Source organism: Taurulus bubalis (assembly GCF_910589615.1).
Source record: "Taurulus bubalis genome assembly, chromosome: 11".
Taxonomy (NCBI): Eukaryota; Metazoa; Chordata; class Actinopteri; order Perciformes; family Cottidae; genus Taurulus; species Taurulus bubalis.
Window position 1 is genome coordinate 26,722,127 of NC_136599.1, and position 272,006 is coordinate 26,994,132.

Sequence of the window (272,006 nt, forward strand, 5' to 3'; positions counted from 1 at the left end):
TTTGTCTAAGAAGTAATTGGAAGTTGATCTGATTGACCGACTAAGAGAAGCAAGCCAAAGTATAGAAATATTTACTTCATGTTGCCATTAGGTGGCGCTATGACTCAAATTAAAAATTAGACTTCACATGTCTTCAGGCCTGGAGGCTGATCAAACATGTGAAACCTGGAAAGGATCTTATCATGTGGAGTCGAGTTACATCGGTTTATTCGGTCATGGCGAAGGATCGAACTTCTGCGATGGACCGACGCTACGCCGTTCAACGGATCCTTACAATCTTCAAGGTGATGCATTACCAATGTCTTAAGTCTCTTCCGACGTATTTTGAGAGGGATCTGAATAATCTGTGAGGAGCACGGTGTACAAGTAGAAAACATATAACTTCCTGTTGCCTCTAGGTGGCACTATTACTAGGATGAAAATTGATCATATGGATGTCTTCAGGGTCAAGAGGTCATGACATCTGAGAAATCTGGAGCAGGTTACATTATGTACGACCGAGTTAAAGCAACTTCCATTTTCATGGAAAATGGTGTCTCTTTGCCGCTGCTCTGCGCTCACATAGTTCGATATTTTGAAAATCCTTTGATAACTTTTCCCTGCAAAGGTCTCAACATCATATTGCCCGAATGTGAAATCAATCGTGTCTAATCTGTAGGAGGAGTTCGTTAGAATACAACGCCTGAAAACAAGGAAAAGGCCAAAATTGAGCGGTTCACTGCAGCGCCCTCTAGTGTTTGAATATTCTGAAACAATTTGGGTACGTTAAGGGACACGATGTTGACATATGCTACAAAGTTTGTGAAGATAGGCCAAGTAATTAGGAAGTTATGTGTATTGACATATTGAGCCACGCCCCTAAGAGGTTAATTGGTTAATAACTTCTGAACGCAATGAGATATCAACAAAGTGGGAGATATCATTTGATCACATTGAGCCAATGATGATCCACAGAAAATTTCGTAAGAAACGGACCCAGCGTTTAGGAGGAATGGGCAAAAATGTGTTTTTTACAAAATTCAAAATGGCGGAAAATCTAATTAGGCGCATTTTAATTTCACGGATGAGTTTTTGGGAGAGCAGTCCCACCCGGACATGTGTGTAAAATTTCAAGTCAATCGGCCATAGTTGGCAAAAAGCTTAGCCTTTCTGCCTAAAGGGGGCGCTATAGAGACATTTTCTCAGACTTTTGGTCGACACCCAAATTATATTAAAATTTTCGCCGAGTCTGATGGGTGTGCAAAGTTTGAAGAATGTAGGTTTATCCCAAGCACCTCTTTTCCCTGCGCATAGGTCGGGAATAATAATACTTAGCATTTCAATAGGTCCTCGATCTGACTACGTCAGTACTCGGGCCCTAAATATAAGATAAAGCAGCCATGTTTAGAATTGTCTTTGTTTATAGCATGTTTTGATGGGCTTTATATCCAGAAGAAAGTGTTACAGACTCAACTCAGGCTCCGTAATCAAAGTAAATGTAAAGTGCTTCTCTCTTGTTCTGTTAGAAGGAGAAACACATTCCCTCATGTGTTTTTCTTCAGATGACATTAATTACATGATAAATAATGTTTTAAAAAGAAACAAGTTCAATATTTGCAATGCTGGCACCATCTATATTGTGGTTTTTCAGGATAAAGCAACAACCAAACTTCCTTTCATTGTGGTTTTGATTCTGTGTCTTATCGGTTGAGTTCTTAACTGGATTCAGTTCCAGTCATGTTCTGAGACTCAACATTAGTTTTCATGTAAATTCTTCTAGGTTATCAATGCCATAGAGCAGGACTACAGGTTGCCGCCCCCTATGGATTGTCCTAGTGCACTGCATCAGCTGATGCTAGATTGCTGGCAGAAAGACCGCAACAACCGACCCAAATTCAGCCAGATCGTCAGCACCCTGGACAAGATGATCCGCAACCCCAACAGCCTCAAGGCCACGACACCACTGTCATCAAGGTATGAAAAAGAGAAGACATCCATCTCTTCACATTGTGGATGGCTGCCACCCCTCACAAGTCAACTTTCTCACAGGTTGCTGTCTTCTTCTTTTGTCTTCTTCCACCAGTGTTCACTTACCTCTGCTTGATCGCACTGCTCCAGACTTCTCCTCTTTCAGCACAGTGGATGAGTGGCTGGACGCCATCAAGATGGGCCAGTACAAGGAGAACTTTACCAACGAGGGATTCGCCAGCTTTGATGTGGTGTCTCAAATGACCATGGAGTATGTTAGATACTTTTAATATAGACAGATCACACTTAGACAGATATCAGAATCTGAATCTGAATCAGAAACCGTTTATTTGCCAGGAATGTTTACACAAACGAGGAATTTTTCTAGGCGGAATGTGCATACATTAGACATGAGACGTTAGACGACACAAACAACAATCAACAATCAACGACAACAACAGTGCAATGATACTAAATTAAGTATAAGATAAAGTGCTCAGGCAAACAGATAACGTTAATGTAAGTGTATGTTAAAGTGACATGTGTTTAAGTTAAAGTGTATGTTAAAGTGACATGTGTGTTTAAGTTAAAGTGTATGTTAAGTGCATTGGGTGTTTAAATACGAAGTGTGCAGGGGTGTGACCGGTAAGAAGAAATAAAAGAAAGAAAAAATTGTCCTGGGGTGACAGTCGGTCAGTGGGGGACCTAGGCTCTGTTCATGAGCCCGACTGCCGATGGGAAAAAACTGTGGCGTGAGGTTGAGGTCCGTCAGGACCTCAACCTCATGCCAGAGGGGAGGCACTCAAACAGTTTGTGTCCAGGGTGAGAGGGGTCAGCTTCAATCTTCCTTCAGAGTCCTGCAAGTGAACAAGACCTGGAGGGATGGCAGATTGCAGCCAATCACTCTCTCAGCAGAGCGGATGATGCGCTGCAGCCTGGCCTTGTCCTTGGCAGTGGCTGTAGCGTACCAGACACTGATGGAGGAGCAGGGGATGACTCAATGATGGCAGTGTAGAATTGCACCATCATTTTCTTTGGCAGGTTGAATTTCTTCAGCTGCCTCAGGAAGAACATCCTCTGCTGGGCCTTCTTAGTGATGGAGCTGATGTTATGCTCCCACTTGAGGTCCTGGGTTAGGATGGAGCCCAGGAAACGGTAGGACTCCACAGTGTCGATGGCGGAGTCACACAGGGTGAGAGGGGAGTCACACAGGGTCCACAACCATCTCCACTGTCTTCAGAGCGTTGAGCTCCAGGTTGTTTTGGCTACACCAGGTCACCAGGTGGTCAGTCTCCCACCTGTAGGCGGACTCGTCCCCACCAGAGATGAGTCCAATGAGGGTGGTGTCATCCGCTGATGGTCCAAGAGCCTGAGACGTGTTTCCCCAGTTTCACGTGCTGCTTCCTGTCAGTCTGTTTTTTAAACAGCCTGTTGACATCCCTCTCCAGAATAGTGAAGGTCGTCACTGGGGATGGGAGTGGTAAGGTGGCGTGAGCCCCCGATGGGCTTGGGGAAGGGGGGATGATGGTCTGTGGCTGGCTGATGGGCCTGTGGGGGATTGTGTTACGACTGCTCCATAGTGTTATCGAAGCGACAGTAGAACTCGTTCAACTCGTCTGCTAGACGGAGGTCGTTCATGGCGTGGGGGGTTTTCGGCTTGTAGTTGGTGATCTGTCTGAGCCCTCTCCAGACAGAAGCAGAGTCACTTGCTGATAGCTGTTGTTGCAGTTTCTCAGAGTACAGTCGTTTAGCATCTCTCACCGCCTTGCTAAACCTGTATTTTGACTCTGTGTACAAGTCCTTGTCCCCACTCCTGAATGCCTGGTTCTTTTGCAGTCTTAGCTTCCTGAGTTCCACTGTGAACCAGGGTTTGTCGTTGTTATAACTCACCCTGGAGCTGGTTGGAACACAGCTGCCCTCACAGAAGCTGATGTATGAAGTTAAAGCCTCTGTGAACTCATCCAGACTGTTAGTAGCAGTCCTGAAGACATCCCAGTCTGTACAGTCCAAGCACGCCCAAAGATCCTCTAGAACCCCACTGGTCCACTTCTTGAATTTCCTCACCACAGGTTTGCAGAGCTTTAGTTTCTGCCTGTATAAGGGAATCAGGTGAACCATGGCGTGGTCAGAGTTTCCCAGAGCAGCACAAGGAACGGTGTGATAAGCCCCACTGATTGTGGTGTAGCAGTGGTCCAGAATGCTCTTCTCTCTAGTAGGGCATTTAATTAACTGTCTGTATTTAGGGGGTTCATGGCTGAGATTACCTTTGTTAAAGTCCCCAAGGACAATAACTAAAGAGTCCGGGTAGGTCCGCTCCACACACTGTATCTGCTCGGCGAGTGTCCGCTGTGCCTCCTGCACGTTGGCCATGTAAACACCGACCAGGATGAATGAGGCGAACTCACGTGGAGAGTAGAAGGGTTTGCAGTGGATGATGAAGGATTCCAGGTCTGCTGTATAATCACTGTTACGTCGTTACACCAGCCGTTGTTGGAGTAGAAGCAGATTCCTCCACCCTTCGTTTTGCCGGAACGCAGAGTCCGGTATCGATCCACTGAGCCAGGTCTCCCTGAAGCACAAAACGGAAGAAGTAGAAAAGTCTCTGTCTCTCCCAACGAGGAGCTGAGGTTCGTCCAGTGCACACAGTGCACAATGAGCGGATGTTGGAGAGAAATATTCCCGGCAGCGCTGTACAAGATCCCCGTTTACGGAGACGCTCGAGCGCGCCGGCACATTTCCCTCTCCTGCGGCGTTTCACTGCGTGAGCCAAGGTGAGCACACCTTTCACAAGAATGTCCAGTAGTTCCACAGAAGTTAAAAAAGTTGGAAATAAGTCAGCTGGAGTTGTTCCCCTGATGTTCATGAGCTCATCTCTGGTGAAAGAGCTCCAGGAATCGCAGCAGAAAGCAGCATTTAACACAAAAACAAGAAACAATGAGCACCAACACACCGAGGCAGCCATCTGCGGTGCCATCCTGGATCACGATGAAGATGGAGCCGCAGATGGTGATGATACTCAACATTGTTAGTTAAACGTGATGTTAATCTCATGGCCATAATTCATGCTGTTCGTAGATTTGGCAAAGGCGTTTTCATGTTCCATTTAGTGTATCATCTCTTTTTCTTGAAAAAGGCAAAACCACCTCATTTGTTTGCGGAAATGTCAGCCGATACTTTTCAAAAAATATCTGAAGAATGCTTTACTTGCTTATCGTTGATCAATTCCAATTACACAGCAACTTAAAGTCAAAACATAGCATTCAATAATCTTCCAAAAAGCTCCCAGGTGACTCACTGCAGCTTTGTAGCTAACATCATATTAAAAAACAAACATTTAGACTGGAATCTCATCCTCCAGAAAACAGGAAGCTGTGAAGGTCTTGAAGTGTCGTGTGGTATACTGAGGTGGAACTGACAAAAGATTTCTCTTCAGGGACATCATCAGAGTGGGAGTGATGTTGGCCGGCCACCAGAAGAAGATCCTCAACAGCATCCAGTCCATGAGGGCCCAGATGAACCAGATCACTTCAGTGGAGGTGTGACCTCGCAGACTAGGATCACACATACTTTGTTTACAGGAGGAAACCCAGCAGCCACCAGCCACCAACCCTGCAAACCCTCTGGAAGGCTCTGCCCCCCTCCAAACTCTCTCCAGAAGGTTCTATCAGTCTGCAGCACCTGCAGATGTTTGGTAGTTTCCTTGTAGCTGCCGTATTTTCAGGAAAAAGTCACGCTCGGGACTTGGTGTTGACCATAAATGCAACCATCTTCAAACAGCTCCGTCCATGTCCATTTGATGGGAGACCTTGTTTTCGGATTTATTCTATTCAATGATAACACACTATACTTGGCTCCAACATTTAGTGAGAAATCAGTTTCCAAAACTGGCCAGGCACTTTAAATTTTTTTGTGATGTTGGTCCTCCATATTTTGACTGAGAGGCCACATGGCACAGTGCTGGGACCCTGGTGGTTTTAGTTACCTATTTAAACTTCTAATCAGCAACATGTTCTACTCTTAATGGTAGGAAGTTTTAGAGCAATATACATTAAAAGGGATCTGAATTATGCAACTCCTTCAGCATGAATCAGTTTGATTTCAACTAAAGATTCAAATAAATGCTAACGCGGGAAACACTTCAAATTATACACGCAATCAGTTAATGTGTCTGATGTGAAACATACAAGGCAGTGCCATGCATTAGGAAGAATAAGTGTCTTTTAGTCTCTTGTTTGGCTGCACTGTAACACAGCGGCAGTAACAGCTCGCTCTTTGGGACCACCTGACTGTGTGTTTGTGGTTAATAGAAGCTAACGATCTTTACTCTACTGGTAAAGCACAGTGCCCGGTTTCTATTTGGTTGGTCCAACTGCAGTTTGACCCTATTAACATTACAGTACAGTTACCCCGACGGTAGTTGTGTTGGGTTTTGCTCAATGTGTTTGTTGGCTCCCAGACTGGAATGAAGTGAAGATATTTTGCCCTTTAAAAGGGCTCTTTAAAAGGTCACCATATGTCGTGTCTGTGCTGTCAGAAGCTGCAGATTCACTGAACATCTGAGACAAAGGAAAGAACCACGTATCTGTCAATCCAGAGACTTCCTTTGTGGCCTCCTTAATGAACCCCTTAAGCTGGTCATCTGAAAATGCCATATAATGACATGGCTACTGATATTTTAAACAAATATTCTTACCAAGAAAATACCATATTTAACCTTGACATACACTTCAGCCACCTGATATGCAAATGTGGATGGTCTGTCCTTCACTGTGGTTTCACTGTGAAGCGTTAGAGTTATTCAAAGTCTGGGTCAGGAAACAATACATTGCAATCTAAGTCTTCTCAGTGCTGCACGTGTGTTTTGGAGGTAAAGGAACGAGGCTTTGTCTTTTACGGGCAGTTATCTTACATATCTATATATCAATATACTTTACTTTAATTTGACATAGACCCCTACAAAAAGCTAAACAGTGTCTAGTTACCACTCAGCCACTAATGTGCAATCTTTGTTTGAGTGTTTTCAGTTGTGCTGTTTTAGCACATAACACAGGTTGAACAGGCATGTATTGCACTCACTTGAGATAAAATGGTTCTCACCTAAAGCCCATGTGTCTGATACTGTGTGTTCGTTAACTGAAGGATGCATTTGATTCATTCCACTCCACGACCAAACATAGCCTTTACCACTTAGCCAAACCTCTGTGTGCCCCTTCTTACCTGGGACTACCACAACAACATACAACATCTCGTTCTAGGGATGCATTGTTGGTTAAAGAGATTACAAACTCAGCATCTTCTAATTGCTAGAAAACGATCTCTTCTTTTTGGTAAAATTAGAGATTTAAGTGTTTTTGTGTGTGTATTTTATGCCTAAATTGGAAGGCCAACAGCATTTGTCAGTAGCTTCCAAAACCATGTCATGACTGTTAGAATCCACGTGGCTGTTGTCCCCTATGGTTCAGGTTTGATGGGGTTCGGGCAGCCAAAGCTGTTCAGTTATGGTTTGTGGCACAAGAGTGTAACAGTGCTTCTGCCTTTGCTTGTGACAGACATCATGATTAACTGGCCTTTAGAGGCTGTATTATGGACAGTGTTTCTCCTCTCAGGTTTTCTGTAGGACATGCAGGTCCTGTACTCCATATTGACAACATGAAATACCTGATGATCTGCCATGTGCATATTCCCTTCCTGGTTCAAAATGAACCAGCTGAGTGACAATAATTTATACTTCACACGACAGAAAGATTATCCTCCCCTCAGGTCATGTGATGTTTGAGTGATTCTTCTCTTGGTATCAAGATATGTTAAACCTCTTCCTTCTATTGTACCAGCACAGAGCACAGGCTTGCCCACTCACTGTTTAAGTACCGAGTCCATTCTAACCTGGAACCCATTGAACCTGGTCTGGTTTGTAATTGGTCAGATTGTCCTCTATTCATTAAGGGACAACACTCCTGATTTTGTGATAAAACCCCCAAATCCGTCTGATTTCCTCCCAGCTGACAGTTCTGATCTGCCCGCTGAATCACAATTTGTGAGGTAAAACCAAACTCTCACTTACAATGTGCAGTGCCAGCTGGAATTTGTATTATTGTTTATTTAATGTGTTTATCACACTTTCACCAAGCTGGATGAGCAACTGGCAAAGCGGGAACCACAGGCCTAAAGGCTGTGGTGGGTTAATCCGACCTCATCCTCTCACACACACGTATGATATGCTGGAGTTTGGAGAAATGCACTGTACTGGCTTGTGCAATATTCAGCGGTACATGTTTTTGTTTGAACATATTCCCGTTGTTTAGTGGACTGTACAAGACTATCTCATCTCACAGTTACATGTTTAGCACACAGTGGGTGTGCTCTGTGTCACACTTCCTGGACTCAAACAACTTGTTTGGTTCATTTTTTATGAAAAAAAGTGCTTCCACATCTTTTCACATCCTCCCTTTACTTTTGATATTAAATAAATATTGTTGCGTCAGGTTTTTCAATACTGGTTTACATTACTTTGCCATATTATGTGTGGCATTACTGTAACATATGCATGTCTGCACATCTCAAAGGTTTCAGCTGATCCGGTTCAAACTGGCACGTTTTTTGTAAAATCCACTTCTCTTCTGCTTAGACCAGGATGGTAATATTTGTGCTCTTCCATCGAAATAAGTGAGACAGAAGAAACACCCTTCACCCCAAACCATCTCTTATTGTGTAAGAGTATTTGAAGAATGAGTGCATGTGGTCTGTATGTCAGCCTGGATGAATGTCTGCTATCAACATGTCCTCAATTGGATGCACTAATGTCACAAATCTGTTTTCCAAAATGACATTTATTTTGAAAGAATCAAGAAAGCAAAGTGAATACTTGTTGTTGTATGTGGGATATATTGCAAGTGTCACATTTTCACACAAAACAACTGGATATTTCAGTGAAGAGCTAGCAACTGAAATAGCTACTAGCTATGTAGCAGTGAGAGACAATACTGCATTCACTCATTCCCTCCACTTGATATTATTTCTATCTGTTTGTTTTTTGTATTATTAAATGACTAATTAATTAAATGATGTTAAATGAAGTTTCAATCTAGCCACAGATGCACTCTATAAGAGAATATAAACAACCTCACTTGAATAGGACCTCTTTATGTACAGTTCAAAGAACCACTCTGTGTGTGTGTGTGTGTGTGTGTGTGTGTGTGTGTGTGTGTGTGTGTGTGTGTGTGTGTGTGTGTGTGTGTGTGTGTGTGTGTGTGTGTGTGCGCGCGTGCATGCGTGTGTACGTGCATGCGTTGCCCAGTACTCCCATAGAGCTGAAATGGTTCTGTTTCTGTTCTGGACGAAGGCTTCACTTTTATTTCTAGACAAGTTGGACGAGTTCACATTCTACACTCTCTGACTCCAAAGGAATTATGGAAAATTTGCTTTCTCTGTGGGAGTGAGATGTTCAGATGAATATCAATCTTATGTCTGTGTATTACATACCTGGAGTCAGAACACAGTTAGCCTAGCTTAGCATAAAGACTGGAGGCACTTATTAAAACGTCATATCTGATTTGTTTACCCAAACAGAAAAGGATGAGGTAGTGAGGAACAGTTGCACAACGTAGAAATGATTCATTAGCACATAGTTTGTGTTTGTGTCTCTGACACTGTGGTACAACATAGAGACCAACCGATGAGCTAGCTTACCACATACACATCAGTGTTGCCGCTACGTCGGCCAGCCGATAAGTAACAAGAAATTGCAGGCATGTCAAAATGTAGAGATTTAATTTTGACCGTACAGAGTCACTGAGTCCTGCTGGTTTTCATCTCACCGTCTGAATGGAAGGGAACCAACTATGGTAGAAAAATAAGACATTTCATTCATTTGAAGCGTAGTGTCAAAACGTCAACAACATTCCAAACTGAATGCAAATTGTTTTACAGTCTGAAGTCTCAGAATCCAATATTTCAGCTCTGTGGAGTACCTGTTCTTTTTTCACTGCACAATTGTCCTTTTTCCCTGACCCGAGTGGCCCGGACAACATTTGACTCTGTGTACACAGGAGCTCTAAATGTATTTCCTGGACCCTTTTTGGTCCAAAGCACATGACCCAGGGGTCAATGTTAGATTCCAAAGGGGTCACCCACAGCCAAACACGCCTCTCTTCTCAGCCCTTACCACTGTGATCTCACATGGACTTTTGTTTTTATATGTTATGCTTTTTCTGTATAAATGTATATTTGATGGTATACCTGTGAATGATGTATCAGTTTAAATTATTTGTAATACTGTTATTGGTTTATTTTGTAGAAAACAAGAAAATTAAAAGTAAAGAAAGAAAAGAAAACACAACAAACTGATTTTTGTAGCAACTGTCTTAAATAAATAAAAATACAAATCAATGGTGACATGCAGTGTACGTCACATTTCATTCTTTGACATGAACTGACTTCTGACTGAGTGAGTTCTGCTTGGATTATGAGCAGATTGTGATTAGACAGATGCTGCAAAGATATACCATCACTGATCAGACAAGATGCCATATTCCGTTCTGCACTAGAGTTTCTTTACGCAGTGCAATTCAAAAACATCTGGAGATAAAATGTCACTGATTTCCAATAAACACTGAACACCCAAAGGCATGCAGTCAGGTAAAGGTGTTCTTCACACTGTGATGCAAGCTCTGGACAGAAGAGGGAAGTAGAGAATCACTGCCAAAGACAATATGCATGACTCATTTTATATACTCACATATTTGCTGTTTTATCAGCTATGTTATTCGTCCTGTAACAACTTTTGTGAATCCCATGTTGTAATGTATTGCTGCTCAGACACATGCACACTACTGCACACATGATACAGTAATAGAGATGTTTGCATGCCTGTTTATCTGGATTATTAGCAGCCTAATCACAGCAGCTATTCTTCATATTCACTGTGACAAAATACACAACTCGCACTTACATAATGACAATGTGGATATGATATACAACAAAGATAACATAACGTAAGAAAAAATACTGTCCTGTCATGAATTACAGAGACAAGGTTCTCTTTTCTGAATATGCTTTTTCCTAATATTTAAAAACTAGACTGTCTTTATGAGTATCTGTCAAAGGAATGAATTCCATTCATATATTACTGAATACCAGTGGCGAGTCGTGGGTTTTCTACTTGGGCTTCAGTGCCGTCTGAGTCATAGTCTCACAGCTGTTTAACAACTGGGAGAAACAGAGGAAGACAATCCAATGAGAAAATAAGATGATAGGGAGAAATTATTATAATACATTATATTTGTGAAAAACAATTAAATTATGAAATAGCTATAACTTTAAAAAAATAAATAAATATATATATATATTTCAATTATAAAATAGCTATAACTTTGTGATTCTGTTTAGGCCAGCAGAGAAGGCTTACAGGCCCTGACGGCCCACCACTGCTGAATGCATGTTATTACAAATGTTTTAAGACCACTAGTCTACTAAAGTAGTTCCATGTTATATGGACTGACTCCACAGCTGAGACCCAAGAGACGGCTCTGTTTGTTCTGTTGGTCATTTCTTACCCACAGTGATCAAAATCACTAGTTTTACTGGATGTGATGTCAACCTTGAGACCAGAAAGGATTTTCCTACCTTGTGACATCTTGGGACTTCCTATCCTGATTGATGTCGAGATAAAGGATCGGTAAAATAAGGAGTTTTTGCTGGACTACCTGGATTACTTGTCATACAGAAGGAAACAGCTGAACCCTTTTTTTACATAATTTTGAAACGAGCTGATGGATTTCCATCCTTGATGGACATAAAAAAAAAGTAGACTGATAAGGGTCTAATGCAGTTCAGCAGGTGACTGGTGTGGAACATCTCCTCCTCAGAGGGACACGGCCCAGTGTCGTGAGGCAGTTCTGATGACCCACAGGGCTCTCAAGGGCGACTGTGGTTTAGTGGAGCAGGGTCGTCCTTCAGTCAGAGGACCGGCGGTTCGATCCCCGGCTCCGCTAGTCCATGTCGATGTGTCCTTGGGCAAGACACTTAACCCTAAAATTGCTCCAGTAGCTGTTCCTACGGTGTGTGAATGTCAGTTAGTCCCACACTCCCATCAGTGTGTGAATGTGTGAATGTTAGTTACTCCTGACAGGCAGGGGAACCTTTGCTCCTCCCATCAGTGTGTGAATGTCATGACGGGCTCTGTTCCTTACCACTGCTCTTAAAGACATGACCGCTCACTCAGCCTGCCTGTCTTAGTTCTGCATTTTGCATCTAAACTATGTTTCTGCATATCTTATCGTCTCTTCACATGATCAAATAGAGACTTCATCAACTTACATATTAGACAGCAATCAACAATGCAGATCTGTATATGACAAAATGTCAAACGACCTGATACAGATAAGTCATTTAAAAGTCTCCTTTTGGCCTCCACCAACTCCCAAGAGACACATGTCTCTTTGCATCTGTCTCCTGTTGGTGCAGAAAACTGTAAACAGCTGCTGGTGGACTGAACCAGAGACTAACTGAGCCTTTACTCTCAGTCTAAGACTGTTGGGGTGTGTTTGTTAGGTGACCCACTGGCTCATGTCAGCACCAATGGTCTGCTGCTGTGTTGATGCTCTGCTCTGGAACACAAAGAAAACGTCATGTTGCATTAATCTGAGTGAATTAGCAGGACTACAAGGTCAGCGGGAATTAAATCTTTTCTTTCTTTGGTAACATTGTTGTGATTGAAACTTGCCCATAAACCGAGTGAGCGGGTACTGTAGCCTTAAATAGTAATTTTAGGGTGGTTGATGATGATGAAATCAGGTGATATTCATCAGGCTTTTATAATCCTTTAATAAACCCACAGTGGGAAAATTATTCTCTGCATTTTAGCCATCCTTAGTACTTCAGGAGCAGTGTGCTGCTGTGAAGCTCTGGGCTTCAGTGTCTTGCTCAAGGACACTTCAACATGAAACTATGGAGACCAGGGATGAACCGCTACCTTGTGGTTTCAGGACGACCACTCTCCATGAGCTACATGAGAACTTTACATAGCACAAAAGTACAAAGTACGCAGACATAACACATTGTTACGCCGTTAACAGGTCACTGCTGACTGTGTAGAAGCATATATCACAGAAAACAGAAGACTACGACAATGTGGTTGCATGATGTTTTATGACTTGGCTGAACAAAATGAGAGAGTTCATCTCACACCTTGAAGAGGTTGTTCCAATGGGAGAGTGGTATGCCAGCTGCCCATCTTAATATGGATGACAGAAGATAACAGGGTCCATGTCTCCATCTTCCTGGAAGAAAGAGTATGGTATCTCTTCACGACCTCCAGCAGGACATTGAGCTAGATGGCCGACCTTTGAGGTGTTTGTATGGACGACAGCAAAGAGCAGCTGGCCAGCAGTAGGAGCCAGAAGAGAAAGAATCTGGGTGCCTGTGCTGCTGACCTCTGAAAAATATTTTCACCATTTTACACAACACCAAAATGCCAACACAGCCCAGTGGTGCTCCTGTGGGCTTGCATGAGCCAGACTGCTAAGTGATATATTGTCACTGACTTGGTCTGACCTACTTTTCCTACATGGTAGAGATCACAGCAGGAGTACCAAGTGCATTTATTTCTGTTGTCATCTTTTTCTCAAAACAGACACTGTCTCTGATTTAGTAAGACTCAAGGGATATTTATGTAATATTAATTTCTTTGCAGTCCTGACGTCTTGTTTTATGCTAATTGGCTGAACGACACAAGTTTACATGATGTTTCAAGTTTATTTCCACAAAATGTGTGGCAGAAACGTATCATGTGGAAAATGATGATATTCCCTCGTAGTGATTGTAGTTTATCTATGTATACAACTCTGTACAATCATTTGATTGATCCCACATTCTGGAGTTATGCTTTTCAGTTTAGTGTGAATTACCAGTGGAGAGTAAAGGGATTAAGAGTATACAGATTATACTAATTTTATATGTATATATATATATATATATATATATATATATATATATATATATATATATGTATATATATATGTATATATATATATATATATATATATATACATATATATGTATATATATATATATACATACATATATATACATATATATGTATATGTATATATATATATATATATATATATATATATGTTTTTTTTGTTTTTTTATTACTATAAAAAATGTTTTCCCCAAAATTCAGAAGCATCAATCAGATATATTTCACCCAAAAGTCATCTTTCCTCCTGCTAGGAAAAGAGAATCATGAACATGATTAAAACAAATATAGTAGATAAAGCAAAAATAAAATGAAAACTAAAGTAAAATAGGGTTTGATAGGTTGTGGGATTGTGATGAGCATATAATAATAACATGCAAAACAGAGCTGATTAAACATTCAGCCTCATCACTGCCTTCAGGTTCAATGTAACTGAGCAGAAATGGCACACTTCATGAAGGTGATATTTCAGCTGTTGATGATCAGCATGCAAGAAGCTGCGAAGCGACGCCTTCCAAAGTGACATTTCCACGCTATGTCTGCAAATTCTGCTCCTGGCAGATGTTTTGGACCCGTTGTCATGGTGACAGGACCTCTTCTCCATCCCCATCCAGCGAGTGAAGCCAAGGCGAGAAAAAGAAGAAGAAAAAAGGAGACTGTGAAGGAGGAGGCAGGGAGGAAGAGGGGAAACAGCGGTGATACCAGAAGACTGCGTCACATGTGAGTCACGGATGGGGATGGGATCCTCATCCTCATTGGGGCCTGGCTGTGTGAAGGAGCCGACAGGGTCTCAGTCAGGGTCTCAGTCAGGGAAGACTCTCCCTGTGGTTCTGCTCCACTGATCTGACTGATGACAGCGGCAGCTGCTTTACCTCAGTGGCTGACTAATGAGGCATGAGGGCTGTTCCTGCCAGTCCTCACAGACACAAACATGTCCCGTGGCTTACCCCACTAACCCCGCCCCCTCGTTTCTGGTTTGTTAGTCTCTATTTACCTCAGTGTTAATCCCCCCCCCCTCCCTCCCTCCCTGCTCTCTTGCACACTCTCTCTTTTGCTCCTCCCCTCTCTTCCCTCAAAGCCAGCAGGCTGCTATTTGATCCAGGCTGCTGGTTACATGATCTCCTGGAATACAACGCTGCCTCGCTACTCCATGGCTTTTTCGGCTTGTTCTGGCTTTGCAGGGCAGAGAGCAGGGAAGGATGCCAGCGCCACGCTGAACACCATCAATATCGCCTGGCCTTTCCTTCCCCTTCCCCTCCCCTGTGATCTGAACCCGTCTCTCCGTCCGTGTCCCTGACCTCTCTTCTCACCCCCTCGCCCCCCATCTCCCATTTAATGCTGCCGCCCCTCGACAATGATACCATGCATTAACTGGCTGCAGCCTTTCCTTGCCTTGCTCTCCTCAACCTTGCTTACGCGAGGCCATATCTGCCCATCCAGCTGTTTGTGTCCGGACCACCACACTGTGGACTGCACCAGCCAAGGTCTAACCAGAGTCCCAGACTCCATCCCTCTGGGTGTTCGCCGTCTCCTGCTCTCCAACAACTGGATTCCCTGGATTCCCTCCGACTTCTTGGTCCTCTACAGCGATCTGGTTTACCTAGACCTGAGGAATAATACCCTCTCTCAGTTGGAGCAAGAGACCCTGAGCTCCTCTTCTAGATTGGTCTTCTTGGACCTGGGGAGCAACAACCTGACAGAAATCTCCTCTGGAACATTTCGGGAGTCAAGGAGTCTGATAAAACTGCGGCTGGGTAACAACCCCTTCCTAAACATGGTAGGCAGGGATGCTTTCACAGGGTTGACGTCTTTGAGGGAGCTGGGGCTGGAGAGGAATGGGCTCACGGCGCTGGACGTCTCAGTCCTTGAATCCCTGCCCTCTCTCCAGATGCTGCGTCTGGAGGGCAACCCTTGGCTCTGCAACTGCCACTTTGCCAAACTGTTTGTGTGGCTGACAGAGAACCGCCACAAGCTCCCACAGGGTAAGACATACGCTCCTTACAGCAGAGACTCCGTCTGTGTACCATGCCAGAACAGAGGAAATCCAATCACTTCCCTCCATTTACTCATAATATGTGATCGATCCGTAGCAATGCCACACGCATTTGATGATTACAATTCATGGATTACCAACAAATATATTTATCAAGTACAAAACTCTGAAAACATAAAGAGCCAGAGCTATGGACAGATACATGTAGTTTATCTTCAGGTAACTCAATGACTTCCTCATGTTCATCACAGGTACACTGATTTCTCTTCTGTCTTGTGTTGGGAACAATATTGCTGATGTTCTCTGCAGGTCGTACACCACAGTTAACTCACGTTGTATTATCAAACCAAAATCATAAACTGCAGAAACACATGTAACTCTCCAGATACTAACACACAAGGAAACTAAACCATAGATTTACTCCGTTAAACATCTGAGGTGTCACTTCTTCAATAAATAAAGAAGAAGATTTTTTTCTATGTATTTACTGCATCCCCTTGGGTTTTTAATTTTTTTCCCCACTTTCATTTGTTATTTTCTTGACCCACTTTTACAACTTCCAACTGTATAGCACAGCCTTCATCAGCAGTTGGAATTAAATGGCATTTGTCAGGATATTTTGGTGATGTTGTAGCTGGTATGACAGACACCATACTAGTATATTCCTCTCTGTGGAAGACTGACTTTAAATATGTGCAGTCTTTGGCTATAGCATATCTATGAAATAATCTCTTACATGCTTAGAAATGATGACAAATGGATCATACAGTAATGTAAATACAGCTGCAGATATACAGCACATTATGTAATGTCATGTAATGGTCCATTCTACATCAACCAGTGTTTTGGGTTCCAGCTTCTCATTCATTATCATAACTCTTTCAGCAATGCGCAGCACTCATCTGAAGCCCTGCTGCAGCCAGAGTTGAATCACAAACCTTTGTAGGCAAAACAAGCTAGCAAGCATGTCAGCTGTATCAACTGAAGCAAAGGTGCTAACTAATTGAACATTATTCAAACGTTTACAATAAGTTAGAAAGGCCGAACCATTATGTCATCCAACCTGCATGTGCTACTATGTGACAACATAACAGAGAGCAGCTTATTCACAATAGATTTGAAGATTTCAGATTTCATTTAAAATGATCCTGAACGTAACATGTTATTCGTTATAGGGAGCTTTGAAAGATAGACTGGTACTTTATTCTCAGTCATGGAAAAAAAGAGAATCAATCACATGATAGTAGGTGACCATATACTGCATGGGGGAGATCCTTAATCTTTCTGTAGACTAACGTTGACCTTTTTCCAATAGATGTTGGAACCCAAACTTTTGGTTTCTGGTCATTTATTGTAGAACAATACGGCATATTTTATATTTTTGTTCTGCAAATCCACTCTGAAATCTGCAAAGTAACGTCTAACTGCAGCTGGTAAATACGTGTAGTGGAATAAATACTACGAGATTAGCTTGAAATGATCATAGAGTGTATGTATGTAGTAGCATACAATATAGTACCTGAACATTGTACACTGCAATACAAATGCAGGGCTCTCAAGCGTCCGAAGGGGGAGAGAGAGAGAGAGAGAGAGAGAGAGAGAGAGAGAGAGATGTCACTCTTACCTGTCTTAAAAACTTGAGAGCCCTGCAAACGTTCAGTAAAATGTCTTATTACTTTGATAAGACTTACGTATACATACAGTGCAATGAGGTCTGTTTATAGTAGTCAACAATACGATTGATTTCGGCATCAAAGTTCAATCCCGATGCCGGGACACTGACCCGTCATGCAAAGTGTGACAGTGTAAATGGCGCAGCTTGCTGGTTTTTAACTGGACCGTGGTGGTTCTGGAGTTTAGAAAGAGTTACAAGGCAACTTCCATTCTGTTCACACAATGCCACTGTTTGTATCGCTCAGGTCAACGGGGAACAAGCAACACCTTTACTCAGCACCACAGCTGATGCTGTGACACCACACACCCAGGTCTAGACACACACACACACACACGCACACGCACACACACACACTGTTGAGAATAAATGGCTTCTGGAATTGAGCGAATAAACATGTTTTGCTTTTTTAGAGTACGTTGCCCTGCAGTCACTTTGTTTCTGTGGTCCTGGCTACATTCATAAGGTGTTGTGTTTGTGTGTCTGCACCTGTGTGTGTTTGTATACATATGTGTCTAGCTATATGTGCCTGTCTTTTTCAATTTTGTGTGCCTGCGTGTGAATACGTCTATGTGCACACCCATCATTGTTCATGTACTCCTCTGTGTGTGTTTGTATCTGTGTGCCATATACTGTGTGTACACTTATTCCCATTCCATTAAACAACTCTGTCTGCCTGTGTGAACCTACATGTGTTGGCGGACGTGCTTTTTGGGCTCGTATGTTTTCTCTTGTCTGTACTCACGTGGTGTCATGTGAATAAACCTACATGTGTTCTTGTTGTTCCTTTATCAATATCCATGTTGATGAGTGTATTCAGTGGTTCATGTGCTCATGATGTCTGCGTGTTTATGTCTTTGATCTTTTTGATCTTTTTTATATTGACATTGATGTGTCCCTGTGTGTGTGTGTGTGTGTGTGTGTGTGTGTGTGTGTGTGTGTGTGTGTGTGTGTGTGTGTGTGTGTGTGTGTGTCTGTGTGTCCCTGTGTGTGTGTGTGTGTGTGTGTGTGTGTGTGTGTGTGTGTGTGTGTGTGTGTGTGTGTGTCTGTCTGTCTGTCTGTCTGTCTGTCTGTCTGTGTGTGCATAGACTCTGGCTGCCTGTTGTAGTGCCACGTGACTGGAATATCACCAAGTGATGAGGTTACTGAGTCCCTTTTCATGTGGAAAACCCCTTCTGGTCTTACAGTGACTCACACACACACACGCGCACGCACGCACACACACACGCACACACACACACATATGAACACTTGACATTGATGTCTAGAGACTCCTGGGTGCAGAAATGCCACAGACAAATCAGAATGAGATGGAAGTGCAGTGGAAAGAATATATTTTAATTGCAGTGCATTGCTACCAAAATGAGAAGCCATCTTCATTAAAAATGTCTGGCAGAGACAAAAAGGAATACACAAAAGAGTCAGTTTCTGTATTTGACATTTAGCTTTTGGGTCAAAAAACCTTTGAAATAATAATATTAATACCTCCTGTGGTTTCTGCTATTCAGATACATATTGGTGCGTTACAGCTCAGCATGAAGTCCACACAGGTAGCTTCCATATATGCTGCAGGCTACGCCAACCGTTACACGCACCGTCTCAACAAATGGAACTATGCTTCAGGACAGCAGCAGCTACGGAGATAACACCATGTCTCTGGTTCACCAAGTGGCCTTCGGGGCCCTAACAGCACGAGGATTACCATGCTTATCAGCTGGTTTGTGCTAACTTAATCTCTATTTGTAGTCCAAGTAGTATCGACCAATGACCTTTCTGTGGTTGAATGCAGGTAGAAAGCAAAAGAGGCAGAACCCATTGACTGAAATGAAATCTGGTAACCCAGCGGCTATTGTCTGACGATGATTTTTATTGGTTTTAAAATTATCTTGTTAACTGGCTACTTGTGAAACATTCATACACAGGGGTCTGAGATGAAATATCCCATCACACAGACTGACAAGCAGACAATGTGTGCACTAGAAAGGTAAACTGGAAGCACAGTATGTATGTACTACATTCTCCATCCTCATTGCACACACTGTTTTGGACTTTTGCATGTTGTGTGGGGCTTATGCGTATGCATAACCCCGATGATGACGCGCTGCAGCTGTCAGAGTAAGGCTTTACTGTTATTTTGACAATACCCGTGTTAACTTTAGGAATCTGTCATTTGAATATAGTGTGTGTGTGTGTGTGTGTGTGTGTGTGTGTGTGTGTGTGTGTGTGTGTGTGTGTGTTTGTTACACAACTGTATGGGTGAAGAGCAAATACAGCTTAAGCAACATTGTATAAGATGTTTTCCCTGTTTGGCTCAAATGTAAAAGCAGATCTAAAAAAAAATATAGATATATATACTATATACGCCATGAAGACTTTGATTATTCAATGGATCAGGTGAAAGACATGTCACTAGGTACTCTTGACATGCCATGTAATAGCATGCAGCCATATCATGTACAGTCACACAGAGGCAGAATATCACAGTGAGTCTGATTTTGCAAACTGAAACAGACTTATTTGGGTTCTGAGTCGACTAAACCTTAAGTTTCTAACAATGCATTTGAACACTGGAAATAAACTATATTATAGGAAGCAGTGTTTCAGAGCATCAGAGCATATCCAGGTCAAATCTTTGGTTGGTTGCACCTTTGCAATGATTGGGGAGATGACTACTGTTGAAGCACTTACACTGATCTCGTTACTCCATTGTGTGAAAAAGGGAAATCATGATTCTGTTTTCATGCAAAAAACTTAACTCAACTTTTAAAACAAAGCAATACAACCTCATCTAACAACTTCTTGTGCAAGTGAACATTTCTGATATATGACTTTGTAGCAAGAGCTGCACAGTTCTTTATTTTACCTCAACATTATCACACTGGAGGAGGGTCGAACCGTGGGTGTTGTAGTTATGTGATATGAGCTTTAACCATTCTGCCCTCCTCTTGTTCTGTTGCTGTATTCAGTCCTAACGGACACATTTACCTTTGTAAGCAGGAAGTGCAGTGCTTGGGCTCCTGTCAGCTGGTTAATTGTTGATATCTCTCTTCCCAGGTATGGAGGGGATAGAGTGCTCCCTGCCCCTGGATGGGCGCCGTGTTCCCCTAAGTTTACTCTCTGAAGATAGTTTTCGGGAGTGCCGTGGTTCCCTCACTCTCACTGACTACCTCATCGTCATCTTCTCCGGAATCTCCGTCTCAGTGGCGGCCATCATGGCCAGCTTCTTCCTCGCTTCCACAGTCTACTGCTTCCAGCGCCTCAGCAAAGGCAGCAAAGGAGACGAGGAAGAGGGCAACGACTGATGGGGGAAGGGAAAGAGGGAATAAAGTTATCAAACACACATGTTTCATACTAAACTCTTGCTCAGAACTCGGCAAAACATGAGCACAAGAGAGAGAGTGGTTAAGCGGTAGAGTAAGGCGTTATTAAGCTCTACCTTCTCAAAACCAAGATCACATTTGAGCTATCATGAGAATCAGGGACTGGTTTGGAAAACAGATAGACTTGAATCTCTGTGAGCAGGTTTGCAGTCACAGAATGTAGCAATTTCTACTTCGGCCTGGCGTACTGACTGTAGGGACACTATACCGTGCAATGAGAAGAGTAGTTCTACAGAAGTCACATCATTCTTTAAGTGTGTATGCAGACTTCATCATTGAGACTGAGATAAGTAAGTGTTTTCCAAATGGAGGTGAAGGGACAAACGTCACTGCACACTGCAAGGGAAACACAAGTTGTGTCTCCAATTGATACAATGTGGTAGCATTAAGGAAAGGTCTCCCACTGGGAGCGCCCATTCCTTTACTGTTGGTCGTCACAGGTCTGAACAATATATAAACTGTGATTCATGGCAGGATCAGATTACAGGTAGTTTTGGTCTTTTGAGATGGTCATTGTGTCAGATGAGACAGTTTGATGATCACAGTTTCATACATTCCTGCCGTGACATGGCCGACATGTTGGATCCTGACATTCCAGACAAGAGTACCAGAACCCACAGCTTCATTTAAATCTTCTCCATCTTTGCTCCAAGGGGCCAACATCACAAAACACATTATAGAAGTTGTCAAATTAGGCAAAAGAAGACAAACAAACTTGCATTGGTTACTTTGATTGTCAACCACTACAACACATTACACAAGATAAATTAATTAGTCAAAGCTGTGCTTGGAAAGTAATTGCAAAAACTATTTACAGCAACTGTAGAAACATCTTGACTTCCGCAAGTTCGCAGAGGTTCAGAATTTCCGAGACCTCTACTGAGAGGGAGTAAGTGCCTTGCCCAACAGCATCTTGGTTGTTGAATTAGAAAATGTTCTTTCCGAGGTATTTACAACACTTCCTTATTGTACATATTTTTGTTTGTATTCCCATACTGGGATAAAAGCTTAATTTTGCTCCTCAAGATATACTCCAAAATGATCCTGGTAAATTTGCACAATTGCAGTTTACTGTATCTTATGCAAATGTGCAATTTGTGAGCATTTTACATTTGGTTTTCACAAGTAACTGAAACACTTACATTTGCTTGATCAACAGGTACCTGTTGGATGTTGCTGAGATCTGTTCTTCAAATATAAATTGACTAATTTAGACTAACACATTGATATCAGGCTAAAATCATCCAGCTAATTAGATTCTTTGAAATCAGTTTGAGGATTGAGTTGTTAGTCTTCATAGATCTTGCCGTGCGCTCTTATTGTGAACTAATTATATGGCTTTGACTGTGGACGGATCAGACCTGCTTTGCAGAAGGTAAAACGAGTAGAGGGTTGAAACCATGCATTCATATGATTGTCTGAGTGCTGATTATGTGATTGAGGTGTGCTTTGAACTATCCCAGCATGCATTGGGGCAATAGATTCATTCATAAGTCCCGTTGTATGTGTCCCTGCATTGCAGTAATCGAGCCTGCTAGTGATGAAAGCATAAATATGTGTCTTATTATCTGACTGGCAGAGAAACATTTGCACTTTAACAATATTTATTAAGTGGTAAACAGCAGTTTTAGTGAGATTACTGATGTGAGATTAAACATTCAAATCAGGGTCTGGAAGAACAAAGTGAGGGAGAAATGCCGGTCAGCAGGGAGTGATTTACAATCGCTATCACTTCATTTCTTGTCTTGAAATAGTGGTGTGGACAGGGTCAACGGAGCAGGGGTCTGGAGAGCCCTCTGAAATGCTCAAACATTTCCGCTGGATGAATATCTGGAATATCTCAGAGATGTTGGTGAGCAGAGTCAACGTTGAAGCGATGCGCTGATTCTGACCAGCAGTGGTTTTCACATTGCCATACTATACAGTTATTGAGAAGGTGAGCACCCTTTCTATCACAGCTCTGGAGAACTTTGACAGACCAAATTTCCTAAGATTTCTAATACTTTGGTTTTCTTCTGGATGGTAGTAGAGATATCCTCCCATGTAAGGCAGGAGGAGATTGTGACCCACTCTCTCTCTCCCACCTGGTTACTGATGACCAGCGGCACTAGCCCACGGGAATCCGACTCAAGTTCTTTAGTTTGGTTGATTTTTGCTTACAGATAGTTATTGCTGCACTAGTCAGTCAGCCAGAAAGGAGACGTTGTTGGCGTACACTGTCATCATTACAGGAAGTAATTGCCCAAAGAGCTGTATCATCAGCAAACTTATTCAATTGTGTGGGAAATGCAATTGCTGGTATATGAACAGTGCTTATGGTTAAAGAGTTTGAAAATCTATTGTTGATTTTGACGACCTTTCTTTAACCAGTAAGAAGTCCAAGACCCAGAGACATAGAGACTGGTGGAAGCAGCTGAAACAGCTTTTCGTCGCCTTGTAGGGATGATTGTATTCACATCTGATGAAGCTTACTAATAATACTTACCATTTCATTGTTTGTTAAAAGTAAAATAAATATTAACTCAAGTTTAATCGACTATCAATTGAACATGCATTAATGATGGTGATTATAAAGTGTAACCAGTACAAGTCCCTTGAAATTGTTGTCATATACATTGGGGACAGAGGATGTCGGATGTGTACAGATTGTAAAGCCCTCTGAAGCAAATTTGGAATTTGTGATTTTGGGCTCTACAAAATAAATTGAATTGAATTCAAAATGTAAAAACATGAAATTGACATCCCTGTTATGGCTTTGCTTCCCGTGAAATGTGAAATGTTGTGCGCAACATGCAGGTCACTAGATACTGTAGATTCACTTGGAGACACAGATTCATAATATTGTAGCTGCTATATGTAAAGGAATGCCAAATAGAAATGGCATAACATACATTGGTTGTAGCAAAGGTGCCACCACGCGACCAAAAGCTGAAGCCAGAAGTGCCTTAACATGAAAAACAGCTTCAAATGTTGGCTTCAAATATCTCCAAGGCTTGAATTTGAATTCCCATCCACATTAATCTTTGAATAAAAGTTAGTCCATGTCTGTCATTAAGGACATTGAGATCATTTCCTCTCATGGGTTTCTTGATAGAGATTTGATTAAAAAAAAGGTTGCAGGGTCATCAAAAAGTTATGGGTTTATCGCACATAGACACCATTTCCCTATTTTTCCACTGTGTATCTTTATGCCAAGGGTGATATTCCATATTGTTTCAAATATGATGAGCTTGTTTATGTAACCTTTTAGCAGTAGATGGACACATCTCTATAGATGTTGTCTTCTTAAATTTGAATGTCTCAATCTGATGACAAGGAACATTCATAGATTATCTGTATCGATCATCGGTTTTCCTCACATTTCCCCTCAGAATATGCCTGATGAAGACATTACATGGGACTCTCGATACTAATTGGTCAGTTCATTCTCAAGGCCAGTTTGCTCTCGCAGTAATTCAGCCCTGTGTTTCACTTTGGAATGGGAATCCCCTTCTCATAAGCTAAATCTTTCTCATTGCTGACTTCAATTGTCTTGAAGAATATGGCACCATGGACCTCAACAAAAGAGCAGTAATTACAAACTGTATGTATCGGTGCTGGTCTATTTTGGGGGTTTTGAGTGGTCGGCATTAGAGGCTCCATCAGCCATACTCCCAGTGTTAGAGTGCAGTTACTTGGGTGCCAACTAGATTTGTAATCTCCAATTTGAAAGGGCTTTATGTGTTCTGATTATTGCGGATGAACAAGGATTATCAGGACTTTTCAGTGTGTGAAGCAAAGGTGTGATAACTGAAAAGAGACAATAAAGATATTTAGCTTTGAAATGCGAATGCTGTTAGTCCATTTTGTTCTTTCTGATCAAACTGCATGAGCATTTGTTAACCTGCTTGAGCCTCTTTTAGTAGAACACAGAGTTCCTGCAAACACACACACGTTCTTTACCTCGTCCAACAAGAGTTACATGACATCAGGTCACTCCGCCAGGATCTTCCTACAGCACTGATATTGACAACCTTTGGAAGATATGTGCAAGATATGTGCAGGGTCTGCTGCTTCCCATGGCATGTTTTAGAAAAGAAGAAAAGAAAGAAAGAAGAAATGAAAGCACCTTGACCTGCCTTGGGGTTGAAACGTCTACCAACGTGAGGACACGGTGTCTTCCAGTCTTCCTGGCCTCTGCTCTCACAGTTTTCTCGGTTATTATCAGTCTGAATCCAGCAGCGGGCCTTGACCTACTTACCAATGGGGCAGCTGCAGCCTGCGGCTCTGCCCGTCCCACTACAGGTATGAGCCAGCCTGAGCGTAACACATGTGTATAGTGGGAGAGAGGGGGGAGCATCTCCAAGACCACAGCTTCTTACCAGCTGCCAGGTTGTGGAAGTAGTCATGACTTTAAAAGAATAGGGACATTTTCCTTTTTGCTTAAAGAAGGGTACTTTTTCTCTTTTTTGTCATGTGTGAGGTTTATGGGGAAAAAAACATTGTTACATAGTATTTCTTGTACAGAATGTTGTCATAAAGTATATTATCCGTAATAAAGTCCATTATATTTATCAGTAAAAAGAAAAGCCTTTTGGTATCCCGAGGAGCATACAGTACATATTGGATCACGTTCTAGATTTTATTCATTCCCTGCCCGATAATATTTCATTTCTATATTTTCCAACTCGACCACAGGCACTGAGTGAGAACACAAGTCTATATTTTGCACATGAGACTTAGAGGAATCATCAAACGTAGGGCGATGTGAGCTCTGTGTAGAATCGTGAGTTTGAAATGTTTTTTTTAACATATCATACTCATTTCCAGGTTCACACTTGTATTTTGGGTTTCTACTAGAACATGTTTACATGCTTTAATGTTCTAAAACTCTTTTCCCATACTGTCTGTGAATATATCTGTATTCACCTGCACCCGTTTTCACTCATTTTAACGGAAGAACTGTGTTGCTAGGCAACAGCTCGGGTCCATGTTTACTTGCTTCAGCTGATGTCACACATACACTGCAACTAGAAATATAATGAGACCAGCTGTATGTTTAAAACTGTTAAATGGTCTTTCTATTGTATAGATGTGACACTTTTGGGATACACCGCACTGGGATACAGAATGAGGTGCAGTGGCTCAGAGTGGGTTACCCGGTTTCTCCTGTCCAACGCTGTGTTGTATATTAATGTATGTGATGATAAAAATAAAGCTTCTACTTTTAGTTTTACTTTAGGCTTTGCCGCTTCGACAATGTTTTTACAGTTGGAACAAAGGTTTAGCCCCCTCTGAAAACAAATCATGAACAGTTTACAACTGATATGGAGCATTTAGAGGACGTCAGTCTACATGCTAGAGACACACAAAGCCTCATGGAGGATGGATGTATATGTTTGGATCTAATTTAGTTTTTCATGCTACCTACTGTCTGATTTGTTTGTCATTGTTTACTAAGTTTCTCTCCCACTAGTGTAGGTCCCGGGACAGAGGATGTCGTATGTGTACAGATCGTAAAGCCCTCAGAGGCAAATTTGTAATTTTAGGCTATACAAAATAAACTGAATTGAATTGAATTGAATTATGTTATTGTCAGTTGTTGCTCAACAAGCCAACTAGGATTGCAGCCTCATATTTTTCATTTACATGATTTTGTCCATGTCATATTTCACAATCCTACAGGACATTTCCTGAACACTTCCATGCTCCACGAGTGTCACTGAGTTTGATTAACTTGGTGTGTCAAACACTTGCCACTGCTTTGTACATGACACTCAGTTATTCTTCTCTTTTCCCCTTGTGACATTTAGATGGAGGCAGCATTGCTGTCGCCATTATGGAAACCATACATATCCTTAGCAATACATACAATACTTGTTGAGATATCTAAATCTGGACCGACTGGTGATACCATCCCTAAATTCATACCAGGATTTTTTTTATCATAGTTGCTGTGATATTCATGTGGCTATATTATGAACCATTTCTATATAAGCCTACAGGAGGAAACACTTTGCTGAAGTGTTTCCTCCTGTAAGCTTGTATAGGAATGGTTCATAATATCGAATGAAAGTTACCAGAATCCTTTCAGGTGCTGGTGTGTAGACGATGTGGCGACTCATCCAGATGTCTGATAGTGGATCTGTGAGGTGGAACAGATGGCCCTGCAACACTGTGGGCCGCCTCTGGATTATGTTGGGAAGTGACATCTAGTCAGGATGCCTCCTGGACGCCTCCCATTAGAGGTTTTCCAGGCACGCCCAACTGGTAGGAGACCCCGGGGAAGACCGAGGACACGCTGGAGGGATTATATCTCCCGGCTGGCCTTGGAACGCCTCGGGGTCCCCCAGAATGAGCTGGAAAGTGTTGCGGGTGAGAGGGAAGCCTGGGTCGGCCTGCTGAACCTGCTGCCACCCGACCCCAGATAAGCGGCTGATAATGGATAATAATAATAATAATGGTGACATAAGAGCCAACCAATGGCCTGGCCGGGGGTTTACTTGTGCCTGTGGTAGTGAAGTGAAGGATTCACATCTGCCAGGACTACTGATGGGGCTTTTATTATGCTCTTTCTTGCAACATGTCATGGGCAAGGGCAATATTGGATATGTTTAAACAGCAAGAAATATCAGAAAAGGGTCAGAGAGTTAAGGTGAAATATTTCCCTGATAGATATCATTATGAAACTTCCCCAATTAATTACTTATGTTAAGGCAATTCACTTGTTTGTATCTATTTTTATGAACATGTTTGTTTGAATAAGCAAATGAAGCATACTGTTTTCGAATAAAAATAATTAAATTAACTTGAATTGAATTGAATATGAGAAAATGTGAATACATTTACAGAATATATATCTGAACAATGGATAAAGTTGTTGACATATTAGAGTTAACGGTTTTTACAGAGGGCCTGTGGGATAACTCTTAGTATCACTCCATAAATCAGAAAATCCAGTCAAGTGCCATAAAAAAAAAATCGCCATGTTTTTAGGGAGAACATGTTGTATAAATCCAGCTGTGAATTATCACCATGATTACTTAAATTAAGATAATGTAGTGTGCAGGTGTTACCTTTTTCTTTATGATGCTATTCTGATAGCAGCTATATGTGATATGTGCTAATAATTGATCTTATAATTGGTCTTCAGACAAAGTAGTCAAATAAACACCTGAATGTGTATGTTGGATGTTTTCTGTCCACTAGTCTGAAAGAAGATCTGTTATGGAAGCAAAATAGCCCAAATCTCAAAATTGGCCAGCGCAGAACAATGTGTTGCTTTGAGTGCCTCAAAGGACACGATTACCAAAGTGAGTCTGAAGAAGTCTGTTCAAGTTGACACAGTTTAGCAGTGAAGGATCCCTCACTTCTAACAGCTCTCTTCATATGAACAATGTCACTTATAAGTTCCCATCCAGTACAAACCACGTTATACATGACGGCTTCCACATCTGGCACTGAAGCGAAAGAAGAGCACGACCTGGCCCAGTGAGGTGTGGTGTTGAATCCTCACCATAGAGTGCACTATGTCACATGCATATTTCATACAATACATGTTTCTTGTTTTAAGACATTGGTTTTGTGTAATAACAGGATTGTTCCATGATATAAAAAAGTTATTTTAAGAAGACTTGTGGCTGGAGAGATTACACGGCGTGGTCTGAATGGATTAGTCTTGTCGCTGCATTTAGCAGATCTGGGCCAGAAATTACACATGCAGCTTCAAAAACATTGTTTCATCTGAAACAGCAGTTTGCATTGTGGTGATGGAAGTCTGGCAGCAGTCAGTACACTGAGGTGCTGTCACACTGGAGAGCTATCAGATAACATGTGTTTTCTCTGGAATCTATGAAGATTCCATTGAGAGCGGTTATTGTGTTGGCAAAAATGACAGAAATCCTACAATTCTTAATAATAATTACTGTTCACTGCATGTTGCCACACTACATCTTTAATACCACAAAGCAATGCATCAGCGACCAATGTCTGAAAAGCCCTGATTGTGGATGAGAAGTTTGTTTTTTCACGTAATCTTGTTTGTCTGATTGAGCACTTTTTCTTGTTTCTTCATTTAATCAGGTAAAAGTATTTTAAAAACATGTAACAATAGGTACAAACAACATAAACACTAAGACAACTGTCACACACTCCGAGAGACTTGCCTGATGAATTTATTCTCTCAAATGCCGTCCTCCCGCCGCTACTGTGTGACACGTCGGAGGCAGCAGCTCTGATATCTCACACAGCGCCACCTCAAGCTCCACCCGGACTAGACTGGACCCGTGTTTCTTCAGGGGAAAGAAAGTCCATCATATTAACAGTACTGTGATGATACCAACCTGGACAGCGAGGAACCTGACTGTGACCCTGGATGATGAACGGTCAGATTATTTGTCAGATTGCTTGGGATGCACGGCCACTTTAAGACCTATCCTGGTGCACAAGGAGTTGCCCCTGTGAGAACAAACTAGAAACCTGGGCATGGCATTAGTCTACTTTACTTCATTCTCACTTTCATGTTGAAAGACCTCATGTAATGTGAGTAAATTACTGGAATGAACGCATGCAGAGCTCAGCTGTAGCTCAGTAGAGAAAGTTATTCAACTTCACTTAGTATTTACATTTGTCAGCTAACTTTCTTTATTCACAAATGAATCTTAGCAGGCCATTCTTTCTGTTTAGTTCAAACTCAAACTCTTCAAACCCCTGAACCGTTGGACTTCTCGTGTTGCATTTGTGTTCTGTTTCGTCTTGAAGACTTTTGCAGAACTCACAAGAGATGCATGCAAAGATCTTGAGACTTCTTTGAGTCTTAGAGTCGCTACAGCAAACATTTCCTTGGGATCTTAATTCTAGGTCAAACTAACCAGCTGCTAGCTCAACAAGACAGAAAAAAAGTGTCCCAACGTGTCAAACTATTACATGAAATCACATAATTAGGAAAAATGTAATACAGTTTGTTCAAATAATGCTTTTCTATAGTTTGACTGTTTCCCCACAAGTACACCCATAATGTGAGTTTTCTTTGGGGGTGATGGAAGTGATTTCTTTAAAGTCTGTCAAGTATTGCATAAATTGGTATGCTGAAGCTTTGGCATCGTGAGACCACATTTTAATTTGTTTTTAACTTGTATATCCACAGGATTCAGATCTGAAGATTTATATTATACCTTTGACAGCCAGCAAATGTCCAAATGTCCTGCACCCTGATCAGTGTTGGGGTAGTTACTCAGAAAAAGTAACTAGTTACACGTTACAAGTTACTTCTGAAAATTGTAACGAGATTACTTTACTAGTTACTGCACTTGAAAAGTAACTTCACTACTAGTTACTTTACTTTCCATTTTTTTAAGCAAATGTCCAAATTAACTGCAAAGATACATGGACAAACATCATGGTACTTTCATCACTTTATTTTCAATTTTCAATAATAATGTATTATTATTAATTAATATAATTTCCAATAATAATAATCGCGTGAGTCACACGACACTTCCTGCATGAACAATCTACCATAAACGTTGGGTTACGAGCCGCTACTACCTTCGGTCAGAGTCCCCGTTAGCTCCCCGCTGTAGCCGGCTGGGGCTCCTGCTAGCGCTCCGTCGCTTCCCCGCTAACTTCCGATAGCTCTTTGTTAACTTCCGCTAGCTCCCCGAAAACCACCGAAGGTAGCGGGACCAGGCTCGACACCCGACTTGGGCAGAGGCGTCGCGGGCAGTAGCAGCAGCAGCGCTAGCTAGCAGCTTGTTGCTATTGTTCATGCAGGAAGTGTCGTGTGACTCGCGCGCCACTAAAAGAGAACTTTTTAGACTGGTAAAAATGTCTTGGGTAAAGCAGGAAAGCGTGTTACTGAGGTCTAGTAAAGTAGTGTAGTTACCAATATTTTGAGTGTAATGCGTTACTTTACTTCGTTACCTATAATAGTAATATCGTTACTGTAATCCGTTACTTTGTAACTCGTTACCCCCAACACTGACCCTGATCCATCCAGCATGGTATCACTGCAAGGTAGGGGCGTCTGGGTGAAGGCCAACGCTAGCTATTTGCCTTTTATTTGGTCTTGATTAAATGTTATTTTAAAAGTGGATTGTTTTTGCTTTGCCTTGGTTTAAGATGCTCAGAATGACATTTTGTTAAAATATAAATGAGAATCATGTGAACAAATTATTCTTTGTTGTGCTCACTTAATTTATCTAAGGTAATTAGTGTCCTTAATGCTACTGAGTAAACTATTCAATAAATTCAGACTAACTTGTTTTGTTTTACTTAAGTTGCTAACACTCAGAAAGAACAATGTATTTCACTTGCCAATTTTAAGTTGGAATAATGTAGAATAATGTAGGTCAACGTAACAAGTAGATATAAAGTAAACATAACTTGATACGTTATATTTACTTATTTTTCAAAGCTTTTTTTTATATGATCAACTGGGTCTAAGATCTAATGTTGACTCATAGATTGGATGGCATGCAAAACAAAGGAATGTGCAAACTTATCTCTGTTTTAATCGTGTATATTATAGTTATTGTTTACTTGGCTGTACCACAAATTGGTTATTTGGAAACAATAAAGTTTTCTACATCGAAGTCTTTTTTTTGTGTTATTTAGTTTTTACAACAAAGTTGAGAAAAACTTTTAAATGAGGCCCACGTGGAGACCTCTGGTACGGAGATAGATCACAACCCCTCTGAGTCTGCTTCACTCAACATCACACAGAGCATGTCCAGGGGAGGTTGCACCTCAAAGTCTGCATCTTCTGCTTACTGGATGCAATCTTCTGGATTTCCTTCATGCACAAATTGTCTGACAAGCTAAATGAACATTTATCTTTCAAATCATGGCACTGCATTGAATACAGTTCAGATTGTTTGTGGCATTCTTTGGCGCTTATGACGGAAGAGAGACCGTCAAATGTGGAAAGAAAGAAGGACTAATTCTGTAACGCAGAGTCGTTACAGGTTCTCATCTCTATGAGCCCTGAGATAAACAGTGAGCAGTTCCCTCCACGTTCTCCCTGTGGCAGCGTAGGATCCCTCCACGTTCTCCCCATGGCAGCGTGGGTTCCCCCCACGTTCTCCCCCTGGCAGCGTGGGTTCCACATTCTCAGCTCGGATCGGCTCCACCCTGAATAGGATGAGCGTTTAGATCATGGAATGAGTTGTTGAACCTGCTAGGAACCTTCCAGTCATGAGGAAGACAGGTGTCCAGACATACTCATGTACCTTATTATTTAATAAAACCTTGTCCTGAGGTCATATTGATAATCACCCCAATTGTAATGAAGTAGAGGCAATAGATAGGCCATCTAAAATATATATATATATATATATATATATATATATATATATATATATATATATATATATATTATTTGATTAAGTAGCTATTGTGTACTTACATGCCGCTCTTCTACTATTTTGAGTTGTTTTTTTTTACATTTGACACCTCCGGTCTCAATCCAATCACACTGGAGGGCAGATCCTGTGAGCTGCTGAATTCTCGTTCAGCGTCTCAGCGCAACAGCGCCCCCCTGTGGGGGACCCACCAACACGCTGCCTACCTCGATGTGGTGTTTGCGGTATCAGCCCTTTTTCTCTTGTGTGGATGTGGACCAAATTTAGATAATACAGATAACTAATGTTACATACGTCAGGGATTTATGCTCACCACTACCAGCTAAACGAAACATTGTTTTAACTGTCGGATCAGTATTTCAAAAATACTACGCAAACCTACTACTTTTATCTGAGCATTACATTGCAATGTTTTCATCTGGCTCAGTTAGCTATTCATACCAGAACCAGATAATACAGCCTTTGGTAAAACGTTAAGCATGCGGTTCAAATTCGCAGTTGAATACAACAAGTTTCACTTTTCCCGGTTTACTATGAACGCCGCATGAGAAGAACGGTTTGTTTTCGTCACATGACAGGAAGTATGTGTCGGACGTTCAGCGCTATTAGGAAGTGTGTCTATTTACAATGCAGCGACACACAACTCTGAAGTCTCGAATTACAACAAGTACCCATTAGCTCCTGGATTATTACGCGTGTTTTCAATGAAAACGCACGAGGCTAGTTTCGTCCTTGAGTCCTTTTTGCCACCAGCTGTCTCTTTTTGGTTGTGAGTGACGTTACTCAACCTTCGCGAGCTAGTTTTAGCCAAGTGGCTAGCTCAGGAGGATCACAACCTTGCCCTGTCCGTCACCACAACAGCGCTGCGTGTTGTGTTGAGTGCTATTGGTGACAGCTTTTCAATATCTGTTGTCATTTTCTACGTTAGTGAATGTCGGAGCACTGCTTGGTAGTCCCCGGGGTGCAGCCCATGTAACTAACGCGAGCTGTCCCTATAAAGTCCTGTCCTGAGTGGGTTGACGGGACATGACCGCCTACTGACGGTGTGCTAGGCTGGCATGGACTCATGGAGAGCTAATCTACAACTGTCGTCTCAGACGGTGAGTGAGCAACACGGCTGTTTGTGTGTTGATGCTAACTTCAGTGACTGTCACTCTGCCAGGTGGGATAAGAGAGGGCGGTCACAGGTAAGCCTGCGACTCCTTTAGGTCTTTCTCTCACTCACTGTAAGCTGTCATTGATAAGAGGAAAGCTTCCGTTTGGTGCCTGCCACTAAATTGTTGCTAGCTAAATTATAAAAGCACTATATCTCTACAGATGAATAAAACATGTCCCGCGTTTGTCAGACATTGCACCCCGTGAGGGCTTCAACCCAGACGGTCGTCAGCATCCCCCCCCACACCTTGGAGTAGCTGTCACCAGCCCTGCGCCTCCAGGATGTTGGAGGGCCTTGTTGCCTGGGTGCTGAACACATATCTGGGAAGATATGTCAGCAACCTGAACACAGATCAGCTCTCCATCGCCCTGCTGAAAGGTAATCATACGCACATCCATCTATCTGGTCACTGGTTTAACAATGAACATTTTCCTTCTTCCTCCTCTGTATGAACATCTGTTTGCATATACTCAACACTTTGGCTGAGTAATCCATTAAAGTGAAAAGGATTTCTGCTGAACTGTATTATTTCATCCACCCATTTTCAATCGACAAAGGAAGCCTAAATAACACAAGCACTTCACAGTACAGTTCAACAGCACCCTCCAAAATGATCAAACAACAGCAACCTAATATACTGGCCACTAAGTGTATGTTATTGCAGAAACTGTTTTCAAACATTAAAAACCAGTGGAGTGATCCTTTATGTTGGAACAATCATTCACTCACTGTTGCAACAAATTGTAATGGGTTTCATTGAAATGATCAACACCTGTTGGGGAAAGTGAGTCAGTCTGAACTTGTCTGTTTCCTGTCGTTCCTCAGGTGCAGTGGAGCTGGAGAACCTCCCTCTGAGGAAAGATGCCCTCCGAGAGTTTGACCTGCCGTTTGAAGTTAAAGCAGGTGAGACACTGATGACCTCACAAAGTTTAAACGCCACTAACAAAAACGATAACCAAAGTGGGGACTTCTCTCCAAGACAAAGGCAGCACATTTACTGTACGATAAAGAAAACCTCTTTTTAGTTTTCCTCTTTTGACTAGTATGTGAAATGTCTCAAAGAGCCTGTCAGTAAGTTCTGTCTGTCGTAACAAACTGAATCAGGATTTTCCTGTCCGGTGAAGTGTGCTCTACAGTAAAGCCGAAGGAGCAGCATTCTTCATCATGCATGCCTGCTCTCACCGCTCATATGAAATGAGTCTGAGTATCCTCCAGCATAGATCTGTAACATTTGCAGATCCTTATGTTGTAACTCTTGATGTAACGGATAATATTTGCATCTGGACTCCTCCAGTCTTTGGTGTTTAGATGGCCGCTGTGTTTCTGAGAGCACGCTGTTGAATGTCAATACAACACTTCCAGCACACAGTTAGGAGAGATGATCCCAAACACCATCTTATCTGGATCAGAAAGACTTGATTTGCATCTGGTTTCATCAGGAATGGCCCACAGACTGTTTCCTGTAGTGTGATCTATGCGTCTCATTGTCTCTTTCCAGGCTTCATTGGAAAGATTACTCTCCAGATCCCTTTCTACCGGCCTCACAGTGACCCGTGGGTCATCTCCATGTCCCAGCTCAACCTGATCATCGGCCCTGCCCAGCAGCAGGAATATGACGGAGAGAAGGAGAGAGAAGAGGAGAGGGAGCGCAAGACACGCCTCCTTAAGGCTCTCGAAGACAAATTCAAAGTAGGTGGATGAACACTGGATCATGAACTGTGCTTTTGTTTGTCCCACTAATGGTAAGAATTAGTCATCCGTCCATCATACAAGTGTTCTGCTCTCTATGAGCATTACAGCCTCAGAGTGACACTAGAGTAGCTACACACTTCTTGTGCTGCAAGTCACTTCACACCAACACAATGTAAGTTCCTGAACTATTATTTCTGGTGATCTCACGAAGATGTTTAAATGTGAGACAAAGATAGCATTGCTATTAGATTGTTCTGGTCGCAGCAGAAACGGTTTACATGTCGGAATCGTCATTAAAAAAAAAAATCAATAATGGAATCCAATTCTGCAGCTTGGCCTTCTTGTTCTGTGTTCATTGTCTCCTTAACGTATTATTGTGTCTAACTTCGATTCTACTTTTGTCTTTGTACTGTGTGTATATGTGTCTGTGTGTATAATGTATGTATATATGTATATGACTGTGTGTTGGTCTCCTCCAGAGTGAGTGTGAACAGAGGGGGGAGTCTTACTGGTACTCTGCCACGGCCTCAGTGGTCACTAGGATTGTGGAGAACATTGAGGTAAGCCATCCAGCATTACAAGAGCTGGGACAGTTGTATCCGTTAGAGCTGTGAATCTTCACTAGGCTCAGGACTCTTAACCCGTATCGCTTGCTCAGGTCTCTATATTACTGCACATGGCTACATTTTCATCAATTAATTGAAGAAACCTGATTAAGTTCTGTCACTGCATCGATGTAGAATCGCTCATGTCCGCATCGCGATGCTTCTTAGAATGGAGACATTTCCAAGCCTGTCCTAAAACAACAGTCAGGTGCCTATATGGACATTGAAACAGGACTTGCTGTAATTCTTCTTCCTGTTCATGCTGGCCAATAAAATATCTCCTCCAAAAGGGATCTCAATGTAAGTAATGGGGAACAACATATGAGACTTCAGCAGTCTGAGTCAGTCTAACCAAGTATCTACACTATCTTCCAAAATGTGCACTAAAAAGGCTTTAACTTGGGAAGACATCCACTTTCATTCAGAGGAGGAATCAAGGCCTGATCTTTTAATGGCCAGTATGAACACGAGGAACGGTTCCAGCAAGTAAACCCTGAGTCAGTTTTTACAGCACCCATATGAAAACTAACTGTTTATAGGATACAAAAGAACTAAACACAACATAGACAAGATGTAACCCATACAAACTGCAGAATACCTGCATAAGTAAATGTCTTCCAAATAATAATTTGGTAGTTGTTATTGTTACAGACTGAACTTTTATTTTCTCATGCTTATGTGCAGCTGAAGATCCAAGATGTGCATCTTAGATTTGAAGATGACGTCTCCAACCCAGAGAAACCCTTTTCCTTTGGGGTTTGCATCAACAACGTTTCTGCTCAGAACCCTTCCAAAGAGACGGTAAGGGTTCATTCAAAGCGACTTAAACTCACACCTCCTTTTTTATGTGTTTTTTCTTTTTGTGGCTAAGAGGACTTATACTTTAAGTGATGTTCATGATACAGATGCTACAGTAGTCCAAAAACAACCCCAAAGAGCTTTTTTTTTAAATGTAATACATGCAGTAGGCCAGTAATACATTACATTCACCGTAGAAGTGTTTCTTGTAGTAATAACTTAGTATCTTATATTTATGATAAAGGTGCTCTGGCTCATATTGGCTTGATTACTAAAAAGTTTGTTTGGTGCTCTCTATAAAAGTCAACCAAATGACAATTTTTCTACGATCAGTTGTCAGTGGAATACATTGCATATGCTGCCTGCCAAATAATAAGCAGTTGATACGATCTCTTTGAATCCCTTAATATAAAATGTTGCCAGAATAGTTGGATGAACTAGAAACGTCGACATTACCAGTAGTAAAATGTGTTACTGAGGTGTCATTTCTGTATTTGCAGCTATTGCTTCATAGACACAGGTCACTGGTTACCATGGTGATTCAACTGACAAACTGTCAGTTTGCTCCGTGTGTGTGTGTGTGTCACTGGTTGTCATGGTAGTGTGTGTGTCACTGGTTGCCCAGGTGCTGTCTTGGACAGCACCTGGGTGAGGGCAGACTGGATAATTGGAAAAGTTCGAAGCAAACCTGCATCATCTAAATCAGGGGTGCCCACACTTTTTTGGCTCACAAGCTACTTTTAAAATGACCAAGTCAAAAAGATCTACCTACATTAATAATGCTTATATCTATATAAAGCATTATTAATGTATAAATATACAGAGTATACTTTATATTTACAATATTGGCATACCTTGCATAACTGCATGAACCATTATGACACAATACAATTTTGTACATTTTTGGTCATTACATTTTGCTCTGATGACTTCACTGCATGGAACCAGCAGGGTTGCATAGTCCGGACAGTAGCTGCTGGTAGTCAGCGTCAGGCAGACCAAAGGGTCATCAGTCATGGTGGAACGGTGTTTGGACTTAATCTTTTTCATGTGGGAAAAGGCTGACTCTAGGGCTGCAACTAACGATTATTTTCATAAACGACTAATCTATCGACTATTTTTTCGATTAATCGACTAATCTAATGACTATTTCCCATAGCAAATTAAGAATAGTAACTCAAAATGTTGGAATTTGAACTTCAAATGTATTTGAGTAACAAGATCTGAACATCAGAACATCATCATAACAAATAAATTAAATAGTAATACAAATTAAAGTGCAAATATGCTTTAAAAGTAAAGAAAAAGTACAAATAAAGCTTTAAAGGTAACTCAACATAGCAATCAAGCCTCTGAAAGTGCAAAATAACTAAAGAATAACTTGGCTGCAAGTGCCATTCAAAGTCCAAAAGTTTAAAAAAAATTGTCCATCCTACCCGATGATTAAAGCGCAAGGCTTTACAAGTAAATCAAAATGACTCATTACAGTCCCACGTCTTGCTGCTCCCTCCTTCAGGGGAACACACAATTGACACACGTTTTAAATTGTAATTCAGAAACGTGAGCATATTGACATGCTCTTAGTTGGTTGTATTCTGCATGTTTAACAACATGGAGAAACTCCTGTATCTCCGGACAGAGCTCTACAAGCCGTCTCACATCAGTGTGCAGCAGGAGGTCAGAGTGGCTGCAGTCCTTCTCCAGATGCGCACAGAACATCCGTCTTTGAAGAGCTCTCGCTCGATTAGACGATCTTTGTTGCCACATCCGTGATCTCTTTCATGTTTAGCGTTGTAGCGCATAATGCTTGTTGGTGTATTATGCAGTGGTAATTAAGGAAGTCGGGGAAAACATCTCCCTGTACTTGGCAATACATCCATTCAAGCGGCCAACCATTGCGGGCGCAGCGTCCGTAGTGATTGACATTAATTTGCACACTGGGAGCTGGGTTTTGTCGCTAAAGTTTTTTTAATTTTTTTCAATTATTATTATTTTTTAATGGCATGCGATCTACCCGCACTACCTCCGCGATCGACTGGTAGATCGCGATCGACGTATTGGGCACCCCTGATCTAAATAATCCAAGAGATGAATTACAATCCAAGAAAGGAGAGAGAAGTTGAAATAACGGTAGTATGAGTAGAAGTAGTATTCGACCCGTACTTGTATGGCGCTTTTCTAGTGTTCCGATCACTCAAAGTGCTTTAAGATTACATGACGTCATTCACCCATTCAAACACTAATGATAGGAGCTACCATGAAGGTGCCACATCAGATTATCAACCATTCATACACCGTAAGCGCAGCTACGGGAGCAATTTAGGGTTAAGTGTCTTGCTCAAGGGCACATCGGCATGGGCTAGCGGAGCCGGGGATTGAACCGGCGATCCTCTGATTGAAGGACGACCCTGCACAACACTGAGCCACAGTCGCCCCTAGTAGTAGTCATACTAATAGCTGTAGTAGTAAGTAGTAATAGGAGTAGCAGTAGTAGTGGTAGTTGTAGTAGCAGTAGCGGTAGTTGTAGCAGTAGTCGTGGTAGTTGTAGGAGTAGTAGTAATAGTCTAAATATTAGCAGCAGTAGTCAAAGTATTACACACTGAATAAATAATGCTACACAATAAGCAGGCTTCAAATAAAGCCTGTGGTAAGTGATCGTGTCGGTCGATACTGCTCCCAGGGATTGGCCCAAAACGTCCTGATCATCGGAGCACCCTTCCCTTTATTTATGAGAGCCATATGTTGTAAGTATCGTTATGTCGTGGGTGGTTCAGGACTACCACAGGTCTGTATTTGAGGTTAACAGAGATTTTATTTTGATTTGAAGGTCCAGAAGCTCCTCCGACAAAAGCAGCTGGAGATTGAAGACTTCAGCGTCTACTGGGATACTCAATGTGAAATTCTGGGAAAGCTGCCCGCAAATCAGATCCAGGTCAGAGACTCGATGGACTTCAACAATTCGGCTCCCTGGAGAGTATTAGATCGTACTAACGCACACCGCACGGCACACAGCATTAATAGGGATTTGTTGTACTTGGGGTTAGAAGTGACTTCCAGGTGTATTTACATATACCGTCATACCAGTACATCGCCGTAACAACTGTTGTTGCTCTTCAGCAGCCAGCAAAATATATTGTTCACCGCGGTCGGAGCAACTTACGTGTCATGGTTATAACTTTAGTCATGGTTATAACTTTACAATTAATAACCCACAACTAACACTCGTTAACAGGGTAAAACACCAGTTAATGTGGTAAAACACCACTGTTGTGTCACAAACTATTTGTAACACTAATAACTAACATTTATAAAATTACACCGACAAACTGCATGCTGGGTACAGCTCGCCCACTATCACAACAAGAAGACCGTTCCGGTCTGTCTGTTTTTTTTCACCTACATTCCCCTGGGTCCTAAATCCTTTCAAGTTTAGCTTCCTTACACCTTCTATGTACCAGCATACAAACAGCTGCTCACCACTCGCTGGCCAGTTGCGAGCGAGTTGGCTAGCGAGCGGTGAACAACAAGCGGAATGAATGTGTTTACTCAAAAAAAAATACCGTGAAAACCAGAATCTTACAAAATACCGTGATATGAATTTTTGGCCATACCGCCCAGCCGACAAGAAAGTGCTGATGGTTTTGTCACTGCACAGGATGCGATGACCCAGTGCATGCAGAGCCGGGAGCATCAGTACATCTTTGAACCAGTGTGTGCCTCCGTGCTGCTCAGGAGAAACACCTCCAAGGAGCCTCTGAGGTCCCGACACACCCCTCGGATCGAAGGCCAAGTTCAGCTGGAGCCCATGTCCTTACGCCTGACACAGGTATGTAGGAACGCCTGATGCCCTGAGCTGTCATATGGAAGCTGAATCCACAGGTTATACCACTGAGTGTTATAAGACACCAGCCTGAAATTCCTAGAGGAGACCAATGATCGTTTTACTTTTTCAGATTTTTCATCTTCAAACATAAACCTATGTAAATAGAAACAGTTGAAATAATAAACAATTCACATTTTATTACTAAAAACCATTTACCTGTAGGCCCCTGCTGTGACTTGCCGTTTTCCAAAGTCAGCGAAGCACCTTATTAATGAGTTTCTCTTTATTATTTAGTCAAGTTGTATTCATTCCCAGATGCACTAGTGTTTTTAATCTTTATTCACATGCAGGTCTAAAACAAAACGACTAAAAGTATTCACTGACTATTAAACACACAATTTTGATTATTGAATTACTTCTTTTGGAAGGGTTATTGTATAATCAGCTATTAGATATTAGATCAGATATTAGAGGTAGAGGGAATATTTAAAGATTTCTGAAAGAACCTACATCTATGTTATAATATTCAATGGAAGAATATATTCAGATTTTCTTTTTATTTACAGCGCCGAGGTTACAGATGAAAGAATATGGCTAAAGTCACAAGCCATCAGAATACATGTGCTACACATGAACTTAATATAATACACACATGTAATTATAGTCAGATCTATCGTGCTCTAGATGAAGCAGTGATATTATAAATCTGTTCATTCACACAGTCAGCGATTTATTGCCCGCTGTTTTTGTTTATGTGTCATTTTAAACTGTGTTGCTTTTAGTCTGAATTATGGCTTTAACTTCTTCATACTTATGGAATATTAATTTACGCTCAATGTACCGAGCTTTGATTGGTCAGTAGGCGGAGCTTTTATACGAGTCGCAGGTCATGTGTTCAGCATAAGTAACCATGGTGATCTACCCCAGTAACAAGGCATCTTGACTGAAAGGGGGGCGGGAGGGACTACTGGACAAAAAGTGTGATTCAGCTTTTGTTTGTTTGTTAGTGGAGATTGATATCTGCAGTCTACTGAGCATGCTGACAGAGCAGTGACTGAGGGATGTTTGTTCTCTCGTAGGTCCAATACCAGCAGATCATGGCGTTCCTTAAAGAGGTGGACCGTCGGGAGAGAGAGATGGTTTACCGGAAGTGGAGACCAAAAGTGCCGATTTCTGGGAGGTAAGTTCACGCTTATTTAGTGGGAAAAGTCATTTGATCCTTGAATCAGATCTGAGTCTGTAATACATTGTTTTTCCTTGCAGCTGCCGGAAGTGGTGGATTTTTGCCATCCAGGCCAACCTGAGTGAGATCAGGGAGCAGCGGCGGCGAGGCAGCTGGGGCTTTGCCCTGCAGCGGGCACGAGATGCCCAGACCTACACCAGCCTCTACTTCAGAAGGCTCAAAGTAGTCCCACTGAGTCCGCAGGAAGAGGTACTACACTGTAATGATCTATCAACAAACATTTAAGGAAATATATTGCTCATATCTTTAAACACAACCCAAATATGAGTCTGAGCAACAAAAACTACCAAATGTTTTTGGTTATTGTCCCTCGCATTCCCTTTATTTTACTTACACAACTCAGGAAAACGCTCAGATTTAACAATGTCACAGATCTAAAGAGGATGTACACAAAGCTTTTCGGGAGTTGTACAGTTCAATTAAGCAATAATTATATTTTGTAACCCTAATTGGGTCTATCCATTGTTTAATTTTAAACAATGGATAGACCCAATTAGGGTTACAAAATTCCAGGAATATTACAAATTCACATGGGAATTAACAGGAATAAAATGGAAAGAAATAAAAGGTGCGCAGGCAAATATACCAGCATGTATCTAGCAGATTGTGAACTGTATGCTAACTTAGGGTTTATAGTGGAAAATGTATTTATCAAAGAAATGTTTTACTAGCATGCTACATCAAGCTACATCCCACATGGTCACAGCTAGCAAAACCTAGATGTGTTAAGAAATTATAAACTGTTTACTTTACTTTAGGCTACCACCTGCTGGTTCACTGACATCATAAAACACATCAAATATATTCACTCTAGTAATATATAAACTCACCTGACAGCAGTAGGGTGGCTGCACAGAATGCACTGTGCATGCAGAGGGTTGATTCCTATACACATATGCCCCCTTGTTACATTTTTTGGTGTCTTACTACTGACTGTTAATGTGGGGTGAATAGCATGTAATCAGTCAACACTTCAGCACATAGCTCCACAGCGCTTCTGGTGGCCAAGTCCTCTCACAACCCTGTGTACTCACATCTGACTCAAACACATTTGCACATCAAAAACAGACACTAAGAAGCTTTCTAGAGCTGAAAGGATCTGTTTATTGATGCAGTTCTTGATCAACAGTAAAAAAATAAAATGCAACTAGCAAATGTCTACTTTCTAGGCTCACAAATGTGAATATGTGGTCATCTATGACAGTAAATACTATCTTTGAGTTATGGACTGTTGGTCTGACAAAACCAGTTACTTGAAGAACTCACTTTGGCCTGTGAGAAATGTTTCACTTTTTTCAGTAATGTAAAATAGACCAGATGATTAATTATTGAAATGATTCAATGATTGATAGAATCAGCGGATTCAGCAGGAATGAAAATAGTAATTAGTTTCTGCCCTAAGTGGCAGGTTATACGAGAAAAGAAGCATTTTTTACGACCAGGTCAGAAGTAAAAAATGTTTCTAGTTGTTCTGAACGGCCCACACTAGAAGGTGGCGTGGACAACAAGCCGTGGAAGTGGGTAGATTCAGGGATAACGGAAACAGTGAGACATTCTTAGTTGTGTCAGAAAGTTAAAACCCGGGCTCCTTTCTCACATCTACACAGCTTACCAATCACAGAGATGATGTACTTTCACACAAATTGTATTGCACTGATGCCTGAGCTTGTCTTCATCACCTAGAGTGAGCTGGAGCGAGTGGAAGAGGAGCAAACGTTAGAGGAGCTGCAGTGTCTCAGAGAAGTTGTCCATGACTGGTTTCGAAAGCAGGAAGAGATGGCAGAGGTGAGCTGAGATGATTCATGCACAAGTTGTTCAGTTGTGTATAAAATACAATTTCCAACATTTCCAGTGACCTTCACTGAGCTTTCTGAGCTTTCAGCTGATGACACAAAGTTGACCGCCACAATCATCCATCAAACATTCACTGATCCTCTGAAGGCGTCTTAGTTATAGTTTCAGCCTGTGTTCTTCCTGTGCCTATTTTCCAGAACGTGCGAGAGCCCAGCAGTGACCCCCAGCCCTGTTTACCCACCACATCCATCCCCAAGAGTGGCAGCTCAGGAATGATCCAGTACCTGCAGTCTTGGTTCCCAGGCTGGGGGGGCTGGTATGGAGACTCCCAGTACCCAGACAGGCCTGAAGAGCTCCTGCCAAGCCCATCCTCCTGGGACATTTTAGGTGAGAAGCTCACGCCTGTCTGTGGCCAGAGAAGGGCTTTTTTATATTTCATTTTATTTGCGTTATATATTCAGTTCCATCATATAATTGGTGGAAGTCTTGACTCTGGTGTTCTGTAGTGTTGGTTGAAATCATATTCTGTGCCTTCTGGCTGCTGACCCTGATGACATCATGCTTCTCCAGCAGAGACAGAAGACCTGTTTGACCCGTTGGAGGACTCTCACACTCTGAACACGTTCACCAGGCGAGATCACCTGTTTGCCCGCCTGGAGTTCTTACTGGAGAAGGGTGGAGTCACGCTCTCCCACCAGGACAGGAGGGGGGGCGTGCTGCACGAGAGCGGGGTCATCCAGCTGGAGTTCTCAGGTACACAGATGCAGTGTTTTCTGAGAGCAATGCTCCCATGACAGTTCCAGTCACACCTGGAAGCTGCCCAGCACAATTATTATCTGATCACTGAGCAGATTTAAGGGCTTCCCCGTTTTTCACTTCCCACAACCAGGTTTAGGAACCGTTCGGCCACCACCGCCCCATTAGTTAGGGATGGGTGAACTGTATGAAATGTTGCTGTAAAGTAAATGTATATAACCATATGGATTAACATAGTGATATAATAAAACATTTTCATTTCATATTTTACAAATCAAGGATCTTTATACAAAATTATGCCTAAATCCAATTCCATGTTCCCATCCTGCTTATTGAATCGCTCACAACCATGGGACATCTGTTGGTGACTGGTTACATTACATTACATATGGTTGATGGTGATTACGATGGTTGATGATCATCTTACTATACATGTCATCATACTTGTCAAGCTTAATTCTCAATGCTCTATTTTGATAATTGATTGGTTGACATTTTCCTTGATAAAAGATCATTCTCAGGTTTAAGCTGCTTTATATCATATTTATCTGAATATCTTCCTGGTTTGGACTGTTAATCGCACATCTTGGACCCTTGATGGGCACTTAAACCTTTTTTTTTTTTTAAAGTGTATTGAGAGCAAAACATGACTCAAATCATTGTGAAGAGAATGAACAGATGAATTGATTAATCGTTAGTTACAATACAAGAGATTCTACAGGTAAAAAATGAAGGGCTAGAAGTATGTGATTTTTAAAACTCCTTGACTACTGGTCGAGACTCATGATTACTTTACTGCTCTGGATGCGTAGTCAACTGAGTTAAAGGTGTTTTTGTCCCATAGACTCTGAGCATGTGCACTGCAGCCTCTCATTGACTGTGACCTTGCCTCTACAGGTGTGAAGGTGATTTTGGAGTCCCTCCCTCGCTCCGAGTCCTCCCTGCTGTCTGTCAAGCTGGGTGGTTTGTTCCTGAGAGACTTGACTACTCAGGGCACCATCTTCCCCGTCCTGGTGTCTCCCAAAACGGTAAGCAGAGATGGACCGGGCTGGGCAGAGAGCTCAGAATGTAGAGAAAAGTTTAAAAAACTCAGTAGAAAAAAAGACAAATATCATGGTCTTTCTGTGTGTTGTATCATGCTTCTCGTATTTTCTACATCTGTCACTTGATGTAGGACAAAGTTGTTGTTGCTATGAACCAGCCATCTGGACAGTCCAGCAGTTCCTCTGGTAAGATTTCTCTGTAGCTTTTTTGTGATATGTAGCAAGCTTTTCCTTTTTAGAGTCGAGAGTTTTTCAACCCTTGGCAGGTCCTTAAACACTGTCTGTAGATGCATGACATCATGTCCAGAGTCTTTCTTTCTGCTTCTATCTGTTGGAAATGAATAGTTGAAGGCTTAAAACTTCATGACTTTGCTTCTGAAGGTGAATTCCACAGCTTGCCCGACTTTTCTTCTGAAAGCATTGGCTGGGAAGTTTAAGGCTGGACTCAACGGGGGGCAGAAAGATACAAGCTCTTAAGGAGATAGGCCTAAATAAAGCACTATGATATAATCATGTTAATTAGGTTCGAACCTGCCAATTTTTTCTCAATTAAACCGTAGTAGACACTGCAATACTTGAAACTTGTGGCATTGTGGAAGATGAGATTCCTTGCTGTATAGTTTGTATAAGTTTAGAGCTTGCTCTGCTATTATTCTGTCTTGCTCTGTGTGCAATGACATAAAAAAATAGCTGACATGTGTTTTAATTTGGAGACTTGAAATCATCAACGCGTAGGGCAGTCCTCATCAGTATTTTCAGTCCATCCAAAATGTTTAGTCTATATCCAGCCTCCAGGGGCACGTGCAGGGCTTTCCAACATCTCTTACAGTATGATGTGGTGGCAGTGTGAGCATTAACGCACCATACTCCCCCCAGCTTTCATTGAATAGATACCAGTTTGTTTTGTTTTTGTGTTGTCAGGATGCAATGCAGAGTGCTCACCATCACCAGTGTTTGAGATGATTTATGAGCGTAACCCTGTAAGGTGTAAGTTTGAGAGGAGACTGGAAGTGAACACTAGTCCATTGAACATCATCTACAACCCACAAGCAATCAAGAAAGTGACTGAGTTCTTCTATAAAGGAAGAGTTCATACCTCAGGTAAGCACTGAAACGCACTGCCCCTTTTTGGAGTGCACACATTTTGTATTGTAAATACAAAATACATAGAACTGTACTGAGTAATCAATCTACAGACGTATACTCTAACTGTTTCCTATACAGATGTAATTGTTTTGTCTTTTTCTCTCTTTATTCCAATCTACATCACAGCTTTTTTTTAAAGTAAAATACAAAACTGATTTCAAGAACAAAGCAAATTCAAACAATAAGGAAAAAAGTAGGAATTTAAAATGTCCCACTAAATTCTGATTATTAAAAAAAACATTTCTGTGTGAACCCTGATAAGAGAAGTATAGCAATTCATAAAATCTTTCACCATAACTTCAAAGAAACAACATTACTCACCCGCATTCTGAGTTAATTCAAACCAAGTAATACTAGTTTAATTTGTAATTTACTTCTGATACATTTGAATACCAGCAGATTTATGATATTATTTTATGATTATGATAATTCTTTGACCATCAGGTTTTGGATATCAGTCAGAGTTGGAGCTGAGAGTGGCCGAGGCTGCCAGGAGGCAGTACAATAAGCTGAAGATGCAGACCAAGGCAGAGATCCGACAAACCATTGATCAGCTTCTCGTGGGAGAGTTTATCGTAAGAGTGATATGCTGGATGTAACATGAAATAATTGGCAGTTGAATCTTTTCTAAATGCCACTGATGTGTTTGCTTTGTAGGAAAACAGTAAGCGCTGGACCATGAGGTTGGACATCTGCGCGCCCCAGGTGATTTTCCCTGATGACTTCCAGTCAGAGGATCCAATGCTAGTTGTGGTTGATTTAGGCAGGATTCTTCTCACAAACTCTCAAGGTAAAACAGGCAACCATTTTATCAAATCAAAAATAAAAAGTATGGACTCAAATATCTTCATTTGTTTGCTTATAGAGGTTTCTAACTCCTACATGTTGTTATTCCTTGTCTTTGAAGATGACACTAAGGCCAGCTCAAAGGCTACTCAACCTGAGAGGGAAGACATGAGTGATGATGAGTACCAGACACCCCTTGCCACCCCGCCAGAGTCTCCCTCACCTGAACTAGATGTGCCTTTCAAAGAACAGCTCAAAAGCCCTGACCTTTCCAGCCTCAGATCCCCTGAAAGTACACAGGCCTACAGCAGAAAGCTTTATGAAAAATACACATTGTCCTTTAAGGATCTCCAGATAATGGTTGGTCGCTGTAAGGACAACTGGAAACATCTTCAAGAGAGTGAGGTTGGGCCTACTCACGTGGTAGAGAAGTTCAATGTGCTGCTGGAACTTGAGCAGAGACTTCGCTACACATCAGACCCCCAGCTCCCTGGGGCTGTGCTGTCAGGAACTCTACCAGACCTCAAGGTCCATATCAACCTTGAAAAGATGACCGCCCTCAGGAGTTGTCTGGCTAGGCTAAGCAGTCCATCTATGAGTGAAGGGGACAAAAGCCAAGAGAGAAGCCCACTTATAAGGTCACCCGACCCCCTTACCCTCCGTCATGATAAGATCTTTCAGAGGGAGGACAGCTCCTGGAAGCTTCACGGTTCAGCCAAGAACCTGACCCAGAGCGTGATGACTTTAGAGCAGCACACACGGGAAGTCCTGGTGGAATCCCGTCTACTATTAGCTGAATTCAACATTAACTACATGCAGCTTGGTGTAGAAAGCGACGGGCGCTACATATCTGTTCTCAAGGTATTTGGCACAAATGCTCATTTTGTCAAGCGCCCTTATGATGCTGAAGTCTCTCTGACTGTCCATGGTCTTATGCTGGTGGACACCTTACAGACCTACGGCTCAGACTTTGATCTCCTTGTGGCTTCTCATAAGAATCTCAGTTTTGACATACCCACGGGCAGCCTCCAAGAGAGCCAGCCTTCGTCCCCTGTGTCGTCTGATGGCAGGTCCCCTGAGCATCAGGGCCATCATACGGAGTCGTCCTCTGGTATGCCCATGGATCGAATCTCCCCCTTCAGTTCTTTTCTCAAAGACCAGGAGGCCCTCATTAAGCTTGAATACCAGTTTGTGAGCTCAGACTGCCCCTCCATGAACCTGGATAGCTCCCTTCAGGTGACAAGCATGCAGGTCAATAACTTGGACATTATTCTCAACCCTGAAACCATGGTAGAGCTGCTCAAATTCCTCCAGAAGTCTTTTCCCAAAGAAGAAAGCTCTTGGACATCGTCAGTGCAACAACACACAACACAGCCTTGCAGTGAGGAAGAGGATGGGACATATCAGGCCACCTATGACCAGAACAAAGAGCTGACCGTGGAGATCCACCGTCTTAACCTGCTACTCCTTCGGACAGTGTCCACTGGCACAGTCCTGGGTGCTGAGAAGAAAGGGTTGAAGATTGCTACTGCCTGCATCACTGCCACCAAGGTCAATGTGTCCATGGGCAGTCGGTTGGACATCAATGGTTCACTCGGGTCCATGCAGTTGGTGGACCTGACCCAGGAAGGAGGCAGAAGCCAGTTTGTGGTCAGCATTGGTAGTGCGGACAGTCCCTCAACTCTCGGCGGAATAACATTTCTTGCTGACACAGGAGGTTCTTCCTCAGAAGCTTTAGATTTTCGCCTTATGGAGAAATCCCAGGGGGAATGTTCCTTGCAACTTCAAATGGCCTCGTTGCACTATAACCACTCAGCCAAGTTTCTGAAGGAGCTGAGTCTGTCTGCCAATGAGGTAGAAGACAATTTCCGCTCCATGCTGAAAAATGCTGCCACCAAAGTGTCAACAGTTCTAGCCACCAAGACGGCAGAGTACAGCGGTATGGTTTCGCTCTTTGAGACTCCCTCACGGAGAACTCGAACCCAGAGTCAGAGCTGGCCTTATACATTTGAGGAGGAGGAGGATCTTCCCAGGGAAGAACCTGAATCCGCCTTGGACACATTCTTGGTGAAGCTGACCCTTAATATCAGCATTGAATCACCAGTTGTTTCCATTCCACGTAAACCTGGACACCCTGAGCTCTTGGTTGGTCACCTGGGAAGCATAACAATCCAGAATTTTGTGACTGGGCAAGACTCTGAAGGAGAGAGGTTGCAGGTGTTGGTGAGGGATATTCGACTGTATTCAGTCAACATGAGTCATTTGGTCTTGAAGAGGGCACTCAGAGGGGATAAGGCTGGCGGCATGTCACCATCCCTCAATGGAAGCATCAATCAGGAGGAACCACAGTTCACACGTCATGACTTCTTTGAATCACTTAGCCGTGGAAAAGGTGAGAATGTTGCAAATGTGTTCTCATGTGCTTGGTAATGCAAATAATGCAAAGGTTTGATATGTAATGTTTATATGCAGCTTGTGATGCATGCTCACGTAATCCATTTTCTTCATCAGCTTTCCATATATTGAAAGACACCACTATACAGTTCACCCTGGAGAAAGTTCCCGTTGATGAAGACACCCAGTTCTCCTTCCTCACCGCAGAGGAGCCCTGCAAGAGCACAGGGTTACTAAGAATTGAGGGCAAATTTGTCAACCCTGTTCAGGTATATACCATATCAATACTGTAAACTCTCAAATATAAACAGCTACTCAAACAATATACAAGTCTCAAATACTCGCAGTATTTAGATAGTTTCCAGCTTGAACTAAGAAACGCCAGTTCCAAATATGGGAATTGGCTTTATTACAATGGGTTTTCGGTAAATGGCTTTTACAGCACTTATTCCATCAGTACAAGAGTCATGTCATACTCTCACCACCACTCTGCTGCTCTCTTACTCCTTTTAACAAATATACTGTTCTTAAATACTCATTAATTCCAATTTACTTCTTTCCATTATTGTTAAACTACAAGTGTTATTGCAAATTTATGTTAACAAAGGCCTCCAGGAAAGGTATGTATGTATGCATTTATTTTAACTTTGCACTGAATGAAAAAAGCAGCAAGTAGAACAACTGGAATTATTTAGAAAGTGATTGTTTTCACTCTTAGTAAAAAGAGAAATTCAGAGCAACACCATGTGAGTATAACATGACTTCTGCTGAGGAATAATGCCATGGACATGAACATTGTCCTGAATCAATCAAGACCACGCATGAGCAGGGAGTGTGGCGCTTATATCAACAATTAAATCAAGCGGCTTCTTCCTGAAATAAGCTGGAATAACGACACGCCTCTAATTTAAGCCTGTTTTAGACAAAGGCCTGGTTCCTCTGTAGTTGATATCGTTAAAGACCACAGACAATATGAGAAGATTTAAAGTACAGTATAGTAGATTATATTGCATTAGATGTAGCAGCCATCTTCACAGGAGCAGAATCTTTGTTTAAAGTGTTGAAAGGACCTGCACATCCATGGTAAACTATCACTGGTGGTAATAATAATTGTTTTGGCTCATTAGACCACATGTCATCAACTCTTATTAGTGCAGCACACATCACACCTTTATTACTATTAGTGCATGGAGTTTGGTGACCATCCAGTATAGCTCCACCGCCACGTCTAGTTGAACAGAGGTCTACTCAACTAGAATATGTGAAAACATCTGTTAAATTACGTTTTTAATGTGGAGTTTCTGACTGGGGTTATTAATTGTGTCAATATTTGATGCTCTGGTTCTAGGTGTTCCTGTGCAAGCCTGTGTATGAACAAGTCCTCCAGACCTTGGACAATTTGTCCCTGATTGAGGAGCAACGTGTCACACCCAGCCAACCGCCCACACCCCCTCCACCAACTCCTTCTTCCACCAGACCGCACCGTTTTCCTGACCCTCAGGGAGGCCTATTTGCAAGGGACCCTCCCTATCTCAACTTTTCCCACTCGTCGCTCTCCTCCCCTTTGCCTCTACAGTCTCACCAACCTTCTCTGCACACCTCATTCACCCAGCTAAAAGTCACCTTACACGTGGCAGAACTGCAAGTCCAGCTCAGTGCAGACCTGTCTCAGGGCTCCCAGGGCTTGGTCAGCCTGCGTTTCCAAGATCTGGAGGGGGACTTTACCAAAGACCACCCTCATCTACTGGCAGTCCAGCTGGCTCTGCGCTCGCTGCTAATGGAGGACCTTCTGGAACCGAACCCTGAGTCAAAGTACAAACATTTAATGGTGTCTCGCGGAGCACCCAAGCCCTCCACCTTCAGTCCAAAGGAGTACCTTTCCCAAAGCTGTCCATCAGCTTCCAATGCCCTGTTCCCAGACATGCCCCGCTCCCTGCCTGCTCACATGGAGGAGGCCCAGAATGTCTTCCAGCTCTACCAGAGGCATCCCAGCACCCCTTCAGCTAGCAGTCGCAAATCCAAGAGGGAACCGGAGTGTCCCAGTACTCCACCTCCCTCTCCTACCTACCACACACCGTCCCCTCAGCCACCCCCAGACTTTGATGACTCCTTAGTTCATATCAATGTGCTGCTGGTGGACCAGAACCACCCTGAGTTTAAAACACGCTATGGCAGAGTGGGCCGAAGCGTGGACGTGGACTTTAACTGCCTGGACGTTTTGATCACACTGCAGACCTGGGTGGTTATCCTAGACTTCTTTGGTATTGGCTCCACGGCCAATAATCATGCAGTGAAGGTGCCCCCTATGTCCCCTCCAACTGAGCCCGGACATCCTCTGTACGAGCCAGACCTCAGTGAAGAGGAGACCACAGATGGCGTCAACACCAAAGTGGACCTAAAGGTAGGTCACTAGACCGAAATGGCGTGTCTGTGCAAAAGATGCTAAAATGCTAAGCCCTGCACTCGCTGAACCACCAGCGCATAATAATGATTGTATGCAATTTTAGCAGTGGTGCTCATAATTCTGCAGCGGCATGAAACACTGTTACATTTTGTTCAGACATGTATATTCAGAGGATGATAGCTACTGACTTTGGTGATCCACTGATCCAGCAACACAGCAGGTTATGAGTGAAATATCTCAAAACCGTAAGATAGATTTGCTAAGTTCTTTTTCTATAGACAGCTAAAGTACAAAAATATAACTATACATGTATATTATTTTAGTTTCATTGTTTTTTACTCTAACTTACTCAATGCAAGGATAGGATTTAGAAATGTGTCTGCTTTTCACCATTGAAAATCAATGTTTCACCATTGATAGAGGTATGAGATAGTTATTGTACATTACATTCATTTAGCTGACGCTTTTATCCGAAGCGACTTACAATAAGTGCATTCAACCATGAGAACAACAAGAATCCAGAAAGTACAATTTCTTCAACAAAGTTAAACTATAAAGTGTTATCAGTAAGAGTAATAATAAGTGTTACTAAAGTGACACTACGACAGTGCTACCTTTCTTATTCAAGGTGTAATCGGAAAAGATGTGTTTTTAGTTCACGGTGGAAGATGTAGAGACTTCCTGCTGTCCTGATGTCAATGAGGAGCTCATTGCACCATTGAGGAGCCAGGACAGCAAACGTTGAGTGTTTAGCTCGCAGTGACGGCGCTACAAGCTATATGACTGTAGTGGCTTTATTTCACAGAGATATTTTCTATAATGACAGATTATTGGATGGTAATACAACATCCAGTGTGGTGATTACTAACTCATTCCTCTGGAAATGTTTCATTCTTATTTCTGGTCTCTGTTTTTCTTGGTGTGGCTTCAAATGTCAGCTCTGCTGTGAATGTTTAATTTAACCTTTCCATGTTTTAATTTGTAGGTCCATTCTTTGTCTCTTGTACTAAACAAGAAACTCAACGAGCTTGCCAGAGCTAGTGTGTCCAAATTATCTGCTCATCTGGAAATGTTGGGTGCGTATGGACAAAGTAAAATGTACTTTGCTTCGATAATAATCAGCCCTTCACACAACATCATTGCCTTCTATGTACATTGGTTTACTTGTGAACATAATTAGATGTTTAATATTACTAAATTATGTCTTGTGATTATAGATGGCGACCTGGCTTTACAAGGCAGTTTAGGAAGTTTGTCCCTGAGTGACCTTACACCTCATGGTGATCTCTACAGAGAGCGCTTCACCACACGAGGAGGGGAGGCGCTTATTTTCAACATCCATAAGTATGTATCACAAAACAGACTTATTCTGCATGCTCCTGAAGAATCTGTCTTTCTTTGACTCACCTTTTGTTTCCTTGTCCCTTCAGGTACGGCCAGCCTGATCCTTACCTGGAGCGGGAATGTGACATCAAGGTGTCTCTGCAGATGGCCTCGGTGCAGTACGTCCACACGCAGCGCTTCCAGGCCGAGGTGGTGGCCTTTATTCAACATTTCACCCAGCTACAGGATGTCTTGGGCAGGCAGAGGGCTGCAATGGAGGGCCAGGCTGTGAGTGATTCAGTCTGCACCAAGATCATTTGATAGTGCTTGATTCAGATAGCAAGCATACAGGTCCAACATACACTACCCTTGCCGTTTTTAGGAGGCTTGATTGTGTCCAGACGTCTGTTTGAAAGCTCATTTCATGCGTTTAGCTTGTAGAAAGTCCTCTTTACTAATAGATGGCATGCTGTTTAATAGAATGGAGAACAAAACACTGTACAATGTTTCAACTAGACCAGGGGTCGGCAACCATTCCTATCCAAAGAGCCATTTTGCCCTTTTTTCCACAAAAAAAAATGTGTCTGGAGCCGAAAAAGCTATTTGATATCACAGCTTCTGAAGTTTTATATATAGTTATGATATATATACAAAAAACTATAGTTTGTTGTATTTATGAAATTATAGAATAAGAGTAAAGACATTTTTTGACATTGTATTGCTATTTTACCTGTTTATAACTATCAAACTCTTATGAAGGGGAGACAAAAAATAGTCATCTATGCAAACCTTGAATACTGTCTATATATGTGGCTCATGTGGTAGAGTGTTTGCCCAAGGTAGCAGGTTCGATCCCTGTCTTCGTGTGAGTTTTACATTTTAAACGCATATCTTTTGCTACGTGAGCTCCGCAACACGGAGGAGGAGGATCCGTCTTTACTAGCGGACGCCTCAGTGTCTCATGAGCTGCCACAGAACCAGCAGCAGGAGTTGAGTTTGGAGACTTGATCAGCTTCCTGAAAGTATATTGACTTTGCTCAGTTTGCTGCAGCAGTTGAGGAATCGCTCTTCTGCAGCTTGACACCTTTCAGCAGATGCTTGTTCTGGAAGAGTCTTTCAACATTACATTTTTAGTTTTTTGCTAATTTCTCGCCACATATCAAGCAGACAGGTCAGCAGCATCGTTGGCAGTGAAAGCAAATAAACACGTCCACGCAGAATTAAACGCTCCACTTTCATCCGTGACTTTTCTTTTTTATTTATTTATCCGTTGATAATTTAGCGAGGGCGGGGCTCTGAATCACAAGTAGCCACCTGCAGGAAAGAGGCTTGACAGCGATGTGACAGGATGGGAACCACATTTTAGTTAAAGAAATATTTAAACATTTATTTTGATTTTTAGTGACCCAATATTACCTAAAACTCCAAGATAAGAGGAATTCCCTTTGAAAGTTTTTCCACTGGGCAAAAAAAATAAAAAGAATAAAATAGGGAGCCAACAGACGGGCTAAAGAGCCGCGGGTTGCCGACCCCTGAACTAGACTGACAATCTAAAGGCAGAAAGAGACAAAGATCCTCTCAGCAACAGTTGAATAAGAAGAGAAGAAATCTGCAGTCATTGAACAACTAACCCTTGAACAAGCTTTAATATTGATAGAAATAGAAGGTTATTGTAGGGTTAGCACTATTGGAATATCAGTTTAAACCTCTTCAGTCTAGCTGCTGAGTAGACTACAAAGAGACTAACTCAATATTTGAGCCCAGTTGCACCTTTGTGGCTCAGTAATGGTCACTGATGCTTTTCTGGACTGGAAAACAGATTCAACGTCCAAGTTCAACAGTACTTTCTTTGGCTGAGTTTTAAATAGTCATTATTGAAGGAACGATAAAGAACATCAGTAGAACAGCTTATTCAAAATGTTGTAATGGTTGTGCGTATTATCCAGTAATATTTTTCCGCCGCTTTCTGCTTAATTTTCTCCTCCTCCCCCCACTAACTTGTCTTTTCTCTGCCTCCTCTCTCTTGTCCCTTTCCTCTGTCCTCTCTGTCTTCTGTCTCTCTCTGCAGGTGCGTGATCATCCTCAGCGGGCTTCCAGGGTTCTGCTGGATATTGAGGCCGGCGCCCCGGTCATTCTCATCCCAGAGAGCTCGTGCTCACCAAGGGTCATTGTGGCCAACCTCGGTCAGCTGAGGGTGCAAAACTGCTTCCTGCTAGCTGGGGCTCACGGGACTTTTTCCCTCCGAGACAAGGTAGAGAAACTCACCATGGCACATGCCTTTTTCCCTTCTCTGGTGAGTCCCGCTGCCCGTTCATCCATCATACAGTGTGCCCTGGCTGTGCTTTCTCTCCCTCTCCCTTTGTCTAATTTCACTGTATTCATTCATGCATTGAATGCTGTGACCCAACTTTAATACTCAGGATTACCTCACGCCCCTGGGCTTTTGATACTGCCAACATACTGGGCTTCCTGAAGACCAATAGAAACCTTGCACAGAGGATTTCTTATCATCTTGTTATTAATTCGAAGTCACTGAGCTTAGTATGTGAATCTGATCTCAAATGCTTAATGAATACAGCATTACCTGATGGTTTACTGTGGTATGCTTCAATAACTAAACCTTGTCAACAACTTTAATTGTCTTTAGTTTTGTGTAACCACTCACATGTTTTTAAAGAAACATTAATGGTTTTATGCTTGTTGGCTATCTTACCGAGCATCAGATGAGAAGAAGGTTCAGGGCCCTTTTATTCAAACCTGCTTGATCTAATCCAGACACTGTTGAAGGATTGATTTGTTAATCTTGGATGACAGTATCTTGAGTAGCAATATACTTTTACATTGAAACAAAGGAAACCTGAGCTCATCAAATACCGTCACTCCGTCACAGCCCTCTGCATCTTGACGGAGAGACCCTGTAGCGTCTGTGTGATACAAAGCAGCGGTATTTAATGACCAGTGGTTGTTACATTGCTTGTTCTTACAACTTCGGAAAAGTAAAACATTTGCATTTTCATAAATTCATGATTTTCTATGGAGAAAGAGGAGATGTGTATTTATTTTGTTAGGCGTTTGCCCTTTTCTGTGGAGAAACCATATCAAATGACCAGAGAAGTTAGATATGTCTGATAGCATATCTGATTTGTGGACCAATTGGTTCTGTTTTCATTACATTTTCTTATTGTATTGCTATTTTATACTACTACTGCATAAGACCTGTCAGACTTAACTTGTTCTTTTCCAAAATCATGATCATGTCAAAATGTTTCTCATGATGCTCATAAAGGGAAAAGGATTTAATGTATAGAGAGTTCAAGTTGAAGTCCTGGTCATGACCCAGCTGTGACTACGTGAGTCTGGGTTTAAGCCTAGACCACGTCCACATGTTAAGCCACCTTTTGAAGAACGCTTGTCAACAGTCACATGAAGTCACTCCGTCAGGTGTGAAGAACATTTGTTTAAGAGATAAGTGCTTTTGGGAGGAGACCACTAGATACATGTTGTTTTGGTCTTTCATCAGCATCTTAATTTTGTTTTTTTTAAGAATTTTGTTCTGCATGCAAATTCATACAAGGATCCATCCCATTACAAGGTACAACAGCATGCGTTTGCTTTGGCGTGAAGAAGGGTTGTCACAATATAACTTACTTTACTTTGATATTTCTATCCCAAGTTTTACAGTACCAGAAACTATCCCGATAATACACTACGGACAGCTGACCGATGACATGTTTTAGAGATGTGAGAGCATTTGGTTTGTGTTTGACAGCCATAGTGCTCCTTTATTTCAGACCGTCTGCTGATTTGGTGCTACATTGCTTTAGTTGTAAATAGTGTCCAGCCTGAGGCCTGTACTACGAAGCAGGCTTTTGGGTTATCGAGGTAACTTCAGGGTGACTCTGGGTTTTCGGTTCCATGGTGATAGATCACCATGGTTACTTACGCTGAACACATAACCTGCTCCACAGTAGTAAAAGCTCCGCCTACTGACCAGTCCAGCTTGGTGGGATCATGGTTGTTAGGGTTTGTTAAGTCAGATAATCTAAAGATACCCTGGCTATGTAGAACACACTCCGTGAAACGGGCCTCTTGCTTGCAGTTTGCAGTTTGCAGTTTGCGGTTGGTTATGGGATGGACTGAGCTTTCTGCAGCGTGTGTTGCATGTATTGTTTAGGAATACACCAACTTTACCTTTTGATGTGTTTGTGTTGTATGACTTTTGAGGTTTTATTTAAATTTCTCAATATGTTCAATCAACATCATATACACTTCCCGCACCAACACAACAAAGACCCACAATCCTACCAACAAAGCAAAGCAAGACAGTAAAGGTAAAACGTAAGACGACACGCATGTCCTCCACATATCAACCTCAGTGTCTCTGTCTTAAGTCGTGTACTATGTATACTGATCAGAGAAGTTGGTGTATTTTATTGTACAATTTGATCCTAGAAGTCAGTGTTTTGGGATCTTTACGTTGTTGTCATTGAGAATGTCCCAGTGTTTGACCCACTGGATCAAAATGCAAACAAATAGGTCAAATAATTCCCTTGTACAAAGGTGGACTTCCTATTGAAGTTACAGTACAAACTGTGAAAAAGACCAACCCACTGCTGTGTTGAACTGTTGGTTCTGCCTCAGGAGATAATGACCCGATGTCACTGAGAATTCAGTAAGCTATCACCTTTAGCAAACTGTAGTACATTGACAGACACACGTGTTCTCTTAACTTCATCTTACATACATTGGCACAATGCCCTAGCCCTCCCATCAGTTGTAGCACTGAGTTCAACTGTTTAGAAGTTGAAAATGCTTTGATGTGAAGAGAGATTGGTAACGTCTTTCCATTAGTGAAACAACGCAGAGAAACCCAATCATTAGTATTTATTAAAATCATGGAAAGTTTGTGCATTTTGTGTTCTTTTGCCCCTTTCAAAAAGTAATCATTTGCTTTTGTGAGGAGGTAATGTTCATATTGCTAACTGGACTTAATGTGCAAGTGTATGTTTCTGCCCTTTCCTTTGTCTTGAAAAAGGAGCGTGTCCAGAAAGCAGCAGAGAGGAGAAGTGAGCAGGAGAAGCCTAGGACCCCCCCCTCCAACTCCTCTTCCTCCACAGGGTTTACCCTCGGCAGGCCGCAGGTCCCCGACGCATGGAGTGCCACTGAGGGTGAACCTCACAGCTTAGGTTAGCATGGCTGCATAGTTTGAAGAACTGCCATACAGTTTAACTACTCCTGAGAAAGTCTTAACATGTGGTGCGTTGTTCCCATCAGAAGAGCATGTGTGCCTGCTGGACTGCATTGCTCTGGATCTGCAGGAGATGGATATCTTTGCTGCAGAGCGTCTGCCCTTTCAGCCCAGGGACAGCGGTGGGAAACCTCCCGAGTCCTCAGACCTCATCTTTCCTTCGTACTCTGTCCGCCGCACCGGAGACAACCTGCTGAAAGACTGCTGCCGTCTCAAACTTAAAGTGGAACGCAACCTGGACAAGTAGGCCCTGCTTTTTGTTTTGTCGGTGGCAAAAGTTATGGCCTTTTTACAATAGATTATGTTGACGGCTGTGGCTCTGCACATGGCTTTTTTATTCCTATGCGACAGCGGTTGCCGGAGGCATTGTGTTTTGGGTTGTCGGCCCATCTGTGCTCAAAGTCAAGGTCACTATGACTTATCGTTTGTTCCATTATCGTGAGCGTGACATCTCAGGACCTCAAGGTTGAACTGATTCGATGTTGGTGGTAAAAGTTCACTGTGATCTCACAACACACATAGTTGGCCATACCTCAAGAAATCAAATGCAGAGGTTTCTTTAACTCAAAGTTCTGTATTCATATTCTTCTTAACAAAAGGTAAACTTATCTCATTAGTCATTAAACAAAACAAACAAGTCCTTCAGGTTTTTCTCCTGGTTCATTGTCTTTAACGTGACATATGAACTCCCTTTCTTCTCATGCGCTCCTGTCCTTTGTTCACCAGCTCTCTCGGGGTCATCAGCCTCATCCCTTTCAGCTGGGCAGCAGCCTTGGCCCGGCTGCACTGCTGACTGGGAATTGTAGTTTATTCCCCAGATGCCATGATGGATTGTAGTCCCTGCTGCAACCACTGGGAGGGGATGTACCTCCCATTGATGACACTACCTCTTATGACATCACAATATATATATAGTTTATACACCTGCACAGTCAGCTGGTGGCCCGTGAGCCAAAGCCAGCCCTCCAATAACAACAGTACATCCATCCAACCATGAAGCAGGTCACTTTCTGTCCTGTGTGGATAACCAATCATACAAGCATGTAATAGCCTCTGTAACTTTTTATATTTACTAAAGATGACCAGTCGTCTGATACAAACCTAAAACGAATGTTTTTATAAATCAATTAATCAATCAAATATTCTTGAATGTGGAGATGATACACTTATACACTCTAAACCTTCAACATTTGAATTGGCACCTAACCAAAACACAGTGGTTGTTTCAGAAGAAGAACTTGACACTGCATGTCAAATTAGTATTCAAACCTGCTATCTCCCCCTATCGATCACCTCCCACCATACAAAACATAAGAATATGTCTCTGGTGTGACTGTCCAACATTCTGCTGCTTGGCTCAGAGCTTTAGTACATCAGTGCTTCTTGTTTATGAAGAACGGGGATAGCCGATGGAGAGCAGTTGTTCACAAGACTGGGCCTGCTTCACTTTGAAACATAGCCTTTTTCTCTGTAAGAAATCAGTAGGTATGAATGTGTTAGTGTATGTGTGGTGGCCTGTTCCTTGTTCTTGTCCTATTCTGTTCCACGTTACTGGACTCCGTTTCTTGACTCGCACGTTAAAAGGGTCAAATAATAACTATATCACCATACACATAATCCAAACTCAGGCTTGTGTTCACGATTGTGTTCAGGGAGCTGAGCCATGCGGTACCTGACATGTCCATTCACGGAAGCCTTTCGTCAGTTCACTGCTCTCTGGACCTGGAGCACTACCAGCTGATCAGAGGGCTGCTGGAGAACAACCTGGGAGAGCCTGTTGAAGATTTCCTGAGACCCTACAACCTACAGGACCCCAGCACCTATGTGAGAGACCAACCATCGGGACAGTTTACTGCAGACATCCACATCTTTGTAGCAACACTGATGTCCCTTCTCTGTGTCTTTTAATAATTGTTTGGTCAATTGTATGTCATTTTTCCAAGTCGTCCCCTATATGTCCTGGTTGATGGACTGATGTTTTGTCTCTGCTCAGACGGTGTTAGGTGGAGATGTCTACACCAGCTTGTCATTCCTAGTAGACATGATGGATGTCAGTCTGGAGCTCTTGGACAGCCCCACTCCAACAGAACAAAGGCGCTCATTAGCAAGGTGGGCCTTCGCTATCTTCTTCCATAACACAGGGTTGTTAGATATTTGTATTAATAGTTTACACAGACAGACAGTAGAGCTATGATGTTGGATGTATATACAGATCCCACTCTTCTGATTGAATAGTAAAGTAAAACATTCAGATTTCATGCATATAGCAGTGTGTTCTTTATACTTTGTTTAAAAAAAAATGATAATAATAATTGCAACGTTTTGCCTTCAATATATTGAATTGTAACCCCTTATGACAGTCATCATATTGCCAGATTCTTGCCAATACATAACCGGGGATCAAACCGCCAAACTTATGGTGGAGGACAACCCGCTCTATCCAGTAATCCACAGCCACCCTGAAGAATAACTTAACACTGGTTCACTGCCCTTCTTCCAGACAATGTTTTTGAAGTGTGTTTTAAATGATAGTCTGTGGACAGATCTTAAAGCTCCGGGCACAAAAGCCATTAACCATATGTACTGTGGACCAGTGGCGGGCCGTGGATTTTCTACTTGCGCATTCAGTCAGAGTCAGCTGTTCAACAGCTGGATGCAGCGCAGCGCCAGCAGAGAAGGCTGAGCAGGCCCTGACGGCCCGCCACTGCTGTTACTCGTGTGTTCGGAAGGAAGAGAAGATGCCTGTGATGGGTTGTTCCTCATCACATGGCATGCAGTGTATGGAGCACAACGAGAAACAAGACGGCACGTTTATTTAACAATGCCAACAAGCATTACATGTGCACCCAAAGCCATAGCTGGAACAGTAAAAATGTGTAGCAAAAAAAAAAATTCACACTCATTTGAAAAATCTCACCTGACGCTAAATTCTGCAAAATTCCAACATAAGCACTTACATGTATTATTATATACACTTCCTGCACCAACACAACAAAGACCCACAATCCTAACAACAAAGCAAAGCAAGACAATACAAGTAAAATGTAAGACAACACACATGTTGTAAACTTTTACACATTATATGATTGAGTTTGAGTAGATTGAGATTGAGTTATTGCGATATTTAACAAAGTTATGGCATATTTTCATGAGCATTCTTTAAAGGGCCACAGATTGCAATGCTGTGTTGTGTCAGACTTGAGAGTTGTAAATTTCACCTTTTACCTCCAATGAAGAATTAAAAAAGTTACCATTTTGATATTATGTTTGTATTTCTCCTGCAAAGGTTTGACTTCATGAAATCCAAGATTCTCTTTGAGAGTTTGTCCAATGGATCCAAGTCCATCAACTTGGTGTCTCACTCCCTGCTGGCGTACGACACTCGGCGCACCAAGCCGAATACGAGCACCGGTAGAGCCGATGGGGCCAGGCACAATGTCTTTGACTGCATCCTCCAGCCTTCCAAAACAGGCACCAACCGGGCGTCACTGCAGCTGGAGCTGCATTATAGGTACAGTGGGGGATTTGTCAAGCTAATGAAACATAAATTGGAATTGAGATTTAAGTAGTGTTGGATAGGAAAGACTTGGTCACATATGTTGGGTTCCACCTTCTGACAGATCCACACGTGACTCCTCCTGCTTCACGGTGGTCCTCAACAACCTAAGAGTCTTCCTCATCTTCGACTGGATTCAGCTGGTGCGAGACTTCCTGCGGGTGCCCGTGGAGAAGGCGTCCGGTGTTGCGGAGCCTTGTCAGCGCTGGCCCAGCAACACCAGCACCGACTCGGGCGCCGCCGCCACCGGCACCATTGGGGCCGTCATGCCAAAGACAGTCAAGAGCGGTGTGGTCACCAAGAGGTCCACGGTGCAGGTCACCCAGGACCGCTGCCTGGAGGTCAAGATCAACGTCACAGGTCAGAGAAAAATGATGAAGATGAGAGTATACCCTGAACCTCTGTGATTGATTCTAAATACTATAAATAAGGTACTCACACGGCCGTGAATGGTGACCAATTGGAGCAGACTGGGCGTTTTTGGGAGGAGGGCTTAAAGACAGAGGATGAATATATTCCCCCAGATATATTTACAGATATAGTATGGAAAAAATAAAGTGTTATTGGAATGTTAAAGCATGCAAACATGTTCTAGTACAAACTAGTGATGTGTCCTTTCGTGTCGAGGCTTCGATGCGCGTGTCGAGTAATCCAGGTAGATTTTGGTGAAGCGCGTATCGAGGCTTGTGTCGATGACGTATGTGGTGACGTTCGAAGCCTCGCGAGCCGGTCGTACCACGTGACTGATTCAGAAAATGGTTCGTGGGTTTGCCGTGCGATTTGAAATATAAGGGGCAGCGAAACTTAATGGATTTCCCCCTTCCTCTCTGTACCCAGCTTCATCTGTATCTGTGAAAGGGTATTTTATAAAGCAGGCGAAATAGTCTCAAAAAGCCCAGCACTGTGGAAAAGTTCTTATTTTTATTTAAAAAAATATTGGACACATCAACATGGACTAACGGAGCCGAGGCTCGAAACACCGATCCTCTGACTGAAAGTCGGATATTGTAGCCACTGACCCACAGTCACATCACAACCCTCTCCCAATTTGTTTCGAGTTTTGATTTTGACCCCGCCATTATATCATAAAGATAGACACAATATTAATAAGTTAATAATTGATGTATTGGCGTCACAAACATAATTTATTCGATTTAAAGCTTCACACACCAAAGCCATGTTGTCGTTATGATCACTGCCTGTTTTACATGTATTGTCCACTTGGTGGCGCAGTAGAGCAGATGAAGCCCCATGAAGCTTCGGCACATGAGCGAACCAATTGGATGGAAAGCGTCAATGCTTCAGGAAGCTTCATCTCGCCATCACTAGTACAAACCCCAAATACAAGTATGAACCTGAAAATGAGCTTGATTGGTCACCTTTAAGTCAGCAAGCACACTTACATTTTGATAATTAGTTTTGTCACATAATTGTGTGTGCCGTGTTTTTCATTTTAAGCGCATTATTAAATATGAAAATGTCATTGAGCTGTACCTTGACAAAATACAATCTCTCCCTCCTGGATTTGTAACGTATACGGGACTGGCCCAGAATAGGTTGTTGTTGTTCTTCTTTTCATCGTATTATTAGTATTATTATTATTATTATTATTATTATTATTATTATTATTATTATTATTCTATGAGCTCCTGGTCTGTGTGTATCTGCAGGCACAGAGTTTGTGGTTGTGGAGGACTCGTCTTGTCTGGATACCAACGCCATCATTCTAAAAGGCACCACTGTCCTCACCTACAAACCCCGTCTGCTAGACAGACCCTTCTCTGGCAGCCTCGCAGGAATAGAGGTGACCTCACCCACTGTCATAGCACCATGTCTTGGTCATTCCCATTGTCATCTAGTTTTACCACTGCTGCCATCCTTTTAATCAAAGAATCACAATCTTAAAGAGTATACTTTGTTAAACAGATGGTAAACGCACTGAAATACTGCTGCTGCTGTAATTGTTGTACTATGTTGCTTTTACTTACACTGGCAAATATTCAAATTTCTACCCAAGGAACTGCTACTAATTGTGTTGCTATTGCAAATATTCTCTCTCTCTCTCTCTCTCTATCTATCTATCTATCTATCTATCTATCTATCTATCTATCTATCTATCTATCTATCTATCTATCTATCTATCTATCTATCTATATATATATATATATATATATATATATATATCTCTCTCTCTCTATAGATAGATAGATAGATAGATAGATAGATAGATAGATATAGAGAGAGAGAGAATACAATACAATACAATATACTATACTATGTTTATTGTCCGCTCAGGTGTTCTCGTGTCGGCTGGGCAGTGAGCAGGAGACCGCACTGTCCATCATCGACCCAGTCAATATTCAGGTGGAGCTGTGTGGGAGCCCCACATACCAAAGTAGCTCCGGTCTACTGGACGCCTTCAATGTTGAGGACATCCCACCGCTACTGGAGGTACGGAATTAACCCTCAACTAAAAGGGTAGCTTCAATATTCAACCTGGACCCTGTTTTCCCATGTTTTTGTGTCTTAAGTGAATAACAGGGCCAACAACTTTTAAAATTGGTTCAGTATTGAGGGCGAACGCTGCAAACAACAGCCTGTAATGTAATCGGTCCTCACTGTCAATGTACACTGACGGGCTCAGATTGTTTCTATAGGTTTCCGACAATATTAGGGAAACGAGCCTATTCTACTTCTTCACCTTTCACTTTCTGGTTGTTATTGTGTCTAACCAAGACACAGAAAAGTCTCACTCTGAAATCCCACGAGATGGTTCGACCCAGTGAGCAAAATATTGGGGATCTCGGGGTCTGAGACCACTTTGATTAATACTTTCGACCTGCTGAAAGCCTCAACAGCTGGAGTCTCTGAAACCTTTAAATATTGTATTAGTCTCTTGCAATTGTGACTAAAATGTCTTTAAAAATGCCCAGCAGTTTGTCACTAGTGTATTTTGCACACCAGTTAGATCTCACCACGCTGTTGATATCATCTCAATATTTAGCCATGACACTGAAAATACAGAGAGAACACTAAGCTACACTTTCTGTACTCCAACACAACAAACACTGACAACATCAGCACTCCTCTCTCCAACTTTCACTTACGTCTCAACCGTCTGGCATCAAGTTGCCTCTCACAAGACTTTCCCATAAGCAAAACTTGGTTAGACACCAGAACAAACACAGTGAAATATAATTAATATATATAAGATCTGTAGGGTCCTTTCTATAATATTGTCAGACACAAGAACAAACACAGTGAAATATAAAAAGATCTGTAGTGTCCTTTCTATAATATTGTCAGACACTTCTAATAACATTTTGAGCCGGACAGTGTTAAAGCCAAGCACCTTTCGTGAACATAAACCAATGATGAGGAGTTGCCCGATATGATAACATCCTCCTTTAACACTGGAGCAACTTTAAAACAAAACATGAGCCACTTAGAGACAAACATATGGAAAACTAGGGTTGAAAAAATACAGAAGTTACCCAAACACACTTAACACTGTTGCCTCACACCTCACGGAGTGAGACTTCAGCCCTTGAGAGGATGAGCCGGTACAGCTAACAGATGGGTGGAACATGTAAGCTAGTGGAGTCATTGTAGAAACAAAACAATATAATAACACATCCACCATGTTGAATCTATTATTATCGTCAAATGTTTGACAATTTTGGTTTGCCAAATGTTCAAAGTGTTCCGTGTGGCCCAACATTCTGCCTTATGAAGACTCCTCACTGATGCTTTGACTCAAGTAGGGTCAAAGGTCTTGCTGAGACAGCCGAGCCAATGGAGTCATTTTCTCCCAGAAGACATTATACAACTGTTTTCACAGGACGACTGACTCACCGTTAGTAGTGAAGGGACTTGGACATGTAGACCGGGTGGATTGCCTCTTTTTAATTGTGCATGTGATTCTCTGGCAGATTCAGTTTCCTACTCTGGACATCCGTCTGTCCTACAACGACATCCAGCTCTTCTTGGCCATCGCTAAGTCCATCCCTACCTCCAGCTCTGCTCTGCCCTCTGGCTGTGATACCAGCACTGCACCCAGCACTGAGCCCGCTTCAGTCAAAGACGGCTTCAGGCAGAAGACTGAGGCCCTCATCGGTATGTGAAGACCAGTGATTCAGTTATTGTTGTTTACAAATATATATATATATATATATATATATATATATATATATAAAATTAAGAATGACAGTGAATTTAAATGCTTTTTCAAAAACTGTTCAAAAACATTTGTCTCAATTATCCTCAGTGGCCAAACTACATCATTATTTTGTTGTCGGGATACATCTTGAAATGGTTATCATTCATACAATTTTGCTAAAAAGGTTTAGTTACAGTGATGGCATACTGTTATTCCACTACTTATCGCTGTCCTCAGAAAAGCTATTGATGAATGTTTGTCTCCGCAGAGGGCCAGTTGAGCCGTTTACAAGATCTCGGCTTCAGGAAAGAGGACTGCAAAAGGGCCCTGATCCACTGTAAAGGTGAGTGAGACCTTTAACACTGTTCCCCACTTGTTGTAGTATTGTCACCGTTATTTAATGAAAGGCCATATAAAGACAGACAATGCGCCCCCCAGGCCAGCTGGACCAGGCTGCCACGTGGCTGCTGGAGAACGCTGAGAATATGGCGGGCCATGCCAGATCCAGGACTGAATCCGGCACCAGCAGCCACTCAGCTCCTCTGTCAGGGGTGGAGGTGAAGGCTGAGAGTGTGTGCATCTGTTTCATCGACGACTGTCTGGACTGTGACATACCACTGGCTGAGCTCACCTTCTCCAGTAAGTCTCATGTACATAAGATACAGCTGCACCATCAAACGTATGATGAGGACTGGAGAATTATCTTTCTTAAAATGATTACCTGTATTATTATGATGATAATATCTGGCCCCAGTGTTTGGTGCTTAACAAACATTGCTTCCACAGTGTAATTAGGAGTCATTCTTCTGGATTTATTTCAACTGTGAGAGATTCAGACAGGAAATGTGGGGAGAGAGAAATAAAAGAGGAGCAGTGTAGGGAAACATTAAACAACACGTTTAATGTTTCCCTACACTGCCACTCCTCGGTAAACAGCACATGACAGCCCGCCTGACGTTTGCCAAAAGGCCCCTGAAGGATTCTCAGACCATGAGAAACAAAATTCTCTGGTCTGATGAAAGAAAGATTGAACTCTTTGGCCTGAATGCCAAGGGTCATGTCTGGATGAAACCAGGCACTGCTCATCACCTGGCCAATACCATCCCTACAGTGAAGCATGGTGGTGGCAGCATCCTGCTGTGGGGATGTTTTTCAGCGGGAGGAACTGGGAGACTAGTCAGGATCGAGGGAAAGATGAATGCAGCAATGTACAGAGACAACCTCGATGAAAACCTGCTCCAGAGCGCTATGGACCTCAGACTGGGGCGACGGTTCATCTTCCAACAGGACAACGACCTGAAGCACACAGCCAAGACAACAAAGGAGTGTCTTTGGGAAACTCTGTGAATGTCCTTCATGGCCCAGCCAGAGCCCTGACTTGAACCCGATTGAATATCTCTGGAGAGATATGAAAATGGCTGTGCACCGACGCTCCCCATCCAACCTAATGGAAGTTGAGAGGTTCTGCTAAGAATAATGGGAGAAACTGCCCAGAAATAGGTTTGCCAAGCTTGTAGCTTCACACTCAAGAAGACTTGAGGCTGTAATTGCTATTGAAGCAAAGGCTGTGAATACTTATGTACATGTTATATTTTCGTTCTTTATTTTTAATAGATTTGCAAAAATGTCCCCAAAACTTTTTTCACTTTGTCATTATGGGGTGTTGTGTGTAGAATGTTGAGGAACAAAATGAATTTAATCCATTTTGGAATAAGGCTGTAACATTACAAAAAATGGCGTAAAAGTGAAGCGCTGTGAATACTTTCCAGATACACTGTATATAAATGTTTATTCTTTTAATCAAACTATTGTCTCATTCATTTGTGTCATTTAAGGTGTCCTGTATGCTTTGGATTTCTCATTGTTAGTTTAAATACTACATTTACTTTTTTTTTTTTTTTCATGTATACACCGAGATTTCACAAAATGTTTGGTCATAGAAGTTTAAAGTCATGGAAATCGATTGGTCAAAATGTGTATGAACCCTGTGCTACATTTAGGATAGTTTCCCCTCTTTACCTGGATGTCAGACAGACCTTTCTGACAGGTAACCATTATCTATGCTCTCTTCAAAGCCAAATGATTTAGTAGATAAATAACTGCACATACAGGAAGTTGAGGATGACCAGCATGTATCTGTTTGTTATTGCAGGGCTGTATGTGCTGCAGCGCATTGGTTCCACTCAGGAAGGAAAAGCCAGCTTTACTCTGTCAGGAGACCACTACAACAGAGAGCTGTCAGGTATGATTTACTGGTTTACTGGTGGCATCAGAGAATTCATTTAATGTTTCAATGATGTATATGGTTTGTTCAGAGACTTCAAAAGAGTGTCCATCTCATAGTTTTGACATTCAATTTAAGTTTAAATGGCTCCGTGCTAAAACAAGAGGGATAAAACCAATTATTAGAATTCTGACATAAAGCTTTTCCACAGCAAAGTGCAGAACAAGTGAGATTTATCAACATCTTGATTTGACCAATAAGCAAACTCCAGTGGTTCAACAGAAATGAGAATGTTTTCATCAATTAGTGTGTGTGTGTGTGTGTGTGTGTGTGTGTGTGTGTGTGTGTGTGTGTGTGTGTGTGTGTGTGTGTGTGTGTGTGTGTGTGTGTGTGTGTGTGTGTGTGTGTGTGTGTGTGTGTGTGTTGCAGGCTGGGAGCCCTTCATTGAGCCCTGGCCCTGCTCTCTGGCCTGGCAGCAGCAGGCTGCCGGCCGTCTCCATCCTCCACGTTTCAAGATGGGGATCCGAGCCAAGCAGAGACTGGACGTCAACATCACGTCTGTCCTGCTGGGTGAGTAAAGCCTGGAGCACGCTCCTCCGGACATTCTCTACACGTCCACACAGCTGTCTGAACAGCACCCTGTCCCATCATTCAGTACCACTTATCTGGTCCTTCCAGAACAATACAACACCACCAAGAGCGCCTGGATAGCTGACTACTGTAAGGAGGCGGAGCACACGCCCCAGTCTTCACCCCCCCTGCCCTGGATGGGTTCCTCAGTCGACCCACCCAGCTTCACTCAAAGTGAGTTCCAGCAACACACAGAACCACAAAGAAATCACTGGCTAGTGAGGAATTTGTTCATAGAAATACTTAAAATATCTTTTAAATTGATTTAAGGGATGGTGTTAATCTTTATTTTTGTGCTAGCAGATTTCATCTTTATTTTTGTCTTTGTCGTTGAAAATGCTAGTACTAGGGCAGGGGTCAGCAACCTTTCGTATCCAAAGAGCCATTTTGACCTTTTTCCACAAAAAAAAAAATTGTCTGGAGCCGCAAAAATTATTTGATATCACAGCTTCTGAAGTTTTATATATAGTCATATTATATATACAAAAAACTATAGTTTGTTCTATTTATGAAATTACAGAACAAGAATAAAGACATTTTTTTTACATTGTATTGCTATTTTACCTGTTTCTAACTATCAAACAAAAAATAGTCATGGCTACATTTAGGTCAATTAAAAACACAACTATGCAGACCTTCAGGTCTATCTATAGTTGTGGCTCATGTGGTAGAGTGTTTGCCCTGTAACGACAAGGTAGCAGGTTCGATACCTGTCCTCTTCAGTGAGTTTTACATTTTAAACACATATCTTTTGCTACGTTTACACTGAGCGTCCTCCTCACTAGAGCACCGCAAACGGAGGATGGATCCGTTTTTACGCCTCACTGTCTCATGAGCTGCAGCAGTAGTGGAGTTTGGAGACGTGATCCACTTCCTGAAAGTATATCTACTTTACTCAGTTTGCTGCAGCAGTTGAGGAATCGCTCTTCTGCACTCATCTGTGCGCGAGGCAGGGCTCTGACTCACGAGTAGCAGCTGCAGGGGCGGAGGCTTGACAGCCACGTGACGCACATTTAAGTGAAAGAAATATTTAAACTTTTTTTTTTTTTTTAGTTACACTATCACCTAAAACTCCAAGATAAAGGACTTCCCTTTGAACGTTTTTCCAAAAAAGCCTCAGGGAGCCGCAACAGACGGGCTAAAGAGCCGCATGCGGCTCCGGAGCCGTAGGTTGCCGACCCCTGTATTAGGGGATTTGTTGATATTAAGAAAATCATAGAATCACACCAGATAACCTTAACGTGTCTGGTTGGAAGGACTTTGGTGGGTTACTTAAGTTGTAAGTGTTGTGTGAGAAACTTGGTTGATGGGTTGCTCTTTTCTGAGCAGTCATTGGCAGAAGAGTTTTCACTGCTTTGTTCCAGCCTTTTAAAATGTTTTTTTTAATTTCATATGAAAGTGCTGATGACATAAATAGCATCAACCAATCAAATGAAGCACATAACCTGTTATTCATCAGCCAAGTTCTTCTGATTCCTCAGTTGAACAGGAACCAAATAGGTGTGATATGCTGGTTGCTATGCTGAACACATGGAAACAGAAGGGGAGCATGGATTGCACTATTCATGAACATATTGAAGTGCTGATTGCCAACACAGAGTACATGATGATGAGGACGATGAACCTCTAACCCCCCTGTGTGTTCCCTCTGCATGTGTCTTTGTGTAGTAACTCTCTCTCTCTGCTGTCAGGTGCTCCTCTTGCTCACCTTAGAACTAGGAGCACAGCCACCTTGACCTGCCTCGAGCAGCAGATTCACTCCAGAGGTACAGTTCAGAGTTTAGTCTCCCAAACAGTCTCCCAAACAGTCTCACTCAGCAGCACATTCAGCATCAAAGCTTTCAATCAGTCATCATCAATTGCTCCACATGGACATCTGGCAGTGGTGTTAGGTAATATGGATCAATCCATACAGAGTGTAAAGCCTCAAATATTTTTCTGCCAGAAAATCGTTTTAAAATGATGGGGTGGCTTAGGAGGTAAGACGAGCCATGGACCACAACACTTTCCAGTTTGAGTCCAACCCACTTTTGTTTCATGTTGTTCTCTTTCTTCCTTGTTCCTGGTTCATTGTTGCTATCTATAGTTTTAAAATGACTATCATTAAATCTGTTCAGTCCCTGAGAGAATTAGAAGTTACCAAGGTATAAATAAAAACAGAAGGCCGGAATATTAGGTGGCTCCTGGTAATATGCTGGTGCCAAAACCATAAAACTCTGTGTATCATTGTTCATTCAAGGTTGGGTTCACTCAGTGTTGGGTTCACTCAGTGTTGGGTTCATTCAGTGTTGGGTTCATTCAGTGTTGGGTTCATTCAGTGTTGGGTTCATTTAATGTTTGGTTGATTTAATGTTGGGTTAATTTAATGTTGGGTTCATTTAGTGTTGGGTTCATTCAGTATTGGATTCATTTAATGTTGGGTTCATTCAGTATTGGGTTAATTCAGTGTTGGGTTCATGCAGTGTTGGGTTCATTTAGTGTTGGGTTCATTCAGTGTTGGGTTCATTCAGTGTTGGATTCATTTAATGTTGGGTTCATTTAATGTTGGGTTCATTTAATGTGGGGTTCATTTAATGTTGGGTTCATTCAGTGTTGGTTCATTCAGTGTTGGGTTCATGCAGTGTTGGGTTCATTCAGTGTTGGGTTCATTCAGTGTTGGGTTCATTTAATGTGGGGTTCATTCAGTGTTGGGTTCATTCAGTGTTGGGTTCATTTAATGTTGGGTTCATTTAGTGTTGGGTTCATTTAATGTTGGGTTCATTTAGTGTTGGGTTTATTCAATGTTGGGTTCATTCAGTGTTGGGTTCATTTAATGTTGGGTTCATTTAGTGTTGGGTTCATTCAATGTTGGGTTCATTTAATGTTGGGTTCATTTAATGTTGGGTTCATTTAGTGTTGGGTTCATTTAATGTTGGTTTCATTTAATGTTGGGTTCATTTAGTGTTGGTTTCATTTAATGTTGGGTTCATTTAGTGTTGGTTTCATTCAGTGTTGGTTTCATTCAGTGTTGGTTTCATTCAGTGTTGGGTTCATTTAATGTTGGGTTCATTTAGTGTTGGGTTCATTCAGTATTGGATTCATTTAATGTTGGGTTCATTCAGTATTGGGTTAATTCAGTGTTGGGTTCATGCAGTGTTGGGTTCATTCAGTGTTGGGTTCATTTAGTGTTGGGTTCATTTAATGTTGGGTTCATTTAGTGTTGGGTTCATTCAGTGTTGGGTTCATGCAGTGTTGGGTTCATTTAATAGTGGGTTCATTCAGTGTTGGGTTCATTTAATGGTGGGTTCATTCAGTGTTGGGTTCATTTAATGGTGGGTTCATTCAGTGTTGGGTTTATTTAATGTTGGGTTCATTTAATGGTTCATGTAAGGTTGGGTTCAATCAGTAACAATACAAATCATATCTAAACTATATTCCTCACTGATCACTTGTGACTCAGTAGTTACCTTTATCAATGATAGACTTAATAGTCAAGTAGCTAAAGCACATTTCTCTCCCCAAGGTTTTGTGAAGTTGGACCATAGTGTTGCATTAGTTGTAGTTTATTCCAACTCTACAGTTATAAAGTGGAGAGCCGGCTACAGCAGGCCTACCTCTCATAGTTGAGAAGATGCTGCTGTAAAGGTTCTAGAGAATCAGTTACATCTGCTTCACAACTGGCTGACTGTATAGTCAGTGGCGTGGTGATGACTACAGTCTGGATAGGTTTATATACGTAGCTCATAGCCTGTCTTGTTTTCCTCCTATTCCAGACAATGTTTCTCTCTATTTTGTGTTTTGCCTGAACAGCATGCATGACATGTTTGTCATTTGCTTGGCACTGCATGGTGTGTGTGTGTGTGTGTGTGTGTGTGTGTGTGTGTGTGTGTGTGTGTGTGTGTGTGTGTGTGTGTGTGTGTGTGTGTGTGTGTGTGTGTGTGTGTGAGAGAGAGAGAGAGATGCTGTATACGGCAGCATTGTGTACAGTTTACTGTTGGTGACCTTGAGGAACATCATCTGTGATCTACAAATTGCCATTGCCCTCTAAATCCTCTATTAAAGGGGTACTCCAGTGATCTCTATGAAGTTGAGGGCACATTTAAGAAGTAATCGCCCCCAGTATGGGAAAGGAACACCCTTAGTTCATGAAGAAAGCTTTGGGTTCGGTTTGCTGTTTGTGATCTCCTACCCGAGTCTCAGGGCCTCTAGAGCCATAGAGAATACGATACAGCTGTTTTCACAGGTTGACTAGTTGTCTTGGTCACTTCTAAGTTGACCTTCTCTTGTAAAATTATTGGAGTTCCCCTTTAAAGAAAAGAATTCCAAGGCACCTGTGCCCTCTCTGCTTTTTAGGTCTCACAACCCAAGAAGAAAGCAAGCGCATGACCATACACTACTAAAGTTAATAATAATAATAATAATAATAATAATAATAATAATAAAGACCAAGCGTACTCGTCTTCTCCCTAATTCAGCTTTCATTTGTGCTTCTAGCCGATGTCAAGCTGTCCAAGAGGAGGCAGCCATTTGTGCCATACGCTCTGCGCAACCACACAGGATGCACCATGTGGTTTGCCACTCTGACTACAACCCCCACAAGGTAGGTGCAGCCGTGGGTGGATTACGAAGCAATGTACATGCATGCAAAAGGCCCCACCACCTCTCCTACATAGCAGCAAGACACACAGATGTCATAGTTATTAAGTCTATTTTTTGGTTGTTTTGTGTCTCCTCCTAGTCATTTCATGGTCACTCGTTGTAATTGTATTGTAGTATTCTTTTGTCTGTGGTTGTTTTGCCCCTTTTTGTAGTAATTTTTGCATTTTGTGTCTCTTTGAGGTTGTTTTACCCCTTTTCCTAATCGTGAGTCTATTAGTGTCTCTGCAGTCTTTTTGTGTTGTTTTGAGATTGTCACGATAATTATAGGAAAATACAGTGGCTTGCAAAAGTATTCATACCCCTTGAACGTTTCCACATTTTGTCACATTCCACGCCACAAACATAAATATATTTTATTGGAATTTGATGTGAAAGACCAACACAAAGTGTCACACAATTGTGAAGTACAAAGAAAATTATACATGTTTTTAAATTTTTTTCACAAATAAAAAACTGAAAAGTGCAGTGTGCAAAATGATTCAGCCCCCCTGAGTTAATACTTTGTGGAACCGCCTTTTGCTGCAATTACAGCTGCAAGTCTTTTGGGGTATGTCTCTACCAGCTTTGCACATCTAGAGACTGAGATTTTTGCCCATTCTTCTTTGCAAAACAGCTCAAGGTCAGTCAGATTAGATGGAGAGCGCTTGTGAACGGCGGTTTTCAGATCTTGCCACAGATTCTCGATGGGATTTAGGTCTGGACTTTAACTGGGCCATTCTAACACATGAATATGTTTTGTTTTAAACCATTCCATTGTAGCCCTGGCTTTATGTTTAGGGTCGTTGTCCTGCTGGAAGGTGAACCTCCGCCCCAGTCTCAAGTCTTTTGCAGACTCCAACAGGTTTTCTTCCAAGATTGCCCTGTGTTTGGCTCCATCCATCGTCCCATCAACTCTGACCAACTTCCCTGTCCCTGCTGAAGAGAAGCAGACCCCAGAGCATCATGCTACCACCACCATGTTTGACAGTGGGGATGGTGTGTTCAGGGTGATGTGCAGTGTTAGGTTTCCGCCACACATAACGTTTTGCATTTAGGCCAAAAAGTTCAATTTTGGTCTCATCTGACCAGAGCACCTTCTTCCACATGTTTGCTGTGTCCCCCACATGGTTTCTGGCAAACTGCAAACGGGACTTCTTATGGTTTTCTTTTGACAATGGCTTTCTTCCTGTCACTCTTCCATAAAGGCCAGATTTGTGGAGTGCACGCCCAATAGTTGTCCTGTGGACAGATTCCCCCACCTGAGCTGTGGATCTCTGTAGTTGGTCCAGAGTCACCATGGGCCTCTTGGCTGCATCTCTTGTCAGTGCTCTCCTTGCCCGGCAACTTCTGAAGGCAATTGGTTGCACTCAGAGAAAAGGGGGCTGAATAATTTTGCACACTGCACTTTTCAGTTTTTTATTTGTGAAAATGTTTTAAAATCATGTATAATTTTCTTTGTACTTCACAATTGTGTGACACTTTGTGTTGGTCTTTCACATAAAATTCCAATCAAATATATTTATGTTTGTGGCGTGGAATGTGACAAAATGTGGAAACGCTCAAGGGTATGAATACTTTTGCAAGCCACTGTATTTTCCTATAATTATCGTGACAATCTCAAAACAACACAAAAAGACTGCAGAGGCGCCGAGTTGCGTAGAGACCATGAGCGGTATTGCAGACAGATAGAGATTTCAATTGTGTTGGGGGGTGGTGATCCTAGGGAATACACCTTTTTTTATTCAACGTTCATGTTTTTGTTGTCAAAAAATTACATTTTTTAAAAGTTGTATTATAAATGCATGCATGTCTGCTTATGACAAGGTAAATACAGTTAAATTACCCCCAAATTTCCAGTTTATTCCCGTTAATTCCCGTGGAAAGTTTCCAACTTTGAATATTCCCCGAATTTTGCAACCCTAGTGACGACACCACTCATTCTCACTCTATTTGTAGAGCATTTGCTACGATGATACTGGAGGACAAAGTGTATGTAAACAATGTCATGCTGATATTATTAACACCGTCAGTTCTCCTTATGGCAAAGCTCTGACAATATTTAGTTTTTATTTCTGGTATGAAGATGTGTAGAATAAGTGATATTACTGTGTAACTTCAGAGTGAGAGGCTTCACAGCACACACTTTCAACTTGAGGAGAAACTCACCTCAAATAAATGTCTCCACATGTTCCCCACAGGGTGGCGCTGTCTCACAGCAGTAGTGCAGACTCCATCTCAGACGTCCATGGTCAAGGGACTGATGACACTCACAATGTCAGCCAGTGGAGGGAGGTGCTGCCTGGAGAGGAGATTCCTTTTGAGTTTGAAGCCCGCGAGAAACTCCGCCACCGGTACAGATCTGAGTCACATTCACAGCGCCTGTGGATTGTGTTTAATGAATATGAACATGTTTATGAAACTGTTGTTTTGTTTGGCCATCGTTCTTACTGGTTTGATTACATTTAACTCCACAGTAATTGTGGTGAAACTGGAATGCCGTTATGAATAGATTAGTCTCATTAGTCTCTTACTTCTCTGTGTTTCTTCTTCTCGGTTCTACTTTAAAATGTTCTACATCAGCTTGATTGCAGGGATTTGTTATCACTAAAATTATCAGTAAAATTAACCCCAGGGTATTAATAATATACACAAATGTATGTTCCTGTGAAGCTGACATTGGTTACTGCAGTGTTTTTCAACCTTTTTTGAGCCGCGGCACATTTTCTACAATAAGAAAATCCAGCGGCACACCAACAACCAAAGAAGTTACAAAATGTCCCATTGTAGCTTAATACAGCACATATGGTAGGTAATTATTACGCTACCTACTGGCATGGAAGAGTATTTAATTACTAGGCCAGCCACTATATCGCAGGCTCAGATGCTCAACAATGGCAAATTATTTGCGGCAACTATATAATATTGTTTTGGCCCGATTAAGTGAAATTGGACATTTTCCCACGGCACACCTGACGATCTCTCACGGCACACTGGTTGAACATCACTGTGTTACTGTATATATTTGTGTTGATGTTCGAGTGATGACTGATGAACTGCACATAGGCATAAGAAGGCCAAACAACCTCTGCAGCAATCTGGGTTCCATCTTCTTGGCTGGAGTTTATCATTATACATGAACACCAGTGACGTGGTCCTCAGCAAATGTTCACTGCACTGTGCTTTGGCTTGTAAACGCAGTCTAGTGTAATGAGTGAGTGACAGTGAATTGTGCATTCAGTAGATGATGAATATTTATCACTGCTCCTCTGCAGACACACTCATGAGCTGAAACTGCACCAGCTGCTGGTGCGGGTGTGTGGATGGGAGCAAGTCAAGCCGGTGTCTGTGGACAAAGTGGGCGTTTTCTTCCGTTACGCAGCTCCGGACAGAAACAATTCGTCCAATACTGTGAGCACGAGTCCAAAAGTCCAAATCAACATTCCTGTTCATAATGTTTCTGATGAATTGGCCCAGATTTGATGTGAACTTTTGTTTTTCTCCTACTTTTCCACAGGTTGGCAGTCCTATTAGCAGAACCAACATCATCCACCCGCATGTTTATGTGAGTTTCTAAATGAGTGAGCAGTCTGAGTAAGCATAGGCTGCATCAGTAGCAGCTGTAACACTCATTATACACCAGGAAACAACTTAGCAAAAATAAAGAACATGAAAGTATGAAGATCTTTCAAGGTTCAAATAATGTTTTGCGTGAACTAATAAAGGCCCGGTATAGTACATTGAGTGGAGATGGAATTACCTGTATTATACAAGTTTAGCATAAACTTAGCACACAATGTACATTTACACAGCACTAATTCAGCACAACAGTCATGAGTCAACCATCATCTCCCGTTGCTTCTCCAGTTGTTTTTTTCAACGTGATTAAGTTGTTGTCATTGAAACTTAACATCTCCTGCAGATGTTTAAAATGATATACCAGAAAAGAGATGGATTTAGGGCTGCATCTGAGGAGCATTTTCATTACGTTAAATATGGAGATTATATTTTTTTGTGGTAAGTAGCTGAAGCTAGGGAATGTTTTTGGCTTGAAGAATTACTTAAATGTTGGATTCAAATATTTTTTTTCTAGAGATCTACTAATCAATTAGGTGCCCAATTATTTCAGCTCTAAAAAAGATTAGGCCCTTTAAGCCGCTGTGAGGTATTTATGATTACACATCTGTGCTTTCCTTGGTAGCAGCTTGATTTAAAAAATCTTGACATAGTTGTAGAGGAGAGAGACAGCAGAGTGGTGAGTATGACATGACTCTGATGTACTGAGTTAATGCACATACTGAAAGTATCAAGACTTCAGGTGAACATTCAGATTGACAGCAACATCCAAACAGGAGCCGATTTTATCGGGATGGGACGATGTAGGATTGTATCACAAATTGCAGTTAAAAGAATCGCTGACAATAAATTAATTGAGATTCATTTCTATGATCGCAAATGTCGTACAAAAATATAGAGACTGATTTTTAAAACACAAGAGTTATCATGTGAGAAAGAACAGATTAGCAATTTCTTTAGATATTTATTCATCCGTTATTTGTGCAGGTGAACTTTAGGATTTCTGATTATCTTATTTAAGATTGTTTCATTGTTTATCAGTAAGATTAAATGTGTCCTAACTGTAATGAAATAAAAACAGCAAATGTAGTTAAAGGTAAAGTGATTCCAGTATGTTTTACTGCCATTTTAAGAGTTTTAATCATATTTTGATCATTATTGAGATTATATTGTGAAGCACAATTGTTTTGGCCAGGATGATCATGGCATGACATTTTTTTATCGTCCCTTGGACCCCTCAGTTCTCGGCCCTGCCTCCAGTCAGAGTGGTCTTCTCCATCACGATGGAGGGCAGTGCCAGGAAGGTCATCACTGTTCGCTCTGCCCTCATGGTGAAGAACCGGCTGGATGTTCCTATGGAGGTCAGACTGGACAGCCCCTCTGCTCCTGACAGTAAGACTGCTCCCTTTTAGGTCCATTGATTAAGCAGCAATACGTATTCAAAAGTACATGTAGAGACAGTTTGTTTTATTTGTATTATCTTATTTCTTGTCGTCTCATTCTAATGAAGAGGACTGTGTCTCTGTGTTGACAGAACCAGTGGTGTTGCCTCCGATCCTTCCCGGCCAGGCCTTGGCGGTCCCACTCCACCTGACATCCTGGAGGCTGCAGGCTCGGCCCAAAGGCCTGGGCTTGTTCTTCTGTAAGGTTCCCATCCACTGGACCAGCGTGGAGCGGCCCGGAGACATCAGCAGCAGCAAAAGGGAGTGTCAGTCAGCAGACTTTGACGACAGCCTCAAGCGCAACTTCAGGTAAATACAAGTCATCCGGACGTTTAGTTCTCGGTTCTTCCTCATATCTGGGACCTTATCGCTCTGTCTCTCGCAGGTTCTGTGTGGTCATCAAAAAGGAGAACTACCCGGATCAGCAGCCTGCCAAGACGGTTTCTGGCAGCACCAAGCAGATCTATCGACAGCCAGGCCACACCATCTACCTGCTGCCCACCATGGTGCTGGCCAACCTGCTGCCCTGTGACCTCAACTACTACATCAAAGGAACGTCCATCAAAGGGGCCCTGAAGCCGGGAAAAGAGGCCGTGCTTCACGCTGCCGACACCTCGCAGAACATGGAGCTAGGTCAGGGCTTGCCCAGAGTCTTTCACTAGCAGGGGTTTCCACATTTTCCCTGTTCTCACTGCTCGTGTTCATGGTGTATGTCCTCCAGGAGTCCTGCTGGAGAGCTTCCCTGTGTGCAAAGAGCTGCTGATTCCACCTGGCACTCAGAACTATGTGGTACGCATGAGGCTGTATGACACCAACAAACATCTGCTCTGCCTCACCATCCGCATCGTCCTGCGAGCACAGGGGGCCCTGAAGATCCTGATTTCTGCCCCCTACTGGCTGATAAACAAGACTGGTAAAGTTGTTGTTATAAACTTCAGTTGTACATTTTACAGAAAAGAAGTCTTTGTTTTAGGAACTTTATCATTCCATAAAGCCACCTTTCTCCCGCAGGTCTGCCATTAATCTTCCGTCAGGACAATGGCAAAGCTGATGCTGCAGGCCAGTTTGAGGAGCACGAGTTGGCCCGAAGCCTCAGTCCGATACTATTCTGCTACACTGACAAGGAGCAGCCTGCTATGTAAGTGTATCAGAGACCAGACCACTCTGTTCCTTGATGTCTACAATGTCTTGGCTAGTGAGCAATGTTCTAGACAACAGACGTCCTTCTGGTGTTTTTATTGTAAATGATGCACACACACACACACACCGATGGCGTGCCTGTGGTTTAGTGTCTGTCACGTTGACATGTGCACAGGATATAATCCCCAACCAGCCACTCTACTTCTGTCCTTACATTCCATCTTTCCCTGTCTGTCTTGATCCCAGGTGTACCATGCGGATCGGGAAAGGGATCCACCCAGACGGAGTTCCAGGCTGGTGCCAGGGCTTCTCCCTGGACGGAGGGAGTGGAGTCAGGGCAGTGAAGGTTATCCAGCACGGGAACAGGCCTGGCCTCATATACAACATAGGCAAGTTGGTACAAATGGAAAGCACTAACCAAACTAGTGTGATTGAATGATAATCCGATACCCAGGATGGGCCCTGACCCTGATCTTTGTATGCATTGTGTCTCATTTTGCAAAGGCATATAAGACGAGGTAATCTATTACAATGTATTCATAGCCTTTCATCAGGACTCCAGTTGTATATTCTCCCTTCTCTGGATGCTTTGAATGTAAGGTCTGGTTCATCACTGCAGCTTCTCTTTTACCATTATGGATCATGTTTTTTGCACTAAATCTACATTAACAATGTGGCACCTAGATGATCTTCTGGCATAAAGCAGCACTCCCTCTCTGTCATATTGCACCAGCTTTTTCTGGCATGTGGATGCATGTAGCAAAGATAGCTTGATATTTCTTCTCCAACAAAATGTTGCAACTGTAACATTAGCAATAAAATGTCTGTCAGGCATTGGCTGATCCCTGTCTGATCAACACAGGCATCAGCGTGCGGAAAGGAAAAGGACGCTACAGGGACACTCACATCGTGACCTTTGCCCCACGCTACCTGCTGGACAACCGCTCTACACACAAACTGGCCTTCGCTCAGAGAGAGTTTGCAAGAGGAAAGGTGAGAACTGAGAGCAGCATCCCCGGTTCAGATTGGGTCAAAGACCTTTGTTTCATACCTCCGAAACTGTCCCTGTCGCTGAGGGGAATAAAATATTCCTGGTTACACTCCAGTTTCCTTATATGTTGGTGTTGAAACGTATGATGGCTCTGTTTAGTCAGTAAGTGATAAATGCAACATAGCAGAACGTCGTTAGTCATTAGTGAGTATTTGTTGTAGGGTACGGCCAACCCTGAGGGGTACATCTCCACCTTGCCGGGCTCCAGCGTCGTCTTCCACTGGCCCCGCAACGACTACGACCAGCTGCTGTGTGTGCGCCTCATGGGCACCCCCAACTGCACCTGGTCTGGAGGCTTTGAGGTCAACAAGCCCAAGTCCTTTCACGTCAACATGAGGTGAGCTACATATATACATACACTCTCGAGCACCATCGTTTCATTTCAGTAGCTTTACTATGGTCGTAATGAAGTAAGGTTTTTACTCATTGTATTATGACGTCATGGTGTTGAAAATGGAGGTTGAAGTGTAACGCTCATTTCCCCATTTCAAAGCTTGACCTTCCTAACATGTCAATCTGGATCATACGTAGTTAACCTGGCCACAGGCCACTCTTCATTGTCTGCTAAGATTATTGTGATTATTATTTACTGTGTAATATTTGATCTTGGCCTAGATGTTGTGTTGCTGACACAAAACTGGCCGTTTTTTTCTCCATGCTGTACCCAAAACAAATTCCACCTTTTTAGATCACAATTAGGTCACATTTTCACTGAAGCAAAAGGAAGTATTTGACAGCTTTTAAGTGGATCTTGATTTGAACAGGGACACACTGGGGAACTGTTTCTTTCTGCGGACAGAGATCACCCTGAAGGGAGCCACCTACCAGATCTCCTTCTCTGACGCCGACCAGCTGCCTGCACCCTTCCGCATCGACAACCTCTCTGAGGTGAGCCACAACAGCATGAGCTGGGACTACCCTCTCCATGAAAGAATAGGCATAACCTCAAAGACATTCATTATGCTGTACACACCAAAAGTAGTTAAGAGTTGTGAAGAATGATAAACCGATCTCAAGAGATAACTTACTGAATACAGTGAATAGATTCCTTTGTTTGAATCCCTTCAGGTGCCCATCCAGTTCTGGCATCATGGTGTGGCTGACATCAGGCTGCAAACGGAGGTGAAGGCAGGCTCAGTGCTGGACTACGCCTGTGACGAGCCCACACTGCCCCCCTACCTCACGCTGACTGTGAAGGGAGCCGGATCCTCAGAGGTCACGTCTGACATGAACTTCTTCAGAGAATACAACAAACTCTACTACGAGAACTTCATCTACATCGCAGCCACACACACCTTCTCTCCGTATGGACCAACAACATGACTAATGCATAATGTGAGGTAGTCATCACTTTCTATACAACAGTGAAAGCAGCATCTTTTTCTTGATGCAGGAATGTTGAGAAGAGACCTGTTGGGAAGAAGCATCTGGTGAGTCGTGCTGAACTGGTTCTGGATGTGGACACCAAGACTCAACGGGTCATTCTGAAGAAGAAGGTACAGTTGTTTGGTTTAAATGACCCAGTGATGAAAAAAGAATGGACTTTATCCTGTAAGTTTAGAGAGGAAGAGCGAACACTGAGTTAATCTATTGTCAGTTGAGTTAAAAGAATAATCATCATTTTGATAATTGAGGAAGTCAAGCACGTGCCATGTGAGCATGTAATGTATCTCAGCGGTCCTCAACGTTTTTTGCGCCACGGACCGGTTTCATGTCAGACAATATTTTCACGGACCAGCCTTCACGGTGTGGGCGATAAATATGACGTAATACATCGCTACGACCGGCATAAAGACAATAATAAAGTGCTTAAAAATACACCTCACCATTACGCCAAATTAGTGGGAGCCTGAGCCTGTTTCTCTGCAAGGAGCCGGGTCGGAGTGACGGGAGACAGCCGGCGTGTGTTCTTTATATCCGGTCTACTCTGTAACTTAGATATTTATGTCCAGTCTACTCTGTGAAGCGGGGTTTAAGTTACAAAGACAGAATGTTGGAAATGGAGGCAGGGTTTGCCTTGATTTTAGACTAGAACACCGGCAGAGTTGAAACAGACTTTTAAGTTCTGTTTTTGGGGTAACGTATCACGTGACCTCTTGACATGTGCTTTCCATAGCCTCTTGACATGTGTCAAGAGGCTCAGATGCACAGACGGATGTATCCGGTCAATTTTCAAAATAAAACAACTTTACTTTTCTTTTCTTTTTTTCATTCATTCTTTCTGTGCGGTACCAAGGGACCCACGAACCAGATGGTTGGGGACCGCTGATGTACCTCCTCTGCTTTATATGAACTCCTTAGGCTCAGGAAAATGATCAGCAATTTTACCACAATCGTCTGACATTTTATAGACTCAAAGACTAACTGATTATCAAAAGAAATTCCTATGACACCATTGTGAAAATATTCATCCATTGATGGAAAAAGCATTGAGACAAAGACCATCAATAGGTGTACTGTGAGTTAACTTGTCCTCTGATCATTGTGCAGGAGCCGGGGAAGCGCTCCCAGCTGTGGAGGATGACGGGGACTGGCATGCTGTGTCATGAAGGCTCGTCTCCACCGCAGAGCAAGCCGGCACAGCCACGCCCACTGGACTCCTCCCTGGTCCTGGATATTGCAGGGCTAGCAGCTGTCAGTGACAACAGGTTGGTACTGTGTGCAGCTCTAGTGAGTCTATAAGCTCAACACAGACATGCTTCTCTCAGGACTAGTTTATAGTCAGTTGTGGACATCTATCATGGACAATTTGAATTTGAGAGGTGTCTCTGTCTCTCCCAGTTTTGAGCCGTTGATGCTGAGGAGGCCGGACTCCCGCCGCAGCACCACCCAGACGTGGCATTTCAGCTCAGGCATGCTGACCTGTGGCCTGCCCCGGCTGGTAGTGCAGGTGAGTGTGCACCAAGCTACTGTATGATGACAGGATCTCCTCTCCTCTTTGCACTGCTGTGGACTTTAGAGTCCTGAGTGTTGGAGCTGTTGACACTCACATACTGTATGTTCTTCAGTTTTGTTTCATTATGTATGACATGTACTCTTCAGGTGAAGGGCGGGGCGGCAGGCCTGTATGATGGAGCAGAGGTGGTCCTGGGACCAGACTCTGGGCTGGAGGAGCCCGGCCCCGAGCAGCAGTTCATCAATCAGAAGATGAGACCTGGTTCTGGCGTGCTGTCGGTCCAGGTGCTGCCAGATGGACCCACGCGTGTCCTGCAGGTGAAAACACAAGCCAGTGAAACGCTCATTGACTGGATTAATACTCTTTCAACAGTCATAGCATTGATACTGTGCAGCAGGTGCAGGCACGTGCACAGACATCTTTGGGGGCAGGTGCTCAAACCAAAAAAAGGGGCACCCATCGCCAAAATTATTTATGAAATAAAAAATTATAATAATAAATAAATAAATAGAAAACAGAGTAGGATATTTTTTTATATATGTATTTGTGTTAACAAACTAACTAAACTTATCAAATTGAATAAATAAATGAAACACAGGCAAAAACAGACAAGGCCATATTGTATAACCAAATGCAATCAAAAAATATTCTAACTTAAAACTTATCAAAACTCTGGATAAATTAAAGCAGGGATTGTCAAACTCATTTTCACCCCGGGCCACATCAGCATCATGGTCGCCCTCAAAGGGCCGGTTTGTATCCCTGTCCCGGGGCCTCATATCAGATCAGGACAAACTCCCCAAATAAAGATAGTAAAAACCCTTTCACAGGGAAAAAAGGAAGAAACCTTCAAGAGAGCAACAGAGGAGGATCCCTCTCCCCGGATGGACAGAAGCAATAGATGTCATGTGTACAGAATGAACAACGTAACGGAGTTACAGCACATTACATCAATATGACAGGAATTGATTAAAGGGCACGCTGCTGCATTAAAAATTCTCTTCAAAATAAAAGCACAGGGTTTGTTTTTTTTGCCCATGCAAAGGCCCGTGAAAGACTGAAAACGGCTCAGAGAGCTTAAACATGACAAACGTCAGTAAACAGCTGGACAATGCTTTGAAATCACGGATTTCAGGATTTTTATTTTTTTTTTTTTGGAAACGTCAGACCAGTTGCGGCGTAATGTTTTCAGTGGCGCTAATGTTGTGGTTAATTTATCACCAAACACCGTCGGGGGATTGCACAAACACATCATTACCTGTTTGTCTGATGCTGCGGGTCAGAAGAAGTAGTCAGATATCAAAACACATTTGGGGGGAAATGATGAAAGAGAGTCATTTGTATTCTTAAATACTGATGAAGGAAGAAAAAGATTGGGCAGAAGGGGCACTTTCCTCATCCAGGGCAAAAGGGCAGGTGCTTGAGCACCACTAAGGGTCTAAACCTTCCCCTTTTTTTCCCTGTGAAAGGGTTTTTACTATCTTTTTGGGGGAGTTTTTCCTCATCCGATGTGAGGTCCCGGGACAGGGATGTCATGTGTACAGATTGTAAAACCCTCCGAGGCAAACTTGTATTTGTGATGTTGGGCTATACAAAATAAACTGAATTGAATTGAATATCTGTGCACGTGCCTGAGCAGGTGTATTGTTTTGGTGAATCAATGAGAGTTAGTTGAATTTGACCAAAATCTATTATAACCTGACGTCTTTAGAGTCAAAGGAAAGTTGCAGGTACATGTGCTGTAACAGAAAATATAAAAAGCAGCTAAAGGTGACTAATCACACGTGAAAGAGAAGATCCACACTGCTCTACGGTGTCCCATGTTTGGACCTTTATATCCCTGTGATGAAACCAGGGGTTTTAAAACTCAGTTTCTGAACCAGGATTCAAAGATGGTTATGTCCAAAATGTTCTTCACGATATAGAACATGTCGTATGAAAAAAAAATAATGTTTTTTTTAAACTCTTGTGTGAATTAAATACTTGACAAGTAAATAAGTATTTTTCTCACTTAATTCAAACTTGAAAAAAATAATCTGATTTTTTGAGTAATGTGAGTTTGTATGTGCTTGTTATTATCAATTGAGCTGAAATGATTGTGAATCACAATATCTCGATATGATTTCATCATGATATACCATTGAAAAATGACAAATTATCAGATAGAATTATGGCTCAGTCCTTGTTTAAGTACATAAGCAACATGGAAGAAGATGAACATTCATAAGAGCTGAAGGCAACACCACCAACACAAAATAACACTTGTCGTTACAAGTCTCAGTTACTTAACAACTTTAGTTTAGTAAAATACAATGTAATGAACTGACTGAAATTACTTGTTTGATGATTTGTGGTTTTGAATATTTCAGTAAATATTGTGATGATCAGCACCAAGTATTATAGTAGAACTACTGCAGATTTGTCCATATTGCTTCCACATACTTCAATATATTACAAAGTTTGAATGCATTTTCTATCTTTAGTATTTCTCTGCTTGTGTACACAACATCTGATGCTATCTACTGTTAATTACGGTGATGGTGAACCATACAGACGTGTGTTTGTTTGTAGATCAGTGACTTCAACCAGAGGAGAATGATCCGGAGCTCTTCCTCCACGGAACAGGAAAGGGGCAAAGAGGATGTAAAGAAGAAAGAGCCTGAGCAGGAGCTGGAGGTACCAGGAAGCACAATAACTTGTCATTGACATTCATGTCTGGCAAATCACATGACAGATTCATTCAGGATATTTTCAATCACTTCTGTTGGACAATACTCCTGTACCTCGTGCCAGGTGCTGAAGCAGTGCCACAGTGATCTTCACCGGGTCCTCTGACGTCTGCTCGGTCTTCATTCACAGGTGTTGGTGAACCTGGAGGAGGGGGTGGGTGTGTCTCTGGTCAACAAGGTTCCTGAGGAGCTTGTGTTCACTACGCTGTCTGGTATAGATGTCCACTTCACCCGCACTGCTGTCAACGAGGTGCTAGAGCTCAGCATTCAGAATATCCAGGTGAGCGCTCCACAGTAATATTTTCATTCAAAAGTAGTTTTGAATGATCCACTGTGCTGTTATGATCCAGAAGCCTCCTGTGAATTTATTTTAATCCCCACTTATTTACATGACCTATCCCTCATGGAATTATTCAAACACAACGAAACCAAACATTCCCGCATCTAACAGCACAAAACGTAAATATCAACCAACAAAAACATAAACCTCCCACACTCTCGGAAAAACAACAAATATACAAACACAGACACAATACACAGATCCAAACAAGATAACATCTATATGAGTGACAAACTCTGTATATTTGATCCAGTTCACAAATCAATAGTCTGCAATCCATAAACAACTGTGATTATATAATTTGTTAGTTTTCTCCTCCTATCCACTACTCAGAAATGCAAAACACATGATCAAAAAGGTATTTATTCAAAGCTCCATTCTCAATGGCTATCGCATATAAGCCAGGAGCAGAACCTTCTTTACACAATAACTATTCCAGTGTTTTAGTGGAGAGTGTTGTGTGAATACTTGGTCCTTCATGTTCTGGTCATCAGGTGGACAACCAGCTGCTGGGTACCACCCAGCCTGTGGTGCTGTGTGTGACTCCCAGCTCCAGTGACAGCGGCGTCAGCGACAACGGCCCGGCCCTGCAGGTCAACTCGGTCAAGGTTCCCAGCAGCCTCATGCTCACTGATCTCTTCAAGGTGAGCGTCACACGCTGAATCACACACATTACTTTTGTTTTCAGATCAGCACCAGATAATTCCTGTTTTCTTGAAGCTAAACTGTTCTAGTTAGCCAGAGACTGTGAGGTACTGAAATCAACCGACTCATGATGTAACCGTGACGTGTTCACAGCACCTCATGGTGACGGCCCGGCGGTTCACTGTCATCATCGAGGAGAAACTGCTGCTCAAGCTGCTCAGCTTCTTTGGCTACGGACAGACAGAAGCTGGTGGGTCATCACTTGAACGTCATTGTTAACATGTTTGTGATGCTGTGAGTAAGAAGGTAGTTGTCACTCAAATATATATCTAACTGTAATGAATGCAGAGCTGGAGAAGTTGGATGAAAACATTTATGAGAGGCACAACGAGAACGCAGGACCTCCCAAACGGTACTACTTTGAGAACCTGAAGATCAGCCTTCCTCAGGTCAAACTGAGTGTCTTCACCTCTCACAAGCTGCCTCCTGATCTCAAGGTAACCAAACATGACCCAGCATCTGCCTTTGTGCTGCCCCGCTTCATTTGCTGAAAAATACGTATTGTACATAAGAACAACGTTATTACAGACATAGATTTTAAATGTGAAAGGAATTTACAATAATAGAACATTAAAACTTGGGCTGACATGTTGCAAATGCATAGCATCACTTAACCTGTTGGATTAGATTTGTGAAAAAGTAATTTGAGACCTTTTCCACATAATATTCAACTGTGACCATTTGAAGGCTCTAGCAATGTGCATGGGGAATGTTTTGATACATTTTAAGGGATTCTTATAAGAATCAAGCTCTGGTAAAAATAGATTGTAGTTGTCATTTCTGTGCATATATGCACACAGAAAGTCATAGCTTCCTGTTACCACATGATGTCCCTCTGTTACTTCCTGTTACCACATGATGTCCCTCTGTTACTTCCTGTTACCACATGATATCCCTCTGTTACTTCCTGTTACCACACAATAGTGATGTGTCCTTTCGTGTCGAGGCTTCGATGCGCGTGTCGAGTAATCAGGTAGATTTTGGTGAAGCGCGTATCGAGGCTTGTGTCGATGACGTACGTGGTGACGTTCGAAGCCTCGCGAGCCGGCCGTACCACGTGACTGATTCAGAAAATGGTTCGTGGGTTTGCCGTGCGATTTGAAATATAAGGGGCAGCGAAACCCAATGGATTTCCCCCTTCCTCTCTTTCCCCAGCTTCATGTGTGCCTGTGAAAGGGTATTTTATAAAGCAGGCAAAATAGTCTCAAAAAGCCCAGCACTGTGGAAAAGTTCTTATTTTTACTTAAAAAATTGGACACATCAACATGGACTAGCGGAGCTGAGGCTCGAAACACCGATGCTCTGACTGAAAGTTGGATATTCTAACCACTGACCCACAGTCACATCACAACCCTCTCCCAATTTGTTTCGAGTTTTGATTTTTGACCCCGCCATTATATCATAAAGTTAATAATTGATGTATTGGCGTCACAAACATAATTTATTCAATTTAAAGCTTCACACACCAAAGCCATGGTGTCGTTATGATCACTCTGCCTGTTTTACATGTAGTGTCCACTTGGTGGCGCAGTAGAGCAAATGAAGCTCCATGAAGCTTCGGCCCATGAGCGAACCAATTGGATGGAAAGCTTTAATGCTTCAGGAAGCTTCATCTCGCCATCACTACCACACAATGTCCCTCTGTTACTTCCTGTTACCACATGATGTCCCTCTGTTACTTCCTGTTACCACATGATGTTACTTCCTGTTACCACATGATGTCCCTCTGTTACTTCCTGTGAGCACATGATGTCCCTCTGTTACTTCCTGTGATCACATGATGTTACTTCCTTTTACCACATGAGGTCACTCTGTTTCCCTGTGATGCCAAATGTTCTCTATTTCATCATATTGTCACACATAATTGATGATTTCTACAATCAAGGAAAAAAAGCTGCCCTGCCTTCCAATGTTTTCTCATGTGGATGTTTGCTTGTCACTGTAGGCCCTGAAAGGCACCTTGGGCTTTCCTCTGGTTCGCTTTGAGGATGCGGTCATCAACATGTACCCGTTCACCAGAGTGCACCCCTACGAGACCCAGGAGATCATCATCAATGACATCCTCAAGCACTTCAGAGAGGTAAGAGAGTTTGGAAGTGCTGCTGTGAATTTATTTGCCTCCGTCTTGTCTGAAAAGTTCTGTACATTATCAGAGATTCTCAATACACAAAGCATATTCACCGCAGCTGTTTAGTCATTCCAAAGTCATTCCAAATATGTTTTCCAGTGTTGTAGCATTTGTGACTTTGTTGGTCAGACGTTTCAGCAAAGTCTTGTTTTTCTGAGTTAGTCGTGATAAGTTGTCAAGATATTGTTGTTTATAGAAAGCCCTTTGAGGCTGCCCGGGGAGCAGGGGGTTGGGCGTCTTGCTCAGGGACACTTCGACATGTGAGCTATGGGGGGACTGGGGATCGAAACCGGGTACCTTGCGGTTTCGGGACAACCACTCATCCCCCTGAGCTACAGTCGCCCCCAAATATATAGTGCTTTTTTGATGAAGCTCTGGGAGATATAATCCCTCCAGCGTGGCCTTGGTCTTCCCCGGGGTCTCCTACCAGTTGGACGTGAGGAAAACCTCTAATGGGAGGCGTCCAGGAGGCATCCTGACTAGTTGCTGAACCACCTCAGCTGACTCCTTTCGACACGAAGGAGCAGCGACTCAACTCCAAGTTCCCTCCTGATATCCGAGCTCCTTACTCAATCTCTAAGGCTGATCCCCACAGAGGAAACTCATCTCCTTACTCTATCTCTAAGACTGATCCCTACAGAGGAAACTCATCTCCTTACTCTATCTCTAAGGCTGATCCCTACAGAGGAAACTCATCTCCTTACTCTATCTCTAAGACTGATCCCTACAGAGGAAACTCATCTCCTTACTCTATCTCTAAGGCTGATCCCTAGAGAGGAAACTCATCTCCTTACTCTATCTCTAAGGCTGAGCCCGGCCACCCTACGGAGGAAACTCATTTCAGCCGCTTGTATCCGAGACCTCGTTCTTTGGGTCACGACCCAGAGTTCGTGACCGTAGGTGAGGGTCGTAACGTAGACGACCAGTAAACTGAGAGCTTCACCAAGACGGTCCAGTGCAGCAGTCCAGTTTTACTGCTGTAAAATGTACTCAAAAAAACTGTTGCTCCTTTTTTTTCTCTATTAGCTTGAGTACATTCTAGATTTATGTGATCATATTTTATACTCTTCATGCGATCGTCTGGGTCTGTGTCTATGTAGAGGTCCACATGTACACATTCTTCCTTCCACATGCTCACTTATTTTTCCCACTCGTATGTAATGAACCCGTCTGACCCACAATGAGTCTGAAGTTTGTTCATGAGAAAATCATTATCAGAGATCTGTTCTTGCTGCAATGTTTTGTAGCTGATAAGACACAAATATAGTGTACATCTAATCACAGGCTCATGTGGGAATAGATGGAATGATGGGTGCATATTATTATAATAATAATACTTTAATTTTATATAGCACTTTTCTAAGTACTCAAAGACACTTTACATAGGGCAGAGACAAACGGAACAAAACAAAAAATAGAAAGACAAAGGAGCAAACCAAACAGAACATAATAATACTATTAAAAGTCTACATACCTTTCATTGTACTTCAGCAACCTTTCAGCCTATAAGCTGCTACATGGACCGAGTGGCTCCTGTCAGGTCATGACTGTGCAGTGTTTCCTGTCTGTAGGAGCTGATCAGCCAGGCAGCTCAGATCCTGGGCTCGGTGGACTTCCTGGGGAACCCCATGGGCCTCGTCAACGACGTCACTGAGGGCATGTCTGAGCTCATCAAGTACGGCAATGTGGGTGGTCTCATACGCAATGTGACCCACGGTGTGTCCAACTCTGCTGCCAAGGTACACCTCTGATAGCTGAGTAGGGATGACTCTCTTTTCTATGTGGCTACGGTTGTACTCTTCTGTCAGGGTTCTTACGGTCATGGAAAACCTGGAAAAGTCATGGAATTTTAAAATGGTTATTTCCAGGCCTGGAAAAGGTTTCGGAAAAGTCATGAAAATGTATTATATTCATGTGTTCATGACGTTCATTTACGCTGAGTTTGAAATAATTAATATGCTTTTAAAAGAAAGACTCAAAATATAAGCAGGCATACATACAAGCATCTATAAAAATGTTTATTATTTTAATCAAACTATTGTCTCTCATTCATGTGTGTGATTTAAGGTTTACTGTATGCTTTGTATTCTCATTGTTAGTTTAAATACTACATTTTCTCACTTTTTCATGTTTACACCCAGACTTCACAAAATGTTTGGTCATGGAAATTTGGTTTAAAGTCATGGAAAAGTCATGGAAATGCATTGGTCAAAATGTGTATGAACCCTGTTCTGTATTTTTTCTGTATTTATTGTGCTATATATTTGACAACATTCTTTTGTTTTTACACAGATGCATCACAAATGTTTTTATTTGAATGTATTACTTGGCTACTGCGTTGTTGTATTATATTGTACACATATACACATGAGCATATACCTACAAAGAAGTGTAGGTTAGACTTGTAAGAGTGGAAGAAGCCGAGGAGTGTGAACACCTTCCCGTTCTGTGTGTGTCAGTTTGCAGGGACTTTATCCGACGGGCTGGGGAAGACCATGGACAACCGGCACCAGAGTGAGCGAGAGTACATCCGATACCACGGAGCCACCAGCGGAGAGCACCTGGTAGCAGGGATCCACGGCCTGGCTCATGGTACAGCCGGCTCTATTCATCCCTTACAGTACAGCCAGTGGGCCAAAGGAACGCTAAACTTAACTTAGGACCCCGAACACCTAAAAACAAAAAGTTTCAAAACGCTGACTGACTAAATATTTGTTCAGCACACAATATATTTACATATTGAAAAGTGAGGAGCAGCACGCAGAAAGAAGGCTCCTAGGATGAAACGCTTGCCACCAAAAAGAGAATATAGTCAAGTTTATGAGATGCATATGGACATGGCGAGGAGAAACAACAGGTTTTACAGCCATGAGCAGTTCAGTATCCCTAGCAGGAAACCTCCCTGTTCGCTGATGGTGCAGAAACGGTTGTTGGGGTCTAGTGATCTGCTCAGTCAGGTGAGCTCCCTTTGTTGTTGAGTGCTTATGACTGAACATGCTGTGCAAACATTGGTCAGGTGTGTGATCAATGTTTTGGTGATCAGTGGAACTGAGTTCAGTGTGTGAAACTGAACTGAAAGCATGTTGTTGCGGTTGTTGTACTTGAGAATAAGATGTAAGGTGACAGAGTCTCTCTTCTTGACCTCCAGTAGCTGATGGATACAACTCACTCATTAGATCCTGTGTTGACACAAGATAAGACACGAGTGGAAGTCTGATCTAAATAGAGTTTATGACTTAAGAACAGATTCAATCGTTTTTGTCAGAACAATCTTTTTAAGTTTTCAAACTTTAAAAAAAAAAAGATCTGTGATACAGGTGGAGAAAAAAACAGTCTTACCAGATTAAAAAATAAAGTTTTGGCAGGATGATTTACTGGCAAGTTTATCTTTTCCCACAACAAACCTCCCATACCTTAAACCTCAACTGGAAGAAAACTCAATGTTTGTAGTCCTATTAAGAACATAGAGTAATGGTGACAACTACAACAACAACACCTAAAAACATTATCCTGACAATAGAGATTTCACCAGGCAAAACTTCCGGATGGAAACAAGTTCTTGGCCTATAGATTAGGTGATCAAGTGAAACTGGATCACCAGAATATAGTTTCTTCTCACTTCCTCTCAGGGCTCCATAGCTGTGGTTTATATCTAGTACCTTGTTATAATTTCATGGCAAACAGCAGGAAGTTCAAACATGCTAACAGAACATGTGTAAGGGCACTTCTGTGCCTTTAACCTGGATGTCTGGGCTCAGTGGTGAGCAGGGCCGTCCTCCAATCAGAGGATCAGCGGTTCGATCCCCGGCTCCGTCCATATTTCCTTGGGCAAGACACTTAACCCCAAATTGCTCCTGTAGCTGTGTCTAAGGTGTATGAATGTGTGTATGCATGTTAGTTAGTCCTGATGGGCAGGTGGGCCCTTACTCCTCCCATCAGTGTGAAAGCAGTGTGAAAGAGCTTTGAGTGGTCGGAAGACTAGAAAAGATCTGTACAGTCCATGTACCATGTAGGTCCATGTCTGTTGACCATAGATAAATAAATGAGTTCACGGCCTCGGACCGGCACATCCCTGATTGTTTCATTAGATCTGTCCATTGGTTGTATGACCCAATAATTCATGGGAAAAGGTTTATTGAGCCTTCTACAATGTACAATATGAAATCAACAGTGTTATTGAACAGATAACCAACTATACAGTGTGTTGAGGCAGACCAGTCATGTTTGAAATCAGTCCAAAGATGCCTTAGTTGTTCCAGGCTGAGCCCCTCAGTGATGATGTCCTTCCCCAGGTATCATCGGTGGCATGACGAGCATCATCACGTCCACAGTGGAGGGCGTGAAGACGGAGGGCGGAGTCAGCGGCTTCTTCTCGGGCCTGGGCAAAGGTCTGGTCGGCACCGTGACCAAACCGGTGGCTGGAGCTCTGGACTTTGCCTCGGAGACTGCACAGACGGTTCGGGACATGGCTAGTCTCAGTAACCACAGGTGGGCTGAGTCTATCACCTGCATTATGTCACTTCACCTTCTGTATTCTACGGAGTCTAAGCGGTTTTCAGGTCTCTACGGAGCAAACCTTGAGAGATGAATTTGTAATAACGTATAATGAAGCCTGAATGTTAAGCTGTCTGTTCAAAAGTAAAATAATGACTGTATTTTCTTTGCCTAAAAATACATAAAACTGTGATTGGTGAAGTGTGTGTTGTTGCTGTGTTGCAGGCTCAGTGTGCAGCGGGTCAGGAAGCCTCGCTGCTGTAAGGGACCTCAGGGTCTGTTGCCTCGACACTCGGCCACACAGGCTGATGGTCAGGAGCAGCTCTTCCGCCTCACTGACAACATCCACTCTGAGTTGTGAGTGTCCCTCTCCTCTACCATCGTACACACTGAGTGTCTAATACTCCGATTACCTTCAGTTCCATCAGACTGACTTCTCCATCTCCCTCCAGCTTCATCGCCGTGGAGCCCATCGACAGCTACTGCGTCCTCATCTCCTCCAAAGTGGTCTACTTCCTGAGGCCGGGGGACTACGTGGACCGCGAGGCCATCTTCCTAGAGGTCAAGTACGACGACCTCTACCACTGTCTGGTCTCTAAGGATCATGGGAAGGTATATGTGCAGCTCACCAAGAAGGCTGAGAGCACCAGCAGTGGCGTGGCCATGCCTGGCCCCTCCCACCAGAAACCCATGGTGAGACCCTTCTCTGACGAGTCCTTTATAGCTGGATAGTACGAGTGATCGAGGTTTACCCAAATCACACACGCACCTCACACGTATTTGGACGTGTGACAACATTTCTAAAATTTTGCCTTTTTACACGACCGATGGATTTTAAATGACGCAGTCAATATGTGGTTGAAGTGTAGACTTTCAGCTTTAATTCAATGGATATAACAAAACTATCGCCTTAACAGTTTAGGAATTACAACCTTTTTACACAGTCCCCCACATTATCAGAGGCTCAGAAGTAATTAGACAATTGTCTAACAAATGGTTTGATGGCCCGCTGTGGCCTGTTCCCTCGTTACTTCATGACAAATTAAGCAGATGAAAAGGTCTGGAGATGATTCAACATGTTGAATCTGCATCTGGTAGCTGGTCCAGAGAACTCTCAGCATGAGGACCAAGGAGCTGCCAATGCAAGTGAAGGAGGCATTCAAAGGCAGTTAAACCAGGCAGATAGCAGACTGGTAGCTTCCTAAAAATAAGGAATGTGCTGGCAAACTCACCAATGCCAGGTAATCACCAGCCAATCACTGACTGCAAAGAGCTTTCCCTCAAGTATTAAACATGATCATTATATTCAGTATTATGTTAGTTTGGTTCTGAGAATGTGGGGGACTGTGTAAAAATGACTGTAATTCATAAACAGTTAATGTGATAGTCTTGTTCTATCCATTGAATTCAAACTGAAAGTCTACACTTCAACCACATATTGACTGCGTCATTTAAAATATATTGCAGTCGTGTAAATAGGCCAAATTAAAAAAATTGTGTCACCGTCCAAATGCTTCTGGACCTGACTGTATCAACAAAGAAAATGAGAATCCTGTTTGCTTCCATCACTAATGTTCTGTGATTATTCTAAATTGTTTGACCAGTAGAGTCGTAGATGGCAGCAGCACTCAATCAGAAAATCATTATACCAATGAAGAAGAAGAGGGGGCAACAAAATGCCGTAGTTAATAGCGCCAGTCGAACCTCAAATGATGAAGAACAGTGGAGTTATAAATATGATAAATATGTGTGTGTTTCATGTATTATTGTGAGGAAGGTTTATCTCCAGCAGCAAAGCTTCATGTTCACCTTCATTTATCCGTAATACGTTTCCTTTCCACCATTTGCTTTTATAAATACACCAACTTTTCTATTTCAGCAGAGCGTAAAAAATACTTTCTGATTTTTTTTATTTTTATTTTGTAATGTTTTTTAATGTTTTTTATGTTTCCACCCAAGATTGTTATTATTGTTTGTGCATACAAACAGTTGAACACAACTACTGTTGCTCTGTATAATCCACACAACACACTGTTGCTTTGGTAGGAAGGTCATTCTACTTCATGTGGCCAGACAGACCTGAGTCACATGACCTCCTCTCCCACATGGAGACGTGGAAGAGGACAGAAAGTCAAAGCTCAGCCACATCATTCACACAGAGGGATGAATGTGAAAGACGTAAATGATGACTTGTGGCGTTTGCAGCTGTACACATCGTTTTAGGCAAACCTGCAGAAACAAACCGTCGTAATCACTGTGTACCTCTCCACAGGTCCATGTGAAGAGTGAGAACCTCGCCATCAAAATCTCTCAAGAAATCAACTATGCTAAGAGTCTGTACTACGAGCAGCAGCTCATGCTGCCTGCCACAGAGAACGAAGACTGTCTGCTGCTCGAGTCCTGATCACGTGACCTTTCTGAAGGACCTTCTCTTAAATCCTGAGGAGGCGGCGACTTTTATTGATTTTTGTAGGCCTCCGAGTTTTAAAGTGTTTGGCAAGCTGCAGTAAAGGGAATAGTCAGACCCCTGTGCACTTGGTTTAGTCACATGACCGGATGTTTGGCAAAGCACATACATGCACAGGACATAAAACCACATGCAAGGCAGTGTTCGCGTGACTGTTTATTTAGAAAACACTGTTCCTCTGTCTTTATACGAGCGCTGAAGACATCCCCCAGGTGTTCTATGTGTTTGTGAATAGACAGAAATGTAAATAGAGCTACATACCAATACTATCGACCAGTGTACATACTGTATTAATTATGAAGTATGAAGAATAACAACAAAAGCTGATAATGTTAAATGTAACAAACTGCCTTTGCAACTCTATTTTGTGTATGAGAGACTATTAGTTGAGTGAATTGCACTGACACGGGGATGGAGGGGCATGCAGCGTCCCGGACTCACACACACTGAAGCCTTTTCCAGTCACACACCTCCAGGTCTGACGTGTCTCCACTTTTATTTGACAACCCTTTTTTTAATGAGCCGCTTCTTTCTATCCAGAGTTCTCCTCTAATTGACAGTGTGCACTTCCTTTTAACTTGTCTTTGGGTTTGATTTAGTGTCAGAGGAGATGTTCTTGAGTTGAGTGTTAGAGAGGTGGAGTGGAGGCCAGTCAGAGAGGTAGTGGACTGTGGTGGATATGTGATCCTGTAAAACTACGTTCATGTGGACACTGCTTCAAATAAAGCATCACACTGCAGCACTCTCTGGGTGGGACCTGTTATTGCCACACGGTACCCCATCATTGCATACACAAACCTGTCATGATGATGGCAATATGATAAATCAAATTCAAAGTTCAAAATCACCAGAGATGGTGCATCCAAAATGCATCTACAAAACCGTTCCTGCAGAGTACATTCTCTGACACTAAGTTTGGTGTCTTCATTAATTTTCCAACAATAATTTAGCTGTCGAGCTGCAGTCCCTCCCCATCACGGGGCTGGTTGGGCCCAGAGGTCGTCACGTCTGCATACAGACGGGAGGTTGCATTGATCAACTTTGACACCACTTGATATAGGTTTGTGTTTTCAGCTTTATTCCAGAGGATATATTATATTACAATCTGTTTCACGTAGTTTTGTGGAAACGTGATGTAGAAGCATACATCAATGTTTGTGTCTACATCACCTGCACTTCATGTGGAAAAAAACAAAAACGGTTGTATGTTTCTGGTAATTCAATTCATTTTGTATCGCTCAAAATCACAGATGATCCTCAGAGGGCTTTACAATCTGTACACATATAACATCCTCTGTCCCGGGGCCTCACATCGGATCAGGGAAAACTTTAAAGGGGAGAAAAAAGGGAAGACACCTTTGGGAGAGCAACAGAGGAGGATCCTTCTATCAGGATGGACAGAAGCAATAGATGTCATGTGACCAGAATGAACAACGTAACAGTTACAACACATTCTAACTTTTTTTTCTTTCACACCAAATGCAAATGCATGAAAAACCATTTCGCAATGTTTTTTTGTCCTATTATATATACAAAAAACTATAGTTTGTTCTATTTATGAAAATATAGAACAAGAATAAAGTTTTTTTTTTTTTACATTGTATTGCTATTTTACCTGTTTATAACTATCAAACAAAAAATAGTCATGTGTCGGCTACATTAAGGTTAATTAATAACACAACTATACAGACCGTCAGTACTATTTATATTTGCGACTCATGTGGTAGAGTGTTTGCCCTGTAACGGCAAGGTAGCAGGTTCGATACCTGTCCTCTTCAGTGAGTTTTACATTTTAAACACATATCTTTTGCTACGTTTACACTGAGCGTCCTCCTCACTAGAGCACCGCAAACGGAGGACGGATCCGTTTTTACTAACGGACGCCTCACTGTCTCATGAGCTGACACAGAACCAGCAGCAGTAGTGGAGTTTGGAGACGTGATCCACTTCCTGAAAGTAGATCTACTTTACTCAGTTTGCTGCAGCAGTTGAGGAATCGCTCTTCTGCACTCATCTGCGCGCGAGGGCGGGGCTCTGAGTCACGAGTAGCAGCTGCAGGGGCGGAGGCTTGACAGCCACGTGACGCACATTTTAGTGAAAGAAATATTTAAACATTTATTTTTATTTTCAGTGACACAATATCACCTAAAACTCCAAGATAAGAGCACTTCCCTTTAAAAGTTTTTCCACTGGGCAAACCCCTGGTATAGGTCAATACAAATGTAATCTGTGCTGGTTATCGGTACTTGAAACCTTTGACGGTAGAAGATAGGAGATTGGGAGCATTATGATTGCCTCTCAACAGCTCTCAACATGGCAAATGCCAGCCTCTGACTCACAGCTAAAGAAGTGAAACAACGCAACAGAGAAAGAGCTAACCATTTGAACCTGGGGGACCCGGAGGCTGGGCGCTCCGCTTTTGCAGCAACGCGCCCCACCACCGAGGCTCATGGGAAGTTATATCAGCACTAAGAGCTGTGAGAGTGGCTGTTGGTATTGGCATCATTTCAAGGGTTCTTTGTCATTTCATAAACGACACCCAGCCCAGAGGTGTGTGGCGGTGTCTGTATCTTCAGAGAACCGGCCCTCTTCCTGGATGTTCTTTTTGCTGTGTGCGCGCGGGATGTTTCATGCCTTATAGCCCTCACACAGCTATGCAAATGCACCAAAAAAAGGAGCAAACACAGCAACCAACGGCAAGCTAGATACAGTCATTTGGAAGCAAATGTTCTACGAAGGAGCTTTTAATCATTTGCATCCATCATTTAAACAAGGAAACAGTGTCATCAGCACAAAGCCCTTTACAGTCATGGAGTAACAGAGAGGGAGGCAGAGATCCTGCTTCATGATGCGTAGACATTATGCACCCTGAACAAAAATGAATGAAATCAACTGATACAGAAGCATTTCCATAAATAACCGTATTTGATGTGGTCTTCAGAGACTCTGGAAGGGCAGCAAACACAAGACACAAACAAACCTTCCCAGTCACTCTGGAGCTGCAGGTGAGCAGCTGTGTTGCAAAAGGGAATACAAGTTATAATGTTCCAAATGTGTTGGTTTCTTAGAAATCAAACAACCTTAAAGCTCCTTTACCAGATCCCACAGAATAACGGCGCTGACCAATTTGATGGGTCTGTTTCTGGTCTGTGCAGCCTTTCACTGTGATGGTCACAGGGTTTTGATCACTTTTTAGTGGCTCTGTCTGCCCTCTGCGTATTCATTATAATATGATATGTTTGTCTGCATGAGGTGACATTGATGATTGGCCAGCCTCTAGCCTATCAGGATCTCCAGTGCTATTATTCCCTGGGATCTGTTACAGGTGACATCACACACACGACATCCAACTTTTCCCTGAGTATGATGTAGTAAGGGGCAAGTTCAAAACCAATCCCCCTCTAGGGGCGGGGGGAACTGAGCGATGGTTATAAAACTGTAAATCATAGCTTGTTTTAGGAAAAAAAAACTGCTGTATTTGTATATGTATTGAACACCATAACCATATATGGTTTGGTACATCAGAAACAGATGTGCGCAAATGTGCCCCAATGCAAATTTTGGAGATCTCGCCTGAATTGTCTTTGTACTCTCATATTAAGCTATGATTTGGGTAAGAGAATGTTTACATATTGTGTTATGATTTGGGTTAGAGAATGTTCGCATATTGTGCTATGATTTGGGTTAGAGAATGTTCACATATTGAGCTTTGATTTGGGTTAGAGAATGTTCACATATTGAGCTATGATTTCGGTTAGAGAATGTTCACATATTGAGCTATGATTTGGGTTAGAGTTGGACCTTACAGCTGCATCATTTCAAAGAAATAATCATCCTGAAAGTGATTTTTTTTATAGGCGGACCTGAAACCTTTTAATTTTTGCTGTGTGTCATCTTCATTTACTCTTAACCAATAACACATAGACTGATATTTACACATCTTAACAAAATGTCATATGTGTACCTTTTATTATAACACTAACATTATTAAAATAGCCCTAGTGGTTGTAGAGATACACCCTTTTTAGTTTGGGTATGACATTTTCGAGCAGAGGCTTAAAAATAGGTTGGTTTTCAAAGGGTTAAAAACTCATAAACTGCCAGAGCAGAGTAACCCATCATGTGAAGGCCTGCTGAACAGCCTCTGGGCCGTTGCTCTGTGGCTCCTGCTGGTTCAGTATCTGTCTTCTGTCCCGGAGTTGAATCCTGCTGCATCTTTAATGTTCAGCGCTAATGGAACAGCTGGGTGGGGGTTCAGCGCCTGCGGGGTCCTTAGAGCCAGGGCCTCAGGTAGATGTGGGTGGTGGTGTGTGGAGCAGCAGCAGAGCCTCGGGTCACGTCAGCTCGCAGGTGAAGCTCAGCAGCAGCAACATGGAGGTTAACGTGAGGGAGCACCAACTGGCCGCTGCATCGATGGCTGCACACAGAGACAGCATGCATTACAGAGCACTGCTAGATTCTACAACAAAACACTGTGACATGTTGACTGTTACAACTTCACCGAACAACTTCCTACTAAAGGAGAGGTCTGTATATGTAGAATTACTGTAACAACACATTTCATGTTCAGACCCAAACAAACAGTGACTATCTTTTAACAAGTAGTGTGTATCAGAGCCGGATATATTCTCTTCCTCTGTGCCGTAGAGCTCCATCGTTATCCACAAACTATTCAACCACATCAGTGAGCCACACCATCACACCGGCTGACATGTTCCTGCATCACCGGGACGCTTTCTGTACCGGTCTGTTTTCAGAAAAGAGTGTGGTCTGGGTTTAGAGAGTGTGGTCTGGGTGTAAAGAGTGTGGTCTGGGTTTAGAGAGTGTGGTCTGGGTTTAGAGAGTGTGGTCTGGGTTTAGAGAGTGTGGTCTGGGTGAGTGTGGTCTGGGTTTAGAGAGTGTGGTCTGGGTTTAGAGAGTGTGGTCTGGGTGTAAAGAGTGTGATCTGGGTTTAGAGAGTGTGGTCTGGGTTTAGAGAGTGTGGTCTGGGTTTAGAGAGTGTGGTCTGGGTGTAAAGAGTGTGATCTGGGTTTAGAGAGTGTTTCTGCTATGTAGTCAAGAGGCAATATTTACTTTTAGTTTCACGCGGGATGCAAACACCAGTCTGCTGTGTACGACCTTGTCTTTTCATGAACCACCCCTTTTGCTCTCTTCACTACTTCACCTGACTTCCTGCTTTCTCCCGCCATACCTACGGCTACATAGAGCGTAGTGTAGCTTAGGGCCACTGACCAAGCTGTCATAGGTGATGACTTCCGAGTGAGAATGGAGTACAAGGTCCTGGTATCTCCATCGACACTGAACTGGAAGAACAACATCAACGCTGTCTACAAGAAGGGGAGAAGTCAACTCTTTTCTTGATGCAACTTTGGTCCTTCAATGTAGGCCGGCTCCATCATGGGCTGCAGACAGGTGGAGGAGAGGAGGACACTGAATAAATGAATATCCATATTGTAACCGGACATATAACCGGACCACCCTCTCCACCACCTACTGCAGGACCGAGGAGCACTTTCTCCAACAGAGTCATCTAGCTCAAGGACAGATACAGGAGAGCATCATATATATAATCATACAGGAGATGATTCCTGCCCACTGCAATAAGACCAGGATGCCTCCACAGTCAATGCCGGAAGTGATTATGACCTACCAATCAAATGTTCTCTTCCTTTCTTCAGTCTTGGGTTATCTGTAAAAACAGCAAATGAAATAACATTTAGTGGGAGCTCACTGACAAAATGCTTAACTATTAGAACGAGTCCCCTCACATGACTCACCAAACACGATGAGGCGGGTGTGGGTGTCTGTGGTGCCCAGAGGATTCTGGGCCGTGCAGCGGAACATGGAGCCATTGAGTTCTGCAGGAACCCTCTCCAGGACCAGCTCCCTCCCGTCATGCTCCTCTCTGCCGTCCAGCAGACGGCCACCCACCTTGGTCCAGGTGTATATGGGCTCAGGGAAGACCTCGCTCTGTGGGAACACACACACACACACACACACACACACACACACACACACACACACACACACACACACACACACACACACACACACACACAGAGAGATAGGTGTGTCAGGAGAGAGCTGCAGGGTCTCCATGTTCTAAACATGTACAACAACCATCGACCACAAACTCCACGTAGCTCCTCTTATCCTGAAGGTGTGAGATTCAACCCAATAAAAACAATAATTAAGGGTTGCAGTTGGTGTCTTTTTCTGAACAGAGTGTATGCAAACACCAACAAAGAAATATATGTTTCCGTGCAGATTCTGATGATAGCAGCCTGTAACACAAAGAGTGAGGGATGAAGTCCCTCATCGGATCCGTTGCTCTTTCAAAGTGAAGAGGAGCGACAGTGTTTCTGCTGTTTATACCTCAACTGAGGATTGAAGCAGGCATATTTTAGACATGCCTTCATTTCTAATTCACTCTGTTTGATAAGTGGAATTATATATTTTTGATCTCCTGTCATCTCCTGTCACTCTGTCCCTCCTCTCCTCTCCACACTGTGCAGCCTCTCCCTACAGAGACCGTCCACTTCCATTGTTCCCTTGTCAGGACATTGCCACACATACACCCACAGGGACTGAAATAGTACAATGACACTTAAAATGAGTAATCCAAAGCAACAAAGTTTTAAAAATCATGGTTATTATTGTTGAATTTGTTTGAGTTTATTCCATAACGGCAGCCTTACATTTCTTCGAGGTGACCGCACGCCCAGCCATTATTGTACTTTCTTATTTGTCAAAATAGTGAAATGAATGTTATTATTAAGTGTTTGTTTACCTCGTTAGCAGAGAGGAGATGGGGATCAAACATGGATGGAAGAGGACAGAGGAGAGAGGACAGAGGAGACAAGAAGAAGGGAGTGGAGGAAAAGTGTTGTTCATAGTGTGTTTGTTGTGTGTTTGAGGTACACATTTTGATTATTTGTTGCAGCCTGTGGCTCCAGTAGCAATGTTGTTTAATATTGTGAGTCTGATGCCTGACGAAGGTCCTCGACTAAAACCCATTGTTTGGAAATGAAATTGTTTTTATTCGGTGTGGCGATGCCAGCAAGCACTGCATGTTCTCCTGCGGGCTTAATAATCATAAGAATAATCATAGTCCCACTAAACTTTGGAGAGTATCTCCTCCCGCGCCGTTGCCAGCACATGCGTCAAAATACATAAAAATGTGCGGCTTGCATCAGGAATCGTGTGGAATTACTTCTCTAAGAGATTTAACGGTCCGTTTTCCTGAAAAACGGCGAGAAAAGATTCCCATTCACTTGAATGGGGTTTTGCTGTCAATAGTGACTCGCCATAATTTATGGTAGAGAAATGATTTAAATTTAAAACGTTACCAAAAGTCTGGAGTTTATTTGCCCAATTGGGCATTTTTTGATAGCTAGCACAGTTTTCATGTAATTATTGTTCAAGTTTAGGAAAGTTTTGGGAACATTTCAGAGTTTACAATGGGTGTGTATGGCGCAGGTATGCGGAGACGCTTCAGGATCTTGTGGAAAAAAAATGTGTCTTTTGCCATTTACTCCACAGTATTCACTCTTTGGGCATAATTTATACATATAAACGTAGGAAATCTTGTCTTTTGTCGTAAACTTGGGTCGATTTGAATCCACAGATTCAAACATTTGTTTAACTCCGACTGATTGTGAGAGGAAGTCCACCTCCCTCCTCCATTACTCCCCATGTTAAATATGAGCACAATTTTCTCTCATGACGCAAACGGGGGCACTTTATAAACTGAAGTTACGCTCTCATTTCTAAATGCTTACAAATATTTAAGTAGACGGAAACGTTCACAGAAGTCTTGTGCTTTGTGTGATTCTGTTATTTTCACGATGGGATCCACGGTTGTCTGTCAAATACAATAGTTTGAACGGGTGTTTTCATTAAATCCACAGTCCAGTCTCCCTTTGTGACACAGGTGCTTCAAGTTAGCTCATCAGGACAGTCACCACGACAACCGGTGACACGCACACACACACACGTACACAGGCAGGAGGAGCAAAGACAAAATGGCTGACTGTGTGTCTATGTGCGCGCGCGCACACACACACACACACACACACACATACAAATACACACATACACACTGACACGCACACACAAAGACACACAAGCACACACACACGCACAGACACACACACATACACAAGCACACACAAACAGACACACACACACATACAGAGACACACACAGACAGACACACACACGCATGCACACACACACACACACACACACACACACACACACACACACGCACGCACACACAAACAGAAACACACACACGCACATACAGGCAGGAGGAGCTCCAGTTGTCTGCCCCTTCACCCTGTTGCCCCAATCACCATGGTAACCTGTGACCTGTGTCTATGAAGCAATAGCTGCTCTCAAGTCCATCACAAATACAGAAATGAGACCTCAATTACCCCAATAACGCATCTTACTACTGGTAATGTCTTACGACAGTAGTCGCCACACCATTGAGATTTCATAGTTGCTCAACAATAGAGCAGAAGATGGGGGTTCGATTCCCGGCTCTGCTAGTCCATGTCCATGTGTCCTTGGGCGAGACACTTAACCCCAAATTACTCCCGCAGTTGTTCCATCAGTGTATGAATGTTAGTTAGTCCTGATGGTCAGGTGGTACCTTCATGGTAGCTCCTCCATCAGTGTATGAATGTTAGTTAGTCCTGATGGTCAGGTGGTACCTTCATGGTAGCTCCTCCATCAGTGTATGAATGTTAGTTAGTCCTGATGGACAGGTGGTACCTTCATGGTAGCTCCTCCCATCAGTGAATGAAAGGGTGAATGATGTCATGTAGTGTTAAAGAGCTTTGATGGGTCAGAAGACTAATAAAGTACATTTAACATTTACACAATTTGACATTTGTAAAAGTATTTTCATTGACGAGAGAAAACTGATCAAATAAGAACATACTTCACTAAAAGATACACTTTCCAATAAAATGTGATTCTTAACGTTTGGAAAGATATGACTGATTCTCTCAGGCGGGTGCTTTCAGAGTCTTGGGCCCTGGAAGCAAAGCCTCCGTCATGTGGCCCTCTGGCCCCTGCCTCAGGCTCTGCTCCACTGGCAGTGAACAAGAGAGCTTATCATCACCAGGATTTGGATTGAAGGAATACTTTCGGATATTGGAAACATGTGACTATTACAGAGGGAAGTCATTTGCATTTAAATGTGTTGTGGAATACCATCATTATCATAACAATGTTAATCCATCTAAAGTGTCCTTGGCAAATTCCCTGCTGCTGCTCCACGTACTTTCTTCAGAAGGCAAAAATAACAAGTCTATTTACATTCTGTGCAGTGTATTAAACATCACATCTGCTAAACATTGAGTGTGAAATTACGTGGTTTGATTTATTGTAAGGTCGCAATACAGATCAATCCAGTAATTGAGCATGTCTGCTTGTTTAGTACATTTAAATGTCACTGCAGTCACAAATGTTATTATAATGCCCAATATAAAAACCCACCATTTCAGAGTTTCCATGAAACTGCCAGGATGGAGAGTTTGACCATTGTCCTGCTTTCAGAAGCTTACCTGTACCACATGACAAAAGATGTAACTCAAGTCTCTCAAGTTGGTTTTCAAAATAGACCGAAAGGAACTGAAACCAATTGTTGCCGGAAGGAAGAAATTCAATTCAAAAACTTGTGGTACACTTTGAAAAGTGCTCAAAATGTGCCTTTTCTATTCGGTTCTCTCTGTTTCGTGCCCCCACCCTGTGGTGATAACCTATGACCTCCACAGATCGGTCCTTGTTCAAAGAGCCACTGTGTTGGAACTCACTGCAGAAGGTCCCAGCTGGAAGCCCTGGACAGTGATCCGCACCGTGTCTCCCACCTTGGCCTTACTGGGGCTCATGGACAGCTTGGGTCCTCTGGGAGCAGCTGATGAAGAAGTAAAACAGCACGTTGGACTTATGTCTGAATAATATGAAACATAACACATGAAATAGTATGTGACCTACATGTGGCTCCCAACATTTCAAGGATGTGCCCACCCACTCAGAGAGCAAGTACACCTCTGTTAACATAACTGTGGTACCAACCAGCTGAAGTGAAGCAATGCAGACGGCGCTGGAGGCTCAGCGTGACCCACTTACTGCTCATTGTTCCCACTTATATTTGAATTAATAGATTCAGTGCCCTTGTTAATTCTCCCTCGCCCGGAATTTGTCCTCCAAAAAATGTGGTTGTGTTGATGTTTGAATCTCCACGGCTCTTTTTATACATCTCATTAGGTCTCTAATAACTGCACATGAACTGTCAAGACTCCCTTATTGTTACTGAAGCAGGTGATCTGACCATACGCCTCTTTCCACCACTGCTCCAATCACAAGAACTCATTCCTAACTGCTTTTCTAAAAGTTGAATCTTATATTTTGCGTGAGTGAATCCAAAGTCCTACAAGAGTGTAAAGTGCACCAACAGGATGTTATCAAGCTTGTGGGTTTACTATCCCAGCAGTGGGTGCACGAGGGATTGTACAGCTACAGCAAGGCATGATGGGAAAATGTCAGTCCCCACCACTGCGTTACAGTAAGCTACACTTTGTCGCCGTGCTTGAGTGAGTTTTCAATACTGTTTCAGGTCGTAATGTTTCCATCCCAACCGCTGGCTCTCATCTTGGTGATGTATTAAGTAGAAGGTGAGCTTTGTGTCAATGTGGGCTCAGAGTCTAACTATTCCATGGAAGCATGTGTCTGTTCATTTTCCCTCAGCACTACCAGGAGAGTGTTTGCATTACAACCTGACCTGGTTAGCTCAGCCCGTGTGAGTGGGTGGTGACTCACCCAGTGTGACCTCGGCCTGCATGGGCATGGACAGAGCCGGGTGGTTGACCTCACAGCTGAACAGGGCCTCGTTGTCCAGCTGGGGGTTGAGGCTCCAGGTCAGCATGGCTCTCACCTCAACGGTGCCATCACCTGCTGCCTGCTGCCGGTGCTGGAAGTAGTAGAGCGGATCGCTGCTCTGGACCCAGCGAGGAAACTCCCGGCTCAGCACCGTCTCGGGGATCACCTCGCTGGTGGTCTCAGGGTCCGACTCTGACCCTGGCTCTGGGTCCTTTTCGGGGCCATCTTGACCCAGCCGAGCCAGCTTCCCCTCTCGTTCCAGATGGGTCAGGGACTTCTGGAGTTTGGTGTCATCAAGGTCTCGACTGGTGAGGGCCCGGGGGTTCCAGTGCCCCACTTGGCTCCCGGCCCAGTTCTTTTCCAGATCTGGGCCCTTGCTTTGGTCTTCCTCTGCGGAGGCAGTTGGTACCACATCAATAAGCTCACCATCCCGCTTGAAGTACACCTAGGCCGGGACAAAGACAGGTGAGCCAACAGAAAAACAGAACCTCCATTTGGATGTTTGCTGTGTCTCAGTTACATACGGGGCAAGACAAGTCAAAGGCTTTGTCACAAAGAGTCACACATATATAGTGAAGGAGATGCTGAGAAGGTGGTGTTCAACAGGAACGTGTGGTTGTGAAGTGCAGGCAACTGTGTACTTAAGGGAAGAGTGGAACTGGAGTGTCCCTGTTCCTCCTAATAAATCATTTATCCTCTCAGTAAACACTCCAGACGAGTTATGATCCCAGCTGTCGTCATTTCAGATCACAAAGCCGACAAGGAGATTGTGGAGTGTGTGTGTGTGTGTGTGTGTGTGTGTGTGTGTGTGTGTGTGTGTGTGTGTGTGTCACAGTGAAACACTGTCTGTGGTTACATCACATAACTCACCTGATGCAAAAACCAGGACATTATCCCTCACTAGGTTCCCACCAGCCATGTATGTAATGACATATTTCATTATACTAAAAACTGCTTAACATTTTTATTACATTATATGATTATTATGATATAACGTATTGTGCCATTTTCATTACATTATCTGTTTTACACATCGTCTAGCCCATAAATGTAATGAGGTCATTTAAAGCAAATGATCAGTGACCAGACAGAAATATAAATAATCCACATTTCTACAGCATTCTACAACACATCGCTGTATTTGTAGATGCATGTGTGTCCGGGCAGCTTACTGTCAGATGCTGCTGTGTCATGTGATGTGACCAGAGAGATTGGTGCTGCCCATCATCATTAAACCACACCTACAATAACCCAAAGATGGGCAGCGGTGACCTTGGCCGAAGTTGGAGAGATGTTAAACATGCGGTTCAGTAGATAAAGATAGAAGATGAATTGAAGTGGTGTTCTATGGATTAGGATTGCATGCGGCATCTCTTCATCGCACTGATATGTTTCTCGCAATCCGGACATGAGAAATCACTCTTCACTGGACTTTTATTTGATCACATATCTAATTCCCTTCCACCAATCCACAATACATTTTCCTAAGAGGTCACAGAGAGGACAGACCAGCGCTTTGCTGTGGCATTAAGCAGAGCTATTGTTTGTTTTGTTTTTTTGTGTGTGAGCACTAAACTTTTTAAATCCACTGGTGCTCCCAAGCTTTTCTTCCTAACACACAAAGTATGATTATGGAGTCCTTCAAGAGGCATGAAGAGTCAAAAGGCTGCGTCTCACCATGGGAGCTGGCTTTGCTCCTGTAACGATGCAAACCAGAGTGAAGTTCTGGGCCTCGTAGCGGCTGAAGGGAGCCGGGCTGTTGGCTGCCACCACAGAGATGGACTTGGGAGGTACTGCAGAGGAAATACAAAGCACTCAAACATACAAGTGCTTTCCATCCATTAAAATACCCCTAAAATATAAAAGTACGGTATTTATTAAATAATAAAAACAATGTGACGAGTCACTTTGCTGATGATGATATCTATAACATATCAAATTAATTAAATTACATGGACCTCAGCCTCATGATAAGTACAGAGCCAAAGAGCCACTGTGACGATAAGCCTGCAGGAAGTCTCTGTCCAAGATACCACGTGTTCATTACTGAGCGTTAGGGTTGGACGCAATGTTTTTAGCGGTCGTCCACTACTCTGTTCCTCACTGACAAATCTACCTATTACTATTGGATTGCTGTGAAGACAAACATACAATACATACCTATGACAGTGAGGGTGATGCTGCCAGAGGCTAGAATCACTTTGTCTGTGGAGCTCCTGTCATATATCCCCACATGGCACTCATACAGGCCATCATCCTCCATCTGGACCTCGGGAACCCTTTACAAAGATTACACACAAAGATCACCTCTCATGTTTGAGGTCTTGGGTTCTTGAGATTAGAGATTGTGAAAAAACCTCACTGTGTTTGCTCTAATCTCACCTACCCCGTCAAAAGACAGCATGCTACAGGCGGGAATGTTCCCCAAAACGTGTCTGTCTTTCAAAGGATTTGTCTCACCGCACAGTAGACTGGTAGACCAGGTCCTCTCGTCTGCGGTTGTCCTCCATGTTGGAGTAGCTGGTGTTATACATGGCATCATAGGTGAAAATCTTCTGCTTGGCACTGCCTCCTTCAATCACCTGAAGGCCAAAGGTTAATTAGCATCATTGAGTTTGAATACAGTAGCTGTGACCATGTGGACTTCAATTACATCTTATAGAAGTTGGCACTTCAAATCTTTTCAATTGCCAATTGGACCTTCATGTAAGTACATTGGTCAATGTCAGAACTTGGTGAAAACTAAGTCAACCAAGTACATGTCCTCAAATAAATTGCTTTGTGTTGGCACATTAGACACTCTTCGGCTCTAATATTGCCTTAGATTTAAGAAATAATAGTGTATCACTTAGCTAAGAGTAATAATTTAAACACTCATATTCAAAATGGTAGATTAAAAAAAAATAGTCATCCCTGACCTTTCAAAGGGCCATCCCCATATTGGGGCCCCGGGGACTATGAAGCCCCTCACGCTCACAATGGATTATTTGAATAAAATGTTATTTATTTTTAATATATGAGATATTTTGACGTAATTCTGGTTTGGCAGTGGAACAATGTTGTGTTATATTTGAGATCCTGCACTCTACAGGAGGGGAGGAGTTAACATAAGAATGTCTAATATTAAATCAAGAGCATTGATTAGTCATTTGTCATTTGTCATACAGTGTCATTGTTTGCCCGTTAGCATTCTGACATTAGCAATTGTTTAAAGCATTGCTGTGCCTCAGGACATGCTCATAGGCAACCGGGTCTGATAAGTGAAGTCTATGCTTCATGTCTTAAACCTTCTCTCTCGTGTCCACTAGGGGGCGACTCCTCTGGTTGTATAGAAGTCTATGCTTCATGTGTTAGAGCTGAATTCCCTCTGCTGACCACCAGGGGGCGACTACTCTGGTTGTATAGAAGTATATGCTTCATGTGTTAAAGCTGAATTCTCTCTCCTGACCACCAGGGGGTGACTCCTCTGGTGGTATAGAAGTCTATGCTTCATGTGTTAAAGCTGCATTCTCTCTCCTGACCACCAGGGAACGACTCCTCTGGTTGTATAGAAGTATATGCTTCATGTGTTGAAGCTGCATTCTCTACACTGACCACCAGGGGGTAACTCCTCTGGTTGTATAGAAGTATATGCTTCATGTGTTAAAGCTGCATTCTCTACACTGACCACCAGGGGGTGACTCCTCTGGTTGTATAGAAGTCTATACAAATGACTCTACTTCTCTTGATGTATTCCCTCAGTAAACATTGTAAACATGAGTTTATGTCTCAATCTCTAGTTTCAAGTCTTCTTCAATACAGCATGATGTTCATTTAGTAAATTATGGTCATTTAGAGTCAAACAGACCATAAAGCAGTGTGTGCTTTAGGGCGGGGCTACAAAGTGAGTGACAGGTCTGGGAGCTGTCTGTGTTTTTGTCTTAAAACTTAAACTCTTTCCCTGTGTGTTTTCAGCTATTGAAAGTTAATTGTAACATTTTGGTCATCTAATAATGTTCAGCTGTACTTGGATCTACCACGTGTGTCACTTATGGTTGCAAAAAAACAAGATGGCTTTCATGCCGAATTCAGGGCTTCAAAACAGCAGTCCACAAACCAATGGGGGACTTCACGGTAACTATAAACACTTCTGCTATAGTAATAAACAAGGCTGCTAGCCAGACTTTGGTACTAACCAGTGGCGGGCCGTCAGGACCTGCTAAGCCTTCTCTACTGGCCTAAACAGAATCATAAAGTTATAGCTATTTTATCATTTCATTAACAGCATCCTGTCATGCGCGTATTTATGTATACGATATCAGACAGCAGGCCTAGGTATAAAATGGACGGCCCGCCACTGGTACCAACAAACACCAACAAGTCATTCTCAGTCACATAATTCCCAAATCTAACACAAGAACATCGTTCTTGACGAAACAGGGATACGGCAAAACCTGATCTGAATGTATGATGCTACACTTTATTTTCTAACTGACACATTGAGGGATGAAGAAGGAGAGTTTCATCAAGAGAGAAGCTGTTATTGCATTAAGTTCACCTGTGTGCTCACCCGAAACCACACAATCTCTCGGAGGTTGCCGTCTGTTTGGAAGTTGCACTTAAGTGCGACTGTGTCTCCAATGACAACAGGAGGAAGAGGCTCAATGGAAACGGTTAAATAGCCTGCAAAAAAGAGAACATGACATGTTTAAATGACATTATATTCCCCTGTAGGGCTCCTTACAAAGAGGTCTGCAATGACTGTAGCAACTACAGCCATTCATTCTGAGAGGCCTGGATCTCAGCCTTGACTGAGATATAGCTGATAGAGACTTGGACAAAGATTTGGAATTTGACGGATTGGTGTGCCCATTCAGCCTCTGTGTTAATGGCTCTTGGCATACATGTGTCATTGTCAGAGAGAAGTTCTGCTGATCTTGAACTGCTTTCAGTTTCATTACGTCCTCAGTACTCGTCTCGGGTGTCCAAGTCTTCTTGAAGCTATATTGTGAAGAAACATGGCGTCATGTTTCTTCAAGTCACGCTTGAGAAAATGAAATCAAATGTTAAATCAGGGCAAAAAAAAGGAATTATAAGAAAAAAATTGAGACACATCTCAGGACGAACAATCTATGTCAGTCTGCCTGAAACAGCATGACAACTATTGTTGGGATCAAGGAAGTAAGAAGGAGGGACATAGAGCTTAACCACAAATCAGACCAGCAGCCGGCTCGGATGATAATGAGTTTTATGTGAGATTTAATGCACAGGATTTCAGTGATAAACACTCTGAGCTCAGAAATAGTCTCTTGTGGACTCTTTTAATCTGCCCTTGATGAGCGTAGTGTGATCACGTGTTTGCAAGGTTGTAGACCCATGAAATCCCAGGCTCAGATTATATAGGTAGTCATCTGCTTATAGTATGTGCAGAGCAACTAGGTCCCATTTTTAATCATATCTTCCAACTGGCACTTACTCAGCAGATGGTTCCATCTCAATGTGGTGCCCGTTGCCAAGGGCAATCAACCCAAAGCTGACATCAGGTCATTTTGCATTAACCTCCTTTGTTATGAATATGTGTGTTAAACAAGTCAAAGGAGAGCCCTTAGCTAAAACTAAGTGTCTTCTGGACCTTTTTCAATCTGCTTATAGGGCCAAGGAGTGTACAGGACGCTTCCACCTTGCTTCACCTCGTGTATAAACACCTGTGCCAGGGGTGTCAAACATACGTGTGTTTATGTGAACTGCTGTGTGTTACTATGCTGTATGTTTTATATTTTGCTATGTGCTATGTGTTTACTGCCTAGCTTGTGCCAGCAGTGACCTGGAGTCAGCATGTGTCAGAACAATATGTACAACACTTGGTCGAACAACGCTCATATAGTTCTGGTTATGAGAACCCCGGGTTACATGTTGGTAAATTGGGAAAAATGCTACCTTACACCTGCTTAACATCAACGACTGTTGCATTGGAATATGCAGGTGTTCATATTATTGTGACCTCCCTCTGATATTGGAGGGATACATTTATGTACTATGTTTCTAATGTTGTTCATCAAACCTTAAAATATAAATAAGTAGCATCTCAGAAAACTCAAACAGCAATCGTAAAAATGACTGTAGTGCGTTATGCAGGTACTTGTTCCTCCAGGAAAACGAGGAGCTGAACTACCGTGACTTGTAGGACATCGTCATGCTGAATATGTAACACAGAGACACACCTCCAAGCACACCGCACATTTAACTGTGGAAAGAGAGCAAGGTCAGAAGCAAAGAGAAATGTAGAAACTGTAAAAAAAAATGTCAGAGAGCTGCATATGAGGTGGAGGAGTCCAGAGGAGGTGACACTGGAAGCTTCAATGAAGAGCTGCAACACGATATATATATACAGAATATGCAGGATTGTTTCTGATAGTTTAAATTAAGAGGACTGTTACAACATTAAAGCTACTTTAGAGGGGAAAAAGGGAAAACTGGATGTTACAGTTTAACCTACAAACAGATCATTATTCACTGTTATCAAGTATCTGTGTTTGTACTGATGACTTCCATCAAACACACAAAGTGTTTATTGAGTAGCAGCAGCAGTATTCAACACAGACCTCTCCTTGAAGTGCTTCACATTTCTCTCCTGACACCTGAATATTTTAACGCTTGGATTAAGTTTAGTATGCATGTTCATCTGCTGTTGTATTTCTTCATGACACTCTGGCTCTTGTGTGAGAGCTCAGCATCAGTTGGTGCTGTCAAGCAGCAAAGTGTTAATCATCCCATCCATTAAGGCCAACTGACCCAAGGGAGTGACCCTGACCTCTGTCGTCTCATAAACGCTCAGACAGCTCGCCTCACTGCTGGAGACTGTAATCCCAGCAGCAGCACAGTGTTCACACAGTTACACGTGCTGTGCTGGGACCAGTGGGATTACATGGGTTAATACAAGATGAACTATGCCACTCCTTACAAAAAAGCACATGCAGAACAACATTTCACAAATGAAAATGTATATTATACAATATATATCTCCTATATACACAACGAGATTTCATAACATAGAAACATGTCACATGTTACATCACACATGATGAATTCACAGAGAGGCACATGTTTTTTGTTGCACGTTTAAAAATGTGAAATGCAAAACCTCATATATGAAAACATGAATTTTACATTTACATGTATGACATTTACAAATAGACATTTTATAGACCCTTTTACAGTTGGCGTCATCAAAGATATGCGTGCACAAGTCGAGTAGTTTTTACACATGACAAACTGTTACCAGCATCAAAATGTCGGATGTTCGGTTTTCATAACAACATAATTGTCCGAATCCATATTCCAGTAGCTGGCTGTCAGAATAACTACTGTTTCAGAACAACAGGTGTTTCAGTTTGAATCGTGACCGTGTTAACTGGTGACTTTCAGCCGAAAGCGTCCGTGGTTACTTGAAGTAACTTATGTAACGTTAGCTAATAAACACAGATGAGTCAGCATGTAAAACTGATTTCAGGCTTTAATGAGGACACCTAAATGTTCTGTTGGTGGTTTCAACAGCTGCTGTCACTACGAGCAACCAAGATGCATTGGGATGAGGGTCACCAGTTAACAAGCTCACTGGTTAAACCAACACACCAGCAGCGTCTTTGGCTGCCAGCTCTTATACTGGTGACGAACACTGGACTGATCCAACATGCCATCATCGTTTGGTCTCAATATGAGTCGGGCATGGTGTTCCACGTTCTGTATGACCACAGATCATGTTCTGTATGACCACAGATCACGTTCTGTATGACCATAGATCACGTTCTGTAATGACCACAGATCACGTTCTGTAATGACCACAGATCACATTCTGTATGACCACAGATCACGTTCTGTAATGACCACAGATCACTTTCTGTACGTGACCACAGATCACGTTCTGTACACGACCACAGATCACGTTCTGTAATGACCACAGATCACTTTCTGTACGTGACCACAGATCAGGTTCTGTATGACCACAGATCACCTTCTTTGACGAGAAAATACGATAGTGTGTGTGTGTGTGTGTGTGTGTGTGTGTGTGTGTGTGTGTGTGTGTGTGTGTGTGTGTGTGTATGGACTAGGACCAATACCAAAGGCACCTTGCAGCTGCTCTGGTGGCCTCATCACACTCAGCCTCACCTCCACCACACTGGCCTTTGCTGCATGACGTCAGTGGCCTACAGATTATTTTTCCCATGTTTTTCCTCTTAATCCTCCCTCCAGCTTTTCATCATGAGAGCCAGACATTTGCCGAGCTCTGGTCTTTCCACACATGCACACACACACACACACACACACACACACACACACACACACACACACACACACACACACACACACACACACGCACACACACACGCACACACGCACGCACACACACGCACACACACGCACACACACACAATGTGGCACAGAGATTAACACATATTAGAATAACACTGAAATGATACCAAAAAGTGATTCATAATGTCTTCTGTAAAAAACAGAATGCAATCATTGAACTGAGGGAAAGCATATTTTGGAATGAGATTAATGTTATTAAAATGAGATGTTGGGGAGTGATATCACTGTCCCTCTCAGTTTAGGTTTGGCTGTGGACCGCAGCTGCTCTTGCCCTGATTTAATGTGACAAACATGGAAAGGACAATTCAACAGCTTGGCCTTTAAAGTGGGCTGTGAACTGTGAAGTGTTTGATATTCCATGCCTGTTGTGGTTTTGTGAGAGGAGATAAAGCAGCAAAGAGCCTCCGTTCTGCTTATTTCTGCCCTGCTGTCAGATGAAAGACTCCAACACATCAGCAGCAAGTCTAAAGACTACAAAAGATGATGCATTAGGAACGGTGGACACCAGGCAAAACAAAAGCAGCTTTGAGTGGGAAATACAAGGTTCACCTCATGTTAATACCCGTCTTTGATCACAGAGCTGCCTTCTATATTCAGGGCAGCTGACTAACAAGCTGCCAATCCTCAGGACACAATGTTCACCTGAAAGAGAACTGGCATTTCAAACTCCTTTCATCTTCTGAACATCAGGAATTCTTTTCCTGAGTAAAAGACTCAACATTCTGCCACCCGCCCTAAACGTAGTGGCTAAGATCAATATCATATCTATGTGTTAAGCACAGAGCTGGACACGGTTAGCTTAGCATAAAGAGTGGATAAGGCATCTTCATGCTCGCTCTAACTACTTTTTTTGGGATGCAATGACAGTCAGTGAAAAATAAAGTTAAATGATTAATGATTAAAAGCATTATTTCTTCCCTCTGCAAAAATGTGCAACAAAGCTTTATGTGTGTGTTTGCGCCGTGATATTATTATCTAAATATGTTTTGTAGGTCAGACCTTACGACATGGCAGATAGTGGTTGCTATCATGGGACATGAGCCATTCTTTCGGAATTGGCCCCAAAGAGTCTCCAGCCCATAGTGGCCCTGTGAAGCTGCAGCAATGCTTCAGCGTCAGCTTTGTGGTGCTTTGAGAAAAATTATTCAGCTTCATTCAAACAATTCTTCCTGAGGGGAAGATTCACCCAATTGTTGTTGACCTCATGGCGGCGCCAGAGAACAGGTCAGGTGATCGCTTCATGGCGTCCTTCCATTGGTTGACTGGACCAAAGTGGTCAACCCATCAACCAAAAGAAACTGCACTAGTGTGGCTAAAAACTAAAGTTTCTTAGAAAGATGTGTTGTGACAATTGTGTTGAGGAATCACAGTTTATATATCGCTGAGCGGCGCTTCAGGACGCTGCACTATTACGGCACCATTTCATTAAAAAGGTCCAGCACATAATTGTTGCTTCTAAATGTTTGTTTGTGAACTGATTTCACAGCTCAGGAACTAAACACTTTCATTCAGCATGAGTATGTTAATAGGTCGTGCAATTATAATTTAGAGTCGTTATGTATTTAAAAGGATGGGGAAATGAAACAAGTGACAACAGCATCGATATATTTAATCAACGGACTACAGTTTTTAGCTTTAACATTTTTTTATTATCAGTATTTTATTATGATTATTATGTTTTTTTTTGTTTTGTTTTTACTATCTTTCTTCCTCAAAACGGTCCCTGTTCAGTGTGTCAGTGCTCCATATACTGTCAGTGAACGGCTCCATTGCTGTGGGAAGAGACCTTTATTCATAATCCAAAATTTACACAGAGACTCCCAAGATCATAGACAGAAAATAGTGAATTCTGCTTTGGGATTAAAACCCACGAGCAGTTTGCTATAAAGCATTTAATCATTTCAAAGTACAGATTATACCTTTCTGCAATATGGGTCAGACAATGGGCTTTTCATCCCAGAGGGAACAACCTCTAAACAGCATTAGGTAACTTAGATGACATCTCTCCTGCTCGGGGGTCACCAGGCTGCATTAACCTTTGAACTCCCTTTGACACAACATCCCTTCTTCTGTTTTATTTGTACTCATCATCGCTACTCAACAGGAGGTGGACTGGACTGGTGGAGTTATTTAATTATGAACAAAAGCAATATTATTGTATGTTCACATACTACACATTACTGCACATTACCTCCAGGCAGCCACTGTTTGCATTTATTTCATCATGGCTCGGATGCTGTTTCTGGTTATACAGCAGGTGAGCGGGACATGAACTTTGTCCTGCTGTGAGTCAGTTGACACCCTGCCTGCCTCGTGGCATCAAGATGCATTACAGTGCTATCAGTGGACGTACATCGTGATCTGCAAAATCATCCAATACGGACACATCTCTAAGGACTGTGCATTGTGAATATTACTTTTTAACTTCAAGTTCCCGTTCAGTGTATAGTGCACACAGCAGAATACAACGCTGTATTATCTGCCCGGTCAGTTTATGGCAATGTGATACAACTAGGGTTGGGTACCGAGAACCGGTTCCAACACGTCCGGTACCTACCGGACCGAAAAGCAACGCAGATTTCGGTGCTTTCTTCCGGTGCCTGAGCCGATTTAAATACTTTTTTTTTACACTATTCTGTAAAGTTGCTCGGTATATAGATACTAAAAAGGTAGCGCGGTACCGGTACGTTAAAAACGATAAGATTTTGATGTATCGATACTATTAAAATAGCGCGGATCAGAGCGCACTCCTCCACTCTCTGTTGTCCGCCTGCATGCAGAACGGGGCTCGAGGGGGCGGGGCTTCCAGCGCTCACACAACACTCACAGCGCGCGCACACAGAGATCGCTGCAGACACGAGCACGAGCTTTTGAACGTCCGTCCTCGGCTTGCTGGAACAAATCTCTCAAGTTGATATTAATGATGACGTGTAGTCCAGTAAAGCAGCAGTTTGTAGAATCCGACAGTGTCTGAGTTCTGTTGCACACGGTCCCCATCAGGCCACCTGATGCTTGGGACTGTTCTTTTTTTAAATATATATTGTTTATAGTTTGAAGTTAAAAGGTTTGAAGCTGTAGTTTGAAGACACGTGTGTTGCGTGTGTTTATTTATTTATTTATATGTAAAGTATACTTTAAACAGTTAATATATTGTTCAATTTAAAGAAAAGGAATTTCCTTGGCAATAAAAAAGTATTGGTTCAAGCACCGTTTAGCACCGGTATTGTTTTAAAAGTATCGGTTTAGCACCGGTATCGGAAAAAACCCAAACGATACTCATCCCTAGATACAACACAGCTTTAGTTCAGAATGAGAGCACACAGTCAAATTATGAATGGCAGAATCCACTTGATTGTAGTATTCCTACACATACAATGAATTTGATGTGTTTTTGTTGTTAAGATATTGATTGTGTTGGGGCCTGGAGGAGTGGGCCCCTGAGGTGTGGGCCCTGTACCGTGGGTCTCAGCGTGCAGCTGCTCTTACCACCTCACACTTGTTATTTGTAGAAATAAAGTTTGAATGCTTCATTCTCACACTCTTTACGTAGGAAAGCACATTGCTAGCGCCAGACAAGCAACCTGGTTTGGCTCCTTTTCTGTAACCAGGGAAACATTGATGGTGGAGTGAGAAAGCTAGCTAGTCCATAGGGGACGGGCGGCTAGTTGGTTTGCTTGCTAATTCCGCCGCGCGACCCTGGATACAGAATCTGGGCTGGAGGAAGTGCCGGTCCAACGGGCGCTTGATGACGTCGTAGGCTGACGACTCAGGTGATGACAAACTGTCTGCTGATGAATACCATTAGATATGCTTGAAAGACCCCCCCGCCCAAAAAAAAAGCTAGGAAGTGGACCTTGGTTTAGGATTTACATTTTTTTCTTTTTAATTACTTTATACTACTTTTTTTCCAAAAGTAGATGATTTTCTCAATAAATTGCAAAAACACTGCTATGACACACACACACACACACACACACACACACACACACACACACACACACACACGCACACACAGACTTCCAGGATTACGTAACCTAACCCTTATCATTACCATTCAACCTTAAACCTTAAACCAAGTCTTCAGGATGTACATTTTGTCCCCTTTTTGTCCCTAAAAAGGAAGGCGAGACCCAAAAATGTAAATGTATAATTATATATACACATATATATATATATGTATATAAATATGTGTGTCCTCATAAGGCAAAACACAGACACATGCCATTCCATTGTTGAAATCCATTATAAGTAACAAGTTGCTCTTGGTTAATGTCATTGATCATCATCACACCATAATCCTTCCAGCTTTGACATAAACCACAAATGAACGCATGAGAAACCACATTTTAGCTCATCAAGATATTTCTGTATAGACTCCTTACGTTCCTTAAAACATGAGGAAAACATCTTCCGACACTTGAACCTGTTTTTCCGATAGAAATCTACTTGTTTGAAGGCTGTCTGATAAAAATGGATTTTTTAAATTAGGCTGAAATATTCTTTGTGCACTGACAGTCAGGTTTTAAATAAAATAAAATAATTCTTACATGACAATCATCATGAGGTCAATATCATCGATATCAAACAGACGAAGAATCATAAAAACAAGCGTACCGTTTAACGTACATACACACACACACACACACACACACACACACACACACACACACACACACACACACACACACACACGTTGTGACATTGTTCCATGAAGCTTTCAGCCTTTAAAGGCTCAGCTCCTCTAAACTTTGTTCTGCCCTGCTCATCACCTCAGCCAAACCCAGCGCATCAACTCACCTGCAGCCAGCCAGAGAGAGTGAGCCGAGAGGAGGAGGCAGCAGAGAAAGAGAGGACCAGCCATCCTGCTGCTGCTCTCAAACCAGGACCTCCATCTGTGATCAGAGCGGAGCCATGTCTCATCTCCCATCCTCACACTGAGGCTCGCTCTGCGCCGGCTTATAGGCAGCCGATTACAGCGTGCGCTCTCTCTCTCTCTCTGTCTTTCTCTCTCTCTCTCTATCTTTCTCTCTCTCTCTCTGTCTTTCTTTCTCTCTCTCTATCTCTCTCTCTATCTCTCTCTGTCTTTCTCTCTCTCTCTCTCTCTGTCTTTCTCAATCTCTCTATCTCTCTCTCTCTGTCTTTCTCTATCTCTCTCTCTATCTCTCTGTCTCTGTCTTTCTCTATCTCTCTATCTCTCTCTCTCTCTCTATCTCTCTCTCCCTGTCTTTCTCTCTCTCTCCCTCTCTCTCTCCCCTCTCTCTCTCTCTCTGACAATACTTGTATCTCCTCCTCTCTTTACATGCTTCTTTTTGTGTTCCACGTTATTTGTTTCTTTTTTAAGTTTGTTTGTTATGTGTGTTTGTTTGTGTGTGTGTGTCTTTATGTGTGTGTGTGTGTGTATGTGTGTACGTGTGTGTGTGTATGTGTGTGTGTGCGTGTGTGCGTTTTAACTAAAAGCTTTTAAGAAAAAGCTTTTACAGTTTTTCTCAATTGCTAAAACACTAAAACCCATTGGCTGAACAAAGTTCTCAGTTGCCTGAACTCATTTAAATAATTGTGCAGTCTGTTGTCAATACCTTCAACTATTTCACATGATGGTAAAACACAATTTGCAGATCTCACTTAGACTTTTCAGCAAAACTCTGAACACATTCTGCCCTCTAATGCACATGTCATCCATACTGGTAAACACAAGTGGCAACAATCAAATACAAATAGAGAACACATTTCATTGATTAAACACAATCACTCAAAATCAATTTCACTTGTATCAAATGATGTGACACAACCAATATAAGCCAGTTTAGAGAGCAAACAGGTTGAAGGTGGGAAGGAGAAAGTCTGAGAATGGATAGAAGAAACAATGTGAGAGGACGAGTGCGTATGCGAGGTGGGCGACGAGGAGGAGGAAGAGGAGGAGGAGGAGGAGGAGGAGGAGGGCAAGAAAGAGGAAGAGGAGGACGAATAGGAACATTGATGACATGTTGACTCCTTAGATTTTTGTCCCTTTTACTGTAGTATTGTATAGTCGGCCTACAGTGCATTGTAGGCTGTATAATGTACAATAAACACATTGTATGGCCTTGAACATGGTGCGTTCTATTTGTTACAGTACTGACTGCTCAATAGATGTTGACTGGTTGCAGGTTCATATCAACAAAGAACAAGAATGACAGTATCACAGAGACAAAGGACACGTTGGTGAGATGCAGGTACAGTACTGTAAACATAGGGGTACAAGGAGGAGGAGGAACAAAAGAAATTGCAAAGAGCAAAGCACAGTAGTGATTTCTGATGAATTTTGAGCGACTGTGATAGAACATGTTTTCGTTCATATGAAATTTGTTTTGAGATTAAAAATCTACTTCTCCCTGAGAACCATATGTTTTGAACAATGTGTGTTCTATTTATTGGTGTATTGTTTACTGACTGCTTGATAGTGTATATTATTTTGATTACTTTTTTTATGATTTGAGAGCAGTGTTTGATTTTGAGCACAGGTTTGTTTTGTGGGATTTCAGCCTAATTTCAGCCTAATTTAAAAAATCCAACAGGTTTGTTTTGAGGTGAAAGTTTCATTTTGCAAGAGGATTCAGAGGTTTTGTAAATAGGGCTTGAAGATGAGGTTTTGTGTTTACAGTTTTGAGAAAATGGGTGACCGTTTCAAGAAATGTGTCTTAGCAATCGAGAAAAACTGTAAATAAAGTCCAAAAGGGAGAAGCATGAATGTGCTCTGATAGTTCCAGGTAATGTTCCCTTCATTCATACAAATATGTTCTTATTGATCTTATGGAAAGTTAGAGACTCTCCAGTTGATATTCCACCACGTTAACCAGCTACATCCTGGAGCACAGGCCTCATCCTCACCATGAGGAATGGGTCAAACATTTAAACATTGAACCTAACCCAGGGGTCGGCAACCTGCGGCTCTTTAGCCCATCTGTTGCGGCTCCCTGAGGCTTTGACAAAAAAAAAAAAAGAAAGACAACTTTTTTTTTTTTTTTTTTGCTCAGTGGAAAAACTTTTAAAGGGAAGTCCTCTTATCTTGGAGTTTTAGGTGACATTGTGTCACTGAAAATAAAAATAAATGTTTAAATATTTCTTTCACTAAAATGTGCGTCACGTGGCTGTCAAGCCTCCGCCCCTGCAGCTGCTACTCGTGACTCAGAGCCCCGCCCTCGCGCGCAGATGAGTGCAGAAGAGCGATTCCTCAACTGCTGCAGCAAACTGAGTAAAGTAGATATACTTTCAGGAAGTGGATCACGTCTCCAAACTCCACTACTGCTGCTGGTTCTGTGTCAGCTCATGAGACAGTGAGGCGTAAAAACGGATCCGTCCTCCGTTTGCGGTGCTCTAGTGAGGAGGACGCTCAGTGTAAACGTAGCAAAAGATATGTGTTTAAAATGTAAAACTCACTGAAGAGGACAGGTATCAAACCTGCTACCTTGCCGTTACAGGGCAAACACTCTACCACGTGAGCCACACATAAAAATAGTACTGAAGGTCTGTATAGTTGTGTTTTTAATTATCCTTAATGTAGCCGACATATGACTTTTTTGTTTGATAGTTATAAACAGGTAAAATAACAATACAATGTAAAAAAAAATCTTTATTCTTGTTCTATATTCTCATAAATACAAGAAACTATAGTTTTTTGTATATATAATATGACTATATATAAAACTTCAGAAGTTGTGATATCAAATATTTTTTGCGGCTCCAGACAAATTTTTTTTGGTGGAAAAAGGTCAAAATGGCTCTTTGGATACGAAAGGTTGCTGACCCCTGGGTTAGGTCCTAACCAAATGGTTGTGTTGCCTAAACCTAACTTCCTATGAAAATCAAAGTATGGAATGTAACAAGTGTATATTGACACGCCGTCCGACTGAAGTAGTTCTTCACAGCAGACAGACGTTCATCCTCAAGTTGCATTTCACAAATACAAAACAATGACGTATCAGTAAGAAATGCCACTTGGTTGAGTTTATTTGAAAGTGTCCACTTGTCATACATAATGAAAAGAAAATGGAATACCACATTCAAAACTCAGATCATTCGACCGACCTAAGCACTGATCTAAGACCTGTTGTCTTACTCGTCAGTTCTGACTTCTGAAGAACTAGAGGTCATCAACGTGCTGAAGATGATGATGATGATGATGATGATGATGATGATGCTGTTGCTGTGTGAGCACTGAGACCCGTTGGCACACACACAAAGGTGAAAGGTGAAGTGTGTGGCGATTGCTGCCTGAGGAATGCATTGAAAGAAAAAGGTGGCGCACAGCAAACTGTAACACTAGTCAGTGAACATATGGTCCCTATCTACAGTGTTAAAGTTAATATGTTACACTAGGATAAAAATATAACATCTCTAATTAAGTTTCTCGTCATTAATGTTAAACCTATTTGATACTAAGTGTTGATTAAGAAATTACTCAACATGCATTGTTGATTTTTACCTGCCATTGTTAACAAATATTTATTCTTGTATTAACTCCCTATTAGTGTAATTTTTATCCAACACTTACTTATTTTCAATTGACTCTTTTTTTTTTTAACTCTCCAACAGAATAACTTTGAAGTGTTTGTCATTTTCTCCCTTTAACACTTCCAGCTAACACTTTAAACAATGTACGGGGAGAAAAACAACAAACACCATTATATCCCTGTTTTAATAGCAATTTATTCCCTCGCCAATGCCGTATGCCCACAGACCAGCTCCCTTCCTCCCCATATTATTATTAGCTTTATTTTCATTGGTTGCTGTATTACATTTCACCCAGATACAACAGATACGTTTTTCTGATTGGCTATTCGTGTAGCCCATTTCGGGGGCGACGTGCTTGATTCCTCCATGGTGAGGCCAGCGCGACCAGGTCATGTTTGTGCGCTGCGGCACATTAAATAGCCTAGAGGTTTTTTTCAGCGTGAGAAATACGATGTGTGGCGGGAGGGCGTGACTTAAGACCGAAATGCGTGACAGTCACGCTCAATGCGTGACACTTGAGAGCCCTGAGTCTTGTAGCAGTGAACAGTACATCAACACTGGGGATATTTTACTCTTGCCGTTGTTGTAATAACTCTGAAATAGTCAATGTACTTTGACACTGTATATTTTACACTAAAAAGTTGAACTGATCATTTTTACCAACACTGGCCGATAGATTGGTAGGACACGTCTTAACGTCGTTGTAATAACTTTGAAAGAGTCCATATACTTTGAATTTACTTTGCAGATTTGGTCAAAGGGGGTTTGATTTAAAGAAGCTACAGTAACATAAAAATACAAAATAATGTATTTACTCTGGGGACCAGTTAGAGCAGTGATTTTCAACCACTGTGCCGTGAGAGATTACCAGGTGTGACGTGAGAAAATGTCCAATTTCACTTAATTGGTCCCAAAAAATATTATTTAGTTGCCGCAAATAATTTTCCATTATTGAGCGTCTGAGCTGTAATATAGTGGCTGGCAGAGTAATTTCCTATAGAACAGGTCTGCACCTTCTTCTGCTATTAAACAAACTAAACGGCCGTATGTTATTGATCGTATCTACAAGACAGCATGTCATTTCTCTCTCTACATGGTCGCGTTACAACTCTTCTCTGCTTGGTGTCGCGCACAATGGAGGTTCGTATGTCGTGTGCTTTTCACAATGGGATTTGCTGCTTTAAGCTATCACTTTTAAAGCCTAACAGTTCAGGTCAAGACAAGCAGCCTGGAGCTCCATAAATGACGTTTCTGACTTCACATATCGAGAGGCTCTGGAAAAATTCCTCCAAAAGCCCTAAAAACACACTGCAGTGACAAAGCCTGCTCACTTTGTGGTCGTCATTCAAATAAATGAACACCATGTTTCCTTTAAGTCCGTATGTATTAAACTGGGGCGGTATTTATTATTACAGGTGTGGCGCAAGAGGAAATGCTTATTTTAAATGTTCACTGTCCGCCGTTAATAGGTCACGCTTGCGCATGCGCGACTCACCGATTGAGCATGAAATGAGAGCCGTATGATCAAATCTACAACCTCGTTTTAAAAAGATGTGTAGAGGAAAGCAGCTCACTGCAGCCACTTATACTGATACAACGTGATGCTCACACATCTGCACTCATTCTGTTTTGTTTTGCCAATAAATAGCTTAACGTTTTCCACAAAAAGCTATTTAGTAGTAACTAAATATTAGTTATTTTTTGCACGGATATAACTTTATTTTCATTTTTCTAAAAAAGTGATAACACTTTTTTTTTGTTTTTGTCTGATGGAGCGATCTGGTTTACTTGAAACACTGAATACTCTTCCATGCCAGTAGGTAGCGCAATAATGACCTACCATATGCTGTTTTATGTTACAATGTGACATTTTGTAACTTTCTGGGTTGTTGGTGTGCCGGGGGATTTTTTATTGTAGAAAATGTTCCGCGGCTCAAAAAAGGTTGAAAAACACTGAGTTAGAGTATCTGACCCATGAGCTCCTCAGAAAGGAGACTGTATTGTGCCTATTTACTCGGTACTCAAGGTTGCATCCATTAGGATGCAACCCGACAACTTTAATAATACTTCTTCTCACACGTATATCACAACAATCATATATCAGTGCGCCATCACCTGGCCATAGCCGGCCACTACAGAGACCTGGATTCAGCAGAGCAAACTGTTCTGCAACGAGAGAGCAACAACTGGAGGATAAGGGGAAAAGGAGACAGCTGTCTGGTTAGAGAAGCCTGGAGGAGTTGTTGGTGAGTAAAGAGAAGCAAACGAGGAGTGACTAGAAAACATTCTGGTCACATGACATCTATTACGTCTGTCCATCCGGGGAGAGTTGCTCTCCTGAAGGCTTCTTCCTGTTTTCCTGTGAAAGTGTTTTTTCTGATCCGATCTGAGGTCCTGGGACAGGGATATCATATGTGTACTGATTGTAAAGCCCTCGGAGGATAATCAGCAATTTGTGATTTTGGGCTATACAAAATAATATGAATTGAATTGAAAAACAAAAGACTGAGATGAAGTCTCATGCTCAAAGGCTGTCAGAGGACTAGGAAGAGAAACATAATGACAAAGACTGTTGACTATGTTATGTATACATGCCATTGTATAGGAATAGTTGTGCTACAGTCAGCACTGTATGCTCAATATTCCTGGACAGCTAGACTGCTGGAGACAGCCGTTCCGTTGTGCTTGGTCCGTAGAGGATGAAATGAGTAACTCAGTGGTCGCTTGTGCTAGATCTCTCAAACGTTCATACCCAGTACTCATATTAGTCTACAGATAAACCACACATGGATGTCTACTCCACAATCACATTATGGGAGTTAATGTCAAATGCATGGTTGAGTGTAACACTAGCTGGAGATGGATGTAACAACAAGAGATGCATAAACAAAGATCCACATTATCCAATTTGTGCAAAGCTTTATTAAAAAGAGAGTTTTGAATGAAGTGAAAAGATGTTCCTGAATGTGCATGTGTCACAGGCCTCAGGGTTTAATCACTGCCGTGGCAGATGCAGATGGCTGCCCCTGGGCTGCAGGATTAATGAACTAATAACTCATGTTACCTCATGCAGCCATTAGATAGCTAACTGTCCACCCTGAAGGTTTCTTCCTTGTTTCCCCCTGAAAGGTTTTTATCTGTCCAATGTGAGGTCCTGGGACAGAGATGTCGTATGTATACAGATTGTAAAGCCCTCCGGGGCAAATAATCACATTCATTTGTGATTTGGGGCTATACAAAATACACTGAATTGAAATAACATGTGGGTTTTAGGTTAGCATTAATGTAAAGCATCAAATTAAACGATACTGATACTTGAATACTGACACTTTAGGTTACGTAAGTCAACCTAAACACACACACACAAACACACACACAAGGAATGTGATGCAAACACTGCTCTTGATACAGTCCACACACAGACATTCTCCTGGAAGCTCAAAAAAGAAAGGTATGTGTACAATATTGATGACACCGCAGCTCTTTTTCTGATTGGTCAAACTGACGGTTACACTCTGCCAGTGTAACAACTCTCCCCATCTCCCCTGCTCCTCCTGGTCTGAGCTGTTCCTGACATATCTGCTGTCTCCCCTCAAGGCGACAGAGATGGAGCACAGCTGCTGTGTTCACTCATGTTGTCCTGGAGTGAAATCATCCACTTGAATTTGCACAGTAGCGTCTTAGCATCTTCGTAGTTCATGCAGCAGAACAACTCAACACTTTCAGACCTGTTAGTCTTAGTTAATGCTAAATAAAAAACACGTTGAAATCAAATGTTCGTGAAAAATAAGTACAATTTTGAGAACTCAAATGAATGGTGAATGTTTACATAGTTGATTTTTTAACAAATTGAGAGGTTTAAAGAGAACAAGCATTGACATATACTTTATAATAGTTGGAAATAACAACATAAACAGGGACGTTTATCAAAAGTAGCTGATCAGAATTTGTGTAGCAAAATAGCATGCAAATGAAATTTTGGAATATGATCAGATGACCTGGAAAGAGAGCAGGGATGTAATGCAGGAAACAACAAGCTCTTTAGTTAAATAATATGAATAAATAAAACAAAGACTCCTCTGTCATTGTGCACCATATTTAATATCTGCACATTTTAAAATATGCAATGTTCATAATGTGAGCTGCAAAACAACACATTCTGTCACCAGTAGATGTTATTAATTAATATATTTTATATTTATGTGCCAGTGTAACACACACACACAAAATATTTGACTTATAATAATTTGATAAAGACTCATATATGGTATAGAAAGAAGTCATCATTTCAGAAGTCATGCATTTAAAAAAAAAATGTAATAATGTATTTCTTTCTTTTAGTAAGAAAAAAAGATATATCTTTATTTTGACCTGGAAATAGTCCTGAAATGGTTTTCCTAATATGGATCCACAGCAGCTGTGGTGAGAACATTAATCTGCATCAGAAAAGGCCTTTCAAACGTCACTGGAAGTAGCATTATATATAAATATTACAACAAAAGTAAGCACATGATTATGAAAAGAAAGTCTTTAAATTAAGCACATTAATCTGCACATCAATACTGTTATGATATATTTCAATGAATTGGTCCTATAAACAAATAGGTTCCAGTACACATTTGTACACTATTGTTTTGCTGTAAACATCAAAATGTTTGTTAATTGTACCAAAAGTGCTGATTTTCATAGTGGTCCCCATGTCGGTGCTTCAGTCAGTTGGTGTTCAGGTTTAAAGAGCAAGAGTGGAGCAGGATGTTGAATGAACTGTCAGAATACATTCCATCCTACCAGTAACTACACATGATGCAATTCACAAGACAGTTTGTACTTCACAGGAAGCAAAAGACTCAGGGACAGAATTACTCAGAACATGGTGCAGCCCACGTTTGCTGTTAAATGCTAAGCCTAGCTTAGCATCAAGACTGGAAGCAGGGAGAAACAGCGAGCCTGGCATGAACTGATGACACCGTTCAACATTTAAGCATGGTGTATGTCATTTGTTTAATCTGTACACTAACTGAAATGTATAAACATTACTTTGTGGTTGCACTTCTCTGTGCAGTGTCTCCTTTAGTTATAGTGCAGGGTTTGGTCTCTGTACAGACAAGATGGCTATGGAAACCTCTGGAAGACTTCAGGTAACTGAAACAGTCGGAGGTTAGAGCGTCTTTAGCTTCTGTACCGTGACGTCATGGAGGTGTACGCACAGAGTTTTAAATCACATCCTATGCATTTGATTGGAACACTAAAAAGTGGGCGGGCTTAGAGTTTAGAGGACTGTTTCTCCACACACGGCTCATTCACCTGTTGTTACATCAGGAGGAGGACGAGTCATTGCCAATTTTCCTCCGGCTCGGTTTCACTGCAGAGATCCAAACATGCAGATGAGCGTCCTCCCTCTATGCCGCTCCCGGCTCATATCATCTGCATGTACCGCTAGTTGTAAATCGGCAACGTTTCTCTTGAATGAATCAGACCACACCCACATTGTTGGAGAGAGAGCAAGCTCAAATTGCGGCACCGGCATCTTGTACAGGCACTTCCTGTGGCACCGCTCAGTTGCCACAGTGCTTGAGGCACATGCCGCGGTGCCGGAGGGAGGTGCCGCGGTGCCAAAGGGAGATGCCTTAGAGGCAGCATTTCCGGTGACACGTCTCATGTGTCGCGAGCTGCCACTACTTTAGAGGCAGCATTTCCGGTGACACGTCTCATGTGTCGCGAGCTGCCACTACTTTAGAGGCAGCATTTCCGGTGGTACGTCTCATGTGACGCGAGCTGCCACTACTTTAGAGACAGCATTTCCGATGGCACGTCTCAGGTGGCGGGGCACTTACGAGTTGCCCCTCGTGTGCCACTAGTTTTTGAGGCATCTGCCTGTGTTAGAGAGAGCGGTGCCGCAACTTGCTTAAGGTCCTGGAAGGTATATATTATCAGAGCTACCAACTCTCACGGTTTCGCCGTGTGACACACGCTTTTGCATGTTTTCACACGCACTCACGCCACACAACCAATTTCTCACGGCAAAAAAAAATTCTGATTTTGGACCGAGGAGCGTTCCTTCCAGCGCGCGTTCCTTCCAGCACGAGTTCGTTCCAGACGCGCGTTTGTTCCAGGCGCGTGTTAGTTCCAGACGTGTTCCAGGCGCATCATTAAGTGCTCTTAAGAATACAAGTATTAACAATATAGGTTACGTTTCAGTTAAGAATTAGTTGAATACCATTGTAATCAAATTGTCAATCAACCTACCTTGGTCAAATCTTAAACACAGGTCTATTAATTGGGCTATATTGTGGTACATAGACAGTCATTGAGGCACAACAATAATTTGCTTGCTAGAATGTTTAGCTCAAGTCTAGAAGGCCGCTGTGGCAGGTATTCGTGGCCACAGCTGTCATCGCTGCAGAATAGATTCAGAAGATGTTTTGGCAACTGCCTGCCACTATTTGTGGCTTCTGGTGAGATGCACAGTTTAAGGATGTCAGTCGTTTTGCATTCATTTGCAAGGTTCTTTATCATTATTTTTAACAAGGTATCCAATACACGTACATTGTACATTGTCCCTCTTGAACAAATAAAAAGAAAATAAATACAGTTTGTAACAAAGGGAAAATTAAGAGCACAGAACAGCCCTTTCCCTCCCTGACAGAGAAAAGAGGGTGGCGCCAAAGAGGCAATCTAGGAATGGTCAAATATAATTTGACCATTTATATTTAAGACTGGGTGGAGACTGGGCGCCCAACGCCTACCTTTACCGGTTTGAAGGGAAACCTATGCTACAGAAGATATACCCATCAATGTTCAACGACAAATCTGGTCATTTAAATATTGATTATGTAAATAGTGTTTGTCATAAAACGTAGCTCATGGACATATCATATAATTCAAGCTCTCACTTTCATAGACTGTATCAGATGATTCATATAGGCGATGTTATATTATGTACGGGCAATTTCTTTCACCAGGGCAACACAAGGTTGTGATTCCATCCACACCTACTGTCCGCTGTACTGTTGAGAGTGTTGGAGGGAGACACTGAGCCCCATTAGAAGCCCATTGGTAGTAATGCTTAAGAAGATTAAAAAGCAAGGCCAATTAAAAAAATAACTTAATAATATCAAAGAAATATTTACTGTTGTTACAGTAAATATATTAAAAAAAAAGTTGGTGTAAACAAATGTCATTATCTCTACATACAGTCATAAAAGACAATGACAAATAAGCATATTCAAATGTGGAACATAAACTAATAATGTTTGATTTCATATAATTTAGTGCAGTGCACATATCATTAATATTACTACTACTACTAATTATAATTAGTTCTGTTATAGTAGGATATTATGGATTGTATTAATTATAATAATAAAAACAAGCTTGAAAGTCTTTGTCTGTTGAGTTTAAACCAATCAATAAAAACCTACCTAAAACATTTATTTCTTCTGATCCAGAGAGATTAAATTAAAAAGCGAGATTACATTAATAAATGCATTATTTAAAGACCGATAAAGACTTTGTACATAACTTGTGAATGCATACCTGGCTTATTTCTCAATTACAGCACAGTCAATTATTTTTTTTGGTCTGATTTAGTAAGGAGTTAAAAAAAAATGAATGGCTTGATTAAAATTGACAAAAGAATATCAATTATTATGAAGGCTGTATGACATTATTCACATTACAATACTTAAGTCTAGCCAAAAACTTAATAGTCCTACATAATAAATATTATATTTGGTTGGAGAAATATGAATGATGAGTTAAATTAGACAAAGAGGCAGATATTTGATTCAATAGATATTCAATAGCCAGAATACCAATCTTTAATTTATTTAACCAATATCAAAACAGAAAATAAATGAACGGCTATGCTAACGAATTACATTGCACAGTGGATTTATAAATTCAAAAAAAAAAAACATTTTAAAAGAGAAACATACCTGCATGTGTTTACTCCTGACAAAAGCGCTCACACAAAGGTAAACTCCCTCTTGTGGCCAAATGGGTCAATAACAATCATCTTCAATATGTGCAGAAATACTGGGTTCAGAAGGAAACCTTGCAAATGAATGCAAAAACCACATGATGGAAATGCTACTTCTAGGGAGTACAACATTGACTACTGACATCCTTAAACTATGCATCTGAGCATCTCACCAGATGCCACAAATAGTTGTTTTTCTTTGTATTTGATTATTGTTTATTCAAGTGTAAAAATATTGTACATGGTTGTGGCAAGCTGCCACAAAAACTAGTGGCACCTAATGCCTGGTGCCACAGGAAGTGCCTATACGAGGTGCCGGTGCCACGATTAAGTTGTGGCAATGCCCAAAGTTGTGGCAGCTTGCCACAAAAACTAGTGGCACCTCTAGTTGCCACTAGTTGTTGTGGCAGCTTGCCACAAAAACTAGTGGCATGTCTAATTGCCACTAGTTGTTGTGGCAGCTTGCTACAAAAACTAGTGGCACCTCTAATTGCCACTAGTTGTTGTGGCAAGCTGCCAAGTTTTTGTGGCAGCTTGCCACAAAAACTAGTGGCAACTAGAGGTGCCACAGGAAGTGCCTATACGAGGTGCCGGTGCCACGATTTGAGCTTGCTCCTACTGCATTGTTGTTGAAATGAAAACAACGTTTTTTTCACACTGATATCCAAACACACATCTCTTCCCTCCATATTGCTCTGTTAGCTGATGCGATTCAAACCGCCTGTTTGAAAAAGCCATGGCATGGTTCTGATGTGAAGCAGCAATGAAAGTGTTGACTCAGTTTGATGTTGTGATGTCCACGTCTGGACCAAGAGCTGGAGAACGCTGCTCTCCTTAATGTTCCCGTCTCTGGAGGGAGCTGCTTCACTAGTGACGTTAGCTTTAATGTTAGCTTGCTAACATGGGCTTACGGTGTTCACCTGTCACAGCCAAACCACTGACATTAGGCATCCCAGTGTCAGGACAGTCAGGTGACATGCTCGCTTGTCATTGGCTGAGAGTCAGAGGGAGCTGCCACACCAGCAGTGTGTTGTCAGTGGCGGCTGAGCAGGGCCCCGGTGAGGACATCTGTCCTATCCTGCGGTGTCCTCTGCCCCCGGAGAAGACGGCGGTCGAGGTGAATTTGTTGCGCCTGACCTCCCCCTCCTTCCCCCACTCCACCGGCCGGCCTCTCACCCACACATCAGGGTCCTCGCTCACTTCATAGATGGAGCCGTCCTCCGGGCTGTGCACCAGGGAGTCTGGGGCCAGCCTGTGGCTCCCCTGTTCGGGTTGGACCGACAGCAGCTTCCCAGGCAGCTGGCAGGTGGAGTGGAGGCGATACTGCAACAAGAGACGCTTGGGCTTCTCCTCCCTTGGTGGAGGAGCTTCTGAGTCCTGCTCCAACCTCTGACCCTTTTCATCTCCTACCCCATTACCTTTACCTCCCTCTGCTTCTCTGTTGGCAGCCTCCTCGCTGCCGTTGAGGATGGAGTCCCGTCTGAGCAGGTTGGAGGCCAGGGTGCTGGAGGTGGACACCAGGAGGTCCACCGGACCGCAGTGGGCATTCAGAGACGTCATCCCCTTACCTGAGGGTAGGACAGTTCTAAATGAATCCACGGTGTCTCACATGGCAATGACAGGAAGTAAATGATGACAAGATGAATATCAGGGTTATGTTAACATTTACCATCAGCCCGACAACCAGCAATTGCTGATATATTCAAGCAGGTGTGTGTGTGTGTGTGTGTGTGTGTGTGTGTGTGTGTGTGCTGTCGACATTTAGTCACGTGAGTTGTTGGTGACGTGAATCATTCAAGTTAACCTCTTAACGTTCTGCTGTCGCGCGGGCGCACATTTCAACTATACACTGTACATTCCGTTGTACACTGTACATCTATTTATAATTCGGTACGAGTGCCATATGTTTCTGGAAACCTACGATTCTTGTGTTTCCGTTTCAAGATCAGACCACCACAGCAGCTACAATCAATACTTTTGTCAGACAACAACAAACAAGCGATTTGAAAATCAAGGCAACTCACCGATGACGCCTCATATTGATCCATAAATCCATAATATTCCAACAAAAACGGCGTTGTTACGTCGTAAAGGTCCAATAAAAATAAATCCCATAAAAGATTTAGTCCAAAACACGTGATTACATCCATAAATATTCACCAACTGGCATTGCATCACTCCATTGCAGCTGAAAGTTATGACCGAAAGTAGTGTTGTTTTCAGCAGAAAGTTATGTTTGCATGGGAGCACAGCTACAAACTTGGTATCAAAATGTCCGCCGAAATCTAACGGTTCCAATGAGACCCCACTTGAACCAATAGGAGCTTCATGTCCTGACTGACAAGCTACATTATCCAACCAGAAGCTACGTTGAAGTTTAGGCTCAGCCTCTATTTTCTTACGTGGCTCACGTCTGTTTCGTCGTACAGGTCAGATGACAGGCGTTTCGGACAGCCAATGAAATTGCCTAAACAAAGATAGGCGGGAAGAGGGGGGGCAAATAATCCCAACAGCCTTCAATTTGATGAGAAGAGACAGCTGCTGTAGAGCTTCAGTCTGAAGTGTAAATTAGCAAAAAAATGCATTTATACTTCATTTTCTCTGTGTCAGTAATACTGGTAGTATATATGAATAGTACATATATAAGTTTGCAAGACTATAAGCCTTTTTAATAGGTATATAGTATATATATCAGGAATATTTTCAGTCTCAAAATGAAAAAACGCCTAGACATTTCATTAGAAAAACATGTGTAAAATATTAATTTTCTGTGATATTGTTATCAACTTTTTACTTAGACTAGAAAAGGCTTCAGGCTATGGTCCCATTGTGTTTTCCAGTCCATAAGTCACATTTATAGTCATCTACAGGCATCTATTTACAAAGAAATGTTCAGACGGAAATAAAAACCTTATACTTTAGTGTGTTCAAACTCATATAACTCGTGTGTCAGCAGCACAATAAGTGTCAGCAGCACTTAAAGTGATTCTGACTATTGAGGGAAAAAAGCTTCAGATTGTTACCTTTCAAAAGAGACCAAGACCATGCATTTACTCCAAATAGTTCAAGTACAGCTTGCAATTTATTTTGGGTATACCTGGATAGGCGTTTTTCGTCAAATTTTACAGGAATGTTAAGAGGTTAAGCCAAGTTTAGTCAAGTTAACGTCAACCAGGTTTTTTTTCCATAACCAAAGTGGTTTTGTTGCTTAAATCTAACTTCCTGTGAAGACCGAAGTTTATTTTGAAAACACACTGTTCCTAAAACGAGCGGAAGAAATACAGGTCTAGAAGTGGCGCTGGTGGGTAGTGGTGTAACAAACTGTTGTCGATCCGTGGCATGCAGGTTCATTACACAGTAACCATCACAGTGTGACATAAAGTTTGACTGAACAACATTCAGTAAAATATGCGATCAGAATGAATGCTTCCTGTTCGCCGCCCCTGATAATGTTACTCTGTGAACAAGACATGTGTGGTTCCATTATCATGCTTTCAGGCATTATTCAGTGAAATATTATCATTGGTCAAATGTAAATGAAGACATTACCATGATGTGTTCAAATGTAATCTTGTAAAATGTAGTTAAAGTGAGAAACTTGAATAAATCCCTTTGTTTGTGAACTGTTTTCCCTGGCTGCTGTTACAGTTTTAGTCAGCACATATGGTGGGGTCATGCCTTCATGCTGCAGAGATGCATGTGCACATGAGCTCCAAACACAGAGAACATGCTGCCATCAGCAGAGCCCTGCACTCAGCACAGACCTGTGATCTTGGGGATGCCCTCCAGTGTGGGCACAGGGAAGGTGAGGATGATACCGTGGCTGGTGCCCACCCACAGCAGGCCCTGGCAGAGCAGCAGGCTGGAGACATACACCTGACCTGGTGTGCAAAGAGACATCCAACCTTTAGCATGACCACCATTACTGCTGCCACAACAGGAATTCAGTCCATATTCACAGCGGTCTTTTAATCTCCTTAGTGATTTATAAGTGGGAGATAACGACATCTGCTGGGGGGCAAAGTAACAACACATGACTAACTATTGAAATCAATACAAAGCATCTAAAATCAGAACCCTTCTCATTCACGAACTGAACTAACCTTTGTAGCCAAAAATGTATACATTTTGGCTACTGGTGACATCACTAAGGGCTCTGCTGCTGCGCTGCAGTCAGCAAATAGCACTTCATTAGCTTTATTAGCTTGAGGTTTTCTAACTAATACAGCTGCGATCTGAGCACGGCACTATACTCTGCATGTCCATCGGGTCTTGCCTGGTGCCAGGTGGGCGGTGCGCGTGGAGATGTTGACTTCCTGTAGGTGTTCCAGGGTCTCGGCGTGGAAGAGGTGAATGGAGGAGCCCTGGGTGAAGGCCATCCACACGCCCCCGCCTGAACCAATCATGTGGCTGACGCTGCAGCCGGCATCAGAATGGGCTGTGAAGCTCTACAGCACAGAAATAAGGAGAAATCACTTTTGTTTGTGTTTGCTATTATCCATAAAAGCGTAAAGTTAGAACCTCTCTCACTTACTACATACATGTTGGTCCTCAGTCCCATCGCTAAGGACAGTAGTTACTAGGGAAGCACGGGACCAATGTAAAAAGGATGGAGATTTAAGAGTAGACTGAAGACTTTCCCCTTTGATAAGCTTAAGGCTGGCTCAGGTTTATAGTTAGGGCTGGTTCAGGTTTATAGTTAGGGCTGGTTCAGGTTTATAGTTAGGGCTGGTTCAGGTTTATAGTTAGGGCTGGCTCAGGTCTGCACCCAATGTCTGGCCCATGTAATTGAAATACAAGAACCTCATTTCTGTCGTTTCCCTTTTGGATGCCTGCTTACAATCTGACACCTGGTTGCTCATATGAGAGGTTGATACCCAGAAACGTCCCAAACAAAGTTAAATAAGAACATCCATGCAGAGGGCAGGGTCTCTGTAGATACTGACACCACCACACACTTCTCCTGGGTCAGAAGAGTTGATGGAGAGGATTATTTCTGTAACAGTCTATACATTGTTTTTTTTATGAAAATCCTACTCATTGTGCCTTTAAGCTAAATCCTTTTTCAGCTGCTGTGAAAAATGAGGACAGCAGTGCTGCGCTGTAAGCCAGCAGAGATAATTTTCTGGAACATGGTGTTGTATGTTATTTGATTACTTACCAACATCATTCAGTTTACACCATCTGGAGTGGTATGTAAGGCAATCACAGGGCGCATAACTTATTTTAGCCCAGGACCCACATGCAGGTTACTCATTTAAACATCCTAAAAAACAACAACAACTACTCCAACCCTTTTGGTCTCCCATATTTGATACAACTGTCCATCTGTTGCTGATACCTGTGTGTGGAGGCTGGATCCTTGGATGACAGTGACTCGGTTGGCACAGCTGGCCCATGCAGCATCTTCAAGTGTCAGCAGACTGCAGACCGGCTCAGAGCCCACAGAAACCAGCTGGCACGAGTCCACGTCCCACAGTCTCTCTGAGGGCAAGAATGGTTCATGGTTTAACACCAACTGTAATACTGTAAATGGGGACCAGTCTCTTCCCTCTGAAATCCAAACCAGCATGACGCCAGTGATTGAAGCGTTCTTCAGTGACAACTCACCGCCAGCCCTTCTGTGGTAAACAGCCACTTTGCCATTGGCCAGTCCAGCGAAGAGGAAAGGCAGCGAGTGCTTGAGGCAGAGGATAGGACAGCTGTCGGGGTTCACCAATGTGGACAGGCAATGAACAGCTGTGTCCACGCTGCTGTACACGTCGATGCTGGGAAGACAAGGAGACACAACACACTACATTGAAGTCAAATACCACGCATCAAATGAAAGAGACGTTAACAGGAAAAGGTCAAGACCTGAGACTATGCGATGGATGTCAACCTCATCAAGTACAGCGCTGGAGTCAGGACATGTTCGCTTAGCTTAGCATAAAGACTGGAAGCATGGGGAAACAGCTGGCCTGGCTCTGTCCAACGTTCAACAAGTTGAACCAACAGGTTTTAAGTTCACTAAAGATCATGTTGCATTGATCCAGTTGACTCACTGGACATAGGTTTGTGTCTACAGACTGATGCTCTGGTGGAGATGACTGACCTGCCGTCCTGCAGGCCAACACAGATGATGTTTCCTATCTTAGCTGCAGACTGGGCTGTCTCAGCCTCCCTCCCCTCTGTGCTGGGACAAGGCTCCTTCACATACTCCAGACAGAGGACCGGGGCCCTGAGCGGGACGGTCTTGACCAGACGAGGAGCGGCTCGGTTCAGTGAGAAGATCTCCACTTGGCCGTGGTTGAAGCCGCTTCCTCCACCTGCAACCTGAGCTCCATCAGAGACAAAAAGCTTATTTCAGTCAATAAATGAAAATAAGATATACACAGAAACAAATACAGCTCAAGAATACATTTAACATCATGAATAAATGTGATGACAATTCCTTAAAAAAGAAGAAGATACAAGCCTGATAATGTGTACTTTGGAATCCAAGATGAGTACAACTGACTGATATAATATATGAGCAAATACTGGCCATGGGTAAGAAGGAAGATAAGGATGGCATGTTGTTATGAGAATACATTTGAGAATACATTTTGAAGTTACTCAAAGTGGCAGGAATATATATGTGTATACCCACTTAATTGATGAATATTGATGCCACTGTAAAGATTGCTCTGTTTTATGAACGGTTGGACAGAAGTCTCCTTCGTTTGCTTATTCAAATTACAGTTTAAATATAAACCATGCCTTGTATTATACCTAAAATGCAATATTTGGTCATTGTTAACACAAAATGGAGAAAACTAGCGAGCTGTACTAAACTGATGATCATTCAAAACCATTGCTGCAAACATTATGGAAAAGGTGAGACTGTTTACTGCCTTAAAAATGATTCAGCTGTACAGCAACCTTAACAACAGATCTGGAATCAGCTGTTGTCTGGTCCCTCAGTGAGGCCGCAGAGCAAATGCAGTTCAGCATTACTCCACATGGAGAGTTGTACATATGCGCTGTAGAATAGTAGTTTATGGACATAATGTGCAGCAGTATCTGCTCCTCAAAGGGGGACACCCTCAGGCCCACTCCCATCGTACTCACCCAGAGGTAACCCTGTGGTAGAGACGTACTGGCAATGCAGAAACCCAGCAGGCTGGACTGAGCCGGACTGTGAAGAGCTGCCTCCAGCTGCACAGACCAACAGAGAGAGGCACACTTCATTTACGACAAGACTCCTGGACTCCCACATGTACAGAAAGAGTCGTTAAATATGCCCCGACACCAGATGGAAACCTTTTACATTAACATATTTACATAAAATTCATAGTTATTCATGAGTTATTAACAACATGTATTTATTCAATTATTTCATCATCTATGTCGCGCTGTAAACACTGTGCACGAGCACAAGGATGACCTCCTGAAGTGTTTCCAGACCATCAGAGACTCTGAGACATTTGCTCCCCCAGCTGTCAAAAAGGCTTTGTGAGGATGCTTGAAGACGAGACTTTCTGTTTTGTTCTGGCATTGTTCCACAAGATCATGCCAAATATGGACATGCTATTCAACCAGCTGCAGAAGAGGAACATTGACCCTGTCTTCATTAAAGGACTTGTCCAGAGGTTCACAGACAGCATTAAAAAACAAAAACAAAAAAATCAGGTAAATAACTAGATTTACGACTAGCTGATAAATAAAGTAAGTAACTCAATATGTGTTCGATATGTGCTCAATATGTGGCGGTCCGTCAGGGCCTGCTAAGACTTCTCTGCTGGCTTAAACAGAATCACAAAGTTTAAATTTAAAAGAAAATCTTTTATAATTTTCTTTTTTTTAACAATTAAAAGTTATAGCTATTTTATAATTTAATTGTTTTTCACAAATACACTACATGTATTATAATTATTTTTCCCATTGCACAGCTCCTGTGTTCCTCTGTTGCTCTGCCTGCTGCCTTCAGCCTGCTGTGTGGCGCATCTTCTCATCCAATCACATTTCACCTCTGTTTCTCTATGCAATTGAGAGCTGGTTAAACTATATGGAGAGGCCTGCTAGCATATGAAATGAGTGTTTGGCCACAGGGCCCGCATGACCATTAACGTGCGCAAGGAACTCCTTGGGACCGCCAAAAACTCATCAACACCACGAATGTATATGGCGCCGCTGACTCCGACTGAAGGCGCCCGCCACTGGTTCCAAAGTTAGAAACTGTTTGGCAGTCAATTTTGTCATGTTTTTTGCCTGCTGTAAGCAAAACGTATTTGGTTTCCTGTTTTGAGATGTAGTGCTTTTATTTTGAAGGCGGAAAAACTGAGTTAAAACAGAAGTCATAGTGCGCGGTTTAATAGCTAAAATTTACGGTTTTAACGATCAATTTTAATGGAAAAAGAAGCGGTATCATCACTCCCCCGAAGAGGCACAAGTTCTTATGTTGGTTTTTGTAATGAATAAAAGACATTTGAAAATCATCAGCCAAAGTGCAGGACGATCTGTCGGAGGGGTACGCTACACGTTTGTTGTTAGAAAGAGGAGTTGCTCACGTCCAACAGTCTGTGAAAGCCTAAATGGGCCTAGTCATCAAAGTGAATGATTATGTTAGAAAACATCACAATGATATTTGTTTAAATATTTAAAAAAGGAAAAAGATCAGATTTCTATAAAAATGCAGGTAAACACAATTTGTAATAACATGCTTATTCATGTGTCCACCAAGTAAATTTCTAGAAGAGGCCTAGTTGTTTTTGAAGATGGCAAGTTGGCAACGTAAACCTTATTTTTTGGACCAGACACTCCATTTCCTCTGTGTGAGGACAGTGGATCTGACCAGCAGCAGCAGCCCAGAAAGCAGAGGATGCTGGGACCAGGAGAACAGAGACTGGCTACAGAGGGAAGCTGTGATGTAGTTGTCAATATAAATACTTTATACTTATATATATATATATATATATATATATATATATATATATATATATATAGTGTATTTTTTGTATATAGTGTATAGTATTTTCTTTTAATTATAATATGATATTATATATATTTTCTTTATTATAATATGATGTTTGTATTTCATTTTAATATATTCATGATATTTATATTGTATATTTATGATGATATTGTATGTTATTTATATATCATATTATACTGAATATTATGATATATATACCCAAAATAAATCCACCAGGCGCCACTGATCAAGACATCAGCCACAGCATCACACAGCCACAGCCAAAACACAGACAATGGTGAGCCAGAAAAAAAGGAAAAACATTTTGGAAGAGGATTTTCAAGATTTGTGACGGTCTCAATTTCATCATCTTCTAATGCCTTCTCACAGCTTGTTTTCCTAAAATGCATTTATATGTTGGAATGCTCCTCTGTGTGATGTAAACAGCAACAACCAGAATATATGGCTGCTCGTTAGTGAGCTGGAAACACAACAATCTGTTTTATACATGTACTATATTATATATGTAGAATATTAATATCAATACCGAGCAGCAGCTCTCACCTTCAGGGAGTGTGTTTTGGAGGAGAAGACAGGAAGCTGGCAGGTTAACAGAGGCCAACTAGATGGAGCTCTGGTCTTCATGTCTTCTTCAGCACATTCCCACCCAGGAGTGTTTTCCTGTCCTACACACAAACACACACACACACACACACACACACACACACACACACACACACACACACACACACACACACACACACACACACACACACACACACACACACACACACACCTAATAACTGTACTATTGGTAGTAGGTGTTGTGATAATATAAGCATGGCTGTTACAGGACATCGATCACTGAGATTCAGATAGTGATACTATTGTTATCTGAAATTCATTTTTGAGCATAGCATGAACACATATTAGGCTCACTTGGATATGGTTAGGACATATCACTTTGGACACAGCATATATAGAGCAGACTACTTTAGCTGTGCTGTATACATAAGGTTACAGCAACAGCAACAACCAAACCTGAGCAACAGCAACTGTTTTCCTATTTCACCTACAAAGTCGGCTCAGTCTACTAGTTGGAAAGCTGCCTACATGCTATCAATAAAGTTGAGGACCAATATGCACAGAGAAAGAACATAAATAAGTTTTCAAACTGAAAGGGAAAAAAAATAAACCTTTTACACCACACAATTACACACACGAAGCTCAACACAAACCAGACGATTCATTTTGAATTGCATGCAAGTGGATCAACTTCAGTGTCAATTTAGGTACAACAACATCTGGCCCCTCGCATGTGTGATATAGGTGAGATAGTTTTAGCGTCCTGCAGCCTCAGCGCTAAGTCAGCAGCTTTTCACAATGCTACCAGCAGCAACGAGCTATGAAAAATACATGTTGCTGCCTGCTGAAGAGCGACAGCTGTTGGTACCATGTACTGGACTCAATAAACGTCTAAAAATAAAAAATAAAAAAAACTGTTGTTACGGCTTCATGACGGTATATGAAATCTTTATATATAAAGATTACTATCAAAGGCTGAGTAAAGATTACTATCAAAGACTGAGTAAATGTTATGTCTCAGGAAGTCATTTTCAAGTAAAATTCACTTTACCATTTTGGATGAAAAACATAAACTTAACTTAAAAATTGTCTGAGTAAAAATTACTTAGAATTTCTGTGTGGAAATTCTTACCGAGCTTTTTTTTAAGTAAATGGCACTCGAAATAGTTTTCAGTGTATTCTTAGCAATGTTTTTCCCGTCAACATTCAGTGTATGTTTCTCAGGGGCTGTTATGTTGAAACCACCCACCTACAGCTTGAAGCCTCCTGATGTTCTGCTCCCTGGAGTTTAATGTACTCCCCTTAAGTATGCAGGAAAGATAGTTTTCTTGACTTTAGACATGGATGGCTAAGCAGTGGCTGGATACATTTTTTTAAATCACCAACTAACTTTATCTCCCTTGATTCTTTTGTCAATTTGAACTGTGACAAAAGCCTTTACCAATCTATGACAAAGAGGACCGTGGGAACATAGGGCTGACCATGTATCCATCTTTTCATCTCAATCTTATTAAGAAAGAGAAGTAGCTTGTTTTATAAAATGTAAAATAATTGTTTTAATATTTTACATCATCTACTCCTAATTCATCTTTACTGGGCTGTGTGGAAACAGCACCACAATATTCTGGTGTACTGCCATCATTCAATTGAGCATAACTGATATGCAATTAAACAAACATCTAAACCTCACAGACTAAACCATAACTCTAAACCAAACATTTCATGAGATAAAATACCGACAATGTTATTTACCGCAGATGACCTTAAATTGATGATGCCATTGGTTCCTTCCAATCCTAATCTAAACCATGCTGACTCCACGTAGCCCAGCAGGAGCAGCAGTTTTAACCTACTATGGTATTTTTCAGGCTGATGAGTGTAGACAGTGTTAAGTGTAGACATGGTCAATGCTGCATTCCTGTCAATACACACCACGTCTGAGCTCAGAGCTCCAAGATGGCTCCTGAGGTCATGCCATCACACTCACACTCACACTCACACACACACACACACACACACACACACACACACACACACACACCTGAACTCACTGTGAGCTATCTTGGCAAGGTGAAGCCGGTTCACCCAGGAGATCTTACTGAGGGGGCTGGGCGTGTTGAAGACAACAATGATGCTCACTGGACGACCAGACCTGGGGACAAAACGTGTTGTGCACATGAAAGCACATCAATGTGCAAAATACTTTGCAATCCAAGTTACCACACCTGTCGCTGAACCCAACTACAGATGGAGCTCCCTGTCCCAGATCAACCTCCTGACTCACTTGTCAGGTTTGCCTGATATGGACAGACGCAGGCGACACTTGTTGGCATTCTGGATCTCCTCCACCTTCAGACGGATGAGCCTCTGCAGAGCCAGACACCAGTCCTGAGACACTGTGGTGTTTAGATTCTGGGAAAGGAAGGATGGACCAGTTAGATTGTCTTCTACTTCATTAACTTCCTCTGAGAAAGATGCAGTAAGAAATCAGCTTATAGATTCTACTTTCATACAACGTGCGGACCATCTGTTATGACACAGTTGTACTCGAGACCTGGAAACATCACTATAATTAACATATTATGTATTTTTATATATGTCTTGATACATGCATTTCATTTATATATCACTAAGCTTAAGCTATAAATAAGTCACAGCAGGAAGAAAAGAGAGAATTGACATATGTATTATTAAATATAAGTCTGAAGAAAACCAATGTGTTTTAAGATGAGCACTGATTAGTTGAGAGCAATACGCGTTGGTACCTGGTAGGTTCCATGGAGGGTGCCCACCAGCAGAGAGACCTCCTGCACCACAGCCAGGTCATGCTGCAGCTCCTCCAGGTCCTGGTACAGTCTGGGAGGACCCATGAACACTTTACCTGAAACACAGGTTAACATTCAGCCTCACGCCTGAACACTGACACACCACTGAGCTATGTAATAAAAAGGGGTTTGATTTGGCTACAATATTACATTTTTCAGGCCTTAAGAGACTAACAGAAAGAAATAACCCTGCACTCTGTTATTCACTTGTGCTCACTTTATCAATGCAATATCAATATTTTAGTCTGTAGACATCCATCCGATAAGATTATCTGTCAACTGCCACTAAAGGTGGAAGTGGGCGCCTAATGAGGTGAGCTGGACACATCAGTAAATCCCACAGGAAAACGTGTTGTTTATATTTTGTGATTTTATTTCAAAGATGCCCGTTAACGATTAACCTTTTAATATGCAAATGTTGTAATGTATCAATTTATGAATTATATTACAGTTAAACCCTGTTTAAGTCAATAAATAAGTCATCTAATTCAGTCACAAAAAAATACATAAAACTGCTGATTGAATGCGCAGGTAGAAAATCCAGGGCCCGCCACTGGTATATATACATACACATATACATAGAAGAGGATATAGATATATATATATATATATATATATATATATATATATATATATATATACATACATACATACACGATCTGCATCTAGGTCAGTGTGAGTGGTGGGTGTGGAGCTGTGGTTGTACCGATGCTGCTGGAGGTGGAGCTGTGGCGTCTAGCGGTGATGACACTGTCCCTTCTCTGCTGACTGTCCTGTCCCACCTCCACCACCTGAGTCTGCAGCAGGGGGGCACACCACTTCACTGTGTACTTCGGGCCAACAGGAACCAGGCTGCTGATGTCAGGGGGACCCCTGGTGGACAAACATGTTCTAAACGTTTACTGCGTGGCAGCTATTCTGTGCAGGAGCTCTCTCATCCGTCCAAATTCCAGCATCCCGTCTCCTCTGACCCCCACCACCCATGACACCACCTGGGTTTTGTTCAGCGTCAACAGACCTGAAACCTGGGAACTCCTTGAGAACAGACTTTCTCGTCGAGAAACTCTTCTTACGCTTCAGCATGAAGACTGGTTGCTAAGTGCTCCAAAAACAGGAACTTCTCATTCCTACATTCATGTCTGAATTACCACAGAAATAAACATGTCAATAATGAACTGTATGAGAGATTCCAGGAGAGACAGTGGAGCTACAGCAGCAGGGTCTGCAGTAGGAGATACTTACTTCAGGTTAACATTGGCACAGATCAGGGTGTCGTTGAGGAGGAACACTTTTCGCTCCTTGGACTTGAGAACTTGACCTTTATCACCATAAACAATTTCAGTGAGGAGTTCACACTGAATCAGCTGCCGCTGCTCCGAGTTCAGCAGCTGGAAGCACAAAGCAGGTCACTGAACAAGTGGATCCTCACCTACACTCTGACCATCAGTCAGTATATGAACCAGTAAATGATCTTCCCTTGCGCCTGCTTGGAATGAAAGTTGAATGGCAGTGCTTCGTGATCTTCAAAATGACATCTTTGTGATAACATCAAGAATAAGGCTGGTGGATGAATGCAGCCGTCTGGACCAACGGATCAGTCTGGATGTTTAAAGCTTTTTGTGGCTTTGGGTCCACTACCAGGTATCTCACTGATTACCAGACACATCAATATGGAATTCAGTTTGGATATTGATGGTCCCCAGAGGCTGATTATTGAGGAGCTTACTTCCTCTGGCACCGTTACATAGACAAAATAAATTAACTGAACACAAGACACATTTCAATTTAAAGGGATAGTTTATGTTTTGTTGTTTGAGGTACTTCAATAATCAGTGCATTACCTACAGTAGACCTACAGCACACTCCTCGTGAGGACAGAGAAGCAAAGCAATGCACTGCTGTGGACGCTAACATATTCTAGAAATGTACACTACATTAGAATGTTTTCACCGAGTTCTGTCTTACCTTCATAATACTTCACAGTAGTACATTACTTTACTCCTCTTTGGAGCTAAATCCAGGTCATATGTTTTGTTTATTTGAAAAAAAGATTTGAACCTGAAAAATAATATATTTTTTCAGTTTTCAGTAACAGATTTTATATTTTCAACTTCCACTCTTTAATTTTACAGCTTCAAATCTCTTTTTTTCGGATTCAAATCCTCTGCTCCATACTCCTCTGCTGATTCTCCTTCTGTTTCTCTGAACTAGTAATACACTAGGTGCATGGTGCTCACCTTGCTGAGGTTGCGGTCCCCCACACTGTGTGCCAACTGCTGGATCTCAGCCTCCTGGTCAGCCAGGCGCTTCTGTTCGTTGAGCTTCTCTGCCAGAGTCTCCAGCTCAGTGAGAGCCAGCTGCAGGGGCAGCCGGTCATTGTGGGTCTTCGGAGTGTTCTTCAACATGTCCTGATACAGAAAATAACAACAACAACGACAACGCAACACTGTGATAACCAGGAGTGGAGGGTCAGGTCATGTCACGTCAAGAGAAACAAATGACCTTAAGTAAAGAACATGTCATATAATTATCGTAAGAATATTATTAAATGGTACTTGCATTTCTATTTCCTAGTCTTCTGACCACTCAAAGCTCTTTAACACTACATGTCATTATTCACCCATTCACAACCATTCATGGGAGGAGCTACCATGCAAAGTGCCACCTGCCAATCACGACAATGAACCATGTACACACCGCAGGAACAGCTTACGGGAGCAACTTGGGGTTAAGGGTCTTGTGTAAGGATCGAACCGCCTTCAACCGATCCTCTAAGTGAAGGACGACCCAGCTCTACCACTGAGCCACAGTCACACAGTGTAGCCAATTCAACGTCTCACCTTAAACCAGCAATGTGTATCAATATCTAATATATCAACATTCTGATCCTCTTAACCTTTTTTACCCCAGAAATTTAATGGTGAAAATTGCAAATGGTTTGCATTCAACCAAATACTGAATATCTCCTAAACCCCAAGGTCTATTTAAATAATTAAAAAAGCAATAATATACAGAAACCCTTGTGAACATAGTTAATAATTCATATGTTAGTGGTATATTAGTTTATGATAGTACACAGAAAAGGGAAAAAATAAATTCTCAAAAGAAAGAAAACTCCAAGTTGTTTTTTCTTATCGTAACTATATTAATGAACGCTGAATTTTGTATATATATATATATATATATATATATATATATATAACATAGCTCTATATGTTAGGAGTATATGTGCGAAGTTTGGCTTTAATTGAGTGACTCGTCCAATCAATCAACTCAAGCCAATCTACTCTAGCCATGTGCTGCAGGGAGAGAGAAAGCTATAGAGTTCAAGATAGGCCAGATGAATCATATTTCAGCCATAAGCAAGTCCATTTTCATTTCTTTTGCTGGACATAAATGGCAATGTTGTGCGTGTCTTGGCGAAGGTTTCTCAGCGGCCTGGCGTTATTGGTGGATGCAGTAGCTCTAAGGATTCCACAACTGTATGGTAATCAAGTGTAGCTATCGATATGAAAAGTCATATTTTCAAAAGAAATCAGGGGTGCTATCCCAAGTCACTCTCGAGTCCCTTCGAGACATACTTATGGTTTATGCTAATACTAATAATGGAATAGTGTCATAAACGTACTTATATTGACTTGTAAGGCCAGGATGTGCCGTTCTTCTTGCTGTACACACCAGAGGCCCTGTTTGGACTGGTAGAGCCTGGGAGATCGATGAAGAAGTTCGACGAAAGGCCGAGCCCCCCTCTTTATAAGTAGGGATTGGATCTAATCTGATGAACATATCTTGATCTTCCAAACGCGTGTGTATCAAATACTCCAATAATGTCTCATTTGTTTCACTCTGTAACGTTTAAGGACGGCAGGATAAGAGCATAATCATGCTTCTATTCGTTTTGTGATAGCAGGTGTTGAGGGGGATTTCTTTTGACGTTTTTCCATTCACCCACAATGCACTGCTGCAGACGCACTGCATTTCACTTCCTCCAACAGAGTTTCAGTAAAAATCCAGGCCTGGAAATGAAACCAAACAGTCCACTTGACTGAACACCACATGCTGCCCCTTTCTGAGAGATTTACTACTCCTGTTTGACAAAGCTGACAACCAGGGATCCAGCTCACAACGGATTAGTTTCAACTGAATTACAAGGACCTGTACAATGTGGAAATACAGTCATCAAAATGGGTTAAAACTGTGGGTATACAAGATTTATCTTTTATGCATAAAGGAATGATTATCAGCTGATGTGTGAACAGCGTGAACAGTGTGTGAACGGTGTGGACAGTGTGAGATCGCTGTGAGATCGCTGTGAACAGAGTGGACAGTGTGAGGTCAATGTGAACAGTGTGAGGTCGGTGTGAACAGTGTGAGGTCGGTGTGAACAGTGTGAGATCAATGTGAACGGTGTTTGTGTCCGTCACTCACCTGCAGCAGCAGAATGAACTGAGGAAAGCGTTGGATCGGTTTGACCATCAGGCCATACAGAGTGATCCGGTCTGGACTGGAGGTCTGCTTCTTCTGTCACATGGAGATCACATTGTGTATCAGTGTTCTCTGCATCAATAATGTTACATTCAAATAGGAACCATGGAGAGCGTTACAAAACAAGGGTCGCATATAATTAAATCTAACACGGATGTGTACTCCTTTCATGGGATATGTTTTGTAGAACTTTCTCAGATTTTCATTTAGTGCCTGACGAAAACATACCGCTCAGAACAGACTGAATGTTCGGCCTGTGGTGTTGAACCGCTCATACAAACTACTGCACACTGTGCTTCCTTGCGTTCTGTGCAATAGCTTCCAATGTTAGAGATAATCCAGCTATCAATGTGTAAGAAAGTGTGGAAACTATCAATATCCAAACTTCATTGAAGTAGTTGCGTAACAGTTTTTTATTTATTGTGCAGGCGGTTCCTGTGTTGTTTGCTCTTTTATTGCCTTGGTGTTGAGCTTTCATACTGATGTAGAAACTGATCCCAAAAATAGAAACACCCAGCACAAAGTCATCAGGTTTAAACCTTCAGACTACATTTCTTAAAGGTATCAAGTTCAATGTGTGTGGCTGGTGTAGTCTAAATAGAAGCTGAATGAAATGGATGTGTTCCAAACCTCCACAAACCCGTCCAGCGCAGAGCAGACAGGGTTCGACTCAATAACTCAACTATGGTTTCAAACACAAAGAGTGAGCACCTTCAGAAAGTCCAGGAAAGCAGGTTTAGACATGCAGGCCTTCTTGATCAGTGTCATGGCATTGGTGAAGTTGTTGATGTAGTCACTGTACACCTCCAGCACCATGGACTTAGAAAACTGTGGAGGACAGAGCGTGACTCAGGACTCGGGACCACAACCAGGTTCACGGCCACCAGTGACACAGTCATACATAAACTTACCTCACCATCAATACAATATGGCTCCTTGTGTGCGTTTTAAAAACCTGTTTATTCAGGCTCTGCATATTAAAAGGGCACCAAACATGAAGATGAGTTCTCTCATGGTTACAACCACTCAGCCTGTCTAAACAGCTTTATCATAATGTCTCTAGTTTCAGTGGAGGAGTTTTGTTTACTCTGAGAAAATAACCCTGTTATCATCGTGCTGACGGCTCAGAGACAACACCTTTATGAGAGAGAGCCTGTGTTACTAACAGGGGACGTGGAGACTGATAGGCTGCTGGTAACAGAGGCAAGGAAAGGATGAAGGAATCAGTGAAGTAAAGATGTGACTAACCGAGGCGACGAACAGGTCTCCGATCGTCTCGCTGTAATCCCACTCGGCCACGCGGGATGCCAAGGCGATCTGGAACATTGAGTGGCACTGATGGATCTCCTGCAGACGGTAAAAGATGCAACGCACCTTCTTGGGGTTTAGGATACAGTTCTGCGGCTCCAGCAAAGGCTTCTGGTACTCCTGACAGAAAAAAGAAGAGTCAGCTTGGCCAGCTGTAGATCTGTGGTGGTTTCTTTCAGCTTCCATGAGGATCACACCGCTTACACAGCATTTTATTTTCTGTCTGGTGTTTTTTGCAGCAGGGTTATTCAGTTAACTGCATCCTGGAGATCATAGTGGAATCCTTTCCTGAAAGATTAATACTGACTTAAATTGGCACGTCAGGATTTTTAAGTAAAAGATTATTATTACCATAAATCATAAAGTGTAAAGCCACAGCACAGCTCCGTCACCACTGATGCTCTGGTTATGATCTTCTCAACTGAACAGTGAACACGGATCATAAATATGTTCCACTCTCTCCCATAGAAACAAAGAGACTCCCTTTTACCTGAGGCGGGCCGAGACTCACCTGGAGGATCCTCTTGAGAGAGTCCAGGTAGCTGCTCTCACTCTGCACGATGGAGCTGAGGATGAGACGTCTGACCACCTGAAGGGGGCAGTGAGCAACGGAAACATTCACATCAAAGTCAAAGTCAAAGTCAGTTTTATTGTCAATTTTGTGCAATGTGCAAACATGCAGAAGATCGAAAGTATGTTTCTCTTCTGTCCAACATATAGAGAATTGTGCAATAGTAATAATAATAAAGTGCAAAAACTGTTTAAAAGTAAAAAAAAAAACATAACATATAGACAACATAAATTAGGAACTATTAAGACTATGACATATAGACAACATAAATTAGGAACTATTAAGACTATGAAGGACTAAACTATACATAAATGACTAACTCCTTAGCAGCATTCAGACATGTGAGTCTAAAAGAGGACGGAGTTAGACTATGAAAGACTGTAACTATAATTAAATTACATTAAATGACTGTAGTTCTTAGCAGCATCCAGACATGTGAGTCTAAAGAAGAGGACAATAAGGCCCTATCGATGTGCAATAAAAGGTTATCCCAATATACCGCATTGTATTGATCAAATAAAAGCTGATAGTAAACAATTGCTGTGGTCAGCACAAACAAGGCCACTAATAAAGGCCTGGTTCAAAAACAACCACATAGGATTACCTGTACTGTAATGGCAAAATGTATTCAGCATGATGCATATCTCTTAAGCACCAATTGTCCTACTCAGCACTCTGCTGCTCTCTTTTCAACATTAATGTAACTCTTTTTATTCACTAAATGATTCCAGTGGCGTTGACTGTTTATATTAATGTTAAGATATAACCTACGATGTTTCACGATGAATTAATTTGCCATCTGCAGGAAGTGTTGAGTTCCACTTATAGGCAGCTCAAAGGGATAGTCCATCCACAAAATGATTATTTGTAGATGTATTACTCAGCCAGCGTCACCTTGAACTGCTGAAGGAATCTTTGTTTCTCTCGGGCCTCCACGTTGAACGAAGAATCAAAAAACGTCTTGATGAATTTGAGTGAATGGGGCCGCGTTTGACAACAACAGAACTAAACTATATGTCACACAACTCGTACGGTATAATCCAAGTCTCATTTATCCAGTTTATGGATGCATCCAGATGCTCATCACTTCACAAACATCTTACTATTGGCTGTTGTTAAACACAGTCACCATTTAATCATCAAGGCCTTTCTGCTGTTTCCTACTGTTTTTATTCTCCATTCACAGTGAAGGCCTCTAAACTATGTTTCCTCAAGAATTCAATAGGTCATTCATTCAGGATCAGTTGAGGTAAAGAAGTGAGAGTGGTTAAAGAAGACACATGTTACAGACACTGAGGTTAATCAGTATTGCCTAAAAGCTGAATGCTGCTTTCTAAATAAGATGAAGAAGAACTAAAGCTGGCCTCTTTAGTGTGCCTCCTCACCTGCTGACTGCTGAGCCCCTCTGGCATGGGGCCCAGTTGAGGTGGAGGGTGCTTCAGCTCACACACAGACACATCCAGGTAACCTGCATCATCCCTTCCCTCACCTGCAAAATCAAACACAAGCCCTTTAGGAATCTGTTCTGGTAGCTTTGTGACACATTAAGAATTGATACATTTTGTATGAATTACAGTACTGAAGAGATTAGGTTAACTAAAGTTTCTGGACCTGAGGAATCTTTTCTCTGCAGGAATGACACTTTGCGAATCATGGCTAACTTTGTCTTTTCTAAACCGCCCCTGGTACCACTCCTCGCTGCTTTCATCAACTGCTGCACCTGGAAAACACATCACACTTGGATAACCAAGGTTTTGCAGATTATCAAATCTGCTACAAACATGTAACAAATGCAATTTGTCCCAAAATCTTGTTTGACTCATCAGCCCTCATTTGCATCACATCAGTTGATTAATTCCAGGCTCTACAGCAGAACAAGTCCTTCCTCCTTCAAAGACTCAGATTTGTCCATGAAAAGAGGAGGACGATGGAGAGAACGCCGTCTCAGTCAGACTCCTACCTTAGTGTCGCAGCTCTGTCTGATGTGGGCGGCATGAGGCGGAGCGAGCCGCACCGCCAGCTCCCTCCTGGTGACAGCACAGCGCTCCTTCAGCCTCAGCACATCTGCAGGCAGCTGGGGGTCCAACGCCAGACAGCGGAGCAGAAACACAGTGTTCAAGGTCAACACACGGCTGCATCCCATACTGAGGCCAGGGCCCTATTCCTCGTACCTGACTTACTGAGTTTTCAGGATAAGGTGATGTAGGTCAGGCTTTTCGGTTCCTCAAAGCAAGTTTAGAAAAATCACTATAGCAACACATCCAAAAATTTGAACCTGCTCCCGAGCAGGCTTACTGAAATTTACTGGATAAGCTGGCCACTCCCACCGGACAAAAAAGGCAGCTCCCTTCCTCATTGATGAAGGAGCGATATTAGTTATATTAGTTTTATAGTGAGAAAATTCCTCCAGATCACCAAAATCCATTCTCACATCATCATGACTTCCTGTACGTGTGCTATTGATTCTGCCGACAAGGAATCATTTACGAGACCTCCTCGAGTCGTACATTAAACACCACAGGCGCAGCAGAGTATCACTCGTCTCACAGACTGTATGCAGACTGGATCACAGTGTCTCACAGACTTCATCACAGCCGTGAGCTTTTTTGTGAGTGGTACATGTTTGTACAGTGTCTGCGATGCAGAGAACATCGGGAAAGCCGCTGTATGGCATGCTGTTTGTATCGTTTATTTAGTGCTCAAGAAACTTATGGATGTGTTAAAGCACTCATAATTATATGACAGTGTTATTAGTACACCATACATATCATTATTGTAGAACATGATTAAGGTACTGATCCGCCCATACACATATTCAAACTCCTAGTTCTATGGTAATCTACACATACATGTATACACACATAGTACATGATACATACGCGCATACAGTAATTATATCCTCACAAGTATATATTAATTTGTATACTACGGCCAGCAGGCACATTTAAATGAATATAATCTGATTGATTCGGGTGATGAGGCACTTAAAATTAGCTGATACATTTTCCCAACACATGCGCATTTAACTTGATATATTTGCGATACTTATGTGACTCTAGCCCGACCAGCGGAGGCGGCGTTATGCTGCATTTACAAACAGGAAGTGTTGGGAATATTCGCTACGCTTTGGATGTGAACGCACCATTAGACTTTGCCATGATTAACTTAAATTCATCATATGTAGTCATGATCATCTCCTGCTCCTCCACGGAGAAAAGAGACGCGTTTGAAAATCATCAAATCTGTTTTCGACTCCTCCCCCTTTTGAAGAGGAACGGGCACGCGCATTTATCCAGATGACTGACGTCTGGTTAGAATGAACGAGACTGTTTGAGGGAGGGTCAACCTTTGAAGAACCGGGAAAGCCTGATGTCAATCATCTCGCTAATTTAAGATGGATAATAGGACATTTGATCGACTTTGTTGAACCACGTACGAGGAATAGGGCCCAGGAGTCCTTCCAGTTATATGGAATATTGAAAATACTTGTATTGTCTAAACGGGAGCCTGGTTTACATGCACCTACTTGCAGATGGTATTTATACAGCGCAGGCTGATGACCAGACTGATTGAGACGATGTGCATTTATGTCCAATGCTGTCTAGAATTACCCGCACATGTGAACGTTGCCTAGTTTCAACGTTTAAAATTATATTTTAATGAAATGAAAAGTGAACAAGATATAAAATCTGCACATCTTGTATGTGGGTGAGTTTTGATGACTTCATCTGTACTCAAAGAGTCATGTGAATCAATACCCAGCTCTAGTTTCCTACTTCAAGCCTGAAGAAAAGACACGTACCTCATATATCAGTGAATCTCTTCTATTCACACAAATGATTTGTCCTTCCAAACTCCAGCTGATCAACTCCTTATTAACTTCATAAGATCTCCACACTGAACACTAACTCGTGTTACACTCTGTCTTCTCCAAAACACTTACACATGAGCTGAGTGGGAAAGTCCACTGCAAGGTAACACATGGTGGCAGAAGCAGAACACAGAAGTGCTGACTGAGCGAAGCACTGCCAGACATAATTCATTTCCTCTTTCCATCAAACCAGGTTTCATTATAACAGTCTATATGCAACTATATGTGCAGTCATTATAACGGAGCCGGGGCTATTCAGCAGCCAGGGGGACATTTTAAGATCCATACCCACCGAGTGAGGGGTTGCTTTGTCACCACATTCAGATCTTTTAAAGTTCAACAGTGTAAATGTTAAAACAAAGCTCCACTGGACATCCAGCTGGAAACCTCACCTTAAAGCTGCATTAACGAATATTCTAGTATCAACACTGGGAGAATGACTATGAAAGAAGTAGTTACAGAGACTGATCACCAACTCTGCACTTCCTGTCTGTCACACGTTCCACACATCTGGATTGTTTTCATCCCACCTGCCTGTTTACTAACTCTCCTATCATTTCAGACCCTCCCACAGCATCAGCTTTCATTCTCCTCACCTGGTCCTCCAGCCCATCTCACCTGCAGCACATCCCATCAGTGCCTCACTACTTAAGCCCTCCACTTGCACTCGTTCCCTGCCAGATTGTCTTGTGTGTCACTGCCGAGCACTCCTCTTGATTACTATTCAAATCAGCCAGTTCTCCACTACGGGTTCTCTGCCTGCTCCTTTTGGATGGTTAGCCTTCTGACTGATCTCCTGGTTCTTACCCTGCCTAGAAACCATTACACTCTGTTTGGACATCTTGTGGTTCATTGTTTTGATTTGGAGCAGAGCACTTTCACTGTTTCCAGACACAGCTAGCGACTAGCTGGTGAACACAGGGAACATTCAGCAGATAAAGAGACGGATGTTTCCTCAGTAGTTGGTGGAGACAAAGCCTAGTGTGGGACGGTGTTCATCGGTACTGATCCTCCCCCCTCACGATTCGGCACGTATGCGAAACTTAGATTAATTAACTATCACAGAGTGAAATAATGTTTTACTGACCCTTTATCCCCCAGTAATTCAGTAATATTCAGTAATATATATAACCAAGTAAAAGGATAACATTGAGAATTGTTGATGGTTAACTGACTTCAGAGCAGTTGAAATGATTTTGGGGATGGTGGCAAAAAAAAGTCTGGAGGCTTGTGGACCAGCTGCTATAATCAAAGAACAACATGGATCACAATGATCGGTAATTAGAATTGACGGCAAAAAAATGTGATATGGGGATCTCAAAATATATTTGATCACTTTTTTTTTCTTTTGTGCCGATTCAAATCAGGATCCGATCCGTGACTCTGATCCGTGATATGAACCGATTCATGATCCGTTGCAACACTACCAAAGACTGTAGCTGCTAGGTGTGTCAATAAGCAACTGTTCGCTAACCATAGCATGTGAACATAACAAGGTACATTATTTTCACTATCATACCCTGTTTGGCTAATAATGACCTCAAAAAACATGTGCTTGAGTTAGTATGTATTTCCCCCTTGTTCTTTATCTGTAAAGCACTTTGCAAACCTGTGACGAAAAATATGTTATATATTTATCACATATTAAGCCACGTTGGTGCAGTAATCTGAGTGTTCACATCTCATGAGTTACCTTGCTGCTGCGGGCTGGAGGAACCGTCTCGCTGTCAGACAGCTCATCGTAACTCTCAAACTCACTGGAGCTCCAGCTGTTGGAGCCCCACTGATCAGGTCTCTGGATGTCCTCGTAGATGTCATCAACATCTATACAGATAAGGCAACAGAACACACCATGTGCAGTTTCATATAATAGAGATGATCATCTCAAAGCAATATTAGGCAAAAATTGGTTTTATTGCAGCTTAGTTTTGCTGAAATACTGCTTGTGTTTTCAGACCATGTACTGTACATAGTTTGCTAAATGATTAAATGGGAATTTTGACATGTGGAAAAACTTACAGAGACAGGGATGACACTGTCAATGTTGCAATCTTTCATTCATAACATTGGCAGTGATAAACACTAGCTTATGTCAGGACAGTATAAACTGCATTAGTTGGCTCAGCTAGCTTCTTCGTATAGCTCACTTCTCCCAGGAGATGGTTTCTATTCACACTTATCTCTCGTTTATTTGCTCCAATGTGTTTTTGAGACTGTGTGGCATGTCTTAATAGTAGTTTATAGTTGTTTAGGGTAACTTTGTAACATCTGTCCAGGGACCACAGGTAACAATAGACTCTTGGCTAACTCTGGTGCCACTCTAGTGATGTTTTATTATTGTGCACGGTCCCACCAAATAAAGCAAGAAATATAAAACAACAGGCAATCAGGGCAAGAGTGGGAATGAAAGAAGTGCAAGTTCAGAGTAACATCAAAATGATTTAGAATCTGTGATTTTAAAGGAAAAGGTTGCATAATGTTGCCTAATTCAGAGAGTTAATACAGCAGCACATGTAAAGTAAAGTCACTCTCCCTCTGTGTTCTTATCAGAGCTTCTATGTGCTTTGTTTATGGCTGTAGCTCATGGGGATGAGTGGTCGTCCTGTAGCCACAAGGTAGTTGGTTTGATCCCCGGTCTCCCCATGAGTTTGCATGTCGAAGTGTCCTTGAGCAAGACACTGAACCCCTAGTTGCTTCCCGGGCGCTTTTCAGCAGCCCACTGCTCCTAAATTGCTATGGATGGGTTAAATGCAGAGACCAAGTGTCATGTATGTATGTAAAAAGTATGTAATATGACCAAAATAAAGTTTCTTCTTCTAGCTGGCCGGCCGTGCATGCTTTTGGTGCACGAGAGCCTCCGGTGTGCTCCACCCGTTAGCTCACGGCTGCCGCTCTGCACCCACCCTCTGTTTCCCCCTCAGGTTACCACCGTCAGCACTGTGACCATTGTTTGCCTTGTTAGTGCTGGTAGCACTGTTTGCTGCTAGCCACCAGCTCCCATGTTGAGAGCTGAGTGGAGGCAGCAGTTCTAAATTCCATATAGAGAACCTTTAACCTCTATTGTTCCAGGCAGCCTGTATAAAAGGTGTAGTCCACAGTGTAGAATACTGCGTGGTGGTGTCAGAGTTCACCATGTTCACTGCTGTGTGGACTTCTATGATGTGAAAACTCACCTTCCACTGGGTGCTGAAGGCTCTCAGCAGGCACGTCGTCATAGATGACGTCTGGGTCTCTGACCACACGGTCTGAACTGCAGATCTCTGGACTCTGGTTGGCAGGTCCGTCTACCTCAGCTGTGTGATGTTCATTCTGTTGGCTGCCTGAAGAGGACACCCTGGTCTCGGCCATGTCCTGCTGTGAGTTGCACCCGTTTATTGCACTGCCGGACTTGTCCTGACCGCCTTCTGCCATTATAGATGGATTTTCTACAGAACAATGAAACCACTGGTTCAAGTACCACGCCGTCAAAGGAACATTACACACACACACACTTTACATTTACATGTTCTTCAATTCTGTCTAAAACATGCAGTGTGTATTTAGGATTCAGTTGCCATTGATTATCATTAGTTGGAATGCTTCAACAATGAAGCATTCCAACTAATGATAGTCAATCACAAACCCAGACACACACTAGGGCTGGGTGGTATGGCCAATAATTCATATAACGGTATTTTGTAAGATTCTGGCAGTATCACGGTATTTGTTTACCGAGTAACGCTAGACAGCGGTGCTGTCAGCGAGCCGTCACTACAGCAGGGAGCAACATTTATTTTTCACAGCTTAATGTTAAAAGCGCAGTGGAGGTACATGTCTAAGCACTGGTATGACAGTGTGTGACAAATATACTGCACAGCCCTAATACACACAAAGACAGACACACATGTACAAAAACACAAAAAACACACTGTAAAACCTGATGAGTAAAGTCAACTCAAATAGTTTAAATCCTTTTGGTGGGAAAAAAATGCTTAAATGGAGTACTCCTAACTCAAGTATTTATTGTTAGGTATACTTAAGTAAATAAATAGTACTAACTCCATTCTTTGTATTGAACTTAAAACATATTAATTATTTAAACTTATTTGTAATGTTTGTATGAACTCCTAAGCAATGAATTTATTTGAACCAATATGATTTTCTGACCAGAACATTACACATAGGGCGGTGCAGTAAACCGGTTCGATTTGAAACCGTTTTTTTCCAGCAATTTTCAATAATATATTCAGTTTTTTTCAGCTATTTTCAGCTATTTTTTCAAATATTTTAGCTTTAAGCTTCAGCTTTTAGCATTCCAACGCAATTTCTAGTTGATTTCAATAGTAGGAGTAAATACAGTAAACAGGCACATGCTCTATACCAGTACAGTAAATGGACTGCACTTGTATAGATCTTGTTTAGTCTTCCAACCACTCCAAACACTTTAACACTGCATGTCAACGTTCACCCATTCACACAATTTGGGTGTCACATGGACTAGTGGAGCAAACCACCGATCTTCTGGTTGAAGGACGACCTGCTCGACCACTGAGCCACAGTCGCCCCAACAAGTATGGAAATTAAATCTGATTATTTTTAGATTAAAATAACTGAGGCCATATGTTTGGGAGTGTCCCAATCCAAGTTCATCTATGCTCGTCTTTAACGGAGCACCCAACTGACTCACACGAGGCATGATCATGATTTATGATTTCTATAAAGTCTTGGAATACTTCTCTGATAAAAGCTTCACTGCCTTCCAAGATTACTAATTGGACGACACAGGAAGCCTCTGAAGAACAGGTTTCTTACATGCAGGACTGTGGCCTGTAGAGACTGGCATAATACAATTAACAACAACTTGCTGCACAACCACACACTCACTACCTCAATACCCCACCACTCAGATGCTAGAAAGAATGGTCTGTGTTTGTGGGTGAACACACACGTACACAGTACTCATACAGGACGGGGGGAGCTAGTCCTAATGGGCTCTATATTCCAACTCAACAGGGAATCCATTTACATGTATTAAATGAAAAGATGGAACCTCACAGAAACACAGCCTCGTACCTTTGCTACAAGCTAGCTACCAGAGCTAACATACAGGCAGGGTGTGTACCTTTGTGTAGTCGCACTGTGAGCTCTGAGACCACACTGAGCCACTCCTTGGTTCGAAGTGATGTCTGTGCTGTCCGGATGCAATCAAACACAAAAACATCCTCACTTGGGTGAGCATAAGGACACAGACCAGCTGTCTCAGTATCTGATGAGACCAGGACCTCATCAGATACTGAGGTTCCTCTTATTTCTTACCTTCATGAATACTGCTCGCTTTCCAGAAGCTCTCTAACTCTCCAGACACTCCCAGATCAGAGGAGGTGGAACGCCTGCAACAAGCATTTCAATCTGAAGGTCATAGCAGGTCAAAGAACGTTTCCTAAGCATCACATGACATACTTCATCAGTCCACCAGGGGGTTTCTCTCACATTTTGGGGATGAACTGTACTCCAGAACCTCTAAATAGATAAAAGCCTGGTTGCCAAATAAAGCTCTAACTGAACATGTGACTCGATAATAGGTGGTAATACATGAGATCTGTTGAGACCCGGTCTGCATTCGTTGCTGAAGATCATGTCATGTGGTTTTAAAGCTCTGGAATAAAGATAGGACCTTAACAACCTTTTTTTCAGTTTTTTTTTTTCCAAGGTTCCAGAATGAACTGTAATGCTCAACTGTACGTTTAATAGAGACAACAGTCTAATGGAAACATATAAACAGTGGAATCAGTCACAGACCCGCAACACGACATCTATGGCAGTAAATAGCTAATTGTGTCCGATCACATGACAAGAAAGATTGAGGGGAGGTGAAGTTTTCTTAGAATTCTAAATTAGATAATGTGTTTATTGCATTCTAGTTTTTTCCCACTGGAGTTGAACTGGTTTGTCGTTTTAGAGGCAAACCTGACAGGTATCAGATCTATGTGGTCAGACTGCATCATATCCATTATATCAGAATGTTGACTCACTTCATATGATTTTTTGCCCAGTGAGCTTGCAAAATTGGGCAACATTTAAAAAGGACTTAATTGGTCAGGTTATTTTTATTTTTTTTCCTAAATTCGATTTACGATACATCGGATATGAAATTCTACATAAATGTTCAAAATGTGTTTTTCTTTGCATGGCCCTAGATATTACAAACAACACTGATTAAAAAATTGGACTACAAAGATTATTGGTTTGCTTAAATATTTTATTGTTGTCAGTTAAATGTGTTCTTTCGCAAAATTAGATTATAATTAGAGGCTCTAATTATTGTGTTATTATTGTGATATTATTCAATCATAACTTACCCTTCTGGTGACTCCCTGATCTCCATAGCTGGCAAAAAAAGAAAATGACAATGTCATCTACAAACATAAAACCCTTATTTCAATACACCCTGACCTATTGTGTTGCTATGCTCACCTGAGCAGTGCTGCTGGTGCAGTGAGGGGTTGTGGCCCTTCTGCCCAGGACTGCTTGTTCCATGCATGCCCGGTCCTGCTGTCTCCTGGGCTGGGTTGGTCTTGGCATAAAGGTTCCACCCACTCTTCATCTCTGGAGGTCCCATGTCATCCATGTCATCGAACTCAAACTCCTCCCCCTGCTCCTCATCATCCGCATCTTCCTCTATGCGTGACGCTCCATTAGATATAGACACTGAGGAAAGAAGCAGGTGATTTAGTACTAACTAGCACCCGGTTTCACTGGAGATGAGCACAGATGTTCACCAAGAAAACATGTCATTCAGATTTGGATTTTGTCCAGAAGTAAATCCAAGACTTCATTGCTGTAAGAATAAAGTGCTAGGTAGAAATTAACAAAATGTGTCCACTGTCAGTTTTTAGAGCCTGGTTCCACACCTGAGTATCTACATGACTAATTTGTTCTGATTTAAATAGGCCTGACAGCTGTTTGGCCTAATTAGTAGGCGGGACTATGAATTTAGATATCATCTTCTTAAATACTGTAGCTACCTTGCAACATCTATAAAAAATGGCCACAATAAAAGTGACAACAATGAATAAGATCAACACAGCTGTGTTACCAGTGTTTGTAAGCGGTTTCTGAAGTTTTAAAATCAATATATTTCTTTGATTGTCTTGTCAATTCATGAACTGCTCCTGCAGCCTACACCTTTGGTTTACACTTAATGGACCATCAGTGAGTCATCCAGCAGCCTCCCTGCCCCCTCTGAGTAGATCTGCTTATGAAACTGAGACGACGCAAACCAGTCAAACTAATGGACAGCTTCAGGACGGATAGAGTGGGAGAAAAGGGAGGGGGCAAGACAAAAAGATTATTGAATATAGAATAGCGGCATAAACATGGAGGACTGTAATATTTCACTTAGTGTTAACATCCTGACTTTAATGAAGAGCTGAATCAAGCTAATACACAATAAAGTCATATGAGATTATGTCAGACAGTGTTTTTTATGAACCTAAGAGTCAATTAGATGAAATGGAAACTCAGCAATTGACTAAAAGAAGCAACACTACAGTTTTAAATACTCTGACAAGTAAAAGTCCTACATTCAAAATCTTACTATAGTAAAAGTATTTAAGTATTAGCATATACAAATATAGCTAAAGTACCAAAAGTATATATATATATGAAACAAACAAACATGGACAGATTTCGCCCTGGGACTTTGGTCCTTCACCTAACACTTGGAATACTGAGTGATGTTGAAAGACAACATTTTGAGAAGCATGCTTATTTGCTCTTTTTGCAAGAGTGAGATGAGCATATCCATATCAATCTCATGTCTGTGCATTAAATATGGAGCAAGTTAAATACAGAGCTGGAGTCAGGATGCGGTTAGCCTAGCATTTAAAGTGTCAAAAATGTAGTTATTCATTATGGAGAATGGCCCATTTAAGAATAATAGTGTATATATTAAATTATAATAATTGATGCATTTATGTGTTCATAACCTTAATGTTGCAGCTGGAAAAGGTGGAGCTCATTTGAACTACTTTATATACATAGTAATTATGAGATAGATATATATATATATATATATATATATATATATATATATATATATATATATATATATATATATATATATATATATATATATATATATATATATATATATATATATATATATATACACACACACACACACATACATACATACATACATACATACATACATACATATATATATATATATATATATATATATATATATATATATATATATATATATATATATATATATCACTTTAAATTATACATAATACTTAATTAGGTGATTTATATTATGTTTTAGATCTAAATCTGCAAAATAGCCTAACTAGTAACTAATATTGTCAAATATATGTAGTGAAGTGGACTAGATGAAGTTACATGAAAGGGAAATACTCTACTACTAGTAAAGAAGGCTACAAGTACAGTTCTTGAGTAAATGCATTTAGTTACTGTTGAAAAATGTTGAAAATGAATTACAAGAATTACACAACATGATAGACACATTGCATATCCTAGACTGCTCAACGAACGAGCAAAGAGTTACCTCTTGAATACATTAATCACACAATCACAGAAGCTCTCATGACGTCTTGGCCTTATCCCCCCTTGACGTCTTTAGATTGGCTTGCATCGGCATGGTCATATGATACCAAGGAACCTTATGATCCCAAAACACAGACATGTAGGCATCCCCAGTCTCATGACTATCAGAAGGTTACTTGAAAAGCATATGTATGTTTTAACAGGAAAGTAGGTCAAATGAGAAGCCACAAGCCTTTACACAGTTTATGATTAATAAACAGTGCAGGAACTGCTGACCCAGACTGGGGACATCGTCGGGCGGTGGAAAGAGCACTTTGAGGAACTCCTAAACCCGGCCAACATGTCCCCTGGAGAGGGAGCAGCGCCTGAAGACTTTGGGGTGGTTGCACCCATATCCCTGGCAGAGGTCACTAAGGTAGTCAAAAAGCTCCTTGGTGGCAACGCGCCTGGGGTGGATGAGATCCGCCCTGAGATGCTGAAAGCGCTGGACATTGTTGGGCTGTCTTGGTTGACACGCCTTTTCAGTGTCGCATGGAGGTCGGGAACAGTGCCCATGGACTGGCAGCCCGGGGTGGTGGTTCCCATCTTCAAGAAGGGGGACCGGAGAGTGTGCTGAACTATCAGGGCATCACAGTGCTCAGCCTCCCGGGAAAAGCTTATGCCAGGGTGCTGGAAAGGAGGCTCCGACCGCTTGTCGAACCTCAGATTGAACAGTGGACCAGCTCTTTACCCTCGCAAGACAACTGGAGGGGTCCTGGGAGTTTGCCCAACCAGTCTACATGTGCTTTGTAGACCTGGAGAAGGCTGGGTTTTTTGTGGGGGGTGCTGCGGGAGTATGGGGTGCCGGACCCGTTGGCACGGGCCATCCGGTCTCTGTACGCCTGCAGAAAGAGCTGTGTTCGTATCCTCGGTAGTAAGTCAGACACGCTCCCGGTGGGTGTTGGCCTCCACCAGGGCTGCCCTTTAACACTGGTCCTGTTCGTGACTTTCACGGACAGGATATCTAGGCGCAGCCAGGGGGCGGAGAGGATCCGGTTCGGGAGTCTCGGGATCGCCTCTCTGCTGTTCGCGGGTGATATGGTCCCGTTTGCCTCCTCGGACCGTGACCTCCAGCATTCACTGGGGCGTTTTGCAGCCGAGTGTGAAGCGGCGGGGATGAGAGTCAGCACCTCCAAATCTGAGGCCATGGTGCTCTGCCGGAAACCGGTGGATTGCTCCCTCCAGGTGGGGACAAACTGCCTACCCCAAGCGAAGGAGTTCAAGTATCTCGGCGTCTTGTTCACGAGTGAGGGTAAGATGGAGCGGGAGATCAACAGGCGGATCGGTGCGGCTGCAGCTGTAAAACAGGCGCTGTACCGGTCCGTCTTGGTGAAGAGGAGCTGAGCCGGAAGGCAAAGCTCTCCATTTACTGGTCGGTCTACGTTCCAACCCTCACCTATGGTCACGAACTCTGGGTCGTGACCGAAAGAACGAGGTCTCGGATACAAGCGGCCGAAATGAGCTTCCTCCGTACGGTGGCCGGGCTCAGCCTTAGGGATAGGGTAAGGAGCTCGGACATCAGTCGAGCCGCTGGAGTCGAGCCGCTGCTCCTTCGTGTCGAAAGGAGCCAGCTGAGGTGGTTCGGGCAGGACTAAAATGTCTGGAGTTAAATGTTTGTTTTTCTCCCATTTTCCTCTTTGTTGGACAGACAAGAAGCGGAGAGAAAGAGGGAAGTATTACATGCAGCATAGGGTCCCAGGCTGGACTTGAACTGCCAACATTATAGTTATGTGGCATAAAAACATTAACTTTTTCAACAATTGTTGACATTTTTTTCATTTTATAGCTTTTGTATGTTAGCCAGATAAGGTCATCAATCTTGTTTAAATAAAACGTGAATTGCCTTTATACTGTGCCATCTATTTCCAATTAGCCTGCAGAGCAGTAAACTGCCTAAGCAGGTGTTAGCACGCCATCCCACTGACTTCACTGTGCCTTTGTAGTCATCTCAGTAACTCTGGGTTCAGTATGTCGAACAGATTGTGGAGCAGCAGCATGGTAAACAGAGGATTAGTGGCTGATATGCCGTTAGTGCTGGAGAGATTACGCTCTGAACATATGCCGTTTAAGCACTTAACCTTCTACGGTCATTCCTCATTTGCTTACACACCCAAGCAACAACAACGCTGAGTTACCAGCTGGACATTGCGGGCAACTCCCTCAGGGCTCCAGACCCCCAGGAGCCTTCAATTCAATTCATTTCAGTTTATTGTATATAGCCCAACATCACAAATACAAGTTTGCCTCAGAGAGCTTCACAATCTGTACACATGACATCCCTGTCCCGGGACCTCACATCGGATCAGGAAAAACTCCCCCAATAACTCCCTTCAACAGCGCCCACTCACCGTGTGGCATTAGTTTGTGGTAATTTTGTAGATTTTTTTCACCTTTCTCTTAAATACAGGTTGCCCCAAACATGTATGACAAGATTGTATTATAAGAAGCTGGACAGACATGGACACCATGGTGCTGGAGTGAAACAAATCGTGTTCACAATTTATGGCCGTTTTAATTCAAAATACTATGTATTTCCATAAAGCCATGTCACAAATAACATGAATCTCCCCAAAACATTGAAATAAAGTAATAAACACAATGAATATTGGTCAATATGCATATGACTGAAGAGCTCCATGTTATACAGACAGATACATGGTACATTGAAGGGCCCACAGGCCTCTATGAGTTGTCCACAGATCTAACAGCTGAACACAAAGATAACTTGTTGGTGTGATGCTTCATTACAGCCACCAGGGGGACTGAAATATTTTAGCAAGAGCAGATTTGTGTCAGTGTGACTGTAAATGTCAAGTTTGGCTGCTTAGTTTCCCCATTACGAGCCAGTGCTAAGTGTTCGGAGTTTAGGTGCATGAAGAAGCTCTGATTTCTAGTTTCCAGTGATACAAAGCCGGTTATTGGAGACTGATGGGAAAAGTAGACCGAATCTTTTGAAAACAACTCACTCTTATATTTTAGAAGGTTAAGTTTGTATGAATGTATTGTTAAAATACTTTGTAATAAGTTTGGACATACAGATGTACAGATTCTGGCTGCAGCACACAACTTGTGAAAGATGCTGTGCGCATTTACACCCAAGGAACAGCTGCCTAACTTCACTAAGTGTTGCAGAAGCTAAACTTTAGTTGTGTTTCCTTCGTTAAGTTAACTACAGTTAGTTGTGTTGCCTGAATGTCCTATTATATTTGCTGCAGTGACAATACTGTATGCTTGGAAACGTTTTTCTCGAATGTCTTTAGAGCCGATGACAAAAAACAAACACCTTTTGACCTTGTAAAAACAGCAGGGAATGATGAGTCAGGCATTGCCTGCGGGCGATTCCCTGAGCCTGGCTGCACGGGTGGAGTTGAGACCTGATATTTTGGTCAAAATATGTTTCCCTTGTTGCAGGATGTCATGGCAAATGATGTGCCATTGTAAAACAGTGCTGCTCCTCTGATGATGGCATTAGTTATCTCTGCTTTGACATCTTCTGAGAAATCATAAAGACTTCCTGTTACGAATTGTGGCCGAGGACAGGGGCATATTAACCAGGCAGGAAGACTCTAAAGACACTATAGAGTTGCATTCTGGGAAATGTAGGATCGAGGATTTTTTCAACTTGACCCATACTAAAGTTATATTAAAAGTCAACATATTCCCCCAATATGAAAATAGCTGGAGTAGTCCCTTAATTTGCAAAAACATCTGGAAATATATGTTCACCTGCACCTGATGTGTGAATGCAATGTTATACTACGGAAGTGATGTCTAATGGACTGACCATCAGTGCATTAGACATCAGTTCACACGCCATGCCAATTGTCTTTTCACTTGATGAAAAGACAAAAATGTCAAGTTTTGTCTTTTTTTTTACATACTTTTGGGGGAATCATTATGTTTTTGATGGGAGTAGAGGAGCTGGCTGTGACTGTTGCCTGGCTTAATGGCAGACCTACCATTAATGAATCAATCAAACAAATCAAAATAAAATTCTGTAATGAATGTTACAGAGGCTAAATATTAAACTTTACTGTAACGTACTGAAGCTGTCAGGAGGAATTCAAACACATACATCTGAATGATTAATATGATGGCTGACTCACCCAAGGAATGGCAGAGATGTAGATGTGGAGAGGTCATTCTCAAAGGTCACATCAGCTCCTGTGAACACACAAATCACCTCATTGAAGACAGATGACGGACAGCTGTCACTTATCAAAGCTGTTTAGGTCTAGGTTAGACACGACTGTAACTGATTAAACATAAAGTCACAAATGCAATCAAACCCGTTTTCACAGATTTCAGTTCTCACCACTGCTGTTGAGACCTGCGCTGCAATTAGAACTGGAGAAGCTAAATAAGCAGCCCATAACCAAAGTGGCAACCCATGTCTATAATGACCCACCTACCCCCTTCACTCGTGGTACCTTGAGTCCCAATAGCCAGAAAAGAAGTCCCAAGAGGTCACTTGTGCCCTCTGTTGTGGCCCTCCTAAACACAACTATTCCACCGGAAGAAGTATCATATCATGCAGAATTATTCCAAATGGATTTTGAAAAGTAACATTCAAAACATACATTTCAATGACTGTTGCTGTCGTTGACTGTTGCTGTCGTTGATTTTTGCTGTCGTTGATTGTTGTTTGTCTCGTCTAATGTATGAACCTTCCGCCTAACTAAATTCCTCGTTTGTGCAAACATTCCTGGCAATAAACGGTTTCTGATTCTGATTCTGATAACCATGCACACCTGAATAAACACAGAGAAATGTGAAATAGATAGTAATAATATGATAGAACACAAATAATTGGATGGACCGAAGAATTTTCTAACTTTGTAAAAGTTAGTTTACTCTCACAAGTGTATCGTGGCACACAGGTAACTAGATCACCTGAGACCATCTGAGGATGGGATCACACCCGCCAAGTAGGGCCAGAAGCTCTGACCACACCCATCTTTAAACCTTCCCTTTGATCTCAACTACACACCTTCAAGTTTGGTGGTTGCATCTTGTACGGCTGTGACAGCATCACATGAACAGAATCCAGCAGACAGACACATAGCACCGCCCGCTCACGCTCTCCTGAGGCGGTCCCTGCTGTAGACGGAGTCTCCAGGACCACATGTTGCATGATGAGTCCCACACACCCTCACAAGGTGAAAACATTACCCGCCACAGCTGGTAATGACGGGCAGAGGTTTGGGGAAACCTGTGTTCTAGTTGTTTTCCTGCATTCTGCCCGAGGCAATATGAGCATGTTACATTCCTTCACAGCAAATCCAGACGTGTCCTTCCCCACACGGTTACTCAACGAGATGGCAAGCCACTTAAACATGGGACCATAGCTTTTCATAATTCTCAAAACTAGGTAATTGGACATAAAAGGACATTCTATTCAGACATAAAAATGTGTCTTAAATAAGTCCAGTGCCTGTTCTTACCACCACAACATGAACAGTGACCTTTTCCTACTAGAAGTGGTGTTATTTATTAGCATCACATAAAAGACCCAGGGAAGAACAAGCTCTTGTTGAAAGATAGATGAATAAGTCAGCAGGCTGTATGGAAAATACCCTCAATAGTAAATAAGAGGCCGTGGGCCTGGCAGCTGAATGGACAATAGCAGAGAGAGGGCGCTCTGCTGTCAGTGTGAGACAGCCTCTGATTGTCCAGACTAAGTGATCCACTGACTCCCACTTTAGGTTAAAGCCCAACGGCAAACAGAAACGCATGGCAGCACGTTCTGACACAATACTTCACTGAATGAAGACTTTTGGCCCCATTAGGATTATAGACAGCTAACACAATATCCTGTATGTATGCCACAGTGCTCCACCACCTCCCAGAGAGCTGCTGCCTGGATTGTCATGATAATATATAGCCATGTTCCCAGAGGATCAATACTCCTGGCTGTGGTTATCCTCTGACTTCTCCTGTAGAGTGTACACTTTTGATTAGACCAATACTTTGATTTATGACCAAATAAAACATATGACGTTCCCATCAGCTCAAGCTGTCCTCTGTGTTTAATGCTAATTAGCTAATGCTAGCATAGCAACACGCTTGCTGGTGACCATAGTCAACATGGTGGCTGTTACACATCAGCATGCTGCCAGTGTCCCTGTGAGCATGTGAGCGTGAGGTGTGTAGAGGCTGTGCATCTCAGAAGGCCACATTCCTCTGGTCGGTCTTCAGCACAAGACACGACTGAGAAACTCACATCTGAGTAACTGAGAATATATATATATATATATATATATATATATATATATATATATATATATATATATATATATATATATATATATATATATACACATACATACATACATACATACATACATACATACACACACACACACTGAGAAACTATAAACTGAGAAACCACATCAATGCTCACTGATACTCGTGTTGCGGGACCCCTGGATTTTCCACTATTTTGGCCACCTCCTGACCTTTGAACTAATATATCATATATCTATCTCATAATCTCATAGACAGATAACATGAGACTGTGAAACAAGATATTAAAAACTAACTAGAAAATTTCACAAGAAATTTTGAAAGTGTGGCTACTACTGCCGTAAGACGTCGCAATATGTATACATTACCGGTAGTGAGATGTGTTATTGAGGTAACACATCTCTCAATAACACAATAACCTCAATAACCTCTGCCACCTTCAGAATTATCAGATCAAATGACTTTCTTTGAGAGGGTGAAAAACGTAGTTTTTTACACAATGAAAAAAAAAATCCTTAACCGAAAGCCAAATAAAAAAGAGCCAATCAGACTTCTTCTATGGGAGGAGCCTAATCGGATTCGTTGTGTTGTCCATTTTTCCCCAGCAACAACAGACTCATTGGGTGAAAGGTCGATCCAAGTTGTATCTCCTCACTCACCAACTTTCTGGGGTCAAAAAACGTGCGCGCACACACACGCGGGCGCACATAGACACACACAGTCAATCGTTTTGTGATAATTCTGTGTGTGTGTGTGTGTCTAAGTCTAATGTATGATATATAAGAATGTGTGTGAAACGTTTTTTGTAGAGTTTAAAATAGAGTGTCTTGGATGTCAGCTGACCAACGTCAGTTGGCTCCTCCTGCGTTTGTATCACCGGTTGTCGTGGTGACAGCCCTGATTGGCTAACTTAAAACAGGTGTGACACTGTCACAGAGCAGGAGACTGAACTGTGGATTTAATGAGAAAACAACCTTTCAAACTATTGTATTTGACAGACAACCGTGAATCCCATCACGAAAATAATGACATCATGAGAAGCACAAGACTTCTGAGAACGTTTCCGTCTACTTAAATATTTGTAAGGATTTATAAATGAGAGCGTAAATTCAGTTTGTAAAGTGCTCACGTTTCCGTCATGAGAGAAAATTGTGGTCCGATTTAACATGGAGGTTAATGGAGCAGTTGGCCGGTCTTCATGTCGCTTTCAGGCTTGCTGACAAAACAGTATACATTTGTTGGATTCCACGACGCATGTGTACCACCGGCACAATATTTCCAACGTTTTCATATATAAATTATGCCTCAAAAGTCAATATTGTGGAGTGAATGGCAAAATACAAATACAAAAAGGTTGTTTAGGACACAGCTCTGTAGTGGATTTCTATGTTCCTGAACTTGAATAAAAGCCAAGGGGATTGAATAAGTTCAAGGATTTAGAGATTAGTTTATATTTAACATTAATTAGAATAGGAGGAGGGGAGAGGAGCTCTTTGCAGGGGTCTGGGTGAAAGTCTCTGTGGGTGCAGCTCATTTGCATAAGGCGGGAAAACCGTGGGTGTGGCTCATGAGCGTCTGACAGAGGACGTTATTAATGGTCTAAAATGTCTATTTGTGTGCCTTATTGGTAATATTAGGATGTTTAAACCGTGTCTATGAGTCTTAAGCTTGTTTAAGTGTTTAATAAGAGGAAGCATATGGAAGAAAAGAAGTTAAGAGGCGTTTATTTGTGTCTTGAGACCGGTGTAAGTGTAGGTAATGAAGATGGGCCATTATTCGAGGTAGGGCGCAGAATTGAGTAGGGAGGTGTGGTTACTCCAAGAAATAATACTATTGTATTTGACAGACAACCATGAATCCCATCCAATCACGAAAATAATGAAATCATGAGAAGCACAAACAGTCAAGTGTCAGCTGACCAACTGACAGTTCCTCCTGCGCGTGTGTGCGTGTGTGTCACCGTTGCCATGGTGTTCACTGAGAGAGAGACAGGAGAGTTGATTTAATGAAAAAACTAACTTTCAAACTAGTGTATTTGACAGACAACCATGGATCCCATCACGAAAATAATGACATCATGAGAAGCACAAGACTTCTGAGAACGTTTCCGTCTACTTAAATATTTGTAAGGATTTATAAATGAGGGCGTAAATTCAGTTTGTAAAGTGCTCACGTTTCCGTCATGAGAGAAAATTGTGGTCCGATTTAACATGGAGGTTAATGGAGCAGTTGGCCGGTCTTCATGTCGCTTTCAGGCTTGCTGACAAAACAGTATACATTTGTTGGATTCCACGACGCATGTGTACCACCGGCACAATATTTCCAACGTTTTCATATATAAATTATGCCTCAAAAGTCAATATTGTGGAGTGAATGGCAAAATACAAATACAAAAAGGTTGTTTAGGACACAGCTCCTCGTGCTCTAGCGATGACATCACAGCTCTAACCTTCCCCACACACACCCATTGTAAACTCTGAAATGGTTCCCACATTTTCCTAAACTTGAACAATAATTACATGAAAACTGTGCTAGCTATCAGAGAGAGAGAGAGAGAGAGAGAGAGAGAGAGAGCGAGAGAGAGAGAGAGAGAGAGAAATCAGATTAACTAATATCATGTCAGCCACGGAAAGGGGGGGGCCAGACAGAGTTAGACAGACAGGGGGCGGTATATAGATCGAATGGCGGGAAAAAAATAGCACTCAAACACTCATGCGAAAAGCCCATTGGGAGGGGCAGAAGAGGGAGAAGACCTTGAAACAATCATGTCAGCCATCAATTAACCAGAGCTGCTCAATGTAAAAAAGTACAACTTTGCCTCTCTCCTACCCAAGACTTCAGTTGGTTTGTTTAAATAAAATGAAATGAATAACCATGTTTAAATCCATGAGTCAGTCACAACAGATATGAATAAAAGCAATGAAATCATGAGAAGCACAAACAGTCAGGATGTCAGCTGACCAACTGACAGTTTCTCCTGCGCGTGTGTGCGTGTGTGTCACCGTTGCCATGGTGTTCACTGAGAGAGAGACAGGATAGTTGATTTAATGAAAAAACTAACTTTCAAACTATTGTATTTGACAGACAACCATGGATCCCATCACGAAAATAATGACATCATGAGAAGCACAAGACTTCTGAGAACGTTTTCGTCTACTTAAATATTTGTAAGGATTTATAAATGAGGGCGTAAATTCAGTTTGTAAAGTGCTCACGTTTCCGTCATGAGAGAAAATTGTGGTCCGATTTAACATGGAGGTTAATGGAGCAGTTGGCCGGACTTCATGTCGCTTTCAGGCTTGCTGACAAAACAGTATACATTTGTTGGATTCCACGACGCATGTGTACCACCGGCACAATATTTCCAACGTTTTCATATATAAATTATGCCTCAAAAGTCAATATTGTGGAGTGAATGGCAAAATACAAATACAAAAAGGTTGTTTAGGACACAGCTCCTCGTGCTCTAGCGATGACATCACAGCTCTAACCTTCCCCACACACACCCATTGTAAACTCTGAAATGGTTCCCACATTTTCCTAAACTTGAACAATAATTACATGAAAACTGTGCTAGCTATCAAAAAATGCCCAATTGGGCAAATAAACTCCAGACTTTTGTCAACGTTTTAAACTTTAAATCATTTCTCTACGATACTTTATGGCGAGTCACTGTGGGCACAAAGATGTATGTTTTTTTGCTCTCTTCAGTCCGAAACCCCAGTCAAGTCAATGGGACAATTTCTCGCCGTTTTTCGCACTTTTCGGGAAAATGGCTGGTCGAATCTCTTAGAAAAGTCATAGCTCACGATTCCCGATCGGGCCGCACGTTTTGATGTATTTTTTATGCATGTGCGGGCAACGCTGTGGGAGAAGATACGGTCCAAAGTTTGGCGGAATAAGAAGAATAATAATAAGTAATAATAATAAGCCCGAGCAATAATATGAAGTGCGCTTTGCTATAGGGGTCTATGACCCCTCTAGCTGAAGCCACACTTAATAAATAATGAAATAGTTTGAATGTGTATGTATTGACCTCATGGCCTTTTCTTTTGCTCCAAACTAAGGACACAATAAGTAGCAACCCTACTGTAATCCACTCACACATACACACATATATATATATATATATATATATATATATATATATATATATATATATATATATATATATATATATATATATATATATATATACTGTGGAATGTAATAACCATTGCAGCCTGTTCCTCGCAGAGTTTACAGGTTGTGATGGAGAACAGGTATGAGATATTGTGAGACGACAGTCATTAAGATGCTCTCAGTTGACCTGTAGTCGCCATGCCTGACTGACAGGACAGGAACCCTCAGCTGCTGACACAGTGACCTTTGCCCTACAGGTCTTCCTGGAGCAGGACTAGCTGATGTCTGCTGTGGACACATTATATGGAGAAGACACACCTCGACATAAACCTGCAGGTCACGTGCATTCACCAACCTGGAGAGCTCATATTGGTCTGTCCTGCTGCTGTCACTCATGTTTAGACCAGTTAGTCATGCATTTCTATCTCATTGTGGGCGGATTCGTTCATTATAGTTCTATGTTGTCGCCTCCATCATATAGTCTAATGTGGAATCTTTTTTGACAGTAATACTTAAGTATAGCTTACGGTCAACTGTTTGTTGTTGTTGTTGTTGTTGTTGTTGTTGTTGTTGTTGTCAACTGTGAACAAGCAAACCCTTGAGCCGTGTAGAGAAGCAGCCCTCACGGGGTCCTGCCTGGGGCTTCCTGACGGGTAATCCCCGTGTTCACTGGGCCACTCACCTGCCGTCTGGAGGGCATCACCAGTGTCAATGTGCACATAGAATCATAGAATGAATCCAAGCAGCGTCATCACGCGGGGTCGCTGCCCATACACCTCAGTGGCTCACCTCAGGTCCCGCACTGCTGCTTCAGGAACATGGCTCTGGTTAAACACAGGCTTCCCCAAGAAACTCTTCTTTCTTTCCGGGGTTTTCCTGTTGCGTTTCCCCCTCTCCTCCTCTCTCCTCCTCTCTCCTCCTCCTCTTCCTCTCTCGCTCCCGCTCTCCCGCTGCAGACGGAGCGCGAGCTTCACTTCCAACTCAAGAATAGCCGGGTGTACTTTGGGGCGGAGATTCATCTGAGAGCCCCGCCCCCTCTCCGTGATAGCCCCGCCTCCTCTCCGTGAGAGCCCCGCCCCCTCACTGTGAGAGGCTCAGAGCACCGTCATTTCATATTCAAATAAATGTAGGTGTTTTAATAAATATATATATATATATATATATATATATATATATATATATATATATATATATATACATATATATATTATATATATATTATTTATATATAATATATATTATATAATATATATTATATATTATTATACTTATGTTATATATTACAATATTATACAGAACGGAGAAAAACAAGTGAAGTACTAAGTGTTTCTGTAGATATTACACAAACAGAAGCAGTCTGTCTTTGGTTTGTTTTGTAGCCATCAGACAAACCAACAAGACAAGTTTAGGTTACATTTTATTTTAAATTAATTCAACCATGGCCAGTTGGATGTATGTCTATCTTTTGACAGTTCATAATGAAAAAAAGTCCCAATAAGTAGATGCATTCCTTTTAGATTAGGCTACAGGCCTACTTTTTCAATAGCTACATCAAGTTTTGGACTAGGAGATGGAAGCAGGGTTTCTTCACTACATAAGAATGAACGCCAGATGGCGACGTCGGGTCCTTTTCTATTCTGTGGTCCAAAAGATGCCAGTTGTAGGAGTAGTATTTTATTTGTGTAATATGCATTTCAAGCACGAGGTGGTGATTTGGTCCAGGCCAAGGCCCATTTAGTTACCAGTAATCACGGGTGGGCCTGATTTGAGAGACAGGAAAACTGTTTTTGACAATTCGGACAATATTGTGTGGCAATATCTGTATTTGTAGCTATCAATTTTATGATCAAAGTTATTGGAAGTGACTGGCACTGACTAAACACCAGTGGCAGAATAAACGCCATCTCATAAGCACATGTCAAAACAATCAAGCTCCATCAGCAGCCAGCAGCGGCTAATATGGGAAATGGACTGTACGTGTGTTTCTCTTTTCTAGTCTCCTGACCTCTCAAAGCTCTTTAACACTACATGTCATCATTCACCCATTCATACACTGATGGAGGAGCTACCATGAAGGTACCACCTGTCCATCAGGACTAACTAACATTCACACACTGATGGGAGGAGCTACCATGAAGGTACCACCTGTCCATCAGGACTAACTAACATTCACACACTGATGGAGGAGCTACCATGAAGGTACCACCTGTCCATCAGGACCAACTAACATTCACACACTGATGGAGGAGCTACCATGAAGGTACCACCAACAAACATTCACACACTATAGGCACAGCTACAGGAGATATGTTTCTTGCCCAAGGACACATCGATAAGGAGATAAGGAGCAGAGCCGGGGAATCGAGCCGGCGATCCCCTGATTGAAGGACGACCCTACTCACCACTGACCCACAGTCGCCCCATTAGGACCTATAGTCACTACAGCGGTGATATAGTGTTACTCCATTACGAGTTCTGGATTCAAAACATTAGTGTTTATATGTAATAAACACATGTCAGTTGACCATGTGAGAGGGGATGCTGGTCATGATGAACCTACAGAGAATTGTTACTCGACACTGGTTTTAAAATCATTAATCAGGACATTTATTCTTTGCAAAAAAGGAGCACAGTCAGAAATATGTGTTACTTTACTAATTGCACATCTGTTCTCCGAACAAGTGGAGAGTTTCCTCTTAAATACATAAAACATACAATCACAGAAGCTCTCATGACGTCTTGCACTTATCGTGAACCTTCCTCCCGTCATCCCATGTGTTTTAAGCCATCAGAACAACAATGATGTGTTTTGTCTTCAGTCCGGAACATACAGATAAAGCAGATCGCTTCACTCCCAAACAGAACTTGCTTTGTAAGGGAAAGTTCACACTAGAGTCATAATTAGGGTAAAGTTCACTCATACATCACAGGCCATAAAACATCATATATTAAGAGGAAATCTGTTTTTCTCCATCATTGATAATATGATGTTAAGAGAAACTAAAAGCGAAGAGACAGTGACGTAGAGTTAATTTAAGAAACATTTAAAAAAAAAATTCTGTTATCCAGGAGACGCTCAGTTACAATATAGCTTCCTGCCACTAGGTGGCGGTAATGCGTCAGTCAGTTGTTTAACCAGCTCTTATAAGCAGAAGAAGACAGAGCTAGCCTGTAGCAAAAGTTGTGAGAAGTATTTAAAACGGGAAAAAATGAAGACCAAAGTGGTGCCGAACCCCCCAAAAGTCTAACTGTTTGCCCAAGTATAATCCTGACTTCACTAAGTAGGTAGAGCGGTAGAGCCAGAGTCCAGTGTGTGGAGTGTGGGCTAACGCTAGCTGATGCTATCTACGCTAGCTAACGCAGCACAGAAGCCTTCAAAGCTTCATCTAGAGACAAAACATCCAACGCTTGAGGGAAAGAGAAAGCAAACTGGGCTCCAGATGTGCTTTGAAAGCCAGCTGTCACAGATATAAAGAGCAACTTCTGGTTCTGCTAACATGAAGACTGCTGAAGCATATAATTCACAGATTATAAGGCAATATTTTCAAGTCATATTAATACTCTCATTCCTCGAGACACGAGCCGAGGAGGTGGAGTAGCTGCCATCTTTGACTCGAGCCTATTCATAAATCCTAAACCTAAATTAAACTATAACTAATTTGAAAGCCTTGTTCTTAGTCTTCAACATCCAACCTGGAAAATAATAGAGCCGATTCTATTTGTTATAATGTACCGGGCGGCGGGCACCAAACTGGGTTTAAAATAATCTGTAAAATCTCTTGTGTTGGTCCAGTCCAGGTTTATTAAGTCTAAATATGGTGGTTTTAAATCCAAGCCTGTTCCTATGTGGTCTAGATCTTCTTATTTTTAAAGCAGTGAAATCACCTTTTTTTCTGTTTTTGAATGAATCAAAGATTTCACACATACAGGTTTTAAACAGAGTTAAGAGTCTCTGTGTTAATCCAGACCAGGTTTATTAAATTTCCATATTGAGGTTTCTGATCCTGACGTGTGTGTGTGTGTGTGTGTGTGTGTGTGTGTGTGTGTGTGTGTGTGTGTGTGTGTGTGTGTGTGTGTGTGTGTGTGTGTGTGTGTGTGTGAGAGAGAGAGAGAGTGAACGTTTTGGTGTGTGTCAATTTTCTTGAAAATTAGACATTTGTAAATTCCGTGCTCACGCTTTGTTTTTCTCTCATGCCTCCACAATGAACGGAGAATGAAAAGTCAGAGAAATGTGTTGATGGATTGAAGTAAATGAACAAACTAAAGGTAACACTCGGTGGGTCACTGATACACAAAGGGTATTTTTGTGGGTGAAGAATTCCTTTAAACTAAAACATATTCATTTGAATAAATATTGGCTTTGTGGGCACTAAATAATGAAAAGAGAGGCACAATTTGACCAAAGCGAACAACCTGAACCTCAGTGCACGTTAATTCATCAGAAGAGAAGGCACACATGTGAACACGAGGTTGTGTTTATTAAATAAACTTGATCTCGTCGCACAATGCTATGTTTTCCTGCGGCGATTCGTGCTGTCGTACGCGTTCAAATCTTGGCTTTGGGATTCTGGGTGGAGTACAGATGCTGCTGCAGAAAAGCTAAGATCTGATTCCAGGAGTCTTCCTGAGCGTCTGAATGGGGTTTGGTTTGTCCTCCCCAAAGCAAGATCACTGAAACACACAAGGGCGTTATTTAATGATGTTTTAAATGGCAGAATAAAGTACATCAAGGTCTACTTTTATATTTTGCACATATATACAATTTCATAGCTAAACTATAGTACATACAAAACATCTCAAGTAGAATATATATACATATATATAAATATATATGTATATATATGTATGTATGTATATATATATGTATATATATGTATATATATATGTATGTATATATATATATGTATATATATATACAAAACATTAATGTGTGCACACATTAATGGGCATAAAGCCACTGCCTGTTTGTTGCTGCAAACTGTTGACTAACTGTTCATCTGGAGATACATGACGTACTGTTGACATACCTACTAGGACTGGTGTGCTAACTGATAGGAAACCAGCAGTGTGACCATAGCGGTGTTGAAGCACAAACTCAAAAATGTATAAATGAGTAAGCAGATAGGTAAGTGTTATAAATTAGATGGGTTTCAAAATGTTAGAAAAGCTAAGTTTCTGCACAGAGAATAAAGATCTTAAAGACAAGTTCTGTTACACGGGATTCTTTACTTCAAAGACGCATCAGAAGCGGGTGAAGGATTTTTCTCCCACATTCCTGTTGGTCAAGAGGACCCACAACACATGCAGAATGGAATTTAACCCAGTACTGTTCCCACTGATTGGCTGCAACGTCTTCAAAGAGTTGGCAGCATTCACAAATCAAAATGCAAACTATGACAATTATTTTCTTATTAAAATGGTCCTTTGTTCCACTACAGTAGGCATGCTGTAAAATAATAAAAAAAAATACGACTACATTTTAACTGTAAGATGTTTTTTAACCTTAAAATCATTTCATCAGCTGATGGATCTTTACACCAGAGACCGTCTTCACATCATCACTTGCCTTTTCATACAATTTTCTTCTATGTTTCGTAATTTAATCTCAATTATTTGTATTGCTTGATTTCATTACATTTTTTGTTTAATGATTAATTTTTATTAAATTAAATTTGTATTCAATTTCTTAGTAGTTTTTTTAAGTAGTTTATTTATTTCACCTCTGCAGCATTTTGACTGTACTTTTCTTGTCTTCTGACCACTGAAAGCTCTTTAACACTACATGTCATCATTCAATTCAATTCAATTCAGTTTAGTTTATATAGCCCAACATCACAAATACAAGTTTGCCTCGGAGGGCTTTACAATCTGTACACATGACATCCCTGTCCCGGGACCTCACATCGGATCAGGAAAAACTCCCCCATTCACACACTGATGGAGGAGCTACCATGAAGGCACCACCTGTCCATCAGGACTATCTAACATTCATATACTGATGGAGGAGCTACCATGAAGGTACCACCTGACCATCAGGACTAACTAACATTCATACACTGATGGAGGAGCTACCATGAAGGTACCACCTGTCCATCATGACTAACGTGCATACCCAATCGTAGAGCATTTTTAGGTTAAGTAGCTTGCCCAAGAACACATCGACATGACCTCGTGGAATATAGAATAATACCGTTGTTTTTACTGGCTACATATAAAGCTACGTAAAGAGTAAAGATACATATGAAAAGTTACATTATGAAATAAACTTAGCATGAAATAAAGATGTCATGGGGGGAAATGTCGTTGTTGAATAAAATCCGATGTTTTAAAATGTAATATGATATAATAATATGTAATATGATATATTATATGTAATAGAAATGCCTATAATGATCAGCAATACAATTCAAATATGAAAATGAATATGAAGAGCTCCACATGAGGGTGCTCTTTGATAAGAATATAATAATATATAAGATAATGAAAAAGAAATACCATCACAACACATTTAGTATTTTTAGAACCTATTTTTGCAATGTGGTGGACAATTGTATAATTATTTCTATCAATCTGTTTCAGGTTCAGACTTACTCCAGAGAGAGTGACTGAAACAGTCGTACAGCTAGAGAATGAATCATGCTGGGAACTACTTTGATGGATCTCTACAGAGCAGATTCAAGTCTTCCACACAGTCTGAACCATCAGCTCTTGGTGATAAGCAGCCAGTGAGCCCAGTGCTGATCACAGGAAAGAAAAGCTGCATCGGAATCCAACATCAGACACTCTGGTCACTTCCGGTTGCTTTACTTCAGCACCTGTGTGGTCGGTTGCTGCCATCAGATGAAATGCTTCCCTACTGGAGTCTAATTGATCTCCATTATCTCCGTAATGTAACGGGACAGAACAGTGTGACAATAACTTTGTCATAACGCACAATGACGTCTCCTTCTTGCTGCCTGCCGAATGCATTTAGACAACAATAGTTAATGGGTGAATCAATTCCTTCCTCTCTTTGACAGCAAGTTAGAAGCATTTAGATGATATTAGCTTCTGTCCATCCATTTCTATTCCTGATTATGCAGCATGCTTTTGTGAGAGATGTGGTTTGAATGAAGAACATTGTAAAGAGTCAAGAACACCAGTGTTGAGGCTTCATTATTAGCCTTCTCTTCTTCACTTGTTATTTGATATGTGTACTAACACTAGGAACATGACCATAAAGTCAGTTCAAATGTGTTCAATGAGTTTTTAGGCATTGTGAGGCAATGGTGCAGCTGGGAAAAAAAACTAACAGAATTCTTCGTATGAAAAGAAGTTTATTTATTTATTTGATATCCAACCCTCAGTCCATTAGTAATTAAAGCATCTCCTTTCGGGCTTTAATGTTACACATGTTTAAAGCTTCTATAGAATGCATTACATAGTTGACACGCAGCCCATTTGTGACTTCAAACCGAAATACATACAAGATACACAGACAGCCCATTTGTGACTTCAAACTGAAATACATACAAGATACACACACAGCTGAACTGTGACTCATGCAAAATCAGACGTGTGCAATCTCATTGGTTGTGTCCAGAGTTGGAGATCAAACTATATTCCAACCTGTGTCCCAGGAAACTGTCTGACTAGCCTGAAGGGAAAATAACACAAAAAAGGAACAAGATTTGTTATAAACAACTGGTCATGTAGTGTGGATCGTATTTATACATATGTATTTCATGTTAGTAGCCTCTAGAGGCTACAGTACAAACAACATACTGTTGATTTTATAATATATATATCTCATGTATGTGTGTTAATTACAGAGCTGGAGTCAAGGCATGGTTAGCCTAGCTTAGCACAAAGACAGGAAGCGGAGGAAAACAGCAAGTCTGGTTCTGTCCAATGAAAATAGACCTATTATTAAATATTTCAGCCAAGTATTGTTGTTTCTATAGTAAATAATCTTTTGCCATATGCAAATCTGAATACCAATGTATGACCACGTAACCAGCTGAAGCTGCTGACCCCTATGCTTCAGTAGCCTTAATATGAATCATAATTTGATTTCCTGCTGCAGTCTCACCTCTTCCATTGTTGCATCCCAGACCGCTGGCATTTCCTATTCGATCCATCCTGGCTCCAAAGCAGCCGGAGGCCTGTCTCCTGGCGGTCAGCAGCAGGTCCTGCAGACGGCTCCTCTGACTCGGAGTCCTGCTGTGGCCCTCGGCTGGTAATTGAGATTTTTCTGATAGCAAGGGTTCTTGGTGCCCTTCCTGGTCCAGGTTCCATCCCCTCCTGGCCTGGCTGATCTCAGGCTCCTGGTTTGTCCCTTCATAATCAGCTTCAGAGTCCTCCTCCTGGGCCGCTTCGGCCAGAGTCTCCTCAAAGCGCTCCAGTAAAGCCTGGTGGGTGGAGTTGAAGACAGGTTTACACTTAAAACTCAAACTGGTTATGTTAATACTAGTTATGTCATAGTTGACAAACACAGTAGGAAACCATACGCCTTCTAGTGAACAAGGATTGGCCAGAACTTGGTCTTGGGTGGTGTTGGTGTTGTTAAAGATTGTTAGAAAAGGAATGGTTGGAAAAAAAAAGTAGAAGTTCATAGTTTAAAGGTTTTTATATGAGTCTTGCAAGCAAGTACAAAGCGGTCCAAGCCCCCTGACGCCATTCAGACCTTGAAGTTGACCGACCCGAGCAGATAAGCAGAGAGTATCACTGAGTAGGCTTCTCAGGTGCTTTCACACACATTGTTGGCTCAATCAGGTTCAGAACTGATCCCACCTTGGACCACAGGGATCGTTGAGTCTGTTCCTGCACCAAACCTATTCTCAATAAATCATGTTGTAGAAAACATATCTACAAATCTAAGCTAATTCACTTACATCACACATTTTAATACTTTAATACACATAAACTATAAGTATATTGTAGTGCAGCTTATAAATGTAATGTGCCAAACACCACCCATGAGCTCATATGGAATGAAACACGTCTGCATTCTGTTGCGTAAGGTTATGTCTCAGTTACTCTATAATATGGTATGTGGTGATGATGGAGTAATTTATCTACCTGTTTTATGTGCATTTTCAACTTTTTGCACAGTATTAAAAAAAAACCTGAGTGATAACAGCATAAATTTGAACAAAAGTCAAAATATTGCTTTGAAACTTGGAATTAGGATGAAAATGACAAGCATTCAATATTTCAAAGGAAACTATTGTCTCATTGTTCACATAAAGAATAATTACAACAAATTACTTTTTGTGAAACATAATCTTTCGTTATGCTCAGGATCTTTACCATTAGTCTGTTTGTTTTGTGAGACAGACTAAATTGAGAATGAGGTTCACTTTTTGATTTACTGTCTTCCAGTTGATTTCGTTTGGCTGGATGACTTTGAAAAGATGGCGGAATATTTAGTTTAAGACTGAAAATGGTTGGAATAAGAAAAGTGCTGCCAGCCCTCTCCCTGACTTTATGATTACTATTAACTGTTGTTGTTATTAGTGTTATCATTAACTTTGGTACTATATTTATTATGTTTGTTTTCTTTCCCCAAGTTTGCCAACTGGGGAAAACTTGAAAAAAACAGAATAAATATATACTATGTATAGTTCACGTGCTAACAACTGACACCACCTTGTTATCTGTTTTTTTGGACACATTGTGGATAAACACAACAGCTCCTAACCACTCCTGTGGAACATATTCTCACCTCACCATAGAATTGTTAACAAACTCCCTGTCTTTAATGCAGTCTTCACACAAACAGGTGTGATCACTAAAGGTGTGCAGCGGCTTCTTACCTTGATCTGAGCCAGCTCACTGGTAGAAGAGGGCCTTCCCAGTATGTGGCTGCTAACCAGAGTGTGTTGACACAGCAGGGCCAGCAGGCCCCACAGGACCGCAGTCCTCATGTTATCCTTCTGCTGCTACTACTGATACAGCAGCCTGCTGGCGCGATTTTATATACATGCCAACACACATACACACACATACACTTACCACGCAACAGACAGTCAGTGTCAGTGGCTCGTCGTTTTGTAGCGCGCCACAAGTGCATTCTGACACCTCAGCATGATAAGGCAGCTGGTCAGATGTCCCTTCAAGTGGTGCTTGGTGGTAGGTGTGTGTGTGTGTGTGTGTGTGTGTGTGTGTGTGTGTGTGTGTGTGTGTGTGTGTGAGTGTGTGTGTGTTTATGTGTGTGTGTGTGAGAGATGGCATGACCTCAGGAGCCATCTTGGAGCTCTGAGCTCAGACGTGGTGTGTATTGACAGGAATGCAGCATTGACCATGTCTACACTTAACACTGTCTACACTCATCAGCCTGAAAAATACCATAGTAGGTTAAAACTGCTGCTCCTGCTGGGCTACGTGGAGGCAGCATGGTTTAGATTAGGATTGGAAGGAGCCAATGGCATCATCAATTTAAGGTCATTTGCGGTAAATAACATTGTTGGTATTTTATCTCATGAAATGTCTGTTTGGTTTAGAGTTATGGTTCAGTCTGTGAGGTTTAGATGTTTGTTTAATTGCATATCAGTTATGCTCAATTGAATGATGGCAGTACACCAGAATATTGTGGTGCTGTTTCCACACAGCCCAGTAAAGATGAATTAGGAGTAGATGATGTCAAATATTAAAATAATTATTTGACATTTTATAAAATAAGCTACTTCTCTTTCTTAGTAAGATTGAGATGAAAAGATGGATAGAGGGTCACCCCTTTGTTCCCACGATCCTCTTTGTCATAGATTGGTAAAGGCTTTTGTCACAGTTCAAATTGACAAAATAATCAAGGGAGATAAAGTTAGCTGGTGATTTAAAAAAATGTATCCAGCCACTGCTTAGCCATCCATGTCTAAAGTCAAGAAAACTATCTTTCCTGCATACTTAAGGGGAGTACATTAAACTCCAGGGAGCAGATCATCAGGAGGCTTTAAGCTGTAGGTGGGTGGTTTCAACATTACAGCCCCTGAGAAACATACACTGAATGTTGACGGGAAAAACATTGCTAAGAATACACTGGAAACAATTTGGAGTGCCATTTACTTAAAAAAAGCTTGGTAACAATTTCCACACAGAAATTCTAAGTAATTTTTACTCAGACAATTTTTAAGTTAAGTGTACTTACTAATAACAATGTTTTTTCATCCAAAATGGTAAAGTAAATTTTACTTGAAAATGACTTCCTGAGACATAACATTTACTCAGTCTTTGATAGTAATCTTTACTCAGCATAGTAATCTTTACTCAGCATAGTAATCTTTACTCAGCCTTTGATAGTAATCTTTACTCAGTCTTTGATAGTAATCATTACTCAGCTAAGTCCCTCCAGGTTTAGCTTCCGAACACCAAATGTACCAACGTAAAAACAGCTGTTCACCACTGGCAACAGCTTTTCAGTTGGCCAGTGGTTCTTTTCGCCTTCAATGAATGAATGTTTTTATTCGAAATAGGTGATCTTACAAAATACCGTGATATGAATGCTTGGCCATACCGCCCAGCCCTAGTTGCCAGGTTTACTTGTATTCCCCAAGTACATTTTACTTAGTTGTGTCAGGTTGTACAGTCACTCCAGTAGTTTATTTAATATTACATGGTGTGAATGATCACATTTACTTATCAAAAAAAGGATTCATAATTACAAACAAACACAAAGCAACACATTAATAAAAGGTGACCTGGACTGAAATAATAATTTATTGTAGAATTTACACATATAATCAAGGTAATAATTACATGGCCAAAAAGTATTTTTTTTCAGTGTATAAAACCATTTGAAAGGTTCCAGGAGACATTGATACACTCCCATTGACACCACTCTTTTCACTGTATTACGTATGGAGCTAGAGCCACGAAGCTATTAGCTTAACTTAGCATAAAGACTCACAGCGACTAGCTTGGTTCCCTTCACTGATCAAAATACACCTGCTAACACTTCTAATGCTCACTGATTAACATGGGGTATTTCATTTGTCAAACAGAAAGATAAAAACAAAAAGAAATTAGTTGTTTAATTTTTACAAGCTGGAAATCTTTCTTAGCGAAGGCTAAGCTAAACAGCTTCTGGCTGGAGTTTCATACTTAACACAGACATGAGATATACAATAATGTTCTCAGCTCGCTCTCTGCAAGAAAAGTAATAACTCTATTTCCCAAAAAAGTTTAACTACACCGCTCTCATAATAACAAGAGAGTAAGTGGACCAATAAATTAACTGACAATATCAACTCTCAGGATGTGAACATGAACCGAAGACCTGACGTTTTTACTGTCATGGAAAGTTTGAACATCTATAGTTCCAGGACCACTGAGCAAACTCCATCTGCTGACGAGTTTGTGTGATTAGGTTGAAAGCCCTGGAACAAAGTAAGTGAGCTTTGAGTGGATATTGTTTTGTCAGCCTTCATTTTCACTGATATATCCATACGGTCTTAATCAGTGGAAACTGTTTAACAAATGACTTACTAGATCCAAGTATTCAGGGATATGTCTCAGTGAAGATCCAGAGTGAACTTTAGTATCTCTGTTACTGGTGGGGTCATGGCTGTCTGAGAGTGTCTTACTGGGAATGCACATCACAAGTGAGACACAAAGGTGCGTAAGTGTTACTGGAGCATCCAGTCATGTTGAGCTGTCACGGCCAGAAGCAGCTGTCCTGTCAGCAGTACAGGAGCTGAGAGGACTTTATTCACTGTGGACTGAACCAACACTAAACCCTACAGCTTTCCCAGCTTCTACAAGCTCACTGAAGGCTACTGGTGGCTGTGCCAACGATTAAACACAGCTTGGAGTTGCTTTCAGTTCATTTGCATGAAAAAGATAGAAACCAAATCAGATTGAGGCTTATCATTGTGTGTGCGTGTGTGTGTATGTGTGTGTGTGTGTGTGTGCGTTTGTGTGCGTGTGTGTGTATGTGTGTGTGTATGTGTGTGTGTGAGCGCGTGTGTATGTGTGTGTGTGTGTGAGCGCGTGTGTACGTGTGTGTGCGCGTTTGTGTGCGTGTGTGTGCGCGCGTTTGTGTGCGTGTATGTGTGTGTATGTGTGTGTGTGTGAGCGTGTGTGTATGTTTGTGTGTGTGTGTGAGCGTGTGTGTATGTGTGTGTGCGCGTTTGTGTGCGTGTGTGTGTGTGTATGTGTGTGTGTACGTGTGTGTGCGCGTTTGTGTGCGTGTATGTGTGTGTATGTATGTGTGCGCGTTTGTGTGCGTGTGTGTGTGTGTGTGTGTATGTGTGTGTCTATGTGTGTGTGTGTATGTGTGTGTGTGTGTGTGTGTGTGTGTGTGTGTGAGCGTGTGTGTGCGTGTGTGTTTGTGTGTGTATGTTGATGCTTCAGCAACACTTGGTTTAATGATGTGCAGTTGTAAATATTTATTAAAACATTCAACAGTACATAAAGAACAGTCTTACATCCATTATAAATAAATGAAACAATAATCAATAAATATGAGTAAATAAATAGTGTTTGAATAAAAATGGTAGAGACTTTGCAGTTCCAGTGTCAGTGGTAAGACTTCATCTTTACTTTGGATCTGCAAGAGAACAAGATAGCAACAACTCTGTTAATACGATTTCATATTTCTGGATTCATTTAATTAATAATACAAATGTGTATGAGGTAAATTCATGGTCCACTAAATGTGAAGATAGGATATGAGAATGATCATATTATAAAAGCGTAAACACAGGGCTATGTGTGTGTTTCCTGTGGAGGTGTTCCTGTAACTCACTGTATCTGCCCACAGTGTTGCAGCCCAGAGAGCTCATGGAGCCGATTCTGTCCATCCGACGTCCGAAGCAGCCGGACGACTTCCTGTTCGAGTCGTTGCGGACGCTCTTCAGGTTCTTTGCTGAGAGAAACTCCCTGATCGCTGCCTCATCTAGTCCGGTTTGGGGTTGCTGCCTGTCAGCTGCCTCCTCTATGTCCAGGCTGTCCCTCTCTGCGCTCTGGTCCACATCAAGAACTGACTCCTCTAGTCTGTGAAGGAGCACCTGCAACATCCACATATACACAAGTTAAGTTCACTTTTGCATATTGAACATTTTTACATTGTGGATTTACATTTAGAGGACAGGCCTTCAAACATTTCTGGTCACACTTTTAAGCATCATGATGCATCAGAAGCAGATGTTAAGACCATGAGAAGCCTGTGAGATCTTCTCCTGCAGTGTAGGCTCCAAATAAACATTGTTAATGTTGTAACTATACGACTACAGCGTTATTTATTTTTTACATACTCATTACACTTGTTGCTAGAGCACCAATTCAACTTAATTTACCACATATATGATCAAAGAGTCCCATTAAATCATGTATGGTCCCAGAGGTCCATACAGGATGTTGCTGTTGAGTGATGATATTTATACAGTCTATGAGTGGGATTACTGAAGTTAGATACGAAAAAAGAAATGAAAATGCCAGCTTGTCCTGCTGCTGCAGATTTCCACAAGAACCCATGTCTCCATCTTTCCAAACCCACGTTTCAGAATCCCTCCTCTAAAAACTCACCTTTAAGACGTCCATATCAGTGTCAGTCAAACCGGTGCTGATGGGATTTGTGCTGGACAGCTGCAGCTTTAGGATGAGCAGGAGACCAAAGAGAGGAATGGAAGACAGATACATGTTTCTCTGTGAGTTCCTGTTAGTCGGATCAGAGGATGGATGGATGAATGCTCTTGGGCTTCTTTGCCTGGTAGCTGTTTGGAAGTTGGACTCCACAGCAGACGCCTCTGCTCTTTTATACATAAGCTGGACACATGTAGGTATGCCTGGAATTGGACTGGCATTCCTGACACCTGATTCTGATAACAGGAGCTGTCGGAAACTGCTCCATTTAAAGAGTTGTCTCTTAGATATGGGGCATTCGTGTGACATAGCTGCTTCTATTTGCCACTTTGTTTGAGAAACATACTCCAACCCGTCTGTACACGGGACATTGTTGTCACTGAGCTACGGGAAGTCGTAGAGTAACAGACATGTGACGGTGTTTCTAAATTAAGGGGTGTACGTGATTGTGGGGAAGAGATCAGCCTTCAGTGGGAGGAACACAACTCAGACCAACACTCCACTAAAAGGTCCTTGAGAAGGATGCAAGTGCCTTCCAGCTCTCAGGGTGCTGCTCTGTGGCAGACTGTGACCTCTGACCTCTCTATTGCGGGAAGCAAGACCACTGTGAAGCCTCTCATTATTAATATTACAGTCTGTCTGTAGTAAAGCACAGCCATCACCCCCACAGTGCTCTCCCTCAGCGCCACACAGTGGCTTAGCCTCTTTCAGCTCATTGTTTTGGTTTTACTGTATTGTTCAGTCTCATCAACCTGCTCTCCAACTGCTGTCAGTGAGAAAGCTCAGATAAGCCCACTGTACTGTCCTCTACCTGTCCTCTACCTGTCCACTGTACTGTCCTCTACCTGCCCACTGTACTTTCATCTACCTGTCCTCTACCTGTCTACTGTACTGTCCTCTACCTGTCCACTGTACTGTCCTCTACCTGTCCTCTACCTGTCCTCTACCTGTCCACTGTACTGTCCTCTACCTGTCCACTGTACTGTCCTCTACATGTCCTCTACCTGTCCTCTACCTGCCCACTGTACTGTCCTCTACCTGTCCTCTACCTGTCCTCTACCTGTCCACTGTACTGTCCTCTACCTGTCCACTGTACTGTCCTCTACCTGTCCTCTCCCTGTCCTCTACCTGCCCACTGTACTGTCCTCTACCTGTCCTCTACCTGTCCACTGTACTGTCCTCTACCTGTCCACTGTACTGTCCTCTACATGTCCTCTACCTGTCCTCTACCTGCCCACTGTACTGTCCTCTACCTGTCCTCTACCTGTCCTCTACCTGTCCACTGTACTGTCCTCTACCTGTCCACTGTACTGTCCTCTACCTGTCCTCTCCCTGTCCTCTACCTGCCCACTGTACTGTCCTCTACCTGTCCTCTACCTGTCCACTGTACTGTCCTCTACCTGTCCACTACCTGTCCACTTTACTGTCCTCTACCTGTCCTCTACCTGTCCTCTACCTGTCCACTGTACTGTCCTCTTCCTGTCCACTGTACTGTCCTCTACCTGTCATCTACCTGTCCACTGTACTGTCCCCTACCTGTCCACTGTACTGTCCTCTACCTGTCCTCAACCTGTCCTCTACCTGTCCTCTACCTGTCCACTGCACTGTCCTCTACCTGCCCACTGTACTGTCCTCTACTTGTCCTCTACCTGTCTACTGTACTGTCCTCTACCTGTCCTCTACCTGTCCACTGTACTGTCCTCTACCTGTCCTCTACCTGTCCTCGACCTGTCCTCTACCTGCCCACTGTACTGTTCTCTAACTGTCCTCTACCTGTCCACTGTACTGTCCTCTACCTGTCCTCTACCTGCCCACTGTACTGTCCTCTACCTGTCCTCTACCTGTCCACTGTACTGTCCTCTACCTGTCCTCTACCTGTCCACTGTACTGTCCTCTACCTGCCCACTGTACTGTCCTCTACTTGTCCTCTACCTGTCCACTGTACTGTCCTCTACCTGTCCTCTACCTGTCCACTGTAATGTCCTCTACCTGTCCTCTACCTGTCCTCTACCTGCCCACTGTACTGTTCTCTACCTGTCCACTGTACTGTCCTCTAACTGTCCTCTACCTGTCCACTGTACTGTCCTCTACCTGTCCTCTACCTGTCCACTGTACTGTCCTCTACCTGTCCTCTACCTGTCCACTGTACTGTTCTCTACCTGCCCACTGTACTGTCCTCTACCTGTCCTCTACCTGTCCACTGTACTGTCCTCTACCTGTCCTCTACCTGTCCACTGTACTGTCCTCTACCTGCCCACTGTACTGTCCTCTACCTGACCTCTACCTGTCCACTGGACTGTCCTCTACCTGTCCACTGTACTGTCCTCTACCTGCCCACTGTACTGTCCTCTACCTGACCTCTACCTGTCCACTGGACTGTCCTCTACCTGTCCACTGTACTGTCCTCTACCTGCCCACTGTACTGTCCTCTACCTGACCTCTACCTGTCCTCTACCTGTCCTCTACCTGCCCACTGTACTGTCCTCTACTTGTCCTCTACCTGCCCTCTACCTGTCCACTGTACTGTCCTCTACCTGTCCACTGTATTGTCCTCTACCTGTCCTCTACCTGTCCTCTACCTGCCCTCTATCTGTCCACTGTACTGTCCTCTACCTGTCCTCTACCTGTCCTCTACCTGTCCACTGTACTGTCCTCTACCTGTCCACTGTACTGTCCTCTACCTGTCCACTGTACTGTCCTCTACCTGTCCTCTACCTGTCCTCTACCTGCCCACTGTACTGTACTCTACCTGTCCACTGTACTGTCCTCTACCTGCCCACTGTACTGTCCTCTACCCGTCCACTGTACTGTCCTCTACCTGTCCTCTACCTGTTCTCTACCTGCCTACTGTACTGTACTCTACCTGTCCACTGTACTGTCCTCTACCTGTCCAGCACAAACAGCAAACAGACACACTTAGAGACTCTCTGCTGAACACATTCAACAAATATATTAAAATCAGGGTCATTTGTCTTACTTCTGTTTTTTGGGGGTCAACTTCCTGTTTGATACTGACCAAAATCTTAAAACTTGTCCAAGATTGTTTCAGGCATTTGACCTTCTTTATTTGTGACACTAATGTAAACAAGCTGCCATAAGGACAGTGGTGGAAGAAGTACTCAGCTCTTTTACTGAAGTAAAAGTACTAATACCAATATGTAATAAACACTGTACTTACATGTAAAAGTCCTGCATTCAAAATATTATCATCTAAATGTACGTCAATAATCAATCATACAATCAGCCTACAATACATGATTATTTCATGAGTTCATATTGATGCATTGACATGGAAGCAGCATTAATATTGAGTTGTACTTTGATGGGGACACAACTCTGCTGTCATCTTTTGTTACTATTCAAATGAAACCATGTAACAAGTTCAGAGGAGAAATGTGTCTTTGATGGAACAGTTCAAATAATCTGAAACATGACAAGGAGCCTCAACCAGACACCTTTTCTTTGTCTAAGAGGTAACAAGCCAAAAGCTTTAGGAGCCACTGATTTGATTGATTTTACAAGTTTATCATGAGTTTTCTGTTGTATGTGACACCTAACCAATAACTGATACATGGAGTCCAAAGTATACAAAGTAGCATCACAGTGAAATATATATCTTCAAATTGTACTTAAGTGAAATGTAGCCTGCTTTGTGACTTTGACTTTGTCCACCAATTGATTTCCATTCATTATTTGTGACATAACGTTTGTGATTGTGCCAAAAACAAGGTTCACACACGCGTGTAAAAGTTGGTCACTGTTTCGTGTACCGGAGCCTTTTCCTAGTTAATGCCACAATGAATCATAAGTCAGTCGATCACATGTTGTTGAGGGATCCCGTCGGTACTGAGGAACCACCATCTCTCTGATGCAGACTTCATCAACCCCTTATTGTTACGGGACCAACAGCATGTTCCACCAGATGAAGGCAAGGCAAGGCAAGTTTATTTGTATAGCACATTTCAACAACAAGGCGATTCAAAGTGCTTCACATAAAACCATTAAAAGCATCAAAACATAATGCAGATTTAAAAACAGTTGAGAAAATATTAAAACAGTCAAAAAGCAGGGACCAGCCCCCCCTCCCCTATATATTATTATTAGCTTTATTTTCATTGGTTGCTGGATTACATTTCACCCAGATACAACAGATGCGTTTTTCTGATTGGCTATTCGTGTAGCCATTTCTTTTTTTTGATTGGCAGGGGATTCGGGGGAGACGTGCTTGATTCCTCCATGGTGAGGGCAGCGCGACCAGGTCATGTTTGTGCGCTGCTAGCCTAGAGTTTTTTTTCAGCGTGAGAAATACGATGTGTGGCGGGAGGGCGTGACTTAAGACCGAAATGCGTGACAGTCACGCTCAATGCGTGACACTTGAGAGCCCTGCAAGTTGTTCCTGGATCGATTGTGTGAAACTGATCACGCGTTCATGTCTTTTCCCTCCGAACAGTTCAGTTTGAACACGCAACTGCTGACGATCACTTATTAAAAAATAAATCAGTATGAATGAAATGCCTCCCCATCTAACACACTGTGAGTGCTTTATGTGACGTGCATACACCATGACAGTGTATAGGGTGCGTTAGAGACGGAGAAACAAATTCAATCACAGACTCGGCTCTTATGCAAAATAATAACTTTACTACAATACAAGAAAACTTCATCCAACAGAGAAACAATAAAGAATAAATACATTTCCAATAATGTGTAATTTAATAGCGCACGTATGAAAAGAGAAACGACAGTTGCGAGTGAGGACGTGGACAGAGAGCCCGAGGAGTCAGTCCGCCTGTGAGGAGCCGCTCACGGTCACGCTGAAGTGCAGATGGGAGAACGCCGACTCACCAGCCTGTTGGAGAACACAAGACACATCACCACACTGGAGAAGACACATCACACCGCAGGGTACATACAGTAAACCTTAAATAACACAAATGAGTGAGAGATAATAGTTTGATTAAAAGAATAAACATTTATATAGATGCCTGTATGTATGCCTGCTTATATTTTGAGCGTCTTTCTTTTAAAAGCATATTCATTATTTCAAACTCAGCGTAAATGAGCGACATGAATATAACACATTTTCATGACTTTTGGGATTTTTTTCAAGGACTTTTCCAGGCCTGTAAATAACCATTTTAAAATTCCATGACTTTTCCAGGTTTTCCATGACCGTAAGAACCCTGACACCGGAAAAGAGACATCACCACACCGGCTCACAGGCCGTTGTTACATCTCCATGTGTGCGTTGATAAGCTGCAGCTGCTGAGCAAAGAGACACTAAACTCCAGCTAATGCTCAGTGATGAATGAGCTCTTGGTGTCTCTCTTCTTACATGTTTACGGGTTTTCATGCAGTTCATGAATGTGTATTTCATGAACTCCTCCTGAAATACACAAACATTCATGAGGGATATTGTATATGAGGGATCTGTATACTTCTTAATGTGCCCTTCTGGTCATGATAATCCCTCAGCGTGCTGCGCTGGGCACATGGATGCTGCAGTTGAACGAGATCTGCATTACACATTGATGTATAAGATCAGAGCCCTTCAACGTGCCTGTCTACCCAGCACACATTAAATCTATTTATCATCTGGCTTCAATGTGTAATAACTGGGTCTCACACCTCATACTCTAACTGTATGTTGTTTCTGGTATTCTACAAATACTTTAATTTCGTCCTGTATTTCATTGACACCTGTGAGTATAAAACGAAATATTAATTTCTTCATCCATTTCATATTATCTCATATGTGTCCACACTTTCAGGACTAAATTGCTTCTCTTCATGTTATAAAAAAAATAACTCTCCAGCTCAATTTTCTCTGTTTTGCAATATTTAAAAATGAATATGAAATAGATGATTTATAGAACCGACCTTCAGCATCCCAGCCCGCTAAAGGAGCCGATCCTCTCCAGCCGGACCCCGAAGCAGCTCCTCAGCCCGCCTTTCTTGTTCCGGCTCCACGCGCGCTTGGAGGTCCTCGTGAGGTCCTTGAAGAGACGCGCGAGGAGGTTTTCCTTCGCCTCCAGGGCCGCGTTGCCGGGGTCGGAGGGGTCCCACGGCCGCTCCTCTGGAGCCCCGAACAGCGACTTGTGAACGGGTCCATCCGGTCCCTGCAGCTCCTTCTCCTCTAAGGAGGAGTAATATGGCGCCGTGTTGATCTCCTCTTCTAAAAGCTGCTTCAAACTCTGTGGAGACAAACAAAGCGCATAGTTATTGTAGATATTGTTACAGTAGGAACACACACTGATAACTTTATTGTCATATTTCCTCATGTGCCGTCTTCATATCACATGTGTAGAGCTGGGAAAGAGTTGACCTTACCTGCAGATCAGAAAGGGGTTTGGTTGCTACGGAGTGGAGCAGTAACAGCAGAGATGAACAGCAAACCAAGATGTGTGCGTTCATTTTCCCCATGCTTTGTTCTGTGAGGAGATGCTGACTCCGTCCAGCGGCCAGGTGCTCCCTTTATACGCGACCTGCTTCCGTCACGAGGCCTGGGAAAATTAACGAGGTGTGACTAATGCTCCTTCACGGGGGAGAACCGGCTCACTTGACTGGACGTGTTCAGGTTCACCTCCTCTGGAGATGTCACCATCACTCAGACGGGTCCTCAGGTCTTGGGTCCACTGCAGCTGCGCCAGGGCCGGTGGGTAAGACACTAGTTGGCTGAGAGAAAGTAAGGAATACATAAATGCAATGTATTTCATTGTTACTTAATTTGCCAATGTATTCAATTCAATTAATTGAGTCTAGCCCCAAATCACAAATCATAAATGATCCTCACTGGATACTCACTGGATACTTAAAAGCATGTGTAATGGTTTTCTTTATTCTTTTTTCTTTTTCAAAATGACTGAATGCTTATTTTACATTAACTAGACAGAAACTAACGCTCTTTTTGAGGTTTTTCTGGTTGTGTTTCGAGTAACTATCAGAATGTGTTAATAATGACAATAATATCTGCTCCCTTGCCAGATGTATCTTTTTCCCCACAGCCTCTAACACTGAGACTTGCTATCACCTGAGATACTTTAACTGGAGCGGTTAATCCCAAGTGGTACTTTCCAACGTAGTGGATCAACTTTGTTCCTAATTCCACTGTGTGTTTGGCCCACTTATCGACAGGCTGACATCCTGTATTACTTTATAGGAGTGTAATCAGCACACATAATGTTAATATTGGCATATTCTTAAAATACCCAGATTATGTTCAGTAGGAATGTTTTTAGAATAATGTATTTCTACAATATCAGTGCATGCATCTACAGAATGGTCAAGATAAACAACATGGTTATAAGTAAAAAAAATATATATATAATGTGTTGGGTTGTAATGATTTGTGAAGTGCAGTCTGAAGCGACACACGTACAACAGTAAATACGAGAAAACACAAGTGAGCTGCTGCTTGTTTCTCTGACTTTGAACCAACTGTTGCTGTCACTTTTCTCTGTGTTGTTTTGTGCCACACAAATACGCTGAAGGGGCCGATGTGCACCTGCAAAGTCCAGAGGTGGGACTCAGAGGAGCCTCAGATGTGTGTGAGTGTGTGGGTGCTCTTCCTCCATCCAGACAGGTAGCGATTAGCCCTGGACCCGCTGAACTGAGCACACGTGTGGAAGTAGATGCTGGCTAATTGACATTTCACCAGCACATCAACTGGAGGGCTATCATAGGAAATTGACTCAGGCCTCAGGGCAACAGTGGAGGCTCCACATGGAAAGAATCTGAGATCCATAATTTAATCTGTTGATCCCATCACACAGAGACAGATGTGACACTGTTAAACTGATGTCGCCAGAAATACAATGAGAACATAAAGTTAGGTTCTTTTTAGGGCCCGAGCACTGACGTAGTCAGAGTCGAGGACCTATTGTTATTCAAATGTTTATTTATTATTCTTCACCAATGCGCAGGGAAAAGAGGTGCTTGGGATAAACCTACATTCTTCAAAATTTGCACACCCATCCGACTCAGTGAAAATTTTAATATAATTTGGGTGTCGGCCAAAAGTCTGAGAAAATGTCTCTATAGCGCCCCCTTTAGTTGTGAAAGCCCACCCTTTTTGCGAACTTTGACCGATTGCCTTGAAACTTCGCACACATGTCCTGCTCTACAAAAAAGTAATCCGTGAAATTAAAATGCGCCTAATTAGATTTTCCGCCATTTTGAATTTGGTAAAAAATACATTCTTGTCATCTCCTCCTAAACGCTGGGTTCATTTCTTTCGAAATTTTCGGTGGATCATCATTGGTTCAATGTGATCAAACGATATTTTCAACTTTGTTGATATCTCTTTGCGTTTTGAAGTTATTAACCAATTAACCTCTTAGGGGCGTGGCTCAATGTCAATACACATAACTTCCAAATTACTTGTCCTATCTTCACAAACTTTGTAGCATATGCCAACATCGTGTCCCTTAAGGTACTCAAATTGTTTCATAATATTCAGACACTAGAGGGCGCTGCAGTGAACCGCTCAATTTTGGCATTTTCCTTGTTTTCAGGTGTTGTATTCTGACGAACTCCTCCTAGAGATTACACACGATTGATTTCACATTCGGGCAATATGATGTTGAGACCTTTGCAGGGAAAAGTTATCAAAGGATTTTCAAAATATCGAACTATGTGAGCGCAGAGCAGCGGCAAAGAGACACCATTTTCCATGAAAATGGAAGTTGTTTTAACTTGGCCGTACATGATGGAATCTACTCCATATTTGTCATATGCCATGACCTCTTGACCCTGAAGACATCCATGTGATCATTTTTAATCCTAGTCATAGCGCCACCTAAAGGCAACAGGAAGTTATATGTTTTCTACTTGTACACCGTGCTCCTCAAAGATTATTCAGATCCCTCTTTAAAATGTGTCGGAAGAGACTTAAGACATTGATAATACATCACCTTGAAGATTGTAAGGATCCGTTGAACGGCGTCGCGTGGGAGCATCGCAGAAGTTTGATCCTTCGCCATGACCGAATAAACCGATGTAACTCGAATCCACATGATAAGATTCTTTCCAGGTTTCACATGTTTGATCAGCCTCCAGGCCTGAAGACATGTGCAGTCTAATTTTGTAAAAGAGTTATAGCGCCACCTAATGGCAACAGGAAGTAAATAGTTCTATACTTTGGCTTGCTTCTCTTAGTAGGTTGATCAGATCGACATCAAATTACTTCTAGACAAACATAAGACTTTCATGATGCCAGCCCCCAAAGCATTTGACGTTTCGTGTAACGCTGTTGCCGTGGAGACCCATCCTTCGCGGTCAACAACGAAGGTACTTTTGAGGGACTAAGCATGCTCAAGACGTAGCTAAACTTGGCACACACATTGACAGGCAAAGATGTAGTTACCTGATATGATTGTAATGCTTCAAAATCACAATTCGGCTCGATAGCGCCCCCTACAAATATTCATTTAAGCAGCCCCAGCGCTACGGTTGACCTACATGTATGAAACTTGGTAACCATATAAAACACATGTAAACTTAAACATAACTCTCTTGGGACCATTCTCTAAACCGTACAGGAAGTCAGATAGCGCCCCCTAAAAAACATGTTTGTTTTTTTGACAACCTATGAGTTGTGAAAGGCCACAGTTTTCCCCCCTTATCACCAATTGGCCTTAAATTTGGCATACATGTCCGGGTGGTTCTGCTCTACAAAAAGCTCTGGGAGAACATTGAGCTCCACCTGCTTAGGATTTCCGCCATTTTGAATTTTGTGAAAAAACATTTTTTCCTCAAATCTTCCTAATCGCTGGCTTCGATTTTTACGAAATTCTCTGTGGGTCATTAAAGGTTCAATTTCATCACAATATATCAAAAGCTTGCTTGTATCTCTTTGTGTTCAAAAGAAGGGGTAAATAGGGGTTAATTCAACTAAATTCAACAAAGCAGCCCTCGCAGTACGTTCAACATAGATATACAATATTTGATAGGCGTATGTACCACATATACACTTAAAAATAACTCTCTTGGGACCATGCTCTAAACCGTACCAGAAGTCGGCCAATTTCATTTTCGTCCTCAGTGGTGGGCCGTCAGGGCCTTCTAAGCCTTCTCTGCTGGCCTAAACAGAATCACAAAGTTATAGCTATTTTATAATTTCATTGTTTTTCACAAATACACTACATGTATTATAATTATTTTTCCCTATCAGATTATTTTCTCATTGTACAGCTCTGTTGCTCAGCCTGCAGTCTTCAGCAAAAGACTGCAGCTGGTTTGAAGGAGAAGCTTTCATCCAATCAGATTTTTTCTCTCCTGTGTCTCCAGGCCAGCAAGGCAGTTTAAACAGGCCTTTGCAGATTAAAGTACACGGGGAGTGGACATTGTGGTCAGATCGTTAGTTTGACAAACTGGGCTGATTACTTGACGTGCAGGGCCTGCGAGGTGGCGTGGACGTGTGATTGGTCAGTGGCCCAGCGTGACCATCAACATGCGCTGTGATTGGCCAGTGTGTCAACAGGGCGGAGCTCAGTGGGAGCTGAAATGGTTCAGGCTGAAGCTAGAGAAGTTGTGACATGTTTTTTTTTTTGTGTGTGTTTTGGCGCTCGGTGGACTTAAACGGATTTGGTGGTGGATTTGGGGCGTCGACTGCTGCTGTCGAGCGGATATGTTCTGCCCTAGAATGCGTGGAGGTTTCCGGGGTGCGGTTGGGAGGCTCGGCTGTCCTCACCGGTCCATGGCCACCTGTTGCTGGAACTGAAGCTCCGTAAACCGTACAACCGCGTTGCTGAACTCGTTGTTAATAAGGATAGGCGGATGGACTTTGTCTTTAAGTGAAAAGCATCAGGTGAGTTGTTTTTTGTGTTTCATCTGTGGTGGCGTTGCGTTGTGTGCTGTTTTTTTTTTAATCATGTATTGTTTTGTCATGTCATAACGAAGTGTGGTTCTTGTTGCGGGGAAAATCCCGGGTCAGAGGCGCTGCGTGAGCTCTCCCCGACTCAGAAACGTCTGCTGAAAAAAGAAAGACAAAAACTCTTTCTTCACTACTTTTACTTTTTTTTTTTCGAGAATAGGCGCGGGGGGGCTTGCCGCTTATACGGTGAAAATAGCTCTGCGGGTCAGTCCACACCGTGTGACCTCCATGCCCGTAATAGTGCAAAGAAATCGGCCGTATAGCAGAGTGAGCGTCTGCTGTCCACACATGACGGTCTGTATGAACGCGCCGTGTAGTGGGCATCGCGCCGTGTTCAATACACGCGAGGGTCAGACAGGAACTCCCGGGACACTTTTTTTTCCCTTCTTCCCTAGTCCGCACCTGATGTGGACACACGTCATTGAAGGTCTTGGTCTAAAACCCGCCACTGATATATATATATATATATATATATATATATACACACACACATAATTGACCTCATTTGATTCATTTGGCCATATACCTCACCTGAGTAGGCCAGACTTTCATATATTTTTCTGTTTGTGGCCCTCGGCGAAAAAAGCTTTGACACCCTTGATATATATGTATATATATAATATATATATATATATGTGTGTGTGTGTGTGTGTGTGTGTGTGTGTGTGTGTGTGTGTGTGTGTGTGTGTGTGTGTGTGTGTATATATTTGAAGTTTAAAGAGCAGTGCAGTGGGATGTATTCAGATCCTTCATTTCAATACATGTCGACTGATGAAAGCCAATACATTTGCAGTATTTTTAATTGGGTGTCTGTAGCAACTTTTCAGGAAAAAGGCATAAAAACAGTTTGGATCTGTAGAAAGTGATATCCAAAAACACACCAGCAATTACTGTGTACCTCCATAGAGACCAAGACTAAGATTGGACATTTAAGTAAAAGTATCAGTACAGTGTTAACTTAATTGCAAGTAAAACACCTTCTATTAAATGTATTACCTGAGTGAAGCCCAAAAGTTGTATCACCTAAATGCACTTACATGTCAAAAGCAAAAGTGCTCAATGGTAAAACAAATCCTGTGTCATTGATTCATGCGAAAGAAGCATTGAACTGTTGTAATATAACATTGTATATACTGTTAAATCTATAACAATGCCTCACATTTAAATAATTAATTTGAAAAGTAAATGGTAACTATAGATGTTAAATTATATAGTTTATAGTAAAATATTTCCTTCTGAAATTAATTACAGTTTCATAAAGTAGAATAAAGTGGAAATACCTCAAAGTTGTACTTAAGTCAGAACTTGAGGGAATCTACTTACTTATATTCCACCACTGCAAATGTGTGTGGATTAATTTAAAAGGTACAATGTGTGAGAATGGGCAAAAGTGCTGTTGATAACGTTAGATAACTGCTAAGTCATGTCATTTAAAAAATCCGGCACATCTTGTCTCAAAGTGATTCAGAAAAGTTGATTCCTCCTTATTATCAGGCTGCTCTGGTAAGTCTCTTAAATCTCTCCAGTTGATCCAGAATGCTGCAGCTCGTGTACTAACGAGGACTAGGAGGTGAGATCACATTACTCCTGTATTAGCTGCTTCCTGTAAGATCAAGAATCACATTTAAAATCCTTCTCCTTACCTACAAAGCCTTAACTGGTGATGCACCATCATACTTTAAGGCACTCATAGTACCATATTACCCCACTAGAGAGCTCATAGTACCATATTAACCCACTACAGAGCTCATAGTACCATATTACTCCACTAGAGAGCTCATAGTACCATATTACCCCATTAGAGAGCTCATAGTACCATATTACTCCACTAGAGAGCTCATAGTACCATATTACCCCATTAGAGAGCTCATAGTACCATATTACTCCACTAGAGAGCTCATAGTACCATATTACCCCACTAGAGAGCTGCGCTCACTGAATGCAGGGCTACTTGTGGTTCCTAGAGTCTTAAAAAGTAGGATGGGAGCAGAGCTTTCAGTTATCAAGCTCCTCTTCTGTGGAACCAGTTTCCACTTTCAGTCCGGGGGGCAGACACAGTCACCTCATTTAAGAGTAGACTTAAGACTTTCCTCTTTGACAGTTTATAGTTAGAGCTGGCTCAGGTTTGCCCTTGTCCAGCCCCTAGAGATGCTGCTATAGGTCTAGACTGCTGGGGGACATCTTAGGATACACTGAGCTCCTCTTCTCTCTCTTCCATGTCTCTTCAATGCACATTACTAACTCTACTTCTTCCCAGAGCCTCTGTGCTTCCTCATCTCAAGTTTCCATGGATCATGGCTGTGTCTGGAGTCAGTCCTTCCTCCTGCCATGGCGGCCCTGCTGATGCCCCTCCTCTCTACCTCCTTCTGCTTCATGGATCATGGTTATCTGGATCGTGGTCAAAGACATCTATGTGTATTGTCTTGTAGAGGTAACTAATGAAAAGAGCATGCTAACCAGTTCCTCAGTCCAACATGAGAGGATAGAGGAGTACCATCCTAACAACCTGTTCCCAGCAGCAAAGAAAATACGTGATATAAAAAGAAGCATTCCATCACTGTAGAAAGCTCTTGGCTCGTAAAAAGATTGTTTGATACTGAACTCGCAACGTTTTATCCAATGGGGTTGATATATGGTCTGAACGTGGCTGCTTTCTTGCAATGGTCTTGCTAAAACTGAGCTAAACTCGCTGTAATATAAACTGGAGGTCACACGTGGAGATTAAAAGATAGCAATGTTATTTTAGCCGTCTCTCAGTTTCAGCAGTTCTGTTGGGTCGTGCATGTTTTTGAATGCTGTTAGTCAGTGGTTGGCTTTTATTTTTTTACGGATGAGTGTAAAATGAAATTGTGTGGACCCAGAGGGGAAATGCTGCCCCATATTTATTAGAGAACGTTGTTCAGGTCTTAGACATTAACATTTTTCTGAATAAAATAGATTTTCCTGAACTCCATTTGCAAATTGCCCTGTAGGTCTCTTCAGCTCTAGGACTGAGCCATGTAGTTTACTGGTTTAGACTGGCTGACATTTAAACGTCTTAACTGTCACTCAGATGAAGAATGTGCAATCCCTCCTCACACCGGTTCCCCTCCATTAAAGGTCTTAATTAGAACACAAGCGCCTCATCATCTAAATGATGGAGCTGCTGAACTGAGGCGAGGAACTCTGGAATGAGAGGCATGCATGCTGCCGTTAGCCCCCCATGTCAAACAAGGAGGAACTCCCCACTGAAATAAACAAACTATGACGATGTTCGATAGAAACTATTGACTTTACAGATAATACAAATCACAAATTGTGATTCTCTCACCACTGCACGTTAATATGGTTCATTTTGGACTTTGGAGTCGCACATGCTGCATGGCTCAAGGGATGACATTGTCAATCCTGACTGAAATATCTGAACAAATACTTAATGGTTTACCATGTACAGACATTCATGCCAGAGGAAAAGTAAGATTTTCTGACTTCTCCAATACTTTGATTTATAACCAAATACAGTACATGGAATACTAAATACGTTACCATCAGCCCTAGCTGCACTTTGAACACGTTAGCATGCTAACACACTAAACCAGACATTTTTGCGCAAAACAATCTTATTTTTTCTTCTGGAAGAAATCACACAACAAAGACCTGTTGCTGACCCCTCATTTCAACACAACATGCCTTAACGTGACACACTTCATATTTCAGCATAATACATCAGTAGAAAATCTAATTGTATACAGTGTGTGGATTGAATTTGGACAATTACAATGTTGGTTTCATCGTAAAAGTGATTCAGTATTTCCCACTGAATCACTGCGTAAAGTTTGAAACAGTGACGTAAATGTTGTTGTGTATCTTAAAGAGCCCCATTGATCTGAAGAGTTAAGAGTGTGTTAGCTGCACATTGATCAAACATCAGTGTGCAAACAGCACACTGTGCCATGCACATAAGCATATAAATCAAGGTAAACCACTATTTAGCGGATGTGTGCACACCTTTGAAATATAGATATGCACAAATATCTTCGTCTTATATGTAGGAATTGATCAACCTGGTTTACAGCAGCATCAGGCAGCTCTAACCCACTACACACTACCTGCCCATCAGCACATGTTTGATGGGCACAGTAAAAGCAGATAAAGAGAGATGCCTCAGGAGTTGGTGGAGACCAGAAACAGAGCCAGAAAGATGTGTCAAGGGTCTGTGAGTGGTACCGTCCACGCGTGGGCAAAAGATATTGAAGGCTTCTTTAAATCTACAAATCAAGGTGCTTCTGTACCATGTTCAATATAAAATGATACACATAGTTTAAGCCATGACCACAATTTTTCCCTAATCTCATCCAAATACTTTTAATGACCAGAATGTCAAACCTTAACAATCATTCAGAAGGATTATGTAGTCCAACACTTTTCAGAATACAGTAAAATGTCCTCTTTATTAAGTCTTCTTTTTATGCCACCACTTTAATCTTGTATTAAATCAGTCAATAATGAGAACTGAGTTATGCCAAGGGTTTTTTGCATAGGTTAGTATGAGGAAAGGGCAAGACACGCTTTTGGTAATGTTTCACCAACAGCATCCTCAGAGGACACTGCTAATATGATAACGACAACACCAAGGATGGCAAGAAGTCCATCGTGGTTATGACACGTTTTCTGACACTATTTAATCCGGTATCCAGCCCTGTGTGCTGTTTGCAGGGAATGTCACACCTGATAAATGATGGGACAGAGAGACATAGCTCTGTCCGGTTGCTCATCCTGTCAACAATGTTCCAGCACTCCCTCCCTCAGCTGATTAGCTAATCAGCACACACTACCTCAGCTGCCCTGGAGCGGTCGTTCTACTTTACAATGAAACATCAAGAGTTTCACTGAAAGGTTTACCTTTAACCCATTGAGAGTGACTTCAGTTGTTGAACCCAAAAATGGCAGAATTGAACTATTTCATTTTCTCTGCTTTTGCCTTTTTGAATGGAAATTTGTTTTCAAAGCATTTCATTGTTATAACATATATATATATATATATATATATATATATATATATATATATATATATATATATATATATATATTATTAAACAAGGTGTTTTGTTTTTTTCTGCGTATGTGTTGTTATCAGTGTTCTGAGTAATCCAGGTACAGATCACATGTTAATCCCAAACCTTTATCTATCTGCTACAGTTACATTATCATTCATCACAAAAGTAAAACAGGAAGTAAACACACTGCACACCTCACCAAGACCCCACGAGACATGTTGGTTGGCTGTGTTCAAAGTGACACCGTTTTTCACTCCTTCACTATTCCTTTAAATTATTCTGTAGTTTAGTAAGTAAAATGGTGGTTTGGCCAGTTTACGTCAGGTAAACTAATGATGATGTCCGTCAAACTACGATCGTCTGGTAAGACAGTTACTGCTATGTAGCAAAAGTTACATGGTGGGTTCAGTAAAAGATATTCTCGTCTCTGCACCTCACACTCTGGTGGCTTCACATTTAAACTTTGACTTTTACACCAAAACAGGTCCACAGCTGTGGTCCACCTTGCTCATGGCGGAAGCAGCAACAGAACACCGTTATAACCTTCATGGTGTCCATCCACCCCGCTGTTTATTCCTGTCCTAGACTGATCCCAGACTCCCACGCCATTACATCATGCCTTCCCCTTCCCGCCGGCTGTGGAAAGACGAGCATGCATATGTTGTAAATGTGACCCCTCTAGTGCCACCTGTACACAGATAAGGCTATTTTTGTACAGCAATGATGGTGTCGCATATATATTTGGCATTTGCTCATGCTATTTTTAACACAGAGCACCTAAAAAAGACACTATTCACAAACACTATTGCTTTGTCAAAATTAATTAAATATGCATATAAATAAAACTGGATAATTATTATACATTTTAAAATGTAATTCCCGCTGTACAACTGCAAAACACCATTTGTCGGGGCCGCCAGTTTAAGTGCTGCTGGGACCAAGTACTTAGTGTGGGCCGCTGTCCTGTGAGGCAGCTCCCTCGCTCTGACATCACTCCACACATCAATGTGTGTGGGTCCTGTTCCTGGACATACAGAATGATATATAAACAATGAAAGACTGAAATCCCTTTAAGTCGCTCTGTGTTTCTCCAAAGCAAAAACCACATTCAAAATATTCTGGTGTGTAACTTTACATATGCCTCCAAGACATAGTTCTTACACAGATGCAAAGAACTGCTTACAATGTCATTAAAACCTCTTTAGTGCCGACCCCCCCCCATCACCACTGGTGGCCTCCCACTGCGTCGTGACTGATATCAATGGCATTACCCTGGGCTAACAGGACCCCCACAGTGACTAATGCTCCAAGACCAGGAAGTATCCCAGTGTCTACATGAATAGCTGGGCCACTCACACTCACAAATCCCCTGCATTTATAAAGGTGAAAGACTAATCTGAAGCCAACGACTCCCCTGGAAGCCATTTTGAGTTTCTCCACAGAAATCTTTTGATGGCATGACATCCCCAACAGTCCACTGGTGAATAATGATCTGCTCATTTGAGTAATTAGCACATGGGATTTCTTATAACTCATTAGGCCTAATGTTACACAATGTGCCACGTACCTGTGGATAAATAAACAAGGTACCGACAATGTACGTTGAACATGATTGACAAGCCCTCGGGGCAGCTCTACTGGACGCCATGGTGACTAACTATTGCCTTTCAAAGTGCATGTGGTACGGGACAGGTCTAGCTGTTTAGCATGCTCATTTCAGTAGTTATCTACTATGCTACATAATACATACACAAAACAGCACCACTGTAACCTGTTCACATTCTGTTGATAACAATAGTTCCTTTTTTTAATGTGTTAAACCAAAACTCAGGTCAGATTTTACAGGTAACACCTTTAAGACCTTTATCGTTGGTTATATAACTTACAGTATGTTGTATTGAGGGTTTATTTTGCATATTGTTTTTACTCCTGCTGTGGTCCTCATCGACATGATTGGTCAATAAAGCAGTGTGGGGATCCCTAGTCATCTTCTGAACAATACCTGGTTCTATTTTGGCCAATTATGTCAGTGTTATGTTGCATCCCTTTCCCCTAATATTTCCAGATTGTAACTTCTATATTCCTAGGTTACATGTTTTGTCAAAATTACCAAACCACAAATTTGGGACCAGGTAGTATTATATCAAATACATTGCAAACTGTATACGCTGCACAAGTGGTAAGTGGTACATTTTGAGAGCTCATTTTGACCTGGGGCCCCCTGACAGGTTGATGTGGCCCTGGCAGTGTCATGCGATCAATCCTACAAAGACTTGTCCTGCAGATGGCTGAACTCTAGTGGACGGAGTGCACCTCCTCCCCAAATCACATCACAGCGTTCCTGCACCCTCATCCCAGATGAGTTATTTATGCCTTTAGGGGCTCCTTATAAAGAAAGACATGCCTGATTTATTTTGGAAGTTCAGAAAAAGTTTAATTAAAAAATAAATAATATGTTATGTTGCAATAAAGGATATATTCAGTTAAAGTTTCTTTGTAATGTTATTCATGATTAGCATTTGTTAACCATTACCCATCAATTAACATTTCCTTCACAGATCCTAAAAGAGACTTTCTACAACTCCTTTACTTACTCTGTACAGTATTCAGTTCCAGGATATCTGGGAGAAAAAGCAACCAAACAAAAGCACAAAGGCCAGTAAATATGATTTATAATAAACACATGATTGGTATACTATGGAAAAATATAATACATATAATATCTTCGTTCGAAGAAACCAAAGTACAAATTGGTTCTTCTATATGAAGAATTGTTCATATGGTTCTCTCTTGAACATGTCTAGCTTCTGTATTCGCTAGAATGACACAGGACTGGTGAAAATGGTAGACTGTGCATATATACTGTTAGGGCTACCCGTCACTGCTATGCTATGGCAACGACATGTGTAGCTCCCACAAATTATGCTTAGTTTTTGTCTTTCTTTTGTGTCTAATTTTTGTATTTACCACTAACGGCATATTAAGAATACATACATCAACACCTGAAAAAGAAGTGTGGGGATAGGATTAAGTGCAGCAGACCTTGAGATGATCATCGCCCACAGCCAACCAGCCAGACCCATCCATCCATCCATCCATCCATTATCAGCCGCTTATCCGGGGTCGGGTCGCGGTGGCAGCAGGTTCAGCAGGCCGACCCAGGCTTCCCTCTCACCCGCAACACTTTCCAGCTCATTCTGGGGGATCCCGAGGCGTTCAAAGACCAGCCGGGAGATATAATCCCTCCAGCGTGTCCTCGGTCTTCCCCGGGGCCTCCTATCAGTTGGACGTGCCTGGAAAACCTCTAATGGGAGGCGTCCAGGAGACATCCTGACTAGATGCCCGAACCACCTCAGCTGACTCCTTTCGACACGAAGGAGCAGCGACTCGACTCCAAGCTCCCTCCTGATGTCCAAGCTCCTTACCCTATCTCTAAGGCTGAGCCCGGCCACCCTACGGAGGAAGCTCATTTCGGCCGCTTGTATCCGAGATCTCGTTCTTTCGGTCACAACCATAGGTGAGGGTTGGAACGTAGACCGACCAGTAAATGGAGAGCTTTGCCTTCAGGCTCAGCTCCTCTTCACCAAGACGGACCGGTACAGCGCCTGTTTTACAGCTGCAGCCGCACCGATCCGCCTGTCAATCTCCCGCTCCATCTTACCCTCACTCGTGAACAAGACGCCGAGATACTTGAACTCCTTCGCTTGGGGTAGGCAGTTTGTCCCCACCTGGAGGGAGCAATCCACCGGTTTCCGGCAGAGCACCATGGCCTCAGATTTGGAGGCACTAACTCTCATCCCTGCCGCTTCACACTCGGCTGCAAAACGCCCCAGTGAATGCTGGAGGTCATGGTCCGAGGAGGCAAACAGGACCACATCATCCGCGAACAGCAGAGAGGCGATCCCAAGACTCCCGAACCGGATCCTCTCCGCCCCTAGCTGCGCCTAGATATCTTGTCCATGAAGGTCACAAACAGGACCGGTGATAAAGGGCAGCCCTGGCGGAGGCCAACACCCACCGGGAACGTGTCTGACTTATTACCGAGGATACGAACACAGCTCCTACTGCAGGCGTACAGAGACCGGATGGCCCGTGCCAACGGGTCCGGCACCCCATACTCCCGCAGAACCCCCCACAAAAACCCCCCGAGGGACCCGGTCGAAAGCCTTCTCCAAGTCCACAAAGCACATGTAGACTGGTTGGGCAAACTCCCAGGACCCCTCCAGTAGTCTTGCGAGGGTAAAGAGCTGGTCCACTGTTCCACGGCCGGGACGGAATCCGCACTGCTCGTCTTGAATCTGAGGTTCGACAAGCGGTCGGAGCCTCCTTTCCAGCACCCTGGCATAAGCTTTTCCCGGGAGGCTGAGCACTGTGATGCCACGATAGTTTGAGCACACTCTCTGGTCCCCCTTCTTGAAGATGGGAACCACCACCCCGGTCTGCCAGTCCATGGGCACTGTTCCCGACCCCCATGCGACACTGAAAAGGCGTGTCAACCAAGACAGCCCAACAATGTCCAGCGCTTTCAGCATCTCAGGGCGGATCTCATCCACCCCTGGCGCCTTGCCACCAAGGAGCTTTTTGACTACCTTAGCGACCTCTGCCAGGGATATGGGTGAAACCACCCCAAAGTCTTCCGGCGCTGCCCCCTCTCCGGGGGACATGTTGGCTGGGTTTAGGAGTTCCTCAAAGTGCTCTTTCCACCGCCCGACAATGATCCCAGTCCGGGTCAGCAGTCCCCCCACCCCCCTGCTGAGAAAAGCCTGGGGTAGCCCCTGCTTTCCCTTCCTGAGCCGTCGGATGGTTTGCCAGAACTTCCTTGAGGCAACTGAAAGTCCTTCTCCATGGCCTCCCCGAACTCCTTCATGCCCGAGTTTTAGCATCCGCGACCATCGCAGCTGCAGCCCTTCTGGCCTGCCGGTACCCGTCAGCTGCTTCAGGAGACCCCTGGGCCAGCCAGGCCCGAAAGGCCTCCTTCTTCAGTTTGACGGCTTCCCTCACCCCCCGTGTCCACCACCGGGTTCTCGGATTGCCGCCACGACAGGCACCGATGACCTTCCGGCCACAGCTCCGAGCAGCCGCGTCCACAATAGAGGCTTTGAACATGGTCCACTCGGGTTCCATGTCCCCAGCCTCCCTCGGGATTTGTGAGAAGTTCTTCCGGAGGTGGGAGTTGAAGACCTCCCGGACAGGATCCTCCGCCAGACGTTCCCAGTTCACCCTTACTCCCCGTTTGGGCTTGCCTGGTCTTTCTAGCCGACTCCCCCGCCATCTGATCCAACTCACCACCAGGTGGTGATCAGTTGACAGCTCTGCTCCTCTCTTCACCCGAGTGTCCAAGACATACGGCCGCAGATCAGCTGATACGATTACAAAGTTGATCATTGATCTACGGCCTAAGGTGTTCTGGTACCAGGTACACTTATGAGCCACCTTATGTTCGAACATGGTGTTTGTTATGGACAAACTGTGGCTAGCACAGAAGTCCAACAACAAAATACCATTCGGGTTCAGATCGGGCAAGCAGTTCCTCCCAATCATGCCCCGCCAGGTTTCTCTGTCATTGCCCACGTGAGCGTTGAAGTTTCCCAGGAGAACTATGGAGTCGGCAGGCGGCGCCCTTTCCAGGACCCCTCCCTTCCAGGACTCTAAGAAGGCCGGATACTCCGAACTGCTGTTCGGCGCAAAAAAGAAAAAATTCTCCTCTGTCCTGCAGTAGTGGTGGAGAGGGTGGTCCGGGTTGTCCAATATTCCGGGTTGTCCAATATGGACAATAGTTTCTTCAGCGTCCTCCTCTCCACCACCTGTTCCGGATAATCCTGTTTGCAGCCGATGATGGAGCTGGCCTTCTTAACCAGTTTGTTAAGTTTGTTGGTGTCACCGGCTCCAATGCTGCTCCCCCAGCAGACTATGGTGAAGTACAGAGCGCTGGCCTCAACCGACTGGTAGAACATCTCCAGCATCTTGCTGCACATATTGAAGGATTTAAGCTTCCTCAAGAAAAATAGTTCACTCCTCCCCTTCTTATACAGCATTGATGTTGTTCTTCCAGTTCAGTCGGCTGTCGACGGAGACACCAGGTACCTGTACTCCTCCACCATGTGATGGAGACACCAGGTATCTGTACTCCTCCTCCACCATGTGATGGAGACACCAGGTACCTGTACTCCTCCTCCACATGTGATGGAGACACCAGGTACCTGTACTCCTCCACCATGTGACGGAGACACCAGAGTAGTATATAATGTATAGTTATGCGCGTAACACCCTCATCCACATGCACGTGTGCGCGTGCACGCGAATGTAAAAAAAAATGTTTTGAAAAAAAAAAAGATTGCATTTTATTTTAATGTGCACACGCACACACATGCGTGCACATTATAAAACAAATATGCAATCTTTTTTTTTTTTCAAAACATTTTTTTTTCAGAATTTTTTTGGGGTATTTATGTCCTATAGTAGTGTTCTATTGTCATTATAAGCTCGTACACATTTTTTTTAAATATGCAAATTTTCTGTTTTTTCAACAACAAAAAAAATCCTTACACTTTTTTTGGGTATTTATGACCTAGAATAGTGTTCTATTATCATTATAAGGCTGCTTATGATTTTTTTCTGCTTATGATTTTTTTTCACCCTCGTGCACGCACACGCGCGTGCAATATTTTTTTTTAATATGCAAATAATTTTTTTTTTTAAATTTTTGGGGGTGGAGTCATTTGAAAGGTTGGTGTAACTGTATGTATTTTAGAGGTGTGTCATAACATTGGGATGGTTTGAATATTTGTACATATACACTGGACTGATTTATTCCTGCTGATACACCGACGTCGCTTACACGTATAAACTATCAACAAATCATGAATAGGCTTATTGACAAGATTAGTTTTCTATTTTATTATAATTGATAGATAAATATGTATATGTAAGGAGCTCCAAGTGTTTCAACTTGAGACTTCTGAGTGGGAAAAAAGGGCCTGAAAGAGGACAGCAATAGTACACAGAACCCAGCAAGATATACAACAGTTCCCCAGTACTTAAACTGAGACTATAGGTTTGCTGGTGTTATGATATTCATACAAATAGAAGCTACAAGTAAGCAGATATTCATAAAAACTGAGGATGACTAATAAAAATAAAAAACTATAGAGCTGTAAGTTAGCCTGTGTTCTGATATCATACAAACTATAGAGCTGTATGTTAGCCAGTGTTCTGATACTTATAAAAACTGAGAATATAGGGAGCTGTTGTTTTGGATATTGTTTCTGGGGGAAAAGTGACGGTGACTTTAATACAAATTCTCATCACCTGTAACATATATAGAACTGAATAGCAATTCCTTCTAGGTAAAAATTTGTGTTAGTAAAACATAGTCATACAAACTGAGGCCATGTAAGAGCAGGCTTGTTAGCAGCAATTCTTATATTTATACAAACATCCATCTCTAAGCTAGCCAAGCTTCTGAGGTTTAATACAAACCAAGACTGTAAGTTTAGCGGGTTTTTCTGATATTAAAACAAACCAAGGCTACATGTTAGCCAGTGTTCTGATAATAACATATATAACTGAATAACAATTCCTTCTAGGTAAAAAGTGTTGCTAGTAAAACATAGTCATAAAAACTGAGGCCATGTAAGAGCAGGCTTGTTAGCAGCAGTTCTGATATTTATACAAAAAGCCATCTCTAATTAAAACAGTCCTCTGACGTTTAATACAAACCAAGACTGTAAGTTAGATGGTTTTCTGACATTAACCCTACCGTTGTCCTCAGCGTCAAAATGACCCGCGTGCAAGTGTATGTGTCAATATCCCTCCCGTTGTCTTGGGGTCAAAATGACCCTCGTGCAAGTGTATGTGTACGTGTCAATATCCCTCCCGTTGTCTTGGGGTCAAAATGACCCACGAACGTGTGTGTATGTACAGTCATATGTATCTATGTATGTGTATATATGCAGCCCGTTGTCCTGGGGGGTCAGATTGACCCACGTACGAGCTAACGTCTCCCCAGCCCTCACTCCTGTCCCGGGGGTGGGTGGGTCAAAATGACCCGTGTACGAGTTTACATGTACGTATGTAAACGTGCAACCCATTGTCCTGGGGGGTGGGGGGGGTCAAAAAGACCCGTGTACTCGGAAAGTGGTTGTAACTGTATGTATTTTAGAGGTGTGTCATAACATTGGGGTGTGTTTAAATATTTGTATATATAGGGGTCCGTGACCCATGTTATTTTATTCACTTCTGGACCTTCTGACTGCTGCTGCTGCTGTTCTGTACGAGTTTCTTTGGATGTCGTCTCCCGCTTATCTGGAAAAGACCCCAACGGGCAGTGCGATAGGTATGTCTGCAGGCCGTAGACCTGGCGATACCGGTGTGGAAGCGCCCGTGGCCGAGAGATCCCAGACGGGTCTCTCGTCATCGGCTCAGGAGGGCGGAACTGCACAGCCGTCACGGCGGAGCTGCCCCTCATCTCTGCCCCCATTTCAGCAGAGCTCCCCTTCGTCACCGGATCAGGAGTGCGGGACCGCACCTCCGTCGCCGGCCTCATCTCAGCAGAGCACAGCCTCAACCGCATCTGCGTCTCCACCGTCTAGCGAGGATAGAGACGAGGATATCGGGTTTGCCAGCGACGAGGATATCAGGTTTGCCAGCGACGAGGGCCTTCAAGGGCCTGTAGCCAACGGTGGCAACTATACAACAGCAGTCTTCTCGTCAGCATTCCGAAAGGGTGTTCGCATCAGCGTGCTACATTTCCTGAACAAGGTCATGACTAGTTACCGCAAGGAGGTCTGCAATGGGTGTCAGACTGCTCATGGTAGTAAGAAGCAGCATCCTTGTTTGTGGCCTATAGAGGATGGTTTTTATAGGGAGCACTTCAAACAACTGAGGCAACGTGTGTGGAACGCTGGTTTTGTGCCCGCCATCAGTCTCTATCTGGGGTATAATGGGGTCCATGCCACCTACAATCGCATCCGAGGAGCTGCAGAAATGTTCATGCATGGTCTGAGATGTGTTGACGCTGTTGACATCCGTGACATCTATCATGGGATGCTCGACGACAAACCTGACAAATTCAACACACTGAAAATGGTTGAAAAATGCTGGGAGGAGAAATGTATGTATTGATGTGTTTTGTGCAACAGTAAGAAACAAAATAAAAGATGTTGTAACAGTGACAGTTGTGATTATTCGTACACCATCACGGGCCCAAAAAAAATTCCCATTAGATATCAAGATATGAAAGCTTTGCACGCAAAAAAAAAACCAATGATCACAGGACACAGAGTTGTATTTTTTTTTTTTTTTTTTAAAACCTTGGTTTATTTTATTTTATTTAGTCATCACTTCCAGTGTTACAAGCAACGGCACGCGCACACACATATTAGGCACGGGGTCAGGGGTTTAAATTCAGGCGGCCGAGAGTATGCAAAGATATTGCCCCGCCCACGAGCCCCGTCTGATCCCCGTCTGTCCTCTTCAGGACCACGGACAGCGTTGCAGGTGTGTGAGAGGAAGAAGAAGAAGAAGAAGAAGAAGAAGAAGAAGAAGAAGAAGAAGAAGAAGAAGAAGAAGAAGAAGAAGAAGGTGGCCGCGGTCGTGGTCGAGGCCGAGGTCGTCCTCTCCGCCACTCTCCCAAAGTCATCACGACAGCACATTGTTTCACCAGAAGTCAGCTTGCTGAAATGTTGGTCGACCCAGTGCGCGCCGATGCGTCACCGTCATCAGAGGAAAAAGAAGAAGGTGGCCGCCGTTGTGGTCGCGGCCTAGGCCGAGGTCGTGGTGGTCCTCTCCACCGCTCTCCCAAAGTCATCACAACCGCGCCTTGTTTCACCAGAAGTCAAGTTGTCGAAATGTTGGTCGACCCAGTGCGCCGTCATTAGAGGAAGAAAAAGGTGGCCATGGCCGCGGTCGTGGTGGTCCTCTCCACCGCTCTCCCAAAGTCATGACGACAGCGCGTTGTTTCACAAGAAGAAGAAGAAGAAGAAGAAGAAGAAGAAGAAGAAGAAGAAGAACGTTTCGACAGAATGCTGGTAAACCCAGAACAATAAGAACAAGAAGAACAAGAGCAATAAGAACATGAAGAACAAGAAGTACAAGACGACGAGGAAGTTGACGATGAAGATGAAGTGGGCAATGAAGACGACGAGAAAGTTGACGAAGACGAGGCAGTGGACGATGAGGACGATGAGGACGACGGGGAGGAATCCGGCCAAGTGCACAACACGTTGTCTTCAGAAGAAGAAGAAGCAGCAGACGCTGCCGCAGACAGAGACGGCGCCGCTCGAGGCGAAAGACAGACCTTCCTGTCAAAGAACGGAGAAATATCATGGTCCTCGACAGCGTACGACCGAGAGGGGGGGTGCACGGTGCGAAACGCTACGCCGATGAACCCCGGGCCCACGGCGTTCGCGACGTCCCACGCCCGTGACGTCGCCTCGATGTTCCGCCTGTTTGTCACGCCGGCCGTAGAAAGAATCGTCCTTGACATGACCAATATGGAGGGCTCGCGAAAATACGGCGACGACTGGAAAAGGATGGACGACACCGAGCTGCGCGCCTACATGGGACTGCTGATCTTGGCGGGCGTGTACAGGTCCCGGGGCGAGGCCGCAGCCAGTCTGTGGGACGCCGAGAGCGGCAGGGCCATATTCTGTGCCACGATGTCACTCAAACGTTTTCACACGTACTCCAGACTGCTGCGCTTCGACGACCGCGAGACAAGAGCCGCGAGACGCGAGACGCGAGACTGACAAACTGGCAGCCGTGAGAGAGCTCTGGGACGCCTGGGCGGAGCGGCTGCCGCACCTCTACAACCCCGGGCCCGAAGTGACGGTGGACGAGCAACTGGTTCCGTTTAGAGGTACTTGGCCGGCTCCCCGCTTTGCGTAACAATGATAACGATAATAATAATAATAATAATAATAATAATAATAATAATAGTCACAGCTGCTCGCAGCTTTAATTTAGAGGAAGATATATATATATATATATATATATATATATATATATATATATATATATATATATATATATATATATATACATATACATATATACATATATATCAGGGGTGTCAAAGCGTTTTTCACCGAGGGCCACAAACAGAAAAATATATGAAAGTCTGGGCTACTCAGGTGAGATATATGGCCAAATGAATCAAATGTGTATGTGTCAATTGTGTATGTATGTATGTATGTATGTATGTGTGTATAAATATATATATATATATTTATGTATATATATATATATATATATATATATATATATATATATATATATATATATATATATATATATATATATATATATATATCACATCAGAGGAAATTTGGCCTTTTCCAAGTTCCAGTAGATGTCGGTAGGGAGAGAAACTGAAGCTGGTTCTTCAGAGATTCATCACTGCATCTCCATCAGTTCTAGTTCAGACTCTCTTCACTTCTTCTGCATCATCAAGAAGGGAGTCGAGAACAGCTTGAATTCGTTCTCAATGGCAGAAAGATCTGGGAAGCGCAGACTGAGTTCTGTCATTTGATGTGATGACAGACACATATTTCCTCTTTTTCGCAGAAAGGTTGACCTCTGGAAAATGGAATATATGTATATATATTTTGTACATGTAAATATATATATAAAAGATAAAAATGTGTATTAAAAGTGATCAAAAGCTTGAGGTTTCATGGAACGGCGTGGAAGTGGTGTGACGACTATTGCATGTGGTTCGTGATCATGCAGCAAGCTGTTGTAACTCCACTGTACTTTGTCAAAACTGTTCCAAAGTTAACATGCTTTATGAGAGGCATGGCTGGAAGACTTCTGCATGCCAATATTAACTCATAGTCAGAGCGCCACCTACTGGGAAACTATGGCAATTTGAACTGGAAATGAAGGACGAAAATGAAATTGGCCGACTTCTGGTACGGTTTAGAGCATGGTCCCAAGAGAGTTATTTTTAAGTTTATATGTGGTACATATGCCTATCAAATATTGTATATCTATGTTGAACGTACTGCAAGGGCTGCTTTGTTGAATTTAGTTGAATTTACCCCTACGAAGTTAATGGGTCCTTTTCTTTTGAACACAAAGAGATACAAACAAGCTTTTGATGTATTGTGATGAAATTGAACCTTTAATGATCCACAGAGAATTTTGTAAAAATCGAAGCCAGCGTTTAGGAAGATTTGAGGAAAAAATTGTTTTTATCAAAATTCAAAATGGTGGAAATTCTAAGTAGGCGGACTTTAGTGCGACCACATACTTTTTTGTAGAGCAGACACAACCGGACATGTGTGCCAAATTTCAGGTCAATTGGTGATAGGGGGCAAAAACTGTGGGCTTTCACAACTCACAGGTTGTCAAAAAAAACACGTTTTTTTAGGGAGCGCTATCTGACTTCCTGTACGGATTAGAGCATGGTCCCAAGAGAGTTATTTCTAAGTTTACATGTGTTACATATTCCTAGCAAGTTTCATACATGTAGGTCAACCGTAGCGCTGGGGCTGATTAATTGAATATTTGTAGGGGGCGCTATCGAGCCGAAGTTCCAGTTTTGAGTCATTCAAGTCATATCAGGCAACTACATCTTTGCCTTTAAATGTGTGTGCCAAGTTTAGTTACGTTTCGAGCATGCTTAGTCCCTCAAAAGTACCTTCGTTGTTGACCGCGAAGGATGGGGCGCCACGGCAACAGCGTTACACAAAAAATCAAAAGCTTTAGGGGCTGACATCATGAAAGTCTTATGTTTGTCTAGAAGTAATTGGAAGTTGATCTGATTGACCGACTAAGAGAAGCAAGCCAAAGTATAGAAATATTTACTTCATGTTGCCATTAGGTGGCGCTATGACTCAAATAAAAAATTAGACTGCACATGTCTTCAGGCCTGGAGGCTGATCAAACATGTGAAACCTGGAAAGAATCTTATCATGTGGAGTCGAGTTACATCGGTTTATTCGGTCATGGCGAAGGATCGAACTTCTGCGATGGACCGACGCTACGCCGTTCAACGGATCCTTACAATCTTCAAGGTGATGCATTATCAATGTCTTAAGTCTGTTCCGACGCATTTTGAGAGGGATCTGAATAATCTGTGAGGAGCACGGTGTACAAGTAGAAAACATGTAACTTCCTGTTGCCTCTAGGTGGCGCTATGACTAGGATGAAAATTGATCATATGGATGTCTTCAGGGTCAGGAGGTCATGGCATATGAGAAATATGGAGTAGATTCCATCATGTACGGCCGAGTTAAAGCAACTTCCATTTTCATGGAAAATGGTGTCTCTTTGCCGCTGCTCTGCGCTCACATTCGATATTTTGAAAATCCTGAAATAACTTTTCCCTGCAAAGGTCTCAACATCATATTGCCCGAATGTGAAATCAATCGTGTGTAATCTCTAGGAGGAGTTCGTCAGAATACAACGCCTGAAAACAAGGAAAATGCCAAAATTGAGCGGTTCCCTGCAGCGCCCTCTAGTGTTTGAATATTATGAAACAATTTGTGTACGTTAAGGGACACGATGTTGACATATGCTACAAAGTTTGTGAAGATAGGCCAAGTAATTAGGAAGTTATGTGTATTGACATATTGAGCCACGCCCCTAAGAGGTTAATTGGTTAATAACTTCTGAACGCAATGAGATATCAACAAAGTGGGAGATATCATTTGATCACATTGAGCCAATGATGATCCACAGAAAATTTCGTAAGAAACGGACCCAGCGTTTAGGAGGAATGGGCAAGAATGTGTTTTTTTACAAAATTCAAAATGGCGGAAAATCTAATTAGGCGCATTTTAATTTCACGGGTGAGTTTTTTGTAGAGCAGTCCCACCCGGACATGTGTGTAAAATTTCAAGTCAATCGGCCATAGTTGGCAAAAAGCGTAGCCTTTCTGCCTAAAGGGGGCGCTATAGAGACATTTTCTTAGACTTTTGGTCGACACCCAAATTATATTAAAATTTTCGCCGAGTCTGATGGGTGTGCAAAGTTTGAAGAATGTAGGTTTATCCCAAACACCTCTTTTCCCTGCGCATAGGTCGGGAATAATAATACTTAGCATTTCAATAGGTCCTCGATCTGACTACGTCAGTACTCGGGCCCTAATAATAATAATAATACTTAGCATTTCAATAGGTCCTCGATCTGACTACGTCAGTACTCGGGCCCTAATAATAATAATCTGTCTCCTTTCTCTCCTCTGCTCTCATGACCTCTGCTCTCCTCTCATGACCTCTCCTCTCATCTCGTGACCTGCTGCTCTGCTACGCTCTCCTCTCCTCTCTACAAACAGGCCTCTGTCCTTTCCGTCAGTACATGCCCAGCAAGCCGGCGAAATAATCAAGTCGTGGGTCGCCTGCGACGCCAGATCCAGCCAACGCTTGGAAGATGCAAGTCTACACCGGAAAGCCGAGCGGCGGACGCCCAGAGAAGAACCTGGGGTTGAGGGTCGTGCTCGACGTGACCGAGGGACTGAGGGGGCGCAACGTCACGTGCGACAATTTCTTCACCACCTACGAACTCGCGCGGCGGCTCCTGCTCAGGAACAACACCGTGGTCGGCACGGTTCGGAAAAACAGGCTAGAGCTCCCGGCCGCGCTTCTCGCGTCCAAGCAGAGAGACGTCTTCTCGTCAAAGTTTGCCTTCACGCCCACCGCCACGCTCGTATCCTACCTCCCGAAGAAGAGCAAGAACGTGGTGCTCTTGAGCACGAGGCACGCAGAGGGCGTCGTCAGCGATCGCCCGGACGCCAAGCCCGTCATCATCTTGGACTACAACCGCAACAAATGCGGCGTGGACAACCTCGACAAAGTGACCGGTCGAGGTTGTCGAAATTACTGGTAATTTTCCACAATATCCTCGACGTGTCTGCCTACAACGCCTTCGTGATATGGAGAGAGCTCAACCCGACTGGATGCCCGGCAAGCGGAACAAGAGGAGGGTGTTCCTCGAGCGGCTGGGAAAGGCTCTCATGGCTCCCTCATGGAGAGAAGGGGACGTCTGCCCCGCACGGAAGCGTCCGCCGCCGTCGTGAAAACTTGTATTCTATGATGCATTAAATGCAGGAAATCATAGAATCGAAGTGTTCGACAACAAAATGCACTTTTGGACTCTGTTGAGGCTGAAACGTCTTTTCGGAGCATACAAGTTGGAAATGCAACTTAAAGCAGTAAAACGTGATGAGAGCATCAGGTTCTCTTACAATTTAGTACAACTTGAATGTCTGGTATAATATGATGCATTAAATGCAGGAAATCATAGAATCTAAGTGTTCGACAACAAAATGCACTTTTGGACTCTGTTGAAGCTGAAACGTCTTTTATGAGCATAAAAGTTGGAAATGCAACTTAAAGCAGTAAAACGTGATGAGAGCATCAGGTACTCTTACAATATAGTACAACTTGAATGTCTGGTATTCTATGATGCATTAAATGCAGGAAGTCATAGAATCTAAGTGTTCGACAACAAAATGCACTTTTGGACTCTGTTAAAGCTGAAACGTCTTTTATGAGCATAAAAGTTGGAAATGCAACTTAAAGCAGTAAAACGTGATCAGAACATCAGGTACTCTTACAATATAGTACAACTTGAATGTCTGGTATTCTATGATGCACTAAATGCAGGAAATCATAGAATCTAAGTGTTCGACAACAAAATGCAATTTTGGACTCTATTAAGGCTGAAACGTCTTTTCGGAGCATAAAAGTTGGAAATGCAACTTAAAGCAGTAAAATGTGATGAGAACATCAGGTACTGTTATATTATAATGAAACATGAATGTCTGGTATTCTATGATTTCCTGCATTTAGTGCATCATAGAATCTAAGTGTTCGACAACAAAATGCACTTTTGGACTCTGTTGAGGCTGAAACGTCTTTTTTGAGCATAAAAGTTGGAAATGCAACTTAAAGCAGTAAAACGTGATGAGAGCATCAGGTACTCTTACAATATAGTAAAACTTGAATGTCTGGTATTCTATGATGCATTAAATGCAGGAAATCATAGAATCTAAGTGTTCGACAACAAAATGCACTTTTAGACTCTGTTGAGGCTGAAACGTCTTTTTTGAGCATGAAAGTTGGAAATGCAACTTAAAGCAGTAAAATGTGATGAGAACATCAGGTACTTTTATATTATAATGAAACTTGAATGTCTGGTATTCTATGATGCACTAAATGTAGAAAAACATAGAATCTAAGTGCTCGACAACAAAATGCACTTTTGGACTCTGTTGAGGCTGAAACGTCTTTTTTGAGCATAAAAGTTGGAAATGCAACTTAAAGCAGTAAAACGTGATGATTGCATCAGGTACTCTTACAATATAGTACAACTTAAATGTCTGGTATTCTATGATGCACTAAATGCAGGAAATCATAGAATCTAAGTGTTCGACATCAAAATGCACTTTTAGACTCTGTTGAGGCTGAAACGTCTTTTTTGAGCATAAAAGTTGGAAATGCAACTTAAAGCAATAAAACGTAATAGAGCATCAGCTACTCTTACAATATAGTACAACTTGAATGTCTGGTATTCTATGATGCACTAAATGCAGGAAATCATAGAATCTAAGTGTTCGACAACAAAATGCTTTGGACTCCGTTAAGGCTAAAACGTCTTTTCGGAGCATAAAAGTTGGAAATGCAACTTAAAGCAGTAAAACGTGATGAGAGCATCAGGTACTCTTATATTATAATGAAAAATGAATGTCTGATATTCTATGATGCATTAAATGCAGGAAATCATAGAATCTAAGTGTTCGACAACAAAATGCTTTGGACTCCGTTAAGGCTAAAACGTCTTTTCGGAGCATAAAAGTTGGAAATGCAACTTAAAGCAGTAAAACGTGATGAGAGCATCAGGTACTCTTATATTATAATGAAAAATGAATGTCTGATATTCTATGATGCATTAAATGCAGGAAATCATAGAATCTAAGTGTTCGACAACAAAATGCACTTTTAGACTCTGTTGAGGCTGAAACGATCTTTTCGGAGCATAAAAGTTGGAAATGCAACTTAAAGCAGTAAAACGTGATGAGAGCATCAGGTACTCTTACAATATAGTACAACTTGAATGTCTGATATTTTATGATGCATTAAATGCAGGAAATCATAGAATCTAAGTGTTCGACAACAAAATGCACTTTTAGACTCTTATAAAATAATGAAACATGAATTTCTGGTATTCTATGATGCATTAAATGCAGGAAATCATAGAATCTAAGTGTTCGACAACAAAATGCTTTGGACTCCGTTAAGGCTAAAACGTCTTTTCGGAGCATAAAAGTTGGAAATGCAACTTAAAGCAGTAAAACGTGATGAGAGCATCAGGTACTCTTATATTATAATAAAAAAAATGTATGTCTGATATTCTATGATGCATTAAATGCAGGAAATCATAGAATCTAAGTGTTCGACAACAAAATGCACTTTTGGACTCCGTTAAGGCTAAAACGTCTTTTCGGAGCATAAAAGTTGGAAATGCCACTTAAAGCAGTAAAACGTGATGAGAGCATCAGGTACTCTTACAATATAGTACAACTTGAATGTCTGGTATTCTATGATGCACTAAATGCAGGTAATCATAGAATCTAAGTGTTCGACAACAAAATGCACATTTAGACTCTGTTGAGGCTGAAACGTCTTTTTTGAGCATAAAAGTTGGAAATGCAACTTAAAGCAGTAACACGTGATGAGAGCATCAGGTACTCTTATATTATAATGAAAAATGAATGTCTGATATTCTATGATGCATTAAATGCAGGAAATCATAGAATCTAAGTGTTCGACAACAAAATGCACTTTTGGACTCCGTTAAGGCTAAAACGTCTTTTCGGAGCATAAAAGTTGGAAATGCAACTTAAAGCAGTAACACGTGATGAGAGCATCAGGTACTCTTACAATATAGTACAACTTGAATGTCTGGTATTCTATGATGCACTAAATGCAGGAAATCATAGAATCTAAGTGTTCGACAACAAAATGCACTTTTGGACTCTATTAAGGCTGAAACGTCTTTTCGGAGCATAAAAGTTGGAAATGCAACTTAAAGCAGTAAAATGTGATGAGAACATCAGGTACTGTTATATTATAATGAAACATGAATGTCTGGTATTCTATGATTTCCTGCATTTAGTGCATCATAGAATCTAAGTGTTCGACAACAAAATGCACTTTTGGACTCTGTTGAGGCTGAAACGTCTTTTTTGAGCATAAAAGTTGGAAATGCAACTTAAAGCAGTAAAACGTGATGAGAGCATCAGGTACTCTTACAATATAGTAAAACTTGAATGTCTGGTATTCTATGATGCATTAAATGCAGGAAATCATAGAATCTAAGTGTTCGACAACAAAATGCACTTTTAGACTCTGTTGAGGCTGAAACGTCTTTTTTGAGCATGAAAGTTGGAAATGCAACTTAAAGCAGTAAAATGTGATGAGAACATCAGGTACTTTTATATTATAATGAAACTTGAATGTCTGGTATTCTATGATGCACTAAATGTAGAAAAACATAGAATCTAAGTGTTCGACAACAAAATGCACTTTTGGACTCTGTTGAGGCTGAAACGTCTTTTTTGAGCATAAAAGTTGGAAATGCAACTTAAAGCAGTAAAACGTGATGATTGCATCAGGTACTCTTACAATATAGTACAACTTAAATGTCTGGTATTCTATGATGCACTAAATGCAGGAAATCATAGAATCTAAGTGTTCGACATCAAAATGCACTTTTAGACTCTGTTGAGGCTGAAACGTCTTTTTTGAGCATAAAAGTTGGAAATGCAACTTAAAGCAATAAAACGTAATAGAGCATCAGCTACTCTTACAATATAGTACAACTTGAATGTCTGGTATTCTATGATGCACTAAATGCAGGAAATCATAGAATCTAAGTGTTCGACAACAAAATGCTTTGGACTCCGTTAAGGCTAAAACGTCTTTTCGGAGCATAAAAGTTGGAAATGCAACTTAAAGCAGTAAAACGTGATGAGAGCATCAGGTACTCTTATATTATAATGAAAAATGAATGTCTGATATTCTATGATGCATTAAATGCAGGAAATCATAGAATCTAAGTGTTCGACAACAAAATGCTTTGGACTCCGTTAAGGCTAAAACGTCTTTTCGGAGCATAAAAGTTGGAAATGCAACTTAAAGCAGTAAAACGTGATGAGAGCATCAGGTACTCTTATATTATAATGAAAAATGAATGTCTGATATTCTATGATGCATTAAATGCAGGAAATCATAGAATCTAAGTGTTCGACAACAAAATGCACTTTTAGACTCTGTTGAGGCTGAAACGATCTTTTCGGAGCATAAAAGTTGGAAATGCAACTTAAAGCAGTAAAACGTGATGAGAGCATCAGGTACTCTTACAATATAGTACAACTTGAATGTCTTATATTTTATGATGCATTAAATGCAGGAAATCATAGAATCTAAGTGTTCGACAACAAAATGCACTTTTAGACTCTTATAAAATAATGAAACATGAATTTCTGGTATTCTATGATGCATTAAATGCAGGAAATCATAGAATCTAAGTGTTCGACAACAAAATGCTTTGGACTCCGTTAAGGCTAAAACGTCTTTTCGGAGCATAAAAGTTGGAAATGCAACTTAAAGCAGTAAAACGTGATGAGAGCATCAGGTACTCTTATATTATAATAAAAAAAATGTATGTCTGATATTCTATGATGCATTAAATGCAGGAAATCATAGAATCTAAGTGTTCGACAACAAAATGCACTTTTGGACTCCGTTAAGGCTAAAACGTCTTTTCGGAGCATAAAAGTTGGAAATGCCACTTAAAGCAGTAAAACGTGATGAGAGCATCAGGTACTCTTACAATATAGTACAACTTGAATGTCTGGTATTCTATGATGCACTAAATGCAGGTAATCATAGAATCTAAGTGTTCGACAACAAAATGCACATTTAGACTCTGTTGAGGCTGAAACGTCTTTTTTGAGCATAAAAGTTGGAAATGCAACTTAAAGCAGTAACACGTGATGAGAGCATCAGGTACTCTTATATTATAATGAAAAATGAATGTCTGATATTCTATGATGCATTAAATGCAGGAAATCATAGAATCTAAGTGTTCGACAACAAAATGCACTTTTGGACTCCGTTAAGGCTAAAACGTCTTTTCGGAGCATAAAAGTTGGAAATGCAACTAAAAGCAGTAACACGTGATGAGAGCATCAGGTACTCTTACAATATAGTACAACTTGAATGTCTGATATTCTATGATGCATTAAATGCAGGAAATCATAGAATCTAAGTGTTCGACAACAAAATGTACTTTTGGACTCCGTTAAGGCTAAAACGTCTTTTCGGAGCATAAAAGTTGGAAATGCAACTTAAAGCAGTAAAACGTGATGAGAGCATCAGGTACTCTTACAATATAGTACAACTTGAATGTCTGGTATTCTATGATGCACTAAATGCAGGAAATCATAGAATCTAAGTGTTCGACAACAAAATGCACTTTTAGACTCTGTTGAGGCTGAAACGTCTTTTTTGAGCATAAAAGTTGGAAATGCAACTTAAAGCAGTAAAACGTGATGAGAGCATCAGGTACTCTTATATTATAATGAAAAATGAATGTCTGATATTCTATGATGCATTAAATGCAGGAAATCATAGAATCTAAGTGTTCGACAACAAAATGCACTTTTGGACTCCGTTAAGGCTAAAACGTCTTTTCAGAGCATAAAAGTTGGAAATGCAACTTAAAGCAGTGAAACGTGATGAGAGCATCAGGTTCTCTTACAATATAGTACAACTTGAATGTATGGTATTCTATGATGCACTAAATGCAGGAAATCACAGAATCTAAGTGTTCGACAACAAAATGCACTTTTGGACTCCGTTAAGGCTAAAACGTCTTTTCGGAGCATGAAAGTTGGAAATACAACTTAAAGCAGTAACACGTGATGAGAGCATCAGGTACTCTTACAATATAGTACAACTTGAATGTCTGATATTCTATGATGCATTAAATGCAGGAAATCATAGAATCTAAGTGTTCGACAACAAAATGCACTTTTAGACTCTGTTGAGACTGAAACGATCTTTTCGGAGCATAAAAGTTGGAAATGCAACTTAAAGCAGTAAAACGTGATGAGAGCATCAGGTACTCTTATATTATAATGAAAAATGAATGTCTGATATTCTATGATGCATTAAATGCAGGAAATCATAGAATCTAAGTGTTCGACAACAAAATGCTTTGGACTCCGTTAAGGCTAAAACGTCTTTTCGGAGCATAAAAGTTGGAAATGCAACTTAAAGCAGTAAAACGTGATGAGAGCATCAGGTACTCTTATATTATAATGAAAAATGAATGTCTGATATTCTATGATGCATTAAATGCAGGAAATCATAGAATCTAAGTGTTCGACAACAAAATGCACTTTTAGACTCTGTTGAGGCTGAAACGATCTTTTCGGAGCATAAAAGTTGGAAATGCAACTTAAAGCAGTAAAACGTGATGAGAGCATCAGGTACTCTTACAATATAGTACAACTTGAATGTCTGATATTTTATGATGCATTAAATGCAGGAAATCATAGAATCTAAGTGTTCGACAACAAAATGCACTTTTAGACTCTTATAAAATAATGAAACATGAATTTCTGGTATTCTATGATGCATTAAATGCAGGAAATCATAGAATCTAAGTGTTCGACAACAAAATGCTTTGGACTCCGTTAAGGCTAAAACGTCTTTTCGGAGCATAAAAGTTGGAAATGCAACTTAAAGCAGTAAAACGTGATGAGAGCATCAGGTACTCTTATATTATAATAAAAAAAAATGTATGTCTGATATTCTATGATGCATTAAATGCAGGAAATCATAGAATCTAAGTGTTCGACAACAAAATGCACTTTTGGACTCCGTTAAGGCTAAAACGTCTTTTCGGAGCATAAAAGTTGGAAATGCCACTTAAAGCAGTAAAACGTGATGAGAGCATCAGGTACTCTTACAATATAGTACAACTTGAATGTCTGGTATTCTATGATGCACTAAATGCAGGTAATCATAGAATCTAAGTGTTCGACAACAAAATGCACATTTAGACTCTGTTGAGGCTGAAACGTCTTTTTTGAGCATAAAAGTTGGAAATGCAACTTAAAGCAGTAACACGTGATGAGAGCATCAGGTACTCTTATATTATAATGAAAAATGAATGTCTGATATTCTATGATGCATTAAATGCAGGAAATCATAGAATCTAAGTGTTCGACAACAAAATGCACTTTTGGACTCCGTTAAGGCTAAAACGTCTTTTCGGAGCATAAAAGTTGGAAATGCAACTTAAAGCAGTAACACGTGATGAGAGCATCAGGTACTCTTACAATATAGTACAACTTGAATGTCTGATATTCTATGATGCATTAAATGCAGGAAATCATAGAATCTAAGTGTTCGACAACAAAATGTACTTTTGGACTCCGTTAAGGCTAAAACGTCTTTTCGGAGCATAAAAGTTGGAAATGCAACTTAAAGCAGTAAAACGTGATGAGAGCATCAGGTACTCTTACAATATAGTACAACTTGAATGTCTGGTATTCTATGATGCACTAAATGCAGGAAATCATAGAATCTAAGTGTTCGACAACAAAATGCACTTTTAGACTCTGTTGAGGCTGAAACGTCTTTTTTGAGCATAAAAGTTGGAAATGCAACTTAAAGCAGTAAAACGTGATGAGAGCATCAGGTACTCTTATATTATAATGAAAAATGAATGTCTGATATTCTATGATGCATTAAATGCAGGAAATCATAGAATCTAAGTGTTCGACAACAAAATGCACTTTTGGACTCCGTTAAGGCTAAAACGTCTTTTCAGAGCATAAAAGTTGGAAATGCAACTTAAAGCAGTGAAACGTGATGAGAGCATCAGGTTCTCTTACAATATAGTACAACTTGAATGTATGGTATTCTATGATGCACTAAATGCAGGAAATCACAGAATCTAAGTGTTCGACAACAAAATGCACTTTTGGACTCCGTTAAGGCTAAAACGTCTTTTCGGAGCATGAAAGTTGGAAATACAACTTAAAGCAGTAACACGTGATGAGAGCATCAGGTACTCTTACAATATAGTACAACTTGAATGTCTGATATTCTATGATGCATTAAATGCAGGAAATCATAGAATCTAAGTGTTCGACAACAAAATGCACTTTTAGACTCTGTTGAGACTGAAACGATCTTTTCGGAGCATAAAAGTTGGAAATGCAACTTAAAGCAGTAAAACGTGATGAGAGCATCAGGTACTCTTACAATATAGTACAACTTGAATGTCTGATATTCTATGATGCATTAAATGCAGGAAATCATAGAATCTAAGTGTTCGACAACCTAATGCACTTTTGGACTCCGTTAAGGCTGAAACATCTTTTTTGAGCATAAAAGTTGGAAATGCAACTTAAAGCAGTAAAACGTGATGAGAGCATCAGGTACTCTTATATTATAATGAAAAATGAATGTCTGATATTCTATGATGCATTAAATGCAGGAAATCATAGAATCTAAGTGTTCGACAACAAAATGCACTTTTGGACTCCGTTGAGGCTGAAACGTCTTTTTTGAGCATAAAAGTTGGAAATGCAACTTAAAGCAGTAACACGTGATGAGAGCATCAGGTACTCTTATATTATGAAGAAACATGAATTTCTGGTATTCTATGATGCATTAAATGCAGGAAATCATAGAATCTAAGTGTTCGACAACAAAATGCACTTTTGGACTCCGTTAAGGCTAAAACGTCTTTTCGGAGCATAAAAGTTGGAAATGCAACTTAAAGCAGTAAAACGTGATGAGAGCATCAGGTACTCTTACAATATAGTACAACTTGAATGTCTGGTATTCTATGATGCACTAAATGCAGGAAATCATAGAATCTAATTGTTCGACAACAAAATGCACTTTTAGACTCTGTTGAGGCTGAAACGTCTTTTTTGAGCATACAAGTTGGAAATGCAACTTAAAGCAGTAAAACGTGATGAGAGCATCAGGTACTCTTACAATATAGTACAACTTGAATGTCTGGTATTCTATGATGCACTAAATGCAGGAAATCATAGAATCTAAGTGTTCGACAACAAAATGCACTTTTAGACTCTGTTGAGGCTGAAACGTCTTTTTTGAGCATAAAAGTTGGAAATGCAACTTAAAGCAGTAAAACGTGATGAGAGCATCAGGTACTCTTACAATATAGTACAACTTAAATGTCTGGTATTCTATGATGCATTAAATGCAGGAAATCATAGAATCTAAGTGTTCGACAACAAAATGCACTTTTAGACTCTGTTAAGGCTGAAACGATCTTTTCGGAGCATAAAAGTTGGAAATGCAACTTAAAGCAGTAACACGTGATGAGAGCATCAGGTACTCTTATATTATGAAGAAACATGAATTTCTGGTATTCTATGATGCATTAAATGCAGGAAATCATAGAATCTAAGTGTTCGACAACAAAATGCACTTTTGGACTCCGTTAAGGCTAAAACGTCTTTTCGGAGCATAAAAGTTGGAAATGCAACTTAAAGCAGTAAAACGTGATGAGAGCATCAGGTACTCTTACAATATAGTACAACTTGAATGTCTGATATTCTATGATGCATTAAATGCAGGAAATCATAGAATCTAAGTGTTCGACAACAAAATGCACTTTTAGACTCTGTTGAGGCTGAAACGTCTTTTTTGAGCATAAAAGTTGGAAATGCAACTTAAAGCAGTAAAACGTGATGAGAGCATCAGGTACTCTTACAATATAGTACAACTTGAATGTCTGATATTCTATGATGCATTAAATGCAGGAAATCATAGAATCTAAGTGTTCGACAACAAAATGCACTTTTGGACTCCGTTAAGGCTAAAACGTCTTTTCGGAGCATAAAAGTTGGAAATGCAACTTAAAGCAGTAAAACGTGATGAGAGCATCAGGTACTCTTACAATATAGTACAACTTGAATGTCTGGTATTCTATGATGCACTAAATGCAGGAAATCATAGAATCTAATTGTTCGACAACAAAATGCACTTTTAGACTCTGTTGAGGCTGAAACGTCTTTTTTGAGCATACAAGTTGGAAATGCAACTTAAAGCAGTAAAACGTGATGAGAGCATCAGGTACTCTTACAATATAGTACAACTTGAATGTCTGGTATTCTATGATGCACTAAATGCAGGAAATCATAGAATCTAAGTGTTCGACAACAAAATGCACTTTTAGACTCTGTTGAGGCTGAAACGTCTTTTTTGAGCATAAAAGTTGGAAATGCAACTTAAAGCAGTAAAACGTGATGAGAGCATCAGGTACTCTTACAATATAGTACAACTTAAATGTCTGGTATTCTATGATGCATTAAATGCAGGAAATCATAGAATCTAAGTGTTCGACAACAAAATGCACTTTTAGACTCTGTTAAGGCTGAAACGATCTTTTCGGAGCATAAAAGTTGGAAATGCAACTTAAAGCAGTAACACGTGATGAGAGCATCAGGTACTCTTATATTATGAAGAAACATGAATTTCTGGTATTCTATGATGCATTAAATGCAGGAAATCATAGAATCTAAGTGTTCGACAACAAAATGCACTTTTGGACTCCGTTAAGGCTAAAACGTCTTTTCGGAGCATAAAAGTTGGAAATGCAACTTAAAGCAGTAAAACGTGATGAGAGCATCAGGTACTCTTACAATATAGTACAACTTGAATGTCTGATATTCTATGATGCATTAAATGCAGGAAATCATAGAATCTAAGTGTTCGACAACCTAATGCACTTTTGGACTCCGTTAAGGCTGAAACATCTTTTTTGAGCATAAAAGTTGGAAATGCAACTTAAAGCAGTAAAACGTGATGAGAGCATCAGGTACTCTTATATTATAATGAAAAATGAATGTCTGATATTCTATGATGCATTAAATGCAGGAAATCATAGAATCTAAGTGTTCGACAACAAAATGCACTTTTGGACTCCGTTGAGGCTGAAACGTCTTTTTTGAGCATAAAAGTTGGAAATGCAACTTAAAGCAGTAACACGTGATGAGAGCATCAGGTACTCTTATATTATGAAGAAACATGAATTTCTGGTATTCTATGATGCATTAAATGCAGGAAATCATAGAATCTAAGTGTTCGACAACAAAATGCACTTTTGGACTCCGTTAAGGCTAAAACGTCTTTTCGGAGCATAAAAGTTGGAAATGCAACTTAAAGCAGTAAAACGTGATGAGAGCATCAGGTACTCGTACAATATAGTACAACTTGAATGTCTGATATTCTATGATGCATTAAATGCAGGAAATCATAGAATCTAAGTGTTCGACAACAAAATGCACTTTTAGACTCTGTTGAGGCTGAAACGTCTTTTTTGAGCATAAAAGTTGGAAATGCAACTTAAAGCAGTAAAACGTGATGAGAGCATCAGGTACTCTTACAATATAGTACAACTTGAATGTCTGGTATTCTATGATGCACTAAATGCAGGAAATCATAGAATCTAAGTGTTCGACAACAAAATGCACTTTTAGACTCTGTTGAGGCTGAAACGATCTTTTCGGAGCATAAAAGTTGGAAATGCAACTTAAAGCAGTAAAACGTGATGAGAGCATCAGGCACTCTTACAATATAGTACAACTTGAATGTCTGGTATTCTATGATGCACTAAATGCAGGAAATCATAGAATCTAATTGTTCGACAACAAAATGCACTTTTAGACTCTGTTGAGGCTGAAACGTCTTTTTTGAGCATACAAGTTGGAAATGCAACTTAAAGCAGTAAAACGTGATGAGAGCATCAGGTACTCTTACAATATAGTACAACTTGAATGTCTGGTATTCTATGATGCACTAAATGCAGGAAATCATAGAATCTAAGTGTTCGACAACAAAATGCACTTTTAGACTCTGTTGAGGCTGAAACGTCTTTTTTGAGCATAAAAGTTGGAAATGCAACTTAAAGCAGTAAAACGTGATGAGAGCATCAGGTACTCTTACAATATAGTACAACTTAAATGTCTGGTATTCTATGATGCATTAAATGCAGGAAATCATAAAATCTAAGTGTTCGACAACAAAATGCACTTTTAGACTCTGTTAAGGCTGAAACGATCTTTTCGGAGCATAAAAGTTGGAAATGCAACTTAAAGCAGTAACACGTGATGAGAGCATCAGGTACTCTTATATTATGAAGAAACATGAATTTCTGGTATTCTATGATGCATTAAATGCAGGAAATCATAGAATCTAAGTGTTCGACAACAAAATGCACTTTTGGACTCCGTTAAGGCTAAAACGTCTTTTCGGAGCATAAAAGTTGGAAATGCAACTTAAAGCAGTAAAACGTGATGAGAGCATCAGGTACTCTTACAATATAGTACAACTTGAATGTCTGATATTCTATGATGCATTAAATGCAGGAAATCATAGAATCTAAGTGTTCGACAACCTAATGCACTTTTGGACTCCGTTAAGGCTGAAACATCTTTTTTGAGCATAAAAGTTGGAAATGCAACTTAAAGCAGTAAAACGTGATGAGAGCATCAGGTACTCTTATATTATAATGAAAAATGAATGTCTGATATTCTATGATGCATTAAATGCAGGAAATCATAGAATCTAAGTGTTCGACAACAAAATGCACTTTTGGACTCCGTTGAGGCTGAAACGTCTTTTTTGAGCATAAAAGTTGGAAATGCAACTTAAAGCAGTAACACGTGATGAGAGCATCAGGTACTCTTATATTATGAAGAAACATGAATTTCTGGTATTCTATGATGCATTAAATGCAGGAAATCATAGAATCTAAGTGTTCGACAACAAAATGCACTTTTGGACTCCGTTAAGGCTAAAACGTCTTTTCGGAGCATAAAAGTTGGAAATGCAACTTAAAGCAGTAAAACGTGATGAGAGCATCAGGTACTCTTACAATATAGTACAACTTGAATGTCTGATATTCTATGATGCATTAAATGCAGGAAATCATAGAATCTAAGTGTTCGACAACAAAATGCACTTTTAGACTCTGTTGAGGCTGAAACGTCTTTTTTGAGCATAAAAGTTGGAAATGCAACTTAAAGCAGTAAAACGTGATGAGAGCATCAGGTACTCTTACAATATAGTACAACTTGAATGTCTGGTATTCTATGATGCACTAAATGCAGGAAATCATAGAATCTAAGTGTTCGACAACAAAATGCACTTTTAGACTCTGTTGAGGCTGAAACGATCTTTTCGGAGCATAAAAGTTGGAAATGCAACTTAAAGCAGTAAAACGTGATGAGAGCATCAGGTACTCTTACAATATAGTACAACTTGAATGTCTGGTATTCTATGATGCACTAAATGCAGGAAATCATAGAATCTAATTGTTCGACAACAAAATGCACTTTTAGACTCTGTTGAGGCTGAAACGTCTTTTTTGAGCATACAAGTTGGAAATGCAACTTAAAGCAGTAAAACGTGATGAGAGCATCAGGTACTCTTACAATATAGTACAACTTGAATGTCTGGTATTCTATGATGCACTAAATGCAGGAAATCATAGAATCTAAGTGTTCGACAACAAAATGCACTTTTAGACTCTGTTGAGGCTGAAACGTCTTTTTTGAGCATAAAAGTTGGAAATGCAACTTAAAGCAGTAAAACGTGATGAGAGCATCAGGTACTCTTACAATATAGTACAACTTAAATGTCTGGTATTCTATGATGCATTAAATGCAGGAAATCATAGAATCTAAGTGTTCGACAACAAAATGCACTTTTGGACTCCGTTAAGGCTAAAACGTCTTTTCGGAGCATAAAAGTTGGAAATGCAACTTAAAGCAGTAAAACGTGATGAGAGCATCAGGTACTCTTACAATATAGTACAACTTGAATGTCTGGTATTCTATGATGCACTAAATGCAGGAAATCATAGAATCTAAGTGTTCGACAACAAAATGCACTTTTAGACTCTGTTGAGGCTGAAACGATCTTTTCGGAGCATAAAAGTTGGAAATGCAACTTAAAGCAGTAAAACGTGATGAGAGCATCAGGTACTCTTACAATATAGTACAACTTGAATGTCTGGTATTCTATGATGCACTAAATGCAGGAAATCATAGAATCTAATTGTTCGACAACAAAATGCACTTTTAGACTCTGTTGAGGCTGAAACGTCTTTTTTGAGCATACAAGTTGGAAATGCAACTTAAAGCAGTAAAACGTGATGAGAGCATCAGGTACTCTTACAATATAGTACAACTTGAATGTCTGGTATTCTATGATGCACTAAATGCAGGAAATCATAGAATCTAAGTGTTCGACAACAAAATGCACTTTTAGACTCTGTTGAGGCTGAAACGTCTTTTTTGAGCATAAAAGTTGGAAATGCAACTTAAAGCAGTAAAACGTGATGAGAGCATCAGGTACTCTTACAATATAGTACAACTTAAATGTCTGGTATTCTATGATGCATTAAATGCAGGAAATCATAGAATCTAAGTGTTCGACAACAAAATGCACTTTTGGACTCCGTTAAGGCTAAAACGTCTTTTCGGAGCATAAAAGTTGGAAATGCAACTTAAAGCAGTAAAACGTGATGAGAGCATCAGGTACTCTTACAATATAGTACAACTTGAATGTCTGGTATTCTATGATGCACTAAATGCAGGAAATCATAGAATCTAATTGTTCGACAACAAAATGCACTTTTAGACTCTGTTGAGGCTGAAACGTCTTTTTTGAGCATACAAGTTGGAAATGCAACTTAAAGCAGTAAAACGTGATGAGAGCATCAGGTACACTTATATTATAATGACAAATGAATGTCTGATATTCTATGATGCATTAAATCCAGGAAATCATAGAATCTAAGTGTTCGACAACAAAATGCACTTTTAGACTCTGTTGAGGCTGAAACGTCTTTTTTGAACATAAAAGTTGGAAATGCAACTTAAAGCAGTAAAACGTGATGAGAGCATCAGGTACTCTTACAATATAGTACAACTTGAATGTCTGGTATTCTATGATGCACTAAATGCAGGAAATCATAGAATCTAAGTGTTCGACAACAAAATGCACTTTTGGACTCCGTTAAGGCTAAAACGTCTTTTCGGAGCATAAAAGTTGGAAATGCAACTTAAAGCAGTAAAACGTGATGAGAGCATCAGGTACTGTTACAATATAGTACAACTTGAATGTCTGGTATTCTATGATGCACTAAATGCAGGAAATCATAGAATCTAAGTGTTCGACAACAAAATGCACTTTTAGACTCTGTTGAGGCTGAAACGTCTTTTTTGAGCATAAAAGTTGGAAATGCAACTTAAAGCAGTGAAACGTGATGAGAGCATCAGGTACTCTTATATTATAATGAAAAATGAATGTCTGGTATTCTATGATGCATTAAATGCAGGAAATCATAGAATCTAAGTGTTCAACAACAAAATGCACTTTTAGACTCTGTTGAGGCTGAAACGTCTTTTTTGAGCATAAAAGTTGGAAATGCAACTTAAAGCAGTAAAACGTGATGAGAGCATCAGGTACTCTTACAATATAGTACAACTTAAATGTCTGGTATTCTATGATGCATTAAATGCAGGAAATCATAGAATCTAAGTGTTCGACAACAAAATGCACTTTTGGACTCCGTTAAGGCTAAAACATCTTTTTTGAGCATAAAAGTTGGAAATGCAGTTGCATTTCCAACTTTTATGCTCAAAAAAGACGTTTTGAGGCTTAAAGCAGTGAAACGTGATGAGAGCATCAGGTACTCTTACAATGTAGTACAACTTGAATGTCTGGTATTCTATGATGCAGTAAATGCAGGAAATCATAGAATCTAAGTGTTCGACAACAAAATGCACTTTTAGACTCTGTTGAGGCTGAAACGTCTTTTTTGAGCATAAAAGTTGGAAATGCAACTTAAAGCAGTAAAACGTGATGAGAGCATCAGGTACTCTTACAATATAGTACAACTTGAATGTCTGGTATTCTATGATGCACTAAATGCAGGAAATCATAGAATCTAAGTGTTCGACAACAAAATGCACTTTTAGACTCTGTTGAGGCTGAAACGTCTTTTTTGAGCATAAAAGTTGGAAATGCAACTTAAAGCAGTAAAACGTGATGAGAGCATCAGGTACTCTTACAATATAGTACAACTTGAATGTCTGGTATTCTATGATGCACTAAACTCAGGAAATCATAGAATCTAAGTGTTCGACAACAAAATGCACTTTTAGACTCTGTTGAGGCTGAAACGTCTTTTTTGAGCATACAAGTTGGAAGTGCAACTTAAAGCAGTAAAACGTGATGAGAGCATCAGGTACTGTTTGAATATAGTACAACTTGAATATCTGGTATTCTATGATGCACTAAACTCAGGAAATCATAGAATCTAAGTGTTCGACAACAAAATGCACTTTTAGACTCTGTTGAGGCTGAAACGTCTTTTCGGAGCATAAAAGTTGGAAATGCAACTTAAAGCAGTAAAACGTGATGAGAGCATCAGGTACTCTTATATTATAATGAAAAATGAATGTCTGATATTCTATGATGCATTAAATGCAGGAAATCATAGAATCTAAGTGTTCGACAACAAAATGCACTTTTGGACTCCGTTAAGGCTAAAACGTCTTTTCGGAGCATAAAAGTTGGAAATGCAACTTAAAGCAGTAAAACGTGATGAGAGCATCAGGTACTCTTATATTATAATGAAAAATGAATGTCTGATATTCTATGATGCATTAAATGCAGGAAATCATAGAATCTAAGTGTTCGACAACAAAATGCACTTTTGGACTCCGTTAAGGCTAAAACGTCTTTTCGGAGCATAAAAGTTGGAAATGCAACTTAAAGCAGTAAAACGTGATGAGAGCATCAGGTACTCTTACAATATAGTACAACTTGAATGTCTGGTATTCTATGATGCACTAAATGCAGGAAATCATAGAGTCTAAGTGTTCGACAACAAAATGCACTTTTGGACTCCGTTAAGGCTAAAACGTCTTTTCGGAGCATAAAAGTTGGAAATGCAACTTAAAGCAGTAAAACGTGATGAGAGCATCAGGTACTGTTAGAATATAGTACAACTTGAATATCTGGTATTCTATGATGCACTAAATGCAGGAAATCATAGAATCTAAGTGTTCGACAACAAAATGCACTTTTGGACTCCGTTAAGGCTAAAACGTCTTTTCGGAGCATAAAAGTTGGAAATGCAACTTAAAGCAGTAAAACGTGATGAGAGCATCAGGTACTGTTACAATATAGTACAACTTGAATGTCTGGTATTCTATGATGCACTAAATGCAGGAAATCATAGAATCTAAGTGTTCGACAACAAAATGCACTTTTGGACTCCGTTAAGGCTAAAACGTCTTTTCGGAGCATAAAAGTTGGAAATGCAACTTAAAGCAGTAAAACGTGATGAGAGCATCAGGTACTGTTACAATATAGTACAACTTGAATATCTGGTATTCTATGATGCACTAAATGCAGGAAATCATAGAATCTAAGTGTTCGACAACAAAATGCACTTTTGGACTCCGTTAAGGCTAAAACGTCTTTTCGGAGCATAAAAGTTGGAAATGCAACTTAAAGCAGTAAAACGTGATGAGAGCATCAGGTACTGTTACAATATAGTACAACTTGAATGTCTGGTATTCTATAATGCACTAAATGCAGGAAATCATAGAATCTAAGTGTTCGACAACAAAATGCACTTTTGGACTCCGTTAAGGCTAAAACGTCTTTTCGGAGCATAAAAGTTGGAAATGCAACTTAAAGCAGTAAAACGTGATGAGAGCATCAGGTACTCTTATATTATAATGAAAAATGAATGTCTGATATTCTATGATGCATTAAATGCAGGAAATCATAGAATCTAAGTGTTCGACAACAAAATGCACTTTTGGACTCCGTTAAGGCTAAAACGTCTTTTCGGAGCATAAAAGTTGGAAATGCAACTTAAAGCAGTAAAACGTGATGAGAGCATCAGGTACTCTTACAATATAGTACAACTTGAATGTCTGGTATTCTATGATGCACTAAATGCAGGAAATCATAGAGTCTAAGTGTTCGACAACAAAATGCACTTTTGGACTCCGTTAAGGCTAAAACGTCTTTTCGGAGCATAAAAGTTGGAAATGCAACTTAAAGCAGTAAAACGTGATGAGAGCATCAGGTACTCTTACATTATAATGAAAAATGAATGTCTGATATTCTATGATGCATTAAATGCATGAAATCATAGAATCTAAGTGTTCGACAACAAAATGCACTTTTGGACTCCGTTAAGGCTAAAACGTCTTTTCGGAGCATAAAAGTTGGAAATGCAACTTAAAGCAGTAAAACGTGATGAGAGCATCAGGTATTCTTATATTATAATGAAAAATTAATGTCTGATATTCTATGATGCATTAAATGCAGGAAATCATAGAATCTAAGTGTTCGACAACAAAATGCACTTTTAGACTCTGTTGAGGCTGAAACGTCTTTTTTGAACATAAAAGTTGGAAATGCAACTTAAAGCAGTAAAACGTGATGAGAGCATCAGGTACTCTTACAATATAGTACAACTTGAATGTCTGGTATTCTATGATGCACTAAATGCAGGAAATCATAGAATCTAAGTGTTCGACAACAAAATGCACTTTTAGACTCTGTTAAGGCTGAAACGTCTTTTTTGAGCATACAAGTTGGAAGTGCAACTTAAAGCAGTAAAACGTGATGAGAGCATCAGGTACTGTTTGAATATAGTACAACTTGAATATCTGATATTCTATGATGCATTAAATGCAGGAAATCATAGAATCTAAGTGTTCGACAACAAAATGCACTTTTGGACTCCGTTAAGGCTAAAACGTCTTTTCGGAGCATAAAAGTTGGAAATGCAACTTAAAGCAGTAAAACGTGATGAGAGCATCAGGTACTCTTATATTATAATGAAAAATGAATGTCTGATATTCTATGATGCATTAAATGCAGGAAATCATAGAATCTAAGTGTTCGACAACAAAATGCACTTTTGGACTCCGTTAAGGCTAAAACGTCTTTTCGGAGCATAAAAGTTGGAAATGCAACTTAAAGCAGTAAAACGTGATGAGAGCATCAGGTACTCTTATATTATAATGAAAAATGAATGTCTGATATTCTATGATGCATTAAATGCAGGAAATCATAGAATCTAAGTGTTCGACAACAAAATGCACTTTTGGACTCTGTATAGGCTAAAACGTCTTTTCGGAGCATAAAAGTTGGAAATGCAACTTAAAGCAGTAAAACGTGATGAGAGCATCAGGTACTCTTATATTATAATGAAAAATGAATGTCTGATATTCTATGATGCATTAAATGCAGGAAATCATAGAATCTAAGTGTTCGACAACAAAATGCACTTTTGGACTCCGTTAAGGCTAAAACGTCTTTTCGGAGCATAAAAGTTGGAAATGCAACTTAAAGCAGTAAAACGTGATGAGAGCATCAGGTACTGTTAGAATATAGTACAACTTGAATATCTGGTATTCTATGATGCACTAAATGCAGGAAATCATAGAATCTAAGTGTTCGACAACAAAATGCACTTTTGGACTCCGTTAAGGCTAAAACGTCTTTTCGGAGCATAAAAGTTGGAAATGCAACTTAAAGCAGTAAAACGTGATGAGAGCATCAGGTACTGTTACAATATAGTACAACTTGAATATCTGGTATTCTATGATGCACTAAATGCAGGAAATCATAGAATCTAAGTGTTCGACAACAAAATGCACTTTTGGACTCCGTTAAGGCTAAAACGTCTTTTCGGAGCATAAAAGTTGGAAATGCAACTTAAAGCAGTAAAACGTGATGAGAGCATCAGGTACTGTTACAATATAGTACAACTTGAATGTCTGGTATTCTATAATGCACTAAATGCAGGAAATCATAGAATCTAAGTGTTCGACAACAAAATGCACTTTTGGACTCCGTTAAGGCTAAAACGTCTTTTCGGAGCATAAAAGTTGGAAATGCAACTTAAAGCAGTAAAACGTGATGAGAGCATCAGGTACTCTTATATTATAATGAAAAATGAATGTCTGATATTCTATGATGCATTAAATGCAGGAAATCATAGAATCTAAGTGTTCGACAACAAAATGCACTTTTGGACTCCGTTAAGGCTAAAACGTCTTTTCGGAGCATAAAAGTTGGAAATGCAACTTAAAGCAGTAAAACGTGATGAGAGCATCAGGTACTCTTATATTATAATGAAAAATGAATGTCTGATATTCTATGATGCATTAAATGCAGGAAATCATAGAATCTAAGTGTTCGACAACAAAATGCACTTTTGGACTCCGTTAAGGCTAAAACGTCTTTTCGGAGCATAAAAGTTGGAAATGCAACTTAAAGCAGTAAAACGTGATGAGAGCATCAGGTACTGTTAGAATATAGTACAACTTGAATGTCTGGTATTCTATGATGCACTAAATGCAGGAAATCATAGAATCTAAGTGTTCGACAACAAAATGCACTTTTGGACTCCGTTAAGGCTAAAACGTCTTTTCGGAGCATAAAAGTTGGAAATGCAACTTAAAGCAGTAAAACGTGATGAGAGCATCAGGTACTGTTACAATATAGTACAACTTGAATATCTGGTATTCTATGATGCACTAAATGCAGGAAATCATAGAATCTAAGTGTTCGACAACAAAATGCACTTTTGGACTCCGTTAAGGCTAAAACGTCTTTTCGGAGCATAAAAGTTGGAAATGCAACTTAAAGCAGTAAAACGTGATGAGAGCATCAGGTACTGTTACAATATAGTACAACTTGAATGTCTGGTATTCTATAATGCACTAAATGCAGGAAATCATAGAATCTAAGTGTTCGACAACAAAATGCACTTTTGGACTCCGTTAAGGCTAAAACGTCTTTTCGGAGCATAAAAGTTGGAAATGCAACTTAAAGCAGTAAAACGTGATGAGAGCATCAGGTACTCTTATATTATAATGAAAAATGAATGTCTGATATTCTATGATGCATTAAATGCAGGAAATCATAGAATCTAAGTGTTCGACAACAAAATGCACTTTTGGACTCCGTTAAGGCTAAAACGTCTTTTCGGAGCATAAAAGTTGGAAATGCAACTTAAAGCAGTAAAACGTGATGAGAGCATCAGGTACTCTTACAATATAGTACAACTTGAATGTCTGGTATTCTATGATGCACTAAATGCAGGAAATCATAGAGTCTAAGTGTTCGACAACAAAATGCACTTTTGGACTCCGTTAAGGCTAAAACGTCTTTTCGGAGCATAAAAGTTGGAAATGCAACTTAAAGCAGTAAAACGTGATGAGAGCATCAGGTACTCTTACATTATAATGAAAAATGAATGTCTGATATTCTATGATGCATTAAATGCATGAAATCATAGAATCTAAGTGTTCGACAACAAAATGCACTTTTGGACTCCGTTAAGGCTAAAACGTCTTTTCGGAGCATAAAAGTTGGAAATGCAACTTAAAGCAGTAAAACGTGATGAGAGCATCAGGTACTGTTACAATATAGTACAACTTGAATGTCTGGTATTCTATAATGCACTAAATGCAGGAAATCATAGAATCTAAGTGTTCGACAACAAAATGCACTTTTGGACTCCGTTAAGGCTAAAACGTCTTTTCGGAGCATAAAAGTTGGAAATGCAACTTAAAGCAGTAAAACGTGATGAGAGCATCAGGTACTCTTATATTATAATGAAAAATGAATGTCTGATATTCTATGATGCATTAAATGCAGGAAATCATAGAATCTAAGTGTTCGACAACAAAATGCACTTTTGGACTCCGTTAAGGCTAAAACGTCTTTTCGGAGCATAAAAGTTGGAAATGCAACTTAAAGCAGTAAAACGTGATGAGAGCATCAGGTACTCTTACAATATAGTACAACTTGAATGTCTGGTATTCTATGATGCACTAAATGCAGGAAATCATAGAGTCTAAGTGTTCGACAACAAAATGCACTTTTGGACTCCGTTAAGGCTAAAACGTCTTTTCGGAGCATAAAAGTTGGAAATGCAACTTAAAGCAGTAAAACGTGATGAGAGCATCAGGTACTCTTACATTATAATGAAAAATGAATGTCTGATATTCTATGATGCATTAAATGCATGAAATCATAGAATCTAAGTGTTCGACAACAAAATGCACTTTTGGACTCCGTTAAGGCTAAAACGTCTTTTCGGAGCATAAAAGTTGGAAATGCAACTTAAAGCATTAAAACGTGATGAGAGCATCAGGTACTCTTACAATATAGTACAACTTAAATGTCTGGTATTCTATGATGCATTAAATGCAGGAAATCATAGAATCTAAGTGTTCGACAACAAAATGCACTTTTGGACTCCGTTAAGGCTAAAACGTCTTTTCGGAGCATAAAAGTTGGAAATGCAACTTAAAGCAGTAAAACGTGATGAGAGCATCAGGTACTCTTATATTATAATGAAAAATGAATGTCTGATATTCTATGATGCATTAAATGCAGGAAATCATAGAATCTAAGTGTTCGACAACAAAATGCACTTTTGGACTCCGTTAAGGCTAAAACGTCTTTTCGGAGCATAAAAGTTGGAAATGCAACTTAAAGCAGTAAAACGTGATGAGAGCATCAGGTACTCTTATATTATAATGAAAAATGAATGTCTGATATTCTATGATGCATTAAATGCAGGAAATCATAGAATCTAAGTGTTCGACAACAAAATGCACTTTTGGACTCTGTATAGGCTAAAACGTCTTTTCGGAGCATAAAAGTTGGAAATGCAACTTAAAGCAGTAAAACGTGATGAGAGCATCAGGTACTCTTATATTATAATGAAAAATGAATGTCTGATATTCTATGATGCATTAAATGCAGGAAATCATAGAATCTAAGTGTTCGACAACAAAATGCACTTTTGGACTCCGTTAAGGCTAAAACGTCTTTTCGGAGCATAAAAGTTGGAAATGCAACTTAAAGCAGTAAAACGTGATGAGAGCATCAGGTACTGTTAGAATATAGTACAACTTGAATATCTGGTATTCTATGATGCACTAAATGCAGGAAATCATAGAATCTAAGTGTTCGACAACAAAATGCACTTTTGGACTCCGTTAAGGCTAAAACGTCTTTTCGGAGCATAAAAGTTGGAAATGCAACTTAAAGCAGTAAAACGTGATGAGAGCATCAGGTACTCTTATATTATAATGAAAAATGAATGTCTGATATTCTATGATGCATTAAATGCAGGAAATCATAGAATCTAAGTGTTCGACAACAAAATGCACTTTTGGACTCTGTATAGGCTAAAACGTCTTTTCGGAGCATAAAAGTTGGAAATGCAACTTAAAGCAGTAAAACGTGATGAGAGCATCAGGTACTCTTATATTATAATGAAAAATGAATGTCTGATATTCTATGATGCATTAAATGCAGGAAATCATAGAATCTAAGTGTTCGACAACAAAATGCACTTTTGGACTCCGTTAAGGCTAAAACGTCTTTTCGGAGCATAAAAGTTGGAAATGCAACTTAAAGCAGTAAAACGTGATGAGAGCATCAGGTACTCTTACATTATAATGAAAAATGAATGTCTGATATTCTATGATGCATTAAATGCATGAAATCATAGAATCTAAGTGTTCGACAACAAAATGCACTTTTGGACTCCGTTAAGGCTAAAACGTCTTTTCGGAGCATAAAAGTTGGAAATGCAACTTAAAGCATTAAAACGTGATGAGAGCATCAGGTACTCTTACAATATAGTACAACTTAAATGTCTGGTATTCTATGATGCATTAAATGCAGGAAATCATAGAATCTAAGTGTTCGACAACAAAATGCACTTTTGGACTCTGTTGAGGCTGAAACGTCTTTTTTGAGCATAAAAGTTGGAAATGCAACTTAAAGCAGTAAAACGTGATGAGAGCATCAGGTATTCTTATATTATAATGAAAAATTAATGTCTGATATTCTATGATGCATTAAATGCAGGAAATCATAGAATCTAAGTGTTCGACAACAAAATGCACTTTTAGACTCTGTTGAGGCTGAAACGTCTTTTTTGAACATAAAAGTTGGAAATGCAACTTAAAGCAGTAAAACGTGATGAGAGCATCAGGTACTCTTACAATATAGTACAACTTGAATGTCTGGTATTCTATGATGCACTAAATGCAGGAAATCATAGAATCTAAGTGTTCGACAACAAAATGCACTTTTAGACTCTGTTAAGGCTGAAACGTCTTTTTTGAGCATAAAAGTTGGAAGTGCAACTTAAAGCAGTAAAACGTGATGAGAGCATCAGGTACTGTTTGAATATAGTACAACTTGAATATCTGATATTCTATGATGCATTAAATGCAGGAAATCATAGAATCTAAGTGTTCGACAACAAAATGCACTTTTGGACTCCGTTAAGGCTAAAACGTCTTTTCGGAGCATAAAAGTTGGAAATGCAACTTAAAGCAGTAAAACGTGATGAGAGCATCAGGTACTCTTATATTATAATGAAAAATGAATGTCTGATATTCTATGATGCATTAAATGCAGGAAATCATAGAATCTAAGTGTTCGACAACAAAATGCACTTTTGGACTCTGTATAGGCTAAAACGTCTTTTCGGAGCATAAAAGTTGGAAATGCAACTTAAAGCAGTAAAACGTGATGAGAGCATCAGGTACTCTTATATTATAATGAAAAATGAATGTCTGATATTCTATGATGCACTAAATGCAGGAAATCATAGAATCTAAGTGTTCGACAACAAAATGCACTTTTGGACTCCGTTAAGGCTAAAACGTCTTTTCGGAGCATAAAAGTTGGAAATGCAACTTAAAGCAGTAAAACGTGATGAGAGCATCAGGTACTGTTACAATATAGTACAACTTGAATATCTGGTATTCTATGATGCACTAAATGCAGGAAATCATAGAATCTAAGTGTTCGACAACAAAATGCACTTTTGGACTCCGTGAAGGCTAAAACGTCTTTTCGGAGCATAAAAGTTGGAAATGCAACTTAAAGCAGTAAAACGTGATGAGAGCATCAGGTACTGTTAGAATATAGTACAACTTGAATATCTGGTATTCTATGATGCACTAAATGCAGGAAATCATAGAATCTAAGTGTTCGACAACAAAATGCACTTTTGGACTCCGTTAAGGCTAAAACGTCTTTTCGGAGCATAAAAGTTGGAAATGCAACTTAAAGCAGTAAAACGTGATGAGAGCATCAGGTACTGTTAGAATATAGTACAACTTGAATGTCTGGTATTCTATGATGCACTAAATGCAGGAAATCATAGAATCTAAGTGTTCGACAACAAAATGCACTTTTGGACTCCGTTAAGGCTAAAACGTCTTTTCGGAGCATAAAAGTTGGAAATGCAACTTAAAGCAGTAAAACGTGATGAGAGCATCAGGTATTCTTATATTATAATGAAAAATGAATGTCTGATATTCTATGATGCATTAAATGCAGGAAATCATAGAATCTAAGTGTTCGACAACAAAATGCACTTTTGGACTCCGTTAAGGCTAAAACGTCTTTTCGGAGCATAAAAGTTGGAAATGCAACTTAAAGCAGTAAAACGTGATGAGAGCATCAGGTACTCTTATATTATAATGAAAAATGAATGTCTGATATTCTATGATGCATTAAATGCAGGAAATCATAGAATCTAAGTGTTCGACAACAAAATGCACTTTTGGACTCCGTTAAGGCTAAAACGTCTTTTCGGAGCATAAAAGTTGGAAATGCAACTTAAAGCAGTAAAACGTGATGAGAGCATCAGGTACTCTTACAATATAGTACAACTTGAATGTCTGGTATTCTATGATGCACTAAATGCAGGAAATCATAGAGTCTAAGTGTTCGACAACAAAATGCACTTTTGGACTCCGTTAAGGCTAAAACGTCTTTTCGGAGCATAAAAGTTGGAAATGCAACTTAAAGCAGTAAAACGTGATGAGAGCATCAGGTACTGTTAGAATATAGTACAACTTGAATATCTGGTATTCTATGATGCACTAAATGCAGGAAATCATAGAATCTAAGTGTTCGACAACAAAATGCACTTTTGGACTCCGTTAAGGCTAAAACGTCTTTTCGGAGCATAAAAGTTGGAAATGCAACTTAAAGCAGTAAAACGTGATGAGAGCATCAGGTACTCTTATATTATAATGAAAAATGAATGTCTGATATTCTATGATGCACTAAATGCAGGAAATCATAGAATCTAAGTGTTCGACAACAAAATGCACTTTTGGACTCCGTTAAGGCTAAAACGTCTTTTCGGAGCATAAAAGTTGGAAATGCAACTTAAAGCAGTAAAACGTGATGAGAGCATCAGGTACTCTTACATTATTATGAAAAATGAATGTCTGATATTCTATGATGCATTAAATGCATGAAATCATAGAATCTAAGTGTTCGACAACAAAATGCACTTTTGGACTCCGTTAAGGCTAAAACGTCTTTTCGGAGCATAAAAGTTGGAAATGCAACTTAAAGCATTAAAACGTGATGAGAGCATCAGGTACTCTTACAATATAGTACAACTTAAATGTCTGGTATTCTATGATGCATTAAATGCAGGAAATCATAGAATCTAAGTGTTCGACAACAAAATGCACTTTTGGACTCTGTTGAGGCTGAAACGTCTTTTTTGAGCATAAAAGTTGGAAATGCAACTTAAAGCAGTAAAACGTGATGAGAGCATCAGGTATTCTTATATTATAATGAAAAATTAATGTCTGATATTCTATGATGCATTAAATGCAGGAAATCATAGAATCTAAGTGTTCGACAACAAAATGCACTTTTAGACTCTGTTGAGGCTGAAACGTCTTTTTTGAACATAAAAGTTGGAAATGCAACTTAAAGCAGTAAAACGTGATGAGAGCATCAGGTACTCTTACAATATAGTACAACTTGAATGTCTGGTATTCTATGATGCACTAAATGCAGGAAATCATAGAATCTAAGTGTTCGACAACAAAATGCACTTTTAGACTCTGTTAAGGCTGAAACGTCTTTTTTGAGCATACAAGTTGGAAGTGCAACTTAAAGCAGTAAAACGTGATGAGAGCATCAGGTACTGTTTGAATATAGTACAACTTGAATATCTGATATTCTATGATGCATTAAATGCAGGAAATCATAGAATCTAAGTGTTCGACAACAAAATGCACTTTTGGACTCCGTTAAGGCTAAAACGTCTTTTCGGAGCATAAAAGTTGGAAATGCAACTTAAAGCAGTAAAACGTGATGAGAGCATCAGGTACTCTTATATTATAATGAAAAATGAATGTCTGATATTCTATGATGCATTAAATGCAGGAAATCATAGAATCTAAGTGTTCGACAACAAAATGCACTTTTGGACTCCGTTAAGGCTAAAACGTCTTTTCGGAGCATAAAAGTTGGAAATGCAACTTAAAGCAGTAAAACGTGATGAGAGCATCAGGTACTGTTACAATATAGTACAACTTGAATGTCTGGTATTCTATGATGCACTAAATGCAGGAAATCATAGAATCTAAGTGTTCGACAACAAAATGCACTTTTGGACTCCGTTAAGGCTAAAACGTCTTTTCGGAGCATAAAAGTTGGAAATGCAACTTAAAGCAGTAAAACGTGATGAGAGCATCAGGTACTGTTACAATATAGTACAACTTGAATGTCTGGTATTCTATAATGCACTAAATGCAGGAAATCATAGAATCTAAGTGTTCGACAACAAAATGCACTTTTGGACTCCGTTAAGGCTAAAACGTCTTTTCGGAGCATAAAAGTTGGAAATGCAACTTAAAGCAGTAAAACGTGATGAGAGCATCAGGTACTCTTATATTATAATGAAAAATGAATGTCTGATATTCTATGATGCATTAAATGCAGGAAATCATAGAATCTAAGTGTTCGACAACAAAATGCACTTTTGGACTCCGTTAAGGCTAAAACGTCTTTTCGGAGCATAAAAGTTGGAAATGCAACTTAAAGCAGTAAAACGTGATGAGAGCATCAGGTACTCTTATATTATAATGAAAAATGAATGTCTGATATTCTATGATGCATTAAATGCAGGAAATCATAGAATCTAAGTGTTCGACAACAAAATGCACTTTTGGACTCCGTTAAGGCTAAAACGTCTTTTCGGAGCATAAAAGTTGGAAATGCAACTTAAAGCAGTAAAACGTGATGAGAGCATCAGTTACTCTTACAATATAGTACAACTTGAATGTCTGGTATTCTATGATGCACTAAATGCAGGAAATCATAGAGTCTAAGTGTTCGACAACAAAATGCACTTTTGGACTCCGTTAAGGCTAAAACGTCTTTTCGGAGCATAAAAGTTGGAAATGCAACTTAAAGCAGTAAAACGTGATGAGAGCATCAGGTACTGTTACAATATAGTACAACTTGAATATCTGGTATTCTATGATGCACTAAATGCAGGAAATCATAGAATCTAAGTGTTCGACAACAAAATGCACTTTTGGACTCCGTTAAGGCTAAAACGTCTTTTCGGAGCATAAAAGTTGGAAATGCAACTTAAAGCAGTAAAACGTGATGAGAGCATCAGGTACTGTTACAATATAGTACAACTTGAATGTCTGGTATTCTATAATGCACTATATGCAGGAAATCATAGAATCTAAGTGTTCGACAACAAAATGCACTTTTGGACTCCGTTAAGGCTAAAACGTCTTTTCGGAGCATAAAAGTTGGAAATGCAACTTAAAGCAGTAAAACGTGATGAGAGCATCAGGTATTCTTATATTATAATGAAAAATGAATGTCTGATATTCTATGATGCATTAAATGCAGGAAATCATAGAATCTAAGTGTTCGACAACAAAATGCACTTTTGGACTCCGTTAAGGCTAAAACGTCTTTTCGGAGCATAAAAGTTGGAAATGCAACTTAAAGCAGTAAAACGTGATGAGAGCATCAGGTACTCTTACAATATAGTACAACTTGAATGTCTGGTATTCTATGATGCACTAAATGCAGGAAATCATAGAGTCTAAGTGTTCGACAACAAAATGCACTTTTGGACTCCGTTAAGGCTAAAACGTCTTTTCGGAGCATAAAAGTTGGAAATGCAACTTAAAGCAGTAAAACGTGATGAGAGCATCAGGTACTCTTACATTATAATGAAAAATGAATGTCTGATATTCTATGATGCATTAAATGCAGGAAATCATAGAATCTAAGTGTTCGACAACAAAATGCACTTTTGGACTCCGTTAAGGCTAAAACGTCTTTTCGGAGCAAAAAAGTTGGAAATGCAACTTAAAGCATTAAAACGTGATGAGAGCATCAGGTACTCTTACAATATAGTACAACTTAAATGTCTGGTATTCTATGATGCATTAAATGCAGGAAATCATAGAATCTAAGTGTTCGACAACAAAATGCACTTTTGGACTCTGTTGAGGCTGAAACGTCTTTTTTGAGCATAAAAGTTGGAAATGCAACTTAAAGCAGTAAAACGTGATGAGAGCATCAGGTATTCTTATATTATAATGAAAAATTAATGTCTGATATTCTATGATGCATTAAATGCAGGAAATCATAGAATCTAAGTGTTCGACAACAAAATGCACTTTTGGACTCCGTTAAGGCTAAAACGTCTTTTCGGAGCATAAAAGTTGGAAATGCAACTTAAAGCAGTAAAACGTGATGAGAGCATCAGGTACTCTTACAATATAGTACAACTTGAATGTCTGGTATTCTATGATGCACTAAATGCAGGAAATCTTAGAATCTAAGTGTTCGACAACAAAATGCACTTTTAGACTCTGTATAGGCTGAAACGTCTTTTTTGAACATAAAAGTTGGAAATGCAACTTAAAGCAGTAAAACGTGATGAGAGCATCAGGTACTCTTACAATATAGTACAACTTGAATGTCTGGTATTCTATGATGCACTAAATGCAGGAAATCATAGAATCTAAGTGTTCGACAACAAAATGCACTTTTAGACTATGTTGAGGCTGAAACGTCTTTTTTGAACATAAAAGTTGGAAATGCAACTTAAAGCAGTAAAACGTGATGAGAGCATCAGGTACTCTTATATTATAATGAAAAATGAATGTCTGATATTCTATGATGCATTAAATGCAGGAAATCATAGAATCTAAGTGTTCGACAACAAAATGCACTTTTGGACTCCGTTAAGGCTAAAACGTCTTTTCGGAGCATAAAAGTTGGAAATGCAACTTAAAGCAGTAAAACGTGATGAGAGCATCAGGTACTCTTACATTATAATGAAAAATGAATGTCTGATATTCTATGATGCATTAAATGCAGGAAATCATAGAATCTAAGTGTTCGACAACAAAATGCACTTTTGGACTCCGTTAAGGCTAAAACGTCTTTTCGGAGCATAAAAGTTGGAAATGCAACTTAAAGCAGTAAAACGTGATGAGAGCATCAGGTACTCTTATATTATAATGAAAAATGAATGTCTGATATTCTATGATGCATTAAATGCAGGAAATCATAGAATCTAAGTGTTCGACAACAAAATGCACTTTTGGACTCCGTTAAGGCTAAAACGTCTTTTCGGAGCATAAAAGTTGGAAATGCAACTTAAAGCAGTAAAACGTGATGAGAGCATCAGGTACTCTTACAATATAGTACAACTTGAATGTCTGGTATTCTATGATGCACTAAATGCAGGAAATCATAGAGTCTAAGTGTTCGACAACAAAATGCACTTTTGGACTCCGTTAAGGCTAAAACGTCTTTTCGGAGCATAAAAGTTGGAAATGCAACTTAAAGCAGTAAAACGTGATGAGAGCATCAGGTACTCTTACAATATAGTACAACTTGAATGTCTGGTATTCTATGATGCACTAAATGCAGGAAATCATAGAATCTAAGTGTTCGACAACAAAATGCACTTTTGGACTCCGTTAAGGCTAAAACGTCTTTTCGGAGCATACAAGTTGGAAATGCAACTTAAAGCAGTAAAACGTGATGAGAGCATCAGGTACTCTTACAATATAGTACAACTTGAATGTCTGGTATTCTATGATGCACTAAATGCAGGAAATCATAGAATCTAAGTGTTCGACAACAAAATGCACTTTTAGACTCTGTTAAGGCTGAAACGTCTTTTTTGAACATAAAAGTTGGAAATGCAACTTAAAGCAGTAAAACGTGATGAGAGCATCAGGTACTCTTACAATATAGTACAACTTAAATGTCTGGTATTCTATGATGCATTAAATGCAGGAAATCATAGAATCTAAGTGTTCGACAACAAAATGCACTTTTGGACTCCGTTAAGGCTAAAACGTCTTTTCGGAGCATAAAAGTTGGAAATGCAACTTAAAGCAGTAAAACGTGATGAGAGCATCAGGTACTCTTACAATATAGTACAACTTGAATGTCTGGTATTCTATGATGCACTAAATGCAGGAAATCATAGAATCTAAGTGTTCGACAACAAAATGCACTTTTGGACTCCGTTAAGGCTAAAACGTCTTTTCGGAGCATACAAGTTGGAAATGCAACTTAAAGCAGTAAAACGTGATGAGAGCATCAGGTACTCTTACAATATAGTACAACTTGAATGTCTGGTATTCTATGATGCACTAAATGCAGGAAATCATAGAATCTAAGTGTTCGACAACAAAATGCACTTTTAGACTCTGTTAAGGCTGAAACGTCTTTTTTGAACATAAAAGTTGGAAATGCAACTTAAAGCAGTAAAACGTGATGAGAGCATCAGGTACTCTTACAATATAGTACAACTTAAATGTCTGGTATTCTATGATGCATTAAATGCAGGAAATCATAGAATCTAAGTGTTCGACAACAAAATGCACTTTTGGACTCCGTTAAGGCTAAAACGTCTTTTCGGAGCATAAAAGTTGGAAATGCAACTTAAAGCAGTAAAACGTGATGAGAGCATCAGGTACTCTTACAATATAGTACAACTTGAATGTCTGGTATTCTATGATGCACTAAATGCAGGAAATCATAGAATCTAAGTGTTCGACAACAAAATGCACTTTTGGACTCCGTTAAGGCTAAAACGTCTTTTCGGAGCATACAAGTTGGAAATGCAACTTAAAGCAGTAAAACGTGATGAGAGCATCAGGTACTCTTACAATATAGTACAACTTGAATGTCTGGTATTCTATGATGCACTAAATGCAGGAAATCATAGAATCTAAGTGTTCGACAACAAAATGCACTTTTAGACTCTGTTGAGGCTGAAACGTCTTTTTTGAACATAAAAGTTGGAAATGCAACTTAAAGCAGTAAAACGTGATGAGAGCATCAGGTACTCTTATATTATAATGAAAAATGAATGTCTGATATTCTATGATGCATTAAATGCAGGAAATCATAGAATCTAAGTGTTCGACAACAAAATGCACTTTTGGACTCCGTTAAGGCTAAAACGTCTTTTCGGAGCATAAAAGTTGGAAATGCAACTTAAAGCAGTAAAACGTGATGAGAGCATCAGGTACTCTTACAATATAGTACAACTTAAATGTCTGGTATTCTATGATGCATTAAATGCAGGAAATCATAGAATCTAAGTGTTCGACAACAAAATGCACTTTTGGACTCCGTTAAGGCTAAAACGTCTTTTCGGAGCATAAAAGTTGGAAATGCAACTTAAAGCAGTAAAACGTGATGAGAGCATCAGGTACTCTTACAATATAGTACAACTTAAATGTCTGGTATTCTATGATGCATTAAATGCAGGAAATCATAGAATCTAAGTGTTCGACAACAAAATGCACTTTTGGACTCTGTTAAGGCTAAAACGTCTTTTCGGAGCATAAAAGTTGGAAATGCAACTTAAAGCAGTAAAACGTGATGAGAGCATCAGGTACTCTTATATTATAATGAAAAATGAATGTCTGATATTCTATGATGCATTAAATGCAGGAAATCATAGAATCTAAGTGTTCGACAACAAAATGCACTTTTGGACTCCGTTAAGGCTAAAACGTCTTTTCGGAGCATAAAAGTTGGAAATGCAACTTAAAGCAGTAAAACGTGATGAGAGCATCAGGTACTCTTACAATATAGTACAACTTAAATGTCTGGTATTCTATGATGCATTAAATGCAGGAAATCATAGAATCTAAGTGTTCGACAACAAAATGCACTTTTGGACTCCGTTAAGGCTAAAACGTCTTTTCGGAGCATAAAAGTTGGAAATGCAACTTAAAGCAGTAAAACGTGATGAGAGCATCAGGTACTCTTACAATATAGTACAACTTAAATGTCTGGTATTCTATGATGCATTAAATGCAGGAAATCATAGAATCTAAGTGTTCGACAACAAAATGCACTTTTAGACTCTGTTGAGGCTGAAACGTCTTTTTTGAACATAAAAGTTGGAAATGCAACTTAAAGCAGTAAAACGTGATGAGAGCATCAGGTACTCTTATATTATAATGAAAAATGAATGTCTGATATTCTATGATGCATTAAATGCAGGAAATCATAGAATCTAAGTGTTCGACAACAAAATGCACTTTTGGACTCCGTTAAGGCTAAAACGTCTTTTCGGAGCATAAAAGTTGGAAATGCAACTTAAAGCAGTAAAACGTGATGAGAGCATCAGGTACTCTTACAATATAGTACAACTTAAATGTCTGGTATTCTATGATGCATTAAATGCAGGAAATCATAGAATCTAAGTGTTCGACAACAAAATGCACTTTTAGACTCTGTTGAGGCTGAAACGTCTTTTTTGAACATAAAAGTTGGAAATGCAACTTAAAGCAGTAAAACGTGATGAGAGCATCAGGTACTCTTACAATATAGTACAACTTGAATGTCTGGTATTCTATGATGCACTAAATGCAGGAAATCATAGAATCTAAGTGTTCGACAACAAAATGCACTTTTAGACTCTGTTGAGGCTGAAACGTCTTTTTTGAACATAAAAGTTGGAAATGCAACTTAAAGCAGTAAAACGTGATGAGAGCATCAGGTACTCTTACAATATAGTACAACTTGAATGTCTGGTATTTTATGATGCACTAAATGCAGGAAATCATAGAATCTAAGTGTTCGACAACAAAATGCACTTTTAGACTCTGTTGAGGCTGAAACGTCTTTTTTGAACATAAAAGTTGGAAATGCAACTTAAAGCAGTAAAACGTGATGAGAGCATCAGGTACTCTTACAATATAGTACAACTTAAATGTCTGGTATTCTATGATGCATTAAATGCAGGAAATCATAGAATCTAAGTGTTCGACAACAAAATGCACTTTTGGACTCCGTTAAGGCTAAAACGTCTTTTCGGAGCATAAAAGTTGGAAATGCAACTTAAAGCAGTAAAACGTGATGAGAGCATCAGGTACTCTTACAATATAGTACAACTTAAATGTCTGGTATTCTATGATGCATTAAATGCAGGAAATCATAGAATCTAAGTGTTCGACAACAAAATGCACTTTTGGACTCTGTTAAGGCTAAAACGTCTTTTCGGAGCATAAAAGTTGGAAATGCAACTTAAAGCAGTAAAACGTGATGAGAGCATCAGGTACTCTTACAATATAGTACAACTTAAATGTCTGGTATTCTATGATGCATTAAATGCAGGAAATCATAGAATCTAAGTGTTCGACAACAAAATGCACTTTTAGACTCTGTTGAGGCTGAAACGTCTTTTTTGAACATAAAAGTTGGAAATGCAACTTAAAGCAGTAAAACGTGATGAGAGCATCAGGTACTCTTATATTATAATGAAAAATGAATGTCTGATATTCTATGATGCATTAAATGCAGGAAATCATAGAATCTAAGTGTTCGACAACAAAATGCACTTTTGGACTCCGTTAAGGCTAAAACGTCTTTTCGGAGCATAAAAGTTGGAAATGCAACTTAAAGCAGTAAAACGTGATGAGAGCATCAGGTACTCTTACAATATAGTACAACTTAAATGTCTGGTATTCTATGATGCATTAAATGCAGGAAATCATAGAATCTAAGTGTTCGACAACAAAATGCACTTTTGGACTCCGTTAAGGCTAAAACGTCTTTTCGGAGCATAAAAGTTGGAAATGCAACTTAAAGCAGTAAAACGTGATGAGAGCATCAGGTACTCTTACAATATAGTACAACTTGAATGTCTGGTATTCTATGATGCACTAAATGCAGGAAATCATAGAATCTAAGTGTTCGACAACAAAATGCACTTTTAGACTCTGTTGAGGCTGAAACGTCTTTTTTGAACATAAAAGTTGGAAATGCAACTTAAAGCAGTAAAACGTGATGAGAGCATCAGGTACTCTTGCAATATAGTACAACTTGAATGTCTGGTATTTTATGATGCACTAAATGCAGGAAATCATAGAATCTAAGTGTTCGACAACAAAATGCACTTTTAGACTCTGTTGAGGCTGAAACGTCTTTTTTGAACATAAAAGTTGGAAATGCAACTTAAAGCAGTAAAACGTGATGAGAGCATCAGGTACTCTTACAATATAGTACAACTTAAATGTCTGGTATTCTATGATGCATTAAATGCAGGAAATCATAGAATCTAAGTGTTCGACAACAAAATGCACTTTTGGACTCCGTTAAGGCTAAAACGTCTTTTCGGAGCATAAAAGTTGGAAATGCAACTTAAAGCAGTAAAACGTGATGAGAGCATCAGGTACTCTTACAATATAGTACAACTTGAATGTCTGGTATTCTATGATGCATTAAATGCAGGAAATCATAGAATCTAAGTGTTCGACAACAAAATGCACTTTTAGACTCTGTTGAGGCTGAAACGTCTTTTTTGAACATAAAAGTTGGAAATGCAACTTAAAGCAGTAAAACGTGATGAGAGCATCAGGTACTCTTACAATATAGTACAACTTAAATGTCTGGTATTCTATGATGCATTAAATGCAGGAAATCATAGAATCTAAGTGTTCGACAACAAAATGCACTTTTAGACTCTGTTGAGGCTGAAACGTCTTTTTTGAACATAAAAGTTGGAAATGCAACTTAAAGCAGTAAAACGTGATGAGAGCATCAGGTACTCTTACAATATAGTACAACTTAAATGTCTGGTATTCTATGATGCATTAAATGCAGGAAATCATAGAATCTAAGTGTTCGACAACAAAATGCACTTTTGGACTCCGTTAAGGCTAAAACGTCTTTTCGGAGCATAAAAGTTGGAAATGCAACTTAAAGCAGTAAAACGTGATGAGAGCATCAGGTACTCTTACAATATAGTACAACTTGAATGTCTGGTATTCTATGATGCACTAAATGCAGGAAATCATAGAATCTAAGTGTTCGACAACAAAATGCACTTTTGGACTCCGTTAAGGCTAAAACGTCTTTTCGGAGCATACAAGTTGGAAATGCAACTTAAAGCAGTAAAACGTGATGAGAGCATCAGGTACTCTTACAATATAGTACAACTTGAATGTCTGGTATTCTATGATGCACTAAATGCAGGAAATCATAGAATCTAAGTGTTCGACAACAAAATGCACTTTTAGACTCTGTTGAGGCTGAAACGTCTTTTTTGAACATAAAAGTTGGAAATGCAACTTAAAGCAGTAAAACGTGATGAGAGCATCAGGTACTCTTACAATATAGTACAACTTGAATGTCTGGTATTCTATGATGCACTAAATGCAGGAAATCATAGAATCTAAGTGTTCGACAACAAAATGCACTTTTAGACTCTGTTGAGGCTGAAACGTCTTTTTTGAACATAAAAGTTGGAAATGCAACTTAAAGCAGTAAAACGTGATGAGAGCATCAGGTACTCTTACAATATAGTACAACTTGAATGTCTGGTATTCTATGATGCACTAAATGCAGGAAATCATAGAATCTAAGTGTTCGACAACAAAATGCACTTTTAGACTCTGTTGAGGCTGAAACGTCTTTTTTGAACATAAAAGTTGGAAATGCAACTTAAAGCAGCAAAACGTGATGAGAGCATCAGGTACTCTTACAATATAGTACAACTTGAATGTCTGGTATTCTATGATGCATTAAATACAGGAAATCATAGAATCTAAGTGTTCGACAACAAAATGCACTTTTGGACTCCGTTAAGGCTAAAACGTCTTTTCGGAGCATAAAAGTTGGAAATGCAACTTAAAGCAGTAAAACGTGATGAGAGCATCAGGTACTCTTACAATATAGTACAACTTAAATGTCTGGTATTCTATGATGCATTAAATGCAGGAAATCATAGAATCTAAGTGTTCGACAACAAAATGCACTTTTAGACTCTGTTGAGGCTGAAACGTCTTTTTTGAACATAAAAGTTGGAAATGCAACTTAAAGCAGTAAAACGTGATGAGAGCATCAGGTACTCTTACAATATAGTACAACTTAAATGTCTGGTATTCTATGATGCATTAAATGCAGGAAATCATAGAATCTAAGTGTTCGACAACAAAATGCACTTTTGGACTCTGTTAAGGCTAAAACGTCTTTTCGGAGCATAAAAGTTGGAAATGCAACTTAAAGCAGTAAAACGTGATGAGAGCATCAGGTACTCTTACAATATAGTACAACTTAAATGTCTGGTATTCTATGATGCACTAAATGCAGGAAATCATAGAATCTAAGTGTTCGACAACAAAATGCACTTTTGGACTCCGTTGAGGCTGAAACGTCTTTTTTGAACATAAAAGTTGGAAATGCAACTTAAAGCAGTAAAACGTGATGAGAGCATCAGGTACTCTTACAATATAGTACAACTTGAATGTCTGGTATTCTATGATGCACTAAATGCAGGAAATCATAGAATCTAAGTGTTCGACAACAAAATGCACTTTTAGACTCTGTTGAGGCTGAAACGTCTTTTTTGAACATAAAAGTTGGAAATGCAACTTAAAGCAGTAAAACGTGATGAGAGCATCAGGTACTCTTACAATATAGTACAACTTGAATGTCTGGTATTCTATGATGCACTAAATGCAGGAAATCATAGAATCTAAGTGTTCGACAACAAAATGCACTTTTAGACTCTGTTGAGGCTGAAACGTCTTTTTTGAACATAAAAGTTGGAAATGCAACTTAAAGCAGTAAAACGTGATGAGAGCATCAGGTACTCTTACAATATAGTACAACTTGAATGTCTGGTATTCTATGATGCATTAAATACAGGAAATCATAGAATCTAAGTGTTCGACAACAAAATGCACTTTTGGACTCCGTTAAGGCTAAAACGTCTTTTCGGAGCATAAAAGTTGGAAATGCAACTTAAAGCAGTAAAACGTGATGAGAGCATCAGGTACTCTTACAATATAGTACAACTTAAATGTCTGGTATTCTATGATGCATTAAATGCAGGAAATCATAGAATCTAAGTGTTCGACAACAAAATGCACTTTTAGACTCTGTTGAGGCTGAAACGTCTTTTTTGAACATAAAAGTTGGAAATGCAACTTAAAGCAGTAAAACGTGATGAGAGCATCAGGTACTCTTACAATATAGTACAACTTAAATGTCTGGTATTCTATGATGCATTAAATGCAGGAAATCATAGAATCTAAGTGTTCGACAACAAAATGCACTTTTGGACTCTGTTAAGGCTAAAACGTCTTTTCGGAGCATAAAAGTTGGAAATGCAACTTAAAGCAGTAAAACGTGATGAGAGCATCAGGTACTCTTACAATATAGTACAACTTAAATGTCTGGTATTCTATGATGCATTAAATGCAGGAAATCATAGAATCTAAGTGTTCGACAACAAAATGCACTTTTAGACTCTGTTGAGGCTGAAACGTCTTTTTTGAACATAAAAGTTGGAAATGCAACTTAAAGCAGTAAAACGTGATGAGAGCATCAGGTACTCTTATATTATAATGAAAAATGAATGTCTGATATTCTATGATGCATTAAATGCAGGAAATCATAGAATCTAAGTGTTCGACAACAAAATGCACTTTTGGACTCCGTTAAGGCTAAAACGTCTTTTCGGAGCATAAAAGTTGGAAATGCAACTTAAAGCAGTAAAACGTGATGAGAGCATCAGGTACTCTTACAATATAGTACAACTTAAATGTCTGGTATTCTATGATGCATTAAATGCAGGAAATCATAGAATCTAAGTGTTCGACAACAAAATGCACTTTTAGACTCTGTTGAGGCTGAAACGTCTTTTTTGAACATAAAAGTTGGAAATGCAACTTAAAGCAGTAAAACGTGATGAGAGCATCAGGTACTCTTACAATATAGTACAACTTAAATGTCTGGTATTCTATGATGCATTAAATGCAGGAAATCATAGAATCTAAGTGTTCGACAACAAAATGCACTTTTGGACTCCGTTAAGGCTAAAACGTCTTTTCGGAGCATAAAAGTTGGAAATGCAACTTAAAGCAGTAAAACGTGATGAGAGCATCAGGTACTCTTACAATATAGTACAACTTGAATGTCTGGTATTCTATGATGCATTAAATGCAGGAAATCATAGAATCTAAGTGTTCGACAACAAAATGCACTTTTAGACTCTGTTGAGGCTGAAACGTCTTTTTTGAACATAAAAGTTGGAAATGCAACTTAAAGCAGTAAAACGTGATGAGAGCATCAGGTACCTTACAATATAGTACAACTTAAATGTCTGGTATTCTATGATGCATTAAATGCAGGAAATCATAGAATCTAAGTGTTCGACAACAAAATGCACTTTTGGACTCTGTTAAGGCTAAAACGTCTTTTCGGAGCATAAAAGTTGGAAATGCAACTTAAAGCAGTAAAACGTGATGAGAGCATCAGGTACTCTTACAATATAGTACAACTTAAATGTCTGGTATTCTATGATGCACTAAATGCAGGAAATCATAGAATCTAAGTGTTCGACAACAAAATGCACTTTTGGACTCCGTTAAGGCTAAAACGTCTTTTCGGAGCATACAAGTTGGAAATGCAACTTAAAGCAGTAAAACGTGATGAGAGCATCAGGTACTCTTACAATATAGTACAACTTGAATGTCTGGTATTCTATGATGCACTAAATGCAGGAAATCATAGAATCTAAGTGTTCGACAACAAAATGCACTTTTAGACTCTGTTGAGGCTGAAACGTCTTTTTTGAACATAAAAGTTGGAAATGCAACTTAAAGCAGTAAAACGTGATGAGAGCATCAGGTACTCTTACAATATAGTACAACTTGAATGTCTGGTATTCTATGATGCACTAAATGCAGGAAATCATAGAATCTAAGTGTTCGACAACAAAATGCACTTTTAGACTCTGTTGAGGCTGAAACGTCTTTTTTGAACATAAAAGTTGGAAATGCAACTTAAAGCAGTAAAACGTGATGAGAGCATCAGGTACTCTTACAATATAGTACAACTTGAATGTCTGGTATTCTATGATGCACTAAATGCAGGAAATCATAGAATCTAAGTGTTCGACAACAAAATGCACTTTTAGACTCTGTTGAGGCTGAAACGTCTTTTTTGAACATGAAAGTTGGAAATGCAACTTAAAGCAGTAAAACGTGATGAGAGCATCAGGTACTCTTACAATATAGTACAACTTGAATGTCTGGTATTCTATGATGCATTAAATACAGGAAATCATAGAATCTAAGTGTTCGACAACAAAATGCACTTTTGGACTCCGTTAAGGCTAAAACGTCTTTTCGGAGCATAAAAGTTGGAAATGCAACTTAAAGCAGTAAAACGTGATGAGAGCATCAGGTACTCTTACAATATAGTACAACTTAAATGTCTGGTATTCTATGATGCATTAAATGCAGGAAATCATAGAATCTAAGTGTTCGACAACAAAATGCACTTTTAGACTCTGTTGAGGCTGAAACGTCTTTTTTGAACATAAAAGTTGGAAATGCAACTTAAAGCAGTAAAACGTGATGAGAGCATCAGGTACTCTTACAATATAGTACAACTTAAATGTCTGGTATTCTATGATGCATTAAATGCAGGAAATCATAGAATCTAAGTGTTCGACAACAAAATGCACTTTTGGACTCTGTTAAGGCTAAAACGTCTTTTCGGAGCATAAAAGTTGGAAATGCAACTTAAAGCAGTAAAACGTGATGAGAGCATCAGGTACTCTTACAATATAGTACAACTTAAATGTCTGGTATTCTATGATGCATTAAATGCAGGAAATCATAGAATCTAAGTGTTCGACAACAAAATGCACTTTTAGACTCTGTTGAGGCTGAAACGTCTTTTTTGAACATAAAAGTTGGAAATGCAACTTAAAGCAGTAAAACGTGATGAGAGCATCAGGTACTCTTATATTATAATGAAAAATGAATGTCTGATATTCTATGATGCATTAAATGCAGGAAATCATAGAATCTAAGTGTTCGACAACAAAATGCACTTTTTGGACTCCGTTAAGGCTAAAACGTCTTTTCGGAGCATAAAAGTTGGAAATGCAACTTAAAGCAGTAAAACGTGATGAGAGCATCAGGTACTCTTACAATATAGTACAACTTAAATGTCTGGTATTCTATGATGCATTAAATGCAGGAAATCATAGAATCTAAGTGTTCGACAACAAAATGCACTTTTAGACTCTGTTGAGGCTGAAACGTCTTTTTTGAACATAAAAGTTGGAAATGCAACTTAAAGCAGTAAAACGTGATGAGAGCATCAGGTACTCTTACAATATAGTACAACTTGAATGTCTGGTATTCTATGATGCACTAAATGCAGGAAATCATAGAATCTAAGTGTTCGACAACAAAATGCACTTTTAGACTCTGTTGAGGCTGAAACGTCTTTTTTGAGCATAAAAGTTGGAAATGCAACTTAAAGCAGTAAAACGTGATGAGAGCATCAGGTACTCTTACAATATAGTACAACTTGAATGTCTGGTATTCTATGATGCACTAAATGCAGGAAATCATAGAATCTAAGTGTTCGACAACAAAATGCACTTTTAGACTCTGTTGAGGCTGAAACGTCTTTTTTGAACATAAAAGTTGGAAATGCAACTTAAAGCAGTAAAACGTGATGAGAGCATCAGGTACTCTTACAATATAGTACAACTTAAATGTCTGGTATTCTATGATGCATTAAATGCAGGAAATCATAGAATCTAAGTGTTCGACAACAAAATGCACTTTTGGACTCCGTTAAGGCTAAAACGTCTTTTCGGAGCATAAAAGTTGGAAATGCAACTTAAAGCAGTAAAACGTGATGAGAGCATCAGGTACTCTTACAATATAGTACAACTTGAATGTCTGATATTCTATGATGCATTAAATGCAGGAAATCATAGAATCTAAGTGTTCGACAACAAAATGCACTTTTAGACTCTGTTGAGGCTGAAACGTCTTTTTTGAGCATAAAAGTTGGAAATGCAACTTAAAGCAGTAAAACGTGATGAGAGCATCAGGTACTCTTACAATATAGTACAACTTAAATGTCTGGTATTCTATGATGCATTAAATGCAGGAAATCATAGAATCTAAGTGTTCGACAACAAAATGCACTTTTGGACTCCGTTAAGGCTAAAACGTCTTTTCGGAGCATAAAAGTTGGAAATGCAACTTAAAGCAGTAAAACGTGATGAGAGCATCAGGTACTCTTACAATATAGTACAACTTGAATGTCTGATATTCTATGATGCATTAAATGCAGGAAATCATAGAATCTAAGTGTTCGACAACAAAATGCACTTTTAGACTCTGTTGAGGCTGAAACGTCTTTTTTGAGCATAAAAGTTGGAAATGCAACTTAAAGCAGTAAAACGTGATGAGAGCATCAGGTATTCTTACAATATAGTACAACTTGAATGTCTGGTATTCTATGATGCATTAAATACAGGAAATCATAGAATCTAAGTGTTCGACAACAAAATGCACTTTTGGACTCCGTTAAGGCTAAAACGTCTTTTCGGAGCATAAAAGTTGGAAATGCAACTTAAAGCAGTAAAACGTGATGAGAGCATCAGGTACTCTTACAATATAGTACAACTTAAATGTCTGGTATTCTATGATGCATTAAATGCAGGAAATCATAGAATCTAAGTGTTCGACAACAAAATGCACTTTTAGACTCTGTTGAGGCTGAAACGTCTTTTTTAAACATAAAAGTTGGAAATGCAACTTAAAGCAGTAAAACGTGATGAGAGCATCAGGTACTCTTACAATATAGTACAACTTGAATGTCTGGTATTCTATGATGCATTAAATGCAGGAAATCATAGAATCTAAGTGTTCGACAACAAAATGCACTTTTGGACTCTGTTAAGGCTAAAACGTCTTTTCGGAGCATAAAAGTTGGAAATGCAACTTAAAGCAGTAAAACGTGATGAGAGCATCAGGTACTCTTACAATATAGTACAACTTAAATGTCTGGTATTCTATGATGCACTAAATGCAGGAAATCATAGAATCTAAGTGTTCGACAACAAAATGCACTTTTGGACTCCGTTAAGGCTAAAACGTCTTTTCGGAGCATACAAGTTGGAAATGCAACTTAAAGCAGTAAAACGTGATGAGAGCATCAGGTACTCTTACAATATAGTACAACTTGAATGTCTGGTATTCTATGATGCACTAAATGCAGGAAATCATAGAATCTAAGTGTTCGACAACAAAATGCACTTTTAGACTCTGTTGAGGCTGAAACGTCTTTTTTGAACATAAAAGTTGGAAATGCAACTTAAAGCAGTAAAACGTGATGAGAGCATCAGGTACTCTTACAATATAGTACAACTTGAATGTCTGGTATTCTATGATGCACTAAATGCAGGAAATCATAGAATCTAAGTGTTCGACAACAAAATGCACTTTTAGACTCTGTTGAGGCTGAAACGTCTTTTTTGAACATAAAAGTTGGAAATGCAACTTAAAGCAGTAAAACGTGATGAGAGCATCAGGTACTCTTACAATATAGTACAACTTGAATGTCTGGTATTCTATGATGCACTAAATGCAGGAAATCATAGAATCTAAGTGTTCGACAACAAAATGCACTTTTAGACTCTGTTGAGGCTGAAACGTCTTTTTTGAACATAAAAGTTGGAAATGCAACTTAAAGCAGTAAAACGTGATGAGAGCATCAGGTACTCTTACAATATAGTACAACTTGAATGTCTGGTATTCTATGATGCATTAAATACAGGAAATCATAGAATCTAAGTGTTCGACAACAAAATGCACTTTTGGACTCCGTTAAGGCTAAAACGTCTTTTCGGAGCATAAAAGTTGGAAATGCAACTTAAAGCAGTAAAACGTGATGAGAGCATCAGGTACTCTTACAATATAGTACAACTTAAATGTCTGGTATTCTATGATGCATTAAATGCAGGAAATCATAGAATCTAAGTGTTCGACAACAAAATGCACTTTTAGACTCTGTTGAGGCTGAAACGTCTTTTTTGAACATAAAAGTTGGAAATGCAACTTAAAGCAGTAAAACGTGATGAGAGCATCAGGTACTCTTATATTATAATGAAAAATGAATGTCTGATATTCTATGATGCATTAAATGCAGGAAATCATAGAATCTAAGTGTTCGACAACAAAATGCACTTTTGGACTCCGTTAAGGCTAAAACGTCTTTTCGGAGCATAAAAGTTGGAAATGCAACTTAAAGCAGTAAAACGTGATGAGAGCATCAGGTACTCTTACAATATAGTACAACTTAAATGTCTGGTATTCTATGATGCATTAAATGCAGGAAATCATAGAATCTAAGTGTTCGACAACAAAATGCACTTTTAGACTCTGTTGAGGCTGAAACGTCTTTTTTGAACATAAAAGTTGGAAATGCAACTTAAAGCAGTAAAACGTGATGAGAGCATCAGGTACTCTTACAATATAGTACAACTTAAATGTCTGGTATTCTATGATGCATTAAATGCAGGAAATCATAGAATCTAAGTGTTCGACAACAAAATGCACTTTTGGACTCCGTTAAGGCTAAAACGTCTTTTCGGAGCATAAAAGTTGGAAATGCAACTTAAAGCAGTAAAACGTGATGAGAGCATCAGGTATTCTTACAATATAGTACAACTTGAATGTCTGGTATTCTATGATGCATTAAATGCAGGAAATCATAGAATCTAAGTGTTCGACAACAAAATGCACTTTTGGACTCCGTTAAGGCTAAAACGTCTTTTCGGAGCATACAAGTTGGAAATGCAACTTAAAGCAGTAAAACGTGATGAGAGCATCAGGTACTCTTACAATATAGTACAACTTAAATGTCTGGTATTCTATGATGCACTAAATGCAGGAAATCATAGAATCTAAGTGTTCGACAACAAAATGCACTTTTAGACTCTGTTGAGGCTGAAACGTCTTTTTTGAACATAAAAGTTGGAAATGCAACTTAAAGCAGTAAAACGTGATGAGAGCATCAGGTACTCTTACAATATAGTACAACTTGAATGTCTGGTATTCTATGATGCACTAAATGCAGGAAATCATAGAATCTAAGTGTTCGACAACAAAATGCACTTTTAGACTATGTTGAGGCTGAAACGTCTTTTTTGAGCATAAAAGTTGGAAATGCAACTTAAAGCAGTAAAACGTGATGAGAGCATCAGGTATTCTTATATTATAATGAAAAATGAATGTCTGGTATTCTATGATGCATTAAATGCAGGAAATCATAGAATCTAAGTGTTCGACAACAAAATGCACTTTTGGACTCCGTTAAGGCTAAAATGTCTTTTCGGAGCATAAAAGTTGGAAATGCAACTTAAAGCAGTAAAACGTGATGAGAGCATCAGGTACTCTTACAATATAGTACAACTTGAATGTCTGGTATTCTATGATGCACTAAATGCAGGAAATCATAGAATCTAAGTGTTCGACAACAAAATGCACTTTTAGACTCTGTTGAGGCTGAAACGTCTTTTTTGAACATAAAAGTTGGAAATGCAACTTAAAGCAGTAAAACGTGATGAGAGCATCAGGTACTCTTACAATATAGTACAACTTGAATGTCTGGTATTCTATGATGCACTAAATGCAGGAAATCATAGAATCTAAGTGTTCGACAACAAAATGCACTTTTAGACTCTGTTGAGGCTGAAACGTCTTTTTTGAACATAAAAGTTGGAAATGCAACTTAAAGCAGTAAAACGTGATGAGAGCATCAGGTACTCTTATATTATAATGAAAAATGAATGTCTGATATTCTATGATGCATTAAATGCAGGAAATCATAGAATCTAAGTGTCGACAACAAAATGCACTTTTGGACTCCGTTAAGGCTAAAACGTCTTTTCGGAGCATAAAAGTTGGAAATGCAACTTAAAGCAGTAAAACGTGATGAGAGCATCAGGTACTCTTACAATATAGTACAACTTAAATGTCTGGTATTCTATGATGCATTAAATGCAGGAAATCATAGAATCTAAGTGTTCGACAACAAAATGCACTTTTAGACTCTGTTGAGGCTGAAACGTCTTTTTTGAACATAAAAGTTGGAAATGCAACTTAAAGCAGTAAAACGTGATGAGAGCATCAGGTACTCTTACATATAGTACAACTTGAATGTCTGGTATTCTATGATGCACTAAATGCAGGAAATCATAGAATCTAAGTGTTCGACAACAAAATGCACTTTTAGACTCTGTTGAGGCTGAAACGTCTTTTTTTGAACATAAAAGTTGGAAATGCAACTTAAAGCAGTAAAACGTGATGAGAGCATCAGGTACTCTTACAATATAGTACAACTTGAATGTCTGGTATTCTATGATGCACTAAATGCAGGAAATCATAGAATCTAAGTGTTCGACAACAAAATGCACTTTTAGACTCTGTTGAGGCTGAAACGTCTTTTTTGAGCATAAAAGTTGGAAATGCAACTTAAAGCAGTAAAACGTGATGAGAGCATCAGGTACTCTTACAATATAGTACAACTTGAATGTCTGGTATTCTATGATGCACTAAATGCAGGAAATCATAGAATCTAAGTGTTCGACAACAAAATGCACTTTTAGACTCTGTTGAGGCTGAAACGTCTTTTTTGAACATAAAAGTTGGAAATGCAACTTAAAGCAGTAAAACGTGATGAGAGCATCAGGTACTCTTACAATATAGTACAACTTAAATGTCTGGTATTCTATGATGCATTAAATGCAGGAAATCATAGAATCTAAGTGTTCGACAACAAAATGCACTTTTGGACTCCGTTAAGGCTAAAACGTCTTTTCGGAGCATAAAAGTTGGAAATGCAACTTAAAGCAGTAAAACGTGATGAGAGCATCAGGTACTCTTACAATATAGTACAACTTGAATGTCTGGTATTCTATGATGCATTAAATGCAGGAAATCATAGAATCTAAGTGTTCGACAACAAAATGCACTTTTAGACTCTGTTGAGGCTGAAACGTCTTTTTTGAACATAAAAGTTGGAAATGCAACTTAAAGCAGTAAAACGTGATGAGAGCATCAGGTACCTTACAATATAGTACAACTTAAATGTCTGGTATTCTATGATGCATTAAATGCAGGAAATCATAGAATCTAAGTGTTCGACAACAAAATGCACTTTTAGACTCTGTTGAGGCTGAAACGTCTTTTTGAACATAAAAGTTGGAAATGCAACTTAAAGCAGTAAAACGTGATGAGAGCATCAGGTACTCTTACAATATAGTACAACTTAAATGTCTGGTATTCTATGATGCATTAAATGCAGGAAATCATAGAATCTAAGTGTTCGACAACAAAATGCACTTTTGGACTCCGTTAAGGCTAAAACGTCTTTTCGGAGCATAAAAGTTGGAAATGCAACTTAAAGCAGTAAAACGTGATGAGAGCATCAGGTATTCTTATATTATAATGAAAAATGAATGTCTGATATTCTATGATGCATTAAATGCAGGAAATCATAGAATCTAAGTGTTCGACAACAAAATGCACTTTTGGACTCCGTTAAGGCTAAAACGTCTTTTCGGAGCATACAAGTTGGAAGTGCAACTTAAAGCAGTAAAACGTGATGAGAGCATCAGGTATTCTTATATTATAATGAAAAATGAATGTTTGATATTCTATGATGCATTAAATGCAGGAAATCATAGAATCTAAGTGTTCGACAACAAAATGCACTTTTGGACTCCGTTAAGGCTAAAACGTCTTTTCGGAGCATACAAGTTGGAAATGCAACTTAAAGCAGTAAAACGTGATGAGAGCATCAGGTACTCTTACAATATAGTACAACTTGAATGTCTGGTATTCTATGATGCACTAAATGCAGGAAATCATAGAATCTAAGTGTTCGACAACAAAATGCACTTTTAGACTCTGTTGAGGCTGAAACGTCTTTTTTGAACATAAAAGTTGGAAATGCAACTTAAAGCAGTAAAACGTGATGAGAGCATCAGGTACTCTTACAATATAGTACAACTTGAATGTCTGGTATTCTATGATGCACTAAATGCAGGAAATCATAGAATCTAAGTGTTCGACAACAAAATGCACTTTTAGACTATGTTGAGGCTGAAACGTCTTTTTTGAGCATAAAAGTTGGAAATGCAACTTAAAGCAGTAAAACGTGATGAGAGCATCAGGTATTCTTATATTATAATGAAAAATGAATGTCTGGTATTCTATGATGCATTAAATGCAGGAAATCATAGAATCTAAGTGTTCGACAACAAAATGCACTTTTGGACTCCGTTAAGGCTAAAATGTCTTTTCGGAGCATAAAAGTTGGAAATGCAACTTAAAGCACTAAAACGTGATGAGAGCATCAGGTACTCTTACAATATAGTACAACTTAAATGTCTGGTATTCTATGATGCATTAAATGCAGGAAATCATAGAATCTAAGTGTTCGACAACAAAATGCACTTTTAGACTCTGTTGAGGCTGAAACGTCTTTTTTGAACATAAAAGTTGGAAATGCAACTTAAAGCAGTAAAACGTGATGAGAGCATCAGGTACTCTTACAATATAGTACAACTTAAATGTCTGGTATTCTATGATGCATTAAATGCAGGAAATCATAGAATCTAAGTGTTCGACAACAAAATGCACTTTTAGACTCTGTTGAGGCTGAAACGTCTTTTTTGAACATAAAAGTTGGAAATGCAACTTAAAGCAGTAAAACGTGATGAGAGCATCAGGTACTCTTACAATATAGTACAACTTGAATGTCTGACATTCTATGATGCATTAAATGCAGGAAATCATAGAATCTAAGTGTTCGACAACAAAATGCACTTTTGGACTCCGTTAAGGCTAAAACGTCTTTTCGGAGCATAAAAGTTGGAAATGCAACTTAAAGCAGTAAAACGTGATGAGAGCATCAGGTATTCTTATATTATAATGAAAAATGAATGTCTGATATTCTATGATGCATTAAATGCAGGAAATCATAGAATCTAAGTGTTCGACAACAAAATGCACTTTTAGACTCTGTTGAGGCTGAAATGTCTTTTTTGAGCATAAAAGTTGGAAATGCAACTTAAAGCACTAAAACGTGATGAGAGCATCAGGTACTCTTACAATATAGTACAACTTAAATGTCTGGTATTCTATGATGCATTAAATGCAGGAAATCATAGAATCTAAGTGTTCGACAACAAAATGCACTTTTAGACTCTGTTGAGGCTGAAACGTCTTTTTTGAACATAAAAGTTGGAAATGCAACTTAAAGCAGTAAAACGTGATGAGAGCATCAGGTACTCTTACAATATAGTACAACTTAAATGCTGGGTATTCTATGATGCATTAAATGCAGGAAATCATAGAATCTAAGTGTTCGACAACAAAATGCACTTTTAGACTCTGTTGAGGCTGAAACGTCTTTTTTGAACATAAAAGTTGGAAATGCAACTTAAAGCAGTAAAACGTGATGAGAGCATCAGGTACTCTTACAATATAGTACAACTTGAATGTCTGATATTCTATGATGCATTAAATGCAGGAAATCATAGAATCTAAGTGTTCGACAACAAAATGCACTTTTGGACTCCGTTAAGGCTAAAACGTCTTTTCGGAGCATAAAAGTTGGAAATGCAACTTAAAGCAGTAAAACGTGATGAGAGCATCAGGTATTCTTATATTATAATGAAAAATGAATGTCTGATATTCTATGATGCATTAAATGCAGGAAATCATAGAATCTAAGTGTTCGACAACAAAATGCACTTTTAGACTCTGTTGAGGCTGAAATGTCTTTTTTGAGCATAAAAGTTGGAAATGCAACTTAAAGCAGTAAAACGTAATGAGAGCATCAGGTACTCTTACAATATAGTACAACTTGAATGTCTGGTATTCTATGATGCAGTAAATGCAGGAAATCATAGAATCTAAGTGTTCGACAACAAAATGCACTTTTAGACTCTGTTGAGGCTGAAACGTCTTTTTTGAACATGAAAGTTGGAAATGCAACTTAAAGCAGTAAAACGTGATGAGAGCATCAGGTACTCTTACAATATAGTACAACTTAAATGTCTGGTATTCTATGATGCATTAAATGCAGGAAATCATAGAATCTAAGTGTTCGACAACAAAATGCACTTTTAGACTCTGTTGAGGCTGAAACGTCTTTTTTTGAGCATAAAAGTTGGAAATGCAACTTAAAGCAGTAAAACGTGATGAGGAGCATCAGGTATTCTTATATTATAAATGACAAAATGAACTGTTTGATATTCTATGATGCATTAAATGCAGGAAATCATAGAATCTAAGTGTTCGACAACAAAATGCACTTTTGGACTCCGTTAAGGCTAAAACGTCTTTTCGGAGCATACAAGTTGGAAATGCAACTTAAAGCAGTAAAACGTGATGAGAGCATCAGGTACTCTTACAATATAGTACAACTTGAATGTCTGGTATTCTATGATGCACTAAATGCAGGAAATCATAGAATCTAAGTGTTCGACAACAAAATGCACTTTTAGACTCTGTTGAGGCTGAAACGTCTTTTTTGAACATAAAAGTTGGAAATGCAACTTAAAGCAGTAAAACGTGATGAGAGCATCAGGTACTCTTACAATATAGTACAACTTGAATGTCTGGTATTCTATGATGCACTAAATGCAGGAAATCATAGAATCTAAGTGTTCGACAACAAAATGCACTTTTTAGACTCTGTTGAGGCTGAAACGTCTTTTTTGAGCATAAAAGTTGGAAATGCAACTTAAAGCAGTAAAACGTGATGAGAGCATCAGGTATTCTTATATTATAATGAAAAATGAATGTCTGGTATTCTATGATGCATTAAATGCAGGAAATCATAGAATCTAAGTGTTCGACAACAAAATGCACTTTTGGACTCCGTTAAGGCTAAAATGTCTTTTCGGAGCATAAAAGTTGGAAATGCAACTTAAAGCAGTAAAACGTGATGAGAGCAGCAGGTACTCTTACAATATAGTACAACTTGAATGTCTGATATTCTATGATGCATTAAATGCAGGAAATCATAGAATCTAAGTGTTCGACAACAAAATGCACTTTTGGACTCCGTTAAGGCTAAAACGTCTTTTCGGAGCATACAAGTTGGAAATGCAACTTAAAGCAGTAAAACGTGATGAGAGCATCAGGTACTCTTACAATATAGTACAACTTGAATGTCTTGGTATTCTATGATGCACTAAATGCAGGAAATCATAGAATCTAAGTGTTCGACAACAAAATGCACTTTTAGACTCTGTTGAGGCTGAAACATCTTTTTTGAACATAAAAGTTGGAAATGCAACTTAAAGCACTAAAACGTGATGAGAGCATCAGGTACTCTTACAATATAGTACAACTTAAATGTCTGGTATTCTATGATGCACTAAACTCAGGAAATCATAGAATCTAAGTGTTCGACAACAAAATGCACTTTTAGACTCTGTTGAGGCTGAAACGTCTTTTTTGAACATAAAAGTTGGAAATGCAACTTAAAGCAGTAAAACGTGATGAGAGCATCAGGTACTCTTATATTATAATGAAAAATGAATGTCTGATATTCTATGATGCATTAAATGCAGGAAATCATAGAATCTAAGTGTTCGACAACAAATGCACTTTTAGACTCTGTTGAGGCTGAAACGTCTTTTTTGAACATAAAAGTTGGAAATGCAACTTAAAGCAGTAAAACGTGATGAGAGCATCAGGTACTCTTACAATATAGTACAACTTAAATGTCTGGTATTCTATGATGCATTAAATGCAGGAAATCATAGAATCTAAGTGTTCGACAACAAAATGCACTTTTGGACTCCGTTAAGGCTAAAACGTCTTTTCGGAGCATAAAAGTTGGAAATGCAACTTAAAGCAGTAAAACGTGATGAGAGCATCAGGTATTCTCATATTATAATGAAAAATGAATGTCTGATATTCTATGATGCATTAAATGCAGGAAATCATAGAATCTAAGTGTTCGACAACAAAATGCACTTTTAGACTCTGTTGAGGCTGAAACGTCATTTTTGAACATAAAAGTTGGAAATGCAACTTAAAGCAGTAAAACGTGATGAGAGCATCAGGTACTCTTACAATATAGTACAACTTAAATGTCTGGTATTCTATGATGCATTAAATGCAGGAAATCATAGAATCTAAGTGTTCGACAACAAAATGCACTTTTGGACTCCGTTAAGGCTAAAATGTCTTTTCGGAGCATAAAAGTTGGAAATGCAACTTAAAGCAGTAAAACGTGATGAGAGCAGCAGGTAGAGCAGCAGGTTT

General features: G+C 40.9%; 7 protein-coding genes across 7 annotated transcripts in view; 3 read left to right on the forward strand and 4 right to left on the reverse strand.

Annotated features, from left to right (window-relative positions):
* The window catches only part of ephb2a (eph receptor B2a), a gene marked incomplete at both ends in the record, with an annotated part of 33,601 nt that extends 28,112 nt beyond the window's left edge, over positions 1-5,489 (forward strand). The window contains 3 exons of the mRNA XM_079225980.1: positions 1,760-1,953; positions 2,063-2,218; positions 5,381-5,489. Of these exons, the coding sequence (XP_079082106.1) occupies positions 1,760-1,953; positions 2,063-2,218; positions 5,381-5,489 (459 nt within the window). The remainder of the gene's footprint in view (positions 1-1,759; positions 1,954-2,062; positions 2,219-5,380) is intronic.
* A 9,789-nt stretch (positions 5,490-15,278) lies between these two features.
* LOC306743486 (leucine-rich repeat-containing protein 38-like) lies at positions 15,279-20,891 on the forward strand (the record flags this gene model as incomplete). Its single annotated transcript, XM_079225999.1, has 2 exons — positions 15,279-15,906; positions 20,644-20,891. The coding sequence occupies 2 exons, from the start codon at positions 15,279-15,281 to the stop codon at positions 20,889-20,891; spliced, it is 876 nt and encodes a 291-aa protein (XP_079082125.1).
* Positions 20,892-33,745: 12,854 nt separating this feature from the next.
* Positions 33,746-97,397, forward strand: vps13d (vacuolar protein sorting 13 homolog D; the record flags this gene model as incomplete). The annotated part of the gene is made up of 68 exons (XM_079226202.1): positions 33,746-33,842; positions 34,290-34,367; positions 34,963-35,153; positions 35,636-35,716; positions 36,446-36,562; positions 39,387-39,491; positions 40,215-40,385; positions 41,462-41,562; positions 41,646-41,814; positions 43,309-43,410; positions 43,617-43,806; positions 43,990-44,172; positions 45,073-45,203; positions 45,350-45,404; positions 46,140-46,319; positions 46,809-46,939; positions 47,022-47,154; positions 47,272-49,542; positions 49,662-49,813; positions 50,893-51,945; positions 52,934-53,024; positions 53,166-53,292; positions 53,379-53,559; positions 55,340-55,564; positions 58,307-58,457; positions 58,546-58,762; positions 60,172-60,343; positions 60,513-60,628; positions 61,806-62,030; positions 62,140-62,435; positions 63,746-63,879; positions 64,371-64,526; positions 66,008-66,191; positions 66,503-66,577; positions 66,673-66,873; positions 68,387-68,476; positions 68,888-69,028; positions 69,137-69,262; positions 73,562-73,667; positions 75,904-76,056; positions 76,978-77,113; positions 77,220-77,267; positions 78,520-78,670; positions 78,813-79,029; positions 79,106-79,353; positions 79,442-79,633; positions 79,732-79,858; positions 80,107-80,249; positions 80,723-80,853; positions 81,073-81,248; positions 81,676-81,799; positions 81,980-82,215; positions 82,305-82,407; positions 83,402-83,559; positions 83,693-83,801; positions 83,954-84,124; positions 86,379-86,483; positions 86,667-86,816; positions 87,371-87,520; positions 87,675-87,771; positions 87,870-88,018; positions 89,527-89,661; positions 91,281-91,448; positions 92,169-92,301; positions 94,002-94,197; positions 94,429-94,560; positions 94,656-94,896; positions 96,476-97,397. 68 exons carry the CDS (start codon positions 33,746-33,748, stop codon positions 96,605-96,607), a joined length of 13,116 nt encoding a protein of 4,371 aa, XP_079082328.1. The 3' UTR covers positions 96,608-97,397.
* Positions 97,398-101,004: 3,607 nt separating this feature from the next.
* Positions 101,005-120,773, reverse strand: LOC306743392 (immunoglobulin superfamily member 21-like; the record flags this gene model as incomplete). Its single annotated transcript, XM_079225895.1, has 10 exons — positions 101,005-101,087; positions 102,321-102,359; positions 102,448-102,640; positions 106,498-106,598; positions 107,504-108,008; positions 109,241-109,356; positions 109,724-109,842; positions 110,024-110,145; positions 112,113-112,225; positions 120,710-120,773. 10 exons carry the CDS (start codon positions 120,771-120,773, stop codon positions 101,005-101,007), a joined length of 1,455 nt encoding a protein of 484 aa, XP_079082021.1.
* An 11,492-nt stretch (positions 120,774-132,265) lies between these two features.
* arhgef10lb (Rho guanine nucleotide exchange factor (GEF) 10-like b) lies at positions 132,266-152,812 on the reverse strand. The gene is made up of 20 exons (XM_079226312.1): positions 152,704-152,812; positions 152,478-152,581; positions 151,033-151,110; positions 150,462-150,641; positions 149,925-150,041; positions 149,157-149,249; positions 146,966-147,136; positions 145,971-146,116; positions 145,435-145,601; positions 144,669-144,784; positions 144,188-144,315; positions 143,955-144,055; positions 141,883-142,004; positions 139,476-139,562; positions 138,478-138,698; positions 137,994-138,151; positions 137,725-137,867; positions 136,637-136,831; positions 136,148-136,259; positions 132,266-133,951 (listed from the first exon to the last, which is right to left on the reverse strand). Exons 1-20 carry the CDS (start codon positions 152,798-152,800, stop codon positions 133,371-133,373), a joined length of 3,117 nt encoding a protein of 1,038 aa, XP_079082438.1. The 5' UTR covers positions 152,801-152,812; the 3' UTR covers positions 132,266-133,370.
* Positions 152,813-186,411: 33,599 nt separating this feature from the next.
* On the reverse strand, positions 186,412-188,539 carry nppb (natriuretic peptide B; the record flags this gene model as incomplete). The annotated part of the gene is made up of 3 exons (XM_079225896.1): positions 186,412-186,482; positions 187,647-187,908; positions 188,426-188,539. 3 exons carry the CDS (start codon positions 188,537-188,539, stop codon positions 186,412-186,414), a joined length of 447 nt encoding a protein of 148 aa, XP_079082022.1.
* Positions 188,540-193,261: 4,722 nt separating this feature from the next.
* Positions 193,262-199,585, reverse strand: LOC306743394 (C-type natriuretic peptide 3-like; the record flags this gene model as incomplete). The annotated part of the gene is made up of 5 exons (XM_079225897.1): positions 193,262-193,331; positions 194,363-194,676; positions 194,813-194,838; positions 195,042-195,157; positions 199,572-199,585. The coding sequence occupies 4 exons, from the start codon at positions 199,583-199,585 to the stop codon at positions 194,365-194,367; spliced, it is 468 nt and encodes a 155-aa protein (XP_079082023.1). The 3' UTR covers positions 193,262-193,331; positions 194,363-194,364.
* Positions 199,586-272,006: the final 72,421 nt, after the last annotated feature.

Bases quoted from the DNA above. Each gene is read 5' to 3' on its own strand.
- arhgef10lb (XM_079226312.1), bottom strand. From the start codon at position 152,800: ATGAAAGCAGCGAGGAGTGGTACCAGGGGCGGTTTAGAAAAGACAAAG. The intron at 147,137-149,156 runs GTGAGTGACGGA...TTTCTGTATCAG, and splicing joins AGTTCATTCTGCTGCTGCAG to GACATGTTGAAGAACACTCC. The intron at 139,563-141,882 runs GTGAGAGCTGCT...TGGTCTGTGCAG, and splicing joins CCAAAACACACTCCCTGAAG to CTGGAGGCAGCTCTTCACAG.